This window comes from Vicugna pacos, chromosome 35 (assembly GCF_048564905.1).
Source record: "Vicugna pacos chromosome 35, VicPac4, whole genome shotgun sequence".
In the NCBI taxonomy this organism is placed as follows: domain Eukaryota; kingdom Metazoa; phylum Chordata; class Mammalia; order Artiodactyla; family Camelidae; genus Vicugna; species Vicugna pacos.
The window spans coordinates 17,370,781-17,598,919 of NC_133021.1; the positions used below are offsets into that span (position 1 = coordinate 17,370,781).

Below are 228,139 nucleotides of genomic sequence, written 5' to 3' on the forward strand. Positions count from 1 at the left end.
AGTTTCTTTCAGGGAACTACATGCAAATAAGGCTTCAGGTGGCCTTCCCTGATTTCCCAGAGTTCCCCAAGGGGGACACCCTGTTAGGACATTCACTCTGAATAACATTTAGTAAGCCTAACGCCCTCTGAGGTTTAGAGAAGTCACCGGACTTCTCCAAATAACCGGGCACAGAAGTACCCAGTGAATAACAGAGCTGGCCCTGCTCAGGGTTTTGCTGAGTTACACTGCACCCCAGCAGTCACAATGTTTTTCATCCTAAAGGATTTCTATTCTCAGTATTATTTCTATTAACACAGTGCCCCTTTTTTAGAAAGCAACTAGTATCTTGAGAAAGAAACCCAGCCAGTCTTTGGATTTGAGTTCATGCATCCATTTATTCCAATACACATATTTAGTGAGTATCTGTTCAGGGTGGGGTACTCAACAACAAGTAAAGATCTGAGGTCAGACAAGATCAACATTGACCTTATTCTCACAGAGCTTACAGTCCAGCAGGGGAGGAATTTTTTTTAATTGAAATACAGTTGATTTACAATGTTGTGTTAGTTTCTGGTGTACAGCATAGACATTGAGTTATACATATATATGCGTGTATATATACATATATATATGTTCTCTTCATTATTCTTTTGCATTATAGATTATTACAAGCTATTGAATATAGTTCCCTGTGCTCTACAGTAGGACCTTGTTGTTTATTCTGTATATAGTACTTTGTACCTACTAATCCCAACCTCCTAATTTATCCCTCCCCATCTTTCTCCTTTGGTTTGTTTTCTATGTCTGTGAGTCTATTTCTATTTTGTAAATAAGTTCATTTGTGTCTTTTTTAAAGATTCTACATATAAGTGATATCATAAGACATTTGGATTTCTTTTAATGGCTGCATAGTATTCCATTGTTTGTGTGTGTGCGGCACGCACGCACGTGTGTGTATGTATATCTCACAACTTCTTTATCTAATCGTCCAGCAGGGGAGGAAATTAAAATCATTTCCAAGGCCCAGAGCAAAGGCAGCTTAGGGAAGTCTTCTCAGAGGGGGTTTCTGCCAAGTAGAGAGCAGTGATGGAGAGACTGAGCTACGTACAGGGATGGAGAAAGAAATGTGATAAATGAAATATGAAATGGTGCTTTGCAAATGGTGTGACAGTTGATGTGTCAGATCGTGGGGTTTTTAAACAGACATCCCTCTGCAGCTCTCCAATCTCTCTCCTGGGTCTTCCTTCCACCAAATTCTCCATCTCTACTCCTTTCTCAGAACAACCTCTCTTTTGTTTAGTGTAACTCTTGTTTTATGGATGTTTATTCTTTTGCTAAATTATTACGACACTCTTGGGTTGTGCTGGAGACCAGAGTCCTTTCTAGATGTAGAACTGGCCGGATTATTGTACTGATTACTTGGGAAGAGAGAGCTCAGACCAGATCCTGGAGCTGAGACGGATGTAAGGGGGTTGTAGGGGAATTTGGTTTCTCTTGATCTTGATTCTGAACAATGAAATCCACATAGAAGTCAGGCAAGGAGTGGTTATAATAGTGTTTCCCAAACTTTTTGGATTGTGGTCCGTAGTAAGAAATAGATTAACATAGCAACTCAGAATACACACGAATTACAGAAATGGTAGGTTCTCAAAGTTTATGTTTTGGGAAAAATTACATGTGATACATTTTGATACTTTGGATTTTGGATTTTGATTAGTGTTTCTCAGCGTGAGAATCCATCAGTGGGTCGCAAAATCAATTCAGTGGGTCGAGATGAGCAGCTTAAAATTGAAATACAAGTATCCGTTCGGAGACAGAAACAGTGAAGAAGGCACCCCTACACTGGTGTCAGTTTACAGGAGCCAGAGTTTGCAGAGCCAGCACTTCCCAAGTCCCTGGTTCTTGCACGGTTACATGAAACTCAATCCAGAGCAGTGGTTGTGGCTGCAGATTCTGGAATATGGGCGCAAATCTTGACTCTGCTGCTCAGAGGCTGTGAGACACGGGACATAGACTCCTGCACTCTGCCTGCCTCCTGTGCAAACGGGAGACAAGGATTAAATGAATTAATGCAGTGTCTGGTGCATATAAACACTCAACCAATATTAGCCCTTATATTTCAATCTCTTTTATTTTCTCCTATTTGCTAATAGAACAAAGGTAAGAGTTATGAGCTGAAGGACCCTGGAAGCCAGCTTGCTAGGGGCAGCAGGGACCAACGTGAAAGGGGAAACTGAAACCAAGAGGGACCAGACTGAAGGTCCTTAGTCCTTCCAGTGCTAACCCTTGAATGTCTGGACATTTCTTGTGTCTTTTAGTTTTTTTTGCTTGTTTTGGTTTTGGTTTCTTTAAAAAAGCAGTTTCCCTTACAGTTCCTTTCTCTAATATCAACACACACTTGACCCTACCTTCTGGCTCCTTCTCTAGATCAGATTCCAGTCTGTTACAGAAAATTGACTGAATCTGATTATTTCCCACCAAATTCCTACTTGATATTCCCTGAGGTTCCTCTCCTGGTTTCGGGTACCCTTCCTGCTTGTCAGTCTTCTGTTGGCTGTATTACTTCTTTCCTGTATGTAGCAATACAGGAGGGTCTGGGTTTTATTTTGTTTGAAAATCCTAGGGTGTCAAGAGAAAAAAATACTAAATAACAATATGAGAAGAAAAGAATGTATCCTGCCACATACCACCTCACAGAGGCAAAAGCATTTGGTATTAAAAAACTTTTAATGCCTTTGGTGGTATCCTTCTTAACCATTTCCCTTCCATAAAATAACAAAACATTCACACGTGGGACACTCCCATAGGTGTATCTAGAATCTCATTAAAAAGAATTCTAATTTTGGGGATGACATACATAAAATATTTTATCAGCATGTACATAAAGAAGTAGCAATTTAAAGGTTTCTTAAAATTGTTGCTTTGCAAGGAAAAATATAAATAGTGCTCTTTTTCAATATGTAGATCTTTAAAAAAGCACTAATTTTCTGTAACCCTGCTCCACAGAACACAAACATTATTTTTGTTAAAATTGTTACAGACTTTACAAATTTCTTACATTTGATAATGACCATTAAAACCTTGTATGATATATTAAGATAAAATGTACAAATGATATCCAAATCAGAAATGTTTTTCAACTTAAGATAATTTTTCCTGAATAATACACGTTTATTTTTAACCAGCCCAGATATCAAGAGTTAAAGGTTAACATTCGTCATCACTCTTTCCTATGAAAATACTACAGTATTTTCAAGAAGAGTGTAAACAAACCATTGTTTCATTGTTTTATTTACTCTGGAGCTGCCTGGCAAGATTTCATGCTTTACCTAACTATTTGTCTTAATTCCAAGTAAGTTTTCAAAAGTGAGCCTTCCTCTCTTTAATACTTCCTCCTTAGGGTCTATTTCCAAGGCCTATTTTTCCCGTTCTTTATTCTTCCCCAAGACATGTGTGTGAGCCACTTCTTACCGTAACGTTTGTTTTGTTTTCTGGCTGTAAGAGTGATTTAAGACTCCTACAAGCCAGAAAAAAACCTGTTTAACATTCTGCTGTGGGCTCTTCGAGCCTTCCTTCCCCTCTCCTTCTACTGAGCCATCTTTTAACCAGAACTGTCACTTGTGGGAACACAGAACAAGCATGAAAAGGCGCAGATCCGTTGGGCACAGGAAGGTGTCGTCACGTGAGCGGGAGGTGGTGGAAAGTCTACACGAGTGAAGAAGCGTTTGTATCTGTTTTCACAGATCAGCGTTTGTTAAACTTCACAGAGTGGCCTTTAAGTAGCCTCACTGAGCCAAAGCGGAAAGTCCAGTAAGAGAAGGACAGGCGAAAACCTCCAGGAAAACGCCGGGGGGTCGCCGGGTGCCCACCCAGCACCGAGTGGGAGCCGGAAGGGCGGCCCCGAGGGGGGCGGGGCCATGTCGGGCGGGTCCGGGGGGCGGAGCCCGAGGTGGCATAATCGAGAACGGGCGGGGCCGGTCCCGTGAGGGCGGAGCTAGGGCGGGGCGGGTTAGGAGCAAGGGCCGGTGGGAGAGCTAAGCCCTCCCGGCCGACCGGCCGCAGCACCTGATGGAGAGCGAGTGGTTATTTCCGCACGTGGAGAACTTTTAACGGACACGTGAGGGAAGGAAGGCAATGTGTGTGGAAAATCTCTCTCACGACCCTGGCGTCCCGCTCCAATCGCCTGGGCGACAGCTGGTTTGCTGTGTTCCCGGGGGTCTCTGCCAGCTCCTGCGGACCCCCCGCCCCAGCCACACGCTTAGAGCGCCGCTCTCTCAAGCAGCCCCGCCCTCGGCGTCCGGCCTGTGGCGCCCGCCCGGCGGCGTCCACGTAGGCCGTGTGCGCCTGCGCCCGGGCCCCGCGGCGAGGGGGCGGGGTCCTGAGGAAAGAGGAGTCCCTCCCGCCGGAGCGCTGGGGGCGGAGCCGTGGGGCGCGCGGCCGGCGCCCCGCGGCCTGACCTCCCCGCGTGGGGCCCCGTGACGTCACCTCGCTGTGACGCGCTCGCTGTAGGAAAACTGTAAGTTTCCGAGGACTCCTGCAGCTCCCCGGGCTCGCGAGCTCGCCGGCGCTTGCACTCCTGGAGCTGGTGGTGGCTGCCGGTTCGGATCCCGGGGCGACCCGGGAGGCCGCCTAACGCGGGGACGGGACAGGTGCCCGCCCAGGGCGGGAGCGCGCCCTCCGCGGCGAGGGGACGGGAGCGCGAGCGCGAGGCCGCGCCCGCGGGCAGGGCCCGCAGCTCGTCCCCCGGGCCGGCGAGGAGGCCGGGAAGGGGCGGTCCGGTTGGGAGAGCCCCTTTTCCGTCTTCCCTGATGCGGGGACTGGATGGAATTTGACAGGCTGGGGTCAGGGTTGTTGGCTTCCTTCAGAAGCTCCACATGCGGGCTTCCTCTGGAATCCCGAGAGTGACCAGGTCGCTGAGGACACGTTGAATAGATAGCGGCTTGCTGCCTCAGTTTCCTTGTTGTGTAAAATAGAGGTAAAGCAGCCTCTGGGCTCCCTACTGGCCATCCCACGGGGCCGGGGGCGTTGCGGGACAACGTGAGGTAACACAAGCATGTGACCCTGTGGAGACAGGCGGTTATGCTGAGAACGCGGTGGCCCGCGGCCGGCAGACGAAGGTCTTGTAGGTAGGGGTCTTTTCCCCAGTTTTGCCTTCTCCCGTCCCTCCCCTCATCTGATCATGGATCATGCTTTGAACCCGATGGCCGATCTGAACTGTTGTCACTGAACTTGGTGGAACAAGGATCAAGAAATCACTGGTACCATTATCACAATGTTCTTGTCAGTTACGAGGCCCCCTTGTCTGGTTTCCGCAGAGAAAATATGAGCGTCCTGGAACGAGGGCGTACTCAACAGAGACACTGAATTTTAGGGGTTGTTGCTGTGTCGGTTGTAATATCGCGTCATCATAGCTGGCTGACTGACTTTCTTGGCTTGCCAGGGGCTGGTACATTATTGATGAGTTAGTGCTATGCTTGAATACTTATCAAATTCCGGGACAAGGATTTGTCGGGAACTCTGAAGGGAAGACTGTTGGGCACGCCCCAGGGTGTATTTATTCAGGAGATTGAGAGATCACATTTCTGTAAATTCGGCACAAGGGCGTAACACCCTTCCATCTTAGTCTAAGGATCCGTAGAATCGGAAAGCAGGGGTTCGCATTTTTGCGCTGGCAGTGACTAGCTTTGTGTCCAAAGATAAGTCACCCAGACTTGGAACTTTCTTTTTCCTCTCTAAAACGGGAGACGATGGTATGTCAGCTGTTGGCTTTTCAAGGATCAAATGAGATCATGAATGTGAAAATGAAAGGGTGGCTAAGTACGGTATTGTTACTAAGAAATTCACACTGGTCCCCTAGCCTGGATAAGAGATGTGTGCTTTCAGAGTCAGGTTCTGAGTCAGAACTAGAAATAGAGCAGCAGATAAGATGCAGCCTCCACCCTAGTGGAGCTTATGTTGCAGAGGGGAATCAGGCAACAGAGAATGGGGACATGATACTGTTTCAGAGTGATGTATACAGTGAAGCGAAGGAAGGCAAGAACAACAGTGGGAGAGCAGGGCAGGTGGTTTCTGATGGGGTCAGGTGGTACCTTTCAAAGGAGGTGACGGTAATTGAAGGCTTTAAAAAAAAAAGGGAGAGGAAGAGCCTGATGGAAGACCATTTCAGGCAGGAATGATCATCTCAGTAAACACTTACATAGAGCTTACTAAAAGAGGCAGCCTTCTAAACACTAAGTGAATTTTTTACAACCTTCTGGGATATGTACTGATATCTCTATTTTTATAGATGAGGAAATGGACACACAGATAGGTTAAGAATTTGCTCAAGATTGCACAGCTAAAACATAAAAGGGACAGTATTTGAATTTGGGCAACCCGACAGTTGTACAATCCTGCCTCACAGCTGGGGCACCAACAGAACAGTGCTCTGAGGTGAGAGCAAGCCTGAGGGGGCCAAGACACAGCCAGGTGAGAGTGTTTAGGACACAGCAGGAAGGGGGAAGGTGGTGGCGGATGATGTGACAGGGCCAGACTCTGGGGGCCCTTGTAGGCCATGGTGGCATGAAGATGCTGCTCTAAGTGTGGTAGGAAACCTCTGGAAGGTTGATATCCAGGGAGTGGCATGTGCTTTCAGTTTTGTTGGATGGAGAGTTAGCTGGAGGGCCATGGAGGGGAAGTAGTGAGAGTGGGGAGATGGGAGGCTGCCCCTGGGGGAGAGGTGCTGGGGTCTTGGGTGGGGGAGGTAGTTGGAGAGAAGATGGTAACTTTTGAAGCCAGAACTGCTGGTGTGGGCTTACTAGCTGGCGTGTGAGGAAAAGGAAGGAGCAGTGACTTCCTCGGTTTTACGCTGGAACAACTGGATGAATAGTGGTGCTGTTTATGGAAAAGGGAGAAAGGGGTTTGGGAAGAAAACCGTGACTTCTGTTTTGGACAAGTTTTCTATGCTGCACGGGCACAGCAGCAACAGTACTGTGCTGGTAGACAGTGAGCCGAGGCTGCGTGAGCTGTGTGCTCTGTGGGGTTTTAAGCATTTTTACGTATATGAATTCATTTAACTCTTAAAACAGTTGTCTGTGCTAGGAACCATTGGGATCCCCATTTTACATGTGAAAGGAGAGGCACAGAGAGGTTAAAAGTCACCTGCCTAGTGGGGAGGGGATGGCTCAGTGGTAGAGTGCCTGCTTAGGATGCACAAGGGCCTGGGTTCAATCTCGAGTACCTCCATTAAAGTAAATACATAAATAAACCTAATCGCCTCCCTCCCAAAAAAAAGGAAAAAAAAAAATAAGCAACCTGCCTATGGTCATCCAGCTTGAGAGCGATGGAGTGAGCTGGGATTCAAACCCAAGCAGTCTGGCTTCAGAGTCTGGGTGGTTGGTCCCAGTAGCTACCCCTAAGGCGACACACTGAGTAGGCAGTTGGATGAATGAATATGAAACTTGGGAATGGTCAGGGCTGAAGACATGAAGACACACATTTCTGCTTCTAAAGAGAAAGCCTGCTTTTGGTCCTCATCTAAGCCTCGACTGGCAAGCCTGGGGCTCTGCTACCTGGCCTTTCAGTACTTGACTCTGTTCATGTAGCCAAGAGTCAGTACCCCACTTCCGGGAGTCTCCAGAGGGTGAGATCTGCAGCCCTGGCCCTTCTTTGTCTCTAGTCCCTAATCCAGAGCCTGCCATGGAGGGGAGGCGAGGGATAACTTTGCAGGACACTGGGTTAGGTTTGGGGCCTTCAGAGATGAATAAAACATAGCTGCCTTTCTGGAGGAGCAGAATACAGGGAAGGACCTGCGGGAATAAAACTAGAGCAGGCTAAATGCATCACTGCAGCGTGATGACTTCAGTCTGGCCTTCTGGCCACCCCCTTGCCCCAGACGCTCAAGGAGTAGGGCAAGAATGGGTCAAAGGGGACAGAGAATGAACAATCCTAGGGTGAATTTGAGGCTCCTAAAGTGTCCTTTTCAACAAAAGAATTACTCAGAGTGCGTCGGTTACTATATTTGCATTCGTTTTGTTTGGCAACTGTATAATTCTTACCAAATGAAATAAAATTCGATATTTGAATATCACGGGGGAGTGATGAGTTTTCCCAGTTCTGTTACCTCAGTGTTGACAAGGCACACTAGTGAAATAAGGGAGTTGGCTTGAAATGTTGCAGCTTGCGTACTAGAGGGTGACGGAGGGGTTGTGTGAAGCATTTAGGCAGGTTTCCACCGGTTTAAGTGTGTCCTGCCGAAGTTCCACACATTGGAGTAAGTTTGAGTTTCTCTGCTGATCGTCCCTTTAACATTGAGCAAGTTTTTTTGTCATGGAAAGAGGACCTGGTGCTATTTGCCATAGGCGGAATTGTAGATCACATCTCTTATATGTGGAATGAGGTGGAAATGAGAAACTTGAACAATACAGACAAAAATAAGGATTTTTATTTCTGTCGATCTCTTTTAGGGTGTACAGTAACCTCCACACATTTCTCATGAGTTTGTTTCTTCTTAATAGAACTATTTCAGATTTGAGCCATTAAAAGATTATATACATTTACACCAGTGTAGATTTTATGATTGATCTCAGTTTTTTTCCTTACAATATATAGAATTATATTTTGTTTAGCTTTTTGAGCTTTCAGTGGGAGAGTTGACCTGAATAACCAGAACTCTATATAAGCAGAAACCCTCCACAAGTACAGATGTGGAGATGTGCTGTCTCATTTTGCAGGTCACAAAATTTTAGATTTGCTGTTGTGACATCCCTAAATTTAATGCAATAGAAGTGATTAGTTTTTTTTTTTTTAATCACAATTGCAGTTAGCTTAAAGAACATTACATGTGGTAGGAAGTAGAACTTTGTCTTAAATGACCTGTTGATGTCTCAGGCTTTGTCATTGCCTTTTTAAATTCAAATATTATTTTATCACTTTCAAAGTTCAGGCTCTGGGAGAGCAGGTTGATGGTTATTTAATTGTATCAGGTAGCACCCAGCAGAGAGAAGGTAAGCCCTTCTACTTTTTTTTCTTTTTTTTTAAAGCCTTTTTCTTTTAAAGGAGCTACTTTATAAAATTTTATTTATGTATTTATTTATTTATTTAGATATTATTTAGTGGCGGTACTGGGGATTGAACCCAGGACCTCCTGCATGCTGAGCTTGAGCTCCCACTGAGCTATACCCACCCCCTCAAGCCCTTCTATTTGAAGGCAGCAGAAACCACTCAAACACTGATCAGATGAAATATAGCATCCTAGGTAACTTATCCAAATTTCTTTTATATTTACATAAGCAGATTTAAATACTACTATGTTATGTTAAGAGTACCGATGTAAATATATAGAAATTGCAGAAAACAATGTGTCTAGCCTACTGATGGTATGTAGTGGGCATTATATATTCTTAAAATCCCACATGTGGTTTTTTTTTGTTTTTGCATATTTCTTTCAGCATACTAATACGATATCTTTGCAGTAATAGCTGAATACTAGTTTGTGTACTTTTACTTAATATTATAAATGTTTGAATATATTTAATTTTAATAATTTAAATAGATAAATAGCATTTAATTTTGATTCATTTCATATTTGATTACTTAGGAATTAAAGTCTTGAGGATTGATTTTTTTTTTTCAGTTAAACACCAATTAATAATAATTAGGAAGTCTGGGTAGAGACTAGCTTTAGTGAGAGATTAACCAAGTTGTCATCTTAGAGGAATTCCCAAGAAGGGAGCTCTTAGAGAAGGGTAAGCAAACACAGCATGTTGATGGAAGAGATCATTTAACCATAACTCCCTGCCATACCTATAACTCTTCTTAAGATGTTCCTGCCCTACAGACAGCGTTCTTAAAGCCAGTTCTCCTACTGCAAAACTGCTAGTTTCAAGCTGCACTCTAAGCCGTCAATCTACAGAGAGAGAAACATGAGGTAAATACTGGAACTGTAGCTCAGTGGACCTCAACTGGGGATGACTTTGTCCCTTCCTCCAACTCACCCTGGGGACATTTTTGGTTGTCACAACTGTGTGTGGGAGACATTGTTCCTGTCATCTAGTTGGTGGAGGTCAGGGATGCTCCTGAATATCCCACAGTGCACGGAGCAGCCCAACATCAAGGAGCTTATCTAGTTCAAAATGTCAGCCCTGCTGATGCTGAGAAAGCCTGCAGGCTGTAACTTTCCTCTTCTACCTCTCCCCGTGCTTTAGAAATGGAAGTGGTAGTTGTAAATGGCAAACACCTGACCTGAACAAAAGACTGTGTTGAACTGTGGAGAGCTGCATTCATTTGGTTCATTTATTGTATGGAAAAAAGTTCTTGTAGCTGATAGCCTGGAATTTCTGTGTGGTTGCCAATGTGTCTAGTGTTTTGAGTATGTTTTTAGTTTTCAGATTTTTTTAGTAAAATTAGTTTATTGTGCAATTAATATTATTTTTATAATAGATATTTATAATATAATAATCAATAATTGGGCATCCTGGCTTGTAACAGGTTTGCTAGTATGAATCTTCTTCATTTTTGTGCATATGGAATGAACTGTCTCACAGTTATATGGTTTTGGTACATTTAAAAAAAATCCTTTTCACATTAGTTTTCATATGTGATTGTCATAAACACCCCATGAAATATGTCGAGCAGGCATCACCCTCCCTATTTGACAGATACAGAAACAGAGATCAAATGACTTGCCATACGTATTATAGCAAGTTAGTGGCAAGAGTGAATCTAGGACTCAGAGGTTTTGATGTTTAGGATATTTTTTAAAGCTGCTAGTTATTGTTATCTCATTTAATCTGTGTGACAGTCCTTTGCAATAGGGTCGTTATTCCTATTTTGTAGACATGGAAACTAGTTCAAAGATACTGGATTGGTCACAGAGTTTATAATGTAGTTTTGACTGTAGTTTCAGCTGCCTTTCCACATACTCTAAGAAATAAATTTGGTACTTTCTGGATACATTTGCCAAATCTATGCCTAAGCTAAGTCGGTCTCCTGACACTGTAGGTGAGGGGGATCCTCCTCTGCCCTCTTTGAGTCTCTGGCTGGGCCTAAGAGTGAAACTGACATAAGACAGACTAACAGGAGAAAAACATGCAGATTTTATTAAACTTTTACATACACCTGGGAGCCTTCACGAGAGAATCCAGGCCTGAAGAAGTGACCAGAGCAGGAAGCTGTTGTACATTTTAGACAAAGAAACAATACATTTGTGAAGAATTGACAAGACAGAGGGGTAGTAAGCGGGGAAGAGGGAAGAGGAAGGGAAGGGGCAGTGTAATAAGATTTGTTTGTGCAGATTTCTCAGCCCCCAGTTCCCGTCTCTGCTGATAAGAATGTCTTCCTTCCTTCTGGTCCAGGGAAAGCACCTTTCATGTGGCAGTTTTATCTCTTGCTTTCAGGAAGGACAGAGGAGACTCACCGTGTCCTTCGTGCACCTGATATTTCTTAAATGCCTTTAGTTCAAAATAATCAGTATGTCAGAATGGCGTATTTTGGGGTGACTTTCTGGCTTCCTTCAGCACGTAGGCAAATGTTCGTGTGGTCAGTTGAATCCATAGGTAATTCATGTTTGTACTCCTTCTCTGATTGGACTTGAGTGGAAACTTCACCGAGTTGACAGACCATAAGGTAGCACCCCTTGCTATTTAGAATTTATTTTTTGAAAACACGAAGCCCAAAATCAGGCCAAGGACGTGGCTCTCAGCTGTATTAGAGTATACTTGGGGAAGGCAACCCTCTTGCACGGTTCACTTTGCCAGTCTGATGGAGGGATTTGTATTTGGGGTAGGACTCCCATTCACTCTAATTTTCTTTTCCTTTTTTGGGGGGTGGGGCGGGGAGGGAGGTAATTATGTTTATTTATTTAGTTACTTTTTTTTTTTTAGAGGAGGTACTGGGGATTGAACCCAGGACCTCACACATGCTAAGCATGTGCTCCACCACGTTGAGCTATACCCTCCCCTCTCATTCTAATTTTCTAATTAGAATCTATATTATTCTCTTCAGCCATCTTTTATGTCATATTTGAGACAGTTGCTCTTACTTTTTCCCCATGCTGACCTAAACCTCAAACTGACTTGACTTCAACAACAAACAAAATGATAGCATAATGGTTGGGTTTTATTTTTCTTTCTGAAACATTTGTGGTTCATCTTACTCTAAGTGAGTACATGCATCACTCTTTGTGAGGTGCTGGGAGCTGGTGACAGTCACTTCATCTTCTAGACTGAAAAATGTAAGAGGAGATGATCAATTTACCCAAGTAAACCAGCCTCAAAGATAGGATTTAGCATTTAGGTTTTAAAAAACCAAGCCACACTATCATTTCTCTCAGATCAAAAAGAGTATCTACTTAAATATTTGATCAATTACCATTTTGTTTGAGGATTATTTGATGATACTCAGTTGTTGCTACTAGTTTTAGTAATTGGAGATTTTAATATTTCATATGGTATCCATCGGCTGGATTTGGACCACTGATAGTATGAAATTGTGGGTCTGCGACTTAGAGAAGGAAAACGTACACCTTTGTTAGTGCAGCTGTCGATCCGGCAAGAAGGATTATAATTAGAATTAAAAGGTGAAGATTCCCAACATTCCGTAAAACTGAATTATTATAACAAAAATATTTTTCTTACCTCCATGAAGAAAAATGCTAATACCCAAGTAACCATAATATTTATTGTGTGATGGAAGGGCGAGACCGCCACTGGCGTGCAGCTGAGACAAAGCTGAATTTCATACTTGCTAAGCAAAGGAGAACTGTGCTTGCAGAATATAGTTTTCAAAGCAGGCAGAGATGTACTTACATTGGGTTTTGAAGAAGCATAGGGTTTTAGGATTGATTTTTATTGAAATGTGAGATAATTTAAGGATTGGTTGACTTTAAACTTGGAGTTTAGGGACTGACTGGCTTTGAGGAGCCAGGGCTGTGACAGGGGCAGTTGCTGATCGGCTGCCTTTCTCAGCTGTGTCCTTCAGGGGAAAAACTGAGTGGAGTTTAAGGATTGATTGGGGCATTTTTAAAACCGGTGCTGTGTTTACTTGTCCTCAGCTTGGGACAAGCACCAAAGAATCATCTTTTCCTTTTCTTGAACTTGGAAAATAAGTACTTTGAATTTTCCACATTTATGTCAAACCTTTAGCAGTTGTGCTGATTTTACTTTTCTTCTGAAACTTAAAAATAAGAAATGAGCACAGAGAATATTATTTGTGCCCTGTTTGCAAGTCTCAGGGGTCTGTGACATTTGAGACCCAGGCCGTTTCAAGGATTATTTTTATATGTAGTTAAAAAAGGTCATTGTCATTTATGGAAATACTTTTAATGCTTTAAGTATTACGGCGAAAGCCGTGTCACTTTTATGTTTATCGGTCTCTCTCGTGGCAGTGTGTTGTATCATATGCCTGCCAAAATTAGGCTTGGTGGATGCTGAATTCTAGATCTAAAAGTTTTTGTTTTTGCTGTTGTTAGAAACATGTCTAGAAGTGATTACCATTTGCAAGTTTGCTAGCAGTTCTTAACACGTTAAAAGGTTTCATAATTATGTTGTGTGTCTTTTATGTAAGGTAGGCTGAATCATTGTAGTTTCTGTGAATACCACGACTATTATTGTATCATTTAAAGTATTTTGGTTTAATATTTATTTTAGAATATTTTTATTCTTCAGAATGAAATAGCTGTTTATGACTGTTAACCAGAACTATGATAGAAAGTAGATATTTTTCTAAATTGCTCACAGTTATAGGTGAGTTTTCAAAATGTTTTCCTGTGGAGATGTTAAATTTGGAGGGCATCATTTATCTTAGAAGTTAGAGAAGGCAAAGTGAGTTTTGGTATACCTTACTTATTGTATTGAAATTTTATTTAAAACACCCTACATAGGATATTGACATGAAATAAGCCCATGATATTTAAAAAAGAACGGGTGCTGTGCGTGTTGTGTCTGTGTTTATGCAGCCCCTGTTTCCTTCTTGTGTCTGCCTTCCAGATAGGGATTACCCAGGCTAAAGCTGTGTTTGCTTTCTTGTTTTTGCTTATGGTCCAAATTTCTGACCTGATGTGATAGTTAACCTTAAGAGGTTAATCTTCACCTAGTATCAAAATTAATATTATGATTTTCTTTATGAGAGCACTGTTGTTTAACTACCACATGATACTCAGACATATTCATCCTCAACATTTAATTTTTCAAAATTTATACTGAATAAGTACTTAAACTTTCTAGGAAGAAGTCATTGCTGCCTGACTATGGTTATTGGTATTACTCCTGCGCAATCTACAATATGAAGTAATGGATTTGAAATGTGGTTTTTCTCTCTGCACATGCGGTGAATAGTTGGGCTTTTATTGCCTAGTGATATGATCAAAAAAAGAATCTTAGGCTAGGTGATCTTTCATAGTAAAATGGAAAAAAAACCGGTTATATGCTCTTTAGTAAAAGCCTTATTTTCTAGACTTTGCTAACACGATGTATAAAGTGGTATCACATAGTTTTAATTTGCATTTCTTTGATTACCAGTGAGGCTCAGCTTTTCCTCATTCTCTTGTTGGCCGTGTGGATTTCACCTACAGTTGCCAGATTTAGCAAATAAAAATACAATACGAGACACTGTTAAATTTGAATTTCGAATAAACAACATTTTTTTTTTTAGCGTAAGTATATACTATACAATAGTTGGGACGCACACTAAAATTTTTTTCATTGTTTATCTTTAATTCAGACTTAATGGGGCTTCCTGTATTTTATCTGACCCCTCTAATTTTACTTTCAGTGAATAGTCTGCTTCTTTCTCTTACCAAATTTTCAGTTGCATTTCCTGTCTTTTTATTGTTATTTTCCAAGAGTTCTTGGCATACACTGGATATTAAATCCTTTGTGGGTGTTTTTTTTTTAAGATGTTGCAAGGACATACTTCCAGTCTTTTGCCTATCTGTTAATTTTGTCTATAGTGTCCTTTGTTGAGTTACAAGTCCTTAATTTTGAGGGAGTCAGTTCCATCAAAATTCCCACATGTTGTTTATACCCTTGTGATCTTTCATCACTCAGGGTCACAAATGCATTATGCTGCTTTTTCTTTCATTAGCTTCCCAGTTTTACCTTTCATAGTTAGATGTTCAATCCATGTGGTGTTTATTTTATGGAAAGAGTATTAGGAGATGCCCTGAGAGAGGTCCTGGGGGAGCAGATTGCGTGGGGATTGCAGGCCGTTGTAAGGACTTGGGGTTTTATGCTAACTGAAATAGGAAGCCCGTGGAGGTTTTCACAGAGGGTGCCACAGTCTGAGTTGTGCTTTTTGAAAGCTCTTTGATAACTATATAGAACAGGGTGTGTGGGGTACAGAGCAGACTGCTGCGTCCTGCGCAGTGTCACGCTCCTCCTTCCCTTTTCAGCATCCGAGCTCCTCTGGTCTAGCTGGGTACATGGCTCCTGACAAAAAGATGTATTTTCCACTTTCCCTGCCTGTAGGTGTGGCTGTGTGATTAGATGTTTGGGGCAATTAGATGTGAGCAGAAGTGATACGTACAACTTTGGGTTGATCTACTTTAAGATAAGGTGCTTGTCCTGTTCATCTCCCTACCCCACCTCCACCCCCTTCCTACCGGCTGGAAAGTCCCAGCAACTATAATGGTAACAACTACCTCAAACCCGGAGGTGGAAGTCCTGGGATGCATGTAGCAGGGCCTGCCCCCCATCAGCCTAGCTCCCTGAGTGACACTGTGGAGCAGAACCAACGACTACGATCACTAAATAAGGTGACCCTTATTATGTTGTGGCAACACACTTGGTGAAACTGTCACCTCTGATATCTTGGAAGACAGTGTGTCTGTCGAGTTGGTAAATCAAGGGGAGTGATTAGAAAGACTGCTGAAGTGAGGGGACCACTCCCTTCTGCTTCAGCAAGGATCTGCAGGCGAGGGTCAAATGAGGGGATGATGAGCTGGTTTGCAGCTAGACTTGGGAGAGAGTCTAGTTTTGCTAAAGGAGGTTCTTTCTGCCTGTGGCCTGTGCTCTGAACAGACTGAAAGGACAATAATACGGAGTATTGCAGGGTTAGAAAAAGCTGCTTCTGTATCCCAAACAGCGAGAGGTAAGATTCATTCTCAGGAGCCTCCTGTTAGATTTTCTTGGCCAGACAGTAGAAGCCAGTCCAGGCAAGAAACAAATTAAGGATTTACCTTCCCGCCTGAACCTGTCAGCTCATCTAGGTAAAGCCCCACTTTCAAAGTCTCGGTCTCCTGCATGGTGAGGGTTTAGTTCTTACTCATGGCACACTCGTGGCTCTGTTCCACGTCCTCTGTTGCTCCAAGCCAGAGGGACAGGCCTTTGGGGGACACTGCTGTTCTGTGGCAGAGGGAGAAGAGACGGCAGAATCAGGTGCTTGGAAGTGACCTGTGTTACTTTTGTTCATGTTTTATTGGCCAAAGTGAATCAAATGGTTGAGCCTGCAACCAGTCAGGCAGGAAGAACCAGCGGAAGAACCATCTCAGGTCACGTGGCCTGCCCGGCTGTCAGAGGGACGTGGTGGTATAACCTTCCTGTCGTGAGTCAGATGACCTCAACGTAGCTAACCTTAGATCGAGGGAGAGGAAAATGGATCTGCCATAGAAGACCGCACATCAAAGAGGAGGAATGACAGCTTCATATCTACGACCAGACCAAGTCTTTAGTTGTAGTTATTGTCACGTGGTCTTGACTGAAGGCAAACAGACCTGTTGAGCTTTTGAGAGGATTATATGGTTAAAGATCCCACAAGTTTGGCTTGCATAAGCCTGTGGTGGGTTTGACACTGACACCAAATGCAACCCTGGATCCCCCGGTTTGCACCAGGTCTTTGCTGCCTCTTTGGAGCACATACTTCCCCTATCCACTTCATGCGTGGCCAGAACAGATAATGGGGGGAAAATCTTCTAGAGGCAAAGCCAGGCTCCAGCAGACAAAGTGACAAGGGAGATTTCCCCCCACGTCCCCAAACAACGGGACTGAGTGTAACCAAGGGTCTGGCTTCCCTGGCTGGTAGCATGGGGATTCTTTGCCGTTCTTGTCCAGCCGCACTTCATCGTTGGTAAGAATATGTATTTGCCATTCTTCTCTTTTCAGAATGGAAGACTTAAATGGATTCATTCCTTCCACTGTATTTGGGTGGGAAGGTGGTAGAGAGGTGGTTACTGGTCTGTTAGTTTGTAGGTCACTGGACTGGGATGGAGCTGTGTCAATACCCGCGGAAGAGACCGTGCGTCGCCCAGAGATCGCAGGCTGTGAGCGGAATCCAGTAGCTGGATGGGACTTCAGGAGATGCCTGCTCCGGAGTGGGGGGAAGGGTGCGCTCCCACCTCTGATATTTAGTTCAGCCCAAAGCCCCTACGTAGAAACTTTATTTCTTAAGTTCCTTGTAGGCAGTTGAGGCCACACATCTTTAAGCTTTGGCCAGTAAACGGGCGTGGACGTGATCTGTGCAGTTTCTAAACCTTACCTGCAATCAGATCTGCTTGTCAGTCATGTTCTTTTTCCTCACCCCCGTGAACAAGGTGTTGATGAGCAGCTTCTTCCATACAGACCAGGACAGCATCCCCAGGGAGTGGTGGGACATGACAGAAGGAGCCTCAGTCTCTGGGCCTTCCTGGACTATTTGTCTGCCCCTGAACTATTGTATGTGAGAGAAATAAACCCCTCTTTTGTTTGAGCCACTGTACTTTTGGTTTTCTTACAGCAGACTGGCCTATTTGTTAGTTAATACAAATGGCAGTGGTGTAAACAGGAAACAAACATGGGAAGTTAATTTGAAATTGTTCTTAGTGATTTTTTTCCCAGTGGAAGCTTTTCATCTATATTTTCTTCCTATGAAAAGTTATTTTTCAAATTGTTTGGCAAAAAGTTTAGAAATAAACTTTTTTTACTTGGACATCACTCCTATTGTGAGTATGGTGTATTCCTTTTTATTTCATATGCATATGTTTTACATATTTATATAAAATTTCGTGTCCTGATATTTTCACATGATAATCATTTTCTTTGTTGCTTTAGAGGCCTTGTACTTGCACAGTTACTGTTACCAAACATCCAGTTTTACCACCTTGATGTGAAATGTAATTACTGTTGGCTGCTGTGGACTGAATTGGGTTCCCCCCAAATTCATGTTGAAGTCTTAACCCCAACTGACTGTACTGGAGATGGGGCTTGTGAGGGGGTGATTACGGTTACATGAGGCCGTCAGGGTGCATCCTGGTCCTGTAGAACTTAGAAGAAAGGGAAGAGACACCAGAGATCTCTCTCTGCCGTATGAGGAGGGGGCTGTCTGCAGCCCAGGAAGAGAGGTCTCACCAGAACCCAGCCAAGCTGGACTTCGGCCTCCAGAACCATAAGAAGGGAGGCCGTGGTGCTTGGTTACGGCAGCCCGAGCTGACCAAGCCAGAGCCCAGGCTTTTAACTGCAACACCACATACAGAGGCTTTTCTTAGATAGCAAAGCAGACAGCGAAGAAGTGTCCAAAAAAGTTGAATGCCAAGAAAGAATAATGTACCTGAAGCCAGGAGCGAGCCCTTTAAGACGGAGGATGGCCGTATTTAACTGACAGGTCTAATACATCCAGAATGAATCTTCAGCTCAGAAGTCACCTGTTTTTTGGAGAGAGCAGTTTTGTGTTTGCAGGCAGCATCCAGCTCTCAGAGGGTTGAGGCGTGGCTTGGGAGCAGGGAAGAGGAGCTGTGGAAATACTGAGTCTAGGCTGTCTTACAAGACACTTGGCTGTGAAGAGAAAGGGCCAAACAGGACGGTGGCAAGGGAGAGACATGACGTCTGGGGGAGTGTATCGTCCTGTTGGTTCATTTGTTTTATGATGGGAGAGATTTAAGCATTTCTGTGCAGTGAAGGGAAAGCCCAGTGAGAGAGGGAGATTAAAGATGCGGGGTGGGGGAGGAGAAAGGATGACATCAGATCCCTAAGGAGGTGGGCTGGATGGCTTGAGTTCCAGGGCTCTGGCTGGAGGTTAGCTTCGGGCAGGAAGAGGGACATCCTTCCTCCCGCTGGCCAGGAAGGAGATCAGAGTGGGCGTGTGGTTGTTGATCGGTGGGATGGAGGAAACTGAGGGAGCCTGAGCTAGTGACCTCTCTTTTGTTTCTGTGGAGGTGAGGTCATTTGCTGAGTGGAGGGGAGAGCAGGAAGCTTGAAGAAAGTGCTGGAAGCTTGGAATTCTTTCTGTGGGCTGGGAGAGGGGGACCGGATTGGAAACCTAAAAAAGACTGGTGGACTCCCTGATGGGAGACTGTGTGTTTGCAGGTCCGCAGGTGGCATGGGTGGGAACTTTTGTCACAGTGATCTCTGGATGGTTGGGGTGTGGGAGTGAAGAAGTAGATCCTTAGGTTGGTTCAGAGATGGACAGGCCGGCAAGAAAGTTGAGAGTGCAGGCAAGGTGAGGGCAAAGCTGGGTGATCAGATCCCAAGTTACAGTGGGCAAGAAGGAAAGCTCAGGGTGTAGTTGATGGATCAGGATAAAAAAAGGGGGGTTTGAGGAAAAGCTGGAGGCCTAAACATACTTAAGATCAAGTATGACTTATTCATTCACTCACTGAATAAACATTGAACACTTATCCTCCAGACACTGTTCTCGGTGGTGTGGCTACATTGGTCAAAACAGTGATCAGAACAAAGCCCCTGCCCTAGCGGGGAGGTAGGCAGCAAACAGATACATAATTGCAGATGGTAAGAAAATGGTAAAGAGGAAAATGAGGAAGGGTAAAGGGTTAGAGAGTGGTCATGGGAACCGGGAAGTGACCTCTGAGCAGACTTGAGTGTAGTCAGAACGGCAGAGCACTTGGGTCAGGAAGCATCCTGGTCAGAGCCCTGGCCAGTGAGGAGGGGAGAGGTGATGAAGGCGGGGGCCCGCGGTACATCTGGGCCACAAGGAGGATTTAGGATTTTATTCAGGTGTCATGGAGAAGACACCCATCCATCAGAGGAGGGGCTGTCTTACTTTCTGATGGTTCAAGTTGGCTGCCTTGTGGGGAATTGATTGGCTGTGGGAGGCAAGGAATCTGGGGAGCTAGAAGGGTGAGACTGTGGCCTGCAGGCAGCTTTTTGGAGTTTAAGATTTCGGCAGCTGAGTTCCTCTGGGTGAAGGCGCTCACCAGCTACGGTGAGCAGACAGACACACCCACTCCACAATAGGCATTCTTTTCGTGGATAAAGACCCGACCCTGACCCTGACCCTTGGCTTCTGCTACACCCTTTCCTGTTTTTGACTCTGCACCCCACCAGCTTCATTATTCATTCTCCCCTTTTGTCCTTACCTTGTCTTTCAGATCTGATGCGCATTGTTGTCTGCCTGGCCAAGACTTCCTCTAGTTTTAGGTTTTCAGATATTTGTGTTGCAGTCTGATTTTCAGTTTTCAGAAAACGTCCATGGAGGCATAGTGTTACCCAGTCCAAACTTGTTCTGCTCCTGCCACAATAGGCAGGAGCAGAACAATAAATCAGGAGATGAGCTGTTGGGGCGAGAAGAACGACTATTGGGAAAGCCAGCAGACCCAGAAGATGGGGGACTAATGTCCTAGAGAACCATCTTCCCCCAGTCAGAATTCAGGCTCCTTTTATACTAAAAAGGGGACGGGGAGTGGTTGGTTGGTGCAAACTTCTTGGTGTCACAATCCTTTGGTCTCGTTGATCTTTGTTCAGTCACTCCTTTGTCCTGCCCACGTGGGCCAGGTCATGCTGTCCCTGTAAACCTCCAACAAGACAAGCCTTATCCTCTATTCTTCAACTTTTTATCTCTCTATGAATAGGAAAGTGTTATCCCCTTAAAGATCAGAGCCTGGAGAATGGGCTGTCCTGTCTATTTCAAGCTCTAGGCCACGTTCTCTTACAGAAGGTGCAGAACCAGCACGACTGAGCACAGGCAACAAAACGCAGGGTTGGGGCCAAAGGATTAGATCCAGTATGGAGTCAGGATGGTTCCTCCCTAGGACACTAGCACGTGAGATGGGCGAAGTGCAGTGCTCTGCCCGCTAACTATTCTCTGACCCCTTAAAGCAACCGTGAGACAGCTGCAGGTAACGCCCAGCCTCCCAGCTCACAGTGTGGAAAGCCCTGCCTTGCACCACGATGCTGCCTTCGGCAGTGGGCCCTCCCTGGGGTCCTCTCGGGTCATGCTGTCCCAGCTTAGCTGTACCTTCTTAATCCTTAGGCACCTCCAGCCAAAGGGCAGCCTGGGAACCTTCGGTTACAAAGTGGCGTGCTAGAGGCGCTCAGAACCATGAGGCGGGCGTGGTGTAGCTTCCCCTGTGTTAGTTTTACTTGCTGGCTGTTATTTAATTTATTACACTTGCACAGTAAATTTGAATGTCATTCTAATTATAAGCCACAGGTTCTGTCTGTCCCACTCAGCAAATTTCTTATATTGACCCTACTTTAAAAATGTTAAATGTTTTTTATAACAAAAGAATGTAGATGCGTTATGGTTTAGATTAGAACATCTTTGGGAACTCTTTAAGGGAAACAACACAGGTCCCTCTGCTCTGCATTAGTAATTTTTTTTTTTTCCCATTGAAGTAGAGTCTGTTTACAATGTTCTGTTAGTTTCTGGTGCAGCATAGTGTTTCAATTATATATTCATATATATATGTATATATATATACCTTTTTATATTCTTTTTCATTATAGGTTATTACAAGATATGGCATATAGTTCCCTGTGCCTTGCAGTAGAACTTTGTTGTTTATTTATTTAATATGTAGTAGTTAGATAGACAAGGTTAGAACTACCTTTTTAAGTTGGTGAGTTTTTAATTCTTTATTTTCATTTTTATGTTTAATGGAGCTATTATAACATTTGTATTCAGCATGGCGTAGGAACTGGCCATGAAGCTTTAGATATTTCTGATTAAAGGTAAAAATAGGAATATTCCCCTCCTCTAGTCAAGTTTCATTTTGAGAAATGTCATTAAAGTAAGCACTGCTGCATTATAAAAAGGATTTATAAGAAGCGAGTGATGGCCTGTTAAGGCTAGTACTCAAAACAAGGTTATCCTAGGCCACAAAATAAGTTTGACACTTTGGATTAATTTTTTTAAAAAGATATCACTTACATTAAAGTCTGTAATGATTCTTCTGAATTGACAGTGGATCTTTAAGCATTAAGATAAAAAATTACTCTTTTGGATTATTTGCTATTAAGAAATTGATTCAGGGTCAGGGATTTTGCATAATACTGCCAAATTATAGGACTGATGAAAGAGGAGGGTAAAGCTCAGTGGCAGATTGCATGCTTAGCACACAGGAGTTCCTGGGTTCAATCCCCAGCACCTCCATTAAAATAAACAAACAAACTTAATCCCCTCCCTGCCCCGCGAAAAAACCACTGATGAGGACAAGAATTTGGTCGTGCTCACTAATGCGTCCTGAGCTAGGAGTCAAACACAGGCCTGCTACTTAACAGTCAGTGACTGTTTCTCGAGTGAATGAATGAACCTCCTCTGATGTAATTTGGGAATAATATTGTCTGGTTATAGATACAGGACGGCTTCAGGGTTGAACTGAGGGAAACTTCCTGGGTGTTCAGTCCCAATGTTGTTATCAATATGTGGCCTCTTTAAATTAAGAAAAACAGGAACACAGATGTAAACTTACTTTTGAGTCTACCAGTTGTCAAGTCTGTTTAAAGACATGACATGAAAATTCTATCTGTAAAGTGGGGATAGCAACACAGAATCTGTCTGTCTGGTGCAAGTAGCTGCACTCAGATGAGAGGAGATACCCAGAGTGGGAGAAAATCCACAAAAATTGTGTATCCGATGGTGTATTTGTCTCCAGAATTTATATAGAACTCTTAAAACTTAGTAATAAAAAGGACAAATAACCCAACTGAAAAATGGGCAAAGGATCTGAATAGACACTTCTCCAGAGAAGACTCATAAGTGGCTAATAAGCACATGGAAAGGTGCTCAGCGTCATCAGCCATTGGGTGTGCAAAACAAAACTACCAGAGAAGGCGCTCAGAGCCAGTGCTCGGCTGTGATCAAAGACAGGTCATGACGGGTGTTGATAAGGTGATAGGTGTGGAGAAATCGGAACCTTTGTGCATTGCTGGTGGAGATGTACGAGGGGGCAGCCACTTTGGAAAACAGCCCAGCAGCTCTTTAAATGGCTAAAACATGGAGTGACCGTGTGTTACCCAGGAATTCCATTCCTCGGTTTATACCCAAAAGAAATGAAAACATACGTTCACACAGACACTGGTGCATGAATGCTCACAGCAGCATTATTCCTCATAGTTAAAAAGTAGAAACAACCCAGAGGTCCATCAGTTGATGAGTGGAAAAACAAAATGTAGCATATCCACAGAATGGAATATTATTCAGCAAGAAAAAAGGAATAAAGTACTGACATATGCTGCAACATGGATAAATCTCAAAGCATTATTTATTGTCTGATTCCATTTATCTGAAATGTCCAGAATAGGCCAGAAAGTAGGTTCGTGGGCTGGGTGGGTTGGAGGCAGGGAGACGGAGTGACTGCTGATGGGGAGGGAGTTTCTTTTCAGGATGATGAAAATAGTCTAGAAGTGCTTGTGGAGATGGTTGCCTAACTCTGTGAATATACTAAAATCAATGCACTGTGAACTTCAAAAGGGTGAATTGTATGATAGGTGAGTTATATCTCAATAAAGCTGTTAAAAAAAGAATAAATGAGGTAACATGTGGGAATATGCTTTGAGCTATTTTGAGAAGATACGAATAATGTTGTGGTCTGACTGAAAGGCTTTTACACAGTAGCAGGATGACTTAGATATTTTTCCTTGCTTGCAGGCCTGTGGGTTTTCTGCCACGACTCCACTTTATAAGGCTATAACTCAGCGATATAAAATATTGAAAATGTTGAAGTGTAAAATGAAAACTGCTTGGCTTGCTATTTTTTTATTTAATAGGGTTTTCTGATTCGGTTAATTAGCAATAAGTAGAATGTGTCATTAAGGAATTAGATTTTAGAATCATAAAATTTTAGAGCTGGAAGAAATTTTAGAAGTCACGTCTCCTGGTCTCCCTCATATTGTGTTGTAAGTGAGAACACGGAGTCCTACAGAGGGTAACCAAGGTATCTTAGGTCACAGAGTTGAGTAAGCTCAGGAACTGAGTTCTTTGTGTTGACAGCTGTTGGTTTTAGCTCTATTGATGGTATTAGCGCTGATAATACCAATAGCAGCCACTTAAATGCATTCTGTACTAGTACCATATGTGTGTTATCTTGGTTAATCTGCCCAACAGTTTATGAAGATGTTTTGCTTTACTTGTGTATTAGTTTCCTGTTGCTGCTGTAACAAATGAACAAACACTTCATGGCTTGAAACAGCACACATTTATTATTTCACAGTTCTGGAAGTCAGAGTCCAAAATGGGTCTTCCTGAGTGTTGGAAAGGCTGAGTTCCTTTCTGGAGGCTTTGGGGAGGTAAGTTTTCTTGTCTTTTCCATCTTCAAGAGGCTGCTCACACCTTCTCAGCTCGTGGCCTCCTTCCATTTTTAAAGTCAGCAATGGCAGGTTGAGTCTTAAATGATGTTTCTCTGGTTCTGACTCCTCTGCATCCCTCTTCTCCCTTTGAGGACCCATCTCAATAATCCAGGATACTCTCCTTATCAGTTGATTAGCAACCTTAATTCCACTTGCAGTCTTAGTTCCTCTTTGTCATGTAACTGACCGCATTCACAGATCTCAGTGATTAGGATGCGGAGCTCCTTGGGGAGGTGTCATTATTCTGCTTCCCACAATCTGTTAATTAGATTAAGAGATTTAGGTTCAGAGAAGTTAGATAAATTGTCCAAATGTCGCAGCATTAGTAAATGAAAGAGCTAATATGTTAACCCAGGTCTTTCATGTTAACATGGTCTTGTCCACAAATGCCATTTGATCTTGGTCTGGAAGAGTAAGTAATTAGCAGTATTCAAGTAGTGAATAACTCTTTTTTATCAAAGTAAAATCACATTTACTTTAGTAGTCTCAAGAAATGGGCCATACTATTATGAAGCAATTAAAAGCATGATAGAAAATTATATTTATTAATGTGGGAAAATGTTTATGACACCTCAGATTTTAATTCATTAACTCCCTCCCCCATTTTTCTGTATTTATTAGTTCCCTCCTGTCATCAGTCCCTTCCTTATCCATCCTCCTCCTGCCCTGGTTCAAATGACTCTTCTGCAGATTCCCTCCCTCCCTCTGCACCTCTTTGATCTCGCCTGTCTGGCAAAAGCTCAGGGCTGGATGAGCCCGACTACCTGCCAGTTGGTTTTGCTTTAATGATATACTCAGCAGCCTCAGAATTGCTCAGCCGCCTTCCCCACGTGTCTCTTTTATCTCACTCCGCGCAGCGTGCCTCCTCCATTGTTTCCAGCCTCTTACCCACCGGCGGTACTTGACATCTTCGCCATCCTCCACGCAGTTGACCACAGTTGACCACGGCTTCCATTCAGGGACCCCCTCCTCTTGGCCTGTGTCACACCACCCTCTCCTGGCTCTCTTTTTCCCATCTTGACTGATCCTTTCAGTCTTCCATGTGAGTTCTTCCATCTCCAAGGTTGGTTCTGCCTGACTTCTGAGTGAGGAGTTCTGAAGGTTTAGCCTGGCCGTCCTGTGAGTGGCGGGATGGCGAGCAGCGTCTCTGACCTCCACCCACTAGATACCAGGAGCACCCCCTCTGTCCCCGGTGTGATAGCCAGAAATGTCTCCACACATTGCCCAGTGTCTCCTGGGGGCAAAATCACCCCCAGTTGAGAACCGCTTATCAAGCCTGAAGCTCTCGTCGGAGGATCTAAGGATAATGCACCTCTGGCAGCCCCACTTGAACGTCTCATCACACATTTAACATCACCAAAGTGGCTCTTGTTCTTTCTCCCCGATTCACTCCCCTGCAGCTTTCCTCCTCTCAGATGGTTTATAACCTCGCAGGGCGTTGGAGCTTTTATTCTGATGATCTGTTTTCTTAGGGAGCTCTCAGAGAGTTTGGGGCTAAGAAATGACAGGCTCTCACTTAGGTCAGCTTTTTGTTGAGAACAGACTAGAAGTTGGAAGGTTGAAGCAGGAAGACTAGCTAAGAAGCTACCGTGGTGACCTATGTGAAAAGGTTGACCAGGCTGGTAACAGAGGAGATGGCAAGAAGTGGTATCTTTTTTTTTTTTTAAGAGTTTTGCCCACCTTTTGTTTTATTTATTTATTTCAATTGAGGTATAGTTGATTTACAATGTTGTGTTAGTTTCTGGTGTACAGCAGAGTGATTCAGTTATACATATGTATTCTTTTTCATATTCTTTTTCATTATAGGTTATTATAAGATATTGAGTGTAGTTCCCTGTGCTGTACAGTAGGACCTTGTTGTTTATCTATTTTATATAGAGTAGTTTGTATTGTCCAATCCCAAACTTCTAACTCATTCCTCCCCACTTCCGCTTTGGTAACCATAAATTTGTTTTCTATGTCTGTGAATCACTCTCTGTTTTGTAAATAAGTTCATTTGTATCACTTATTTTTAGATTCTACATATAAGTGATCTCATACAATATTTGTCTTTCACTGACTTACTTCATTTAGTATGATAACCTCTAGGTCCATCCATGTTGCTGCAAACAGCAAAAATTCATTCTTTTTTATGGCTGAGCAGTATTCCATTGTATTAATATACCATCACTTCTTTATCCAATGTTGATGGACATTTATGTTGCTTCCAGGTTTTGGCTACTCAGAAATGGTATCTTTGGTTCATTCTTTAAATATAAACCTCCCTGAGAAGAAGAACGCATTGTGCCATCATAAGATCAGTCTCTAAGTGTGGTTTGTTTATCAGGTGTTTCCTAAGATCTTACAGGAAACAGTGTTGGTGGATCAGAGCTAGAAGAGACTAGCCAGAGCCAGGAACCTGTGGAGCTGTGACGTGAGCATGTGCAGGCCAGGGTGGCCAGTGACATGAGAGACCCCACAGGAGGAGCTGGCGGGACGCCCCATCCAGCCAGGCCCCGCACAGCCTCCCCGTGGGCCGGCCCTTCCGCTGTAACACAAGCACGAGGTCAGGCAGATAGGACAGCAGAAGTCCGGAGACTCGTCTGCACCAGACTCGGGAAGCAGGTCATTTGGGGCCGTAAGGCTCCTAGCTGCAGTGACGGAGTAGCTGCTGGCTTCTGGGAGGGAGACGGGCCGTTTTTGTGTAGGATGACCCTAAACGTTGTGGAACACTCGGGATCCCTGGTCCTCCACTGGTAGCCATGTGTGCTTCCTCATCGTGGCATCTGAAAGGTGCCCCTGCCCCCCAGCTTCCAAACTCCCAGGGGAGTCAGACATGTCCAGCTGCAAACCACTGCAGACTGAGCCCTTTTCTGAGTTTGAAAATTGCCTTCCATAACAAGAAGTCCAAGGCTGTGGCATTGGCAGGCCCTTGAAGAAAATGCAGATATTTGATTTCTAGTTTGGGGGACTTACAAAGTAGAGCAGTGAATATTGCAAGCAATACTTTAAAATTAGGTCCCTAAGATGTACCTTAAAATACTAGTTCTTAATTTTTTTCTAGAAGGTGTGGGTGTTTCAGGGCCATCTCTGAGGACAGTGCGCAGAACACCTGCTCCAGCTGCTCCCTTCCTGGCCTTGTCCCATGAGGGAATCGGGATGAGAGTGAGTGAGGAGTTGGGATGAAAGGGATTCCCTGGCTGTGTCTTAGCAAAGGGGTGGGAGAAGGGTTGGGAGAGGGAGGTTTAATGTCTCTCTGTGAATGTTTATGCACATCGTGCCTCCATCGGGTCTAGCTGATAGCAAGAGCTAAGTGTGTTTAAAATCACATTTTAGAAAGAGGAGTGGAAAATAGAGTGTAATATTCATCTGATTTGTGAAAGATTTGATAACTCAGAATTGGAGCAACGAAAAACTCACCAAAGATCATCCGTTTGAATATATCAGATTTAAGACTTACTCACAATGGAAAAATAGCAGAACAGACGGGGGAAGTGCTCCTCTCCAGTGTGACTGAGGGTTAATATCTGTAATACCTGAACAGTTCTCTCCAACTTAATGGGGAAAGAAATGTCAAGATTTAATGCATAAGAGGACAGAGAATTTTAGCAGATAATAAGTAATGCAGTTAGTACTAAAAATGGGTAATCAAAGAAATGCATTTACAGTCACCTTGAGTTACCCCTTCTATTCTCTCAGAAGTACTGGAAATTAAAATCACTCCCAGTTCTGGCGAGATTTTGAGGAATTGGGGCCATTTGCTCTTGTCTGTGTCTTGTGCTCCACCTCCTCCCAGCCGCTGCCTTCCCCCCACAGGACGTGTGATTTCTGACTCTCGTGCCGTGTCCATGCTGCATCCTTTGCCTCTTCCTCCTGAGTGCTCTCCCTCTGAGAGCAGCTGTCGGGTGGGAGCAGGCATCCCACCCAAGTCAGCGCTGCTGGGAGGCGCCTTCTGACTCACGCTCAGACTCCGCGCCAGGGCGGCCAAGTCCTGGGTGAGTGGGTCCAGGGGCTCCTGAGATCAGGGGTGGTCTTTGTGCCTCACAGCCCGGCATAGTCCTTGACAATAAATGTTGAGCTAAATTATTGGAATTGGGTGAGTGTTTTCATGGACTACAGTATGTCAAGGTGATGGAACAGCATGATCCCTGTAAGTGTAATTGTGAGTGTAATTTATGGCAAAAGTGTGCAGCTGCATACAAACTGGTATATTTAGTGTGATGTCAACTGCATTTGAAAAGTAATATGCAAAAAATGAAAATTTGAAGATTTTAAATTGTAGGTTAAATGACTTTTCTTTATTATATAAAGATAACTCTTTAATCTTTATGATACAATGTATAATTAAAAAAATCAACTGGCAGCCTGGACACCCTGGTGTCCCCATAAAAGGCTAAACTCTCTTCCTTGTGTCCAGTGATCTGGTGTGTCTCTCGGGAAACAGCTGGGCCTCCCTGGAGGGTTTGCTCCCGTGGATAGCTGATTTATGTGAATGTGAATTTGGTCTTCAGACATATTTGAACTTTTACTATGACTGGATGTATATGGTTTGAGAGATGTTTTCATTTTTTAAAAAGAATTTCTAAATGATCCATCTCATAGGCACATATGTGGTACCTTGTATTTTGTGGTTTATAAATGCACTCACGTGATCAATGACAAGTTCTGTAGTTTTGATGATGTCACGTGTGAAACGGCAATTGACTGAAAATTTTTTTGCGTATCTTCTGTCTGCCAGTGATTGAGATACAGAATGCCTTTAGGGAAATCCTGGTCTGGCAGGGAGAGTGGACGGCCATGCTCACCTAATGAACAGAATGCTGGGGGAAGTGGGCCTGGAGAAGCAGCTCTTTACCAAGGAGCCTGGGGAGATAAGACGACTCTTCCCCAGTGAGGTGGCTCTTGAACGGAACCTCAGAAGATGAGCAAGATTTTTGCCAAAAGGAAAAAAAAAAAGATGCATGAACCAAAAGGTGGAGGTGTGGAGGAATATGGTACTTTCAGAAGCCACTGAAAGACCTTAGAGAGGGATCAGATGTGTATTTGGAAAAGAAAACTGAGGTCAGGATGGAGAAGGTAGCGAGAAGACTTGAGAAGGGTGGTTCTCGATCTTTTTTGCTTTTAGTTTTGCATCCTTTCCCCCGTGACTTCTGTGATCATCCCTAGATTTTCCATTACAGCATAGAGAAGACACGCTTTATCGTGTGTGCATCTCCAGCCAGCCAACCATATGGTCTACCTCAAAATTCATAGCTGTACGGCTGAAGGTCGCTTCTGACATTCTGGACGAGAACCGCAAATGAGAGGTTCAACTGAGAGACCATCACAGGGCTCCAAGCAGGAGGTGGCTGAGCCAGGGCAGTGATTCCAGAAATGGATGGGAAGGAGTATACTGGGGCTGTTTTCCTGTGTGTAGAGTTAGTGACAGAGTTGATGTGTGAGGGCTAGGGAGAAAAAGGAATTACAGGTTAGTGTTTCTCAGACTTTAATGGGCATAGGAATTGCCCGGGGGTTTTGTTAAAAGGTAGAGCCTGAGCCAGCAGGCCTGGGGTCAGGCCAGAGATTCTGGGTTTCTAACAAGATTCCAGGAAGTGGGCAGCACGATTTGTCCACAGATCAGTCTTTGAGTAGGAAGGGTCAGGAAACTTGAGTGTAAGGTTCCAGGGACCAGATGGTGATGTCATTGTCTGCAGTGGGAAACACAGGAGAAGGAAGGTTGGAGGGAACCTGGGAGATGGAGTGAAGTCCTTGTGGCACATTCAGGTTGAAAATTAACAGACAGCTGGAAATTTGGATCCTTATACTCAAGAGAAAAGCAGGCCTAGAGTTACAAATTTGGGGATCAGCCCTTCATCAGTTACAGAAAGTAAAAGCCATGAGGACGAATGACGTTATCTGCAAGAAAGGGATGAAGGTGTTATTAGAAAATATACTTATTCCTGTTTGCTAGAGTTTTTTTTTTAATGGAGCTACTGGGGGTTGAACCCAGGACCTCGTGCATGTTAACTAAGCACACGCTCTACCACTGAGCTATGCCCTTCTCCCACCAGAATTTTAATGTTCCATTTAAGTTAGTTTATAAACCAGCAATGGAGAAGAAATTGGATAGGTGAGCTTCCTTCCTTGGACAGGAGAACAATCTGTAAGTGTAAATTCAGAACCAGAGACGTCTTCTTTGGAAAACTCCTTTATTCCTTAGTAATGAACATAGATCAGGTTACATATTCCATAGATTAAGTTTTTTAAAGGCCTTGAAGCACCTTCTTTTATGAAAGTTCATTTCATACAAACAAATATGTTTTAAACATCTTCAAAATGCCAGCCACTCTTCTGATCCCTGGGCTTAAAATAATAACAGATAAGATGTATCCCCACCGTGAAGGAGACTGTGAGGGAGACTGGCAAAGGAATACAATACAGTGTAGCAGGGACACACGGCTCAGTGTGGGGCCAAGGGACAGCCTTCCTGTGGAAGTGGAATTTCAGCTGAGACCAGAATGCGGAGTGAGGGTGACCAGGAAGACGGCCAGAAGCAAGGATTTAGAGAGGAGACAGCCCCACAAGTTGACAAGGGGCGATGTGACGGGCGCAGAGTGGGAGAGTGGAGATTAGTGAGGAATGAGGCTGGGGAGGTGGGCAGAGTCTGTGACAAGGCTTGGTCCCCTAGGATCTGGTAGTGGGTGAGGGAGAAAATGGTGTATTTTCCAAAGGAAAAGGTATTATTCACACAGTAGTCCTATGCATATGGTTTTATAAGACTTAGGGACTGGTGTAGTAGTGGAATGACTCCTAGTAACATTGTTTCTATAGGAAAAAGGTTTTGGGCTTCAAAATCTGACAATTGAACTTTTAAAAAATTTTTTTCACCATCTGGGGACTGCTTGGACAGGCACACAATCCTAGTGCTTTTTGTTATTTGTGCTCAAGTAATGCTTTCTCTGGTGTTTATCTCTGTGGCTGCCATGTGGATTTTTCACCCTCTGATAGGAATCAAAGGTATCATTCCACAGATCGAGTTGAAATTTTGTTTTCTTTTCTGGAACATACTTAGAAAGTATATGGAAATAAAAATAGAAATCTTTTTATAAATTGTTTGGTTTTCAGAGTGTTTGTTCTTTAAAGTTATGGATGCCTCTGTAAGCTGTGTTGTGTCGTGTTGTACACTATGGAAGTATGAAAAAAGTGAAACTGACATGGAAATTGTTATAAACAGAAAGTAGGAGACATTGGCGTGGTTTCAGTCTTGAAGTCAAATGGAATGCTGAACGTAAACAATACACGGATAAAGTATCTACCTTTTAAAAATACTTTAATGACTATGAGCTTAGCTTACATCATCATAATTATCAATCATTATCTTCATTACTAGTTTTTGTTATGAGAAATACTAGATTTTTTTTCAAAGCAGGGAAGAGCTGTTAAGGCCAGTCCCCTTATAAAGTAGGTACATACAAGCTTCATTTTGTTTAATAAGTGAAACTTCAGGCTAAAACTCCCTCAAATTTCCCATGTCTCCAGTAGGCAAAGTTCATTTCATCCACACCCATCTCAGCGAAAATGTGTCTGTCTGTTACCAGTTAGAACGCTTTTGGCTGGGAAATAACAGAAGATGTAGTTGTAAATAGCTTAAATAATAAGTAAATGTAATGATCTCATATAATTAGATATCTGGAAGCAAGATGGTTTTCTAGTTGATTCATGCAGCATCGAACTGGCGTCATGAGGCTCTTGGGATCTTTCTGCCGTTCTGTTCTGCCATCATGGATGAGTTAGCTTTTGTCCTCAACCTTGTCCCTTGTCTCAAGACGGCAGGCAATTTTAGCTCCAGGATTTTTATCCTCATAGCAAAGTACCCGAGACTATAAGAAAAGGTGTCTCTTGTCTTAGTTTGGACTGATAACAAAATATTATGTACTGGGCAACTTGCACAGCAAATGTTTTATTTCTCACAGTTCTAAAGTCTGGGAAGTCCAGGCTCAAGATGCCTGAAAATTTGATTCTTCTGAGCTTGCAGACGATGACCTTTTCCTGTTTCCTCACAGTGGAGAGAGAGAGCGAGCTCTAGTTGCTTTCTTATTTTATAAGGACACTAATCCATTATGGGACTCCATGCTCATAACCTTGACTAAGCCTGATTGCCTCCAAAGACCTCACCTCCAGACACCTTCACACTGTGATTAGGGCCTTAACATACGGGTTTTAGGGGAACACAAACATTGAGGCCATAGCATCTTTTATGTCTTTTTTTGAGAGTGAAAAAAACCTACCCAGAAGCCTTGCCTTCACTAGCCAAATTTACATCATGTATCCCATTTCTAAACCAGTCAGTGGCAAGGGGTATAGAAGTTGTGTGATTGGCTTTGGCTACTCCAGATTCGTGGCCCTCCAGCCCTCCTCCCAGGGGAAAACAAAAGTAGGATCCTGTTATCCAGCAGGAGAGTGGACTGGGAGGGCAGCCACTAGTGCCTGCCACCCCTCCCAGGCCAGCTCCTCTGCCTTGGCTCGCATCTTTTCTGCCACGTGGAGGACATTCTGTGAGTCATTTTTTTCTCATCTTTATTTTTCATCTGTCTTTTCTCTCTTCAAGCTTAATGAAAGGAGAGTCTCCATGTGCTGTTTCATTTCTTTTCCTCCAGTGTTTTCTTTAAATCTCCTGTAATCTGGATTCTGCACCTCTGGATAATAAACCTCCCCTTCAGTCATCATCCGTGCCCATCTGATTGCCTCATCCTTTGCAAGTATTGCTGGTAATGTTCAGCAAGACCAGTGGTTCTCCAGGTTTAGCACCAGAATCACTTGGAGGGTGATTAAAATACAGACCCCTGGGTTCCATCCCCACAGTTTCTAATTCAGTAAGTCTGAGCTGGGACCTGCAGAGCTGAGCTTCCTTAAACTCTCCAGGACATCTCATATTATTGTTTCTGCTAATTACTGCCTTCTTTCTGAGTTTCAAAACTTGAAATTACCTCTCAAACCCACACTTCCTGTTCCTCTTGTATTCTTTTTTTTTTTTTTAAATTAATGAATGGCAGGGTCCTTTTCCTCAAGTAAGAGGTCTGGAACTCACCATGATTCCTTATTTTCCCTTACCTCCATATGCAGTCCTTACTGTAAACATTCCTCAAGTGCATCCTTTCTTCTCCATCCCTGTTTCTGCTTTAGTTCAAGCCATTTCTTTTTACCCATGTTGCTGTAATGATCTCTAAAAGTGCTTGTCCTGTCTCCAATCTCATGCTTTCTCTTATTTATACTTCATACTGTTGCAGAGTGATTTTAAAAAAAATATGCAAGTCTCTAATCACATTATTCCTGTGCTCAAAATTCTTTGGCCTCCTACACCTTCCAGATACAATCCAGACCCGCTCCCACACAGGCCGAGGGCTGCGGAGTCGGGTGCCTGCCTGCCTGCCTGGTGTTGGTCTCTCGCTCCTCTCTCCCCAGCTTCAGTGCCGACGTGCCTCCCTCCTGAGTTCTCTTGGGCTTTGGAGGCTTTGCATATTTTCTCTTTGCCTGGAAGACTTCTCGTTCCCCCTCCACTGCTCAGCTTCCCAAACGGCTCAGGGATGCCTCTGCCAGCTCCCCGCTGCCCTGGTCCCTTTTCTGTCCCTGGGGATTAGGTGCTCCTTTTCTTTACAGCCATGGTGGTGTGTAAGTTGCATTCATTTAGTACTTAAACATCCAGCTCAATTCTGGAGCTTTCTTTGGCGTTTGTCCCCTCTAGCCTATAATTTCTTTCAGGGTAAAGATTATGCTTTTCATCTGTTTCCTCATATAGTGCCTAACATAACCATTAGTCAATGTTTGTCGAGTGATTGAATGTTAAGGACCATTTTCAGTGAGAGAAATTCGTCATAAAACCCAGTCTGAGGAACTTAGGACTGGGGGACAATTTGGAGGGTGACAAAAACACTGTAGACTTTAACAATTAGTTGGCTTTGTTCAAGATTCTGGTGGAATTCGTGGTTATTGGTGGATGTGACAGGCCAGGGATGGATGTTGTAGACATCACCTGAGTGACGTTCAAGCCAGGTTGCCATTTTCATTACCTTGAGAATTTGGATGAAATCTGGAAATAGGACTGCTGTTAAGAGCTCTTTGGCATGTTAAGAACTCTGTCCAGTAAGACAAGAATGTCTGATTCCAAACTTCTCTGATATATCTGTGTTTATATGTGTTATCACTGTAAAAACAAATGCACTCTGTCTTCATTATTTACAGATTCCATTTTGTGAATTCTCCCTATTCACAAAAATGTATTTGTAATCCCCACTTGGCACTTTTGTAGTCATTCAGGGACATTTGCCGTGTAAGAAAAAATCTGGATTGCCCAACATGCTTGTTCCCAGCTGAGTGTGTAAAGCAAGGCTTTCTTCTTTCAGCTCTCAAACTATAAATAAGTGTCCTTTTCATGGCGCCACTTTTCTTTGTTGTTGCATTTTTGTGCTTCATGTTGGTGATTTCACTGTTTATAGTGGCTCCCAGGCATCGTGTTGAAATGCTATGTGTTGTTCCTAAGTGTAAGAAGCCTGTGATGTGATGTAATTTACAGAGAAAATACGTGTTTCAAATAAGCTTTACTCAGGCATGAGTGAGTGCTGTTGACTGTGACTTCAATGTCAGTGACTCAATAATGTATATTAAATAAAGTGTCTTTATACAGAAACATGCATAACACAAAGTTATGTTTGATCACTTGATGAAAATGTAGCCAGAGGCTCACAGGAACCTAACTGTGTATTTCCCCTGTGAGCAATAGTTTGATATTTGCTAATTCAGTGTTTGTGGTGACTTTATGGAACTTAATTACTGTGAAAAATGAAAACTGACTGTAATTTTATCTTTGTTGTTGAACTTCCCAACTGAGTTTAAATCACAGCAATGTCAGATGTTTCATGTTCTATAGAATGAACTTCTAAAAGCTTTGCTTTGATCTGTGAATTGGATGAAAACAGTCAAACCATTATTGGAGGTAACTGATTTCTATTTGATGTATCTCCTGACCGTGATAAAAGCTGGCATCATTTAAGTGTGAAAAATTTCTTCTGCTAGTAGAGCCAACAGAATAACAGCTGTCACTTAACTTTGGCTATGTAAGCAAGATACTTTGTATCTTGAGCAAAATTAAAGACCAGTAATTTGATCTAAATGAAAAGTCATGCTTTATAGAATAAAATATAAAACATCTCCTTCTGCATTTCTTAAATTGGTATCTTTAAGCTAGTCATAGGGGCAGCAGCACTGACTGTTTCTTCCACCTCCACCCAAGACTGAAGGATGCAGCTTTCCCAGGCTCCTCCTGTCCCAGTGCACTTCCTTTTTCTGCCAGTGGTTTGTGTGCTGTCTTTGAGAATGAGGTGTCAGTTACAGCCCATCCAGAGATGTTACTGCTCAGGGTCTTTTCATATTTAACCATATGTTGAATTGACAGCTGGGTTCACTGCACATGTATCCCACACTGCTCAACGAAAACATAGCAGAGCCTGGAAGTAAATGCTCTGACTTATTATAATGCTATCATTAAAAAAAAAACTAAACTAAAAAATGGAAAATCCAGGACAAATAATAAACTGGGTGGGACCTTTGGATAACGGACTTAAGTTGGGACTGTCTCAGGCAAACTGACACATATGGACACTTTACCAGACTCGTGTCTTTTCAAAAATCCGCTAACCCCAAACTCTGGATTACTGTTTCCCCCTCACACAGGCTGTGCCCTCAATATGATTCACTTGTTTGTGACTATTTAGTAATTTCCACAGCATTGTGCACATGGAAAAGAATGTGAAGCATTCTCCCTAGTTTTGTTCATTGTGGAATTTCTTTTTTTTCTAGAACATTTTCTATTCATCTTTAAACTTTTATTAAATTTTTCATGCCTTCATTTTTAAGCTGAAGACATAATACATTTATGGAATTATTCTTCCTTAAACTGGTTCTTTTGTTGTCTTAATAAAAATATCATAGAGTAATTAAAAATGAAATTTGGGAATGAAAGGAATGCAGTTTTACATATATTTGATAAAAATGGATTATCTGAATATGATTGTGATAATACTTCATGTTCTGTTACAGGACTAATTAAAAGGATTTATCGTATGACTCTTTGCTGGAGCCTTGGGGGATAGGTAAGTGACAAGCATTTTTTGAAGAGATATTCCTGAAAATTAAATGATTTGATTCCATAGATTCCCGACAAAGTGGGTGTGGGGCATATCTTACTATAGTGATTGACCTTTTTCTCCTCAGTAAAACATTAGTAGAAATATCATGTTTACATGAATCGTAATGTATCATTTCTCCGATATCCAGTAAGCCATATTTTCTAGGGAGCTATAGGTTTATTTTCTATAATAATTATAATGAGAATATTGTAAATAAACATATGAATTTGGCATATTTCAAAACTTAAACCCTAAAAAAATGATGAAATGCAACATGGTGCCCTAGATTGGATCTTAGAACTGAAAAAAAGATGTTACTGAAATCCAAGCAGTCTGTAGCTCAGGTAACAGTAATGTACCAGCATTGGTTTCTTAGTTTGACAAATGTACCGTGGTTATGTGAGATGTTAACATTAGGGAGAGGTGGGTGAAGGAAGTACAGGAACTCTGTAGTATCTTTGCAACTCTTCTGTAAATCTAAAATTATTCCAAAATGAAAATTTTTCTGTAACTGCCCCCTTTCCAAAATCAAAGTGTATTTATTAATTTTATTGCAGTATAGTTGGTTTACAATGTTTTATTAATTTCTGGTGCACAGCATATTCAGTTACATGTATATAACTATATATATATATATATATATATATATATATATATATATATATTCCTTGTCATGTTCTTTTCCATTATAGGCTATTACAAGGTATTGAGTGCAGTTTAAGGTACTGTACAGTGCTATACAGTAGGACCTTGCTGTTTATCTCTTTTCTATATAATAGTATCTGCAAATCCCAAACTCCTAACTTATCCCTCCATCCCCCATTTCGCCCTGGAAACCACAAGTTTGTTTTCTGTGTCTGTTTCTGTTTTGTAAATAAGTTCATTTGTCTCATCTTTTTAGATTCACATATAAGTGATCTAAGTTATTTTTCTTCCTATCTGGCTTAATTCACTTAGTATGACAATCTCCAGGTCTATCCATGTTGCTTCAGTGGCATTATTTTATTCTTTTTTATGGCTGAGTAGTATTCCTTTGTATAAATCTACCACAGCTGCTTTATGCAGTCATCTGTTGATGGACATTTAGGTTGCTTCCATGTCTTAAATATTGTAAATAGTGCTGCCATGATCATTGGGGTGTATGTATCCTTTCAAATTAGTTTCCTCTGGATATATGCCCAGGAGTGGGATTGCTGGGTCATATGGCAAGTCTATTTTTAGTTTTCTGAGGAATCTCCACACTGTTTTCCATATGGTTGCACCAACCTACATTCCCACCAACAGTGTAGGAGGGTTCCCTTTTCTCCATACCCTCTACAGCATTTATCGTTTGTGGATGATAGCCATTCTGACTGGTGTGAGGTGATACTCAGTTTTGATTTGCATTTCTCTAATAGAGTTATTGAGCATTTTTTCATGTGCCTATTGGCCATGTGTATGTCTTCATTGGAGAAATAACTGTTTAGATCTTCTGCTCACTTTTTGATTAGGATGTTTATTTATTTATTTATTTATTTTTTGCTATTAAGTTGTAATGAGCTATTTGTATTTCTGAAAATTAAGCCCTTGTCAGTTGCATCGTTTGCAAATATTTTCTCCCATTCTGTAGGTGGTTGTTTTGTTTTGCTTATGGTTTCCTTTGCTGTGCAGAAGCTTGCAAGTTTCATTAGGTCTCAGTTGTTGCTTTTTGCTTTTATTTCTGTTGTCTTGTTGGACTGCCACAGGAGAACATGGCTAAGATTTACGTCAGAGAATGTTTTGCCTGTGTTTTCTAGGAGGCAAGGATAGACAATGGAGAAAAGACAGCCTCTTCAGTAAGTGTTGGGTGTTGGGAAAACTGGACAGCTACGTGTAGAAGAATGAAGTTAGGACACTCCCTCCCACCATAGGCCAAAATAAACTCAAATGGCCTAAAGACTCAAGATGCATTTATTTGAAAATTATAGTTTAGAAGTAGCTTTTCTCTGTAATAGTTTGCAAAATCAAAATTATTAATTACCTTTAGAAAAATTCAGATTCCATGAAATAGAGATGCAGGGAAATATGTGACTGTAGGCTCCCTTCTTCAGTTCATAGGCGGCATGGGGTTTCATCTTCTGGACATGCGCGTGGTGTCCGTGAACATCTCCTTGTACTTGGTTGCAGACTTGCTCTTTGATTCCTTTAAGGTATGCGCGTGTTTTGGGGTGGCTTAGTTACGGCTCTTTCTATTAACACAAACAGGCCCTTTAAACAGTTCCCAGTGGATTGATTTTATTTTTTTTCTTTTTCTTTTCTTTAGTGTACTGTTAGAGGCAAAGAGGCCAGTGATATGCCTCCGTGGTTTGGAGTTGAGACCCTTTTAGTGGAGCTGTGTTCAGTCGCACCGACTTGAGCTTCTAGGTCAAGTGCTAGACACAGCTGACCTGTCGTTCAAGAGCATGAGTAAGGAGGAGCATGGCTCTTACACAGCCGTTTCTGTAGTGCAGCTACGATGATTGATGGCTGTCAGATAATTGAAATTCTGTTTCCAAAATGAACTCTGGCAGTATAACTCTTAAATTTCTATAAATATTAAAAGACTGTAAGAAGGGAACTGTGTCATTTGCTGAAACTATTGCATAACTTTTCATTAATAAAATAAAATAGCCATGCTGGTCTTAGAAATGGTTTCCTGTTACTGTTGCCAACTTCAGTGATTTTTGTTAAACTGAACTTTAATAAAGGGAAATAGAGCTATATTAGACTTAAAGGATTAGAGACATTTAAAACAACAGACTCAGGCCTCCATGACTCTTGCAGAATAATTAGTAGGCGTGGAGAGTTCTGTTTTGCTTGATGGTATTTATTCAGAATGGGTGTTATCAATCTCGTGTTAAAAGAATTTATATCTTTACTCCTGAGTTATGCAGTACAATTGTTCTAACCTTGGCAGGAAAGTTTAGAAAAAGGGAGGAGCATGTTTTTCAGGACAAGTTCAAATTCCACTGATCATGTAATAGTTTATACATAAAAAACAAACAAACAAAAAAGCCTTTTATTATTTTTCTATGCTTGAAGATCATTAAAAGTGTTGTTTCTGCTTAATGATCAAATATGGAAAACATTGTGACGTTTGTTCCTCTGTGATCAGGAACAATGTCAGGATGTGCACGCTCATCACTCTCATCAGCCTTTTATTGGAGGTGCTACCCAGGGCAGTAAGACAAAACAGATCAACAAAGGTAGCAATTACCAGGCAATAGAAATAAAAGCAAAAATAAACAAACGGAACCTATTAAACTTAAAAGCTTTTGCACAGCAAAGGAAACTATAAGCAAAACAAAAAGATAACCTACAGAATGGGAGAAAATATTTGCAAATGATGCAACTGACAGGGCTTAATTTCCAGAATATACAAATAGCTCATTACAACTTAATAGCAAAAAATCAAACAACCCAATCCAAAAATGGACAGAAGACCTAAACAGACACTTCTCCGATGAAGACATACAAATGGCCAATAGGTGTATGAAAAATGCTCAATATCACTAATTATCAGAGAAATGCAAATCAAAGCTACAGTGAGGTATCACCTCACACCAGTCAGAATGGCCATCGTTCAAAAGTCCACCAACGATAAATGCTGGACAGGGTGTAGAGAAAAGGGAGCCCTCCTACACTGCTGGTAGAAATATAGTTTGGTGCAGCCATTATGGAAAACAGTATGGAGATTCTCAAAAAACTTTAAACAGACTTGCCATATGACCCAGCAATCCCATTCCTGGGCATACATCCAGAGGAAACTGTAATTTGAAAAGATACATACACCCCAGTGTTCATGGCAGCACTATTTACAATAGCCAAGACATGAAATAAACCTAAATATCCATCCACAGATGACTAGATAAAGCAACTGTGGTATATTTATACAAAGGAATACTACTCAGCCATAAAAAATAAAATAATGCCATTGCAGCAACATGGATAGACCTGGAGATTGTCATACTAAGTGAAGTAAGCCAGAAAGAGAAAGAAAAATACCATACAATGTCACTGATACGTGGAATCTAAAAAAGAAAAAAGAAAAAAGAAGACACTAATGAACTAATCTACAAAAGAGAAATGGACTCACAGACGTAGTAAACAATCATGGTTACCGGGAGGAAGGGGGTGGGAAGGGATAAATTGGGAGTTTGAGATTTGCAAATATTAAGTACTATATATAAAATAAATAAACAACAGATTTCTTCTGTACAGCACAGGGAACTACACTCAATATCTCGTAGTGACCTGTAATGAAAAAGAAGATGAGGACGTGTGTATGTATGTGTGTGTGTGACTGAAACATTGTGCTGTACACCAGAAGTTGACACACTGTAAACTGACTATACTTCAATTTTTTAAAAAAGTGTTGTTTTTGGAGACATGCTTTACTGTTCAGCTGACTGGTTGTTGTTTTATGGTCATTGAAAGTATAAATGAGAAAAACTAATAGGTACTGAGCAGTGTCTATGCACCAAGTATTTTATTTACCATGATCTCATTTAATCTTCACAAACACCTACGAGACAGTTTGGAATTTCCATCATAGGTGAGGCTAGGAGCAGGGCAGGTGTCTCCAGGCCGGCCCTGAGGGTAGGGGCAGAAAGAGCCAGTACCCGTGGTGTGTGGTACCTACAGTTCAGTTTAGAATGTTGCCAGCCTCCGGTGCACCCAGAATCCATGGACACATGGTAAATCTCAGGTGACTTCAACTCTCCAGTGTAAAAGGATGTCTAATCACACCGGTGACCTAGAGCAGATTCCCCTGGGGGTGACAAGCCTGGCGTACAGCCTCCTGCCCCCCGTTCCAGCCTTGCTCTGGCTCCTTCTCCTGTTCCCCGAACTTGTCACTTGTTCTCTGTCACCTGATTAATTGCTGAACACTCACTCATTGTGTGCTTCATTGATCACCCGCCAAAAACTTTTGGCAGCTCTGGGGAACATGATCTCAGCATGCCTCCTGGTCAGAGTTGGGCAACTCGAAGTTGTTCGTGGGGGTGAGAACTTGGATTCGGAAGCTAGGACACACGCCAGAGGCCGGGGATGGGGTAATTGAGCAGCTGGCATGTGATATGTGGCGATCCAGAGTCAGTCTGCAGGCCGGGAGTCAGTTGCCTGTGACTTTGAAAGTGGTTTTTGAAGAAGATTATGATGGCTGGCTATGGGTTTTGTAGTTTGTAGATATAAAATAATTCCAGTTGCTTTTTGAGGAAGACTAAGAATGTTGCCAACTGATTCATTGTAGCGTTTGTTACACTGGGTGAAAATATCTCTCTCTGTAACTTTGCCCGTTCGGTTCTAGCTGTCTTCCTGTGGCTCTAAATTTCCAGTCCCTCGTAAGCTTGAAAGCATAAAATACACATCAGATTACAAAATTTCCTTTGCTCCCACCTCTCCTTCATAGTCTCTGAAAGTTGGCATTCTTTACAGCTTGGCTCTTGTCTGCCTTCTACATCATTCTCTTTGTGATGTCACGTGATCCCTCACTTTAAATGCCATCTGTCCTCCCAGGTTTATTTCTTCACCGTAATTTCTCCCTTGAGCTCCAGGCTCCCACCTGTGCCTGCCTATTCAGCATCTCTATTCGGAGGTCTAATGATCCTTGCATACCTAACGTGTCTGCACTGAAACTCTGGAACTCTCTTCCCCAAGCCTGTTCTGCCTCCTCCTCCTCCTTCATCTCAGTAAGTGGTCCACTCAGTTGCTCAGGTCTAAAACTAGAAGTCACGTTTGATTTTTTTCTCTTTCCTTCTTAACCCACATCCAGCCTATCACTAAGGCTTAGAGACTGAGATGTCTTCCTTTCAAAATACATCCCAGATTCCCTCTGCTGCACACCCCCCCCCCGCCGCCAACTACTCTGATATAATTTAACTTATCACCATCATCAGTTACTCAGCTGATAGGCATAGTCTTCTGCTTGGCCTTCCTAATCTCCTTGTGCCTTTCCGGTCAGTTCTACATATGGGAGCAAAAGGCTTGTTGTTGTTGTGGTTGTTTCAGTGTTAAACAGTTCCTGCTACTCCCCTGTCCAGAACCCTTCAGTGGCTACCCATCACACGCAGGATAAAATTCTGTGTCTTACCCTGTTTTGCCGGGCCCCACGTGCTCTGCCCTGGCGTTTCCTCCTGGCTTCCGGTCCTGCTCATTTTTCCCTAGGCACAGCTGCTAGCTTGCTGTTCCTTACATTCTCCAAGTTTGTTTGGAATCAGCTAAATTCCTCCTACTTCCCCTCCCCCCTCATTCCAACCAGTTCAGCCTTTAGCCAGGTACCAGAGGAGACGGATTTCCAGAGACGTAAGTTTCCAAGGCTCTCTAGTGCATGTAGAGGGAGAGGTGGCCCTAGAAGTTTTGCAGCTTTGTTATTCCACATTCTGTAACTTGAATTGCTTTCAAGTGTAAGAGGGGCTGGAGACGTAGAGCTGCAGAAAGACATGGCTGGGATTGCTGGGGAGAAGTGACAGGGAGAGAGAACTGATCAGTGAGCACTTTAGTGAATAAGTCGGTAACAATGACATCTGCATATAAATAGACCCGGCTGCTACAGAGGACAGTGGGTCCTTTGTCACAGGCAGTGTCAAGTTGAGGGTGACCGACCTCCGGGGATATTGCGGAGGAAAAAGTGCTCTGGAGGAGGGGAGAGTGGTTATTAAGGGCTTCCCAACTCTGTGCTTATATCAGGTCTTAGAATCTTCAGAGAAGTCATTCTCAGCATCCTCCTGGGGCTCATTCTCCTGGATTTGCTTTGGAAGCTTTCACCCCTAAAGCACGAAGCCCCTCTTAGGGGAGTTCCCACTATCTGAGGTATGAAAGGAGCTACCGTCAAGCTAGTCAGGTGGACAAGTGCTCAGCCAAGGAATTCACTTTGAGGCATTTTTCCTTCTCTCATTTTTTATTTAAAATGGATTTTGATTGATTTTAGGTCCAAAATAAATTATATGTATATGCACAAATCCCTGAATGGATTCTATTTGTTTATTTTTTATTTTTTTATTTTTTTAGTGGAGGTACTGGGGATTGAACCGAGGAGCTCGTGCATGCTAAGCACGTGCTCTACCACTGAGCTATACCCTCCTCTCCCCACATAGATTTAGTTATTAAATAAGAGTGTGCTGAATGTCAGAAGTAAAGAGCATGATATTTGGAAATAGCCTTTGGTCAGAGTTTGCTGGAAGTGGGAAATTCACCTCGCCCTGTCCCTTAGACCAGAAGCTCTTTGAGAAATAGACACTGTGTTCCAGTGTTTCACTGAGGGTGGTACAGCCATTCCCTCATCTTTCTCTTGGAAAGACAAAAATGTGATTTAAGTAATAGAGAACTTTAAGTTACAAGTGCTTTTAGTTAGACCTGAATAAGTCTACCGACGCAAATGTAGATTTCTTATCACGGTGGGACGGTGGAACTTGGAAGGAGTGATACGGGGAAGAGTGACTTTTCAGGGCCTCCATGGTACGGAAGTCCTCTCTACTGGACTGCTCTGGTAGCTAGCGCCCAGTAACAGGGTGCCACACCCCGAAGTCGCCTCCCACCTAACCCGGCTCCCTGAGCACCCGCCCCAGTCCCACAATTGCTCGGCACCCCACGTGGAGTCAGCATTCGGATGAATACACTGTTTTGACTCGAAGGAAGGCCTGAACCTCTAACACGTTCTCACCTAGAGTCTCTCCCTGTTTCTCTGTCTCCTCCAGGCTCCTGACTTTGCTGCCCCCTCTCCCGGCACATCTCTCTCCCTCTTCGAGATTTGATGCCTTCTTGATTACTGTTTGGACTTCACCCAAACAAAACTGCTGCTCTGACCCAAAAACCTACAGTTGGGATTATTTCCTGCCTGATGTCCTGTCTTGACTTGAGCCAGGGACCCTCCCAGGAGGAGAGAGGCGGCAGTATCACCTGGATTGGAAAGGTGCCAGGATCAGTGCACAGGTGTCACGGCTCGTCATCTCTTGCCCTAGACAATTAGATTAAGTTTTGCTCCTGGCCTTAGCAGAAGACCAGTTTATCTGCACTCCTCTTAAAGCCGATAATGAAGTACTAAAGAAAGGGAAAAAGCAATTTCTCAAATGCAGTACACTTTCCTGTCAAACTCAGCTGCTTAGATGTGAGGTGAAATGAAAGTTGTGTTTAACCTTCATATAGATGATGTTTGAAAGTTCAGACCTTAAAATGGAATATTAGGTTCACTTAGAGCATCTTTGTTTACTCATTTTTCCTCTTGGTAACAGCAGTAAACACAGACATAACTTACTGCGTTCTAAGTGCTTTTTATATATTTTGGCTAATTTAATCTGCACGGCAATCCTGTGAAGTATATACTATTAAAACCCCCACTTAACAAATGAGGAAACTAATACGTCTCGGACAGGTTACATCACTGCGCAGTTACACAACTTGTTTTGTCAGAGCTGGGATTCGGGCTCAACTCTATGACCATTTGTTCTATTGATCTTTGAATTCTCTGACTGAATTCTAAGAAACCTGGTTAACTGGTTTCTCAGACCACAGCTAGTTAGAAGTTAGAGATTATCTTTTAGTAGCTCAAGGTGAACAAGAATATGAAAATGAATATATGTATATTCCTGTATGACTGAAAAATTGTGCTGTACACCAGAAATTGAGACATTATAAACTGGCTATAAAGAAGTTACACATTTAAAAGCAAATATAATGACCTAGGAGCCTCACTTGAATATGTCCCTCCTAATACAATAATTACTCATGAACGGGAAGATGTGCAGGGGAGTTCTGTATAATGTTGTCATAGCAAAGTAACTGAAAGTAATACAGTAGATCAGTAATGGGGAAAATGATTAGGCTGAGGACTGACTGCCTTTCAGACTGTGGCGTAGATACGACTCACTCGGAAATCTTGTTAAAATGCAGATTTTGATTAAGTTCGTGGTAGGGCCCAAGATTCTGCATTTCTAACAAGTTCCCAGATCATGCAAATGCTTCTACATGCAGCCCACTCTGAGCGGCAGGAATTTTGGTGTGCTCCTGATGTGTTTGTTAAGAACAGGGCCAGGGCCCGGGGGCGATGGGTGGGGTACCTTACCCTAGTCCAGTTCCTGGCAAAGAATCACATTTTTAGACAAGCTAGTGACTCTCAGCTATGCTTGTAACAGAATGAAAAGGAGGTTCAAAAGTGGGATCTGTACTATTATCTCAATTTAAATTAAGACAGATGTATGTGTGTATATAAATGTATGCATATATGTACGTGTGTATATGCTTAGCAATATTTGTGGGGACACATGCCTTATTTTCACAGGTACTATCCTCTGACTGATAGATTTACAGATGGCATACGTTTTCATCCTTATATATTTGGCATTTTTCAGTTTTCAGTCATGAACCTGCATAATTTTCTAGATATAGATTATAATTATGAATGTTATTACAACGTCAGATAACTATATACTCGAATTTGGTTCGTAACAGCCTAGCCTGGGAGGAATCATCTTCTTCCTGCCACCCACGTACCTCTCTTCAACTGCCCTCAAATCATCTGCTCACTTTTTTTTTCTCAATCAATGAATAAGCTATTTGATGGTTTAGTGGGGGCTTCATTGTAGGGCTTGTTAGGTACCAACACAAATAATAAAGCACAAATATTTTTAAGAATAAGAAAAATAGGAATAATGAAATGAATACTTTTTTGTATTCAATTTTTGTACATTTTTTGGGTATTCAATTCCTAAAGAAAAAATATATTGAAAATAAGCACCTTTTATCTTGCCGCCTCCTCTCCTGGTGAGGCCTGCTCAGCGGGTTTTTTTTAGAGGGACAGCAGTTCTCCTTTCAACCTTCAAAGTTCAGTAACCAAATGTAAAAGTGAAGGACCTGACTCTTGCTATGGCTCTGGGAAGGAAGTAGCAAGGAGGCAGGATAGAAAAGCCCTATGCATTTAAAATCTCACCTTGCTAGAGAGGTGGGTGTTGGACAGAGCAAGAATTTCTGAAATCTCCGTAGGGGTGCTCTTGAAAATTTGACTGAACACCAAACTGTGTATGCATAGGGTAAAACCCCCCCGAAACTGGCAAGGACACCTTGTGAGAAATGAAAAATTACCAGATCCCTGTAAGATTGAGCCCGCAAGTAAAGGTTCCTCTACACAAGCCCTAAAAGAGCTTAAAACTAAGCCGCAAAAGAATCATGTTAATCCACAAGTCACAACTGTCTGCCAGAAACCCAACACTCTTTAAACAAAGACAAGAAAATCCAGCGCTCAGCCAGATGAAATAAACCACGGATTGCATCCAATCAGATATCACTAGGTAAACAAAGCAGCAGGAGAAAAAAAAAACCCATAACCAGGAGCCAATAGAAATAGACCCTGAAATGACAGAGATATTAGAGTGAACAGATAAAGACATTACAACAATTATTGTAGGTATGGTTCATATGCATGAGCATAATGAGGAATGAAAGAGAAGATAGAAGAAAGAAAATATTGGAGCACCCAGAGAAATGGAGTAATTGAAATAAAAATTTTACATGATGAGATTAAGAGCAGATTAGCTCTTTTAGGAGGAAAGTTCAGTGAACTTGAAAACTTAGAATTTAACCGAAAGCATAGAGAGAAAAAAGATTTAAAAAGATGAGCAGCAACTTGGTGTCTCATAGGATCATAACCCCGAGTATAACATAAGTGTAATTGTAATCTCAGATTTTAGGGGGAAGGTGAAAGAGAAAAAAAATAATGGCTAAAATTTCCCCAAATTTGAAGAAAATATAAACCCACGGGTCCAGAAATTCAACAGACCTCGGCAAAATACACACAAACACACCCCCCACCCAGAGTACATCAAGAAAATTGCTGAAAATGAGTGATGAAGAGAAAATCTGAAAAAACAGGCAGGGGGAATACAAAAGTATTATATACAAGGCAATAAAATCAAGAATGGCAGCAGACTTGCCATCAGAAACTGCAAACCAGAATGCAATTTAATAGCAATTTTCAAGTGCTAAAAAAATTGTCAACCTAGTATTCTATAGCCAATAAAAATATCTTTAGAAAGTAAAGGAGGGAAGAAAATAAAGGAGAAATAAGAACTCTAAAGGCAAAAACTGAGACAACTCATGACCAGCAGACCTGCATTGCAGGAAATATTAAAGGAAGTTCTTTAGGCAAAAGGAAGATGATACCAGTTGGAAATTTGGACCATATGAAGGAACAAAGAAAGCTGCAAATGGTTCATGTGTGGATAAACGTAACATTTTCCCCTTCTGTTGTAGTTTCTAAAGAAACTGGCTGGTTAAAGTAAAAAATAATGACAGTGTCTATCTAGTGAGATTTATGGCATATGCAAGAAAGTAAAATGTATGACATCAATGGCTCAAAGAATGGGCTGGGGAAAAGAAAACACACCGTGGTATAGGGTCTCATACATGAAGTGGTGTAATAATATTTTTTGAAGCTAGGTTGTCTTAAGCTAAAGAGAGCATCCACTAAAATGGTTTTCAAGAAAAGAGTTTTAACTAATAAGAAACCAGTGGTGAATGTGAAATGAAATCCTAAAAATTAATCCAAAAGAAAACAACAAAAAAAAAATGAAGGGAAGGAACAAAGAACAAATGGGCCAAATAAAAGAAAACCTATAATGACGTGGTAGGACTGCGTTTAGCCGTATCAGTAATCACGTTAAATGTAAATGATCTCCCCCAATCAAAAGGCAAAGCTTGTCAGATTGAATAAAAAGCCAAGATAGCCTTCCAAATAGGTTAGAAATAAAAGGGTGGAAATGATGTACAGTGTAAGAACTAAGTATGAGAAAACTGCAGTGGCTGTATTAATATCAAAGTGGGCTTCATTACAAGTGGTATTAATAAGGGTAAAGAGGTACACTTCACAATGATAAATGGGTCAATTCATCCAGAAGAAATAATAACCTTAAATTTAAATGAAACCAATACTACATTGTCAAAATACATGAAGCAGAAACTTACAGAACTGAAAGAAGAAATCGACAGATCTTCAGTTACAGTTGGAGATTCTAATACCCATGCCAGAATTGATGGAATTAGTAGAGACTATCAGAAAGGACATAGATGTACTTAATAACACTGTAAGCCAGCATGACTTCATTGACATTTATAGGACATTCTACTCAACAATAGCAGAATATGCATTCTTTTCAAGCACGCTTGGAACATTCGCAGATAGCCACCATATGCTAATGAGTAAAACAAGTCTCATTAAGTTTAAAATGATGGAAATTTTGCAGAGCATATTCTGTGGCCACAGCATAACTAAGTTAGAAATCAATATCAGAAAGATAGGGTGAAAATCCTCACTATTTGTAATTATATCACATATTTCTAACACATTGGTCAGAAAAAAAGGGGGTGATGAAAAGATGTTTTGGAATGAATCACAATAAAAACACATCAGAATTTCTCGGATGTATCTAAAGCATTGCTTAGACAAATATTTAACTTTAAATGCATATATTAGAAAAGAAGAAAGGTGTAAAATAATTGGTCTAAATGTCCACCTTAAGAAGCTAGAAAAAGAAGAGCAAATTAAAACCAAAGTAAGTAGAAGGATGGAAATAATAAACAGAAGAACAAAAATTGCTGAAATAGTAAACAGATGAACAACAGAGATAATCAAGGAAACCAAAAGCAGGCTCTTTGGAAAAAAATAATTAAACCTCTAGCTAGTCTAATCAAGAAAAATAAAGAAAAAGATGCTTGTTACTGAATTATAATGTCAGGATTGAAAGAGGAGGCATCACTACAGATTCTATAGAAATTAAAAGTGTGCGGAAGGAATATTACAAACGTCTTTTGGAAATAAGTTTGAAACTGACGAGATGGATAAAGTTCTTGGAAAACAAGAATTACTGAAATATTCAGAAAGAAGGATAAAAATTAGACTAGCACCATATTTATTAAAGAAGTTAATTTCCTAGTTAATTTCCTCCTCACACAAACTAACCAAACAAAACCAAAACCAAAACCCCCCAAAACCTCTAAACCCATAATCCCTGTTTTAAATGGTGAATTCTGTCAAACATTTAAGGAAGAAATAACTCAGAAAATAGAAGAAGAAGGAACACTTCTCAGCTCATTTTAGGAGACCAGCATTATGCTAATACCAAAACTAGGTAAAGACATTATAAGAAGAGAAAACTACGAACAAATATCCCTCATGAACATAGGTGAAACATTTGTTAACAAACCACTGGTAAGTCAAATTCAGCAGGATATAAAAAAATGGGTTTATTATAGGGATTCAAGTTTGATTTAACGTTGGAAAATTCACTAGTGTAAGTTGTCACTTTAGCAGGAAAAGGGAAAAAAAAGCAACATGATCCTGTCAGTAGTTACAGGAAAAAGCATTGGAGTAAATTCAGCATTCACCCATGGTAAAATGTCTCAGAAAACTAAAAATAGAAGAGGATTTTCGTAACGTGGTGAAAGACATCTACACCTAACCTCTAGCTGAAATCACATTTAATGTCAAAGGATGGAATGCTTTCCTCCTAAGATAGGAAATATGCTTGTCTCCTCCCTCTTGTCTGTCTAGTACTGTAATGGAGGCCCCGGCCAGTGTAACAAGCAATGAAAGCAACAAATGGCATACAGATTAACAAGGTAGAAATAAAAGGTGTTTATTTGCAGACTGCGTTGTGATGTGTGGAGAAAATGCTAAGAAATTTCCCCAAAACCACTAGGATTTGTCATTTGTTTGGCAAGATTGCAGGACACAAGATAGATATAGAGAATCAATTGTGTGTGTATATACTAGCAATGAAAACCTAGAAACTGAAATTTAAAATTTGTATCAATATACAAGTGTCCTAGAAAAGTGAAAAAAAATGACAATAATAATATTGGAAGGCTTTTTAGTACTTAATTTCAAGACTTCCTCTACAACAAGATTCATCTTTAAAGCTACAGTGATTAAGACACTGTTGGCCTAAGGTAAACATACAAATCAGTTGAACAGAATAGAGAATCCAGAAATAGAATCCATACATATATACATGGTCAGTTGATTTCTGACATTGGTGCCAGGATAATTCAGTGGGGAAAGGATGGTCTTTTTAACAGATGGTACTGGAACACCTCGATATTCAAATGTAGAAAAATTAACCTCAACCCTTACTTCTTCTGTATACAAAAATTACTTGAATAGAATCATGGATCCAAATATAAAAGGCTAAAACTCTTAAAACTTTAAGAAAATATTGCAGGAGAAAATATTCGTGAACTTGAGATAGGCAAAAATTTCTTGAGAGCCAGAAAGCATGAACCATAAAAGAAAAAGTGACAAATGGGACTCCCATCAAAATTTAAAACTTCTATTCTTCAAAAGACATCGTTAAGAAAATGAAAAGGCAGTCTTTAAACAGAGAACATATTCACAGTACATATACCTGACAAATGACTTGTGGCCAGAATATATAAAGAACTCTTATAGCTCATTAATAATAAGGCGACCCAGTTAAAAATCTAGGCACAAGAAAACACAGGAAAAGGGATTCAACATAATTAGACATCAGAAAAATGCAAACCAAAATAATGAGATATTATTGTATATTCATCAAAACAGCTAAAATTCAAAATTCAAAAAGAACAGGTGTTAAGAATGGAACGTTCATATATTGCTCGATTAAAAAAAAAAGTTTGGCAGTGTGTTACAAGGTTAAACATATTACCATAAGGTCCAACAATTTTACTCCTAAAAATCTACCCAAGAGAAATGAAAATATATGTTCATGCACCCACTTGTACATGAATGTTCATAGAAGCTTTATTCATGATAGCCTCAAGCTGAAAGCAACTTGGATGTCCATCAGCTAGTGAGTGGGTGAACGCACCGTGGTAGGTCCATATAGTGTTAACGCTACTCAGCAATTAAAGGGGATAAAGTACTGATACACACAACAACATGGATGGATCTCAGAAATAAGCAGGCAGATCATTGTCTGCAGCCGAGAGTGGTGTGATTGGCCTGGACGGGCATGAGGGAGCTTTTTGGTATGATCAGTGAGTTCTGTATCCCGACTGTGGTTTGTAAAATTCACTGAAATGTACACTTAGAATATAACATATTTACACCTCCAGAATGTTGTTTTTAAAAAAAATTCCACAAAATTTGAAAGTTACTTTACTAACAAAAGATTAAGTTCTGTCAAATATTAGAAGACCTCTGTGTGAGGCTGAAACTGAGTTGACCTGAAAATTACATTTAGATAAATCGGTATACCCAATATAAATAATAACACATGAATTAAATATCCTTAAACAAAGAAAGAGAGTTGATGAATTCTCAGCATACTTAGCGAATGATTTGAGTATTGAAATGGGACCCTAGCGTCCTTAGAATTCATTGATACACTTTTTAAATTTCTTAAATTGATATCAGGTTGTATCTCTAGTGCTAAGAAGAATCCCGCCAAAATGAAGTAATTACATATAATCTGCTCTTCGTTTTGCTTTATTGTTCTGTTCTTTTTTTTTTTTTAACTAGAAAGAATATGTGGAAGACACTCTAGTGTCCCATAGAGTCTATTCTTTGTTTTAGAAATGGACCTCCTAGATTTTATCTGAGCACATACATGGCTGCCCCTCTAGAAACTGCATTTATGATCAGTTTTGGTAAAGTTCCACAGAACTTTTTAAAGAAGTTGCCTTTTTTGTAAGATACCAAAATATTTATTATGTTGTGCAACCTTTCTATAATCTTTTGCCTGATCTGTCAAAGGCTTAAAGATATAAATCAGTTATTTCTTCCATTAATTTTTCTTTCTATTTTTGTCAGTTTTTTATTATGGTCTGTGTGTTAATGTATTATCTACTGTCAATATCTCAATTGAGAAATACACTTTTTATAATATGACTTTTTTCCTAATGTATGCCTTGTGTTTTGTGTTTTAGTTGACATTAATATTGCTACCTTAGTTTATATTTCCCTATTTATCTGTGTACTTCTTACTATATTTACCCTTTAATTGTCATTTATTTTAGATATATTTTCTATAAGTGGAGCATAGTTGGATTTCATTTTTCAGCCTAATGAGAGGAACCTTTATCTTTTAACAGATATTTTAACTCATTTATATTTGTTGTCAAAATTGATCTGTAATTAGTTTTATTTCATTGATCTCATTTCTGTTACAAAGTCTTTTTATTTTCCATTGTGTTTTGGACTTTTTGCTATTTCGTTTAAATTTTGTCTTTGTTTAATTTGTTTTTGGATTTTGCCTGCTTTGAAATCTGCTATGGATTATTTTTAAGTATTTTTGAAACCTTAAATCTACATAGTATCTATAATTAACAGTCAAGAGTGAGATGGTATTTTTTGTTTTCCCTAAGTAGGAAATGAGAAATTTAATAAGATTTTATTTATCTGCTTCTCAGTTTTCATAAATATCTGAGATTTTATCTCAGACTATTATTAAATTGCAATTTTAAATAATTTGTAAAATACTTCTTTCAATCATTTTTATAAGCATAAAAATTATGAAAATCCTGATTGTCATAACTTTAAATAAATTGTCATTGTTTTCCAACTCTGTATCAAAGTGAACCTTAAAGTCATTAAAAATATGCTATTGTGCCATGTTACATTAGTTCACATTATTTTCTTGATTGCTGTCTGTATTGTATCTTAAAAAGTCACTTTTTCTTTTCATCGTTGCCCACCTTCAGGCCATTTCCCTATTCAGTAGATCAGGGAGAAAGAAGAAATAGAAAAAGTCAAATTTGAAATTAAGATATCAAATTTTGTATTTGATGTTTGCTATAGCAAAATATAAGATTCAGAATAGGTTTGGGATTACTGAATTAATGGATTTTATGGTGATAAACATTGCCAGCTATTTACCAGTAAACTTGTTTTCTGAGATGTCCGGGTCAATTACCAGGTAGCCCAGGGCATGATCTTTTCATTCTCATTAATGTTTGTTCGATGTCAGAGGCTGTCCTTTTGCTTTGAATCTCTGATGGGCTTTTATCCCTACCTTGGATGCTCCTAGTCATGTAACCTTCAGGTGGCATCATCTCCATTCCCTCACTGTAATAAGGATATATTGTTACTTGTATATAGGGCTTTCCCATTGTTTCAGAATCTACTTGAGGACTATTTAGGGAAGCAGGCTCTTGGAGGGCACTCAGCCTTGTCTTGGGAACAGTGTGGAAGGAAGAAACCCATAGCAATTGCAAGGGGTAATATCTTTAAGAAAATATAATGTTGCTAAGTTACTTTGAAATGGAAGACTGGTCTTTTTCCTATTTTTTTTAAACAGATAATTATGTAGCTGGACTACCAGAGAGTAGTGAGGTGAAGCTGAGAACAGTCTCTCCAGGATTGTGGGTCAGGGCGAAGTTCTTGGCAAGAGGCTCCCTTTAGTGTGGTATGTGGGAAGCAAATGGACCGAGGAGGCGGGAAGACCTTTATTCTTACTTTGCTTCTCTGTTTTTCTCTGTGACCATGGCAAACCTCTCAACTTTCCTGGGCCTCAGGCTCCATCTGTTAAATGAGGAAGATGACTCTCTCAGAGCCTTTCTAACTTTAAAACTGCAGGGCTGACTGGCACACCAGGGATAGCAAGGAAGTTTCCATTTGACAGCGTTTTTATTTTTAATTTCACTGAAGCAAAGAAGTCAGCTTAATTTCATCTTGTAAAGTCAAGAGGAATAAATCACTTACATACCTACCTTGAGTAAGGAGAATGAGGAGACATCATCTGTGACTCGTGTACTCATGCTGTGACCTAATGTTAGTAAGTGACACGTGTGGTGGTGTGGTGGCCCAGTTACAACACCTGGAAGTCATCTGGTCATAGAATGACTTAGAGGAATCTGAAATCACCATTTTTCCCTGAAAAAAAAAAAACTGAGAAAGATGTATATCTAGACTCTGTGAAGGTTGCTGCCTTTTGCCCTGGGGTGTGCACATGTCTCGAGATGAAGGGTCCTGGGAGATAGGCCCACGGTGTGGCCTTCGGCCAGGCATCAGCCTGGAGGCCATGCTGCAGATCGTGCATTGATGAGCTCCGTGGTGCTTAAAAAAAAAAAAAAGGCTGCTAGCACTGAATTCATGTTTCACAAGCTCAGCAATAGGAGGCCGCCCAAACTAGCTTTTTGTCCTGAGCTGAGCTGGGCCTGGTCACAAGCAGGGTGGGCAGAGAGAGTTTCCAATAATGAACATGTCACAATTGTGAAAGGGTTAGGAAACAGTGCTGACCAAATGAGGTCTATACAGCCATCAAAGGGTGGCCCTTTTGAAGAAGGGCTTTGTTCGGGCTGGATTCTGGAGGATGCTTCCGACAAAGGCTCCATCCAGAGCAGCATGGAAAAAGATCGTGGCTTCTCTTCTCTGTAGTCATCACTTTGAACCTAAAAAGTCGTTGAAAAGTCTTATTTTCTGCTCTATCAAGAGCTTCTAGGGAGAAAAGAAGAGAGAATTGTTTCATTTCAGAAATGCATTTTGTTTCAGTAAATAAAGACATGCTCTGAATGTCAAAATGGAATGCAAAATAAGTTCAAAACTTAAATAAGAAAAAGTAGGTGATAGGCTTTGGTTAAGTGACACTGGATGGTAGGCCCTTCTAGGGATACAGAGACCAACGTTCAGGATCCTCCATCCTCAGGAAGTGAACTTGATTGAGGCAGACAGAGGAATGGCTAATCCGTGTTGTGTTCCAGCTGCATTTTCAAAGAGCATCTGCTCTATGCAGGACACTGGGCTAGATGTTGAGGCTACAGAGTGAGGTGAATAGATTCTCTGTTCCGAAGGCATCTGTAGCCCAGAGTGAGGTGTGTAACCAGGTACGTGGAGGCACACAGGGAGTCATCGGTAATTAGAATGCACGGAGGGAATGAGGCCGGTGACCTTGAATGTGTTCTTAAAATAGAACTCAGTCTCAAGACAGCTATTCTGGGTTGTAGTAATCTGTGCTTGACCTTCTGCTCCCAGAGCTATATGGACGTTTCTGACGTTAAGGATAATAATAATAGCCAAGACTTTTACAGCGCTTCACTCTGTGTCAGGGACCGCCTAGTGCTCTAAGATAGCAGTTTATGTAGTCCTGCAACCATCCTATAGGATAGTTTAAATTAATATTAGCCCAGAAACCGAGGCCCACTAGCAGGTGGGGGGGCTGGGGCTTGGTCACAGAGTTCACGTTCCTCGCCACCATGCTGGGTTAAGACCTCGAGCATCCAGGGAGTCAGCCGCTGGAGGAGCCACTGTTGTGGTTTTTGCAGATACAGCAGCTTCATATTAATGAGTCCACAGCTGAGCACCTGGGAGAGAAAAAAATTGTTGATACATGTGCCTTTCATTTTCTAGAAATGAAGCTGTGTATTAGCATTGTTGTTGTTGGAGTTGCCCTATGCCTTCTACAAATTAGAATTTTTTATTTGAAATTATAGGAAGATACCTTTTGATCGAATGCTGTTCCCCATTAATTTACAGACAAGGGCTTTCTTGAGTCAGAGATATATATCTAAAAGATTGCAGGGCCTCGCACGGTCACTGACTCCATAGCGCTTTGCGGTGGAGACTTCCTGTTCAGCCTGGTGTCCCCCTGATCAAGGAAGAGGCTGCTTTCTCTGTCTCCCATCTGTCGAAACATCAGTCTCTTTTTGCAGCCCTCAAGGTCTTTAATTTATAAACTGGATTTGTAAATTGCAGGGGCCTCACTGCTTGGGCTCCTGGTACATGTGGCTTGCCTCCTCGCCTCAACCGCAGGGGGCCCACTGTTTGCTGCACAGAGGGAGTTAATAAGAGCTTTTGTGACCTGGTTTGCCCACAATTTATAGGCTCAAATCTAGGTGATCTGAAGGAAAAAGAATTGGATGAAAAAGTCAAAGTTATGGTTGTGAACTAGAAGGAAAGTTAGAATTTTCAAACCAGCATCAATATGGCACAGGCAAGAATTAGAAGTTAGGAGGAGCCTAGGAGGAGAGGTTTTTAATTAGAGCCTCCCTCAAGACATCTGAAATTGTTATGATGATTTTAAATTAGGCAATCCTTTGGCCTTAAAAAGAGTCAACGACTCTACTTTCTGTATGTGGTTTATGAAATGTAAACACATAGAAAATTCAAGGGGAAAAGGTACTGTTTTTATGTAAAACTCTTGATTTATGGCTTCCTGGACTTTGAAAGCCTCCTTGCACCTTGATTAAATACATTGAGTGGTTTTAAAACGTTAGAAAATTGTAAAGGTTTTTTTTTTTTTTGTGCAAGCAGGTATTTTCAGTATAGCTATCAGGAATATCATTAGGAAGACTGTTGAAAAAAATCTGTAACAAAAAGCTTGAATGGTATTACCAAATAAAGAAAAGGCAGTTTAGACCTCATTTGGACACTAACTCCAAATAAAAATACTTTTTCATTTAATACTGAAAACAACTAAAGAATCGAAGAAACTTATTAAGATAGTACTCTGTGTAAATATATTTTCTATTTTGCTTTTTTAAAAATTAATTTTATTTATAGACAGAATACATAAATACTCTTGTTTTCTTTAGAAAGCATTTCTTTAAAAATCAGGTGAAAGTTCCCTTTGGCCATCACAGTCCCACCTTCCCAGAGGTCATCATTTTGGGTGAAAAGCTAAAAGCATTTCCTCTAAGATCAGGAACATGAAAAGGATGTCCACTCTCGCCACTTTTATTCAACATAGTTTTGGAAGTCCTAGCCATAGCAATCAGAGAAGGAAAAAATAAAGGGAATTGAAATAGAAAAGAGGTAAAACTGTCACTGTTCGCAGATGACATGATACTGTACATAGAAAATCCTAAAGAGGTCCCCAGAAAACTACCAGAGCTCATTAGTGAATTTGGTAAAGTTGCAGGACACAAATTAATATACAGAAATCTGCTGCATTTCTGTATGCTAACAGTGAAATAGCAGAAAAAAGAAATTAAAGAAACAATCCCAGAGGTCATCATTTTGCCATTTATCTTCCATATCTTTTCCTGAATACTTACGTACATATGTTTGTATGCCTCAAACAGGTGTTTACATTTGGTGTAGATGTTAATAAATAACCCACAGAATATATTGTTTTGCTGGTTCATTTAAAGATGACCATTATATGTTTTGTTTTTAATAGGTCAGTAATGTTACTGATAGCAGCTGACATTCATTGAGTACTTACTATGTGCTAGGCAAGACATTTAGCATTTTTCATATAATTTAGTCTTACAGTCTTCATAATAAGCTTCAAAGGTAAGTAAAACAAGAAAAGTTGATTTTATAGGAATAAAATTCCACCTTCCTTCTATCTCACATTTACATGAAATTACTAATGCCAGCAGCTTATCATTCTTTAACAAGACTTCAAAAATAAAACACTGGGAATGAGTTCTTCCAATTCCCAAGAATATAACTTTTCGTTCTGTTAGTTTGTTGTCCTTGCACAGTTGGCCTCTCCGCCAGGTCGCCGGGGTGAGTGTCTGTGCGAAGCCAGCAGCCCGACAACGTGAGGGGGACTGCTGCCCACCTTCTAGCATGTGTTGTATTTGACTCATTCTGAATGAAGAACAGACAACCCCAGACATTTCCTCAGTAGTTCAGGATTTTCAAAGCCTATTCCTGTGTGATGATGTCCTTATTTGGGGGGGACAGGTACAGGAGGCAAGTCCTGGGTGGAAGCAGGTTTGTTTTTGAAAGAAGCTTTCACCGCAGCCTCGGCTGTCTGGTACGAGGCCATAAAGGCTCCCGCAGTGGGAACTCCCATCATTTGTATGGGGATCGGTAGAAAGGGAGTGATGTTTGCTGGGTTGAGATGGAAAAAAAAGATTCAGCTTGTTAGGTATACTCCGATTTTAGAGTTTGGATAAAGATATTTGCAAAATTTCATGGCAAAGTAAAGAGCTTGTAAGGAATGGGACGGTCATCGGAAGGGTTTCTGCTCAGCTCTGCTGCTTGACTAGCTGGGTGACCTTGAAAAGGCTGCTTCATGCTCTTGCAATCAAATGATAACAATATGTACCTAATAGAGCTGTGGGGTGAGATGACCCATGTGCTTTAGGCATCGTGCAGTGCTGTATGGATGTGTAAACGTGAGGTGATGTCCTTACCGTCTCCATCATCAGGCCTGTTGTTGAAGCCGTCTGCGGTTTGCCCCTTTCACTGTTGCCTCTGTCCTGAGAGCTTAACCTGCCTCTTCTGTCCTTTATTACGCTGGAGGGAGTACTGTGTAAGAGCTCTGTTATCTTCAGACTAGGACAGAGGGCCTTACTGCTGAGTCACTGAACAAATACTGAAGTACCGGTCGGCCTTTAAGGACTGAGCAGATCATCCACAGTAACTCAAGGAGAGGGGATGTGCGGAGGGTCCCAGTGTTGTCGGCGAGAAGGTTCTTGTCTCGTCGCAGAAAGAATTCAGAAATGAGACATGGAGGTCAAGGAAGCAAAGCAAGGATTTCTTAAGGGATAGATAGATAGTCTGCTCTCAAGGAAAGAGCGGGAAGACCCAGGTGAGTAGCTGCCCCGAGTTTCTTGGGCAAGCTGATTATACAGGTGTAAAAATGAATGGGCAGAGTATTCATTGGCAGGGAGGGGTTTGGGGTCATCTTTCCTGATCTTCATCCCAGCTCCACCTTCCTAGAGGGAGGAGGGTTTTTTGGTTTTTTTGGTCCTTATTTTGTCTTGATTGGGAAGTCGGATGAGGTCATAATGAACAAAAGGTTACATTTGGATGGTGGAGATTCCTGTCTTGTCCCACCTTTCTTTGTCAGCCCAGAATGTATGGTTTCTTATCAGTCTGGAGGTTCCTGTTTTTCTTGGTCTGTCCAAGGACCCCAATTGTTCACAAAATGTATGGTTTTCTGCACTTTGGCCCCGTGACTCCCTTTCTACGCTTATATCTAGCTACCTGCCTGCTTGAACACCAAATCTGTATCATTTCATTGTCATCAATATGTAGTGTTTGTAGACGTATTGGATGTACCTTTTTGTCTTCAGGATAAAAGTAAACAAGTATTAATATCTGTCAATTTCTAAAAGTATTTATTAATAAAGTCTGTTGCAGTAGGACACGGTTTGAAAAATAGTCAGGAATTCTCTTGCTGTTGTTTCCTTTTAATTACACTACTTAAATTATTGTGAAATCTCAAATAACATTGAGAGAGGGTATGAGGTTTTTATGCTTATCAGAACGAGACGTGGGTTAAAAATGATTAAGAAGCACTGCAAGTAAGCCCTCATTTCCAGATGAGGCATTGGCGCCATTGAGTTTGGTCCATGCAGTGATGGGGAACTGGTCCTTGCTTAGAAGCCCAGTCAGGAGTCTGGCTCGTTAGTTGGAGTTGGTTTCTTCTTTTTCTCCCTCCCATTCTGCTCATGCTGTTCCTGGTATAAGTGTCATAACAGCCTTGGGAAGAACAGGCACCCTCAGCTTGTTGAAGAGCCATGGGTCCGTCTGTCCTGAGCCAGTGCCAGAGAGACGAGACTCTAGTGTGCCTACTCGTTTGTTAACTAGTGTGTTAACTGAGAAGTCTCCAGTTGAAATCTCTGTTGCTGTTTGGGTGACGTGCCATTCACCACAAAATCACGACTGGTGTAGGTTACTTCTTGAAGAAGGTACATGTGCTTTGGAGGAGACACATTGCTGGAAAAAAATGGCACCTTTGGTTATATTGTTCTCTCTTGGCTCTTATTGGTGGTTTGCTTTGTCATCTTTGTATTCACTTTCATTTATTTCTTGACCTACTCTTTTTGGCAAACCATCTCTGTGCTGGTTATGCCCAGGGAAGAAGTTACATCTTGTTTCGAAGTGATTTATGACATTACATTCTGTATTGTAAATTTAGTCCGTTGGAAATACTCCTTTTTTCTTCATCTTATTTTGCTAGCCCACCATCCCCTTACTGTCTGAGGACCATAGAGTTTTTGTCTGTTGTTTTCTAGTGAATGTCTCTCAAACTCACCTGTTTATAGAAACTGGTTTATAGAAACTCCCTTTTCCAAGAGGCACTGGTGGCCAGAGTAGCTTGTTTTCCTTGAGATTCCCAGCCAGGGGGTCTCTGAAGGGGTCTGGAACTTGCACAGTCAAATTTGCTTTTCCAAATTAATGACTAGAAATATCTGAACTTGCCTTGACTACAACAAAGCAACTCTTAAAAAAAAAAAGGTTGCAGTCAGTTGAGTTCTCTACGCTTCCGGCTTACAATACTGAAGAGACTTTTCCATTGAGTAGATAAAGGATGGAGTGAGAATTTCAGATTTGATTGCATATTATTTATTGTGGAAAGAATGTTTTCCCTACAGACCGACTAGGAACACGATGTTTAAACATAAGCCGGGGCGGAGACCCGTTTGTTTGGTCAGCTTCAGAGGAGCCACGTTTCCCTGCTCATGGAGAGTCTGCCAGCTCTGCTCTGCTCCCCACCCGCGCCCGGTTCTTCACATTGCTTTGGAATTTTCACTCGGGGCCCTTGTTGGCTACGGCCATGATATAGTGCATACGTGGCAATTAGAAAGACTAAAGGCTGTTTTCTGGAGCAGCGTGGTTTCATCATGCCATTCTGAACTTATGCTGGGTGTGTGTATAAAATGGCTTTCTGCCTTTTTCCCAGCCCCCTTCTGCTCTTGGCTTGTGTGTTCACAGAGCTGGATGGGGGCAGGCAGGACTCATCCATCACAGGCGGTGGGAGGGGGCACAGAGATATGAACGGGTTACTGTTCACATTTCCTGTGTAATTCCCTCTGATTTTCTGGGCTGTAATTCCTTTCTTGATGTTAGACATCCCCAGGCTCCTTAAGCCCTCGAGCCCTCGAGCCGGCTGCAGTAGCCAAGTCTTGTCCCCGGTGATCATTTTTTCAAAGATTAGAAATTGCTCCTCCCTCCATGAGACAGGCTAACGGCTCCTTGCCGTGCAGTCCCAGAGGAACTCCCTTTGATTCCAGACAAGATCAGAGCACTAACATCTTCGTCTGAAAATTCAAACTTAGCAGTCAGCCACCAAATTTGCTGTCAAATTAATTGGGTTAATTTTAACAAGTACTTATTCTGGGTTCCGACTCTCTGGTTAAAGGAAAGCCTGTTGATCTAGTAAAGATTATATTCTTCCTTTTAAAAGCACACTTGAAAAATAGGTTCTGATTCTAGAAGGGTACATTTTGACTCCACCATCTTACTTTTAGCTTAAGTCATCAGGAGACGATGTTGACTTGCCTCCGACGTGAAGGGCTCAGCTGAAGCTGCGGCTTTCCTCCGTCAGCTCAGTCAGGATGCTGTAGCTGAGCTAGGGAGGGACTTCTTTTCTACTTCCACTCTGGTTTTTGAAGTAGATAGCAGCTCATTTTTATTCCACATCTTTTAAAATATACATTTTTGTGGTTGGCAAAAGGCTTTCTATTTTTGCCTTTTCCCCTTAAGTTTTAGGAGAAAATGTTAAACGCTCCTCTGAAGCCTCAGGGTGTGTCATCAGCTGCTGGTGACCTGGTAGGGTCATGAGACAATGTCTCTCTGAAGGAGCTTCTAGGATAATTTAAGCTTACTGGGTTTGAGGCCAAAGTGAGCTATTTGCATGCCTTGAAGCAGTGAGATAAAATGCTTTTCATGCACCTTATCCGTGTGGGATATGGTTTTCCAGGGAGGTGGGGCGATGCGTTTTCAGGTGGACTCTGTTTGGATCTGCCTGGGAGAGCCAGCGTGACTGCCTGATGTTTCTCCTTCACCTTGTGTCCCCAGTGCCTGAAACAGCCCGTCACACAGGGGAGTTTCAGCAGAGGTCTGTTTGGATTAATGAATCAAACAGTTGGATTACTTTTGTAGATCTTCATTGTTCGACGTGCGCGTGGTTAACTACAGGTCTAATCGTGTTACTCTCGCCTTTCCTATTAGTCTCTAATGACAGATCCTGCTCAAAGTATTTTCCAATTAAACAGTGAATTCTTTCACAGCACCCTGAGCCCAAGTCCTCAGGTGCTCTGCACCTGGCTGGCCCAACTGTGACACTGCTCAGTCATAGAAAATAATGACACTTAGCCATAAATTACTTAAATTACAGATAGTCTGTTAACATTTCCTAAAACCAATAAGCCCATTTATTATTCTTATGGTGGAAAAATGCTTGTATTTTCTCCCAGAGATGAACTGATCCTCTGACCATCATAAAGCACTGAATAGTAGTGTTGCTCAGTCAACAGCTACTTATGGGTACTTGTGGAATGCTGACATGAGCAGCGTGGGGTCTGCTACTGTGACTTCTCCAAAGATTGGAGATCTTGGTCCTGCCACCTGAAGCCTGGACTTCTCAACACACAGGATCGTACACTGGTCAAATTAAACAGCAGCATAAGGTACATAAATGTGATTCTGTGCTAAGTGAGAGGCCAGAATGAGAGCCATGTGACTTTGAGGAGGGAGAAGTCATTTTACTTGAGTTCAAGAGCCGTGAGGGATTTCATAAAGCTTGAGTCGGGCATTAAACAAATAGTCAGGGTTTGGATATAAAGGAGTTAGGTTATCTGACATGTATAAATACGGGTGATAGTTATCACACTTGGCACTTCCAACAGCAGTGAAGGATCAACAACAGAAAACTTAAGTATGTGGTGGAGATGATTCTCCATTCCCTCTTATGTGGAGAATTTATCCTCCTGTTCTTTGCAGGTCTTCAACTAGTGAGATGAGGCCCACCCACGTTACAGAGGGCAATCTACTCTACTCAGAGTCCATCAATTTAAATGTCAATCTCATCCAGAAACACTATCTGAGAATAATGTTTAACCAAATATCTGGGCACTGTGCCCAACCAAGTTGACACATAGAGTTAACCATCACACCAAAATAACCCAGCAATTCCACTTCTCAGAATCTGCTCAAGAGAAATGAAATCATATGTCCACATAGATTTGTATGCCACTGTTCATGGTAGTTTTATTCATGATCGACACCGATTAGAAACAATCCAAATGTCCCTGAGCTTTTAAATGGTTAATAAAATGTGGTATGTCCAAACATTGGAATACTTTTCAGCAGTTAAAAAAGGAAAATACTGATGTATGCTTACACATGGATGAACCTCAAAAATATCATAAGTGAAACAAGCCAAATTTAAAAGACTAAAAATCGTTTGATTCTTTTTGTATGAAATGTCTAGATAGAGCAAATCAGAGGAGGTTTGGGGAGTGGGAATGGGAATTGATAGCATATGGATTCAAGGGAATTGGGAAGGGAATTGGAACTGTTCTAAAACTGGATTTTAGTGATGATTGCACACCTCTGCAAATTGACTAGAACATCAGTGAACTGTACACTTACAACAGATAAATTTCATGGTGTGTAAGTTGTATCTCAATACTGTAAAAATAATGAGGGGTGTGACAAAAATGGGCCAAGTGGGCCAAGGGTAGGCCACACAATGCATCTCATCAAAGCTCCTTTATTTGCTTGAGGTGGGTCACAAATTTTGCTCTCCGCTCTCTAAAGAGACCTCTCAGAAGATGAGCTGTGTTTCCTAGTGTTCCCATGGTTGGATTTTATCACTGTTTTAGGAGAAACCTAGTAATCACAATGCAGTGAAAAATACACCCCTTTAGTCATAGTGCGACACACTTGGCAGCATCCTTGGAGTAAATAACTGAAGACGCTCTTCTCCACATGTGTTTCTTTAGCCTCCCTTCTAAGCAGTCTGGTGGCTGACCATTGAGGACAGTTTACTAAACACAGTTCTGCTGGGTGAATAGGGAGGAGGCAGTAAAAGGACAAAGCTAAGAATCTTGCTCTTTAGTGATACGTCTTCAGACATGCGGTTTTAGAGTGATGAATGGCTGGACTAAATTTTGGTAAAAACTGAGTAGCAGTAAGTTTAGCATCTTACTCCCTGGCACGTACCTAGAGTGTAGTTATTCCCAGTTAGAGGTTAGATATGGGACTGGCTGCTTTAATAGCCAGCCAGGTTGGGCATAGGATTGACATCCTCTTGGGTAAGTTGGGGAGCCTGAGGAGGCAATGTATTTAAATAGGTTGTCTACCTCCTACAAATATAGGTAGCCTGAAGAAATATGTGCCAATGGGTTATGATTCTTGCTGAGAAATCATGCTGGCTGTTTTCCAGTGCTTAAACCAAGGGATCATTCAGGCTCTAAAGACAGTAGAATATGGTCATAGACATTAGCTTGGAATGCTGTGCTTTTTGCTGTGAATTTTCACAAGTAATACATGCTTGTTGTAAAACATTTGTAACAATTTAATTCATATGTCAAGTATAGAATACGTAGAATAAAAAATTAAAGTCTCCTTTCATTTCTCTATTGCTTTCTTAGCTATTTCCCTATAAATGTATATTGAAATTGATTTCAGTTTTTAGCTGTTATAATGCCACAGTAAACATACTGGCCCCAGGCACTCCTCTGTTTATAAAGAGACATGAGTGTGTGCACGGACACACACCTGTGTGTGTGTGTGTGTGTGGGGTGTGTGTGTGTATACGTATATGTTATCACCTTAGTAACAGCTACGACCTGGCCTGTATTTATAATTTATCTTAATACACCAGTACTTCTTTATGTTCTGTTTTAAAATCACTGTTTTAGACTACTACAAATGGTCCTAATATTGCATTTGTAATTCCAGTCTTGTTTCAATCATGAGAAAGTATCTAAATAAGCATTTGTTAAATGAACTGAAGGACAAGCTGAGCATGCATCTTTTGGCTTGATTATGGATGCACCGTAGCTTATCTAGTAAGAAGAAAATGGTTGGTTTTAATTGCAATAACTTAATTAAAGTTTATTATGTTTGGAAAATTGTTTTATAGTAGCTCTGGGAAAGCTGGCTTTTTTATCTCTAAGAAATAATTTTACCTTATAGTGAACTTTACAAATTATGTCTGAATAAGATCTAGGTTTAGGCTTCTGCTTCCATTTGGGTTGTAAAGGGTAGCGCCAGGACATTGTAGCTCCCCAGTAACTGAAATAAATGACAGAATTCATTGTTCCAGTGATCTGTTATTACATAATAAATTGCCACAACACTTAATGGTTTGCAAACAGCAGTTGATCTGTAGCTCATGATTCTGTAGACTGGGAATTTAGGCAGATCTCAGCTGGGTGTTTTTTCTGTTCCATGTTGCATTGACTGAGATCACTGGATGGTATTCATTCCATGGATGGATTGCTCTGGAGGGTCCAAGACAGCTTTATACACACGCACACACACACACACACACACATATATGGTGCCTGGGCAGAAGTAGAAGACTAGGTTTACATGACCTTTCTAGCATGATAGTCTCAGGTTAGTCAGACTTCTAATATTGTGATTTGGGACTCCTAGAGAGAATTTTCCAAGAGATAGGAAGGGGAAGGTCCCAATGTCTGAAGGCCTAATGCTGGAAACTGGCACCACATCACTTCTACTGACCATGTTGATCAAAGCAGTCCCAGAGCCCTCCCAGTCTCAATGGGATGGGACAGAGGCATGGCCTCTCAATGGAAGAGGTATCAGAGAATTCGTGACCATCTTTAATCTACCACAGTTCACCTTCTGGCCACACCTGATTTACATTTCTTCTGTATTCAAAATATTCTCACCCCTACCTCCAAGAACTCCCAAATTCTCATCCCACTATAAGGATAGCTTTAGCCTCAAGCTTAAGGTCCAGGACCTTGTCATTTAAATCAGGTCCAGATGTGCAGGAAGCTCCTTAGGTGTTCAGGTCAAGAGATAACTTACTTATCCAACATGTACTGGAGAGGCAGGCATAGAATAACTGAAGTAAACGTTGCCATTCACAACCGAGGAAACAAGAGGCACATGATGTTCACTGGTTCACAGTAATTTTGAAATTCTGATGTTGTCCTTTCTTTATTAGGGTCATTTCTACTCCCTGAAAATGATTACCCAGGGCTCCTGACTTCACCCCGTCTATTCTGAGTCATCCATCTTTTTCTATAAGAAATGGTTCATGTTTACAGCTGGGTAGTCTTTCCAGCTTTACTTCCTGCTCATAGAAATTTGAGAGTCCACAGGCCTCTTTTCTTTTTCTTCTCTCTGCTCCTTTCAGTCCAGTCTGACATAATTCCTTTAAAAGCTCTGTGAGCTTCCTGTGTATCAAATTACAATCCACTCTGTTAGTCACACCCACATTTGTTTTGAGATAGGCTTTTTCTGCTTCAGACTGTGAGTCAAGGCATTATAAGACAATACCCATAAAGGCACACCCTCAAGATTTCTAGAGGCCTTTTATCTGGAAGAGAGAGTCTAAGAGGCACACTCTTAATATTCTTAGAACTGCACTAGATACAACTTTAAATCATTTTGTAGTTTCAACATAGTATTTTACAGCCACACTCCAGAAATTTTTACCCTGAAACCGTGCTTTACTGGCAGAGCCATAAACTTGATCTTTAATCTGAAGCTATTTCTTACGTTTCTGTCAGGAGAGAATCGGGGATGAACAAATGTTTCATTTATGAAAACAGCAAGTCCTGGCTCCTCTAAATTCTGCTTGAAAATGGAACAGTTCTTTTGTTAGCTCATCTTTCTCTTTGAATTCCATACCGTACTTGGCTAAAAGAGACTAACACCTTTAGCCTTCTGCCTGGCGATCTCCTTAGCCAAATTTATCACTTTATTAGGCACATTTTCTCTTTTATATTTTATGCAAGGAATAGTGTTGCAAAATTTCCACCACAGTGTAAGAGGGGTTTGTCATTTCTCCATCTGTTAACCTTTTCACTGATGTCATTCAAGTTTTCATCAACAGTATTCTTGCGGCCCTTCCTGTTCCTGCTCACCACCTGGTGTCACCATTTAAAGGCTGTTATTACAGAGCCCCACTTCCATGTACCACATCTACTGTGGTTATCTCATTCTGTAACAAGTCACCTAAAAACCGATCATCTTAAAACAGCAGCCATTGTATTGTGCTTCCCAATTTGTAGGTCATTGAAAAGGGCAGGCTCAGCTGGTGGTTATTGTTGTCCGTGGTAGCATCAGCTGAGGTTAGTTGGTGGCATTTAGCTGAAGGACGGACTGGTTTGGAGGGTCCAAGACAGCTTTACTCACATTTCTGGTACTTTGACAAAGTTCATTCAAAAGCTAATCTTAGCTGGAGCTATAAAGTACAGTGTCTACATCTAGCTTCTTCCTGTAGTTAGACTATGATGACCATAGCTCAACAGCCAGGAAGGAGGAAATAGGTACCTTCTGTTGTAAAATTCTTACCTATATGTGAAGTGGTGTAATGTTAGAAGTTAGATTGTGGTAAGTGAAAGGTCTGTAGCTTAACCACTAGAGCAACCACTAAACGTACAAAAATAAATAAATAAATAAATAAATAAATAAAAAATAAACCCAGGTACATCTAAGATGCCAACAGTGGAGATAAAATGAAATAGTAAAAAAAATATTCAGTCCCAAATAAGGTAAGAAAAAAATGGGAAAAGGAAACAAAGGACAAATTGGGACAAATAAAAGTAGCAAGAGAGTTCATTCAAATTCAGTCATATAAATAGTTATATTGAGTGTAAATGGTCTAAATGCTCAAAAGGCAGAGATCATCAGGCTAGATGAAAAACCAAGACCTACTACATAGTGTCCACAAGAAATTCTCTTCAAATATGAACACATTGATTAAAAGTAAAAAGATTGAAAAAGATATCCCATACAAACTCTAATTATTAAGAAAACTGGACTGGCTATATTAATATAAAAATAGACTTCAGAATGGGGAATATTACTAGCTATATTGAGAGATATTTCATGAGGATAAAAGAATCAATTTATCAAAAAGGCATAATTCTAAATGTGAGCTCAATAATAGCTTCAAAATACTTGAAGCAAAAATTGATGGAACAGAAAGGAGAAATAGGCAAAACTACAGCTGTAGTTAGTCTCAACATTTCTCTCTCTGCAGTTGATACATAAGTAGGCAGAAAATTAATGAATAGAAATCTGGAACAACACTGTTAACCAGTTGGACTTAATAGACGTTTATAGAATATTGCACTCAATTCTAGAAGAATACACATTCCTTTCAAGGAATTTCATCATGATAAGTCATATGTTAGATCAGAAAATAACAAAAAATAAATAGCTAGAACTAGTGGACTAAAGGACAGTTCAATGGGAAAATGCAAGCTAAAGCACAGAAAGAAAATAGAATGGAAAGAACAAAGCAGCTTGAGAGACATGGGATGGAGTCACTTCATCTAACATACATGTAATTGGAGTCCCAGGAGGAAAGTGAGCAAAAGCAATATTTGAAGATAGTGACCAGAGATTGTCCAAACCGATGAAAGATAGCAATCCACAAATTCAAGAAGCCCAAGAAACTTAATATAAAGAAAACTACACCAAGGTACAACTTGTGAGACTTGTAAAAACCAGCCATAAAGAGAAACATCTTTAAAAAATGGAAGGAAATAAACCACACTACCTTCAAAGGAGCAACAATAAGACTGATGGCTGACTTTCCTATAGACATTATTAAAATCGGAACACAAAGGAATGACACCTTTAGATTTTAAGTCCAGAAAGGAAAAATACTGCCAAGTTGAAACCCTATACCCAGCAAAAATATTTTTTTAATGAAGGCAAAAATAAAGATGTTTTTAGACAAAAGGTGGGAGACTTTATCACAAGTAGACCCATAGTACAATAATACTAAAAACGTTATTCAGTCTGAAGAAAAATGATCCCAAATGAACCACAGAACTTCAGGAAAAAATGAAGAACATAGGTAAGCATAAATATGTGAGTAAGTGTAAAAGATTTCAGACTATTAAAGGCAATAATGTTGATTTTTGTGAGGCTTTAAATGTGTATAGAAATAGAATATTTGAAAACAGTGGAACAAAGGGCCTATAGGTGTAAATGGAGTTAAACTGATATTTTTGTCTTGCTCAGGAAGTGGCAAAAACTCAGCTGTAATCAAGGATGTATTTAGAAGCTCTAAGATAATTGCTAAAAATGTTACAAACTTGTTTAAACAAAAAGTTCACAAGAGAGAAAATGCAATAATAAAATACTGATTAATCAAAAAAGGAATAAATGAAGGAAAAAGAGCAGATGGAATGAATAGAAAATTTATAACAGAAAGGTATCCTTAAATATCAGTAATTAAATTACATGTAAGTAGGCTTTTTTCCTCCAATTAAAAACCAGAATTTTGAGACTAGATTTTTTTTTAAAAAAACACAGCTATATATAGTTTGCATAAGACACATATAGAAGGATATGGAAAGAAAAGGAAAGGTACCATTATACAAATACTAATTAAAAGAGATCTTATATATTAATATCAGACAAAGTAGACTTTAAGGCAAGAAGAATTATGAGAGATAAAGGGGACATTTTATAATGATAAAGGGTCAATTCAATAGGAAGACAGAACAGTTCTAAATTTATATGTCCCTAACAACATAACTTTAAAATACGTAAAGCTAAAATTGACAGGACGAAAAGGAAAAATAGACAAATCACAGTTGGAGAACTTAACAGCCTTCTTTAAACCACTAATATATAACAAGCAGATTTTCAACAATCATTAAGGTGATAGAATATTTAAACAGTGCTATTAACCAACTTGACCTATTGCTATTTATAAAACATTTTCCCCAACAACTGTAGAATGCACATTCTTTTCAAGCGTGCATGGAACTTTTACCAAAATAGAACATGTGCTAAGCCAGAAAGCAAATCTCAACAAATTTTAAAGGTTTATATCATACACTGTATGTTCCATAGTGGAATTAACCTAGAAATATATAACAGAAAGATTTGAAAAATCCTCAATATGTGTGGGAAATAAGCAGCATGCTTTTAAATAATCTGTGGGTCAAAGAAGTACTCTCAACCACAATCAGAAAATATATTGAAGTGAATCAGTATCCAAACTTGTGAGACACAAAGTAGTGCCTAGAGAGAATTGTATAGCTTTACATGCATGTGTTTAAAAGGTAAGGTTAAAGCCAGTTATCTAACCTTCCATCTCAGAAAGCTAGATAAAGAAGTGCAAATTAAATTCAAATAAACTGGAAGGAGCAAAATCATTAAGAAAGAAGACATAAAATAGAGAAAATTAGTAAAGTCAAAGTTGTTTCTCTGAAAATATTAATAAAATTGGTAAAATCCTACTAAGAAAACAAAAGAGGCTCATATCAACAATATGGTATAAAAAGGAAACATTACTAAAATCTAAGAGATATTAAAGGATAAGAAAAGACTGAACAACTTTATATCAATCCATTTGACAGTTTGTACGAAATGGACAAATTCTTTACCAAAATGACACACAAGAATGTAAAAATTGTGAATAGTCCTTTATCTTTTAACGGCATTGAACCCATAATTAGAAATCTTCTCATCTCGAACAGTATTCTTCAGCTGAATTAGGCTCAGTATTAGGTCTTTGATCGAAAACTTCACTGTATGTGACTAGATCCATGTTTATCTCCCCTTCCATATAATTTCTTTCAGATTGATTTCCATTTATTTACTTTTCATCCCTTTTTTTTTTTTTGAGTTTGAGGGGACCAATTAATTATATCACGTTTTCCCTTCTACTGACTGTTCCATCCGAACAGGGTAGATGTGACTTCTTGGAAAGAAGAGTGTAATGAGAGTAGGATTTCACCCGGGTTGATAAGTGACATAACACCATTCATTCATTCATTCATTCTCTCTCTCTCTCTGCTGTATCTGTTTGGTGGCAGAGGGCAAACGACTGGCCACATATGTCACTGGTTTCTCACCCCCACCCCCTTTTGTCCAAACCCACACACATTCTCCTCTCATCCACATAGTAAACTCAAAAGGGCAATTTGGGTCAACCCAGTTTAAATGGTTAGGACGCCTAGAGTCAGATCTTTTACCCAATTTCCCCACAAATGAAGTTGACATTTTTATTCCAATCTGAGCTATGTCTGCTTCTCCAAGGGTTCTTCCTCAGTTGTGTCAGCGTCAGTCTTGAAACTGTCCTCTCCACCGCGGGTGTCCCCACACCACGTGACTGTTACCTGTTTCTCCTAATTCGTGTTTTTGGGTTTCTTATACTCAGAACTCGTCATTCTTTAACTTGTTCAGAGTCATTTGAAGATCTCAAATACTGAAAGCCCCTCTGTTTTCTTTCCTTTCTCCTCTTCTCTGGCAAGTTTTTTTCTCTCACACTCTTAAATTCAGAGTTTTTTATTCATACACTGTCTTTCCACCTCTCCTTCCTTCCCTGTTCCCCTCTCTGTCACAATAGGTGGCCCTGCCATTGACCTTAACTCCCCAACTTTATACCCTTACACAAAATAATTTTTATTTGTATACATCACCCACCGTCTCTTCCATTTCTAACCATGAAGTTTCTCCCCACATGGTTCACTCTGCTAGGATTCTTGTTCCCATCTTCTTTTGATTTTGCCCCATCATTGATCTCTCTTCCTTCCTGTGTATCCCTTTTACTGGCATTAAACACGAAAAAAATAAACATAACAACAACAACAAATCTTGTTGAAGATTCAGCTTCTCTTTCAAATCATGCCTCTTAGAAGAATAAAATTTACTAGTTAATTCCATTTCTCCTCTTTATTTAATCTCTCCATTACTAGAAGTTTTTCTTCTCTTCTATTGCCATCCTGTAATTTCTTTCTTAGGCCACCAGTGACTGTTAAGCTAGTCTTAGTCGTCCTTCTGCCCTGAAAAGGCAGGACAGGGTGCTCACTCCTCTGTCTCTTTTTCCTTGACCTCATTGGTGGGCATCCGTTTTTTGTGGAAAGCTCCCTCCTCAGATAAATAAACCTTTTAGAAGACAAGCATACTGTTCTAGTGACTTGCTGTCACGAGACCACACAGATGATTCTGGAGTGGTGCCTCCTTTAGGAAATGAGTTTTTACTGAGTATGGGTTGGGCTTTCAAGTCCTAGGGTAAGATGTCAGAAGTGGGGTGAGGCTTCGGACTGGTTGATTTCTTCAAGTAGTGGTCGATGGAGACAACGCGTGGAGGCCCAGGACTCTGCGTTTGTGACTGTGTCACTGAATGGTGGTGATTGTGCCTGTGTTCAGTCTCGCATAACTGATTGGGTGGTTATTCTGGTTCTCATTTTCAAGCACATCTTCAGTGTGTTTTTGACTTTTTAATTCCATTGCGATTGCCCTGGTTTCTTCTTACCTTGACTGCTGCAGTAACAAAACAGGTCTCACTGCCTTTTGAATTCTTCCCATAGTAATTCCAAAGCCAGAGCCATCTTTCTAGAACACAAATTCGAATGAGTTTTCTACAAAAACCCTTGATGGCTCTTTGTGTGTGGAAAATAAAACTCTATATACTGCCCTCTTAGTGTGACCTCAGCCCTGCATTCCAGTCCTGGTCTATCTGTTGATCTGTCCTCCCTCAGCCTCCCTGCCTCCCCTCCTCCCACCCTCCCCACCCTGCTCATCTCTTTTCTTCCCCCAGCCTGTGCTCTCCCTCTGTTATGGAAGTGTACTGACTCTGAGCTCACCCTCTACATTGTGGCCCCTATGCCTAAAATAAAAGTAATTTTTGTTTCTTCTTGGAATGTTATTTGCTTCCAAACCATACCTTTATCTGATTGTTAAAAAGTCCTATCTCTTTTAAAAGCATATTTGCAGGCTGTTACTTTGCTAGGACTTCAGAGGGAAATACTACAGACCGGGTGACTTAAACAACAGAAGCCTGTTGTCTCAGTCTTGGAAACCAGGCATCCAAGAGCAGGGTATCTGCAGGTTTGATTTCTTCTGAGGCTTCTCTCCTTAGCTTGCAGGTGTCCACCTTCTTGCTGTGTCTCCCAGTGGTCTTTCCCCCATGCACACACATCCCTGGTATGTCGCCCTGTGACCTGACTTCCTCTTCCTATAGGGACACCAGTCAGATTGGATTAGGGTCTGCCCTGAAGGCCTCATTTTAACTTCCTCACCTCTTACAGAGCCTTATCTCCAAATACAGCCTGAGTGCTAGGGGACGAGGGCTTTAACACCTGAATTTGGGGGTGTTGGAAGACGCAGTTCAGGCCATAGCACAGAGTCTTCACACTTTGCCCCTGTAGGAGTGGCCCCACCCCCAGGCCCCACAGCGCTCCTTCCCACTTGCAGCTCTGGTTGTGTCGGTCTTGATGTGGGTCTGTACGTGTGTGTGTGTGTCTCCTCTGGCGGCTGGTGGGTTTCCTGAGGGCACGAACTCTCTTTACTCAACTTCATCTCTCCTTGCTCTCTGTGACATGGTACTGAATAGGCTCAATTGTTGGTGAAATTTTAAATAATTCAGTGTTAATCAGGCTTAAAGGTCTAATATATTTTCTAGAACTTTTAGGAGATTGACATAAAAATATATGAAGGGAATGTATTAGATCTCCAGTTTTAGAAGTCGAGCATCCCTTGAGATTTTTATCTTAGGTTCTTAAATTATACATAACTAATGTCAGTTTTATAGAACTAAATATAACTCTTTTATGGTCTGTAAGGTGTAATCATCTAATTAGCTTCTGTAAGCTGCTTACAGTTCTTTCAGTTTCATTACTTCCATTCCACTTGTTTTCAGATAAGATGAATGCCATGTCTCAACCAACACTGAAAATTTGAAGTTCAGAAGACATTTACTCAGTCAAGTCACTTCACGTAAGTCTACTCACATCTGTCAAAGCACCAGCTTACGACTGATTTCATATGTAAAGAACTGTCAGGGGGGTGTATAGGTCAGTGGTAGAGCACGTGCTTAGCATGATTGAGGACCTGGGTTCCATCCCTGGTACCTCCATTAAAAATGAATAAATAAGTAAACCTAATTACTTCTCCCCCCTCCCCCCAAAAAGATCCATACTTGGTAGGGACTTTTTAAAAATAAATAAATAAAAATAAATTGTAAAGAATTAAGTCCACGACCTTTGATGCTGTGTCAACACTCAGATTTCTCAGAATATCTCACAGTCAGTCACCATGTGTATCAAATCACTAGTCTTGGAAAATAGTGGAAAGATAATTACTTATTAAATTTCATGTGCTTATTAAAATGTGTTTAAATTCATGATATTATTTTTTAAATGAGACTAGCACCTCAAAATCATCCTTTATTTTGTATCAAGTCTGGGTATCAAGTCCCAACTATGTGCCAAACCTAATGTTTCTAAAATGGTTTTCCACTGTAGCAAGTATTTTGTTTTTCAGTGTTTTTAAGTCTTTATACAGCTTTTCTAAATGAATCACATGTTCTTGGTCATTAAAGGGAGATATTTAGTAACCAGCCATCACTTGAACCTTTAACATTTAACTATTAATTCAAAAACCTAGCTTGGAGAGAGCATCTTAACCAACCGCAACTATTATAATTACCTCCTAATGGTCTTCTGTTTTCATTCTCTGTTCTTCCGTCCTGTCCTTCGTTGCCAGACAGATCTGCATATAGAACCACTCCAGAAATTTGAAAACCCTTTAGTGGCTCCATACTCACTGCCGGATAGAATCCACACCTTTGTCTGGCATTCAGAGCCCTCTGCCAAGCTCCTAAAAATATCTCCCACTTTAACTTTAGCACCAGCTGGACTCCTCTGCCCTGTTCTGAATTCTCAGTGTTGTTCATGCCTCTGCATCTTGACTTGCGCTTATTTTCTTGGTGTTTCTCTGTGCTGTTCTCTTTTCCTCCCTTACTGGTTTCTCTGCCTGTTGAAGTCTTGTGCAAACCCTCAGGGCTCAGCTCAGGTCCAGACTCCTCTGTGAAGCCTTCCCTGATCACTCCAGCTGGAAGCACGAACTCTCCCTCTCTCTGCTGACCTCATCCCGTATTTTGTCTTTATCGCTATTTCAGCACATTTTACCGCACAGCTTTAGTATTTATGCCTGTCCTGTCTCCCACCCTGGGTTGTAAGGACTAGAACATTAAACCTCTCGTCTAACTTATTTTTGTCTCACACAGTGTTCCACAGAGCCTTTAACAGTGCTCAGTAAATATTTGTTTAACAAATTAAGAATGTGCCTGGATTTTTCTCCCGTCATCCCCTCCAGCTTTCATCCTTACAGACACATATGGTCCGTACTCATGGCAACCGTTCATTGTTGTTACGCGCGCCTGGCCGACCGCCACGCTGCCGTCTTATCCCAGGAAGATACTGACCATAGTATAATTAACAAGATAGTTCCCAACCTCAGAAGTAAACTGTATTCCAAGATTTCATGTCTAATTCTGCTGTTTGGAATGCAGAAAGCATTTTTCCACAAAAACAGTATTATAAATAGTGGCTGGGTTTCTCAGCCAGCCCTCCCAAGGCTGTTTAACTCATAAATACCAGTGCTGCTTTAACCACAGGCAGCCCCGACGTGGAACGCTGTTTCATAGAGAACTTCTGGCTCCTTACGTGGGAGCACGTCTCCCGTGCTCCAGAAGCAGAGCAGTGACTCTCTGGGCACCTTGAGCAGGAGGAGGGTCTGGGCTGGGGCTCTGGCAGTGGCTGCACATTTTGGATATTCTCACACTAGCAGCTTTTTGGTTTTTAGTAGTTGCATAAGAGGCATTTCCCTGTAGATCACTGGTACCCTCGTGCCTTCTAAATTGAGGGCAAGGGAACACTTGCTCTTCCATCCTCCCCACAGTAGAGTAGGATGATAAATGGGGCTTCAGCTGTCCTATTACACGGGTGGGTCATTTTGAAGTCAGGTATCAGCAGATTAGGATCTATTTCATTACTTCCCCCTTTTAGTTACTTTACAAACTTATGGAAGTTGAATACATAAATATGGAAAAGACTTCCGTCTATAGGAAAAACACATTTATAGGCATCAGCCCTTTATTTGACATCTCATCAGTTTGTGTGGACAAGTGATTACCATTTCTACATGGGCATAGTGATGCTTCCCACGAAACGCACAGCCGTGTGTCTGAGCAGCCCTGGAGGCTGACGGTTTATGTTGTCAGGCTGTAAGAAAAACACTCCATAAAGTTAAGAGAATTTAATTTGTTCAGTCATCGTAAGCTTGGAGCACACGAGTGAGCATCAACTTTGTGTTTAACACAGCCATAGATGTTGGGGGCTGGAAACTGGAACCAAAGATAATAGGAAAAGTTTGCTTTTCCTCCAGGAGCCTGAATGTGGGGAGTGAAGTATGAAGGGAACGTTCCCAGTGCAAACAACATGATATTAAATGCCGTAAAATACTTCACAAAAGTAACAAATGTCCTTAGGATTATCAGAATGGCAGTACCACTGATTCACCACGGTCATAAAGACAGTGGTGAGGTTTCAGTTGGTCTTAGAGCAATGGTGAAGATTTAAGTAAAGAGTTAGGAGAGAAAATGTTGCCCGTGGTTCGACCCTGGCCGTGAGGGGAATCATCACAGATATTTTTAAAAATGCAAGTCCCTGGACCTTACCCCAGAACTAATAAATAGAATTTCTGGGGCATGAGACGGAAGCCTGTTTGTATTTTAAAGCTCCTCTCGTGGTTGAGAACCACTGAATTAGAAGGACGGGTGAATTTAAGAGAGCCACGAACGCCTTTCTGGGGAGTCAGGCCTCTGGCCCTCAAGCAGTGGGAAGCCCGCAGGGGATCCTGAGACGGGTGACATTGGTGTTTGCCAAGATAAATGACTCGTCAACTACATGTGAATAGAAAGGAAATAAGAAACAGCTTGAATTGGAGCAGGGGTGGTGGGAAAAAGAGAGGTTCACATTTTCAAGTGTGCTTAGATGTGTGGGAGGTGGTGACGTCAGCCTTGACCGCGGCATGATTTGTTTTATAAACTGGTGATACTGCTTCACCCTCATTAATTTGATCTCTTTTCCTTACAACCTGGCAACTTAAACAGTCATTTCCGCCAGTTTGCATTTAATGGAAGGAGACGATTGTCTACCCACGTACACGTCTAACTGCTAATAGAAAGTGAAGTGATGCAGATGAGAACTAGGACCTTTCGCCTGATCATAACGCATTGAATCCCCACCCTTGTATGCACTAACACAGCCCCGCTTCTGCAGGACTGTGCCAAGAGCCGGAGTCATGCAGATGAGAGGTACTGGCACATAATTCTCCAGCGTTAAGTTGATATTTGAAGAAGTAGACTAAATTATGCAGTGCATTTTAACCTTTTCAGCATCAGATTGATCATTACTTCCTTTTTGTGGTAGCAGACCCCTGACAACAGCAGCTGTTCTTACTCTGAGTTTATGCTTCTCTCTTGCCCCACCTCCTACTCGGGCCCATCCCCAGCTGGTGCTGGCCCACGAGCACCCTGCCCCTGACCCAGTGAGCCCCAGACAGGGGGTCAGAGGAGTCAGAGTTTAAGTTCTCCTGTGGCACTGAGAAGCCGGATGGCCCCGAGATGCACACTCCTGGCCGTTGTGGGACATGATGGCTGCTGGGTGTCCACATTCAGAAGTCCCAAACCATTGTCACAGCCGGACACATTTCGTATCTCTTTGATGTGTTTTACATAATTTATGGCAGCAATGGGCCATATTTATTAGATGGCAAAGAATAAGTTCAAGGTGTGATGTTTTGATGTGACCTGTCCCCTTTAAAAAGACTCATCCTGGACTGTTTTTCTTTTCTTTTTTAAAAATGTATTTTATTTTTTTTAATGGAGGCATTGGGGATTGAACCCAGGAGGCTGGGCCTGCTAAGGATGCGCTCTACCGCTGAGCTATACCCTCCACCCTCATCCTGGATTTTTTGAAAAGAACCACTCTCTTGGCTGTTCTGTAATAGTACAACGTGACAACAATTTCTGCTTTGGTCTTCCCTGCCTGTGACAGTGAACTTGTTGTGTTAGCAGTATCGCCACATCCCTTGAGTTACTTTTTTATAACTACTTTGGTTTTCAGTAACCATCCCAATGTTTACCAGAGAATGGGTGGTCTGCTTAGATCTGAGGGATACGGCAGGAGAAAGGGAAGAAGGGAGCTGTCGTTCGCTGTGTGCCCTCTCCACGTCGTGTACTTTAACGTCTTTCATGATTTTAAGTCTACTTTACAAAGGAGGAACTGGGGATTTAGTGAGGTTTAAAAGTTCTATCTGACGGCAGAAGTCTAGTCAGCGATAGAACTTGGTTTTGATCCCAGGTCTGGTTATCTAACTGTTTAAACAGCCTGGTCCTCCGGGTCTGTGTGACTTTTACTTGTTGGGAAGATCAGTGAACTTGGAACTGGGGGCGGGGGCAGGGGCAGGTTTGCTTGTAAGCCTTACCTCTCTCGCTGACAGCTGTGAACAACTCGTTGAATGCTCTCAGCTTCAGTTTCCTCATCTGTCATATGGGGGTAAAGCCTGCTTTCCTGACCACTTGGGATTGTTGGGAGATAATAAGCTAGTGAATTTCAGTGTGATTTTACAGGTATGAAAACCCATGGACAATTGAGAGATTTTTAATTCCAGTAAAAAATAAACCAAAAACCCAAAACACTGTATGAGATGACTTGGAGAGATTTTGTGCTATTTCGCTTCTTAACATTGCTGTGCAAACTTTCCAAAGTAACGTTTGCCAGTTTCCTAAGTCCCCGACACCTTAGAGTGCCAAACAGCATCTCTGAATTTAATATCTCAGTGTAGCAGAGAGAGTCCTGGCAATGCTTCAGGTGTCTCCTTTCACTTCCCAGAAGCAGTCATTAGTTTCTATACCATAGCAAACAGGTCTGCACTCTGCTAGCTACTGAAGACATGTTCGTAGCCAGCGGAGGACTCAGAAGAATCTAAGGCTGCTAAGTAGTGGTAGACTTACTGGACTGGAGTTAATGTGAACATTCTCAGAACAATTCTTTATACTTTTGAAGTTTTTAATAAGCCTGAGTAATAAAGTCACATTTTGCAAAACTGCTTTCACAAACAGTGTTCAGGTTTCCGGGCAAATTTTACAGGTTACAGGACAGTGAATACTGAAAGACAACTCTGAGCTATTGTGATCCACTTACACTTCTTTCAAGTGTACATAGAAGAGATAAGAAATGAAGGGAATTCATTAAGTTTAAGGATAGTGCTGTGAATGAAGTGGCAGTGAGCCTGAGAAGTACCAAGGTCATGCCCTAGGCTTACCCAAAACCTTTACCCCAGGAAAGCCCTAAGTCTCTCATACATCAGACTGATGCCTTAGGAGGACCAGCTGACATGACAGAATAGTATTGGTATGCCATTACAGTGAAATACTACCCAGCCACAAAAAAGATTCAATAATGCCTTTTGCAGCAACATGGATGGACCTAGGGATTATCATACTAAGTAAGTCAGACAAAGAAAAATACCATATGATATCACTTATATGTGGAATATTTTTTAAATGATGCAAATGAATTTATTTATAAAACAGAAACAGATTGACGATATAGAAGACTTATAGTTACCAGGGGGGGAAAGGGGATGGGGAGGGATAAATTGGGAGTTAGAGATTTGTAGATACAACCTGCTATATATAAAATAGCTAAATAACAAGATCATACTGTATAGTACAAGGAACTATATTTAATACCTTGTAATGGGCTATATATATATATATATATATATACTTTTCATTATATATACATACATTCATTATATATACACATATATATATATATATATATACTCACACACACACACACACACACACACACGTATAATTGAATCACTATGCTGTATACCAGAAATTAACACATTACAAATCGACTATACTTCAATAAAAAAAAATAGTATTAGACTTCAGATATGGAGCCAGAAGGGTGCACCTGTTCAATCTTGGATTCGTGAGTGTGTAGGACTCTTCCACATCCGCCACGCTCAGTACATCCCAGGAGGGTCCCCTCATTCTGACTTGCTGACTCCCCTGACTTGTAGTGCCAGCACTGTGCCTGCTTCTAGATCTGTGGATGGAGGACTCCAGGGAGAGCCTGGCCAAGTGGGGTAAAGGGGAAAGGAGACAGAGAGAGCAAAGAAAATCTACATGCCATAGAGATCATGGCCCAGTTTGGTCCATAGATGTGGGCCACGTTCGACCTGATGTTTGTTTTCAACGTGAATTAGTTATTAACTAGTGTAATTTTTAATTGGTTGCTGTTTCAATTTGTCATTAACTAACTTAACGTACAGATTTGAGTTCTCTTGGAAACTGTACGATCTGGGCACTTCGGTCCTGTCTGTCCAGCGGCTGTCATCAGGAGTCACCAGCAGACTGAAGAGAGGCTGCTGCTATGAGATGGGAGCCTGTGCTGCTCAGTTCTCACAGCCCCACCCCTAGCTGCTGAGTTTCTTTAAATAGAACTCAGAGGAAAGTTAAATGTTACTTATACTGCCATTTGTGTTAGAATTGGAAATAACAGGTTGATAGGACAGCATGTTTTGGTATGAGTGAAAGACAGTGCGTTGTTTGCCTGGGGCTGTCATCACATTGTACCATAAACTGGGGAGCTTTAAATGACATTTGTTTTCTCACTGCTCTGAAGGCTAGAAATTTGAAATCAAGGTGTTGGCAGGGCTGGGCTCCCTCTGGGGCCTCTAGGGGACGACCTATGTCACCTCTTCGGGCTTCTGGTCACCCCACACTGTCCTTTGTGGCAACATAACTCCACCGTCCGTCCTCTGTGGCCGTCTTCCCGGAGTCCAGATTTTCCTTGTCTTCTAAGGGCAGCAGTTGTATTGGGGCCTACCCTCGTCCAGTACAACCTCATTGTAACCTAGTTATGTCTACAAAGACCCTATTTCCAAATACAGTTACATCCACAGGTACCAGGAATTAGACCTTCAACATAATATTTGGGGGGACACGATTCATCCCATAAAGGAGGGTATATTTGCAGAGCAAGGAGCAATAGCTGAGGAGCAGAGATCCTTGAAATAGTGTCTGGATTCACATTTACACCTCATTTGCTCTGTAATCTTGCACAAGCTGACCCCTCACAGTGTCTCCACACCCTCGTCTGTAAAAGGAGGACAGTGGTACCAGCCTCCCAGGGATGAGGTGAGGACAAAACGAGTTAATACACAGAAAGCACTTAGAACAATGTGTGGCACTGACTGAGTTTCAATAAACTGAGCTATTATTATCTGCGTCATTATTCACTATTACTCATATGCAGTTTCTGTGCATATAGGGAGTATCAATGCCAAAAAATGATTATTTAAGACAAACAAAATAGACAAATCATGGATAAACTAGAAACAGATAGAAATGCTGCATGACCAAAAAAAAAAAAACCCTTAAACCAATAAAAAAACGGAATATGGAAACTGGAATTTTAATAAGATTTACATTTTAATGCAAGTAACCTAATTGCAATACATTAAAAATTGTTTAGCCTTCTTACTCAATTAGATGACCTGCCTGGCCTTGATACGTGCTTGAAATGGATAGAGACCCAGGCAAGAACTCAAACCCAGAGGCTTAGACATTGACTGTTGGGCTGACGAGCACAGTGGCTTGTAGATAATATTGAGGAGGTCATCACACCAGTCAGAATGGCCTCATTCAAAAGTCTATGAATAATAAATGCTGGAGAGGGTGTGGAGAAAACAAACCCTGTTACACTGTTGGTGGGAATGTAAATTCATGCAACCACTATGGAGGACAGTATGGAAATTCCTTAAAAAACTAAAAATAGACTTACCATAGGATCCAGCAATCCCACTCCTGGGCATGTATCTGGAGGAAACTCAAACTCAAAAAGATTCATGCACCTCAATGTTCATAGCAGCACTATTTACAATAGCCAAGACATAGAAGCAACCTAAATGTCCATTGACAGGTGAGTAGATAAATAAGATGTGGTATGTGTGTGTGTATAGATATAGATATACAATGGAATACTACTCAGCCATAAAAAGAATGAAATAATGCCATTTGCAGCAACATGGATGGTCTTAGAGATTACCATATTAAGTGAAGTAAGTCAGACAGAGAAAGACAAATATCAGATGATATTACTTATATGCAGAATCTTAAAAAAATGATATAAATGAATTTATCTACAAACCAGGAATAGACTCACAGACATAGGGAGGAAAAAGCTATAGTTACCAAAGGGGAAAGGAGCAGAGGGAGGGATAAATTAGGAATTTGGGATTAATATACATATACTACTATATATAAAATAGATAAACAACAAGGACATACTGTATAGCACAGGGAACTTTATTCAATATCGTGTAATAACCTATAATGGAAAAGAATCTGAATCAGTTTGCTGTATACCTGAAACTAACTCAACATGGTGAATCAACTCTACTTCAGTAACAAAAAGGAAAAAAAAAATTGGAGAAGTCAGTCCAGGGAGAACATGCCAGGAACAGCTGACTCTGAGCATCCCTGCCTGCCTCCGTGGACGCGTGCTGTTACTGTCTGCCTCTGCCCCGCAGATCCTTGGGTTGAAATTATCCTGGTCTCCAGTCTCTGGATCAGAGGCTTAGGCTGAATAATTCTCTACATTTAAACCATCCTTTCTTCCGAAGGGAACACATTTCTTGAGACGTATTATTTCCATTTTTCCACAGAGCCCTTGTGTAAGATAACCATACAGCCTGAGCCTTATAAAAAATTGAGCTCTGATAGAGAAGGTTTAAAGAAATGACAAGACTTTTTAAAGTACCTGGAGGAAAATTGTTCTGTAGGTTAGTGACTGTTGGGTTTACAGTACTACACAATGTATATATGCCTCATTTTCAAAGGTACTACTGCCCTGAAGAGATGAGAATATTCAGATAAAATCAAAGGATCTCACCTAAATGGTGAAAGGGACATATGGGTATGATATCATGATTCGTGATTTGATTTTAATGAAAGAAGTTAGGCTGTTTAATTTTTGGCAAAGACGTGGTGTTGTGTAGTTTAAGTATTAGTAATTTGGAACATTTCAATTAAATGATGAATTCGTCAGGACTTCTTCAGTTGCAAATGAAAGAAAGCCAGCTCCCAGCTTGTGAAAATTAAAGGGACTTAATTGTTTACATAACTATGGTTTCCAGAGGTGCATCTGGCATTGGGCGTGGCTGCCGCTAGGAACTCGGGTGAGCTCATCTGGACTCTTTTTCAGCCCTGCTGGTTTCTTTATTCATCCTTTTCCAGACAAGACGACCATGGGCAGCTTGAGACTGTCATCTTCCCCGTTTAGCAGGCTGGACAAAAAGGAAACTTGTGGGGCCAAACACCTTGCTATCTGCCTTAGAGAAGATGCAGGTTGACTCTCTTCGGCCCTATGTGTGATGACTAATCACTGTGGCCCAGAGTAGGGGCATGCTTTCCTAATGCTGCAATAGAGGGGGGTGGCCCAGTGACTGAGAGCCCCACTGGGGTCTCGTGGATTGAGGGCGGTCTTCTCCAAAGGAGAAGAAATGAAAAGAAGTGACAGGGAAGAGTGTGTCCAGCAGACCAGAACTGTAGTAGATTCAAACCGTTACAAATCATATGTGAAATAATTTGAGGCTGTTAAGTTCTGATTTTAAGATGACGAAGAGAGAACTTTCTGCCTTCTCCTATTAAAGAAGAAAAAAACCATCCAAAACAAAGGGAATAAGAAACATTTCTAGCTCTTTCTTGGTTGAAAAATAAGTGACATCAGTAGCTCTTACCCACAAATAGGAACACAGAAAGTGCATAACACTGTGGTTGAGTAGAGGAAGGTGAAATCCTAACCAGCTACAGAGGAGAATAACTGTGACAGGAGCAGTTTTGCCTTGTAGAACCTTGGAGGGCCCTGTGATTAAAGGAATCGGGTTAGGCTGGAGCAGGAGGTAAAGCGCGAGGCTGGAAACAGATGGCCAGCTGAAAGTCTGTAAAGGGACCAGCTAGACACTCAGGTCCCTGTCTCACCCCAACCAGATAACTACCTTCCCCACAGCCCAGACGATGGGAGGGTTTATTCTCCGGAGAAGCTGAAACTTCAGAGAATCTAGGGTCAGGGACACAGGAACGGTGGAAGGTGGGGTTAAGTCAAAGTCTGCCCTGCTCTCAGAGCACCAGGAGTCAGACTTCTACGTCTCAAATAGGGTGCTGGAGGAGTCTCTAGAGACACTGTATGGTCCCAGAGAAACTCTATAGTGCCCCCCTCCCCTTAGGAAGAGCCAGCCTGCTGCCCGTTGCCCTTCATTGAAGCTCACCTTCAACCCATGAACAGAGCTGCCAACTTGCTTTCCTGATAATTTACCATTAAATGGGAATAGTCAGCCAAGGATCAACAGATACTGGGGATGCCTCCAGTATGACAGCAGAGATAAAGGAAACAGAAACAATGCTGATGATACAGAGCTACAGAGACAGCCGTAGGAAACTTAACAAACTATAATTACTGTCTTTGAACATACGAGATTTTGCATAGAAAATAGTCTTTTTAAAAAAAAGAGAATTAAAGGAAAGGAAAATTAAAGAAGAAGTAACTTACAAAAAGTAGAAATATGGTGGCTGAAATAAATTCATTAAAGGGGTTGAAAGATAAATTTGAGGGAGAAATAATTAGAGCCACAACCTAGGAGGTCCAGTTGCTCACTAATACAAGAGAGGGTGGGAGAGAATTATCAAAGAAATAATGCAAGACATTCTCCTAGAACAGATGGAAGAGAGAAACGTTACGGTTTCCAGAGAAGAAAAAGTGTCATATACAAATATTTTTGGATAAGAACAAACAAGAGACTTCTCAATATCACTACTGATATGGGAACATGTAAATTTGTGAACTATTCCCTTAATGGATAATTTTTATCGTTAAAAAAGCATGTCTTCCTTTACCTGAGAGTTACTGGCAAATAGTTTCTCCTTAGCACATTTAAAAACATTCTACTTACAAATGTTCCATTATTTAAAATTATTTACATTTTTGTGTAATCTGAGGTACACCTGCAAGTTTGTGTTTCAGAGATAAGGAGGAATTTTCATGGTGCCTATTCTGGTTCGTTAGTGTTTTGATTCACTAATTCACTGAACAGATAATTAGAGTGATCTTTTTTCAAGGTCCTGTGGAGTTGATATTTCTTGTTTCATACGGTAGTCTGACATCTGGTCCGTAGTTTTGTAGCTGGTGGTGATCAGTAAACAGGACTGATTTAGAAGCCACTGATGATACTCGGGTATCTGATAGTAGGACCTGCAGAATGTTTGCCGTTTTTCCTTTGTCCCAACACACAGTGATTTGAAGTGACAAAATTTGGATTATAATCTCTTAAAATATTTGGCTCTTATTTTTATACATGTATACAACTATATTATGAGTAACAAAGTATCAGTGTAGAATCTTAGTTTTTGTCTTACTTTTTACCAGTGAATGCTATTTTCTTCCTGAATGCTATTTTCTTCCTGAATGCTATATTCTTCCAGAAATTAGAGGCATCAAAAGTTGAATTTTAGCAGACATAGTTTTGAAATTTTAATTATTTGAAACAATAATATTTTCAGGATTCAAAGAATGTTAATGTTGAGCATGTAACTAATAAAATATATTATTATGGTATTTTTAGATTAAAAGTCTTCTCCAAATTGCATTTTGGTTTTTAAAACATTCTAAATGTTAGTCTTTAAATATTACAGAAGGATTGACATTTTTAAGTGCAGTGGAGCTCCCCCCTTTTTTTTGGATCAGTTTCTAAAGCCTAATGAAATGGAAGGCAAGTGCCTTTTCCAACTTAAAAGAGGTTATATTTTATTCTTTAATGTACTATAAAAAGAGCAAAATAATATAGAAAAATCAAGAAATGAAAAAGTGCCAGGATTTTTCTTGCCAATATAACTTTTTAGAATAGTGCTGAGTTGGTTTTGCTGTAAAAACAAGACCAGCTAGTCTATTATGGATTCTCCAGATAATGGCGTTTTGTAGAGGATTTTTGTGGTTTTCTGAGCTCAGCAAGGTCAAGAATTTTAAATTAGAATTACAGAACTGGAAGGCATCCTCTTACTCATTTTACAAATGAAGGAACTGAAGTCCCACAGATATCAGGATTTATCCAGGGTCTCACAGTTAATAGCGAAGGTTGGATAAGAATCCTGGCCTCCTGGCAGACAGTTCAGTGATCTTTGTCAAAGACTCTTTGGCTTTATTCTCAGCACCATCACATTCCGTGCAATACCCAAAATTTATTGCATTAGGTCCAAGTAGCAGATAATGAGTTTGTGTTTAATTTTCTAAAGCTGAGGGGACATTTAGAATTAGGAATACTGACAGTGACCAAAAAAAAAAAAAAAAAAGGAGTGGCCAGAAGCATTTGGAAGAACCTTTGCCTAGGGTGGAAGATGTCCCTTGATTAGACTCTGGCCCTGCTCGCTAGAAGAAACTCCACTGCTCATTATTCTCTAGGACCTGAATCTGGCTTCTGGAAGGTTCTTCATTGCCCATCTTCCTCCAGGGTCACACTTATGTAGACGTTGCAGGATACGTCCTCCTTGGAGGCAATGTGAACTTTTTTTTCCTACTTTCTGACCATGCAATTTTGGTGACCTGAGCATTGCTTAAAGAGTCAGCCAAAGGCTTCGAGGCAAGGCGTGTGGGTTTTTTGGCAATATTATTCCCTCAGAAACGTAGCTGGCTTCTGATCTCCATCTTTAGTTGATTCCACATGCTAGTGATAGAGAGACTCCGTGTCCGGGTCTGGCGGGGACCATCTTAGTTTCTGTCCCTTGTGCACGTGAAGTAACAGTGCCCTCGTTCACGCTCAGAACTATCCCGAGTTGGACAATAAATTGTGCTTGGTCCCTCTGGCCAAAAAGCACACCCCAAAGTCCTAAGGCTGATTTATTCCTTTGCTTCCTTTCTCCAGTTCCCCCCTCTCTCCAGTTACTGGGGGCCCTTGCGTGGCCATGTGAAATAGATTTCATGGGAAGTTGACATGCTTAACCTCATCCCTCTGTTCACCTGGGAAAGCATAACAGGCCGTTTTTGCCCAAAGCCTTTTTCAGTCTTTTCTGTCTTACTGTGTAAAATGCAAAAGCAGTCAGATTTTCTAACCCCGGGAGCCTCCAGATTTCTGGATTCTCCACTCCCTTTCATTTCTGCTGTCAAACCCAACAGTTCTTGGCTGGGCAGATTTCTTTCCTGTAAGTTCTCGATAAACACAGCAAGTGATATTGTCATTCTAAGACTCTGCTTCCCTTCTCTTTTTCCCTGTGGCTCCAGACTTTGACACTTGTTCTGCCTCTAAAGCTGTCTCAGGCATTTTCAAAAATTGAGGTGTCATTTACATACAGTGAACACACAGCTCTGAAGCATTTGGTTCAAGGAGTTTTGACAATTGTATACAATCGTAAGCCACCATTCAGAATATGACATAGAACATTTCCGTAGCCCAGAGGGATGCCGGTTGCCATGTAATCCCCTGACTTGCCCCCTCGGAGGCAACCACTTTTTGACTTCTGTCACTGTGGGCTCCTTTTTACAAGGAACACTTCTGTTAAAATTTTTGTGGCTGTGTGACAGGGCAGTCTTTCTGTCCTTTACTTGGTTTCTCCATTTCCTGCTGCTCCGATGCCAGGCAGTTGCCATATATTTTAGATTTTTAGGGTTTTTTTTCTTGGGTCTGCACCCCACTTCCAGATACCATTTTTTATGTTAGCTAGCTAGATAACTACTCTAATAAGTGGACTACAAAAAACATAATAGCTTAAACCTAATTAGAGTGTATGTATTGCTAATGAATAGAGCCTTGAAGACATTCCAGAGCAGTAGGTGACCTTCCGTAACCCGGGCCTTTGAGTCCTCCAGCCGCTGGGGAAAGAGTGTGAACACACCTCACTGCTCCTGAAAAGGCTCAGCCTGGGACCTGACAGTCAGTCACTTCCACTGACATTCTTTTGGGGAAAACGATGTACAAGACCACACCTGGTGTGAGGGGGGAGGCTTGGGAACTGTGGACTCTGGCCTCGCCGCTGCTTCCCCGGGACAGCTCCACACTGGGACAGGGAGCACAGAGTTTGGAGGATATTAACCAGGTTAGTGTCACAGTTTTCTTTTTGTCTTAATAACATAATACCAGATTGTGTTTCTTTTTCGTCTTTGTGTTACTCCTTTTCTTTGTGTTATATATTCTTTTATACTTTTGAATAAACAGTATTTAAAACTATTGGGCGTGGTAGACTGTGGGCTTAGCAGGCATAAGGTCCGGGGTTCAATCCCCCACACCTCTATTAAAAAGCAAATAAATAAATAACCTAATTATCTCCTCAACTGCCCCCTCCCAAATAATGTTGAAAACAAAAACTATTGCTATCTCTACGGTAGACATGTTCAAAGCAAAAACAGCTTATTTTCCGTAGATTATTCTGATGAACTTAAAATGATCTCTGGGCCTCAACAGATACAATTTAACTCTTAAAGGATGAAGATCGCCATTTCTATTCCATATTGTACCGGAGATCCTAGACAATGGAGTAAAAAGGGGAGGGAACCTAAAAAACAAACAAACAAACAAAAAACCATGTAGGAATGATAAGGAAGAAAAAAACTGTCATTATTGGCAAATGACACAATTGTCAATGTAGAAAATTTCTGGAACTCTACAGAAAAATTCTTAGCATTAACTAGAGAATTTAGCAAGGGTTTTGGATACAAAATTAGTCTAGGGAAGCCAGGTGCATTTCTGTGACCAGCAACAACAACAGAAGCAAAACAGAGTATGTAATTAAAAAAAAAACCAACATTTATTTTGAAATGATTAGCATCCTACACAGCCATGGTGTATCTTCTCAAACTAAGAAATTAGCATTGGTACACTGATGTTAACTAAATTACACCTTCATTCAGATTTTCCCAGTTTTTCCACGGATGTTCTTTTTCTGTTTCAGGATCAAACTCAGGTGGCTGTTATCTCTCTAGTTTATTCCAATTTGCACCAATTTCTTGGTCTTCTCTTTCAGGGATCTGACACTTGAAGAGTAGTAGTCAGATATTTTGTAGAAAGGACCTCAATTTGGGTTTGTCTGATGTCTTCTCATGATTATATCATATCCTTGTCAACATGACACCACTGGTAATGTCAACCTTGATCATTTGGTTAAGGTGTTGTCTGCCGGGTTTCTCCATAATGAAGTCACTATAGAAGAATGTAATTTTAAAAATATACAACTTATAGTAGAAGCAGACTATAAATAGCATCTGAATAAATCTAACAAGTGATATCCACAACCTTTATCGAGAAAGTTACAAACTTTTATTGAAAGATATTAACTCTAAGGCAATTAAGTGGAGAGAAACACTGTATTCATGGATTGGAAAACTGAATGTTGCAAAGATGTTAATATGCTCGATGTACTTAGAATCCAATCCCTAACAGGTTTGGGGGGTTTTAACATCGCTACTGTAAGTGTTATTGTTGTTGTTGTTTTGGTGATACTTAAATAATTCTGAACTTACGTGGAAGAGGAGTGGTCGGAAAATTAAATGCTCCTGAAGAACAAAGTGTCTTTCCTACCTTATGCTGTAACTTAATATAAAATTATAATAATTAAATCAGTGTATGGTATAAAGATATACAAATTGGCCAATGGAAAGAGTAGCAAATTCAGAAACAGATCCATCTATATATGGAACCTAGATTTATAGCACAACCGGTGTCGTAGATCAGTGGGGAAAATGACGGGTAGATTTTTCAATGTATCACGCTGGGGCAAGAAATCGCTCATACGAATGAGTGTAATATCGGATTCCCAGGTCACACCACGCACAAAATGGGAAATGGTCAAGTTACAAGTTGTAAATGAATGATTAGAATTAAATTTCAGTATAAAATTAGAAGCAGAACTCAGGAAAAAAACAGTTGAAGGAAAAAACCAAAACTACCAAAGCAATGAAAACAGAGTTGGAAGGAGTACAAGAGACAGAGTGAGGTCACAGAGATTAGAAATGAGCGGAGTGAGCCAACTCAAGTAGGCATTTAAAAGCTGATGTCACACCTTTGGCTTTAAAATGTCAGTGTTTACAGTGCACCAGAACTGCATCGTTTATGAACTTTTCTCCCCGTGCTGAGTAATGTGCCAGAAATCCAAAGTGATCCATAGATTATGTTAATGATCTGTCTGGTGACAAGTCAATTACCCAGTCATTTGTGGAAAGCAAAGGGTTGGAAGCCATCTAAATTTGAAAGGGATTTATTATCACTTTCTCAGATTGGGGAAGTTCATCAAAAAGTCTTAACTAAGATTTATCAAATGTCTGTTATATTTATTACTCTTTTACTTAGAGTCACCTTGTTTAACCTAGTATGCTTAGAAAGTGTTATTTAGAAATACTATTAATTTTAATATGTATTTACCAACATACGTGATTTTTAAAGGAATTTTTTTTTGTCTTAACATATGTCTGAGATATATTTGTATCAAAACCTTGCAGCTCTACTGTAGATCACTCAATTTAGGGGAGATGATTGCCATTTAATCTAATTGACAAAACTTAGTCATCAATTTGAAACCTATCTTCCAACTCAGACTTCCTTCTGTCAGTTAAAGTCCAACTTGATTTTTCAGCTCAAATAAATATGTTAATGTAGGTGTCCATGACAACCATCACACAGTGAATTCTGATTCTAATACAGATAAATAGGTAAGGCACAGAGCCTCACTATGTGTTGCCTGGATACAGTGATACTGCTGCCTTCAAGCTTTCATTGCTTTGCGCTCACTAAAGTCTCCCAGCGTTGAGTTGATTCATTTACAATAATAAGGGTATTGATTGGAAGGTAAGGTCCTTAAGTAAATCCCCCCTCACTACTGCTTCATTCTGCTGTATGTCTGAATTTGTAATATACTAACGTGGGCCCACATACACCACTTTTTAATAAAATATGCATGTTATGTGTATGTGTATATGTGGGGAAAGAACAAGTCCTTATTGTGGTGCTTTGATTAAAGGAGGATTTACAGGTTTGGCTTCCTGGAGGGTTTTTATATTCCAGGGCAATGCTCTAGACAGGATTAGTGAGTGGTATGCATTTCTTTGTAGAGTGCGAAAAAGCGTGACTGTGAAGGACGAATGGGAAAAGGGAGTGAGAAAGAGGCTGATGTGATACCTCCTACAGGTACCTTCCCAGAAAGGTCAGTAATAGGATGGTCGGAAGTTGAGGATCTGGAATTTGATTGCCTTAAAACTATCTGTGCCCACATATCTCTTAGAAAGTCTTCGTATAGATCCAAGTGTACCCAAATTTGTAGACCACTGATATAGCAGACAGGCAGAGCAGATCCATCATATATATATATAAAATTATACATACAGCAAGACACCCAACTAATGAAATAAAGCCAATGTTTAGAGATTAAGCTTTTCTGAAATACAACTAGAATCTGCATATTTAAAGAGCATGCTGTTTGTACCTAGTAAAGTCGCTGAACCTCGGAAGTAAAGCAAAGATTCCTTTGGGGAGCCAAGGAAAACAGATCAGGTTTTTTATAAGGAGAGGAAATTATGTTGGCTTAGATTTCATCGAGTGCAACAAAATGGAATATACTCAAAAGATGTTCAAGAAAAGAATAGGTAATTTACAGGTTTTTTGTGTCCGTCTAAATAATCCTTCAAGTTTAAGTCAGCAAGCAAATAGTTTTGAACTGGAAAATATTTCAAAAATTATTCCTTTGAGCCTTTATTGAGGTGAAACTAGAAAACAGATTTTTTTTTTTAAACCTGGCTTTGCAGGGTCAAGATGTACTTGGCATTGCTGGAACAGGATCTGGCAAGACTTGGATTTTTCCTTGTCCCAGGACTGGAAGCTTCTCGTCGTCTGTAATAGATCTTGACAGGGAGACTTTGGGTTCTGATAATACTGCCTGTGAGAGAACTTATGTATTTCTCAAGCCTTTGGTTTTCTGAGAATTAGGGAAGAATTACGGCTTTTCAGCAATCTCATCATTGATGGAAGGGATCTAAGGCAAGATGTTTGAGAAGCTCCACCACATAAGTATGCTCGTTTGCACATAGGTTTGAGTAGTATTAAACACGAGCATGAAGCATTAAGTGTTTCTGATGCGAATCTCCAAAGGTTAGTTCCTGATGAAGTAGAATCTTGGGCATGAATTTTGCTGATACTATGAATACTGTTATCAAAAAAATCTTTCTAAAAAACATTGACTTTATTTTTTTTCTAGACAAAACAAATCGAATCTGTAAAAGACCTTGTACCTTGTTTGCTTAAATTTGAAAAGCTCTGTACATGTTTGCGTTAATGAGAAAAGTAAAACATAACAGCCTTATCACTTTGGAACAAAACTTCACAGATTGTGAGCAAAAGTGAAAAATAAGTATCCTATATTCCTTTTTGAGAAGTCATCTGAAAAAGAGTAGTCTTTTTTTTTTCCCAGTTGTAAAAAGGTTCCATCTCTAAACCGAGTTTTCTACTGCCTGTGTTCCAGTATTTCTATCCTTGACTTCTGTGGTTGACAGCTGGAGATGAGAAAAATGGGAGTCTGTGAGAAGTTTATCTGCAAGAAAGTGAACAGTGCTCTTTGCTCCTGAGACTGCAGCCAAGGTGTTGAGTATTCAGGCCATGAATTGAGGTCTTCGGTTTGATTGCCCAGCGGATGCCAGCTCATACGCACGGAGCTGAGAGACCTGCCAAGCAGATGATGAAGCTTTATTAATTTTGCTACCCTCAGAAGAAAAAAAGGGTAGTGCAGCAACTTGTTGAGTAGAAAGTGCCTATGATGGAAATAAAAATCAATCCAGAAAAATGTATGGACATCTAGAGAGAAAAAAAAAAAGACAATGGAGTTATCCCAAGAACAACAGTGGAAAAGAAAGAGGTCAAAGGTGTTTTGTTTTCTACATATGCTAGTATATCTGATGAAGGAGTATTTGATTTGAGTTACATTTATCCCAATATGCTCTATTTCTTGGTCTTGCTGTGAGCAAGTCCTTGGGTGAGATTCTTCAGAAAATGTAGGAACAGCAGACCAAAGAGGAATTACTGAGCCTAAGGCTCTGTCCCTCACCAGTGACTTAAGTGGAAGCATTTAGAGCTTAATTAGAAAATGTCCATCCTTAAGTAAGATGGAAAGAGACCAGAAGCAGAAGAGACGGGGTACAGACTGGCCAGTGGTGCTAATAATGAAGAGGAGGAAGCAGTAGAGAGGCAGATGGGAAAATGGAAAAGAAAGTGGTAAAACCAAAGGGGCCTCAGATTCAGTCAGCTCCTAATACTGATGAGGCACAGAAAACCAAGGAAATCACAGAAACAAAAGAAGTAATGAAACATTTTAAGGGAATGAGAAAATAACATTTACTGATGAAGGAAAGTTGGTTGACCAGCGGCCACCAATGTAGAAATCCATTGTGAAGGATGCTAAGGAGGTGGACTGTGGTTGTATCAACCTTGATAAAGCAAAAGAAAGGCTTCAGAAAGAGGACCCATTTGATCAAGAAGAGTATGGGAAGCAAGTTAAGGCAGAGCATATGGAGAAAAGGCTTTAAAAGGGAAACCAGAAAAGAAGCCAGCGCGAGGCAAGCAAAGGCCAGAGATGAAGGGTGGGATGATGCCTTTTAGGGCCGGATGTGGTGGTGATGAAGAACTCGATCCGTTGACTCTCAGATCCCGATAAATACAGAAGTCTGAAGACTAAATAATGAAGATATGGAAAATGAAGTTAGTGCTGCCAGGGAGAAGCAGAACAAGGAAGAGGACAACAGTGGAGAGAACAAAGGGAAACATGCAAGTTCTAGTAGAAGGAAGGCCAAGTGGGCAACCTGCAAGCCTTAGGGTACAGGCCTGTCTCTCACATGGGACAAAGAGCTTGTGTTGTATCTGCTCAAAAGTCGAAGCTAAATACGCCTTGCTTTGTTCTTCTTGCAACCCTTGGTTATGATTACGTGGGCCAGAAGTCAAAAAGAGTTGGCTTTGTAAGAGTGAGAGGTACTGAGTCCCATGCTTGAAGTCCACCAAAAAAGATGTTCACAAGGACAGAGCATGCGCACGTGTAACTTCATGCATAACAGCCAAAAGCTAGAAGTAGACCAGGTGTTCATCAGTGAGAGAATGCACAGACAGACTGGTGTAGACATGAAATAGAGTACTACTCAGATTAAAGGAAACAAAGTTCTTACACCTGCAACAACATGGCTGAATCTCATTGTACTAACTGAAAGAAATCTTACTCCAAAAAATGCAGACAGTATTTCTGCATTTTCATGAAGTTTTAGAACAAGCAAAGTGTGTGAGGGCAAAGAATCAGAGAGTGGTTGCCTCTCGAGGCTGGAGCAGGGAAGGACTGGGAAGGATTACGAAGGCACTTTCTCTGAGGTGATGGTTATGGTTTGGGTTATGAGATACATGGATTTGTGAAGACTCATGGAATGGAACACTTAAGGCTTGTGCATTTCACTGGGTGAAAACTGCCACTTCCAAGCTGCTAGCAGTGTTCTCTTCCCTACACTCAGTGCTGGGAAGACAGGTGTTCACTTTATTATTTTTCTTTATAACTTACAGGTTACAATATTGTTTGGTATGTATTCAATATTTAATAATAATTTCATGAAAACATAATATACATGTTAAAATTAAATACTCTATACAAATTGCTCAGCAGCAGCAATGCAGCACGCAAGGTGTCAGAAACGGGCTTTCTGGTATCATGAATTCAGTCATTTATTCAGACGTTGATCCTGTGCCTGTCTACAGCCTGAGAGGGATGTGACATTGGTTAGCTCCTTACTTGGAAGCTGAAGTTTTGGTAGCTGTGTCCTAAAATGAATTAGAAAAACTACTGAAATGATTACAGTCTTCCATAGGCCCAGCTTTGACCTCAGTCCCCTGGTGCCAGTCCAGGGGACTCCTGAAGGCACACTTTTAAGAATTGAAATGTCACTCAAACTGATGACCAGTGACCAGTAGTCATTCAAGTTACCTTACAGTCAGGTCATGGAGAGTGTCCCCTATAATTTGTCTTCTTGAAACTTCACCAGAGAATGCAGATTGAACTCTGGCTATAATGTGGTCCTAAATTTGTAGTTTAAAATTAAAAGGCTTTACCCCAGTCCTTTACTCTTGATAAGTATTCAAACATTCTTTTGGATGCCAAATAATGAATTCATAGTGCTAGATACCCGACAGGCTGACAGTCTGGTTGCCTGTATCAAGTACTTAAATATACCCAATTGCCATTCCAAAGCCTTATTGCTTCATTTATCACAGGAAGTGCCACAGTTCTGAAATATTTTGTAAGGAAAGCTACTCTATTTGTGTGAATTCTATAGGGAGAACCAAGAGTATTATGCCAATTTCATCCTAAGTATTGAAGTTAGGGTTCGAAATGACATTTAATAGTATGATTTATTTTCTATCTTAAACTTTATAGGTCACAAAACAAGATCCTATCCTTTCATATTGCTTTTTATTTTTAAAATGTCTGAGTGATGATAAAAATCTAAGCTTAAGCACTGTCAGGTGATTTATGATATTTCATTTATTTTTCAAAGCATTGGGGTGTCACCAGTAAGCCTGTTAGAATTGTAGGTTTCAAGTTCCTCGATTTTAAAAAAGACCAGCTGCGTAAACAAGTGTGTTGGCTTTGTAATTTAATTCTGTATGGTATTTTTTTTAATACTTCAAAGTACCAAAGAAGGCAATTTTTCTTAGGTCATAAATACTTATTTATGTCATTATGATCTCCGACTTTCAAGTACATTTCAAGATCTACTTTTAACAATATGAATACATTTTTATTGTGTTCTTTACAACCTCAAGACATTTCTCCATTTGTCTTCCTAAACCTGCCTTTCTTTGTGGGCTGACATCAAAAAGTGGAATGTGGATAAACTTGAAGAAGGCTACTTTAAAAAATTGAAATTCTGTAGTCAGGGATGGATAACGTAAACTATCTGTGAGAGTGTGCTGTAAGCACCTTAGAGCTACTTTTTGTTATTAAATTTTAAATTTGGGAAAATTGTAAGTTCACGTGTAGTTATAAGAAATAACGTACTCCCCATGTGTCCTTTACACAGTTCCCCCCAAATGGTAATATCCAGGTTATTAGCATTAACACAATGCAGATCCTATTCAGATCTTCCTAGTTTTACTTGAACTCATTTGTGTGTGTATATTTAATTTCTACGCACTTTTCATCACATGCACAGCTTCTTGTATCTACCATAGTCAAGATACAGAGCAGTGCCATCACAAAGACTTCTTGTGCTGCCATTTTATAACCACACCCACTACCTCCCACGCGTCCCAGCCCTAACCCCTGGCAACCACTAATCTGTTCTCTATTTCTGTAATTTTGTCATTTCAATAATGTGATGTAAGTGGAGTCTTAGATGGTGTAATTTTTAGGATTGACATTCATTTAGCACAGTTCCCTTCAGATTCATGCAAATTGTTGTGTGTATCAGTAGTTTGTTTCTTTTTATTACTAAGTGGTATTCCATCAAAATTTATTTTCATTTTTAGTTTTGATACATACACACATAAAATATGAGCTAATTAAGATATTAGCTTAAAATTCCATTAAGACATTATTACAATTAACCTGTCAATTAAAAATTACAGGTAAACTCTTAGTATCTTTTTAGTCATTTTGATTGGATTTGTCTGTGTCTTAACATACGAAGACCAGATGAATTGCCACCTGTGTACTGAACACATATTTCCAGTCGGAGAAAAAAAAAAGATATTTCTGTTTCCTAACAGTAACTCATTCTGATAAAAATGAGCAAGATTAGAAAAAAGACCAGTTGTTGATACTTTACAAGAGAGGTCCTTGTTTTGATTCCAGCAGATTTGCTGTTTAGTTTTCTTTTCCCCTTTCATATAGTCCATGATTACCAGCTGGCTCTTTTCACACAGCCTGTTCTACAGGTAGCCCTCTTACCCTCGTGCCCGTGTTTGTTAGATGTGATAAAGCTGCAGAGAAGGAGGAGATCTCCTACGGAGAGACCGTAAAGGGAGACCTGATGTTTGCCTTGAGGAGCTCCAAAATTTAGTGGCCAAGGATGGCCAGCAGGAAAGAACCAGGGCCTTCTGGTTCATGGATGCTCAGAGAAAAGAAGGTATGAAGAAAGGAAATAAGACTAGCGCCGAACGGCACCTATGGATGACTTTGGCAGAAGCGGTTTTGGACGCGTGGTGGGACTAAAGACCATTTGGAGAGGGAACGGGAGATCTGGAAATGGCAACTCTGTAGAGTTTAAGTATCTCAATAGGCCTGTGGAATGTAGAGGAAGAGGTGGTACCAGATGGTTTTATATGTGTTGTCGTTTTAATGGAAGAGACTTGGGGGTGTTTAAAAGGCCAGGGGAAAAGATCTGGTTAAACAGAGGTTGACTATAAAAGCTGGAGGAGGAATAACATTCTCATGCTGCTGGGGAAACAGGAGAGGATGGAACCCCAGGCTCGGCCAAGGGCCTGGTGCATTCCTTCTATTGTGTCTCATCAAAATTAGGAAGGACTGGAGGACACTTTGGGAGGTTGTGTGGGATACAGGGAACATTAGTGACTCCCCTCTGGTAATCTCTGGGAAATGGAGGTGAGATGGTCTAGAAAAAGGGAGTGTGGAGGAGCATGGTAATGGAGGTGTGAGTTGTTAAGGAGAGAAGGTTTCATGTTAGTCACTGAGGAGACTGGCTCTTGTGTTCATAGAATATCTGGGCAGCGGGATTCCTGGTTGACCACAACATCCTTTCTGAACAGTTGCAAGATTTGAGGAAATGAGGAGGGTAGGATACAAAAAAAGGTTTGCTTTGCCCTACAATACAGCTCTTTTATCACATGGCCATTTCTCCGGGGAAGGAGGTCAGTACTAAAGCAGAGAGACAAAGTGTAAGGTGTTATACTGTGGAAAATGTTAAACACATTTTTTAAAGGCAAATATTTGTTCAGAGTATAGTTCAAATATGATCCTTTGTGTTTGTGTGGTATTGGTTGTAATGTCTCCTCTTTCATTTTTAATTTTATTGATTTGAGTCTTCTGTTTTTTCTTAGTAAGTCTCCCTGAAGGTTTGTCGATTTTGTTTATGTCTTTTAAAAGGCCAATTCTTAGTTTCATTCATCTTTTCTATTGTCTTTTTAGTTTCTATTTCATTTTCTTCCACTCTTACCTTTGTTATTTACTTCCTTCTGCTAACTTTGGGCTTTGTGCTTCTTTTTCTAGTTCCTTCAGGTATAAAGCTAAGTTGTTTGAGATTTTTCTGTTTTTGTTTTTTTTAATGTAGGAACTTTTGCTGTAAACGTCCATCTCAGAGTGGCTTTTGGTGCATTCCACAGGTTTTGGTATGGTGTATTGATATGAACAATAATGGTCTAACAAATTGGACAACCTGGAAAAAAATGGATGAATTCCTGGAGGCATACAGCCTACCAAGACTGAATCAGAAAGAAATTGAAAATCTGAACAGACTGATTACTAGTAAGGAGATTGAGTCAGTAATCAAAACCCTCCCTTACAAAAACAAGCCCAAAACAGATGGCTTCACCAGTGAATTCTACCAAACATTTAAAGAATTGTTAATACTAGTCTTCTCAAACTCTTCCAAAAAATAGAAGAGGAGGGAACACTCCCAAGCTCATTTTATGAGGTCAGCATTGCCCTGATACCAAAGTTAGACAAGGATACTACGAGAAAGGAAGATGGCAGGCCAGTACCCCTGATAAGCACAAACGCAAAAATCCTCAACAAAACATTAGCAAACTGAATCCAACAGTACATCGAAGTGTTTATACACCATAATCAACTGGGATTCATTCCAGGACCCCAGGGATACAAGGATGATTCAACAACTGCAGATCGGTGTGGTGCAGCACATTCACGTGGGGGATGCGGATCACGTGATCACCTCAGTAGACACAGAAAAAGCATTTGACAAAATTCAACATTGTTTCATGATACAAACTCTCAACAAAGTGGATGTAAGGGGAACATACTGCAACCTAGTAAAGGCCATATATGGTAAGCCCAGGGCTAACATCATACTCAGTGATGAAAAGCTGAAAGCATTTCCTCTAAGCTCAGGAACAAGGTGCCCACCCACTCTTGCCACTTCTGTTCAGCATAGTACTGGAGGTCTAGCCAGAGAAGATAAGCAAGTAAAAGAAATAAAAGATGTCCAAATCAGAAAGGAAGAACTAAAATTGTCTTTATTTGCAGATGACACGATGTAATATATAGAAAACCCTGAAGGCTCCAGCAGTAAAACTGTTAAAAGTAATAAATTTAGTCAAATTTCAGGATACAAAATTAATATAAAATAGTAGTTGTGTTTCTATACCCTAACAATGAACTATAAGAAAAAAATTTTAAAAACAAGCATAAAGTTAACCAATGAGGTGAAGGCTCGAGCTATGCACTAAAAACTGTAAGACACTGATGAAAGAAATTGAAGACATGCTTAAATAAAAAGACATTCTGTGCTCATAGGTTGGAAGAAGTAATACTGTTAAAATGTCCACACTACCGAAAGTGATCAACACATGCAATATAATCCCTGTAAAAATTCCAATGGCATTTTTCACAGAAATAGGAAAACAGTGCAGTAATTTGTATGGAGCCATAAACGATCCTGAACAGACAAAACAATCTTGAAAATGGAGAAAAGAATGAGGCAACACACTGCCTGGTTTCAAACTATATTACAAAGCTGTAATACTCAAACCTGTATGGAATTGGTATAAAAACAGACACATAGACCAGTGGAACAGAATAGAGAGCCCCCAAATAAACCTATATGTACAGTCAAATAATTTTTGAAAAAGGACCCCAGAATATAAATGGGGAAAGGATAGTTTCTTCAATAAATGATGTTGGGAAAACTGGACAGACACATGCAAAAGAGTGAAACCAGGCCCAGCCTAACACCACACACAAAAATCAACACAAAGTGGTTTAATGACTTGAACGTAAGACCTGGAACCATAAAACTGAAAGCATGATGAGTGAGCTCCTCAATATTGGCCCGAACTCTGAATTTCTGGACTTGACACCAAAAGCAAAGGCAGCAAGAGTAAAAATAAACAAGTGTGATTATATCAAACTAAATAGCTTCCGCACAGCCAAGGAAACCATCCACAAAATGAAAAGGCAGCCTACTGAAAGAGAGGAAATATTTGCAAACCGCATATCCCATAAGGAATTAATATCCAAAATACTCAAAGAACTCATACAACTCTATAGCAAAAATAAAAAAAGATCCCCATTAAAAAATGCACAAAGGACCTGAATAGATATCTTTCCCACAGAAGACATAGAGATGGCCAAGAGGTACAGGAAAAGGTGCTCCACATCACCCATCATAAGGAAGTGCAAATCAGAACCACACTGTGATATCTCCTTACCCCTGTTAGGATGGCTTTTCTCAGAAAGACAATCAATAGCAAATGCCAGTGAGGATGTGGAGAAAGGGGAACCATTCATTGTGCAGGGTGGGTGGGAATGTCAGCTGGCCAACTGTGTGCTTATGATGGTTTTCGTTCTGGGATGGCACGTTCTGATTTATGTTTTGAAAACATCACAGTGGCCGTGTTGGTTAGAGAAGGAGCAGGAATAGAGGCAGGCAGGAGAGTATTCGCAGTCCTGCTGGGGACTGACAGAGCACCTGGCGCCAGGTAACTGGCAGTGGACTTGGAAAGTAATGGATGCATCCGAGGGCTTTCTAAAGAGATGAAATTGACACGACTTGTGAAAGTCAAGATAGGAAACGTGAGGGAGAGAGGGGTCAGGCCTGACTCCTGGATGCTGGGCTTTTGAAAGTGAGTGGGTTGGAGGACACTTCTACGCCAGAGACTTTCCTTCAGTACACACTTGGCATGAACAACTTCACGTAACATGATCGATACTCTTTTTTCTTTTGAGAAACAGCTCTTTCTTACTGGGGCAGTCACACATTATACAGAACTATGCAATTTAGTGATAGCAAATATTTTGGGAAATTAAAAAACATTTTGAGAAAACTAGACAAATGTTTTTTTAATATTTGCCAGAAGACCTTTGCTCTTGGAGTCTCTTCTGTCCTAGCCTGCATCTTCACTGTTTTACATACTTGGCCTTGCTGATGGTCTCCAATGCTGTGGAGGTCATCTGTCCTTTAAATTTCCTCGTTTTGATGTAAATATTGAAAATAGACTCTGAAATAATTTTCTGGCAAGTAACTACCTTCCAATGAGGAAGAGCTGGAATGAATTCAGTTTGAGCAATTCTTATTTCCTTGGCCAGCCAAAGGCTTCAAATATCAAGTTCTTCCGAGATATTTTTATTCTGCAGTTATGAGTGATAGTGATTTATTGTAATTTCTAAAAGCCACTTTGGCAATTGAAGGCTACACTGAAATAAGTTTTAATCTACACCGTTAAATGTGTTTTTTTTTTTTCAAATGAACTTTGAAGAGTTAGTTATTGAGCATCCATTTGGATTTGGAATGTCAGCATAGAGAACCGAGAGATAGGTAAAGACCTGATGGAGAAAACAAATCATGCCAGTAGGTTGTGATTTAAGTTAAATTTGACTATAACTATTGCAAGAAAGACTCCTCTGCTTCTTAGTGTTTGTGGCTAATGTACCAGTAATAGATAAACATTATAAATCTATAGATGCCATTTGTGCACAGGAAAGCATGAAGCAAATTTAAATTAGGAGAATCAAAAAGAGTCATTTAGAGAAAATTTTTGTCACATACCTTTTGGAGCCTTCTTCTGGGGCATTTTCACTAAAGCCAGCATATACAGGAGGGACTCAGAGAGCACTGTTCCACATTTTTCCATGAGACCACTGAAGCTTGCATCCCTCTGAGTCAAGTTTCCATTTTCCTTACTGTCGATAGAGGCTCAGTCTAAGGATTAGCTTTTTATTGATAAGTGTTAACTGTCTTGCATTGTTTTCCATCTGTGTTTATTCTACCATAAATTTTAATTTCTGAGACTTGTCCTTTGAAATGGGAACTTTAAGGAAAAAAACAGGGAAATTCGGGAGGTTAGAGGCAGTCCTGGTTAAGAACAGAACCTAGCGCCTGTCTTCAGTCAGCTCCACCATTTACTAGCTGTGTGAGCTTAGGTAAGTTACTTAACCTCTCTGTGCCAAACTCCTTATATGTGAATGGGTGTTCATCAAATACCCATCCCAAAGCTGTGGTGAGAATTAAGTAAATCAGTACATATTTTAAATGCCTGAAACGCCATTTGGAAGAAAGTAAGCTCAAAATAAGTGTCAGGTACCGCCACTGCTGTTCTACCAATAAAATAGCTCGCTAGCTCTCACTTGAAAATTAAGATGTTGGAATTCAGGTATGGTGGTTGTTTGTGTTGATTTTGTTTTTTATTTGAGCTTTTTTGGTGGAGTAAGGACAAGGTTACACAGCTAATAAGTCATGTAAAATAAACCGGGTTTACTACAGAGTTGGTTTAGGTCAGGAGTTAGCAAACTGACTCATAGGGGCCAAACTGGACCTGTTTCTATGTAACTTGCAAGCCTAGAATGTTTTTACATTTCTAAATTATTGGGGAAAAAAAGAGAAGATAATATTTTGTGACACATGAAAATTATATCAAATTCAAGCTTAAGTGTCCATAAATAAGAATTTATTGGTACACAGACACATGTATTCATTCATATTGTCCATGGCTACTTTCATAGGCAACAGCAGAAGTATTGCAGAGACTGTAAGGGCCCATAACACTGAAAATATTTACTGTACGGCCCTTTACAGAGAGAGTTTTCTGATGCCAGGCTTGTGGGGTTATTAGTTACATCGATTGAATGAATGAACTATCCTGCTTTGAAAAAAAATGTAAGCTTGCATGAGAAAACTTATGACCTTAATTAGTTATCCTTGGGGCCAGCAAACTTTTGTTCTGATCTAGAAAAAGTATAATTTTCCACCTTGGCTAAAATTCTGTTGAAACTGGCATACAAGTTCATGGTAGACCTAATTCAACTGTGGTAGATTGCTTAAGTGTAGACTTACCAAAAAAACATACATTTTCAGTAAAGAATATTAAGATTTGGATTCCTCTCAAGAATTGTCAAAAACCAAAGTTCAGTTGTGTGCATGTGTTTGATATTTGCCACCCCATAATTCTTTTTAAAAGATTCTTGAAACACTAAGAATTCTGAAACAGTCTGCTAATCAGATGAATTTTACAGTGATAATGTCCTTTAAGAGTGTAGTGTTATAATTCCATTTTAGACATTACTTGTAGTTATTTTTTCCAAGGCTTGAGCTTTGTGACTCAGCCTAATATTTTTAAGACGGCCAGAACTCTGTAGGCTTTTGGCAACTATGCCTGAAGAACATATGCCTTGATTTTGTCACTCTGATCATTTAGGCAAATAACCTCTTCTCCCCTTACGCTATTTTTAACGATGATGTGGAACTTTTTTATTTGGTTGGTTACGTAATCCATATTTAGGACCTATTTTGCTCTTGGATTTATATCAGTCAGTCTTGAAACGCCTTTTGTTTGAGTGTATTCATCAAATATTTGGGAAAAACTTCTCCCTGCCAAGGCCCCAGGGCGCATGGGAATAAGACAGAGCTGAGCCCTGCCCTTGGAGAGTTTTGAGTCTGTCCAGATGACAGACATTAAATTAATGTAAGTATGATCAGTGTGGGGAAGAAGAATTAAATTGTGCAGTGGAAACACAGACTAAGGGGACCTGAACTAATCATGGGAAGTCAGAGAATATTGTTTCTTTGGATTTTTTTTTTTTGCTATTCTTTTTTTCCTTTTAGTTTTGTACTGATTTTGAAAATCTTTTCTTAACTAAGTATCTGTTCCTAAGTTGGAATTATTTTAAGTTTAGCAAAAGTATGGAAAGAAGAATTTTAAGAAATTACATCTAATGGCCTTTTTATTAATACAGGCACACTCTACTGATTGCTATTTATTGATAGTATTAGATGGTTAAGTGATTACCTGGTGCATTTGATTTTGACAGAAAATTATTTAAGTGTAATGATCTCAGTGAATTGGGGATGAGAAAAATACCAAGTGAAAAAAGACTACCATTTAGTTTGTTAATTACCACTTAAAAATCAAATATCTATTTATCCTTCCTGAACAGAAATTTGTTTTAAAAGTAGATTTTTTTTTCCTCTCTTTTGGAACAATTATTTAGTGTAGTTTTTTTTTTTTTTTTGGAATCTCTTTCAAAAAGAGATTTTTTTTCTCTCTTTTGGTGGAATTTTTTTAATGTTTATAATATAAAAATAGATGGTTAAGTAGTTTTATATATATGTACACACACACTGTGTTTATGGGTATGTTGGTATATGTATAAACATACACACAAAAAATGTTCAAAGGAAAAAAGGAACGTTTCACCAATTCAAGCCCCAAAGATAACCACTATTGACAATTTGCTGCTTCTCTTGGGGATATAATGTTTTCTTAAAGACAGATAGCGTCAGAGTAGACTCGCTGTTCCACAGTTTGCTTCACTTAAGATTATTTCCTGGCCATCTTTCCCTGCCACTATTTTTTGAGAACCACCTGTCTCTCCATCCCTACTTCATTCTTCTTGTTGCTGTTGATAATGTTGTTTTAAGGAGCACATCCACAAGGCAAAATATTCAAAAGGTTTCCAAAAGGGTATACAGTGGAAGTCAGTCTCCCTCCCAAATGTGACTCCCAGTTCTCTTTCCAGAGGCGGCCACTCTCAGCAGTTTCTTATTCTTTGAAATCGTTCTTTTATTTTTATACGCCTTTACTTGGTAAGACTAAAATTAACCCCCTGCCCAGTCATTTACAGGGAAACCAAATGCTTAGTGAATTTGCAGCAGCAACCAATTGATTTTGTAATGTCAGTGTTTAAGATTGTATAACAGAATGAGAAAAGACTTCCCATTAGTTTTGTTTCAGTTTGGGATTTCATGCTGTGAGATTGTCTAGAGGATACAGTCTGGAGAAGTACAGGCTTCGCCAGCGTGATCCTTACAGTGTAACTGGATGTTCCCAGCAGAAGCCCCAGAGGCCTCCAGGGCATCTCCCCCCTCCCCCTGTCTGCTGGGCTCACTGTCCTTGTGGATTCAGACCTGGGTCTCTGGCAGCCTGAGAGGAAATGGCCTTGCTGCTTTAATCTCAAAGCTAATTGAGGGATTTGTGGCTAATCTCTGAGAAGCCTATGCTTATTTTAACCTGGAACCACTTGGGTTAACTTGATTCCCTCAACTCAGTTTTTGGTAGTGCCAGAGCCAGGGGTGGAAGGGTGGGTGGAGGGATGGCTGGAGTGGATTGAAGCTGGGGGTGGGGCTCCCCTCTGCCGAGCCCACCTGGAGCTGAGGAGGCGTTCCTTATGACGCACTCTCCCTGTGACACTGGCTCTTTGGGCAGCACCTGATACTAAGGTAGCCTCAAAACAAACTTTGTCTGGAAACCCCTGCCTCTCTCATAAACTCACCAGAGAACGTGGGGTGATACGTGTTTTGGGGAGATAAAAAGAAATAAACTAGATCCAATCTTCCGAGTGGCTATGTTGACAAGTTTATGGCCTGAGGAGCCCTAGGCTGGCACTTCCTGTTCATGGGCAGTATTTACCTTTATATACAAGAGGTTCCTCAAAAAAAACACACAGAGAAGTGGGGGTGTACAGCTCAGTAGCAGAGTGTGTGCTTAGCATGCATGAGGTCCTGGGTTCAATTCCCAGCACCTCCTCTAAAAATAAATAAGTAAAGCTAATTACCTCCCCCCAAAATAAATCAATAACTAGTAAGACATTATACAGTTCCTTAATACATCATTTCTCTTCACATGGATACACGTCTAGTATAAATATTGTATATTTTTTGAATATTCTTTAATTTCATTATTTTTCTTCACAGTTGGACACATATATGCCTGGCTAAAGTCCAGTGTGCTTCCAATAAAGGTTAAAAATTTGCCCACTTAAAATATCCTGAATGATTGCCTTTTTTGCCTAAATTTATATTGTTCACAAGACTTGTGACTTGTGACTATATATCACTAGTATAATCAAATTCACTTACAAATTGTTGGTTTGTTTTTGGGGGGAGGGTAATTAGGTTTATTTATTCAATTATTTTTTAATGGAGGGACTGGGGATTGAACCCAGGACCTCGTGCTTGCTAAGCACACTCTCTACCACTTGAGCTATGCCCCCCTCACCACAAATTTACTTTTTAAAAATTATTTTAAAAGCATAGCAAAAAATTTACCATCTCAACCATTGTTAAGTGTACAGGTCAGTGGTGTTAAGTATGTTCACAGAGTTGTGCAACCAATCTCTAGAACTTTTTCATCTTACAAAACTGAAACTCTTTACCCATTACACAGCACATCCCCATTTCCCCAGCCCCTGGCAACCACCGTTCCACTTTCTGTTTCTGTTGATTTGTTTACCCTACATGCATAATGTAAGTAGAGTCATAGAGTATTTGTCTTTTTGTCACCGGCTTATTTGACTTAGCATAATGTCCTCACAGTCCATCATTTGTAGCAGGTGTCAGAATGTCCTTCCTTTTTAAGGCTGGATAATATTCCATTGACTGTCTGTTCCACATTTTGTTTATCCATTCATCTGTCAGTAGATAACTCGTATTGTTTCTTGGCTGTTGTGAATAGTGCTGCTATGAACATGGGGGTTCATACATCTCTTCGAGATCTTGCTTTCATGTCTTTTGGATATATACCCAGAAGTGGACTTCTGGATCATATGGTAATTCTATTTTTAATTTTTTGAGGAACCACTATACTGTTTTATAGCAGCTGTGCCATTTTTCGTTCCCACCAACAGTAAACAAAATTTCCAATTTCTCCTCATCCTCTCCAACACTTGAAATTTTCTATTTTTTGATAGTAGCCATCCTAACGGATGTGAGGAGATACCTAATCATGGCTCTGACTTGCATTTTCCCTAATGATAAGTAATCCTGAGCATCTTTTTCACCTGCTTGTTGACCATATGCATACCTCCTTTCGACAAATGTCTTTTTAGTCTTTTGCCCATTTTTTAATCAGGTTATTTGGTTTTATTGTTATTGTTGACTCGTAGGCATTCTTTATATATGCTGGATGTTAACCCTTTATTAGATGAGTGATTGGCAAATGTTTTCCCCCATGCCATAGGCTGCCCTTTCACTCTGTTGTTTCCTTTCATTGGACAGAATATTTTATTTATTTGTTTGTTCGTCTATTTGTTTGAATATGAAATTCCTTTATTCTGATGCAAACCAGTTTCACTTGGATTGCACTTTTCAAAAAGAACATTTTGTTTTTGATGTAGTGCAGTTTGTCTATTTTTAGTTTTGTTGCCTGTGCTTTTGATGTCATATCAATCACATTTACTTTTAATCATTTGAATTCCACCAGTTTTTCTGAAATCATGAGAGTGAAATATAATGTAATTGTCAAATGATTATAAAACCACTGTTGCATAGACAAAGGTGGACACCACTTCAAAGTCATCTCTTGACTGCCAGGCAGCACCGTCATGCACTTGCTTAAAAAAAATTACTTCATCAGCTAAAGTGAAAATGGATACATTTGGAGCACATAAGGCTGTTTGAGATGTGCATCTATCAAGTGCAAAGAAATAGATCTGGGGGACACAGTCAAGTACATGAAAACAAAGGATCAAGAAACACACCTAATCATATCCTTCTAATTGGAATCCGTGTGTATGCACAGCTGACCTTTGTGGAAAGGCTTGCAAAACCATCTGTTCCTCTATTTCCTTCTGCATTCTTATGTTTCTCATCTTTCCTATGTGGTAATACCTCATTGTCAGTTAGCATCTCTAAATAAACAGAGATGTTTCAGAATTTTTATTCTAAGCCGAACTTTCAAATGTAGAGAGGGAAAAGAGGCTCTTAAAATATTTAACTTTGTTTAGCTCACCTTAAAGTTTTGTAAACTGTTGCAGTTGATCAGCAACAAGGCCGCTTAACAGCCAGTCAATAGTTGCTGACCACTAAGACTGCCAACAGACACACAGCCTTACAGGCATCATTCTGACTGAAGTAGAACCCATGAAGAACTGGCACTTAACTGGTTTTCTGTATCTTCTGAGATAGTTAAAGAAACTGGAATTTCAGTGCTTTGTTTTCATCACATGCCGTTTCCCCTTTAAAAAATAATGTTGCATTGTTCCTTTTCTCCTCCCACTTGCTTTTTTCTTTCTTTTGCAATTATTTCTGATTAGCCTTTCCCCTGCTCGTCAGTCCCATACAGATGTAGCGAGCCCTTCTCCTTACCTAACTGTCCTTCCCACCCACCCAGACCCATCATTCCATCACCATCCTCAGCCCCCATCTCTCCTCCAGCCTTTGTAGGATGGAAACGAGCCCAAGGGAGTCTCCGTGGATATCATTACGATTTCAGGTTACTAGGAGACACACACAGCAAATACTTCCTAAGTAACCAGGTCAGGCGGCTTCCTCTCCTACCTGGTCCCCCAGCCAGATGTCGGGAAGGCGGTGGGACCCCGTATCACCAGGAAATCCTTAAGCTTAGATGTAGCCACTGGACCATCTTGTCCTCCAAGCACCAAGAGCAGACTGAGTCTTGAAAACTTAAGCAGAAAAAATAAACTACTCAGATGCTCTCCCCCTTTGTTTTGTTTTAGGTGTATATAATGAGGAATAGTTATGAGCAGAACATTAGACCACAAAAAACAAATGAAAACTATCCATGACAGATAAGACTTGGCTCAGTGATTACCCATGTGAGGATTTTACGCTTTAGATAAAGCTTTGTAACAGATACAGAATTTTCTGCAAAAAAGATTTTCATGTATACTTATTAAACTTTTTAGTTAAACTTTAGGTGAGTGAAAATTCTGGGTTTTGAGCAGTTACTTTGTTCCACTGGTCCTCTGGTGAGTCCTTTTGCTCTACCAGTGGATGCAGTCATCTTATTTGAGAATTTTTATTCATTAACAAAAGATAGCAAAATAAATTTAGCTAGGGTCACAGTGTTTAACTTAATAGTATTACAATAATAACCACCATAATTAGTTTCAGATTTGCCTTCCTTCCCAGAGGACAAGATTTTTTAGTTTTTTGATGCCTATTTAAAGCATGAGAATGACAGGAAAATTAATGTCCTGACCTTTATAGCCTGTGTATGGCTTTTCCACGCTGTACCCTAAAGGATTTAGGGAATCGTGTGCATCCAAAATAAACCACTTAGTACGGACAAGGAAAAACTGGGTTAATTGGGTTCAGCTGATTCTTTACTGGTCAAGACCCCATTTCACGTTAGACAAAGGAGCATCATTTTTACATGATAAAATTATCTCTCAAACTACACCTGTCCATCCTGTCATGTCTTGAAAAGAAAACATTTTTTAAAGGCCAATTTTTCAGATATGTCAGATTTTTCCCGTCCTATCATTTTGTCTGATTTGTCTTTTTCAATTAGGAAATCACTTTGTCTTTTCATTCCTGTGTCAGGAACACGCTGACACCAGCTAATGGCTGGTGCTCTGTGACCCCCACACCCCCTTCCTTTGGGTCATGCTGGGCAGCAGCACTGCCTTCTGCAGAGACCTCCTTTTCCCTCGTCTAGTCCGTCAGGGACGTCCCATAAACAGTCACACTTCTAACCTCGCAATGGGAAACCTGGTATTCATCTTATTGTCAGGGTCTGTGTATTTCAACAGAGAGCAGTGTTTGTCTGGTCACATTATCTTGAGGACAATATCTAGGCATGCTGGAATCTGAAGCTTTGGGATAGTTGATTGAAAAACTCCTGTGGCAAATTTGGCAAACTGTTTTTGAAGCACTTTCATACACTGTTGGATGAGTCAGTATGACTTCTTTGAATGACAATTTGGTAACATCCATAAAAACTACATTGACCCAGAACTTTCTTACCATGACTTCCCTCTTCTGATGGACTTGCACATTTTGGCAGAGGTGTATGTAGAAGAATGTACCCAGCAGTTTGGTTTGTGAGAGCAAAAGGCTGAGAACAACCTCACTGTCTATCAGCAGGTGACTAGTTAATAAACTGTGGTTCCACGCAGTGAAATACTATACAGACCTTACAAAGAGTGGAGAGGATCCGTAAGTGCTGATTTGGAGAGCTCCTGAAAATATATTAAGTGAAAAAAGAGAAGCATGTATAATCTGCTTTAATCTGGGGATGGAAGAAAGTGATAGAGGATATTTCTGCGTGAGTTAGCTGGTAGACACACAGACCGTTTCTGAAAAGATCCCCGCAGTGGTGTAAGTGTTGTAGCCTCTCAGGAGGGGAATTGGGGTTATAGGACGAGAGTCAGGCTTGTTCATTTTTCATTTATTCATTTGTTTATTAATTGAAGTATAGTCGGTTTACAATGTTGTGTTAGTTTCTGGTGTACAATGTAGTGATTCAGTTATATATATATATATATATATATATATATATATATATATATATTCCTTTTCATATTCTTTTTCATTATAGCTATTGCAAGATAGTGAATATAGTTCCCTGTGCTGTACAGTAGGACCTTGCTGTTTATGTATTTTGTATGCAGTAGTTAGTATCTGCAAATCCTGAACTCCCAGTTTGTCCCTCCACCCCTCACCCTTCCCCTCTGGTAACCACAAATTTGTTTTCTGTGTCTGTGAGTCTGTTTTTGGTTTGTAAATAAGATTTGTATCATTTTGTTTAGATTCCACATAGAAGTGGTATTTCTCTTTCTCTGTGTGACTTACTTCCCTTAGTATGATGATGTCCAGGTCCATCCATGTTGCTGCAAATGGCATTATTTAATTTCTTTTTATGGCTGAGTAGTATTCCATTCTATATACATACCACATCTTTATCCATTCATCTGTTGATGGACATTTAGATTGCTTCCTTGTCTTGGCTATTGTTTATGGTGCTGCTGTGAACTTTGGGGTGCATGTATCTTTTTGAATTAGAGTTTCCTCCAGATATATGCCCAGGAATCAAGCTTGTTCATTTTTATTTAGCTTTTTGTATGTTGGAGATCATCATTTTGTGATAACCTAAGTATTAGGCAGTGCCATCCATGTCAGGGAATAAAAAAAATTCGGTGATGCTGCAGAGGTGAACCTCTGTCTACAGTCTCCAAGGAAAAGGTGAACATTTGAATCATTTTAGAAGAAGAAGAAAAATTGCCAAAATCATTTGCAAAGCAGCAGTTCACACACTTGCAGAAACATGAAAAAATATAAAGCATAGATGAAATTGGCAGAATAGAGCGCAGAGCAGTGGGTTTGTTTTTTTAATTGAACAGTCACTGATGGGATTTTAATTTGATGCAGAAACTGTGGCGGAGGGAAGAGTGAGAGATGGGAGCAGGGCTGAGAGAGGACAAGGCAGTACCGGCCATGCCCTGAGGAGGCTGGAGTGGAGGAGAGGCAGGAGGAGAAACAGTGTGTTGTTGATACCCCAACTGGTCTGCGATGATGTGGCCAAAACTCTTTGGTGCTTGGCAGCAAGTAAGAGTTAAAGAGAAAAGGAATGTGAGGAACCCAAAATGATCTTAAAATTGTATCAATTTTTCTATAAACCTACTTGGTTTCAAGATGATTTTGTCACTGATTGTAGACAAGGGAACAGCAAGAGTGGTGGAAATGATCATTTCAAAATAATGAATTAAATCCAAACTGATGGAAACAAAGCCACCAGATTGATGGAAAGAAACAGGTAATGGACAGTTTCACAGTGTGTGTCTATATCGCAGGCATGTAAGTGACAGCCTCTTTATTTCATAGTATTTTTTTTTGTACTGCTGAATGTCACTTGATACCACATGGGGCAATTCTCTTTTGAAATGTTTTCACCTTCATCATTATGGTAACATCACTGGCTGCAACGATTCATTCTTCCAGGATTGAGAAGCCAGGCTAGAAATTCCAAGGATGCTCTGTTTGATGAAGAAAGAATCAAATATGTTTCTTACCTCTGTATCTTTTTACATTTGAATAAATAAGGAATGGAAGAATGCCTGTTTGTTAAAACCTGCCTAAAACTGGGGTCTTTTTAGATTTAACTAAAATGCACTGAGGACTTCTAACAGAAAAGCTGGATTGTCAGATTACTGCATTTACAGATAACGTCAAGAATCATCGTTTCTTAGGACTTGTTATCAATAGACAGTGATACTTAAAACAATGTTAATGTATCTGAAAAGTCCCAAGCCTGCTACTAGAGAAACTGAAGAAACTAGGACTTTTTTTTTTTTTTTACATTTACAGAAAATAATTTTAAGTCATTTTAGGAGTGGTTGAGTCCTTCTAAAAACACAACCAGGCAATCCGCAGCAATCAAAGAAAATGTATTGCTGAAAAGACTAACTTAGTCAATTATCTGTCACTTTAAGTTATGAAAAAATACAGTAACAGCAAAATTAGTAAGATACTGTTTCAGATTCCAAAAATCACTATTCTTGTAAAAAGTGATACAGGTTTTAGAAACTCATCTATTGAAAATAAAAGATTTAAGCATCTAGTATGAAAAGTACTAGATGGAACTGAACATGTATTGTTAAATAGTTATGAGCATCCCTATTTTTAACAGGATTATTGATATTTATTCATTTATTAAGCATTTATTTAGTATTATTTTAAACAATTTTTTAAATTGTTTAAAGTTTTTTCCTTCCAGTTTATTGAGATACAACTGACACACAGCGCTGTGTATTTTTGGGGGGTATAATTAGGTTAAGATATTTAGTGGAGGCACTGGGCAGTGAACCCAGGACCTCGTGCATGCTAGGCGTGCGCTCTGCCGCTGAGCTACACCCTCCTCACCAAACCTGATTATAAACCAGGCACTCCTGGTTCTAGAAATATAAATATGGCACTGTCCTTGCCATCAAGAAACACACAAATTTAAGGGGAAAATGGACAGATTTCAAAACAGATGTTATGTCCTAAGAGAGCCAAAGTGTGTTGAAAGATAATCAGGTCAATATAGAGTTCTTGAATTGGCCAGGTAGACACTGCGGAGAAGTTGAGTAGGAACTGGATGGCAGGGCAGGGGAGAGAAGGCTATTCCATGAAGAATCGTGGAGGCGTATGCGGGAGGGCTGGCTTAGTAGGAGGACTTTTGAGATGCAGCTCTTAGTAAATGTAGTGGTGATAACCACACAGGCCAGTGTGTGAAAGGCCTCATGTGCTGTACAAAAGACGCTGGGCTTTATCTCGTGGACAACGGGGAGCCACTGAAGGACTTGAAGCATGGGAAAAACATAATTAGATTTGCATCAAAAAGACCCTTCACGGACTATTGGGTAAAGATGACAATGGAACGCAATTGAAACACTGAAAGATGAAGTTAAGGAATTTTTCCCGAAAGAGCAAAAATAAAAGAGGTTAAAACATGTGAAAAGGAAAAAAGAAAAAGTATAGCAGTCCAGGGAGGGTAAACATCTGAATAATTAGGGTTCAAGGGGAAAAGAGCAGAGAAAAAGAAATGAGGAAATCGCAGCAAAGTAATTGAAGAATATATCCCAGGATCTAAGACACAGGAGTTTCCAGAGAAAAGGCCCACCAGGCACTTGTCAAATAGATGAAAATGGGCTGAGACACTTCATTCTGAAATTTCTAAACATTATTTCCCTAGAGAAAAAAATAAAATAAAAATAGATTGCACGCAAAGGATCACAAATAGCTGTAGATTTCTTAACAGCAACATTGGAAACCAGAAGAGAGTTTTGGAAATTTCAACCTGGAATTCTGTACTAAGAAAAAAATTATTAAGCCAGACTTTTGTGGAGAGAGAGAGAAATAGAGATAAATCTTCATTCTTCACAGTGGGGCATCCCTAGATACTGCCTACAACTGAACAGTCAGGAAGTAAGGCTATAAGCAGGTTATTGACAGATACAGGAAAAATACCAGAACCACTGGCTCTAAGAATTCAAAGTGCTTGTTTCTGGGGGAAGTTAGGTCGAATAAGCTCTGGAGATCTAATGTGCAGCATGGAGACCACAGTTAATAATACCATCTTGTGTTCTTGAAATTTGCTAAGAGAGTAGACCTTAAGTGTTCTCACCACAATTTAAGTGTTCTCACCACACACAGAAGTTAACTATGTGAGGTGATGGATGATGTGTTAATCAACCTGACTATGGTGTTCATATCCCAAAGTATATATATGTCAAATCATCACACTGCACACATTAAATATATACAATTTTATATGTCAATTAAATTATACCTCAATAAATTTGAGAGGAAAAATTAATTTTAGGAGGCAGAAGCTGCATTTAGTTTGCAAGTAGCCAAATGGAGAGATGTAGTAAGCAGAGAACATTTCACCCTGGAACCTGGGAACCAGAAATATAAATGTAGAGCTACAGTTAGAGCCTCAGGAGTTGAAGAAATTTTATAGAAAACCTGTAAAAGGAAAAAAAAATGAGGCTGGAGGCTAGAACATATTTTCCTGGATAGATTTTTATTAACATTGAAGAATGCCCTTCTAAACAATATAAACTGCCTTCCTTGGTCATCTGTGGAACACATGTTAAAGAATACCGAAACCTGTACGTGCTTGCACTGTATGAGGGTAAACGATGAGACCTTACAGTTGAAAATGATGTTTATATTTCTAAGTATATTCTAATACATTCCTTTTTTTTTCTAGGAACTGCCAAAGATAATAATAACCTTTTTTTTTTCTTTTGGAAGAATCCTGGAGAACTTTATTACCATATAAATACCCTGTTTTTTGAGTATGTTTTTCCTACAAAATATTTTCAACACATAGTATCTAATTTAATCCTTTCTTCCACCAAATGGGTTAAGTATTATTGTCTCTCCCTTTCTAATTTAAGGAAACTGAAACAGGAAAAAAAGATTAAATGACTTGTTCAAGGTCACACAGTAAATTTCAGCTGAAGACATACATCTCGCCACGTGGTTCACTGATCCATCTACAACATTTTAGCTCATTGCATTGTTGAGATTGGGCTGGACCATAGTCCCAGAATTTGAGTCAGTCTAGTCTTTCAGGGTTTGGGTTTGGGGCACAGTAGGAAGCATCTGATAAGACCACCTTAGCAACATTTCTAAAAAATTAGGGGAAATAGGATGACTGCCAGAGGTTCCCCATCTTCAGTAGAAAGGAAGTTGCCTTGGAGGGTCTTAAGCAAACTAGTTCCCCAGGACAACTCTGTAAAGCGTTGTACTATGTCATTGGCTGGCATTCAGGAGGATCTGAATTTAAAGTGGCATTTTTTATTGAACTCATTAGCAGAATGCAACCATTTAGGGGAGGAAGAAGATTGTCAAATACATTACATCAAAGCAAACATTAGTATAAGCAGCTATGAATTTTCTAAGTGGATCAAAATCTGTAGATTATCTTTCACCTCTTCTAATCCTTTAGTACCAATTTGAGAATTTTATTAATTTGTTTCTTAAATAGGACAGACTGAGATAGGAATAAGCCTGTATTATAACTGAGCAAATGATGACTACTACTATTAGTCAGAATTGATGTACCATAGGTTATATTATTTAAGTAAAATTGAGCTCTAAGATATTGGGGTCCTCTTATTTATATAAAGATCTTGGGAAACTTGAATACCATCATGGCTTAGGAAAGGTTGTCTTTTTAAATCAATGAAATATAGTAAAACCACTTTAAAAACAGGCCATTGTGTATAGTTATACCATTCAGCGATTTCATGCTAAGCTTTCACCCAAGAGATATGAGTACATTTATCTCTGTAAAGACTTGGACACAAATATTTATAGCAGTTTTATTCATGAGAGCCAAAAAATGGGCTACAACTCAAATGCCCAACCATGAGCAAATGGATAAACAAGTTGCATTATATTCATAGGACGGAATACCATTCAGCAATAGAAAGAAGGGATCTACTGATCCACACAATGAAAGAATACATACTGTTTGATTTATATGCAATGATAGGAAATTCGAGAACAAGGCAAAACTAATTTATGGGAACAGAAAGCATCCATGATTGCCTGGGGCTGGGGACGAGGGGTGGGAACACGAGGAAACTCTCTGAGGTAACGAGGGAACTTTCTGATGTTAATGTTCTGTATTTTCTTGTAATATATCTGGGATTTGCTTTAATCGAGTATGGTAAGGTTACAGACACAGAAACAACTGCCTTTGAAAGAAGAATTTGTACTTGTAGTTCCCCAAAGAGGGAATGTCAGGCATTCAGGGCCAAGTGGGGAAGTTCCAGGGTTGGTGAGAAGGGGTGGGACGGTGTGGCCTAGAGCCTTGCTTGTGTTTTCCCTGGGAAAGGTGAGGTGGGCAAGATGAACAGTGTAGGACTGGCTAGTATGAACGATTCCAGTGGCTCCAGGCTGTGGGGTGGTCCTCGCTGTCCAGTACCTGACCCTGGGGTGATTTAAGCCAGGGGAAATTGGCTCACTGTGTGAGAGTCCCATAAAGGAGGCGGTCAGGTGTAGAGACTTTGCATGGTTTGGATGTATATGAAAGGTGTGTTCACTTGGTGAGTTAGTTGTTTGCTATTTCTAGAATAATCTAAACCTGGAAGGAGCACTCTGTCCAGCCAGGCAGACCCCTACTATGTCAACGCATCGTAAAATGTAGGGAAAAAAGAATGTGATTACTACACCATTATATACATTTGTGTGTGTGTGTGCTGTATGTAAATTTTACCTCCTTAGAGTGGATTTGAAAAGTTAAAAAAAAAAAGTAGTGAAATATAATAAGCACATGAAATGACTTTAAACAAACTAGGGAATTCCTCCTCAAGGGCTTTCAAAATGTTCGGACAGCACCCAGGTATATAAGAGGACAAGAACCACACTGCATACTTGACAAGTTCAAGTTTATTCAGGCAGTTCCTTTCTTTCCGTCTCTGTGTCATGATGGCTGTCATTTCCTTCATACAGTGAAAGAAAGGTGGCTTTTTCAGTTAGATGATGTCTGGGGTGATACGGCCTTTCTGAGTCCTTTCCTGCCATGTTTCTAAAGTATGCTGTGAGTATTCTTAGGGCTGGGCAGGAAAAGCTTCAGTCAGCTTCTTCTTGAACTTTCCCAGTGGCAGGTCCAGTCTTTGATACAGCATATTATGGAGTAGATTCCATGGCTGACTATCGGTAGCCACAAGAAAGTTCTTCCATGTGTCCCGTTGACATTTGCTTCCTCATGACCGGTCTCCCTTACTGGTCCTAGCGCTGCCCACTGGTGTTACGTAGGATTCCTCTCATCCATCTTCTGAGTAACTTCTCTCCCAGTGTATGAAGATGACCATCATTTTCCCCTGGGTTCTTTCATTTCCCAGGTTCACAGCTTTCCCAGCTTTGCTAAGTCATTTTTTCCCTATTACTTTGTTCCCATTCTTAGTTTCAACGATTTTCCTTGAATTCTAGTGTCCAGCAACAAAAACATTCTCTGTATGTTTCTACTGACTTGGTCCACATTTGTACATGTGTTCACGAGAGAAAGAGGGAGGGAGGGCGGAGCAGGAGGGAGACGCTGGATGCAGGGGAGCGTGAACATGTATGTGGATTGAGGAGTCAGAGTGCCTGGCAAATTGATTCTGGTGAGTCCTGGTGACCTTGAGCACGTTACTTAATTCTTTGAGCCTCGGTTTCTTGACTTGAAAGATGATGACAATGCCGATTCCCTTATGCAGATAGGAGGGGTGTGTGTGAACTACCTGGTAGGTCTAGCACGTGATAAGCCCCCAGCGCAGAAGAGCTACAGGGTAGAAGACGGTGGAGGTGTGAAGTCGCCCGAGGATTCATCAGCTCTGGCTCTGGCCTCAAACCTAAAATCTGCAGGGCACTCTCTGTGCAATGGTTCGAAGTCAAAAGCCATGAGGTCACAGTAGGACCAAAACTAGAGGAAGGTCTATGAGAAGAGCAGCTGCCTAATAAGTGGTAGCATTTAAAGAAGAGCCTGTGACAAAATTACCAATGAATGGTTAGACACCCAAAGCCTTGATTACCTTTTTGTATTTTTTCATATTTCAAGTTGTCATGACCAAATTCATTTTATTATGACATTTATCTGAATGACAGTGATTTGGCCAGGTGATGGATGACATGTTTATTTTCTAGGAAAGTGTTCCTTGGAAATAATTCCCTAATGCTAATTAGTTAATATTAAGTTCCCTTAATAATTGAGAGTAACGTCCACATTGCAACTCTGTGGATGGTACCCACATGCACACACAGTGGCTTGCACTTAAACGTACACCATAGGTTTGTAAGCTTATTGAGCATGCAGCAAATTATTTTCATTTATTCGGTAAGATTCTTTATCTGAATTTATTTTTAGGAACCTCAGCAAGGCAGCATAGCAAAGAGAAGGCAGTGTGTGCCTTAGGTTTGTTCAGTCAGGAATAAATGGAAGATTTCCATTCTCAGTATCATCAGGCTGTCACTTCTCAAGTAACCAATTCACCTAATTTTCATTTTTAATCAACTCTGTTTAAACATGACACAGTAACTAAAATTAAAATTAACCGTATGAGTGATTTATAAAACGTATTATATTAAGTCTTGCTATAATCGATGGCATTCACTCATAGCGTTCTTTAATTTTTGTTCCTTTCTGATAGATTGTTCTACTTAATGTCCTTTTCAGCCTTGAAGTAAGAAAAGCCAGGTTATGATTATCAGGGATTCCGTAGACTGTGGGCACAGTGGCTGCCAGTGCTGCATCATGGTCCCTTGAGTAAAGGTGCCCGATGACTTTGCTTGTGTGATATTTGAAAGATACTCATGGATCTTATGTGCCTTTGTGATGCATCTTTTCCTCTAGCATGTTTATATAATGGCCTTTCCTTTCCAGCCCAATGAGAAGATGCAATATAGTAATTATTCAGGTGTTGTCTTTAATAAGCACTAGGTGTATTTGTTATGCAATTTTTCATTTTTCATAATTACAATAGAGTTAAGTGCCTTCGTGCTTTATGTGGCAGAAGAAGATAACAGACACCGTTTGAGTGCATTTTCTACTTTAAATACGAAGATATTGGGGGTGTATAGTTGGAATTATTTTAATGGCAATCCTTATCTAACACAGCATTCCAAAGTAATCAAAATTAAAACTCTATTTTTGTTTTGTTTTTTCTTCAATTACGGAGATAGTGTTTGTTCATTGGGGAAATTTATTAGCATATCCACAAGCATAAAAAGAAAAGTTAAATAGCAGTTTAATTCCTCATTCGGCAAGAGCCACTTTTCACAGTTGGTAGTTTTTCTCATGTGTATATGGGGGAAAAAAATTGAACTATATCATTCTGTAACCAACCCCTTTCACACAAAACTGTCTGGTAAGCATTTTTTCACAATTTGAAATATTTTAGGAAATATTATAATAGTTTTATTATAAAAATATATATCCTAATTTGCTTAGGGGCCTTATAGTTTGTGTGTATCTTAAAGGGCACCCTGAAGAATTTTAAAAATGCAACGAGGGTGATGATGATGATGACGGTAGAAGATAGCTTTGCAACTTATCGTGATGATTTTCTGAAGTGGAGGGAAAGTCTGAAACAAAAGGAATGGAGAATTTTAAGGCTCAGGATACATACTGCAGAAGTAACCCCCACACAGTTTGCATGCACCTCTCTGGAGACTTTTTCCAAGCATGCATCGTTTTATCTGGTTTTGTTTTTACCAATTTGTAGACAAAGCAATTTTATTTCTGCAATTTGCACTTCTTTGATTATTAAGGCTGAGCATTCTAATAATTACTAGTTTGTCTTCTTTTATAAGTTTCTAAAGTCTGCTAGTTTTATGGAGTGCTTTCTCATTCTTATTAATTTGTTTACTCCAGACCTGAGCACAAGGACCGTGTCTGCCATATCCTTGCAGAGCAGCACCTCCAATACTGTTTGTTAAATGAATAAATGAATGACTGTATACCTATTGTAACTTTTCCATTTTTTCCAATATTTGCCTTAATTTTTGACAGCTCTATTAATGTGTAATTGACATGCAATGAATTACACATATTTAAAGTGCAGTGTGATGTGTTTTGCTATTTGTAACACCCATGAAACCATCACCACAATGAAGGTAATGAATAGCCTTCACCCTAATGGGTGGATGTATGCCCATTTGTAGGCCCTTCCTCCCAACCATCCCTGTGTCCCTGTGCTTAGGCAACTATTGATCAGCTTTTTGTCACTATTGTTTGCATTTTCCAAAATTTTATGTATGTGAGGTCATAAAGTATATAGCCTCTTTTTATTTGACTTTTGTACAGCATGATGTTTTTGCAGATTCACCCATATTGCAGTGTGGATCAGTAATTTACTCTTATACGTTGCCAAGTTGTGTTATATTGAATGGATATATTACAGTTTGTTTAACCACTCACCTGCTGATGAACTTTTGGGTTATTTCTGGTTTGGGGCTACTACAAACGAAGCTGCTTTGAACATTCTTTGAATATATACTTTCTTTTCTCTTAGATAAGTAGGAAGGGACTGGCTGGATCTTATGACAGGTGTATCTTTAACTTATGAAGAAAATGCCAAAATATTTGTCCAAATAATTGTACCATTTTACACTATCGGCAGCAATGTACAAGACTTCCACTTTCTCTACATCCTTGGTATAATCTTTTTTTCCAATTTTAGCAATTCTAGTAGGTGTGTGATGGTACCTCTTGGTGTTTCTAACTTACATTTCTTTAATAACTAATGATGTTGAACATCTTTTCATTTCCTTATTTGCAAGTCATTATCTTTTTGGGTGAGATATCTCTTCAGATCTTTTGCCTGTTTTTTAAAAAGGCATGTTTATTTTCTTATTATTGAGTTTTGAGGGTACTTTATTTTAGATATAACTCCTTTACGTATTTATTATTTGCAATTATTCTCTCCCACTCTGTGGCTTGTCTTCTTCTCTTAATAGTATTTTTTGAGGAGCACATGTTTTTAATTTTGGGATCCAACTTACTAGTTACTATGTGGATTATGTTTTAAATGTCGTGATATTTTTGCATGATGAAAAGTCATAGTGTTTTAGAAGTTTCGTAGTTTTAGATTTTATATTTGGGTGTGTGATGTCTTTTGGATTTGTATGTGATGTGAGATGTGTCTCCAAGTTTTGTTTTTGTTGTTTGCATGTGGATATCTAATAGTCCAAGCGCCATTTGTTGAAGTGACTACTTTTTTCTCCACTGATTTCCCTCTATACCTTCATGACCGTATGTGTGTGGGTTTATTTCTGGAACCTATTCTGTTCCATTGATCTATTTGTCTATATGTACACTGTCCTGATAGTTTTGGCTTTATAATGAGTTTTGAAATTAAAGTAGTATTATCCTTCAACTTTTGTCTTATTTTTAAAAATGATTTTGGCTATTCTAAGTTCTTTGCATTTCCATGTGAATTTAAGAATAATTTAAGAATAAATTTAGGAATTTAAGAAATTGAGTAATTTCTACAAAATGTCTACTGATATTTTGATTAAGATTATTTTGAATCTATAACTCTATTTGCAGAGAATTACCGTTTTAACAGTATTGAGTCTTCTGACCTGTGAACATGTTATATCTCTCTCCGTGTATTTAAGTCTTGAAAAATTCCTCTCATCATTGTTTTGTAGTTTTCAGTGTTCCACATCTTTTGTCAGATTTACCCTTAATTATTTCCTATTTTCGATGTTATCACAAATAGTATTTTAAATTTTAACTTCTGATTTATTCTTTCCATTTCTGATTGTTACTAGTATATGAAATGTATTGATTCTTGTCTATTGACCGTGTATTCTTGAACCTTATTAAACTCATTTAGTTATTTTTATAGATTCCATTGAATTTTCTACATAGACAGATCATGCCTTCTGCAAATAAAGACAGTTTTATGTCTTGTTTTGCAATCTGGAAGCATTAGTATTGCATTTTAATGACTGGAGAGAGAGAGAAGGTGATGGAGAGGGTCCCCATTTAAAGTGGTCACTTGTGTACTGATCAGCACATGCCAGAGCGGAGGCTCCCAGAGGCCCAGGAAAGATGCAAGGTGCCCAGCACTCACAGATGGACAGGAATATTGCCTGTTCTACCAGCTAGGCTGAAAAACTCCTAATTCACAGGACATTGGCTAGAGTACAAAGAAGAACCTTGCTTTAGTGAGGGAGAATAATTAGCCTGATGCCAAACCATCTCTCTGGCTTCACAAAACAAATCTTAAGGCAAGACCTAAAAGGATGGAACTGTTTCCAGGCATCTCAGCTGTGTATTTAAATCTTCCTAGGATCTGTACTCTGACTGCATGGATTCACTGCTCCCTCTCTCTCCAGCTACTTGCTCCATTACTCCGGGAGTCTCGCCCAGGGCTCTCCCTTCCTGCATCATAGCTGGTAGGGCTCAGCTCATTTGTTTCCTGTCTCACAAAATCAGGACTTTGGGACTTGATATCCAGTATTTTGAAACATTGTTTCATATAGTTTGTCTGAGTCTTGCTTGTTTCAGGAAGGAGGGCAAATCTGGTCTTTGTTACTCAGGCTTGGCTGGAAGCAGAAGGCCTGTCCTTTTATTTTACCTAGTTTTCTGTTTAAAAAACATTTAAAAATTTAAATGGAAAAATTCATACATCTTTACCTTAATGGCTTCTGTCTTTGATATCATGCTTAGAAATACTTTTGTGTTTGAAGGCTTATAAAAATATTTACTCATATTTTTTCAAGGACTTTGTCTTATTTTGACATTCAAATGGCTTATTACTGTGGAACCTTGTATTCTAGGCAATTTGGAAAATAACTAACATGGAAAGGAAACGCCTGTAATTACATCACCAAGAGCAAGGCCGATGTGCATCTTAGTACGTTTCTGTCGTGCATTTTTCTGCGCCTTTTTTTTAATGTAGTTGTTTGCCTAGTGTGTCCATCACTTAGTACGTTCATCCAGTACCTTATATCATCATTTTCCATGTTGCTGCATATTCTCCAAAATTGCCCTTTAATGACGGAATTCTGTTTCATCAAGCGGTTATGTTGCAGTTATATTACATTTACCTGTATTGTGAAACGTTGGAGTTGTCTCTTCTTAAACAGAATATGTCACTACCAGGTAGGGCATTTGGGGGGAACTTAACTTGGCCTGTTCGCACATCTCCTGACCCTAGGAGGGCAGAGGTGCAGGTACAGCCTCTGTCTGTGTCCTTGTTGCCCTCTCCAAGCCCAGACCAGTGCATTCAGAAGGATCCTGTCTGTATAAAAAGGAGAAGGATGTAAAAACATCAATTTCCTAATAGTCCAGTCCGTTTCTTACTGTTCATATAATTATCAATAAAGAGACTTTAAAAAATTTTTTTTAATTTGTATTTTTGTGTACATGTTGACATGGTATCTCAATTATTTTCTAATTATTATCTGTGCTTGGTTATTTTCAGGGAAGTTATTATTCAAGTCAGATACTTCAGAATGAAGAATTCTTTATCAGTCCCACCAAAAGATCAAGGTAAGAGAAGCCTTGCTGAGGAAGACAGTAATGTGTGTGTTATGAAGAGTTTTAATTGACACATTTAATGCCACTGTCCTTAAACCATAAGGTGACTTATTTCCTGGAACTAAGAGCAACAGTTCTGATTTTATATGAACGTTGATTTCCTTTGGCAAGTTACTTGGGTGTACATGGATTTCTGAGTTACAAGGACACGTAGCCTTTACTGAGAGCCCCTTGAGAGCCAGGCCATCTCATTCCACACAAAACTCACAAATCTCAGCCCGTTAGCTGGCAGTTAACTGGCGCTAATAGATGTCAAATGAAATTACAAAATATTGGCTTTAATGAAGCAAAACAACACGTGTTCTATGAAGAGAATATATACAAGTATATGTACATAATACTCATGCACACGTATGCACACACAACACACCTGGAGAGAGGGAGGGTGTTTGCTTATACATTTTTGATCTATGTCTTCCCATATGCCAATTTTAAAAAAGAAACATAAGAAAAACTATTTCCCCTTCATATAATTTTTTAAAAAGAAAATCATGATTTTAAAAGAATAAGAGCTCCTGAACCTTTCAGAAAAGCAGTTTACAGGTGGAGATAGAGTCCTTTCTGAGTAAAGAATAATTACATTTTACTCACTGTAAAGGGCAGTTTTTTTTAAGATGAATTCACATCTTTCCCCTGCCTCTCTGTATTCTCTCCCATACAGAAGAGAAATCTTGATGTGTACGTGAGAAAAATAGTGTCTTTCAGTGATTCAAAATTGGGCTTCCTTAGTGGAAGGCGTAACTTGCAGTGAATGGAGGGAATTTGCTGTAAAGAACCCTTAACTGGAGCAAACATTCTTTGATTGCTTTACCAGAAAGAAAAGTAGCGTCATAGCTGTAAAGAGCACGGAGTCTTTTTGAAATTCATTGCTGCCTCTGAATTGTACAACCTTAGGTACATCGCTTGACCTTAACTCTGTCACCTATAAATCTGTAAAATGAAGACAGTAAGTCCTACCCTGTAGGTTATGTGGAGATTAAAGGAGATAATATATGTAAATTATCCAGCACATTGCAAACAGCATAGCGGGCACTTAGAAGATGCTAGTGGCTATTGCTCTTAATGGTGGTTATGACTGTCTGGGCCCTTTTCATCCATGGGAGCTGATGCAATGAGAAGAGGCCAGAGGCCAAACGGGATCCAAGGGGACCCAAGGGAAGTAAACACAGGCCAACCCATGGGCTTGGCTGTCATCCAGGCGTTTGGCTAAAGGGCGAGTAAGAGTCCTTGAGACACACAAGATCTAGCCCCAAACACTAGGGCAGGAAAGGAGAAGGGCGTCAGAGGGAGGAGAGCAAACCCTGCCTCAAAAAGCGTGTGTTTCCCGTGAGTGTCTCTGGTACATTTCCTTGTGGATTTCCACAGTAGAAGGTGCCTGATCACGGGCTTGGCAGCTCAGTGTCCTTGCTGGTGTGACCTCCTTAGAAGAAAGAGCGTTGGACGAATGTCAGGAAAGCTGGGTTCCTGTCCCGGGTCTGCCTCCCGCCAGCTATGGAAACTCAGTTATTTTGCCCCTAAGCCTCACTTTCCTATTAGTAAAGCCGGGATTACTAGACATTCTTTCCCAGCTCTAAGAGGTAGTGAGTCTGAGTAACTAAGCAATGAGCCGTAGGTTTCTGGCTGATTCAGGGACGCAAAGTGGGTCCCCACTCAGCCCTCTTGCCTACTTTGCTCTCATCAAGGTGTATTTTGCTGTTTTTGTGTCCACCTCCATTGACTTGACCAAAATATGAGGTGCCCTCAGGCCTGCCTAGGATTCAGTAGCTCTGGTAAGTTCTTCATCAGTCTCTCCAACCAAGGATGCTTAAACCCCAACCCAGAATTTGACAGAAAAAGAGATACAGTAACTTAAAGAGCTCACCAAGCGCCTCAGTGGGATAGTCCCCCTACTACCACTTTACAGCCTTTGTTTTATTTAGCCTTACAATGTTCAGTATAATCTTTATTTCTGTGGTTCAGGGAGATTCGATTCTTTTACCAAGGTCACTGACCAGTTAAATGACTGAGCTAAGATTTGAACCAAGATCCACCAAAATCCAAAACTCACGTGTTTGTCTCCAGTGCCATACTGTAAGTTTATAAAGAATACCTCTAATCTATTTTTAGACCATTCCCCCTTTTCTTCTCTGTTCCAACATATTATGCTTAATTACATGTATGAATGCTTAATGCTGTTTCATTCCAGAGTAGGCAGAAATTAGAATCTGTGTCATGGGAAGTTACATCGGTAAGGAAAACCAGTGTTATACATATGAGGCCTAGGAATTGCCCCGTTTTTCCTTAATTTACTCATTTATCAAATGCTTCTGTGTGTACTGGATTACTATTAATATTTATTAACAAAGAAAAATACCAGATTTTTAAATCAAGATTTTGTTTTTATTTCTTTTATCAAATATAATCATTTATGGGACATGAGTTTGCTAATCACATGTTACTTATTAATTAAATGCTAAGTGAATTATTTAAGAAACTGTTGATGGTTGTCTGTGAATTGCAGCACTTTTGAATTTCATGCTTGTAAGCGCGCGCGCGCGCGCACACACACACACACACACACACACTATACACATCAACGTGTGAAGTTTAGGTGGGACACAGCAGAGTTGTGGGGCTTAAAATCCACGGCATCACTTACCATCTTCCAACAAAAGTTCATACGTCGGGAGCAGATTTAATGATCAGCAAAGCAGTGCTTACCAGGAATTATGCCAGATGCTGTGAGAGCGCCAAAGATAAATCAGACAGAGCGTGTGCTTTCACAAAACATAAAATCATATTAGAACTGTAGCCATGTATGTAATTAACCAGGATAAAGAATGACAAATTCTGTCCTAGCAGTGAGTATGACAAACTGTGAGAACCTGGGTGAAGTGACAATTGGTTAAGTCAGAAGTTGTGAGGCAGGTCAGGAAACACAGCAGCGAGGACGTGGTCTTTTTTCAGGACATTCTCATACGTGTCAAAATCAACCAAGTGGAGTTTAGAGGTCAGAGGATGTGGGTTTAAAGCTAGGAAAGAACTAGAAGAAACCAATTAGAAATCCTTTCTAAGTGTTTTCTGATTTGGGGTAAAGAAATTTAACATTGTAACATCGGTGTGATAATTTGTACTATATTAAAAGCTTTCCATTTTAATAATGTCTTTATTATTCTTTCTGTGTGAACGTGTTACTTACAGAATCTCCAGAAGCTCATTAGACTTATTTTGTTACAATTTTCTGTCTTCTCATGCATTCAGAATTTGGAGATGGGATTTATGGTTTTCCCATAGTTTTCTTTTTTTGTGTTTAATATTTTTAAATGATAAACTAATAGAAATATAAGGAGATGCATTTCTGTTGGAAAATAGCAGCAAATTGTAGCAAGTGATAAACCATGTTTTGGTGGAGGGGGGGAAGGCATGCAAACAACATAATAAGGCCAAGTACAATTGTAGTAATCACCACTTTCAATTTGTTGATGGAAAGAAAGCCAACCACCACAAGGACTGAAAATACAAACAAGTTTATATACTTGCCGGATAAGGAAACACACAAGTGAGCAACTTTGCCAAATGGCTCTCTGAGAGAGAGCATTTTTGTTTTTTCATGCGTTTGGAGGAAGTTCACTGTGGTGGCGCCAGTGAAGGATTGAAGTGTGGCGCCTGGAAAGGGCAGGATGAGTTTGAAGTCCCCACACCACAGTTAATTCGAACAAGTCCCGCTGTTCATTGGTCAGGAAAGAGTCTTAAGTCCAGGGAGGCTCTGTGTTACTGGAGTCATTCAAAACTCCGAGACATTTCCCAGCGTCACGATCCAGTTTTGACATTTCCTCGGGAAGCCTGCTGTAAGCGGAGAAAGGTCTCACGGGGGGCCTCCAGCACTTTCTCGGCTCCGTCGTAACATTTGTGTTGCTTGAACATAGTTATCTGGTTGTGAGGGCTGCTGCATTCAATGACAGTAATAATAAATGGAGCTCAGAACGTGGCAGATGTTTTCAGGCAGACGTAGCGTGTCGTAATGACCCCCTTCAGCAGCATTGCAGTTAGCGAAACGTGCCCTGTACAACTCCTACTAATTTTCAAAATTGGTGCATTATTTACTTGCGAAGCCATAGTCATTACTGTCCATCATGTGAATTCAGATTCAGCATCTGTTAGAAAAGAAAAAAGCCACCCTGGATTTTCTTATTCAATAAAATACTTTAAAAAATAATCATGGTACAGCCTAAAATATATATTCTTCTGTCTTACAGACATAAAAATATGTCCTAGGCGGGAGGGTATGGTTCAGTGCTAGAGCACATGCTTAGTGTGCATGAGGTCCTGGGTTCAATCCCCAGCACCTCCATTAGAAAAGAAAAAACCTAATTACCTACCCCCTACAAAAAAAATGATGTCCTTACATCTTACTGACATAAACATTTTGGTAGTAGTGAATATATATCATTTTAGACCTCAAGGAACACTTAGGGTAGCTAGTTAGTATTCATAGTTTTTAAGTTTAGGAAAATGATCTTACTTATTTTAGACTCTTAGTACCAGGTACTCTGTAAACCTCTCAATGACTTTACTGTCTCTGGCAGGCTTTTAAAGCACCCTGGCATGTAGTGGGTTCTCAAATACATACTAGATTTTGTTGAAAGTGCTTTACTCTCAAACATTTTTTTGAAGACATTGTAATTTTTGTTTTTTAATGAAACACCAAGCTGAAGTTCTCGAGTCTGCATTCATTTAGCAAATACCTATTGCCTTTGGAGACGCATGAGCAAGGAGCAAACGGGCAAAAGGAAAAGCAAACTAAGTTCTTGTCTCTTACAGCTCAGTTTCAGCGAATAAAACCAGGCTGCCTGTCCAAGCAGGAGTTTACTTTTTATGAGGATTTAACCTCAAAATGATTTGCTGTCTTGTTATCTAACTGCAGTCTTGCTCTTTCGAACGTGGTCTTGGAGCTGTTTCCTAACCCTTCCTGTTTTCCGTCTCTCCCCACCTCCCCCCTGGGTCGGGGGAAAGACCACGGAACTAAGAGCAGGACAGCTGAGCTCTCGTTATTCTTCCGCCCTTCTCTCTGGGCTCTGTGGTCTTGGCTAAATCAGGGAGCCCAGTTAGTCCCTTCATCTTTGAAATGGGGGTAATAATTCTTGCCCTGAAACAGTGAAATGAGATAAGGTACAGAGGAGTCTCATCATTCACAGTTGTCACATTCTGTAAAGTCACCACGAACACTGAATTAGCGATTACTGAACCACTGTTCTAGAAGAGATGCACGGTGAGGTTCCTGTGAGCCTCTGGTCATGTCACCTGTCATTACATAACCTAGTTTTACGTATATTTCTGTTTAAAGATGCCTCATTTCATGTATCTTATTGATTCCTTAGCATTAACTAAACCCACAGACACATTATAACTCAACCCTGAACAAAGCTTATCTAGCAGGTGTATTTTTTCCGAAAGGCCCACCACAGTCTTTTTATGCTTAGGAATGCTGGACAGCATGTCAGCACTATGCTTGAGGGTTTTGTTAAACAGTGAAATCACTAACAAAAGGAGAAAACTACCCCCATAAAAAATGTGGCCCTAAATAGACAACAAAAAGGGCATTTGTTTATAGCACGAGAGGTGAAACGAGGCAGAGCGCCAACCGCTGCCGGGAGCAGGATGTTCTTTGCCTGTGCCTGTCCACAAATGACCACGAAAGGGCCACCACTATGGATCGGGGGGGTGGCAAATACGTTTTAGCAAGCAGGTGAATTCACAAGTACAGAATCGGCAAGTGAGGATCCGCTGTTTATGAAGGCGCTTTGTAAACTCTTAGAGCACAATATAAATCTCAGAACAATTTGCAGAATAAGACTTACTGTGGAACTCAGACATAATAACTCTGTGTGTAGTTGATAGTATCAATGTCAAGTTAATGAAGTAATAAATATATTATTGGAAAGCGACCACAAGTTCTTAGCTCAGTGAAGCTACAAAGACAACCGTTACTGTGAATTCTTTGGCTCTTCAGCACTCGTGTTTACTGCACAGTAGCCAGGAGAAGCACTGTAATTTGATGCTTTGCATTTAGTGGTTAACATGGCTTTGTGACCCCATTACGGGGGCGGGGGGGGGAGCATTCCCTATGCATTACCAAAATATTATGTTTCTAAATATGTGACACCATATGGAAACATTTTGATCGTAACTAGTGGTGTAAATGCTGTTCTTGGACTTCGGGTACCTTTTTATGTTGCAGACCAAGTACAGATTGACATTTTCAAGCTGGTTTTGGTTAACTCCTTAATGTTGGAAATTAGAACTTTCCAATGTAATAACTCTGAAAAATACTGCTATGATTATTAGTATGGTATGCTGTTGACAGAAATACAAATGGAAAACACACACATACCTGTGGAAGTTTCCCTCTAGAACAAAATGGGAATGACTGGAGTGGCCTAAAACTTACCAGGTAGACCTCATACTGGAAGTTATTCTCCTATTTGAGCTAAAATACTAGACTTTGGAATGTTCTTATTAGTAAATTCAGCTTATGAGTATTTTCGTTGTTTGAAACATTTACCATATTTACACTGTTTAAAAAGCAGGCTACTGGTAGCATGTTTGGGATTTTCCATGTATCGTGTCATGTCATCTGCAAACAGTGACAGTGTTACTGCTGCTTCTCTGATTTGGATTCCTTGTCTTTTTCTTCTGTGATTGTTGTACACCTGAAACGAACATTGTAAATCAACTGACTTCAATAAAAAATAAAATTTTTTAAAAAGGCAGGCTACTAATGAGCTCATCTACTTGGCCTGGATCAATGTCAGTGTGGCCATGCAGCAGCAGAATCTGAGAAAGTCCAATTAACCATGTAAATACATTTCATAGCATCACATCTCAATTTGTCAGAGTCCCTGCTGCCTTTATATCATTAACATAAATGCAGGTGCAAATAGCATTTATGTACTTTGATAGCAAGCAGTTGGAGACATCTCACCATGGGACCCAACACTTTCAGATTATGTACATCTGTTCAAATAATGTATCCAGCCCCAGTGACACGAGCCCAAGGTTGGAAACATCTGCCCAAGAGACCGTCTGCCATGCAGCAGGTGCTTACATCTTTGTTTATGCAGATGGTTGGTGGGATGAGTGAGCAGAATAAAAGCAAAGGAGTTTGACAGGGTATTTAGGATGTTATGCAAGCCAAGAGGACTGGCTAGGCAGTTTTTGTCTGTAAAAGTCTAACACAAATAGGAATGGATATTCATAAATCTAGATGCTTTTAACAGAATAAACGTATTCTTCTTTTTTAATGTGTTGAATGACAGGCTTTGGGGGGATTTTGTAATTTTTTTAATGGAGGTACTGGGGATTGAACCCAGGACCTCTTCCAGGCTAATCACGCGCTCTACCATTGAGCTATACCCACCCCCCAAACACATTGTTCTTTAAATTAATTGGCACCAAAATCCTAAAAACATTTACAGAAGTTCCAACGTCCAACTTACATTAGAAACAGCAACTAATGATTATTTTGGTTTTGATAAAATAGCTTTAAATGATTTTGAATGCATTTTTTTTAAAGAAAACATTCTGGAATTGAATCCAGGACCTCATGCATGCTAAGCAAGCGCTCTACCACTGAGCTGTACCCACCCCTGCTCTTGAAAACTGTTGAGGACTGCAGAGAATATTTGGAGATTCCAGATATTCCAAAGAATATTTATGTCAATTCTATCTTTTGGGATTTACCATGTTTTGTGATCATAAACTGAAAAAAATATGTATTTGTGAATTTGTTTTAAAGTAACAATAATCTCACTACAGCTTAACGTAAATGACATACTTTATGTAATTGGCTGTATTTTCCGAAAAATGAGTGAGAAGGCTAGCATTGATTTACATTTTTTGCAAATCTTTCAAGTCTGGCTTCATTGAAAACGGTTGGAGTGTCACACCTGGTCCTGCATCCAGTATGCTGGTTGAAGTATTTGAAGAAAATCCAGCTTTACAGCAACTGGAAAAGGAGGGAATATTTTAATAGCCTTTTCAGATAATTGTGGCTATTTTTCTCTGCTGCTACACCAAAACGTGTCAGAGAGCTATAAAGGAGTGTAAACCAGTCAGTTAACAGCTGGAAGTTTAGTTGTAACGTGAAATTGGAAACCACGTCAATGTATGTCTTGTGTTCTGTTACATTTTGCTCTGTCTTAAGCTTGAGTCTTTCCCCCATCCACACAATGTCACTGGTCTTTTAGAAAACATTATTTCACTGAATTATGCAGATTTTCTACATATGTCATTTTATATAACACTTTTAAAACCGTACTTCTTAGAGTAACCACCAGTCTCATCTGAAAAATCAGGAACCTTCAAGCTCCTGGTGATGGATCCAAGTTTTCCAAAACTGTGATGCTGCTCGAAAGAATGGTTTTTGTCTATGGCAGTGGATACCGTCAGATGTTTTTTCTCATGATGGCAAGCCCTTCGTTCACTTTTGAGAACGTGTCTGCTGATTACCCAAGTCTAAGTGGACTGTTTCAACACGTGTCTGTCAGACATTCTTTCAAGTAAAGACAGTTATTCCCTGAAAATGCAGCCAGTTCAGCTTTGCCACTCAAACCATCGCACAAGTGCCTGTCCTCGGGGCACTATCATGCCCCAGGACATGGCGGGAGACCTCTGGGGGCGTGCACCCTGCCATCGCACAGCATTTTAAAAAGGCACCTAAGCATCGAGGTTTAATGAAACTAAGATTTTTCCTGCTTTTGTGTTGTTCTCCGGAGGGTGCGAGCTGGCAGAGAAGACAACTGCAGGGAGAGGCCTTTTGTTTTAACTAACATTGTTCATACTTTTTATTTTGTTACGTTTTTATTGAAATGTAGTTGATTTACAATGTTAGTTTCAGGTGTACAGCAAAGTGATTCAATTATATATGTTTACTTTTTTCTTTTCAGATTCTTTTTCAGTATATGTTATTGTAAGAAATTGAATATGGTTCCCTGTGCTGTACAAGAGGTCCTTGGTGTTTATTTTACATATAGTAGTGTGTGTCTGTTGATCCCCAGCTGTTTCAGGCTAAGGTACCAATGCAGTTTTACCCAATTACCCCCTCTGCCCCATCCATGCAGCACGTTCAGAGGTCGACGAGGTAGAAGAGGCAAGTGACATCTTATTATTAGTATGGAAAAGAGTGCCAGGACCCTCTCTGGGCTTTGTAGACCATACTTTGAGAAATGATGATCTGGTCTGATCGTCTCTTGGTAAAATGGGGAAATTAAGGCTGGTAAAAATTATCATCGTGCTCAGCCTCATCCCAGTAATAAATGAAAGGACTGAAGCCAGACCTCTACCCTGCTTCTTACATGTTATGCAGTTTATCTGGTGTCCCCAAGGAGCACCCCACCACCACCCAGAAAAGGAGAATTCAGATGTTCTGTCAAGTTTCCTAAAGGGGCAGGACCTGCCACATAAGGAATTTAGAAATTCTTTCGGCATTTTCAGACTTTTTCATTCAGTTCTAATGTTCTTCAGTGACCTCAGTTTTGGAAGCAGGTGGAATAGGATTCAAAATATCTGGGAAATATGTATTATATATCTAAAATTCTAAAAAACCTTAATTATGATTTTTTTTTCATTTTTGCTCACCATAAAAAAAAAAACTACTTTAAGTCAGGACCTAAAAGTGTTATTAAATTGATGGTGTAATTGTTGCTTTCAAAAAGTCACATTTTGGCATAAGCCTGAGTGGGTCGTTCACCAGAAACTCCGTAGGAGAATCCACCACCAGAAGCAGCCTGGCTTTTAAGAAACTCCAGGGCTTTGAGAAGGGACTCACTCTGTGTCCGTATCCTTAACTGCATCTCCAGCAACCATGCTGTAGAGTCTTTTTAGAAGAAGGAGGCTCGCTGTCTCTCCTGATGGTTACACTCTGTGATTGGAAAAAATAAAAATAAATAAATAAATAATTTTTTTATTTTCTCAACATGGAGATGGATAATGTGGTCCTCGCATCCACTGGAGGAGACTGACATATAAACAGTCATCGCAAAAGCCCTTGGTGAGTTCAGTGAGTGGGACCAGACAGACCTGGGTTCAAACCCATCTCTCACTTTATCAGCTTGTGACCTCGCAAGAAAGATCCAGTTTCCGTGTCTGTGGCCTGGAGGTGTTACCCTCAAGAGCTGGTGGAAGATGAAGTGAGATCATAGGTTCAGCACTGAGTTCAACTCCTGACCGAGGGGCATTTTCGTCCTTCACACGGGAGTTTAAGGGTTTCACTCCCATGGAACCAGTCTGGTCAGCTCCATGAGAGTAACTACCGCAAATCCAGGACCTCAGCACCAGCGGCGTCTGCTGCTTCATTTTCTTTTTCTTTACTTTCTTCTGCGCATCAGTATCACAGGAGGTCCCTCTGGCTAAGGTAAGGGGGACCTTGATTGAAGAAGTGAGGCACAGTCAGGGCTGACCAGGTGGGGGTTCAGGGAGTAACTGCCTGCAGACCAGAGGCGTGCATGGGGCTGCGTGTTTGCGCTCACAAATCATGAGCTATTTGACATACAAGCTGAGATACAGAAAAACTTGCAGAAAAAAAAAATCTTGTAAATCAGTGTGAGTTGAAGATACATCACAAGTGAAGATAAAACATCTGTAAAACAAGACCACAAAGCAGGGGAGCCATTATTTCATTTTTAAAACGTAGTTTGCACCTTCCTTAAAAATGCCCGTTCTGTATATACAAAGTAAATCTATTTTTTGAAATTACGGTATAAAAATAAGAATACCTTTGTGATTGGAGTCCCTTGCTTTTAACTAGACTGTTGTGGAAACACTGTGATCTTCTTCACCACTGTAATTTCATAATCATGGTATTTTGACCAAAAGCAAGAACTTCCCAACCTTCTGCACACGACCTAGTTTAATTGTTCCAACCGACTGCCCGTTCCGGTGTTGAAACCTCGTATTTCTGTTTATCCCACTAAGGAAAAGTTTTTCCGCACCAACTGTCATCTCCTCAGTCATCCCAGGTACTTAACTGTTCCAACTGATACTGAAATAGAAGCTGTGACTAGAAGGGGCCCGTTTTTAATTTGTTGGTGGAAGATTTCTTGCCATGAGACATTCATGCCGCTCACAAGAAGCTCTTTTGTAGGAGGTGTTTCCACGCTCACCAGTCCTGTTGAGAAACAGCTGACTCAGAAGATGTCGGAATCCCCTGGAAAGACAGTGTGTACAGGTATTTGTTACTGGTAACAGGACATCAGATGAAAGCGGGGAGGGTTTAGCTCAGGGGTTGAAGGTTTAGCTCAGCTTAGCGTGCACGAGGTTCTGGGTTCAACCCCCAGCACCTCCGTTAAAAAGAAAGAAAGAAAGAAACCTAATTACCTCCCCTCTCCCCCCCACAAAACTGCAAACCAGATGAAGTGACTGGCTGCTTTTCCCTTGATGGAGTTCAGTTAGCAAGGCCTTAATCTCAGCTACAAGATTTAACTGAATGTTAACAATTGTAGCAATAGTCACAGCAGAAATAGTAACAGGAGGATGGGCTTGGTAAAGCATTTCAGAAGTTCCCCATTGTCTTGCTTTGGATCCCCCACAGACCACTAGCTTTTAGCTAAATTTTGGCACCACTCAGTCATTCTTAGATTTGTGTAAAGATACAAAATTCACTGCCTTGTCGTCATGAATAAAATCTGGTACCCGTTCCAATTTTTTTTTTTGCCAAAAAGATAAATAAGTTCTTCTTTCTAAATATATTCAAAATAAGAATATTTCATACAGTTTTCAAGTGTATTTCATCAGAAGCACTTGAAATTAGAAGCAGTTCCTCCCAGAAATCAGGACTGATAAAAGGGGCTTCATTAAAATGAAGGGGAAATGCGCTGACATTGAGCATTATTCCAATGTATTTCAAATGATGGAGCTTTTTACGTTTCCTTTTCATTTGGGACATTAATTACACGACCTGAAAAGAACAATTAGCTACTTGAATTTAACAAAAAAAAACACATTGTGGTATTTTTTTTTCTTTTATTGCCGTTAATAGTTTAGGTCATTGACTTTTAAATTTGTCCGTAAAGAATGGCTGTTTCCTCCTGCTTCATGCTGTATTTACTTACCTAATCTGTTCAGTTTTGTGGGCTGTGGTTCCTCTGTGAGTGCCAGACTTTTCTTTCTAGACACAAACTATCTTAAACTTATTTCCTCGGCAGAACACTGAAGTCTACAAGAAAGTGGTCTCGAAATTCTGGCCACCCGGCCCCTACCCTCTGTGAGGGTCCACGTGTTTTCTCTCCTGAATTGAGAAAACACGTGGCCATTGCTCTCCCGCCTTCCAGGGATGTGGCCAGAGGCCCTAAAGCCCCATCCCTGACAGGACCCCTGAGACCTGGACTTACCCTCATCCCCTACCAGGGGGTGTTTCTCCTCTGCTAAGCTTGGGAGCAACCGCCTTTAGCAGCAATACTCAAAATAAACAAAAGCAGAGGAGAGCGTCCCCTTAAAACAGCTCTTTAAAATGCACATATGTTAATTCCAGTTCACTGACTTGTTAATCTGATTAGCACTTTGTCAGACTGGGATGTAGACACTGGGGGCCTGGGGAAAAAGGGAGCCTGGTAGGTTGGGTCAGACGGACGGAAGGCTGAGCTGCAGGAGCGGAGGGGCAGGAGAGGCAGGAAAAAGAAGCGTCCCAGTCTGACTGGGAGCATCATTCACAGGTGACCGTCCTTTCTCCCCGCTCTCCTCCACTTACCTCAGGAAAGAAGCGCCCGTCGAAGGATTCAGTACTATTTCCGTCTGCTTACCATTCAGGGTTTGTGCCTTTTTCCCCCACCAAAAATAAATGTCAGAAGCCTCGTGCTGCTAGGCGAGAGAAGGTAGGCAACGAACAGCTGATGTGGGGTAGGCGCTCCCCTGGCACCTTTGTGGGTACTTTTTTCATTTAATCCTGACAGTGACCAGATTCTATTATGCCCATTTCATAAACAGGAACATTTAGGCTGAGACAGTGACTTTCTCAAACCATGAGACAGAACCAGGAGTTGAAACCACATCTGTCTGAAAACCCCAAACCCGTGCTCCTTCCACTAGAGCCCAAGGTGGGGGCCCGCACCTGCGAGTACAGCCTCCAGGCAGCGGGCGGAGCGGGGAGGGGCCTCTGCAGGCACGTGGGCCAGGGTCTGCGTTCCAGCCCGTTGAGGACTGGCTTCAAAATCTCTATCTGTAAAATGCACACAACAGTCATTCCTAATGCAGGGGGATGAAAGGAGATAATGCGCGCAAGGTACTTTGCACAGTACCTGATACATAAAAGATTCCTTATCATTAGAATGAGGTTGAAGAAACAGTGGTGATTACGTGCTGGGAAATGGAGGCTCTGGTGCTGAGAAAATAAGAATTCCCTTTCTTGCTAAGCTAGGCAATGGATTCACTGGGCAGACAGCAAGCACTCAAGGGCTGCGCTGAATGGAAGATCCCGGTACATCATTGGTGTGGCTGCAGGAGCAAGGGGGAGGGAGGGACTGAGAGCGTGGTCCAGCAGAGCGGGGCCTGTGTGCCCAGGAGCGTGGGCATGACCAGACGCAGGAGACATGAGCGCCCGTTGGGACGTGCTGGCTCCCTTTGTAGGGTGTCAGGTTCCCTGACATTTGGGTCCTAGCTGAGTGGCGCCAGGAGGTCTTAGCGCTGCAGATCCGTGGGCTGGAGCGACATGTGGCATCTTGAGTCCTTAGAAACAACACGTGTCCTGTGCGTCCAGCGTGGTCTCCAGTGCCCACTCTACCCCCAGCACCCAGCACCCAGCACACCCCTGCAGACTGAGCCTGTGTCCCCTCAGGGAGGGGTAGGCAGTGGCTCCACGTGTTTGTAAGTCTTTCCACAAAATGAGGTTGAGCTCCCTTGTGTTCTGAGGCATTTCTTTCATCTCAGACTTCTCCAGGGTTTTACCAGATTTGTTTTGACCCAGGACCATCCTGGAAAACAGTCTCAACCCCACCAGAACTTACTATTTGAAAACCAAGTGGGAGGGAGAACGGGGATGCCAACCAAGACAACTGAAGATAGGGTGTTTCTGTTTGATAAAAATTAAAACCTAAAGCACCCCTAAAAGCTGCGGCTCTTTTGTGGCCAAAACTTGGCAACCCTTTTGTTCTGAGCCTGGAGCCAGTGAGGCTGTGGCAAGAGAAGGGACCCTCTTTCTCTCCCTGCTCTCTACTCCGGACTTGGCAGAGGGCCCCTGGGTCCCCGCAGATGGACAGTGGAACTGTGCCCAAACCAGCCAAGGGACGGGCAGGAACAGCTTTGTTCAGAAGCAGCACCGCAGACCTCGGTTCTGCCAGGGGAAGTCCAGATGTGAGGGGTGTGCAGCAGCCGGGAGAATGGCCTGCCCCGAGTGCTTGTCTCTCCACGTGGTCTGCACGGGGTGTGTTATGATCAGTTCAATAAGGCCGGCTTAGATGTTGGCACGTGATCCCCCTGCGCCCTCCTGTTTGCCCTGCTGCCCCGTCTCCACCAGACCCAGCCGCTGGTGGCGATGGAGGAGGGAGAGGTGCACACACGTACTTTCTCCAAACAAACGTCTGGCCACCGTGTTGGATTTGTCAGAATCATCTGGGTGGTAAGCGGTAAATTCAACTTCAAATATCAGATGACTTTTACCTTCAGGTGACAATTTTCACAAGTCCTGTAGTGAGTGGGCTTTCAGAAAGAAAGTATCGTTCACTGGTCATCGAAGTTTGGGGCTATGACAGGCCATTTCTATTTGCAGTTTTCTTTTTTTTTTCTCCTTAAATTTCAGAGATAATATTATATTTTGGAATCACTTAGGGCAATTCTACATAGGATGCTTCCCCCTGCTGAAGGGAGGATGGAGGAGAAAGGTCATTGCTTCGAATTGGAATGGCACAGGTCTGGTTGTGTCGACTTGGGCATGTTACTTACCTTCCTCAAGCCTCCTTCTGCTTATCTGTGAACGGGGAATGATAATATTTATTTGCAGAGTTTGCTCGAGCGTTCAGTTAAAAGACCTCGCATGGATTCTAGCCGTAGATAAGGACTCAGTACCTCCAGGCTTCCCTGTAACCCACAGTGGGGTCAATTTCTCAGCAACTGTAAATGTCACTCTTCAAAATAATTGTTTTTAATAGCCCATGTTTAAAATCCTAAGCATTCACACTGTATAATTGTGCAAAATTAATTTTACTGAGTGAGCCTTTTATGTTTGCAGTTAATAAAAAGTCCACGTTTAGTGCCTGAGAGTCCTGGGAGTCTCTTTAACCACGTTATGGGTAATTTCGCAGGATTTCCAGAAATTATGAATGTCAGTGGAAATTCCGACTGACTGTTGAGTGCACGGCTCCCTGAAATCTGTCATTTAGTAGGTGACGGGGGAGGGGTTTTAGATCCACACCATCTGGGAGAGGCCTTGTAAATGTGTCGTGGCATAAACCACTGTGGCAGCTACATGGCCAAGAAAGACGTCCCACAACCACGCCTCCTCAGTGTTTTAGAAAACTTAATGTCATTTTCAGCTTCTCTAAATACTCCTGTCATTCAAACTACTTGAAGAAGAAGAAGAAGAAAAAAACCTGTCATCATTACAGCATAACTGCCCTTCATTGCAGTTTGCCCTGTTTTATTTTAAAGAGCCGAACGTTGGGAGAAGGGTTCTCAGGACGCCAGTTGTCCTTGGGAGGTAACGAGCTCTGATGCTTCCCAGGGTGACCTTTGCGGGGAGGAGGGCTGGGGAGACACTGCCTGTCCGATTATTTGATTACCTCCCCTATCCTTCGCATTTCTGGTCCTGAAGTAGACAAGGGAAGGAAAAACCTGAAATGCTCTGTGTGTAATCTGGACACAGTCACTTACCCATCAGAGTATCGTCAGAGATGGTCCCCTTTCAAAACGGATTCAGAAGGAGAACTTTCCTTTTCCCAACAAATACTGATCAGTGCCTCCCGTGTGCGGGGCAGAGTGTTCAGTGGCCCACGAGCATCCAGCCCTTGCACGTGTGCTCATTTCATTAGTTTCCCTTGGGAGATGTTCCGTGCGTGTGTTGGAACATAGTTGTGTGTGTGTCTTGCTACTTTTTAAAAATCCAGCTGGTAGCAGAAGAGAAATCTCCCATCCTGGAGAGGATCCCGAGTCAGTGTAAGCCTTCTCCTCTTCCACCCCTGACAGGATCGCGTGTGTGGTCGGAAGATTGTTGCCTTAGTACCTGCTTCTGGGCCTTTGAGTCAGTCCTGGGGGGCGGTGGGGCTCTCCGATTTCTGGCCTCGCCCTCTTTCTCTGGCCTTGCTTTTCTTCTAATGCATCATTTCATTCCCTGTCACTTCGTCCTGAATAATCGATTCTGGGGGAGGGGACTCAACACCACCTTCGTGAAAACCCCCACCCTTGTATGTAACTCCCAGTAGATCCAGGCAAGCAGGAGTCAGTTCAGTTTACCCTGGAAGACCTTATCTTCTCACCCTGCAGATTTCTTGCGATCAGCTTGTGATTTTTAATAATGAAGTCAACTGATAAACTTTTCTGCCCCAGGATCCACTTTTCTGAATTGCAGGGAACTGGAGGAGACGGACCCTGTGTGTGTGGCGGGCCCCTTACCTGTCCCCAGGACTCTCTTTGTCTCCCATGGCCCAGGCAGCTCACTGATCCGTGTTCTCCTTTGCTGGGACAGTTACCTGAAGGAGTTTCCTTTGCTCCTGGGCCGCAATCGGCCGCCTTTTCCTCTGAACGTCGTTGGCCTTCCCATGTCATTTGATTTCCACGCTAATGGAGACACTTGTGATGGTCAGTCGAAGCCCATCGACTTGAACTGTTTCGTAGTTAGCTCTCTGCCTCCCTTTTGGAATGGCTCAGTACATACATCTAGTTCCATTTCTGGAATCTTAACTGTCGGAAGGTTGCTTTCTCACACTTGGTCATAAAACCCAGGAAGCCCCTTCCCACCTGGGGTCCTTAGGGCCCTCGCGGCGACCTTGGCCACCGATTGTCGCTGCAGCTGCCTGCTCTGTTCTTTGTTATTTCTGCTCGTCTCTGTGCTGACATCGCCTTTCTGTGCGTCTGAGCTTCAGATTTCCCACTTCTGGCTGCACTTCCTCTCTTAGCCCGCATCCCCCGTCCTTCATCTGGGTAGGCCTGTTTTCTATAAAGCAGTTTCTTCTTTAGAGCTGGCTTGTTTCTTTGACTGTTTTAGCTTGTGCCCCCACAGCGTAATTTACTGTCCTCGCTTACTAGTTCCTCGGATGGTTCCTCACTTGGCCTCACCGATCCCCTTTATCCTAAAAAGTTTTTTGTGTTTTTTTTTTCCCCTAATCACCATGGTAACCCATTTCCTTGTTTTGGCAGTGGGCAAATAAAATTGGAAAAAAAAGTTCCAAAGATGTATACTCTATTTCTTTTTTAATTTTCAGAGTAACTTGGTAGCGTTCAAGTGTGCGTTTAAGTTGTGGATTTTTTTTATTTTTCAGCCATTGATCACTTTGTTACTAATACCACCTACAAAGTCTACCAATAATGATCAGATTCCTGACCCTGTTCTGGGACCGAGATGCAGATCACCTCCCCGCCCTCGAGGAATTCACTCTAGGGAGGGCAGGCTGCGGGCCCCCATGTAAGCCGTGAGGTGGAGCGAGAGTGCTGGAGAAAATTAAAACAGGAAGTAGGGTGGGGAGTTCAGAAGGGAGGTACAGGTCTAAGTAAGGTGGTCAGAAGATTCACCACGAGAAGCCCGTTTGAGCAGAACTGGAAGGAAAGGCAGTGTCAAACGTCCTGGGCTCACCTAGGGATGCGTGTCAGGGCAGTGAGAGCAGCGGGCACTGAGAGCCCGGGGACTTAGGTGTGTGGCGCGCGTCGGGGCGGGCCTGGAGGGACGGAGTCAGAGCGGTCCTGGAGCCCTGGGGCCCCGGCAGGGACTTTGTCTCTGACTCCAGGATGAAGAGCCGATAGGAAAGACAAGTGAGGTGACATGTCGTGCTGTGATGCGCGTTGTCATGTACTATTTCAAGAGGACTTAGGACTAATTAGGGACAGCCTAGCCTTTCTTCCAGCTCTTCATGCTGTAAATTTTGGTGCTCAATCAGTTAGGAGTTTGAACTTGATATAAATGACCCAATTTCCTCCTCCCTTTCCTCAGCCCTGATGTGCTGTGCGGATGCAAAGACCATCATTACTGTTAGTGTGATTCTTTAAAAAGCTTTGTCGCTAGGCAACCAGAAGCTATCAGTAGTTTTAAGCTCTCTGCAAACTCTCAGTCTTGATTTTATATTTATTTATTTGTTTGTTTGTTTATGGAAGGACAGTCAATTTACAGTGTTGTGTTAATTTGTGTGAACAAGAGTGATTCATTTATACATATGTGTATTCCCTGATTTAATATATTTATTTACAACTTACTTCAGTACGTCTTCCAAACAGATGAGAAGATGAGGCTTAATGTGAAAGATGTTTAAATTGAAAGGCCATGAAATTAGAACTAAAAAATGAATTAAATTATGTAGGAAGACAAAGCAGATGTCACAGATCAATTCAGGTGACTACTGTGAAGTGAGGAGGTGACTGGCTAATCCGTTTACCTGTGAACTTCACGGCAACAAAGCTAAAAAGGAAAACACCACATTTTGTAACTACCCTCGTCTGGCTTCCCCAGACCACAGCACTGCTGCCTTTCCTCCTTACTCTAACGCAAGCAACCATGTGAGCAGGTTTTTAACATCCCTGTTCTTACCCAACAGCGATTACTTTCTAAGGTACGTTGGTCGGTCAGTACACATTTCAGCCTGATTCCTACTATGTGACGTATTTGTTTCTTTGCAGAGTGTCATTTTTGCTGGGGGAAAAAAATCAATTTTCTGCTAACATTGTTAGTTCACTCACTGTGGACGTGAAAATCAAGGTTGACTTTTTTAACGTTTAATTGTCTGTTTCGCTCGGTGGCCAGCCACTTAAGGCAGAAACCGTGTCCGTTCATCTTTATGTCTCTGGTAGCTCCTAAGCAAACCTTTCCTCGATCCCTGACCTGCAACCGCAAAATCTAACAGGCTCTGAAAACAGAAAGTTGTATCAAAAGTCGGGCGCCAAAACTCATTCAGAGGCCAAGCCTGAACTGAAGTAGGACTATTTAAAAATCGCCATTCGCCCCACTTGTGAATACTCGGGTATTTCACTCACGTGTAGTAACAGGTTGGATTACTGATGCTCTGCGAACTTTGCTGGGCGTTACATACCATCTGGTGTCTACAGCTTATTACTCTTCAAAATATGAACAGATAAATTCCAAAATGCTTCTGTCCCCAGTGGGATCAGAAAAGGAATCATGGGCCTGCAGTGGCCAAGCTCTAGAATGGCAGGCGTACCTAGTCAACGCGAGGGGGAGGGAAGCTTGACTCATACGAGGCACTTAGAGATGGGAGACTGTTCTGCAACCAGGCCTTGTGCACCTGAGGCCTCAGGGAGTAAAACATGATTCAGTCCTTAGAAAGCAGCGCATCGAAACATTCCCTGAATTGTCCCTTTGGAGAAGTCACAATTGCTCTTCTGCCAGACTAGTAAATTCTAGAAACATGAACTGTTATTCCATCAGTTGAAATTGTTGCTGTCAGTGTCCTTGGAGGTGCCATGTGTGTTGTCTCTGTATCTTTTCTTACCACTTTGGATCTTTTTGTTTTCCTGCCAGCATTTTTTTTAAGGTGTCTCACATCAGCTTTTTTTAAATGCTAGTGATTTAATTGCAAAAGCACACACATAAACAGTGTGAAAGGTGTGAGAGGAAAATTCACAAGTCACCTGGGAAACGGCCACAAAGCCAGCGTTCAGTCTGGAATCCATCCACCGCTCAAAGCAAATCTCACTTCCGGTGGGTCAGACGGGCATCCTGAAACTGAGCAAAAAATGAGTTTGATACAAGAAACATTTGTTTCATACGGAAGATACAGTGGGAACTAGCAAGACAGTTTCAATACTGGCCTCACCCACACAGAGCTGAAGTTTAACGGGGAAAACATTTATGTAAAAGGAATCCAGTCCACAGCAGAGCCTACTGGTGGGGGTGCAGCCAAGAGATCAGGAGAGGAGGTGGGGTTGCACTGGTCTGTAAAAATGAATTCAGTTAGGTCAATGGAGAGGATGGACTTGTGGAATACAAGGAGGAAAAAGACACAGCCCCAGCTCTCAAGAAGCCCTGAGTTTAGTAGTAGAGATGCACAAACAGATTATTGTGGAAAGTGCCCCTGGCCCCGCGGAGGAGCACAGTCATCAGTGCGTAGGAAGGCGGGCAGGAGCTGACCTTCACGCTGGGACGCAGTAGGCAGGGTGGTCTAGGAATGCACTCCAGGCAGAGGAAATGCTGAGATGCTTATTTGTGCCCTCACAATGGGACAGCGACACCAGAGTGACTTTATATTGTATTATCCTTGCAGGTGAACCAAGCATCCCTTCCGGGACCATTCAGATTGGGAAAGGTCTGCAGAGTAAGAGTCAGTTTAGAACCATCGCTCCAAAAATCGTGCCCAAAGTCCTGCCACCCCGAGTGCTCACGTGCCCTTCGCCGTCCCTCCCTGATCAGGCGAGTCCAGGCCCCCCCTTCAGCTCGAAGCCCCTGGGGATGCCAACCCAGAATTATGCGCTGATGCAGGTCGCTGGCCAGGAGGGGACATTTTCTCTGGTCGCTCTGCCCCACGTTGCCTCTGCTCAGCCCATTCCGAAGTCCAGACTGCCTCTTCCTGAGAACCTAAAGCTGCCTATTCCCCGGTACCAACCCCCAAGAAAGAGCCAAGGAGCGAGAAGGAAGCCTATGCCCAGCTCCTCTGAGAGCAGCAAACCCCCTGTCCAAACCCACGCACCCCCCGCCCTGCCTGCCCGTCCTGAGCCCCCGCCCAGGCCCCGTCCACCCGAGGCCTGGGTGCCACCAGACCAGGCCCTGGCAGGTGTGGGCACCGCCGTGCTGACCAACGGGGATGACCACAGAGACTCCCGGCCTCCAGGGACCAGTGCCCATGCAGATCCAAACCCTCCTGCCACCCCAGCATCGTCTGTACCGCAGGGGCCCGCTGCCAAGCTGGACCTCCCAAAGACGTCAGGGAAAGCAAACCATGCTGGCCAGAAAGCATCCAGGAAACCCGCCACTGTTCCCAGTGAGAAACTTAAAGGACAGGCCAGTGTTGCCAAAGCCGTGACCCATTTGTCACCAGCTGTATTTGGCAACACGGTTCAAGTGGTCTCTTCTGTCTCTAGAGGTAAACTGCCCATCCTCCCTTACTCAAGAATGAAAGCACCAGAGGTTTACAAGAGTGAATCGGCCATTCACACTGTGGATATTTCTTTACCTGGGCTCCGGGCAGCCAGTGACAAGACCTTGGGGGTCACAGAAGGCTTCTGTGTGGCGCCACAGGTGGCCAACAAGGTCCCTGTCCCACCGGTGTTGAAGCAGAACCCTGGTGAAAATGCCTTCAGTCTGGCCACCAAACCCGATCTTAGCCACAAAACAAAACTGAATGGTGGGGCAGCAAAGAGAAAAGGCAGGAAGCGAAAGGTACCAGATGAGCTTTTGACATTTCAGGGCAAAAGAAGGAAATTTGTCTTGAACAAGTGTAGAGATGGCAAAGAAAGGGTCCAGGCCGATCCGCAGGAAGCCAGCGGCCCGACACCTGGGACTGTGAGAAAGTACCGGAGCATCATGCCCAAACCTGCCACCGTCCCGCCGGCTCCGGGCCCCCCGGCCTCTCCCGTGGCCCCAGTCCAGCCCCCGCTGCCCGGCAGCCCAGCACAGGATGTGCTGCTGAGTAATCCCTTCTCCCCGGAACACCTGGGCTCTAAGCAGGCCGACGGCCCTTCCCCTAAGCCCAGCACTGCGTTCAGACGCGGGCTCTCCGGCCTTAAGAAGCCTTGGCACCGATGCCACGTGTGTGATCACCACTTCCAGTTCAAACGGCACCTCCAGGAGCACATGAACACACACACCAACAGGCGGCCCTACAGCTGCCGGCTCTGCCGCAAGACGTACATGCGGCCGGGCAGCCTGAGCGCCCACGTGCGACTCCGGCACGCGGACAGCCGGCCCCGGAAGCTCATGTGCTGTGAGCTGTGTGCCAAAGTGTTCGGCCACTTGCGAGTCTACTTTGGCCACCTGAGAGAGGTTCACAGAGTCGTCATCAGCACCGAGCCCGCCCCCTGCGAACTGCAGCCCGGAGACCAGAGTGCCAGGGAGCCGGAGGGGCCAGTGGACAGGTGAGTGTTGCTAGGATGCGGGCCGGCGGGAAGGAACGTCCGGGTTGGAGAACAGGGTGGGATTTCACACCCAGAAAGATGCCTTTGGGAAAGCGTCCCTCAGATGAGATTTCATAAGGTCGCCACCTTGTCCCCCTGTTCCGGAAAGGGTGGCCTCCTTTCCCTTCATTTCCGATCATTCATGATCATTAATTACCCCACCATCTGGCAGCCAGGACACAGATGCCAGCTTGGGGTCCACTGGGGACCATCAAGCAAGAGGTTATTCTTGCATCTGAAATAGGAAAGAGTCACTTAGTGTATATGGTTCCTGGGCACCTCTACAAGTAACTTCCCCCAAACTCATACCCACAGAATTTCTGTCTAAAGAGGATCGTTTGCCCCAGATATGGAGTGACCAGTGGTGGGGACTGGGCGGCGTCTGCTGCGTCGGCCATCCCCTCGGGTGCCAGACCAGACCCTCTCCGTTGGCCCTGTTTTCCTGACGGGCCGGAGCAGTATTTCCTGTGTCATTGCCCCCGTGCCCCTTCCCAGTTTCATAAACACACCAGCTGAGTCATTGGAGAGCCTGCCGTGCAGGGCTGAGAGAAGTAAGCAAGCCATGGACACACCCTCTGTCTGTCCACCTGGCTCTAAGTGACAGAGGGGTCTCACTGAAACGAGTTCTCATCAGCACCATGAAAATGAAACATTCTTCAGCACTTTTGATTCTCTGTCCCTCGTCCTCCTCAACTGTCCCGATGGTTCTCAGACCTTTCTGTCCAACTCTGGCTTGGTGGATCATACACATTAAGAGTAAAGTGCACCTGTCCTGTTCCTGGCTGGCTTCTCTAGAGTTTCTCTGTGTCTCTTTAAGCATTTCTGCCCCCTTTCAGACACCTGTGCCTTTTACTAATGTACATAGCAGCCTCCCCTAAAGAAACCTCACTTCTTAATGGTTTAATGGAATATGTTTCAATTTTTAGGTAAAATGTCCAAACTGCATTTGGTGCTCTGGTTGGGGAGGACGCCATGGGAGGGGAAGTGGGGACAGTCACCTCCGCTGGACCCAGTGGGTCCCCACAGTGCTTCACTTGGTACTTCCTACTCTCATGGTGATTCCACCTGTTCCCATGGTAACCAAAGAAGACTTAGCTCCCGAGGAGATACGTAAAGGAAAACCCTCTTTCTGAAGGGGCCCCCGCCAACCTGAGAGGTGTGAGGCCCCAGGCAGGAGTGACACTGCTGCTCCCCGCGGCCTCTGCTCACCCTCTGTACTTCTCCGCAGCGCGTCCATCTTAGACCCCGAAAGGCCAAGAGCTGGAAAGACGAGTCCCGTTTTTTTTTTTCCGGGAGACCTGATCCAGGCTATTTCCCCACTTTTCAGGGAGAACAGGCCCAGCCTTGAAGAAGACCTCCTTCTGAACCAGGCCGACGAAGTCAAATTACAGATCAAATGTGGCCGCTGTCAGATCACTGCCCAGTCTTTTGCTGAAATCAAATTTCACTTACTCCACGTTCACGGAGAGGAAATTCAGGGCAGGTTACAAGAGGGGATCTTCCCTGGAGGCAGAGGCACTCAGGATGAACTGCGGAAACACGCTGCTCCTTCCTGGAAACCACAGTCCAAGAGAAGAAAGATGTTTAAGCATCGTCCCTCTGATGAGGAACTCCACGCATTCCCCACGTTGAAAAAGCAGCTCTGCCTCCATCAGCAGAACGACGTGGAAATCCTCACAGGGCACGAAGGAGCCCAGCCAGGACCCTTTGAGCCCAGAGGAGACCCCCAGAGCCCCGAGTGTCCCGGGCCCCCTACTGCCCCCCTCCCAGCCCAGCCAGGCTTTAACTGCATCCTTTGTGCACAGACGCTGGGAAGGAAGGAAGACCTGCTCCTGCACTGGGAACAGCAGCACAACTGTGAGAACCCTCCCCAGCTCTGGACCATTTTCCATGCGCTCTCCAACCGGGGAGTCATCACGCTCTCCAGCGAAACCGAAAAATGAAACACAGGGGCGAGGAGGAGTTAGGAGAGGCTTGCTCTCAGCTTCCTCTCGGGGCTTTGTGGTGCTTAATTACAGAAATCAAACAAGTTAGGATCAGCATTAATGAGCAGGAGTGGTTTTTGAACATAGTTCTGTTTTGTTATGAAATATATATATATATATATATCTCATTGATGCATTTTTCTAACATATGCAGGTTTTTTTAATTTGATGTACTGTTATGTTTATTTCAGATTCAATAAAAAGCTAAATTTGGAGGTTGAAATATAGAAGATGGTAGGCTGTTCCTCAGATACAGTTTTTAGTAGAAACACGTGTGAGTGTGCGTGCGTGCGTGCGTGCGTGTGGGCTTATATTCACATGGCTCCTGTTTAAGTAGATCAACAAATGTGATACATTTCCAGGGGACAGAACCACTCCATTTTCAATCCTACTATATTGTTGGTCTTTATCAAATTCTCTGGTTGATTTGACCATGCCATACAGCAGTGTGTTGGATAAGGTTCTCATCTCTCATAGTTTAAAATCCATGTTTTCAGGCCATAGATTTTTTAAGTTCTGTTTTCTAAAATACACATTCCCTTGAAGATGAGATATCGGTAAATCATCCAGCCATTGTGTTCCATATCAAAGTAATCAAAAATTTTTTTTAGTACTTCACCTTTTTTGGTAAGAAATTCTTTTTCAAATAGTCTTTTGAGCTAGAAAATTTACAGCCTGGGAAGCGAACTAGATAGTTCAATCCAGATGTCCAGGTGTCGCAACCTTCCCTCCCTCCCCAATAACTTCAGAGGGCTGTGGCTGGCGGATCGGTTTTAGATGCGATGGCCCAAGGTTTCAAGCCCAGGTTCTCTTTGAAAGTCAAGAGTAAATGATTGCCTCTTAAATTTCTGGGAAGTTATCTGGAATCGAAAAAGTTGCCATTTGAAGTTTCTGGCCATCCTGGCTGCAAAATGTTCTTGGAAGAGGGGAATTTCAGCCCTCATCCCGCTAGAATTCCAGCCTTTGGTTGATAGTACTGTGCACGCGGCCAGCCCCGTGTGCCTGAAGCTTGGCGCAGGCACCTTCATAACAGCTTTCTGTGTTAAAGGAAGTTACCTGAACGGAGGAAGAACTAAATTCTACTTGATAAGCTGGCAGGTCTTCAGTCATCTCTTTTAGTGTCTTGTTTTATTTTTATTTTCTTTTGTTTTGTTTATTGTAATACAATCAGTTTACAGTGTGTCAGTTTCTGGTGTAAAGCATAATGTTTCATATACATACGTATATTCATTTTCATATTCTTTCTCATTAAAGGTTGCTAATATCTCATTTTAAAAGCAGGTGTTCATCGGCCTGACTTGGCTCAGATAGCACAGAAAGAGGACACTCAATCTTTGGCTTTTTGCAAATAGTTTTATAAATTTGAGAATAAGAGGGTAGGGATAAAAAAATCTCTGAAAAATGTTGCTGTGGTTTATCGATGGATCACCCTCTGCCCAGTTTCAGAGAGACATCAGTATCAGACTTCTACAGGGAAGGGGATAGCTCAGTGGTGGAGCACTTACTTAGCATGCATGAGGTCCTGGGTTCAATCCCCAGTACCTCCATTAAAAAAATTCTTTTTTAAGAAATAAATACCAGACTTCTGCTGTTTGGTATTTTTAGAACTGGGTGCACAATGGAACGACTTTGCCATTGAGCACAGTCCCTAGTTTATGTTTGGAAGATCAGTCTTGAAGACACTAAAAAAAAAAAAAAAGAGAGAGAGAGAGAGATCTACCAAGAATACTGCTTGAATTCAAACCATGAAATTTTATTCCAAGTATAAAGTAGTTGATAGACCACCCCGCCTCAGTCTTCAGATGCTAAGCAAGGATTTCCGAAATGCTGATCAGGATGCCCAGGGGCCGAGGAGCGGGTCCAGAGTACCGATGGAGGCATAGGTTTGAGGACAGTGTGTCCACCCAGCACGTAAAGGGGCATCTGCAGTTCCCAGGGTTGTGGAGACACCTGTGGCCGGTGTTTAATCCTGTATTCTTGCAGCGAGGGTGAGGCAGTGAGGGCGAGACAGCGAGGGCAGAGATGGCCTCTGGAAAGAAACGGAGGGTTAGGAATGGGACCAAGAGCAAAGGGAGGGAGACGTGATTGGCTTGGCATTGAGCGCCCTGGCTGGGGCCCCTTTCTCATCAGCGCCACCTGTGATGAGCCATTTCAGGCCCTGAATGGTGGCACTTGTACTGTGAGATGGTGGCAGGAGGGACCCCAACTCGGGAGGGAGGAAAATGAGGGAAAATTCAGCTAAAGGACTGGGAACAGCTCACAGGGATGAGCCAAGGGGTCTTGACTGATAAGCCTTCCTTGGGTGTAGACGTGTTGTTGGTTCCCAACCTGCATACGTAACCAAAAGGCAGTGATGTGCAGAAGACAGTACCATGATGCTTACTGACCAGGAGAGAGCGACTGTCCTAAGCTCTATTCCCCCGTCGGTAAGACGAGAGTGATGACCCCACCTCAAGGCATTTTTTCTGAAGAGTCAATGACACACACATAAAACGCGTGGCACCCTCGGGCCATGGAGGAACTAGTGGTGGTGTTTATTATGCTTTTGACCCAACTTGGAAGAAAAGGTACATTATGTCATAAAAATATCATTTAAAACAGCTCAGGTCGGCCTCAAGTCCAGAATTCAAGGATGAAAAATTCTGCAGCAAACCGCAGAAAGTGGCATCTCTGTATAAAAAGTACATTTTAATTTTGAAATAATCAAACTGGGATCGGTATTGCATGGCGGTTTAGTAAGTTGCTATGTAATCAATACAGGAAGCGAAATTGATGAAATTGTTTCCCTTTCAGGCTCCACTTTGGGCCACAGATTCTCCCCTGCAGCTGTCCTGCTTTGCCTCCCCTGGGCCTGACCCAGCTGCTGTCACCCAGGGTCCCGACCTTGACAGTGGACTTGTCTGCTTCCCACTCTAGACCATCAGCCTCTGGAGGGCAGGGGCCGTGTCTTTGCTTAGCAGGTAGCCCTAGTGGGTCTAGGACCTGCTGAGGAAGCGTGCACAATATCTGTTGATAAAATGGACACATTCGCTGAAGACAGACAAAAGTGCCACTTCCCTTTCTGTGAATAAACCCAGCTGCAGCTGCAACCACACTTACAGCCGGGAAGGCACGGAGGGAACTGTGGTCTTCAGTGCAGCACATTCATTTTGCTTAATGTCTTTTGCTTCTTAGAAAGTTGTCCCAGAGCCAGCAAAGCGGGATTTTTTTTTCCCCTTTTCTTTTGGCTCTAAATTATTTCTGAAAGTTACAGCCTTTTAGATTTGTATTTTTTATTAGCTGTCATTTTTATTCATGTCCCCTTTTGTTTCTCTCTCCTTCTCTGGACCTCTTCCTGGTCAAGCTTGACTGTTCCTCCGTTAAGCTGTTCCTCATATGGCAAGTTGTCCCTGCATCAGCACGCCATAAATAATCAAGCCTGGGAACGGGCCCTCGCCGCCTCCGGCTCCAAACCCCTCCTGCCTCCCAGCTGCCCGGCTCCAGCCTTTCTGCGGCCTCAGTGACATGATTGTTGGCAATAAATGCTCAGTTTCATTTATTTATTGGAATTCTCAGATCTGGACTGGTCTCTTGCATTCAAGCCGCCGACATCCTTTGTTTGGTACAGATTTTATAGAGTCTCCCCTTTTCACTGAGCTCTGAGACAAAGCGCCCTGGTAAAGGTGAACTTGAACTTAACAGATTTTTAGCTTCAGCTTTATTCTGACACCCCTGACAGTAGACAATTGGCAGCTTATCTCGGGTTGGGGGTGTAATTCAGTATATATTTTAACTATCTCCACCTTTTCAGAAATGTTCCTTTTGGAGGTGAAATGTTTATTGTATCCCATATTTGGTTGTGGTCATGGTTCTCCCGCATAATAAAACTGTAACCACAGTTTGGCGAGCTTCATTTAAACTTGTATTTAGGATGCAGACGTGAGGTCAGTCGTACATCACATCTTACACCCTCTGAAGTGTGAGGATGTTTCAGTGTGTTGCTTTAACCCTCCAAGAAAATCCGCTGTCTACTGAAGAAAACCAAATGTGACAACTGAAAGAGAAGTAAAAGTTACTTATTCTAATTTTGATGTGAAGCTAAACAGGTTTGGGTTCTTATTTTTTTCAATGAAACTTCCTCCCATGTTCAGAAGTGCCCCCCTCGCCATGGTTAGCTTAGCCATGAAGAATCCTCCCCTCATAGGTGGCAGTGCCGCTTTCAGTATGTTACAGAATCGCAAGCAGTTAGCATTATACTAGATCACCAGCCACTAAAAAATGAAAGATTTTACCTTCCATCATTAAGTATGAATTTCACCTCCAACTAAGATTTGTGAAGAAACCGACCAGTAGGTGTTCTAAGGGCATTCACAGAAATGGCAGTGAACTTGATCAGAGCATTGCCTGAGTTGTCATGCATATCTCACCACAAAAATGTGGCCACAGAGGAGATCCAGGTGTCTCAAACCTGAGCCGCAGGGCCCTCCCAAAGCTCTGGCTATTTCCGGAAGTAATCTCTAAGACAATGCTCTTAGGAAATTAACACACTGCCTTTTCCTGGTCTCATCCAAATTAAAGCACAGTGAAATTTTTCACAAGACATTCATTGAATCAAGCCTTTTTGACAATCATTACAACTAAGGAAAGTTAAAATATCCAAGAAGAACCAAGTCTCGAATAGTGTTCTTTCTTGACGTAAAGAATGGGGGAGGGAGAACGAACGGGAGGGAGGAAGTTTGTCAAGATGCGGCATGAGGGACTTAGATGACAAAAGGAAAGGCCCCTGGGGCTCTGTAAGCTTAGTGGGGAGCCTGGATGCAGGGTCCAGGCAGCAAAATGATATATTTTGGTACCACCTCAATGAAGCAAACAAAATTTGACAATGTGTATCAAAATCTTTTTCAAATGCTATCCTTTTTGACCCCGGAGCTCCACTTGTAGCAGTTTGTCCTACTCATGTTCCACCATGAGTACACAGACAGGCATAAGGATGTTCACTGCAGCATTGTTTATAATAAGCAAAGACTGGACACAACTTATGCATCCATCAGAGCTGGTTTTACAAAAGTCACAGTGTGCCATATGGTGGACCATCGTGCTGCAGGTGAAAAGATAGACGTAGCCCTTCATGTGCTGAGATATGTATTGTGTGTGGGAAGCAAGGTGCAGACCATGTCAGTGTGTTCTCATTGGCTTTTGTTTGTTTTTTTGATGGAGATGCTGGGGACTGAACCCAGGACCTCATGTATGCTAAGCATGCGCTCTGCCACTGAGCTGTTTCCCTCCCCCTCATTTGCTTTTAAAAACAGAAGTAAGGGCTGGAGAGAAGGGGCGGGTGTGTGCCAGTACATGCAGAGAAACACAAGGTGGCTTCAGGAAAGGGGCTCCCTGGAGTTAGAAGGGAGGACACTTACTTTTGCATTATTGGAATGTTTTGCTGCATTTTTTTTTCAATTGAAAAAAAGGCTCTACTGGATTGAGCAGTAGCTGGGCTGCATCGTCCGGGAAGGCGTCAGCAAAGCTGTGAAGGAGGGAAACCATCTTACTCCTTAGCGTGGGGCCCTCGTGCACTTCCTCACCTGAGCCCCTGCTGCCTGACAGTGCCGCACCCCGGCCCACAGGTACCTGCTAACGAGACCGAAGTTTGATTTTATGACAACAATAGTGTATGTAATAATGCACTTTGTATCTTGAATGTTCTGTTGTAATTTCTTATTTTTTTCAATTGAAGTAGTGTTGTGTTAGTTTCTGGTGTACAACATAGTGATTCAGTTATACATGTATATATTCTTTTCCATAATATGTTGTTACAAGGTATTGAATATAGTTCCTTGTGCTGTACGGTAGGTCCTTGTTGTTTGTCATTTTTATATACAGTAGTTTGTATCTGCTAATCCCAAACGCCTGATTTATCCCTCCCCCTCCTTTCCGTTTTGATAATCATAAATTTGTTTTCTATGTGAGTTTATTTCTGTTTTGGAAAGAAGTTCATTTGTATCATTTTTTGGTAATTTCTTTCATTCCGGCGACCTTTGCAATAAATTGATCTCATGACCCACCAATGAGCAAATACAATCTGAAATACGCTGCTACAGATTTGAGGCTTGCTGCCCCTCCCTGTCCCACAGTGGCCTTCCTGGGGTGTCTGTCACCCAGGCCCTGGGCCCTGCTGTCAGAGGTCTGATAAATGACTCTCATTTCTCCCCAGATCTGCGTTTTATAGATCTCCTGAAGGGTGGCCTCAAGCCGAAGGGATGACTGATGCTGGAAAGTTCAGACACCCTGTGGTGGGAAGGAAGGCCTTTTGGTGCCTCCGTTAACTCCCTGTGGGGCTCCTGAGTGCCTCTGGGAAAGGGTGAGGTCATCACTGAGAACCAAGAGACATTGCCACCCAGCTGGGGCTCACCCGGGAAACTCTTTCAAAGCTTCACCTGACTTGAGTCCTGACTCCAGGTTTGGGTTAGGCTGGAAACTGCTTCTCGTATCTCATCCCAATTCAAAGAAAATGATGCGGCAGAAACTGAGTCCTCTAGAGAAGATGCAGATTCTGACGGTATCAGAACCTCTTTGAACCGACAGCCTCCTCCTCTCCAGCATCCCCACTTCTCCTCGCCCACGCTAAGGAGCCCACGTCTGGCCAGTTTCCCTGAGTGTGTGGGTAGAACCACCTCCTCCTCCTCCTGGCCTCACTGTTGGAATGTTCTGCAGTCGTCTGGGCCTGCAGTGGAACCGGGTCACTGGGGTAGAACACGGCCAAAAAAAGGACTTCCCAGTGGCCCCTGTCCTTCCCTCATCTCCAGGGAGTGATTCTGAAATTAGACCGAGTTTCTCACTGATGCAGACACACTCCCGCCCCTTCCACATCAGACACCCAGCGCCACCGTGAAGTTGGAATTCTACTTTCTCCGCTTCTGCCACTTGGCCCCGCCATTCAACAGTAACACCTAGTGAATTCACATCCTTCTGTGTGTGTTCCTCAGAGGTCCCTGTTTCTCAACAGTAGTGCGTTGGCTTGAAGAAAATCGGCCTGGTCCCCCTTTTTATTACAGCTTAACCCTGTCCCAGGTTGCCCAAAAAAAGTGTTTGTGAAACTGCTCACGGGTCCTCCAGGGAGATTCCCAAATCAGCACCCACACCAGAGTGCCCTATTCACGTGGAGACCCGCACGCCCAGCCACTCTGGGGCTCACTGGCTGGAAAGCCAGCCCGGCACAGAGCAGCGCGGGTCTGGGGAAGATCTTGCGGACTTCTGATCACGTGGGCTCCCCTGGGCAGCAGGCGCTGCTTTTGCACTTGCATGTGGCTGGGGGCGTAGACCCTGACTCTCACTGAGGGTACAAGACAGTAGTGGAGAAGGAAATTGGCAGGGATTCGCCAATGATCGGATGTTTTCATTTGGCTTTGATTTGCATCAGTGCACTGAAATACCACTTCAAACATCTTCATCGCCTTATATGGAAAGTGCTCATCACAGTAATAGATGTTATAACTCTTGAGGGCCTTTATTATTGAACGAGGAGAGCCTACGCCCATTCCTCAAAGGGCTCGTGCTTTTCTGGGTCCCGTGGGATTCATCGGGGATGTCAGTTCAGTTACAGTGGGGAAAATTTCCACATCACAAAATCCAGCCCCACTGTGGACACTAATTGGCCTCCTAGCTGACAGCCCAGAAAGCTCTGGGCCCCGACACCGATCTATTTGCTGAGGGGGCGAGGCGGTAGGAGGAAGCCACGTTGTCTGGACCCAATGTTTATTCTCCGCTGAGGATGAGGGAGATTTGGAGGGGCTGCAGAGCAGTCATTGCCGCAGGTCATCCATTCGGAAGCAGCAAAAGGAAGTTAATATAACAAGGAACTGAAGACAGGTTCAGCCAGACCTTCAGCATCTCCCGCATTAATAGTCTTTTAACACGGTGGGGTAAAAAAACACTGAATTCCAGTTGGTGGCCAAGCCCACAGAGGGGTAGGTGAAAGCTAGTTTTCCTGAAGTGAGCATGTTCAGGAAAGCAGGTAAGGACTCTCTCTGTGTGCCTTGTGGCTGGGAGGCATGATTTGCATTTGCATGGACCACGGTGGTCTCAGGGACGGCCACTCAGCCCTGTGACACTGAGGTTTGAATTAAGCCTTTCACACTCAGCACCACAGCCCAACCCGCACCTGATCCTGAGCAGAGACCTGCTGGTTTCCTAGTAAGTGCCGCCTACCGCTGGTGCACACGGCCAGCAGCGGGCTCTGAACTCCTCCCAGTATTTTCCCTCCAATTCAACTACATCTTCAAGAAAATGTATCAAATATGTGCTTCTAGAAACCCATTAAAATAAGATCCACAACCACTGAAAAGTCTGCTGGATCTGGAGCAGGTAGAAAATCCTTCCCCCGTCCTCCACGGGCTACCTTAATTCCCCCCTTTTAAACCAATTATTTGTCATGTGACCATAGTTTTACAGCCAAGTCATCTTGGACATGTAGCATCCAGGGAATGTGGGTGAGAGTAACTCATCCCTGGCTCTGAGACCTCCTCCCCTTGGAGCTGGCCCTCCCCGCCCTGCCAGCCCTGCTTTCTCCTCTGCTGATAGGGGCTGGCCCCTCACTCTGCCCTCCTCACCTCCCCAACTGCCCGACTGTTCACATGACCAGTCCCACCAGATCACTCCAGATGGGGCCATTTCCGTGGAGGCCCCAGTTGTGTTTCCATGCCAACCACAGGAGGCTGAGCCCAACTCCTCAAACAGGAACAGTTTTTTCTGGGCCCCAAACTGGGAGCTAGCTGTCAATTTCTTTTTTGTTTGTTTGTTTAATTAAATTATAGTCAGTTTACAACATTATGTCAATTTCTGGTATACAGCACAGTTTTTCAGTCATACATGAATATACATATATTCATTTTCATATTCTTTTTCGCTGTGAGCTACTATAAGATCTTGAATATATTTCCCTGTGCTATAAGTATAAACTTGTTTATCTATTCTATATACACCTGTCAGTATCTACAAATCTCGAACTCCCAGTCTGTCCCTACCCATCCTCCTCCCCCTGGCAACCACAAGTTTGTATTCTATGTCTGTGAGTCTGTTTCTGTTTCATATTTAAGTTCATTTGTCTTTTTTTTTTTTTTTAGATTCCACATATGAGTGATATCATATGGTATTTTTCTTTCTCTTTCTGGGTTCACTTAGAATGACATTCTCCAGGGACATCCATGTTGCTGCAAATGGTGTTATGTTGTCATTTTATGGCTGAATAGTATTCCATTGTATAAATATACCACAGCTTCTTTATCCAGTCATCTGTCAATGGACATTTAGGTTGTTCCCATTTCTTGGCTATTGTCAATAGTGCTGCTGTGAACATTGGGGTGCAGGTGTCTTTTTGAATTAGGGTTCCTTCTGGATATATACCCAGGAGTAGGATTGCTGGATCATATGGTAAATCTATTTTTAGTCTTTTGAGGAATCTCCATACTGTTTTCTACAGTGGCTGCGCCAAACTGCATTCCCACCAGCAGTGTAGGAGGGTTCCCCTTTCTCCACAGCCTCTCCAGCATTTATCACTTGTGAACTTTTGAATTATGGCCATTCTGACTGGTGTGAGGTGATACCTCATTGTAGTTTTGATTTGCATTTCTCTGATAATTAGTGATATTGAGCATTTTTTCATGTGCCTGTTGGTCACTCATATGTCTTTACTGGAGAATTGCTTGTTTAGGTCTTCTGCCCATTTTTGGATTGGGTTGTTTGTTTTTTTCCTGTTAAGTCATATGGACTGTTTATATATTCTGAAAATTAAGCTTTTGTTGGTTTCATCTTTTGCAAAAATTTTCTCCCATTCCGTAGGTTGTCATTTTGTTTTGCTTATGGTTTCCTTTGCTGTTCAAAAGCTTGTAAGTTTAATTAGGTCCCATTTGTTAATTTTTGCTTTTATTTCTATTTCTTGGGTAGGCTGCCCTAGGAGAACATTGCTGAGATGTATGTGAGATAATGTTTTGCCTATGTTTTCTTCTAGGAGGTTTATAGTGTCTTGTCTTATGGTTAAGTCTTTAATCCATTGTGAGTTTATTTTTGTGTGCAGTGTGAGGAAGTGTTCTTTCAGTGACTGTTCATTCTTTGTTTAGCCCCTCTCTCTGCCCACACTTGAGTCAAGCTCATGGGAGCCTCACCAGACTCGGCCCTCCAGCCACCTGCGAGCTCTGTGCCCATCTTCTCCCCTTCTGGGTGCACTGTCGGCACCCAGAGCTGCAGCCTGGGGGGTCGCCAACAGTCCTGCAGCTGCCCCCGCAGGCACCCCGTCCCCACCTCCCCTCACCCCACACTGATGCCTGGACGCCCCAAGAGGCCAACAGGTGCTGCTCCCTTCCTATTGGGAAGCCCAGTTCTGTCTTGTTGTGATTCACACAAAGGGGCACGGAGTGGAATCCTGTTTTCCGAGGGGGTGAGTTTGTTGATTGGAAAAAAAAAAGCATAACCTGAAAGTTGGGAATTATGCCTTATTCAGGGGTCTGATGGAGGACTACAGCCTGGGAATCAGCCTCTCAGCTCTAAGGGATGGTTCCAAAGAGGGAAAGAAGGAGCCAGGATATATACAAAGTTTTGCTGGGAAAATAAAATGTAGTTGAACATCAAAAGATTACTGTTAGTCACAAAAACAGACATCTGAAGTTAATGGTTTTAGTGCTTTCTTATGTATGGGAAGACGCGAGAGTCTGGGCTCACTGAGGTTATTCCTTTCATGTACATCTTAACTCTCTAGGGCCAGGATCCTGGTTTTCTCCATCCTGAATCCCCCTCAATGGGGCAGCTGCAGTAGCTGATGGCTTGACACTGGAGACATTCCTTGTTTATCGGAGTGGCAGGCAATAGTCTTTGTCCACAAGTTTTGACCTCCACAAGGAAGGCAAAAACTGTAAACTGTCAAACCTACCTCAAAATGCAGTTCCCTGGGTCTTGTGTGTGAATTACAGTGCTATCAAGCAACGGATACAAAGTACAAGAGACGTGGTGCCTAACTCACAGAATATATGCAGAATGCACATTCACAGTACTTTTGATGAGGAGAGACGGAAGCTGAAGAATGAACTTTAAAAGGAAACTTTCAACCTGCAAATTCCCAGGATGAAAGTGGCTGTTGGGGATGGGCGGAGTGTTCCAGAATAGGATGGCCATTTAAACAGTATCATCTCTCAGTGGACCGCCTCTCTCTGGCTGTTGGAACACCAGAGGTTCCCTGCTGGTAAGTTACAGGCAGGTGTGTTGAGACCCCACTGAACATCTTCACTGGAATCAGCCCACTGTGGAGGTCAAGGAGACCTGCTGAAGATTCTGCTTTCCCAAGTAAGGTGTGCCTCTCAAGGGCCTGGGGCTGTTTCTTTCATGGAATGTGATTAATAACTAATTAAATGAAGGAAGGACGGTACTTCCTTCAGGACTTCAGATAGCACAGGTGACTAACAGGGCTCCTGCTCCAGACGGGTCAAAGCAATTAAATGTGTGAACTGCACTATTTGTGCGTTTCCAAGGCTGTAAAAATGATGGCCATGCTAAACAGCTGAAAACACACGCCTGGAACACCAAGTCCACTCTTCTATGAAACACACGGGCGTTCCCTTCTCTGAAGCCGGGAACATCACCAACTCGAAAAGGAAGCGCAGGACTGGTTTCTCTCAGGGACTGGCTCTTCCGAGGCGGGGAGCAGGGCACAGCCCACCGGCCACTGCTGACTGTGACTTGTTAGTGGAGGGGATTCAGAATTGAACTTTACCATTGGGATTCACCTGCATTTGAAGGCAATGCAGTCCATCTTTCAACACTGAATGTATTTTCCCCACTTTTCTATCTTTCTGATGAATTAAGGGCTTATGTAAGGTGAGGGACTAAAAACAGCAGCTGATGCTCTTAGTGGACCTGCTTGCCAGGTTGGGCTGGATGGAAAAACACAGGGGTCAATTCTCCATTGTTTCCCCAGCAATTCGTATCAGCCATAAACTGGGGTGCTTTCCTAGGTCTTCAGCGAATGCATGATAGGGGTTCCTGGCCCTCCAGTTCTCCAAGCTGTTTTGAGCAAGTTCTGCTAATTGAATTCAGTTGCTTGCCGTTTTAAATGCTCTGTATTTTCCACAGAGCAAGAATATATTAAACTCATTTCGTCTGTCATCCAAGAAGAATTAGAGCCTGCATTTTTATTACCAACTGACTTGCGTTCACCTTCCTCCTCGAATTTTTTTTGAGATGTTTACAATGTAATTAAAAACAATCAAGTCAAATTATCTATTTGAATTGGTCCCTTTGGGGGAAGATTAAGAAACAGAGGAGGTGCTCACAGTGACATCATTTTTGCTGAGCATTGCTCCCTCCTCACACAGAAATACATCATGTACCTGGTCACCCAGAGCATTCAGTAATGTCTCTGGTGATTTAACAATTACAAAACATTGCAATTAAACGTTTGAATGCTCGCTTACATTTGCCCATTACAAATGATCCTGGAACTTGATTAATTTCAGCGTTTAGGAAGGTCCCGGATTCGGTAATACTGTTTCCTACAATGCCCACCTCCAGGGAAAACTATGATTTGAATCCTGAAGTCAGACCCAATTAAAGCCTTGCATTTCCCTCACTGCAGCTTTAAGAGGAACCACATTTTTCAAGCACTGGCTCAAGCAGGCTTGTCAGGTTTCTGGGGCTCTGCCATGCTCACTGCCAGCGTGAGAAAGCCTTTCCTAGGAACGGTCCCATAGCAGGGAAGAAAAATGATAAATCCACAAAGACGGGGGCCCCGGTGCGAGGTTCCGGGTGTAGCGCTGACTCAGCAGTGGGGCCGCCTGGACCTGGTTGGGGGCCGGCCTGCTGGTGTAAGAGTTTGACACTTTGCTGGTCACAAAGAGGTAGAGAGCTGGGGTGTCATGGAGCAGAAAATGAAACCTCTGTATTGAAACCTCAGAAGGGAAGAAAAGGCTTGCTGCAGAATTTGCCTTGGGGCTGTCTAATTGCAGGAGCAAATCCTTAGATAAGCTGTCAAATAAGAAATTAGCAAGCAGGGGCCATTGATCACGTCTCCTTATTTTTAAAGTGACTTTTAATGATTCCCCAGGGAATGAATAGAAACCACGTTCATGCCTTGAGTTTCTCCTCCAGAGAGTTGAATGTTGGGTTAATTTTGCTCCATCTGACGTTTTCCTGACTTTGGTATTAAATAAACGCCACCAACAACGGAAACCTCCAGGCCAATTAAGATCAAGCAAATGAGTTGTCAAAAGAAAACTTCGTTCTCTTCCCTGGGGGATGGTTGCCAGTTTGTTTGCTTTGGAGGATTTAAACAGCTCTGCCCTACTGAGCAATAAATCCAAACCCCAGGTTTGCTGCACCCAACGTGGTTTTTAACGAAGGAGATTTTTTTTTTGCATTTTCCTCTTTGAAGTACTTTTAAAGTAGGAGGTCTTTGGCATGTAATATAGATACCAACTTCTTTTCTCTCTCTTATTTGATAAAGCAATTGGACATAAGGTTTTCAGCATCAGAGGTGAGGCGGGCAAGGCCACCGTGATGAAGCCTGCAGGACCCAGAGACCCTCACCTGCTCTGACCCCCAGCACCCCCACCTAGCGTGGAGGTGGTGTTATCAGTACTGACGTTCCATAACCTGTCCCCTCACGTCAGTACACGCCTGTGCATTGATACCTTTAAGATGAGCCCAAATCCTTCTACCCACTTCCCCAAAGTTCAGCAGGGTGGTGGGATTCTTTTTTTTAATGTGACTTGAGCAACAATTAGCTAATTCTTTCTCTTTAATGCTAGTTCATTATTAACCATGTTACCTAATTGAAGTTCTTGTGCCTGATGCACCGTGAGGCCAAAGAAACTGAAACGTCGGAGTTTAGAGCAGAGAAAGGTTTATTGCAGGGCAGAGCAAGGAGGATGGGGTGGCTCATGGCCAAAAAAACCCTGCAATCCCCAAAGGATTTCAGCAAAGCCTATTTAAAGGCCAGGTGAGGGGGAGGGGTCACAGGGTACATGATCAGCTCGTGCAGTCCTTTGATTAGTTGATGTGGAGGGAACAGGGCGGTCAACACTGTCAGCCTTCAGGCTCCAGAAGGTCTGGGGACCACATGCTCTCGATCAGCAAGTAGTTAATCTTCTCCCTTTGGTGGTGGTTTTTAGCATCTGAAACACTCAGGAAATATGAATGAGATACTATTATCTGGGCCCTTCAGGGAGGAGCTTCCACAGAGGATCTAGGGGAGGGGTCTGTCCCAGGAGGGCCCCACAGGCTCCTGCTTGAATACAGCCAGTCAGAGCCCGACAGTGTTCACAAAACAATGTTACATTTGATGTCTCTGTCCTTCTCAAGGTCCTTGCCTTCCAGATGGGTGCCAGCCCCACCCCGGGGTCAGAAGGGAGGTGGCCACAGGCCTCTTGCACTGAGCAGAGTTAGCCCGGACAGGCCTGGAGTTGGAGAGGTCATGCCGTCCATCATGCCCCCATGTCTGAGCGGGGGTGAAGGAATGTTCCAGGGTGACCATCAGTTCCAGCGTGTGGTCTGAACAGAGACTGCAGTACCACCTAACAGCCTGGGGCTGGAGACAGACCCTTACCGTCAACCAGGAGGGGGTTTGTGGGGGATGCGGGAAGGGAAGTCGGCTCAGGCCTCCAGCAGCCTGGAGAGCTGGGGGCCCCAAACCCTGAGGCTCTTGTTAAGCCCACCCCAGTTAGCAGCTCCCACCTCAGGAACCACCAGGCAAAACCTCCATGACCCGTGGTCATCTGCCGGACCCGAAGCATGCTGAGCGCTGAGCCCGGGAGAGGTGGATGGGAGGGGTCAGAGGATGCAGAAGAGGAAGAAGAGTGGGTGGAGGAATTGAAGTCTCCAATGGGAACGGCCAGCCCAGAAGGACCTTCACAAGCCTGGGAGGGACCAGGCCGAGGGGCTGGCCCAGGCAGGGCCCAGGCCCCAGCCTCCCGCAGCTCCCTCCGCCCCTCACAGGGAGTCACCAGGGCGAACTCTGCGGGACTCAGCTCTGCTTTCCGAAACGAGAGAGACGCTCACATTGAACCTGATTCTCCATCTTGGTGCTTCTGTTTAAAAATCCCATTCCAACTTGAGAAGCCTGGCTGAATTTATGGCTGGGGAGGGCTGGATGAGGGGAGAACTGACCTGTTTGTGATGCCTGCGACCCTCCTCTGTCCCTGCCATCCTGCACGCCCGGCAGGGGAGCGGGGCTGAAATGCACCCTTATCACCCTGCTAGGGATTGGGGAGATAAAACAGGATTTAAAGGCAATGCACTTCCTACCAGGGAAGCCTTATCTGGATGAACTGCTCTGGCTTTTCAGCTGTGAGTGTGGATGGGAAAGATAATTACTGTCGCGTGTTACCTGAGATTACAGGGTTGTGTTCCAACTAATGATGCCACGAGAGCCAGGCGGCTGTTAATATTTAATTAGACTCTCAGCCTAACAATTGGATGAATGAGGTGTGTAATTACATAAGTATAAGAGACATTTCAGATAGGAAGGGCTGGTGCTGGTGTTCATTCTAAAGGTGAAAGCTGGTGGAAACAGACCCCCCAGGTCAGTTCAGAAATGTGACCAAAGGAGGCCCTTCAAAGGGAGGGGCTCCCTTCGGAAGTGGTCAACACAGATGGAAAATCTTTTCCAATGGGGACTTTCTCTCTTCCTTCCGAGCACCGTGTGTGGGACATCGGGCCAGATGTTTGGATGACGTCACAGATAACCATCACTGGGGTATTTAACGGGACTCCGAGAGACAAACTCCAGAGTTGTCTTAATTGCCTTTTAGAGGTGAGTGACGTTTAGTGGCCCTACGTGCTGGTGGATTTTTGCTGGTTTATTTTTTAATTTTTGCTTGACATTTGGGAGAGACTGACCTAAAATTGGACAGCGAACCCCCATGTCACCCTCCTGGGGCTGCCACTCCCACCCTGGGTGGCACTTGTGTCCCCAGGGAGCGGCCTGCCTTGTCCCCGCTCCAGGATGCTGCGGCCATCACTGGGTGTGTGCCCCATCCCCCCGTGGGGCCCCAGCTTCTCTCCAGTGCTCGGGGCTCCTCAGTGGGGAATCGCTGTTTTCATACTGGGGGGGGGGGGCGGCAACCAGTGAGAGAGGTATTCTTCCTCTACGGCCAGTGCCTGCAAAGCACAGCCGAGGGCCCATTAAGGGCGCCCAGCACATTTTCACACCCAGACTGGAGCTGCGAACGATCAGAATGAAGGCTGTTCCGTGACGTGCATCTGAGTGATGTGTGTGGACAAAGCCGTACCCCTCAAGGATCATTTGTCAACGCGGCAAACACCCCCCTCCCCATCCCTTTATCATGTTAGGAGTCACCTGAATTTACCAATGCCAGTGCCCAGCGGGGACTTCTAAGCCGCCAGGAACACCCCTCCCCCCACCCCCATCTGGCAGCCCAGCCTCCACTCCTCCTCCAGGCTTGGGACCCCCTGGCTCTGCCTGCCTTCTTCCTGGGCTGAAGGGGAGGATGATTCCAGAAGCCTCCTTTGCGCCTCACCTGTCTTGCCATGTCCCTCAGTATGTACCAGTGCTGGCAGGAAGCAGGGTCCCCCTTGAGTGAGCCCTGGGGCCTCTTCCGAGAATGACACCATGACTCTGGGGGTGAGTGAGGACACGGAGGAGTCTGGAGGTTGTTCACTTTGTGATCCAAGACCAGCCCTCTCTCAGGAGCCTTCCTTCCCCAGCCTCTCTGGACAGAGGGTCCATCTCCCCTGGCCCTGGGACCCAGCTGCCTTTTCAGGGCTGAATGGCCTGTTAGAAAACTTTGGGCCTAGGAGCCAGACAGATCTGGGTTTGGATTCTGGCTCTGCCCTTCACTGTGGGCGGAACCAGAGGTGTGGGGAAGGCTTGCCTTCCCACGCCTTCATCTCTTCTGCCATTAGATGGGCTGGTCCTCTCAATCAGAGGCTCGTGGGGAGGAAGGGAAGCCCAGCCCTGGGGCAGAACTCTGGAGATGTGGGTTTTCTTCCCCTCCCTCTGGCTCAGCTTACTTCCCGGTGCCACCGACTATGAGTTTCTTCAAAGCAAGGTCATGTGCGTTTCAGCTCAGTAACGCCATTCGTGCCAACAGAAAGCTCTCGGTGAGCGCCGGCAAGAACTCTCAGTCATCTCGTTTTGTCCAGTGGCTCCTGTATCTTTCTTAAAAACCAAAGCTTCATGTTTTACCATCTCTGCTTAAAAACAAAAAATTCCTGACGTGAACTCCCATATCCAACAGTTTGGTCAATAAATGGAACTGCAATGAATGTGGAAAGAAGTCACCCTCTCATGGGAGCCCCTGCAGGTCCCTGGATGACCACCATGGCCCAGGCTCTGAGCAGACACGCCCCAGATCCATCCTAAGTGGGTGGATCAGAAAAGTTTTCAGCCAGAATTGTTACCAAGTCCAAACTTGTTCTGCTCACCGAAAACAGGCCAGTAACTCAGGAGACGAGGTGTTGGGGCAAGGAAGAATGACTTTATTGGGAAAGCCAGCAGACCGAGAAGATGGGGACTGATGTCCTAGAGAACCATCTTCCCCCAGTCAGAATTCAGGCTCCTTTTATTACTAAAAAGGGGACGGCGTGTGGTTGGTTGTTGCAAACTTCTTGGTGTCAGAATCCTTTGTTCTTGCAGCTGCCCACGTGGGCAGGTCATGGTGTTCCTGTAAACCTCCCACAACCCAAGTGTTATTTTCTGTTGTGCAGTTTTTTTCTCTCTGTGAGTGGGAAAATGTTATACCTTTAAAGGTCAGAGCCTTGAGAATGGGCTGTCCTGTGTGTTTCAGGCTCTAGGCCACGTTCTCTTACAGAAGGTGCAGAACCAGCACGACTGAGCCCGGGGCACAGAGCACGGGGCTGGGGCTAAGGGAACAGGACCAACACGGAGTCGTGTTTGTAGACTCCCTGAGGTTCTCTGCACAACGCTGAGCTTTTGAGGCATTCGCTACAGGAGTTCACAGTTTTGAGGACGGCAATTTGAAGGAAATGTTGTGTTTCTCTGTGAACCTATTGAAGCTTCGTCGTGCTTGCCGGGCTCATCCATTACCGTGGCTGTTTGCACATCCATCTCTGGCTGCAGGCCCACAAGTTCCCAGTAGGTGCCTCTCTGCTTCTCTGTCGCTGGGTTTGGAGCCTGGCACATAGTAGGTGCTTTAATAGTATCCGTTGACCAGATGATTGGGTTTACGGAGGTCTCAGATGAAAGTGGCAGGTGGGAGAGGAGAGAGGGGTCACAGCAGTGCTTGAAGGGCTCGCTCCCTCCTGGAGAGAACCCTCCCAGGCCTAGGCCATCCGCCCCAGAAGCCGCCGGTGATGCTCAGTTCCCACCACCAGGCCGAGCTGGCATCTCTGAGCTCCCTTCCTCACTCCCCTTGTCTTGTCCCCTCCTCCGTTCCCACTTCAAATCCACGTGCTCTTCCCTTCCACTTTGCGCTGGGCGCTGACCCTGCCCCAGGATCCCGGCTGGCCGACGGGATGGACGACTATTTTCCCCACCTCTTCCAGGCTGCCGGTTTGGGTGTCCTTTAAGGGCTGGGCATCGTTTGCCCATGGCTAGAAATGAAGGAGCCCCTTGGCAGTGAACTTCCTAATGGTCAGCACATTCATTGGACAGGATGCCAGCGACAGAAACTCAACTCAAACCGCCTCAAACCCCGCATGAGGTGGCGGGGGGCAGGGGTTGCCCCACACAACCGGAAAGCTCAGGCAGCTGCCTCCAGACGCCCGGGAGACGTTATCAAGGCTCCATCGCTCATTCCACTCTGGCTTTGTTGGGTTTATTCTCCAAACAGACTGCGTGTGGCCGCCGGATGGAGGCCTGCCCACGCCTTGGAGCTCACAGCTGCACAGAGCAGCCTCCCGCCTTGGCCAGCAGAAGTCCAGGGGAGGCCCTGGGGCCCGGGACCAGAGTTTGGGCTGTGTGCAGGCCCGGCCCAAGGTCTACATGTCTACTCTGGATGTGGGGCAGGATGGGGTGCGTAGAGAGCCCCCACCACCGAAAGCACCCAGGAACACCTGCTCTACGGAGACGTGGGCTTTCCTGGGAACACGTGCTGGACACACAGAGTCAGAGATCTGTTTCAGTAACAGGGTCGCCCAGGCACCTTCTTGCTTCATTGCATCTGGAATGGATTTCGGACAAGGATTTCCTCTCACCAAACCGAAGAGAATGCAGGGGACTCCTGTTGGAAGGCCCTGGCTGGGGTTCAGCGGCGGGGAGAGAAGACATGATGACATGGGTCTCTCTTTACGACTGTGGCCACAGCTGTGGCGCCTCCCATCCTCCCAGGGCCCCAGGGCCCGAGTGACAGCCTCCACCTGGAGGAGGGGCCGGGCTGCGGGGGAATCTGGGAGCAGGGCCTGGGCCCGAGCCGCCTCCACTCCTGGGGCCCAGCCACAGCCTGAACAAAGCTCACCAGTCACATCCTTCTCTCTGATCAAAATATTTATCAGGCTTCTTCAAAGGCCACTTGGGCTCTGGAAATCTTTCCCGGCAACTTACATGGGGCCAAAACCTCTCATCACAGAGCCTTGCTTGGGGGCAGGGCTGCTCTGGGGCTTGGGTGCTGCCCCCCAGGGCAGAGCTGACAGCTGGGCCCCAGCAGATGGCTTGGAGGTGCCACCTCCGAGGAAGTGGAGGCCTCATGGGTCCGATGGCATGAGTGTCTGCCACATGCCACTTCCAGAACCAGCCACCCCAGATGCTTCCTCTCCTCTGAGCCTCACAATGGCCCTCCAAGGGGATGTTGTGGTCACCTGCCCCCAGATAAGGGACCAAGGCTCAGAGAGGTTGAGGAACTTACCTAAGGCCACACAACCGGCAGGGAAAGAGGCAGCGCCGGGCCTGAATTATTCAAAGAGCGATTTCTTGCTTGCGTTCCTCTTGCTACACCACCTCCGAGCCTGAATCTGGCCACTGGATTCTCCTGGAAAGTCCCCACAGCTTGGGCAGGGACCTGCTCCATCCTTCCTGGAGGACTGGACTCCACAGCTGAGGCCCCTCCCAAGTTGCTCCCCACCTGCTCCCCACCTGCTCTCCTCTCTTCCCTCACCTCCTCTCTGTGTCTCACACCCGTTTTCCTGCATCAGTGTCCTCGTCTTCTTTAGAGAATTTTAGATGCCAAGGGCTGGTGGTGGTGGCTTCTCTCAGCCCCACCGTGACCGCAAGCCTGTCTCCGCACCTCAGACTGATGTCCTTGGACTCAATTCTCTCCAGATTTATCACCGATGTCTGATCCACAGCTGCAGCCACCCCCGGCCCCAGTGCCGCCCCCTAGCTCTTAAAAGACGTTTTACAAGCAAAATTTTCCAAGCAATCTAGAAAAATAGTAAACTCCTGGTCCCCAAAAGAATCTAGAAATTTTTCTTCAGCTCTTTAGCAGAAAAATTTCACTTCCAGAGTGACATCATTTCTTTGGTGCTAAGAAAGCGGCACATTTGGTCGGCTTCATTTCTGCGTCCTGGGGTCTAGAAGGTTCCCAGCATAAAGCAGAACCTAATACATATCTACCGGGGAACAGAGGGACCTTATCTTGACTTGGGTCAAGTTCAACAGCCTCATGCATGTGAGACGACGTCACACATTTGAGATGGGGCTCTCCACCCAAAATGCAGATGCCGCCTCTGAACTTGAGTGAATCAAAGGATGCTGTCTGCTTAATCTCCTGTAACAAACAAAAAGAGTTTGCTCATGAACTCTGGCCATCGGTCGTTGGCGTCGCCGTCCCCTTGTCCTGGGCGGAGGCAGATAAATGCACTTGGCAGAGGGGGACGGGCGTCTGCTGAGCATCTGCAGGACTCCAGCAGGAGTTAATAAGCTGCACTAACAAAGTTAGTTCTGGGCCTTTTGCTTTAAAAGCATCATCAAGCTTTTGGGAGAAAAGACCCCAAACAGGAGGCAAATGCTCGTCTGGGAATTCCTCTTGAAATTCTCCAGGCGTTGGTTAACGATAAACACAGCCATACAGTGAGTCGTTGCTCAAATGTGCTTTCTCCACCACGTCGTACGCTGTTGTGTTGAACATTTCTGCTCTGGCTTCTTGGATTTTGTTCCTTAAAAAGATCCCCCCAAATATATTAATGGAGGCAAGACTCTGAATAAAAAGTTCAATCCAAAAGGGCATTTAATCAAAGGCAGTAGCTTTCTCGGTTGGGGAGGGAGGGCATATGCAGAGGAGGGGGAGGGGGACCGTGAACTCAGCTGGCAGGAGTAAACGAGATCGCTTGCCCCGCTCCTGTCAGGAAGAACGGAATGAGGGTGAAAGAAAGTTTTATTTTTTATTTTTGTAAGAACTAGTTTATCCCAAGTCTTGTAAAATGCTCCATACACACCCAGCAAAGTGAGTATCGCTTCTGTCCCCGGAAAGCACGCTGCGCTGAAGGCCGCTTGCGAGTAGCTTTCTAGAAACCACTGGAAGCAAGTTTTAAAACTGAATTCCCCAACATGACTCCGGGGTCGTCGGCCTGATGCCAGTTTTCAGCTGTTTTTTTTTAACAGATGGCTGAATGGGAGCTCACAGCCCCAGTCTAACCGTCAAATGAAGGATGAAGACGTCTGACATATCATATGAGCACGAAGTTGAAAGGCGCTCTTCACCAAAACCTAGACAAATATCTGAATGCGTATTTTGGAACGGGAGATGATGTCCAGTTGGTCTGTTTTATAATATGTCTGTGTGCGGGGAATGGGGGAGGAACCAGGATTTAAAAATACAGCCGTCTGTCTCAGAGACATGGGTTATAAAAGCATAGGTTTTTCTTTCAGGAGTCTCTGAAGTTGGAAAGTATGAATTACATAGACTCATTAAAACTTTTTATGTTAAATTCAAAGAGTAAAATTAGAAGCCATGTTAATGATCCCGCCAGCCATACAACAACTGGCCAGCAGATGCTGGAGCCTTATGGTTAAGAGATTACATGGTTTGAGGCGGCGATTTACTGGATGTGTCCCGGGCAGAGAGGACGTGCAGCAAACATGTTATCAGACACAGAAAATATGCCGCCCTGGACAAGGGCCGTGCAAACCTGACGGCCCGCGATGCTTTCCAAGCTGTGCACTTTTCCACTAAACGGTTATTCCAGAGAGTTGGGGGTTTTTTTCTTTTTGTTAAGAATGAAGAGTTAATCTTATCCAAGTTCAGAGCCAGAAACCTGTCATATGAAATCCCAGCAAAGACCAGCATTCTTTCCAGCTTCCTCGCTTGCTGTGGGGCTGAGTTTCCCAGGGACCCACGCGCCGACTCGCTGTCAGGCAAAGCAGAGCTCTGCCATTCCGAGCTGGGGACGGCCCCCCTGGTGCCCGGGTCTCTCTCAGGGGAAAGACGCCGCTTACAGGGAGCAAATAAGGAAACCCGCCAGGCTGGGAGGGACTAGGGGCTGTCTTGGTTCAGGACACCGGGAGGTCCTAGTTTTGGTCCCCTGCAAAGGTGCCCAGCACACCGGTGTCCCAGGCGTCAGCTTCAAGCCTGCACATCTGACGCCTAGCCCTCCACACTGCAAACCTTCAGAATGAGGAAGAGCTGCAAGAGAGCTGTGAACGAAGGTGTGTCCACGGGACGGGGAGAGGATGCCACCAGGGTCCCCCATCAGGGGATGTGTCCCGGGAGATGGCACATGCAGCCCTTTCCACTCTGTTCTCTTTCATGGGCAGGAGGGGACAGTGTGACACGATTCTGCTGGGTCTGAGCTTCCAGGCGCCTTTCTCTTGTCCACGTGGCTTGCAGCAATTTAATTCTTTCTTTCAGGGACCCGGCAGGGCGCCATTGTTTTTCTGGTTTCCAGGGTGTACCCTACGCATTACCCAGGGTGAACGGGGGACGAATCCACTTTGAAGTGTCCTTGTAGAAGACACAGCTGCCTGCCCTCGAAGAGAATGACAGATTCCAAGAAACTAATCATGAGGCAAAATCTGGGGGTCCACACCTTCCACTCCTGCCCCCCCCCCACAGAGGCTCTGCTCAGGCTGGAAACACGCCAACGAGGAAGTGTGCCCAGGGGTCAGGTGGTGAGCGCCTCGCTCACCTAACCAGCTTCTCATAAACACCCACTGTGTACCGGGTTCTGAGCCAGCCGCGGGGCAGAGAAGCGGGGCTGAGCCCTGCGCCCAGGAGCTCATGCACGGTCTGACGGGGAGACACGCCTGACATCCGGGTCCCCGCTGCTCTGAGCTCTGGGGGAGGCAAGTGCTTGCCACCGGCCCACCTGAACTTATGGCCCTGGCCTGTCGCCTGCCAGCCCTTGGGTGGCTGACCTCCAACTACCCTGTCACCTGCCTGCTTCTCGGGATGGTGCCTGGTCTCCGGGCTGCCCTGAGGTCCCAGCGGAAGAGGAGACAGTCCCTGTGTCTGGGTCGCCACCCACATTTCCCCAGTTGGCCTGCTTCCCTCTTCCCCTTGATATCTGAAACCCAGAAAGCTGTGACTAAGTATAGCGGTGAGCCACCTGGGGACGTGGGAAATGCCGGGGGCCAGGTAACCACAGGTCTTCAGTTTAAAAGTTGTGACTTGTCACCACAAGAGCCCCTGTATTTGAGGAGCACGTTTCTCCACCACGCCCAGGACGGGCAGGGTTTCCAGGTGGCAGAGCTGCACCTGCACCTCCTCCGTGGCAGGCGGTAGGTGCCCATATGGAGAGGGACCGAAGTGGGCAAAAGTCCCCACTCCCCCCACCGTGAGGGAGCAGAGGATGAGAGCAGAGAGACGTAAACCGTGCATTTTATTAGGACGGAAACTGTCATGGAGAGAGAAGAATCAGGAAAGAGGGAGAGGACGCATTGCAGGGCCAGGTGGGGAGGTCATTATAAAGAGGGACCCATGGCGGTGGCAGTTAGAGCAGGAATTTGGAGGTGAGGAAGCAGCCATTCAGTTATCTGGGAGGTGCATTCCCAGTGGAAGAACAAAGGTGGGAGGTTGGAGCCTCCTGGAACCAGCAAGTGGCTGACGTGGCCAGCAGGCAGAGAGCGGAGAGCACAGGATGTGAGGCCAGAGGCACAGCCGGTCAATGTCATGGTCATGGGCCTTCTGCTCTGAGCAGGTGGGGCCTGGGGGCTCCGCCCACAGCAGGACGCACAGGGTGAGGTCTCGCTCTGCAGAGCAGGAAGCAAGGGCAGGAGCCACGGCCACGATCCAGGCAAGAGGGCTCCTGATCTATTCGTGGTGGACTGGGTGTGACCTGTGGAAGCAGGAAGGAAATCAGGGACAACGTCAAGTGTGCTGGCCTGGGTGCCAGGGTGGGTGAAGTTGGCATCAGGGAGCAGGCCTGGTATAGGGGCAATCTGAGTGAAGTTTGAGACACGCATTAAATACCCAAGTGAGGATGTCAGGTGGGAGGGGTTTAGAGGAGGGGCAGGCTGCAGACAGGAGGCTGGGATCACCAGCACAGAGATGCTTCTCCAGCACCGACCAGCTTGCGGGGGGAATGGGCGTGGCTAAAAGGGGCCCGAGGCTGAGCCCTGTGGGCAGGTGAGGTTGGACCCACTTCACCTCCCAGATCCAGAGGAGTCTCTTATTCAAGCTGCGTAAGGGGGTCTGCTTGGCCCTGTCCCAGCCCCTGTGGCCTCAGGAGACAGGCCCCCAGCCCACGTCATCTGGTCTATCGGGCTTTTTCCAGGCCAGGAGCATCAGTGATGTCGCTGAGGGCCACACGAAGCCAGGTGACCCACACGACCCCCAGTGCCACCAACCAGACAGCAGACAATCTACTCAGTGTGGCCCCAGCCTGGCCTGGGCTCCAGGAACCAAAGACAGGTCAGTAACTGCACGATTCTGCACAAAACGGCCCTGATATGTCCTGGGGCTTATGAGCAGCAGGTCAGACTGGCCTCCCACCAACCCCAAACCCACTCCCTCTCCTGGACCAAGTCCCAGGATGAAGGTTCCAGAAGGCTCCTCAGCCCGTGCCCCACTCCTGGCCTCTTCCGCAGAGTAGCTGGGAGCTCGGGTGACATTCCCAGGTCGAGCTTCCTCAGGCAGGAAGTCACATTTCCAGAACCCAGGCGCCTGGAGATCCCTCTCGATTTTTCGATTCCCATGTTATTTTAGAGGAAACCGGCCCCCTCGATTCACGCTGAAAAGTATTGACTGTAGAAATCTGCACATGTGGTGTTTTTTGTCTCTGTTTTTGAGCATATCATTAGATTTTTTTTTAATCTCATTTGGGCCAATTTCTTTTTTAAAAAAATTTTTTGAATTTTATTTGCTTCTTTGCAGTTTTTAAAATTTGTTTTGAGGGGGGGTAGTTAGCTTTGCTCACTTTCTTATTTCTTGATGGAGGTACTGGGCTTGGTCCCGGGGCCTTGTTCAGGCCAAACACGTGCTCTGCCACCAAGCGTGTGATCAGAAAGTCTGCAGGTTCTGAGTTTTTCCTGGGGGAGGCAGTGAGTGGCCTCCCTGGGAAAGGGTTTGAAGGCCCAGCTCCCAACTTGCTTGCCTCTAAGTAACGCCTTACTCTGCTCATCTATGAAATGGGAGTAATAACCATCCCCGGCTCACGGGGTCAGATGAGCTAATAATTGCCAAGTTCTTAGAATAGTGCGCGACCCACAGTGAGCCCTCACTGACCCCAGTGGCCATTATTACTCCCTGCAGGAGCGTGACAAACGGGCAGAGCCCTCTCGCCTGGACCAGGTTGGAGCTGTAATCAGAAAATAGAAAGTTTTACATTATTTAAGCCTCTGCACAGGCCAGGGCCCGCGTCACGTTGATCCGCAGCGTTCAGGGGTCAAACAGGGACATCTCTGGAGTGACTGGAGTTTCTCTCTCTTACACGTTCAACACAGCCTCGCCAGGTGGGCTGGGAGCGGTACGCATGAGCACCAGCTTGTCCCAAGAATGAAATCGAGGTTTGGAACCCAAAGGGACAGAAGCCAGATCGTAAGGCAGCCAGACGGGCAGAAAGCTGTCCCCATTGTGGCATTTTCTTTCCATCCGCAGACCTTCTTATGTGTCCTCGGGCGTCTGTCTCTGCTGGGGACCATCAGGCTTTGCCGGGAGAGGTGCAGATGTGGAGGCTGGGTTCCTGAGACTCGGGGGACTCACGTTAATTGCTCTGGTTCTGACAAGCAGCTGAGCTTCTGTCCCCCTGGTTGCTGGCTGGAGGGGACCTGGTGGGGCCGAGGGTGCAGGCTGAGTCCATGACCCTACGGCCACACCTCCCTGGCCGCAGGGAGCAGCTCCCTCACGCGCTCGGGAGACCTTCCTTCTTGCGGGGAGCCCTGAATTTTCCTGGGCATCTATACCTGCTGTCACCAGCGGTCTGCTCACAGTGGTGTTTCTGCTCCCACCTCAGGACATCAGCAGCCAAGCATTCGCTGGAGCCTCTGGGGCCCCTGGCTTCAGCCTCCACTGAGGCAAGAACACCCAGGAAAGCACAGATTTGAGGTCCTAGTTCCTACTTGTCCTAACAAGTGGTAAAGCACAAACATAACTATTAAAATAAAAAGTGCTCATCTGGGCGACACCAAGGTCACCCAGCTTGCCTCGAATAGACTGTCCTCATGCCTTGGGACGGGCCATATGGGAGGCTTTCCCTGAGGACCTGGGAGGGTCCTTAGACTCATCGCAGAACCCATTTAAGACACTTGTAAACTGAGGCTCTGGGACAGTTGAAGCGTCCTCAATGCAGAACAGCTGATGCCCTGCTGCGCCCACCCACCCCTCCCAGAAGGTGCCCCTGGACCCCTTGCTTTCTCCGGGATCCCAGCCCCAGTGGCCTCTCTCCCCCTCTCCCTGATCTCTCAGGAGCTCTGCACAGCCTCTGGCTTGGGCATCTACTCCTGGCTGCCCTCCAAACTGTCTTCCTATGATCCCCCAACCTCTAGGCTAAGCCCCAGGGGCCACCCTAGAGACACAAAGGGAAATGAAACCCAGTTCCAGCCTTGCACCAGCAACATGTGGCCCCTGGGGCGACCCTTTGGCCTCAGGCTCTGCCACCACAGTCAGGGCTGCCCAGAGTCTCAGGCAGGACCTTCCTGGAATTGTAACTCCAGAGGCGGGAAGCTCTGGTGTCCAGCGAAGGGAACCAGACCACGAGGGAAGATGTCGGCCCAGCATTGGGGATTTCATCTGAAGCTATAGAGCCTGGCTCTGTCTGCTGGTCCCAGAAGTGGGGTTCCGTGGAATGCTGGTGTTCCTTGAGATGTCCTGTAAAAGCAGGCTCTGTGATCAAGGAAATTTGGGTAATACAGCAGACTCTAATTGCCCTTCGGAGCTTTGGACACTGTTAGCTTATAAAGGACTCCCAGTAATCCTAGAGCCGAGAAATTTGTTCAGCCCAGCACGTTCCCATCACCTCTGATCCCAGAATCCTTTCCTTGCAGACCACAGTGGAGAGGATCACGGCGGGGGAGGGTAGAGCTCAGTGGTAGAGTGCGTGCTTAGCATACGTGATCTCCTGGGTTCAATCCCCAGTACCTCCGTTAAAAAAAAAAAACCACTGAGTTATGTTAAGGTCCTTCCAGCTCAAATATCTTTTTTCCTCTGATCTGGTGGCGAGCTCTCAAAATTTGGGACAGAGCGACTGATCTTTCAGTGATGGTAACAATTTCTGGTAATTGCTGGTTTGAAGCCTTCTTTCCTCTTTCTCCCGTAAGAAACTGAACCACCGGGGGAAAAATAAATTTCTGGCTTCAAATGGAAGTAAACAGCTGGAGCTGATGAATTCCAGAAGCAAGTGTTCCTATAAGCATCCATGAGAGAGCGGGACAGGGAGACAGGGATGCCACGAAGCCTGTGTAAATATAATTACTCCTGAGTGGAGCAACTCCAGCATTTTCCACCGGGTCGCAGGGAGGTCACTGGGAGGCCAGCTGTCCAAATATGGCTGCTGATTCCTCTGGGTCAGCAAAGTGTATTAAAAAAGAGATCTTTGGGAGAGAAGTTTCTTGCCACATCCTAGTAAGTATCTCCAAATGCATGAGATCTTACATTTAGGGCTGTGGTTTCCGAACCTTTTTCCAAAGCATGAAAAGCCCCTTTTCCAGGGGAAATCTTACTCAGAACCCCTTCCCATAACCTCAGGCCGGCCTCTGAGGCCACCTCAGGAAACCCCAGGAATCCAGGCTGAAAACTCATGGTCCAGGGCCTTGGGGCCCAGAGCTCAGGCCTCACACTAGAAACTTCTGGAACCTGGGTGCTTGTTAGGCATGCAGCCGCTGGGCCCCACCCAGACCCACCCGACCCGAGCCTCTCCGGCCTCAGACCATCTCCGGAGGGGATTCGTGTACATCACGGTTTACAAGGCCCGTGGTGGTGGGAGGGGGCTTGAGGCCTGAAGGTTGCTCCCTCTGTTGGATCATTCTAAATGCCTGCACGAGGCATCTTGCAAATGAGTCTGGAAATTTCGTTTCCCACGCAGGTACCGCCTCAAGTAGGGTAACCCAGGACAGCCCTGTCATCGGCCTGACGCTCCTCGTCTGTCAGGTCAAATGCGTGCCCCTCCCTGAGCTCATGGAAACCGCAGGAGAGAAGAAGTGAGGGCGGCCCAGAAAGAGGCAGGAGAGGAGAGAGCAAAATGGTGAAAATAGAAACTGTGATTTAATTTCTAAATTCCAAGCCCTGGAATTTACCAGAGTTCCAGGGCTTGCGCCCAGCTCTCCCGCCGCCCCTCTGGATGGCCTCGGGCAGGTGAACGAAGGCGCCGTCCCATTTATCTCCACTGTCAGAGAGGGGCAGGGGATGATGGCGAGGAGGCAGGGGTGCTGGTGGTGCCCTGAGATGACTGGCAGGCAGGAGGCACCCAGAGCCGCCCGGGTGCCCAGGACGTATCCATCCCGAGTCAGGAGGCCTGGACCCCGGCCCCGGGTGGCCCCTCCGCTGGGTGGTGCTGGCCCCAGAGGCCTTTCTGCGGCGTGCTAGGAGCCTCTGCAGCCTCTCTGGTTTCTTGGCACCTCAGACCACTTGATCTCAGTCCAGCGATTTGCTCTTATAAACAAGAGAGGGAAAAAAATAGAAGGGTTGTGGAAAACTGACACAGAGAATTAGGTCGCCCTGGAAATGCTAAGACATCAGCAGAGCGCTTGATGAGCAGGACTCCACTTGGTGGCCTCTGACAGCCGCCGGGGGCAGAGAAGGCAAGACAGGACAGGCAGGCCAGTGGAGGTCAAGGCGGACCACCCTCTGACCTCTGCCTTCCTGCTGCAGAGGGCGAGCCAGCGGCCCGCCCCGATGGTGAGTGCCTGGGACCTGGGATCTGGGAGTCTGGGATCCTGACACCCGAAGCAGGCTGCCCCTCCTTGGGCAGATCAGCATCTCGCTCTTCTAGGAGCAGGACGCTAAGCTGCCCTCCCCTCCTTCCAGAACCCCGTGGTCCGACTTCTGTTCCCTCAGTTCTGGTGCCGACGACGTGTTCATGGGGCTGGAGCTGTCACCACCACTGGCCCTGTAAAAATGCCTCAAATGATGAAAGCTGGTCTCCCACTCTACTGTAAGCCTTTAAGCCACTTAGAAGACTATTTTTACTCTAAATGCCTCTTTGCATAGACAGTCACCAGCCGTGGGAACACATTTACACCTTGGAGCAGCAGAATGCATTTTAATTGCTTTAATAAGAGCTGGGAGAAGGAGCAGAGAGGGAAGGCCCTCTCCTGCTCAGTTAAAGGCGGCTGGAGGAGCCTGGGGCAACGGACCACCTGTCTCCTGGAGCCGGGGCGGCAGGGAAAAGGGGGCTGCCACCCATCCTGGGGGAGGAGGGAGGGCCTGGAAGGAAAGGGAGCTTATAGGTGGTGACTGGATTTAACTAAAGAAAGAAGCAAATGGAAGAAGCCTTGTGATGCGGTGGAGTGAGCACTGATCCTGAGATTAGCTTTGAGGCAAGTTATTTATCGATTTCCACATCTGTAAATGGGTGCAATGATATCGCTCTATTCATGTGATGAAGATTAAAAAAAAAAAAAAGAGGTTTCCACATCCATTAAGCACCACGCAGCATATGGTCTCTGCTGTCGATCAGGCACTGACTACGAGACGGGCCCCGAAAGGGAGGCAGTGATCACTGTGCCCATTTTACAGATGAGAAAAGCAAGGAGGTTAACTAACTTGCCCAAGGTCGCGTGGCTGGCAGGCAGGGGAGCTGGGCTTCAGATGCAGGGCTGCTTGGCTGCGTCTTCACCTCAGCAAGCATGTGTGGCTGCGATGCTTCCTGGGGACTGGGCAATGGGACAAACCCACATGCCTGAAACAGCAGCCTGAGTCCATGAAAGAGCTCCTCTTCTGCTCAGCTGCACCACAGTGTGTGCCCCCGCCCCAGTGTGCACCACGCTGGAAGGGGTGGGGCTCTTCTGTCATCGCAGTGCCAGCCCTGAGTCAGGAGGGCAAGGAGCTGACTTGCAAAAGTCCTTCTTCAGAATCCTGTGCCCCAAGTTTGGTTAGATGTTGAGGGGGGTGTGGTGGAGGCGGAGGACCGGAACATGCTCTGGCTGGCAGCAAGCGCCTGTGTGGGTCTACACTTCCAGAGGAGAGAGTGTAGACCTCCCTCACTGGGACTCGTCCCAGTGACTCGGGTCAGTCCCGAAGTGCCCACTGAAACCCACTCCTTCCAAGGGGGCTTCGCATGAAGAGCCTTCCATCCCCATTCTCGGTGCGGAGATGTCAGGAAGCCACCTCCATCCAGGTGCCTGCTCTCCAGGGGACACACCCCTGTCCCCTTGTCCATGGGGCGGATAGGGCCGAGCCCTCAAAACTTCCAGCCTCCTGCACCCAGAGCTCCTCCCCTGGTTCCGTCCACCCCGCGTCCGCTCCCCGTCCTCACCTGCACGTGACAGCAACAGGACAACCCATTCTCCGCCTCCACCACGAAAGAGAGCTTCCCAGGTGGTGGGAAGGCGGGAGCATGGGAGCCCTGCAGGCAAAACCCTTGACAGCAACCGTTCCCAGGAGAGCTGAAGGGGGAGGGGTCTGTTGTCACTGGGTTCATGCTCCAGGGATGAAGATGGGCTCTCTGTAACTGTCCACATGACATTGCTGCTACTTCATCTGCATTTTTGGAATGCCTCCTTGAAATCCTAAAAACCTGGAAAGATATCAGCCATTCCCCTTCTGAGCCAGCGGGAACATCAGAGAACAAAGCCGCCAGCCAGACCCCCTGCTCCATGGTGCATGGGACGTGTGACTTCGGGTTTGCTGTGTACCTTCAGTGGGAGGGGGTGATGCTGGGTGAGGCAGAGAGAGGAATCCAATCCAGCCGGACCCCAAAGCCCCAGCCCTCTGCCCTCACCTCCAGCCCCTCGCCCCTGGGCCACCTGTCTGTCTAGGTCTAGGCCAGATGGGGAGGGGAGGGGTTGGCTCTGTCCCCTGGAGGGAGGACGGCTCTTGCCTCCTCTCCCTTCTTCTGCTCTCCCCTTATTAAAATACAGTTATGTAACTAACAAGTCAGATGGGTTCCCTGCGGTGCGTCCACTGGTCCTGCACCCTCCCAGAGCCAGGGGTCCCACAGGGGTCTGAGCAGGGCCAGCACCTGGCCAGGACTCTGGGACCAGGCTTGGGGGAAGTCTAGAAGGAACCCTATGTCCCCCCACCCCGTATTCATGTTCCTAAGCTTTCTGAGAGAAATTGCTCTCAAACTGAAGGCTGGAAGGAAGGGGTCAGAGGGAACCAAGCGGAAAACAGGAGAAGACGCCTCAGGAAGGAAGGCGGGCTCGGGTCAAACTGTGAGCTCACTCCTGTCTCGTTCGAGGCAGATCCCGCGGGCCGGCCACCTGTCAGTTGGTTTTCTTCCCTGGTGGAGACGCTGGGTCTCTGTGAGGGACACAGAGCCTGGATTCTCCTGGGGGAAATGAGGGAGAAAATGGATGAGACACATCTCCTCTTCAGAACATTCTGAGCTGTTCAACCCCAGATCCCAGAGCATGAGATGTCCATCCCTAATTTGAACGCAGACCCCTGGGTAACAGCACAGTCTCCCACACCTGGGTCATGTTTTCTTTATGGAGTCGGGAAGGGCAAAGGAGGACAGGCCCAGCCCCATTCCTCTGGTGTCTGCCCAGTGTCACCGACAAGCTGGGGTTCTCTGATTAAATCATAACCTCCTCACTTGGCTTCCTGGCATCGGGGAGGGACATGGGTCAGGCTGCTCATGCGACATCCGTGACTTCACGATTGTCTGCATTTCTCTTCTGTTGTTTATTCCCAAACAGCTGGAGGCCCGAGAGGGAGTTTGCCAAACCGGGATGTCCGCGGATGTTCCCAGGGGCTGACACCATCCGGGCAGGCAGCCCTGGGACCAGGGGGCAGGACCAGGGGCCGCGATGTTGGTGTTTGTGGGACTTGAGTTCATCTCACAAGGAGCCATGAGGGCCTTTCTCAGGCCTCTTCCGTGGCCTCTGAGGATGGAACCGGGTCCACCTTCTCGTCTCCCTCCCACCACACCTGTGCCAAATTCCCTCCTCCGCGGACCGTCATTCCTGCCTCAACGTCCTGCACCACCAGGTGCCGCCTTGATCATCTCTGCCATGTCCACGCCCCATACGTGACAGTCTGCTACCCACTCGATCTTTTTCCCTTAAATGGGCTCACGTTTGTACTTCGATGGATTCGTCAACAATTACTGCACTAAACGAGGAGAGTAGTCTCACTTGTGAGACGCAGGAGTGAACATAAAACATGTCCTCAGAAGGTTGCTACTGCCTGCAGGCTTGCTCTCTGCTCCTTGGGAAGGGGGGAATGTCATGTGGGGAAGGGGTGCAGGGACCCGCAACATGTCAGGGCTCCCTCTGACGTCACCGGGTGGGGCGGAAGAGGATGGGGATGGGGGTGTCTTTCGCCGTGGGTGCAGAATCACTTGGCTGGTCTCTGGACTGTGATGCTGGGATGATCCCCACCATAATCCGGCCCCTCCCTTGCTGCCTCACGTCACAGTGCTGTGGCCTTGGGACCTCTGGGTGGTCCAGCTCCATGTCGTCATTGAGTCCTCATCACACCGCACCTCCCTGCAGCATCCGATTCCCCTTCCCTCCAGGAAAGCTCTTCCTTGGCCCTGGCACCATGGCCCTGCCTTCTAGATTGTTCCTCCTGTTCAGCCCCATTCAGAATTCCTCCCTCTCTCCCCATCATTTGTATGCCAGTGCAGTGAATGGCCAAGAGTCATTTAGACATCTCTGGTCACAAGGACCAGGGGGCTGCCTCACTAACCCAGCATCCTTGGACGTCCCTCCAGGACAGGGACCGGTGCATTGCTGGGCAGGGGCAGGGAGTGTCTGGGGGGACCTGGAGCCTGCAGCCAGGTTGGCGTGGAAATGTTGCAGAAAAATGTGTTACAACTCAGTTGTGACAGCAACCTGGATCCGGGCGAGAGACCAAGCAGCACTCGGAGAGTTGGAGAACTCAGGTTCATTATGCCAGCAGACCCAGAAGAGTTAACACTCCAAGCTCTGGACCCCATCTGTAGGTTTACACAGGCCTTTATAGGCTGCCAGTTTTACACTTTGCAACATCATATGCAAATAAAGTACAACAGAAGTTGACCAACCAGGAACAAGCTTTGTAGAAATAGACCAATCAAGAGTGAGATAAATAACCAATCAGGAGTGAAGGAAATAACCAATCAGAGTGAGCTCAGGGAACCAATAGAATTTTAGGGGTAAGTAAGCCGTTTCAGAGGCAAAAAGTGAGATAGAACCTCTGGGCCAGGAAACAGGATGGTGCTGGCAGGAGAGTAGTGGCCCTGCTTGGGGGTCCTGCTGGTCTTTTCATAGGGCTTCCCGCCTCAGTACCAGCTGACCACAGGGCCTGTCAATAATCAGGGCCTGGCCTTGTGGCTTCCAGGTCACTGGACACTTGATGCCTAAAGGACAGTCAGAGCCTGTCAGGGTCAGTGCCTCTGTCAGCCCAGCCAGGGACCCCAGCCCCTGTGTCTCTCCCACCCACCCACCCACCCACCCACAGAGACACTGTGGGGCTTTTGGGGCCACTAATTGCTACTGAGACCTTACCTGGGGTGAGGAGGGCCCCTTGGCACCTGTTTCCAGTTTCTCAGAGGCTTAATCCTCAGGTCGGGGACACCAGAGGTGGTGCCACTTCACTGGGTCCTGCTTGTGACTCTGCTGGGTGTGACTGTCCTGGATGTGACTGCAGTATTTTTGCTCCGATGGGCAGGAAGAGCCCAAACCTTGTGTCCTGTGCTCCTTAAGGTGGGAGATGCAGGGAAACGGAACTCACCATGGTCCCCATCGCGGGGGAGCCCAGTGACGGTGGAACTGCGGGTGCTGCTGCAGTGCTGAGCGCCCACCTGCCCCCACGGCTGCCCATCCCGGGCCTGATGCTAGCCCGTCCCAGGGACGGCAGGCTGACCCTGGCCGCCAGGCTGCCCAACTCCAGGGCTAGGCGCACTCCTCATGGCGAGAACGGATGAATCAAGCATGTCTGGTGTTTTCACACCTATTGAAGTGTGAGCTGAGACCAGGATGCTGAGTAATGGGATGAACTCCACTTTGCCTTATCCGACAAGTCCTTTTGCTACGCTGTCCTGCCCTGGGCCCCAGGCATCCTCAGAGCAGAGAGGGAACAAAGGCCAGGTCTGGAGATACAGTTCTTTGTTTGAAACAGAGACTTGGTTGGGGGGGGGGTAGAAAACAGTACTTTTCCCCACCAGGCATGGCACAGGCCTGGCATGGGGCCTGGAGGGACCCACTAAGTGCTGGGGTCCTGAAGTCTACATGGCAGGGAGCTGGGGGGCTCTGAGGATGGAGGTCTCCCCTCACCACCACCCCCGCTTCGGTGTTGCCAGCCCAGCCTATGCCCAGGTGCCCAGCCTTGCTGGGGGCCACTGGGTGGACACAGGGTGGCCCCCAGGATGGTGGGACTGGATTGTGCCAACCTGGGATACCGACAAAGGAAGGCCAACACGACCCTCAGTCATCATCACGGGACTTCAATACGCAGCTCCTTGACAGAAAACACAGAAACAGTGACTTGGCTCTTTTTCAACAGATCACGTCACTCTTTGCCCTTGGAGATGTTACAAGGCCGTCAGGCACATGGTCCAGAGTCTAGTTTTACGAGTTGGTTGCTTAGAAGTGCGACTGTGTGTTGGGTCAGTGGATGCACAAATCTTTGGAGGAGTCAGAGGTTAGGAAAAAAGATTAAAGCGACTATAACACCACAAACTGTGTACAAAATGTATTATGGACTTTAATTGGCAGGTTGTTCTTTTTTTGTTTTTGTTTTTTGTTTTTTTCTGCCTCACACAGCTTGAGGCAGTGGTTTCCAGAACAGTCTGTAGTTTGGATTTAAAGCGACCTTGTAGAAATACTCCATTATCAAAGATGCTGTCAGTCAGAGTGCTGGCAGGGCCCCAGGAGGCTGGTCCTCTGGGTGACTCAGGCAGGGGCTGGGCCCGGACCAGGAGCTCCTGGAGTCCAGCCTGGGTGGGGACAGGGCTGGCCAGGGTCAGCCCAAGGGCTGAAAACTCATAAGTCCAAGTCCTCATTTGTCTCTCATTTGCCTGCCTGACTTCACAATTAAGAAACTGGGTCCTAGGGGCTTATCTGCTGCTCTTTTTTGTTTCCTCCTAAAGAGTTTGCATTCGGCGTGGGCCGTAGACACAGACTCCTCCCTGCCCTGACCTCCTGAGCCCTGGGTGGTTCTGGTCCCGCAGCCCAGCACTGGGAGGCCAGATGGGGCGGGAGGCCTCCATGGGTGGAGATGGCACTTTACACTTCTGGACTCCTCCTCCCCGTGTTTCTTGGGCGCTGAGAGCCCATAGGCCGTGGGCGCTGTAGCCTGGCCTCCTGCGAGTGTCTCATTTCACACTCAGTGTGTGAGCTCCATGGAGCCAGAACCCAGCCCCGTGGCCCCTTGCTTTGCCCTCGTGTTATTAAGAGGATTCGATACGTCGTCTGGATTGAATGGAACATCCCAGACCTGGTGTTCTGACCTCAGACACCCGGGCCTGGAGGAGGGCCATAAGAACAGCCAAAATCTGTGGGAAAGGTGCTGGCCACAAACTTGCCATTTGAGTCTTAATCAGGACAGCATCCACTCAAAGACAGCATCCTTTAAAGCCAGCATCCCTTGGCCCAGGTGCCAACATCTTGTCAGGCCTCACACTCAGGGAAGGGGTCTTCAGTGCCCATTTCCACCCACACGGGTACCCCTGCAGCCCTTCAGCTCCAGGCCGAGTTCTGACCCCAGTGCGGCTTGGAATTCAAAGCCAGTTCTTTCCTGAGCGTGAAGATCACAGAAACCTCAGCACAGAGAGGGCCCAAGAGTTTGCTGAGTCTTGAGCGCTGAGCCCACCTGGCCTCTGTATGTGCTTCCCACCTGGAGTCGTGGGCTGGGGCTGCTGTAGCTGAGAAAAAACGGACAAAGAACATCTCCCTACTCTGGATGCGAGGGTCTAAAAGCAGGGTGTCTGCAGGGCTGGCTCCTCCGAGGGCTGCCCGGGAGACTGTCTCAGGCCTCGGCCCTGTCTTTCTGGTGCTTGGCTGGTAGGCTTTGGACAGTCCTGGGCCATAATCCTCGGCTCACAGCAGCATCACCCCCATCTCCGCCTTCATGTTCGCGTGGTGTTCTTGTGTGCGTGTCTGTGTCCAACTCTCCCCTTCTTTTAAGGGCCCAGCCATATTGGATTGGATCCCACCCTAATGAACTCATCCTTACTTAACCAATTGCATCAGCAACAAGCCATTTCCAAAGAAGGCCATGTTCTGTGGCTCTCGGGGTTGGGACTTCAGCATTGGAGCTGGTAGCTCAATGCCATCCTGAACTTCTTTCACACGGAAAAAGAGCTTCTTGCTATCTCCTACTTCATAGTTAATGAAGCCAAACTGATCTTTCACACACTCCACTGTGGCCCTACGTACGCAGGGGTGTGATGTTATAGGCCATAGTCTGTGCACTTTGGCCCAGGACACATAACTGGAACTTGACACTCTCCCCTTTTTGTAGGCAATCCCCTTGGTTGGCCATCCCAACTATGCCAAATGGATAGACTTCACCTTTCATATCCCCTTCCTCCACGATCTCGATCATTCCTTGGTGCTCAGTCTGTGTTGGATCAACACTTCTCAAGGGGCGGATGACTTTACCATAGTAGATGGTGGGATCAGCTTCCTCAGTAATGCCGTTCACCAAGTGTGTTTTGTTCACTTTTCCTGCCCTGACTTTGTTGCCTTTGCCTTCGGACAGGCTGTACTCGAGCATGTCCCCCAGTTCCAGGCTATCAGTATCACCAGAGAACTCACTGTAATGGAAGAAGGTTTCCTTATCATGATTGGCTGTTTCAATAAATCCAAAATTATCCTTCAGACTGGCCACATAACCCAAGAGCCTCTTGGAGTTGGAATTACGACCTAAGAGTTGTACACAAGTTGCAATCTGCTGTCCAGGCCTCTGTTTGTCACTAATACTAAATTCAACCTTGTCTCCTATTTCAGGAGAAGTAGATCCTCCCACATCCTTGGCTTGAAAAGCAATAGTCAGTTTCACCCCACAGTCATCATAAGCAATAATACCATCCTCAGCCTCCTTTTCTTTGCCTTTATTTGGGCTAGGGGTTTTAGGATTGGAAAAAGTGGCTTCTTTCTCTACAGTGCCCAGAAAACGATGTTCTGAATGGGAGTGGAATGAAACCGTGCCCTTGGGAAATTTTTTAATCCTAATAGCATGATTTCTTTGGGCAGAGAGCAGATCAGGAACCACAGTAAACTCTACTTCATCTACAATATGGAGCTGGTTACCATCCAGAATTTCACTGAAGTGGAAGAACATACGAGCATCACGATCCACACACTTGATGAAACCAAAACCATCTCTCATGGCAGCAATCACACCCATTTCTCTGGCTTCACTAGTGAACTGAAATGTATTTGACAGAACTTCTATGTTGGTTGCTCGCTCTAATTTGTCATGACGATCTGTTGAGATATTAAACCTAACATGGTCGCCTTCCCCCAGGGTCACCTTGGATTTCGTATCTTTGTCTCCAAAGGGAAGTTCTTTAGGAATCACAAAATCAACTTTGATGCATCCTGGCAATGGGTCATTCTGGCTTTTACTGGGTACTTTTGGGATAACTTTGGTTACAGTTCCTTCAAAATGTTCAATGCTGATATCTTCAAAAATAACTGTTCCTTGAGGCAATAGTCTGACATCAGTTGCAATTTCTTTACCATTTCTGTCCTTGATTGTGAATTCCACGTCATCTCTTCTTGAATTCATCTGCGCGCAGTGTCACACACCACATGATGGGGAGAAGGTTGAACACGCTGCTGTTCCCGCAGAGTAAGCAGTCCTTGTAAAGCCAGACTGCGTAGGGTGCTTTGCGATACGGATTCCCCCCCAACCCCGAGTTATTAGAATATGTTCAGTCAGCACGTTCGGGCTCTGTCTCAGCAACACATCAAGTGAACGTCTCAGGTTGTGGGCAGGACCTCAGTTTGTCTTGGAAGGTAGGGCTGAGGGAAGCAGGGATGTGGGGAGTGGGCGCTGGCTGACTGTGGACTGGAGGACAGAGCCAGTACATCCAGGTGTATCCAGTGGCCCCTGTCCCTCCCTCCAGCCTGCATCTCAGGTCTGATGCTCCGCCAGGGTACCACTCCCCCCACATCCGCTCCTACAGTGCTCTGCACACAGTAGGTGTGACTCATCCAGTCTCCCTCTGCTCAGCAGACATGCCTGAGAGAAACCACACCTACTGGTGAAAACTTCCCCCAGACCTGCCAGTCAGGCTGGATGGCTAATGGTGGTGGGGGAGGGGCGGGGAGGACATGGAGTCAAACATGGTTTGCAAAGTCTTCAGCGAGAAAACCTGCTGTGAAATAGTCCTGCTTGGCTCTAAGACGAGCCTCTCTGGAGGTAATTCTGGACTCTGTAAGACATAAAGAGCTGGAGCCCCAGTAGTGGCGATGAGGGCCTGAGGGCTGCCCCTCTCTCTGGGCTGATCACCCGCCAGGTTCCACACCTCCTGTCTCTCTGGGTCGGGTGAGACTGGGCTCTGACCACACAGTGCTGATGCCCTCACTCCTTCCACCTCCCAGCATTACTGGATTCTGTGCTAAGCTGTTGGTTCCACTGGCCAGGCTTTCCTTTGCTTTGCAATGAAGTGACACAATGGGACGTCCAGACTGCATTGTGCTTCATCTTGGAAAAACCACCTGTGACTCGGAGGGTTCGGGTTTGAGGTACCCACTTCATAGACAGTTCGGGAAGCTCGCCTCGTACCTCCTGGGGCCATGCTCGATTTTGCTGTGATTCTGTCCTTGGGATCCAAGGACATGAGAGGCAGCCTCTAAACAGGAATGCTCACAGTGTCTTTGGGCGCAGTGCCAGAAGAGCCCTTCCCCTCCCACCACAGGCTCCACCATCACAGCTGCATGGTCAGCACCACCGAGCCTGCCAGTCTCTTCCTCAGTGTTACAGAAAGGCAGCTCCAGGACCTTCTCCTCATTGGCTAACATCGAGCATCACCACAGCCAAGCTTCCAGAAGCCTTCCAGGTACTGTGAGGACTGGCTCTGGGTGTCCTTGCCACGAACGGAGCCCCAAGTCATGAGTGACACCCTCAAGTCAATAAATTCACTTAAAGCCACTTATTCCCCCACCCTAGTCCAATGCTGTCAAGAGTTCCTCCCACCCCTGCTCCCCCAGTGCCTGCTAAACTCCGAACTCCTTGGATGCAGAGACTACCTTCTCCTGAAGCAGGACTGCATTTCCCCACCTGGGCTGGGCTGAGACCCAACCCCGATTGTTCTTCCAAAGGAAAAGAGGACGGGGAAGATCAGTGTCCCTGCTCAGTAGTCAGGCAGAGAGCAAATTCAAGCTGCTTCTGCCTTCTTGTTCGAGTCAGACCCTCAGTGGATCGGAGGATGTCCACCCTCATGGGAGGGGGCGTCTGCTGTACGCAGTTCACCAGTTCAACAGCTCATCTCCTCCAGAAACGCCCGCCCAGACACCTTCAGAAATCACATTTAACCAGCTCTCTGGGCATCCACACTCCAGTCAAGTTGACCTGTGAGATTAACCATCATATGTGGAGATGAATCTTGGAAAGGAGAAGCAGACGTCATCCTGAAAGCTCCTTGTTCAGGGAAGACCCTCTAGGGTCTCCAGGCAACAAGAGGCTGCTCTCCTTTAAAAGAGGGGAGCCTGGAACACTCAGGGAAATCAGGGGTCAAGATGTGGGGGCTCATCTACCCAACATTCCCATTTCCGACCTCAGAGTGTCTGAATTTGACCTGGGACATCTGTCAGCACGGTGCATTCAATACTGTTCCTGTTTCTGCCAATCTTACAGTTAGATCACAGATCCAGCTTTCTGCACAGTCCGCCGTGCAGTCAGCAAGTGGTCATCGTCTCCTTCTAAGATGTGCCAGAGGCTCTTGGCTCTCCCAGTGTGCCTTGCGGTGATACTTGGCTGTGCTGAGGGTGACAGACACCACCACCTGGCCAGTTCCACAATGACCATCGTCTCCATACTGGTCAGAAGTCACAGTGACCACCTGTCCCAACCCCTCACCTCCTCCCTGCACCTCACCCCCTACCCCAGGGAGCAATCGGAGGACTTACAGTGCTATGGCTTCATAGATGCCATCGCTACCCCTGACCACGTGGCCCCCCTACGGGCTGCTGGCACTCCTTTCTGAGAGAGCTTCTGAAGAATTTCTGAGTGGCTGCTCAGGATTGTCCGCCGGGGAGACAAAAGGCAGAGCCCTTACCCTTCAATTCCTGCCCCCTGTGGGTGGAGGATGGACCTGTGGGCATCACGTCCTCCAGGCTCCCGAGATGCACACGTGTAAGTGCCAAGCAATTTCCTGTGGTTGTAGGACACACTCAGCATCAGGGATCCAGAGGCAGGTGCACTGCAGGAGCCTGGGGCAAGGATTGTCAGATCACACCCATCAAAGCCAGCGGGTCCGCGTGGAACTGGTCACCGGAACAGGGGCTGGAGCACAAGATGGGAGCCCAGAGGATTTGCAGGGAGGCCTGAGGGCTGTTGCTACAGCCGCCCACACTCAGGGAGGAAAAGATCATGACAGACAACAGGCCGTGTTTGATTTGGGAATACCTTTAGCATTTCTTTCCTATAATGTCTGCCTTTTTAATTCTGTTGAGCTCAGGTTAATGTTAAAAGGATATCAAATTCCCTGAAGATACCCAGATAGTCACGGATGGAGGGGGAAGGGAACCCCAATCTGGTGTTTGAAATGCCCAGCACAAAAAACCCACATGTGATTTGTTCCTTGGGCAAATAAGCCTGCTGTGGGCGCTAGGATTGGAGCAATGACCAAAACAGAAAAGCCTTCTCGCGGGGAGCCCATGCTATGAATGAGATCGCACACTGGAAGGTGAGAAGTGCTCTGGGAAGGTATGAAGGCAGGGAGAGGGAGGAGCGCGGAGGGGGGCGGAGTTGTTGGCTTTATTAGGGTGCTCAGAGAGGGCCTCCTGCGCAGGTGACATTCGGGCAGAAACTTGAAGTAGGGGAGACATGCGGATCTCTGCAGACAGCTTTCCAGGGAGGAGGAAGACCAGTGCAAAGGCCTGTGGTGGGAGCTGACCTGGGGAGAGGGGGCCAGGCCCTCAGGGTCTGGCGGGGAGTCGGGAGTGAGCTGGAGGGCTGGCAGGGCCTCACGGCGAGGGGGCGCCTGGGAGCCTTGGGCACGCCACCTGCTTTTACTCTGAGGGAGGGAGTGGGTAGAAGTCACTGGGGGGCTTGAGCAGAGGAAAGGGTGGTGCCCTGACTGTAGGTGGACTAGGTGTAGGTGCAGGCTCCCACGCGCAGGTGAGCGCACCCCGTCTCCGCGCAGCTCAGTCTGGTATTGTCACCCAGCAGATGTGGCACGTAAATGTGACTGCCCGGGAACGGGATGTCCAAGGTCACTATCTGGCCTCTTAAACCACGGCAGGACTTAGGTCATAGCTGAGACAGGGCTGCTGGTGGAGGATCCTAGGCACAGATAACCTTCCAAACTGTAGATGGCCCAGGCGGGGGGACCCAGGGTACACTGGGGGGTAGCCCCGGCCACACTCAGTGCTAGACTCACGCCGTGGGGCACACATGGTCCCGGGCGGAGGCACCTCTGCCCTCCACTGTCCCGTACACTGTGTCTAGCCCAGAGTTTTAACTTGTAAACCATGATGTTGACAAGCGGGGCAATAAAACTTCATTGTTCCTGATGGCAGTAGTCTGTTTTTTTAACCTTTGGCTTCCTCTTTTCCTGGTACTTTTATACATCTGGTTCTGGTAAAGTGAAAAGATTCACTCCATTTACAACTGTACTTCCTGTTCTGGCCTGGGCTCCCCCCCCACACCTCCCTCCCCCGCACCCTGAGCTGACGTGGAAGTGACAGAGCCCCTTCTGGAGAGACCCTTCGTGGGGCAGGACAGCGCCCACTATGTCCCCAGGGCTGGGAGAAGCAGCCCCTCCCTGGGCCCGGCCACAGCACCCCCGTGGAAGTCACCACTTAGGAAGGGACGTTTCAGGAGGTCACATTGGGTGCACAGGGCTCCCCCCAACTAGGCTTTACTGGGACCCCAGGTGGGATGAGGTGCTGAGAGATATTCCATGGGACAAGGATGCCTCCTAAGAATGTGGGTTCTTGGTGCTATATGGGATTTTTTTTAATTTTCTTTTTTATTGAAGCATAGTTGATTTACAATGTTAGTTTCAAGTGTGCAGCAAAGTAATTCAGCTACACATATACATACATGTGTATTTTTTCATACTCTTTTCCATTATATGTTAATCATAAGAAATTGAATACAGTTCCCTGTGCTATACAGTAGGTCCTTGTTGTTTATCTATTTTATATATGGTAATGTATGTCTGGTAATACCAAACTCCTAATTTATCCCTCACCCACCCTTTCCCCTTTGGTAACCACAGTATGCTTTCTATATCCATGAGTCTATTTTTGGTTTGTAAATAAGATTTGTATCTCTTTTTTTTAGATTCCACATATAAGTGATATCATATGGTATTTGTCTTTCTCTGTCTGATTTACTTCACTTAATATGATAATCTCTAGGTCCATCCATGTTACTGCAAATGGCATATTTCATTTTTTATGGCTGAGTAGTATTCCATTGTATTACATATCACATCTTCTTTATCCAGTCACCTGTTGACTAGTCCTCCCTTATCCACAGGGTATGTTCCAAGACCCCCCAGTGGATGCCTGAAACCATGAATAGTACTATGATTTTTCCCTGAACTTACATATGTACAAAAAAGTTTAATGTCTAAATTACACACAATAAGCAATTAACAACCATAAATAAAAATAAAAATAGAACAATCATAACAATTCACCATACTAAAAATTATGTGAGTGTGGTCTCTCTTGCTTTCTCTCAGAACATCTTATTGCACAAATGTAACACCTTTTCCATCTTAACTAAGCACTTACCACCCTCTGTGGCCCTAACTTCTGCAGTTGAAGATGTGACAGCAAATCTAGCACAAATTTCTTCCTCCTTCTTCACAATTTCATGAAGATTCATTCTTCTCACAGATCTTAGCAACCCTAGTGAATTTCATCACACTACACAGACTGGCATGTGATTTCAAATTTATGCCTTGCTTATTTCTGTAATTTTCTATTTTCAGACCACTGTTGACCACAGGTGACGGAAACCTCGGAAGGTGAAACTGCAGATAAGGGGGATGACTGTATTTCCTGTTGTCTCTCTGCTGCTGCGTTTGCTGGTGTTCAAGCAAGGTGCACGTGCTTCAGCGTGGGGGAAGCCGCTCACCTGCAGATGCTTATGGAGGAAGAAGGATGCCAGACAGAAGGGTCCTTCGAGGTCCACAGGGAAGGCTGCTCAGTGGGGCCAGGAGGCAGCAGGGAATTAGAACAAAGGCTCCTGGGTGCCCGATGTGGGGCTCACTCTGGCCCTCTAACCTCCAGTGACACATGGGCCACCAGGCCAGGCCTTGGGCTCCCTGAGACTCACAGTCAGACGGGCACCAGATGTGCACCAGCCAGATGCCTGCAGATGCAGCTGTGCAGCAAGAGAAGGAAAACTGGAGACTGCCTGAAGTCCCTACACCAGGGGGTGGGTCCTGGGGCCACCCACCTGGCCACTCCAGCAATTGACCTTGAAGTCATCCTTTGTTCCTTCCTTACATCCTGTCAATGGCCAAGTTTTCTCATTTCCACCTCCTCCCTTAGGAATCTGACCATTTCCCAAATCCACCCACTAGCGCTGGGCTACAGTAGGACTTCCTCCAAGAGGCCTCACTACCCCTGCTGTGTGATGTGTGGTCCTTTTCCATCGTATTCACCCCCTTGGTACTGACTGGCTCCCCACTTCTGCCTCTCCCGCCAGGTGGTGAGTCTCCCAAGGGCCAGGCTGACTGTCTTGTTGACTCTTATGCCCCCAAAGCCTGGGACAGTGCCTGGCATACTCCATGAGTGAGGAACAAGCAAGTAGAAGAAGCACTGTCACTCAGCTTTAAAGCCATATGCTCAACAAGTCCAAACGGCAAAAATGCTTACAATACCATATTAAATGAGAGAAAAGCCTACAAACTGGGTCTATAGCATGATGTTGACCTTATTATGCATAGATACATGTGTGAAGGCCAGATGGAAGGCACTAAGTTGTTGGCAGTGGTTATTCCTGGCCATTTGAAATTTTCCTTTATACACACACACACACACACACATATATATATACATACACACACATGTACTTTTCAGGTATTTTACAAGAAACATCCATTTCCTTTATAATCATGAAAACAGTGGATGAGATAGATGGATCCTGGATTTAGAGAATTAACCATAACTTGAGTGGCTGAGGCATCCTGGGGATCAGCCATGTCTGAACTTGCCCACAATGCCTGTCTGTTACAGCATCAAGTCCAGAGCAGCTCTGTACAGTCACTGGTGACTCCGCTAATAACCGGCTCCTTCCCACCTCGTGGGGACCACTCAGGCTGTGTGCACCAGAGGTGACAGGTAGTGGTTTCAGAGAGATGACAGAAATGTTTTGCTGCTTTCTAACAGAAAGTGTCAGGTAAACGAGTTCACTTGTTTTTCCTCTTCCTAAGTCATACTCCACATTCAGGGTCTGTCGTTGGAGGCTCTTACAGGAGGACTTGTTTTCAGGTCTTTGCCTTTTATTGTCTGCAGTAACTGTTGAAAGGTGCCGACGTGACAGGCCCCACACTGGGGCCATCACAGGGCCTCTAGGCCAGCCCTCCCCAGGCTTGGGAATCGGTGCAGGCCCAGGGGACCAGCACACAGGTAGATGGACCTTAGATGGACCCAGGGACGATGGGACCTCATGGGAGGGCCAATGGTGGAGCTTGGGACTGTGGTTTCAAGTCTGGATCTGGACCTTGAATTTCTTTTATTGCCGGATTTCGCAGCACCTCAGTTTTCCCATCAGTTAAACTGAAGCATTTATGCACCTGTCTGAGAGTTTTAAGAAGGAGGAAAATGTACAGCACTGCCTTTGGGTATATGCCCTCCTGATCTTCTGCCCAAAAGGTCTCTTTTGAGCAGATCACCAAAGGGGGAATGGAGTGGAGGGGAGCAGGGCTATTCAACCTAGAGAAGAGTTAGGAAAAAAAAAAAGGACAGGGTGTTGGAGCCTAAGCATGGTCATTTGTTCCACATGGCTTCCCAGAGCAGAACTGGAGCCAGAGGTGGAAGCTCTAGAAAGTCAGACTTCTGCTTCACTTAGAAAAGAACCTTTTAGAAAAGAACCCTCCTACACTGCTAGTGGGAATGTAGTTTCGTACAGTCCTTATGGAAAAATTCTAACAGTCTCAGATAAAGAAGTTGTGGTATACACACAATGGAATACTACTCAGCCATGAAAAGAATGAAACCATGCCATTTGCAGGAACATGGATGGACACGAAGATTGTCATTCTAAGTGAAATACTCCAGAAAAAGAAAAATACCACATGATATCAATTATATGTGGAATTAAAAAAAAACACAAATGAATGTATTTACAAAACAGAAACAAACTCACAGACATAGAAAACAAACCTATAATTACCAGGGGGCAAAAACAGGTGGGAAGGGATAAATTGGGAGTTTGAGGTTTGCAGATAACAACTACTATATAGAAAATAAACAACAAGTTTCTACTATCTAACACAGGAAGCTATATTCAATACCCTGTAGTAACCTATAATGAAAAAGACAATGAAAAAGACTATGAAAAAGAATATATGTATGTATATGCACGACTGAAACACTATGCTGTACACCAGAGATTGACACAACATTGTAAACTGACTGTACTTCAATTTAAAAAAAAAAGAACCTTCTAGGAACAAAAAGCAACTCAAAGGGCCACCCTGTAGGGCTGTCCTGAGTCACCATCACTGTGAATATCTCCGTGGGGCTGACTGACCACAGGGCAGTTTTGGTAGAGGGATTCAGCGTTCAGTTGAAGATGAGACAGATAACCTCGAACATTCCTCCCAACTCTAAGAACCTATGTTCCTGCCACTTGGCCTGACTTTGGAACTGCTTGAAAATCATGTATAATTCCTCCCCCTCATCACTCTACCTCAGTCCAGCCAGAGCCACAGTTTCCAGAAGGCCCCTGCTCACCCCGATGGTGGAAATCTGTCTGGTTTATGACTGTCTAGCTCCTTTCAGGCAAAGCTGACAATGAGTCCTGTCTTCCCAGAATAAAAGTCCGAACTTAAATTCTCAGCCTCCACTGCAGGAAGGGTAAAGTCTTGACCCTTCAGATGCACATATTCAACACTGAATGTGGAAGAGAACGACCTGAAGGGGGAAAAGGGAGGGGTAGGAGGAGGAAAGTGCCTCCCACTTTCTTAATAGTGTTTCGGGTGAGGGCAGAGACATCTGGCTTTCAGTGGTGGCAGCAGTTTCCTGGACATTGCAAGGTCAAGCCCTGGACCGGAAGTTTCATGTGTGCGAGCAGAGGGGGCACGTGCATCCAGGCAGGCACCTGGCATTTACTGTCTCTGAGTGCAGAGGCCATCACAGTTCCTCCCAGAGTCTGAGGCTGGGTTTGGGGGATGCTCCTGGGTGCTCAGCCTTAGCTCTTAGCCCACCTGCCCGTGACTCTGCATGCTCTGACATCACCTAAGAGAAAGGCTAGATGCTCACCAGACCCATTTTTCTCTGGGTCCCTGAGCACACACAGAGCAGGACTGCCTTTCCCAGCCTTCCTTGCTTTTGCATGTGGCCATGTGACTGTGTTCTGATTAACAGAATGTGGGCAGAGGTAACGGACTTCACGCCTGGTGTGTGAATCCCCCAGTGCAATCCTCCATGCTCTTACCTCCCCGGAGGGTTTAGAGGACCCAGTGGAAGAAACTAGGTCCCTAGAAGACGGTAGAGCCACTAGAAAAAAAGGACTCTGGGCCCTTCAATCCCCTCCGACTGGACTGTGCTGTGAAGTAAGCCTCTTATTATATTAAGCCACTTTGATTTGGGTGTTGTGATAAGGTTAGCCCATTCTAATTAGTATGCCTAATACATCCATTTTCTGCTGAACTAGTCAAGGTAGATTTTATTTTTTATGACTAAGAGCCCTGAATGTTTCAATTCGCTACCTGAGCTGCCCTCAAGAGGTCTGACTTGTGGCGAGGCAGTCGCATCTGCAGGTAAGCTCCGGTTCCCTCAGGCCAGGAGGCACCGGGCTCCACCTCTCCTCTACGCAATCCCCACCCTTCCTCAGGCCCCAGAGGTGTCTCTGAGAAAGTCGGCTTCTCCTCTGTGGTCATGGTGGGGTCTGTGACTTCACTCCTAACTCCCTGCTTGACGCTGAGGGAAGTTGGGCATGTCCTTCCTAGCGCTGCTGAACTCTCTAAACCGAATCCTGCCCTTCCTCTCTATTATAAGGCGAAGCTGGCTCTGGGTCAGATGCCCAGAGAGCTATGTCTGAGGAAACCACTCTGTGCCTCATTAAAATCTGGCTTCTAGTTCGCCCAATGGATACCTTTTGACGTCTGGCCCCTTCCACTCCTTAAGTCTCCCCTACCTGCATGGGTGGGCCCATGGCAGCTGTGTTTGTATCATGTGACTGACCCGCCTCACAGTTGATTGGATGAGGGCCAGGCAAGTGATCCAAGTTGGGCCAGTCGGAGACTTTGTGCCTGAAATCCAGAAATGCCGTCTCATGCGGGCTGCTCTGAGCCGATCTGTCCAAAGGAATCATCTTCTGTGCCAGGTGGACTGAGAAATAGGCCTGGAGGAAGCCAGTCATCGAACAAAACAAAGCAGCAGAAATAGAGAAGAAAAGGTGAGTGAGGGAGAAACTAGGAACTTTCTGAGCCTGGCTGCATCCTAAGTTGTGGGTCCACGAGCAAACTCTCTATCCATAAAATACATTTCCTCTCATTTGCTTAAGCTAGTTCAAAGTAGTTTGTAGAATCTACAGTTGAAGAGTCTCAAACGGATACAGGAAGTAGAAGATGTCACCCCACAGGTTGCCACCTGGTGGAAACCTAGGCACCTCCTGGCTTGTCATGAACTGGGAAACCTAAAAATACTCCGGGTAGGGAAAATAAGGCGGCTGGATAGATCTCTCGGGATCTGTCGTCAGTGCAAAGTACCTGATTGATTTTCCAGCCCAAAAGCCTCATGTCAGAGCAGAGAACCCAGCGAGGCGGGGTGACTCACCCCCGCCCCCGCCCACAGGCAGCTGGGGCTGGGGCTAGAACTCCTGCCCCCTCAACCTGGAACTACCCTTGGAATGAGCGTCCCTTTCCTGTACTGAGCGCGGGGCGCAGGGCCAGGCAGGAGCTATCAGGATCCATCAGCACGTGTTGCTAGGCTGGCAACAAATGACACGGCTAATTCTCTGGCCCCACCGGTCCCCTCACCACGGAGATGGGTGCTCCCTGTGCACACGTGCGCGCTGGGCTGGCGCGGGAGCAGCTGCGGAGGCCGGGCCTCCGGGAACGGATCGGGCCAGTGCCCCCAGCATCCGTCCCACCCTTGCACAGCGGGGAGGGCCCAGCCAGCCGGGCCTTTCAGAGTTAATTAGCCTTCATGCATATGGATGGCACTGCCGATTGAACACCGTGGAGGGGTCGTGACCTGACCCCGGCGAGGCGAGCAGAGAGAAACGACTGCTTTTCCCAGCTCGGGCCCTAATTGAAAGCCCAGTTGCCAGGAGCAGCGCCTGGGTGTGATCGCCGCCGCCCCATTTCTCCCGCCGAAGAAACACTAAGGGGGGCGCTGTCCCAGGCGCCCGGCCCCCATTAGCAGCCACTCTAATGACCTGCAGGGCTGTGCAGGCGGCCCAACAATCGTCCCCCGATATGTCGCCGTCATGATATCTGCGCTGGGAATTTATTCTGAAGCTTTCCTTTTTCCATGATGGTTTTCATTTCCTGTCATTTAAAGCTGGAAGCACTTATGGAATATCACATGGTTTTCGTTTACACAGGAAATCAGCTGCAGTTGTGAGAAGATACTGACCGACTTTTTTTGTTTGTTTTTTAAAAAATTCTCCGCCCCTCCCAAAAAAGAAATTGAGAGAGAGAGAGAGAAAAAAAGGCCAGCTTGCAGCATTTTGTTTTGAAATAGTTTTCCTTTTGATCCCAAGTCCCTGCTCTCCACAGTGGTCTGTGGTTATACAGAAGGCGGCAGTTGCCTTCTGACACGTGGTAATCACTTTACGTGAAGAAAGCCCAGCACGGAGATGCTTTTGCTTTTTTCCAGACCACAGGAGTGAGCTGCGAGGGGGAATCTGGTGGACGCAGCTGCGCAGGCAGCTCTGCCCCACCCGAGATGCGCTGGGGGACGTGCTGCCATCCGCCTGAGATGCTGGGGACCGGGTGCCTCTGGAACTGGGTTTACCCTTCTGGAAAGACGGCAATACTGTCCAGTTAAACGACTGGGACCCCTCTGCTTGAACCTGAAAAGGGCAGTGTCCTGCCCCACCCCACCCCCACCTCCAGCACGAAGGACTGCAATAGAAGTCTGTCCTTGACCCAGCCACAACCCATCACCCCAGGAATCCAAGAGTCGCAGGACTTCTAACAGGGATTGAGGATGTTGTGGAAGAATTTGCGATCCGTTCTTTAAGCTCCGCCCTCCAGTTACTAGCGAGTTATGAAATCCAGAGCAGAAGCACCCCGCAAAGACTGCACCATTGTGGTTCCCCTCCCTGCCAGTGTGGTTCCAGCTGCTTCTCCCCCTCCCCCCATCCCAGGGCAACTAGACGGCCCTAGGCAATAGCGCCACCTCGTGCCCAGCATCCTTCTTCAAGCATTTCCTCGTATCCCTTTCTAGGATGTTGAACAAACCCTGTGGTCCCACTTTAGTGCTCAAGGGTGCCCAGAATAGATTCAGGGCTACAGAGGAGCCCCCACCTGGGGTTGAAACGGCCCTTGCCTCCTTGCTTCTTGTCTCTGAAGGCGCTTAAAGTACCGGGGACAGGAGGCTCTTTTTTCATGTCATCTCCTAAGATGTTCTGCAATAACAGACCCATTCCTTTGACTTAAGGCTGAGCCCTCAGTCACATGGAAAATGCCCTTGAAGAGATAATCTAGGCACCTATTTAGGGTGAACCAGTGTATCACCTTTTCCCCGTGGGAAAGGGGGCTTCTACAGAGGGGAGAAAGCTGAGAGGCAGGAGGCCCCCCGATGCCCAGGAGGGCAGAAGCTGGCCCTGTGGCCATCATTCACTGTGGCCATCCTTCAAGGGCAGGGGCCATCAATGTGGTGGCACTAGGAGGCGGGGAGGTGGTGGCTCTGCGAGGCAGGGTAGGGACAGGTTTTTGCACATTTTCTGGATGAGCAGGGAGCCCTCACAAAACATCAAGTCCCCATTGGGTCCCCAGGACCCAGGTGTCCCTTCGTGGTTCCTAGGTCCCTAGCAGCTGAGACCCATTTAATTGAGACTTTCAGGCAGCCCCACCATGACCTGCCTCTTCCTCCCCTCTCCCTCGGCCCATAAAACCAACAGCCCTCTGTGTGAACGCAAGCCCCACGTTTTTATGGGCTGTCTGCTAGCGGCTGGGTCGAGGGGGTGGGGGTGGAGGGGAGGCGACAAGAAGGGGACAAAGCTGCAGCCCTTTCAGTCTCCATATATTAAACTGTGTAACGTGACCCGGGCTCTGAAACCAGATACTCGCAAGGACACCCAGAAGCCACCTGGCTACCAAATCTCTTGATCAGGCGGGTCATTTGTGCTGTGAAAAATCCCACCTGGGAATTTCTCTTGGCTTCCGAGGGTCAGCAGCAGGCAGAGCTCCCCTCTGTTTCGCAGGGAAGCCGGCCGTCACGGCCGCTGTCACAGCCCAGCTCCTGATGGATCTGGGTGTGCAGACGGAATCTCCGGCAGGCTTGTGAGCTGAATGAAAGAAGCCCTGTTCCTTCCCGCAGCAGGCGGCTCTGGTCTCCGAGGCCCTGAGCTGTTTCCCTCCCAGGAAGCTGCCTTGGCCTCCTGTTGCTTATTCTCTAAGTGGTGAACTACTGGAGTCAGCATGGTGCTACTTCCAGAGTCTTTCTTCAGCACCGGGATTAGCTGTGCTTGGGAGACCATTCATTCCATGCCCAGTGCCCTGATGGGGCACATCCTTTTCTTTGCTGGATGCCTTTTATTTTTATTTTATTTTTAATGGAAGTATTAGTTGATTTACAACGTCACATCAGTTTTGATTGGGCACACTGTGAGATACGTCCTCTTGCATTCTCCTGCTCCCTCCGTCTGGCACCCAGCCTCCCCTTTATCCTCGCTTCTCTCAGAAAGTACCGAATTTGTCGGTCTCTGCAGGGGAGAAATGATCTGAATTGCTGTAAGATCCAGCCCCTGCCTGGTTGTTTAGGGTGGTTCCCAGTGAACCCCGAGGCCCCTTACATGTCAAACCTTCTCCACTCAGGACTCCTCCTGGTCCCCCAGCACGACTCCCATCTGGAAAATGGGAGGATTTTCTGAGGGAAGTTTGGGGAAGAAAATCAGATGACTGAAAGCATCTCAGCGCCACAGCTCCTCAGAAGCCCACATCTCTGGCCGAGTGTGAGCCCTGGGCCTCTCTCCCCTAGAGGCTGCCTCGCCCAGAGAAAGCCTTCCCTGAAACGGGTGAGCTGCCCAGGCTCGTTTCCCTCCTGCACTCATTTCGATATATATTTATTCCTGTTGCATTAAAAAAAAAACCAACAGCCACCTTCTGGTGATGCGCCAGAATGAGATACATAATGATGCTGTTTAGCAGCAACTGTGTCATTCGGTGTTGTTGACAGTAAAATAAATTAACATAATAAACACAATTTGCTCAAAAACGGCTAAGGAAAAGCAGATGGTGAGCACATTTCGGCAGGACCTGTTGGTCTCGGTTTGCACGGATGTTTAGACGTGGTGCTGCCTGCAACAGATGCTTGCGGGGTCCCCCCGTGACGGGCACAGGCGACCCCGCGCCGGCCTGGGGATGGGTGGCCCCGCCGTTGGAAGCATCCGGCCCGGGCTGGTCCCTGGAAGGCAGGGCGCACAGCGGTCGCGCGCAGGGTCTGAGCCAGGGAAGCCGCCTCCCCCCTCCGAGCCCGGGCCTCCCAGTGCCCGGCCCATTAGCATTCAAGGCCCGTCACCCGCCCAGCACGCATCCTTTGTGTGCCTGGAACAAGCGAGCTTTCTTCCGGGGGTGGATGGCGCTGAAGTGCTCTGGCTTCTGCCTAAGAGCTTCCCAGGCCTCCCAGTGGCTTCGGGGACCACTGGGCTTCACTTGAGCCCAGAGAGGGTGCCCTCTGGCTCTCAAAGGAGAAATAAAAGTTACTTTTGCAGCAGGAGGAGGCTGTGGCTCCCCAGTGTCTGGGAAGCAGTGGATTGGAGGGGGCGGGGTGTCTTTTCCCCCAGGTTGGAGGGGATGGGACCTGTAGGTCACTGTCAGCCTGGGTTTTGGTGGCCAGGCCCTTCTTCCTCCTGCAGCACCGTTCTATGGCTGGAGATGCCAGGCCTGTCACTGGAAAGGGGACCCTTACCAGAATTCAGATGGGTCCAAGAAGCTCTTGGAAATGTCTGTACTGCCCGAGTGCTTCTGTATGCAAATCTCCAGGGTTGATCCTGGAATCTTTAGAGATGGTTCTGATGGGGTTTTCTGACAGGAAGGACTTTAGAGTAGGAGACCCAACAGCATATGAAACAACCAGGCAGGGGGAGGATCTGCTGTCAGCCAGCGCACGTGCCCCGCACCACACTCAGCTGGGTGGCCCCGCGCCGGGTCCCTGAGTCCATCACCTTGTTAGGTTGTGGAATTGTCATGAAGACTGGATGTGATGATGCTGACAGCATGCTTAGTGCCATGTCCCCCATGTGCTCCATGCCCAGTAGACAGTTGTCAGCCTGACTGCATCATGCCAGGCGGTTTCATGGGAAAGGCAGCGTTGCCCCTTAGGACCTCACCCAGCTGGCTAATGGGCCCCTCAGACAGAGCGCCACCAAGACTTGCCGTCCTCAGATTTGCTCCTGCCTAATCTCCAGCCCCGTCGCCGCTACAATGAGCAGAAAGCAGAAAGTAGCGCTCTTTTGCTCAAAGCCTGCTGTCGCGCCAGCCTCCCTGGGAAGCAAGGCAGGAGGGAGTCAGACGGCTCCAGAGGGAAACCTGGGAAAGACAGAAAGAGAGAAGCAGCAGGAGGAGGCAGGCGAGCCTTCAGACCACGATGCAGGTCTGACACCTGGGACAGGAGAAAAGGAGGGAGAGACGTGGGTGCAGCTCAGACACGGTGCAGCTCTCAAAAGCCCAGCCTCGCCCAGAAGGCACGCCACGTGCCAGTCCCAGCTCCTGTACCCTGAGGTGGCCAGTCACCGGGCAGACCGTGGTCTCGGGTGGAATGCCGGCTGGATCTTTTTTTATTTTTATTTGTTTAAATTGCAGTATAGTTGATCTACAATGTTGTGTTAGTCTCTGGTATACGGCGTGGTGATCCAGTTACGTGGCAGTAAAGATGGGGGCTGGCGGCTGGCTCTCTCCCGGCAAGTCCTCCCTGGAAGGACTACAGAGTGGTGTGCCCCAGCTCTCCAAGCTCCTGCCCACCTTGTCACTTTCGTCTTTCCCCCCAACCTCCCCACCCCCATGCCACTGTGGGGCTCCACCCCACAGACCCTCAGATGAGCCCAGCAACTGCCAATGTTAGGGCCTGCAGCTCTGCCTAGAGCACTGACCTCCTCTCCTTGCCATGCAGGCTTCATGCAATTCTGATCTCAGTTCAAATGTCAGTTACCCAGCCCAAGCTCGTACTGCTTCCTGCAGGAGAGCCAATAAATCAAGAGATGAGTTGTTGAAAAAGGAATCACAATTTTGTTTGGAAAGTCAGTGGACTGAGAAGATGGGGGACTAGTGTCCCAAAGCTCCATCTTGCTTGTTTGGATGCTAGTTTCTTTTATAGAACAAAAAGGGGGAAGTGAGGAGGGAAAGTAAAAAAAGGCGGTAAGTTGTTGCAAATATTTCCTGGTTCCAGCCAGACTCTGGAAGGGATGTGTTCATTTCTTCTTTCCTGAAGCCATTCACAGGTGGTCCTGGTCAGGATGTTCCCTGTGAGCTAAACAAAGGATTCTTAGCTCAACGCTTATTATATTACCTGGGAGGCAGGATTCCCAGAAATGGGCCATTATATGTAACATAAGCTATAGGCATCCCTTTAGTGATTAACTTGTAGCCAAAGTAATAGAATCAAAGGTTAAAGTAAAGGAAACAGATCCAATATGGAGTCAGGTTTGTCTTCCCTGTTACATCAGTAAGCCCTCCTCTGGACCTTTCTCTCTGACACAGCCCCCACCCCCATCACTCTCTCCCCGACTCGCAGAGCCCGAATCACTGTCTGTGCCTGGAATGCTGCTTCTTGTTGTTTACATGTGTACACGGCATCACTTTTGGAGATCAGGGGCCTTCTTCTTGGCACTTGGTAGGCACACAATACAGACACGAGGCCAGACCTGGAATTGCTGGGAGCACCGGGATTTAGCTGCTAAGTGTTCTGGGCGAGGCTCTGCCCACTGTTCAGAGCAAAAAGAATCGGGTGCTGCTTATGAACCTCACTTCCTGTCTCCCGGGCGCCTTGGGCAAGTCTAATAGGAAAATCTAACAGGGAAAGTGCTCTGGAAAGCCCAGGGCACCGTACCCTGCTGGTGTTTATTCCTTTTCTGAACCTTTTAGGGCTTTTAGCATAACCTGCCGCCGCTGGGATGTGCTACATGCTAGTGAAGGAAGGAGAAGATCCCACATCCCCTCTCTCTGTGCAGCTTCTAAAATCCTTTAGCACGAAAGGCCTGCTTTCGTTTTCCAGCCCAGGAGCCTGGCTCGACTGTTGGAAATTTAGTTACTACCGGTCAGCTTGGTTCTAGAACATCCCGGAACTTTGCTCTGTGACCTTGGGCACTTTCCCAGCATAATTCTGAGGTTATCTGGGGGGGCCAGTGGGAGGGCATACCTATACAAAGTTCTTCTGGCCGACGTTCATAAACAAATATTTCCAACTGATACATACAAGCAAAATGTCCTGTTGGAGCCATAACCCAAAGCAAGCCTAAATGCCCAGAACTTTCCAATGATCCCAGGCCCGCCTGACTAGCAGAACACAGCCCTGCCAGTGCTGCGTGTGCCGGGCTAGCGGAGTCACCCCCCAGCTATTGCAAAAATCTCAGTCAGGCTGCGGCAGCTGGCGCACAGATGTTCTGCGTAGCGATTAGAACATTTCTGGGTATCAGTAAACACTCTCTCTGAGCCAGAAAACGTGAGCAGGGAACTCGAAACTGGTAACAAGAGCTGTGCAGACGGTTCTCAAGGAAATGGAATAAGACTCAGGACAGAGGGTGAGCCCCTCCCGGGCCCCTCCCTCCCACACGGAATGCCACTCTGTGATGTTGGTGCTGAGTGATGGCAGGACCCAGGCTCAGATCTCTGTGCTGAATGGCCCGTCCGCTCCAAGAGATGGATGCCTGGAGTTTGTGCTAAACCTGAACGCCCCAATCTGTGGTTCTCAAGCTCCAGGCCCACCCGTCAGCATTTGTGTAGCAAATGTCTCCAAGATTTAACTCAGCATTAACTGCTTTCTGAAGCCACTCAGGCTGTGCTAAGCTCTAGATGTTGTGGGCTGGCCACAGCCAGTTTAAAAGAAACAGATCCCACTGAGATACTAGCCCTCCAGGATAGCCAGTTGGTGCCTTCCTGCCCTGCTTTATGCTGGGACAGGCAGCCTTTAGGGATGACAGACCGCTACATGGAACCTCAAAACTCACAGAGGCTCCCTGGAGGAGGAGGATGGAGCAGTTCACTGGCCCGCCAGCAGGAGGTGCTGGAGCCAGTGCCGTGTTGGCGAGCACCACACACTTGGAAGGCACTTACGAGGCAGTCTAGCCTAGCCCTCATTTTGCAGATGTGGAAACCTGGGCCAAAGCAGGGACATGATCATTCAAGGTCACACGGCCGGGAGGAAGCAGCCAGACCTGGACCCCAGGCCAGGATGATGTTTGAGGCCCTCTTCCCCTCACTGTTGTTCAGACTCATCTTTAAAGTGCAAATCACTGTGTGTGGGGGTGGGTGGGAGGGAGGGATTAGTAGATCCTCAATTAAAGGGAAATTCTGCCATCAGTATCTGACATTGAAAAAGAAAGTCAACACAAAGCAGTGTATCAGCCCTGAGGTCCTGAGTTAAGAGGCTCTGACCATGGAATGTGGGGAGGACATGAGGGTGGAGACAGGTCAGGGACAGACTTCTCACCCGGAAAAGTCTTCCCTGAGCCTGTTCTGGTCCAGACTAGGGTGGGCGTGCAGGTCCCTGACCTTCACACTCCGGCTCATCTCCCATGGCCTCCTGTGCCTTTAGGTCCGGGCCGTGTCCTGACCACACCTGCCCCGGCTCGGGGTGGAAGCCCCCTTTCAAAGTCAACATTTTCACTGGCGTGGAGCCTTCTTTCAGAAGACATCCAAGTCGACCATAAACAGGTCAGGCCTGATTCACTCACTTGCTATGAGGACGAGTGTTACCGAGTCCAGACTCGTTCTGCCCGCCGCACGACAAGCCAATAAATCGAGAGACAGGGAATTGGGGCAAGGAATAATGACTTTTTTCAGAAAGCCAAGAGACTAAGAAGATGGCAGACTAATGATCTGGAGAACCATCTTCCCCACGTCAGAATTCTGGCTCCTTTTATACTAAAAGAGGAGGAGTGTGGTTGTTGCAAACCTCTTGGTGCCAGAATCCTTTGTTCTTGCAGCTGTCCACACAGGTCAGGTCACGATGTCCCTGTAAACCTCTAACAGGACAAATGTTATTTTCTATTCTGCAACTTTTTATCGCTATGTGAATGGGAAAGTGTTATCCCCTTAAAGGTCACAGCCTGGAGAATGGGCTTTCCTGTGTATTTCAGGCTCTAGGTGACATTCTTTTTCAAAAGGTGCAGAACCAGCATGACTGAGCCCAGGAAACAGAGCACAGGGTTGGAGCTAAAGGAACAGGTCCAAGATGGAGTCAGGCCTGTTATTCCCTATTACACTGGGGCCACAAGAACTGGGAAGTAGGCTGCCATCTCTACCCATGGCAGACGCAGGAGGGCAATTGTTTCTGGTCCATCAGAAAATGCCCCGAGGCAGGGCAGGGTGGTGTGCTTTACGAACAGCATCTTGGGCAGAGGGCAACTCCAGTGAGCCTGGCAGGGTGGCAGATGCTGGTGGGCGAGCATCTCGCATCCGTTCCTCCTGGACCACTCAGGGGAAGATGGGGACAGAGGCGCTGGCGTGGGCTCCTTATCCCTCAGATGTGTGGGCAGATTCCCGTGTGTGCACACACCTGGCTAGCACTAACCTATTTGTGGGCCAGATAGATTCCTGAGAAGAGGCGCGGCAGGAAGTGCCTGCCCCTCTCCCTGGCCCTGTGTGCTAAGACAGGCGTGGGTCCCCGTGTCAGTACCTGTCCTTCCTTCCTGAGGTCCTCCTGCTGCTTTTGCAAAAGGGCACGCCTGCCATGGGTGAGGCCTGCATGGGAGTGGGGGTGGGTTTCCTGGATTTCCAGGTGTATTGGGTCAAACGTGGCTGTTACCAAAGGCAAGTTCAAGTGCCCGACGGACCGTGAAGCCAAACAACCCAAAATGCGGGAGTTTGGAGGAGAGAAAGGCTTATTCAGGGCCAAGGAAGGAGGACAGGGTGGCTCAAGCCCAAGGAAACCCCAAACTCCCCAGAGGGTTTCAGCAAAGCCTATTTAAAAGCCAGGTGGGGGGGCGTCACAGAGTGCACGATCAGCTCGCACGGTCCTTTGGTTGATGTTGAGGGAACAGGGTGGTCAATGCTGCCAACCCCTGGGCACCAGAAAGTCTGGGGGCCACGTGCTCTCAATCATCAAGCAGTTAATTTCTTCCCTTTGGTGGTGGTTTTGAGCATCTGAAACACTCGGGAAACATACATGAGATACTGCTATCTGGGTCCTTGAGAGAGGAGCTGCAGCAAAGGACACGGGGGAGGGGTCTGTCCCTGGAAGGCCCCCCAGGGTCCTGGATTATTATTGAGACCTGGGGCTGGGCTGGGAGCTGCAGTGTCCAGTCCTGCCCAGGTCACTGGACGCCTCTCCTCTCGGCGTGGACCCTGAAAGCAGGTGAGGGAATGCTCCCCAACACTCGCACCACCCCCTACGCCTTTTCAAATGAATGTCATTTAAAAACAATCAGAAGTCGTTGAGAATTAATTTTCAGAAGTAGTCCTTGCCGAATAACGCGTTACACATCCTCTCCCTGGGGGTCAGTTCTCTCACTGTCGGGCCTTTAGTGCTTACAGAAAGCTGTGCCGAGTTAAGCCCAAGTTTTTGGTCAGGATATGCCGTTCTCAACCACCTCCCTGATTCCTGGGCCATCTGATGTCCCAGCAGAGTCCACCCTCGTTCTCTGAAGACCAGGACTGCAGAGGGGGTGGTCTTGCAGGGCGTTGGGTCGGGGGACACAGGCCAAGCCAAGAAGTTATCATTTATATGTTTATGTCCTCCCTGATCTTTCTTCCCGATTGTCGGGCAAAGACAGGGAACAAGAACTGAGCGATCAGGACATCTTCCCTACGGCTCAGCGTTGGCCCAGGGCCAGAGTGGAGCTGAGGCTGCCCAGCAGGGGGGCCTGGTACCCTGTCCTCAGGGTTTACAGTGGGATGGGGAGTTCTCTGAGGTGGGTTTATGTCAATGAGCATCTAGTAAGTGAGGGAAGGCGCCTGCCGGGGAGGTGGGCAGCGGGCCAGAAGGGGGCGGCCAGCTGGGCTGCATGTTCTTCCTCCTCTTTCCAGTCTGGCCAGCGGTTGGCTTTGCTTTTTTCCATGTACATGGCCTTGTGGATACAAGGCTGCTGTGACCGGCTCAACCTGGAGACCCAAAGGGCTGTGACCCAGGCCCTGGCCCCGGCCCCGTTGTCACCTTGGAGAATTGAGATGCATGCACTCGGGGGATAAAAACAGCAAAACCCCAGTGACAGTGGAGTGTGGTGTCCGCTAAGGGGTTTGCACAGTGATTCCTGCAAGAGTCAAGAGAGGGAGCAAGCTCTTTCTCTGCGATCCTGGGAATTCTTCACCGAGGAAAGATTTGAGCTCTGTCTGAAAAACATGGTAGAATTTGGAAGAAGGTGTGTGGGGGCATGGGGGCAGCAGGTGTAAACACCCAGGCGCAGGGCAACACAGGCGTATTGGACAGTGCGTTCCCCGGCTGGCAGACGTGGAGGGCAGCGGGCAGGTCCGGCTGGGAAGGTGAGTCAGGGCTAGCCTGGGCCTTGGATGCTAGACTTCAACTGACAGGAAATTCGCTCTGGAAGAAGTGATGAGAGCAGGGTTGTGAGTCCAGGGCTCTTACAATGGAAGGTGCTGTAGGGGAGCTCTTGCCAAACCCTGTATGTGATGCTTCAGGAAGCTCGCACTATCAGATGGGGGACAGATTGTTAGGGTACAGAACAGTTGCCTCAGTCTGCAACTCTGAGCTACCGGAGGATACAGCATACCCCAGACTACTGCTAGGTATTAGGCTGCAAGTGACAGAAAAGCCCCAAATCACAAGGATTTAAGAATGTTTTTTTTTCTCTCACATTTAAAAAATTCAGGGGTAGACAGTTAAGGATTGGATGGTTTTCCTTGGTCTCAGGGATCTAGACTGCTTCTAGCTTACTGAGCTGTGTGTGTATGTTTTCTTCCCAACAACTACTCACGGTCCGGGATGGCTGCTGCAGCTCCAGCCTTCACATGTTACACCAGGCAGCAGGAAGAAGGAAGAGATGAAGGAGTATGGAAGACTAAAATGGCCATAAACTCCTTGACAGTCCTCCACTGAGAAGTCGGGATATGTCATAGTCCCTTGAGTGAACTTCTTTGTTCACTAGAAGATGGCAGTAGTGATGTTGTGCCAGTTTCTAAATCCACATCTTAAGAAAATGACAGCTTACACAGCCTCTAGGAATATTCTCTCTCAGAAGAATGAACTGTCATGTGATGCACCTGACCATCCTTTCTGCCCTGCTGGAGAGGCCCGACGTAGTGACTCTGGCTGACAGTCTGTCGATCCTGGTCTTCCAACCACCTCCGCCAAAGTGCCAGTCAGGTGAACAAAGCCAACTTGGCTCCCATAAACCAGCCCGCCTACCAGCTGAATGTCACCAATTGACCCAGTAGAGGAAAGAAACGTATCATCTAGTGGGCCCTGTCCAAGTTCCAGATCCATAAAATTGTGAAAAACAATAAAAACGATTGTTGTTTTAAACCATTCAGTTCAGGGATAATTTGTTATGCAGCAGTGGACAACAGGAACACAACTTGGTGCCTGGAAGTGGGTTTCTGCCACAATAAAAACTTAGCACATGCCCTTGGCTTTGGGACGCAGCATCTCAAGGCAGGACCTTGAGAAGATCGTTAATAAAAGCTGGAAGGATCGCAAAGAAACTTGATGAGAGACTGGAGGGCAGACAGAGAGTAAAATGTTATTGGAGGCTGGCCAGAAAGTTCAGCAACATTGTCACCCTTAGTAACAAGGAAAACAGAGAGGCTAACTGATGAACTCAAGGGTCTGGCTGAGAGGACTCCAGGCAGAAGACAGAACATACCACGGGCTTCTTCCAGCTGCCTGTGACGAACTGTGTGAAGAGAGAGGTGGACTAAGGGAATATAAAGGGGCCGGGGCTTTCTGGGTGTGTAACAAAACTCTGCCTCTTTGCCACTGTCTCCCTGCAAGTGTCTCACAGTGAGAAATGGCTTCAGGACAAAGATCAAATCCAGGGCGCCCTGTGCAGTGTGGCCTCGGGGTGGTCATCCCTAGTTCGTGGCTATAAGACTTCTTTTCAGACCTTAGAAAGATGTAACAATATGCCTCACAGGGCTTCTAAGAGTCTTAAAGGCGGGCCTCATAGACTTTTCTCTGTCAGACAATAGGGCTTTTAAGAATTTTAAGGACGCTGGGAGCCCTTCCCTGAGAGGAGGACTTGGTTCTAATCAGAAACTGGAGATGTGTTTCTGGCTGGATTTCCAAATTGCTGTGGACCACGTTGCTGACGTAGGCTTTCTCTCTTCCCCGAATTTGGATTCCCTCTTTGGGCGGAGGGCGGACCGTGGTGTTTTCCCATCCTGACGTGACATCGTTTGTTGAATGGGTGGGGTCACGGTGCTCTTTCTCTAGTTCACAGGTCTTCGGAACAAGAGGTACCAGACTTGAGTTGCTGCTCCTGGGGAAACACTCCAGTGCACCTGGACCCGCCTCAGAGGATGCTCTGCGGGACCTTGAGCCTGAGCCTGGGCTGTGGCAGGGAGAGGCCTTGGAGGGGGCGGGGAGGCTTTGGATTCTGTGCCTGGAACTAACCTAAGTAGTTTGGGCTGGAGGACGGTCTGTGGCGGGTCGCCCACCATGCTGTGGGTCTGAGTCACAAACTAGCTGGATTTGAAGAGTTTGCATTTGAGGCAACTTTTCTTTTTTTTGTCTGTTTTTGTTTTTTGCTTCCTTTTGAGGCAACTTCCTAGTCCAGTTTAAATGCAAATGGAAACCTGGCAGGTTAATCCTTGGGGACTACAAACAACTGGTCAGCACTTCACCTCTGGAAAACCCAAGCTGGACTCTGCACGATGACATATGGATGACAGCGTGCGGGAGGTGACTCCAGCCTTCCCTTTCCTGCTTCCGTGGGGGCTGAGGAGGGGGCCTCTTGCTGGGGAAGGTGACTCAGTCTAATGGACTCCGTCTGCTGTGACCCTGTCCGAGGTCACGCGTGGAAGGGCAGAGGTGGCAGGGACCGAGGAGCCCGTGGGGAGAGGTGGCTCCCTTGACAGCTCCTGAGAAATGACTCAACTTGGAAAAAGTGGGCTTTCTAGCCCTGCATGGGCATGTCCTGAGCTCTTTTCGGTGGGAGGCCACCGTCCACAGAAGGGAGTGAGCCTGGGGACCTGCAAGCCAGGTGGGACCAGCAGTTTCCATCTCTCCGCATGCTCCCCTTATGTTTTCCTCAGAACTCTGTGACTGCATCCAAATTTTTTCCACTCAGCCATTCTTCTGAGGACATGCTCACCTCTGTCTCCCAAGAAACAGTTTAGAAATGATGGCTAAACCAAGCCCCGCAGGGCAGGGCCCATGTGAGTCCCGCTGCGGAGTGGGATGGATGGATGCTGGAGAGAGTCCCCGGATGTTTATTCCCCTCCCCTCCCGAATATTCCCTCTGCCCTCTCCACAGCTGCCGGGAACTTGGCATTTGGTTTTTTGGCCTCTTCCTTTAAACAACTGAACCAAATGGCTTCTGATGCCCACAATCATAACCGCCTCGAGTTAAACCTGAAAAACTTTTGACCGCTGTTCTGCATTTCAGTTTTCACAAAGAAAGTAAAGGGAAATGTGCCAACTTGAGAGCCCAGACCTCGGTTCCTCTGGGGACAGGAGCTGGAGCTGTCAGGTGCCCAGCAGCTAGGGCTTCACTGTGCTTCCCCTGTAGGAATGGGACGGCTGGGGACTGAGTGACACAGACAGGGACGGGAGGATGAAGAGGCTGGTCGGGGCACAGGTGACTGGGTGCGGGAGTCCGGGCTTTTTTTTTTTCTCTTCCGCATTTTTTTCCTAAAGGAGCCACCCCCCCGCTCTAGAAATGTCAAGCATTTTCCAAACGACATTTCAGGTAAAGTCGATCGGCTCGAGTTTCTGAGAAAGCACTTAAAGGCAAACTTTAGGAGCAGAATGTCAGCATTCTGGACCCTCCTGATGTTATTAAAGGTGCAGGTGGTGGCTGACATGGCTAAGTGGATGGGGGCAGGAGCTGGTCCCTGGCCAGAAGGCATCACAACTCATCATCCCCTAAAATACCCATCAGGGAGATGGACGAACCCTAGGAAAGATGGGCCGTACATTTGAAGATGCTTATTTTTCCTCCAGATTACGTGCAAATCCCATTATAAGAGGGAGCACCTGGTCCGAGGCTCAGGACCCTAGGTGACGGGGGATGGGGCCCATGCACCCCCGAGGCTGGCCAGAGAGCCCACACCAGAGGTACACCCTTGCACTGGTCTCACCCGCCTTCTGGATGGCACCCAGGTACCCTGCCTGGACCACTCTCTCCAGACTGCTGGGTTGCAAGAGCAGAGCAGCCTGGGCCTCCCGGGTTGAGGGAGGGCCAGCACCTTGCCCACCTGGCGTCTCGGCACCTCTTGGGGCGCTGCCTCTGTGGGCTGCCCTGTACTCCGATCAGGCCACGGTGGCAAGTGTTCCTGGCCCAGAGCTCAGGGCTGAACTCAGATCTCGTTTCAGGAAGCAGCGTGGCCTCCCTGCCAATCGTAGGGGTGGGAGCACCGAGGCCAGTGATGCGGGCCGTTCCTTTGCCAGCAAAAGGGCTGGAGTGCAGTCTTCCCAGGATTCATTTCAAATCAGGCTGAAAAAAAAGACGCCTCATTTCGCCTAAGTGCCGCCTTTGCAGAGTGAAAACGGAGACTTTTATCTGTCTCTGCCTGCTGCCTTCTCCACCCCCCCTGCCTCAGAGGTGGTCTAATGGTAAATGGTTCATTGCTGCTAACCAGTTCCAGGGCCTGGGACAGGAAAGGGCAGGAGGCCGGCTGCAGGCGGGGCAGGACGGGGCAGTGGTGGGGAGAGCACTTGACTACGGCTCCTCCTCCCTGGCCATGAACCTGGCGCGGTCTCTTCCTCCTTAGGCTCTGGGCTCACCTGAGTGCCTTCTGGGGAGCCCTGATCTGGATTCAACTGGGGCTCGAAACTCCGAGAACCGCTTTCTTGCTCAGGCCTCTTGAATTGGCCATGGGATCTGACCTGGGGCAGAAGGAAGCTCTTTCGGCCACCCCATCAGCTCCTGGCGGGCATGGCCAGGCCACAGGGCCTTCATGACTCTGCTGGGCTGTATTATCAAAGGAGTGCTTGATTTATGAACGTCAGAAAATTGTAAACCCCAGCCTTCCTTAAGCTTTAAGTTCAGCTTTTAATCTAGTGTTCATTTTTTTGACTTTTTTTAAATCGAATTATAGTTGATTTCTAGTGTTGTGAATCTAGCATTCATTTTTAACTTAAAACGTTTAATCCCATTTTAAGCTGTCATCCTACCCAGCTGGCCCATTTAAAAGCTTGGAAGGACTTCATGGACTGTCCGTAACATTCTTAGCTTTCCCCACAATTCAGTCCAAGCTATATTCCTGTCCATCTCCCTTTCTATCCAAAAGCCCCATTATCTTAAGGGAAAACATGACTTGGGAAACAGTGTTCAAATGTGAAGTTTCCTCCGATGTAAATTTGGAGGCTTGGGTCTCAGTCTACTCCCTTTGGCTGGAAGTGCTTTGATTAGGTGGCATGTGAATGTTTTTAGAGTCCAGGGCAAGCTGCCTCTTTCACCACTCAGAGCAGAACATTTAGGAAGAAACCCTCTCTCTATCTCTTCTCCCATCTGGGAGGCAAGCTCAGAGCAGGCATTAAGGTGGGCTGTTGGCCCTGCACACCAACCCCGCAGAAGCCTGGCAGTCCACCTGGGGAGCCTCCACCTCTGTCCATCCCTGAGCTGACCCGAGGGCCCAGCTCCATCCTCAGCTGCTCGGTCTCCTCCCAGGCCTGGGATCTGAGGTGAAGTGACCTCCTCATCCCATCCAGTCTGTTCATCCAACCTCCCCTCTAGACCCCACCTCACTTCTCTTATTCTGCACCCGAATATCAGCCACACACAGCTAATCCTTTGGGATTTTTCCAACCAGATGTTATGTAGTTCATAAGACTGTTTTTGTTTTAATAGACACTTCTATGAGAAGTGATCTTTCAGGTAGGACTCAGAAGAGAACTTAATCGCTGGCAAGTTGGGGAACCTTCAAAATTTAAACATACACACCATGAACTTTTGCAAGAATGGATGATCAACCAAGCCTTTGCGGAGTTTTTACTGAGTCTGCGTCCCAAGGCGGCCCTGGGCTGTGAGCAGTGGTCATTAACAACAGTCGGGGAACTTGAGTTACCCACGGAAGGCGTGCCGGGTGTGCCCCACCATTTACGGGCCTGAGCCACACCAGTAACAGGACCGGCCACGCGCAGTCTCAGCTTCGCTTGTTGGAAACCAGTAGCTGTGTAACACTCTGAAAGCTGCCCTTTGGGAACCATAGATTTTAATTTCAAACCCTTAATTCACGAGCAAGTTTATTCAATGAGGAACAGGCACAGGGGATTGTGCAGAGTTAAGAAAAATGTCCGCTAGGCCAATTACCCCAAGTCTGGGCCCTTCACAGCTCTGGCGCAGGGCGGGTCATGCCTATAAGAAAATGCAGACCATTTCACTGCTTGGTTTGCCTGTGCATCAGGGAGGAGGGGCTTCTGCTTTCACTCAGATTGATTGATTGCGTTTTCTTTTCCTTGGTAATCGTTAAAAAACAAAATAAAACCTCCTGTAAGCCTTTTGGAACTTCTGGAAAAGTCCCTGTGCTGAGGACCGCTGAATCTGAGAAGAGTCAGGAGCAGAGCTGGAAACCACTTTTCCGCACCCCCTCTTCCCGGGCTGGGGACCCTTTCCTTCCCCAGGATGTCATGGGTGAGTGGGAAGCCATCCCGGGGCAGTGAGCAAAATCAACCAAACCAGACTGGGTTTGCACTGGCAGGAGGCCCGGGGAAACCTTGCTGATGGCAGGAAAGGACGGCCACGCCCTGGTGGGCGTGAAATGCCCCCCTCACCTCTAATTACAAAGAAGAAAAAAAAATTGCTAAAAAAAAAAAGATGCTTCACGTGTCTTAATATAACTGGAAGCGACCATCTTAAGCTTTGAAGGCTGCATCCTTTGAGGCAGTTTCCAAAGGAACTCCACGTCAGGGGTAGTTGACGTGGTCGTGGTGAGGAGTCTGTTTCAGATAAGCATCCTGCAGTCCTGGGTGGGGGCTCATCCTAGGAGGGGAGCCTCAGGGCACAGACGTGACTGGAGTTGGTTTGATTGGAGTGGAAATGGGGTCTTCAGCCCCACTCTCTACCAGCTGCCAGCACTCCCTGGGTTCTGCTCCGCCCTCTTGGTCAGTGTCCCAGAGGACACCCAGCCACCCTTTGGGGCTGGGATCCAACGCCTGACACTGATGGGGCTGCAGGGACTTGCGGACGCTTTCTTCCCCACAGCTCTCTCTGGGGCTGCGTGGGCTGTGGGAGGGGTGAGGACAGAGTGAGGACCTCCAAGACCTCCAGGCACTGGGCTCTGTTTGGTCCCCCAGGGGCAAGACCCTCCCATCTCGTCCCCATTGCTGTCTCTTGCTTTTCTGTGTTAACTCAGTTGCATCGCCCTCCGCTGTCTGGTTTCTTCAGGAAGCAGTGGGATCATAGGAGGCTCCCTGGTCCTCATCTTGAAGGCTAGCAACTAGGCATCTCCCAGCTGTCATCCTCCAGCTCATCAGTGTTTCAGGTCCGTGATGGAGCCCGGGGGAGGGGGTTGATTACCTGGACGCATCTACCCCCGCCCCTTCGCACTTAGAGCCCGCAGTGAAGTGGGTTCAGGTGGGAGCCCTTTGGCCATCACGCTAAGCTGTGGCCTCTGAGTGACCCACCAGGGCCTCCGGCAGATGCCCATTTGTGTTGAAAATTGCGATTATTTGCAGGGCCCTGCGCAGAAAATTTTATAGATAAATGATGGCCATAAGTGTCCTGTTGAGTCTTTGCTGAGGGATTATTGTCAAGGCATTGCTTAGAAGTTATCCAAACAAAACTCCCTCAGTTCTGAACACACATCGGTTTGTCTACGTACGAACATTACAAATCGTGTTTGCAGGGGTTTATTAGCTGGTGTCCGACTCCTTCAGTTCTGAGGCTGCTCGGGAGCCGCGTACTGGCCAAGGGAAAGTCGTGATGTGTTAGTGCAGCTCTGTAGAAAGCTGATTGTTAGTCAAATGGATCCCAGCCAGATTTGGAGTCTTACGAAGAGCTGACCTCAAAGGGACCTTCAAGATCATACACTCCAACCTTTTCTTTTTTTGACTGAGCTACAGTTGATTGACAATATTGTGTTAGTTTCAGGTGTGCAGCAAAGTGATTCAGTCATATACATATTCCTTTTTAGATTCTTTTGCACTATACGTCATTATAAGATTCTGAATATATTTCCCTGTGCTATATGGTACATCTTTGTTGTTTATCTATTTTATATATAGCGCTGTTTCAATTTCTTCAAAGAAGAACCAGAGGGAGCCTTAAAGGCCGGGATGGGCTGGCACTTTGGTTCACCCCTCCTTAAAAGAACTTTAAAGCAGAGAGGGTATAGCTCGGTGGTAGAGCACATATTTAGCATACACAAAGTCCTGGGTTCAAGCCCCAGCACCTCCATTTGAAAATAAATAAATAAATGAACCTCATTCACCCCCCCCAAAAAAAACCTACAAAAAAAGAGAATTAAAAAAATTTTTTTCTTAATTGGCCTTGGCTGGTGGGGCGCAGAGTCTGCAGCTGGCTGCGGCCCCCCTGTTCCCCGCCTGTTTCCCGGCTGCCCCCCAGGGTGGGCGGGAGGCAGCTCCGCTGTGCGGCTTATTCAGACGGAGCCTGGGGCGCCAGGCCTGGCCCCGCCCGGTGGAGACTGGTTCTCCGGCAGGTGGGGGCCAACTCCACCCGCCTCACACTCTTCACACAGAATGTTCTCTCACTTTCTTTGGAAAGTAACCTTATACCCGTCCGTCCCAGCTGAGGCAAGGAGGTGGAAGTTTAGCATTGGCCCTGTTGGGAAGCCGGAACAAAAATTAAACAACTCGAGAGACGAGCCCCTCTCCCACTCCAGCCCTGGTTCCACAGCCTCCAGCTGGAACCAGCTCCAACATCTGGGATTTATCAGTCGCCCCCACATTAACCCATTGGTTTCAGGAGTTGGGATTTCCTAAACCCAAAGCACTAAATTTGGCAATTTTTTTTTAACCTTTCCTTTCTGACTTTTAAGGAAGCAGGGAGCGTGTGTGGGCTAGGAGGCCAGTTTGGGTAGTAGCAGGTGGTTTCACATTGGCTACCCACAGTGAACTCAGAGAAAGGAAAGTGAACTCAAACGGCCCTTGTTTGAGTTCCTCGTGGGTGTGTTGGGGTCTCCAGGTTCCTGCCCCAATGCTGTGCCTTTTTGCCTCTGGCTTTTGGAAGACAAAACCCTAAATAACATTGACCCTCATCGGCCCTCACTGAACTGATTACTTAAAACCTGGGGCTCTTAGGCTGGAGAGGGAAAACTCCCCCTACCTCGGGGTGGGGGTGCTACCAGGTCCCAGGAGAGCTCGGTTCCCTCCTTCAGCTGGACCCGGCAAACAGGAGCGACAAGAGGCCGTGGGCGCACGCTCCGGGGAAGGGGCGGCAGAAGCGGCTGGGGAACAGCAGGCCGACTTGTTACGCGTTCTCATGATTGGCTCCATGTTTTTCTTGTCCCTCTTCAGAGAGCTGATGGAGCGCACGGACAAGAGTATGTGGGTACCCAGGCTAGCAAAGGAAATTAACTGCAGTGGCATGGGAGGCCCACTCCCGCCCTGGCCAGTCGGCTGCAGCAGCCCCAGGTCCCGGGGCCACGTGAGCTGAGCACACTTGATGCTCCTCGGCAGGCTGAAGTCCATGGTAACTCCCGCTGCCCACTCAAGATCCGCATCTTAGGTGCCTGCAGAAATTCCCCTATGAGGGTCACCACCAGGTACGTACATGTCGGGCCCATGGTCTAGTGACGGGTGTGTGACTGGCCTTGGTAGTTTCCAATGAATTGCAAACGTGCAGAACCCAGGGGCTGGGGCTGCACGTACCTCGCACACCATTCCCGCCTCCACCCCTGCTGCCCCACCTCTCCCTGGTGGGTCCCTGCCCCGGCCCAGGAGCTCAGAGACCTCTGTCTTCAATAAGCACCTAGGCCAGTGGGACCCGCACGACCCTCACACATCTCTGCAGAGCCCCAGGGAGTAGGGTGGGGCGCCCAGGATTTGGGAGAAAACAGCAGAGGCCATGGTACTAGCTTGTAGAGGGGTGGGGGTGTCGTTTTCTCACAGCCCACAGGATCTTTTCTTAACTGGGACCTGGGGTCTTGGGGTGTCAGTACCCAAATGCTGAGGAAAGGCAGCCCTCTGGAGACCAGCCTAAGTGAGGGCAGGGGACACTCTGTCTCCTGACTGCAGCCTGGGGACAAGAAAAGGGGAGGCCAGTAGTGTCTGCACCACCAGCCGGGAGAGAGGAGGAGGGTGGCTGGGGACCGCCAATGGGCCCAGAACAGAGGCTTCCAGAATGTTCCAAATGCTGTGATATACGGGACCCAGGATGGAGCTCTGAGCTGCCCTCTGTCTTGAAATGGTACCATTGGTCAGAGCTGCAGGGGCCTGTATCCTGGGAGCTGCCACCCCCAGGGAGCGTGCACCAGCTAGAGTGAATGGACTGGCTTCCTCCAGGACGCAGCCCCTGCGGGACCGACAAGCAGGAGGAAGGGAAAGAGAAAGAGGATCTGGCCATCAGAGTTTATCCCCGTTACAGTGATGCCCTGGGCAGCCCAGGGATCACCTGGTGAAACAGCCTTTAAAGAAGTCAGTAAGAAAGGCCACAAGGAGGACTAATACTCTTTCCCTCCCACCTGACTTTCATTTGCTTACAAACACCTGAAAAGACAGCCCAGACTCCTCGCAAAGGCCTGGGTGTTGACTAAAGCAGAGCAGAAGCAGGTGGGAGACTGCGCTTAGGCTGGCCTGGAAACAGGGGAGGTGAACAGGCAGCAGGGATGGGCCGCGTCTCTGCGGGAGGCCTGGAGACAAGCCAGGGCCCAGCAAGCAGTGGAGGGAGCTGGGGGCCTGCTCCAGGGCCGCTCTGATCAGTGATAGAAGGGAAAGGTGGAGAATATGGAATTCCTGATTAGGCTGCTGCCTGATGTTCTGATTCATCACTGGCTGTGGATCGTTTTTGTGACAGTGAATAAATGGCGATGATCTGCATAGTATCACGTGGGTGGAAAGGGCCTGCGGTGACTGAGGCGCCAGCTGTCCTGTGCAGGTGGGGAGGGGCGGCCGATCTGTGCTCCGCGGTGGCTCTGGGGCCGCCCGGCAAAGCCAGACCTGAGAACGTGGTGACTGCAGGCCACTTGTCATCACAGCTCTGCCGCAGAGAAGGGTGCAGGCCCCCAGACCCTGCTGGGGAAAGAGACAGAAGGCCTGGTCCACGTCACCTGTTTCTCTAGCAGAAGCCCTGCTGGGAGGGGCCCCTCTGCTCTGCGGCCACCTGCAGGCACAGTGATCAGGCCTCATCTGAGTTGAGTTGGAGGAAATTTGGGCTGCTTTACTGTCTGGTCGCGGATGGGCAGGCATCCTCCCAAGTAGGGGCTGTCACATCCTTTCTTCGTCTTGCTGTCCTTCTGGGCACCATCTCTAGATCCACGGGCAGCGGAAGCTTCAGGCTGCCCGTCGCGGCCGGGTAACCCAGGCACTGGGCTGCAGTCACATGTAACTTTCTAGAGCTGTCACATCTCAGGGGCCCTCAGCGTTTGGAAGACTTTGCCTCCTGGGGTAGGAGAGCTCAGCCTGGCCTCCACGGTCCCGTCTGTGCGCTGAGTGGCTCTGGCTCCTGCTGCCGGCGCCAGGCCATCAATGAGCGGGTGACGTCAGAGGGTGGACTGCCAGCCCTCCTGGCCACTGCTCCTGGATTCCTCCCCCCTCCTCACTTCCTCAAGACACAATTCCAGCTTCAAGTTTTCCAGTGGGCTACCCGAGACAAAGATGAGAGCCAGGTGGGGGCTTGCAAAGGCCAACGGGGGCTCCGTGGGCCTTGGTACCACCTGGAATGCTGGCTGTCAGGGAAGCAGGGCTTCCTGGGCCCCGCTCCCACCCCGCCCGCAGTTTCCTCCCTCTGGTTTTGTCATCGTTCATCACCCTTTGTCGGTGACTTCACCGTGGACACAAGGCTCCGTCAGTTCGGCAAGTGGGGACTGAGCCAGAAAGTTTCCCTCCTCCTCAGGCTGGCTCCACACAAAGGCCGTTTCTTTCCCCGCGTGCAGCCCCCTCTGCCGGCGGCCGGCCTCCACGGCACCCGGGCAAGGGCCTCGGGAGGGGGCGGCCGACAGGGCATCTGGACAAGGGAAGTGGGCTCAGAGCCAACAGGCATTTCCCATGGCCCCTAAAATAACTGACGATGGGAAAGAACGAGAATTTGTCTAGCTGGTCATACCTAACTTGGGAACACCTGCTTTCCAACTACCAGTGGGGGCTGTGTGTGTGTGTGTGTGTGTGTGTGTGTTTGCGTGTGTGCGTGCACAAGTTTAGATGTACCTTCAGCCGTGTGGAGCCATCTAGCCAGAACACTGGGGACACGTCCCCCGATGCTCCAATGAGCTGTATTGTTTTAGGTCCATTTTCCGTTTGCTTCTTCACCCAGAGACCTTCCTGATTGCCGGTGTCGGGCCTGGAGCCCCACTCACAGCAACCCTGAGGTTTCTGAGTAAATGTGTGGGTGACTGTGAATGACTCGGGGAGGGGGTTGAAGCTGTGTGGGAGGAAGGTCTGGCCCACCGAAATACTGCGGGAAAAAAAGGCCCTGTTATCTGACAGCCCACAGGGCCAGTCACCACCTTCTCTCCCAAGTTGTCCAACCTGGCACCTCACCGCAGACCACCTGTCCCTGCTGCCCGACCTCTGTTGACAGCCCACCAGCACCTGCAAGCTGGGAATTCTCACATCTTCCCACGTGTTGAAATTCCCAACAGTTGGACGGTGGGGTAGGCACGTTGGCACCGGGCACGCCGTGCAGGATAAAAATAGACCAATGACCCACACAGGGCTTTTTGTTTTTCGGGGTTTTTTTTTTTTCTCAGTTGTCTCTTGGGCCGGATTTCCTGAGGAGTGGGAGTGTGAAAGCCTTGAGCCTTTGTCACTGGCCGCAGGAAATCCTGACTCCCCAGATGGCAGGAGAGCAGGTACCACTGTAATGTCCCCTCAGAACCTTGAGGAGGCCTGTTGTCATTGGAGCCTGTGGGACGGGGTCAGGAGCCTCTGTGGTGATGGGCCCATCCCAGGGGGAAGTCATCACCCACCACATCTGAGCAGAGTGAGGCTCTGGGCTATGACTGTCCCTGATCCTCCCCCAGGCTTGTGTATTAGCTCCTTCCTCTCAGCACCAGCTTGTCCGGGGTCTGTGATGGCAGGCCAGCTGTCAGGACAACGTGGGAGCCAGGGAAGGCCCTCCCAAAGGTCAGGGGGCCCAGTTGTTCCAGACAGGTCTCCCCACACTGGCCAGGCCCACACACCCTTTCAGCCCCATCGCTGTGGGGACCAGCCCTGCTGGCCCCCGAGGCCTGACTTCTTCTCAGGTCCAGACTCCTCTGACAGCTCCCTGAGGCCTGCATCCTCTGCCCCGTCCCCACAGCAGACCCCTCTGTCCTCCTGCCCCAGGGGGTCCCCTCCTGCCTTTGCCTCAGCTCGCACGGCCTCCTTCCACCGTTTCCCGGGAGCCTGGAGTGGTTCGTTCATCACCCTGGTCTGAGTGGAGCCTGCCTGGTGCCCCCCTTTCCTGAGCCCTGTGGCACCGACGTCTAGGCACCAGGCTCCTCATCCCTGCTTTGACAGATTAGCCCACCTCAGCGGGTCCTGCTAGGGGGCGACATGTCCCATGGGGGACATTTGCCAACATCCAGAGACTGCTTGGTTGTCACCATGGAGACGGTGCTGCTAGCCTCTGTTGGGAAGAGACCAGGGATGCTGCTGAGCCCTGCGCCCCCAGCACAGGAGTGTCCGGAGAGTGACAGCAAGGAGCCGGCCCAGCCTCCGTCTCCTCACCTGTGAAAGAGGAAGGTGGTGAAAAAATCCACCCAGATGATGGGTGTGAAAGCCAATGAAAACAGTTGCTGCAGGGGGAGAGGGGCATGAGGTCCTGGGTTCAACCCCCAGTACCTTCACTGAAGAAGAACAACAACAAAAAGTTATTACTGAAAAGGAAACAGTCAGTACGATTTGTATTCTGCTTCCTCCACCCCTCCGACAGGACATCTTTCCATGATGCGAGCAGAGTGGGCGGTCAACAGCCAGCAACAGACACATGTTTGTTACCGGTGGCCCCCCTGGAGCCTCGCAGAAACCCAGCTGCAAGGGACAAGTGTGGTTCCCACTTTCCGGAAGAGGAAACGGATGCGCAGAGCCACCAGGAGGGTCACAGGCTCGTGGTGGAGCTGGCCTTTCCCAGCTCACACTCTGATCCCCAGTGGCATCACCTGGAGACCGTATTTGTGAAAGCATTTGAAAACGGTGAAACACTGTGCAAACGTGTCCACGATTCTCTGTCTGGAACCCCTTGGGCCACCACCTCCAACAGCACGGGACGGGGCTGGGCTGGCCCCTGAGACTCCGCAAACACCCGCAGGTTCATTCAGTGTGAGTCACTCCCGTGAGTCAGGAGAGGCTGCTCTGTGGCCGGGAAGGAAGTTCAGTTACCAGAATCTTGGAAAGCGCTCGAAGCTGGGAAGAGCCCCAAGAGGCCGGAGACCCTGTGAGTCACGGCCGCTCAGAGTCTCCCAGGACTGGGAGCCTCTGTCACAGGATCAGCACCCAGTGTACTCGCTTGAGCAGCCAGCAGGAGTTGGTAACCGGTGCCCGGGCCAGTCTCCCTGTGGCATCCACACGGTGGACGGGGTAGTGACAATCACACCCATGGTGCTGGACCGAGAGCTGGCCTGAACGGGCAGCCCGCATCCCAGTGTGATGTCCTCAGCACGACTCTGCCCACTGCAGGGATGCCCCACTCTCTGTCGAGAAAGATTTTCGCCTCCAGGGAGAGGCTGCTGACTTCCCTGTGGGGACACCCGTCCAGGAGGATGGAAGGTCCCACCTCAGCCACATGCTGTCCAGCAAACCGCAGTTAACCACTGTCTTCCTCTATTTAAAGAGCAGATGAAATCAGTGTGGCTGGTACCACCATGAGCTGGCCAGCTTTGAGGAACAAAGTTACTCCTCACCGTCATCATTTCCTCTTGAGTTTTTTCCATTTGGGAAGTCAGAGATTCAGTTTGTGGCGGGAAATCTCTTTCCAAGGTGCTCTGAAAATAATTCTGAGATTAGGAATGGTGGCTCCCATGCTCTGGGCATTAATGCCTCTAAGACAAATGACGTTGATGGAATTCTCTGAGCTACTCGCAGGAGACAACATAATCCTTCCAGCAGGAGAAACACCAGCCCTGAAAGAAGATAACATACTGCCCGTTTCCCCGTAAATAACACCACATCAACTTCTCTTCTGCCTGTGAGTGCAGACCGATTTATCAGGTATCCACTGAATAATGATTTTCCAGGGGCAGCAGCTCTGATGATGGAATGTTACTGCTCCAGCCACGTGATTATAAACAGCGTCCAATTTATGGCGTTAGGATCAGAGGCATTCCTCAGCGATGTGTCACCAGTACCTAGAACAAGCCATAAAATCTAGGCTGCCACGTATCTTCTGGCTGCAGACTTGCAACAGCTCATATTCCTGTAAAGCAGTCTTGATCACCAGCCCAATTCGGAAATTAGTTATTCCATCTGATGATTAAATTCCAGAGCTGGAACCTGGGGCCAACTGTGAATCACCTGCAGTGACACATCTTGTGCCCCTTCTCAGATGGAAGGAACCGTTTGAGACACTGGGGGTCTGGGGGTGAATTTCAAATGAGGCACCTTCCCCTGAGGAGGGTGCCAGTCTTGCTTGGTCTTCTGGAGCAAGATGAGTCACTGGTGTTTCCTGCATCCAAATCCCGTGGCTGTCCCCTGGGCCCAAGTCAGTCTACGGACGCGGCAGACGCACATCCAGGAGGACCTTCTCCTTGCCGGATTGAGAATCTCAGCCCTGCTCTCCCTGAGAGGACTCAGGTGGGTACCTTTCTTCTGCAGCTCGGGGAAGCCACATGGAGCCGCAAGCCTGGGCGACCCTGATGAGAACTGGGAGGCACGAGAGTTGGGGCACTAAAGCGTGGGTACCCGTCTAGAGTCTGAAGTCCATGCCACCAGCAGAATGACGAGTGATGGGGCCACGGTCACTGACTGATAGGTTATTCTAAATATGTGGGCAGAGCCATGCTCAAAATTTGCAGCCATACCCTGTCCGCAAAATAGCATTGTTTTATGCTTGGTTTGCAAAACTAATTTCAGCATTTAGTTCGCCTGGAAACCAGTCCTGTGTGTCCTTGGTCGTTCCCATAGTGCTCTTTTGTGTCTCTATAGGCTCCCCAGATGGATGAATTTCCAAAATGGATTTCGCTGTACTCAACATGGTGTTTAAAATCAAAGAGCCAAGAAGAAACCACTGCTCGCTGATGGTACGTGTCTGGGGAAACGGAGGCTGTTTCCATGAAGGTTCATGCTGTTAAGAAACTTGGGAAAGACAGTTTGGCCATAAGTAGTGAAACCAGCATCCTCTGACCCGGCTATTTCACTTCCAGGAATTTCTCCCCGGGAAACGAGTCAGGGGAGGGTTGCTGAGCACAGCATCACTTGTGTTCCCAGATGTCCAGCACGAGGGGATGGGCTAAGTGCGTGTCGGGGCGTCCACGCAGCGTAGTGATAAGCCACTGTGGAAATCGTGTTCTGGAACATGAGGTAGGTAACACTGCTCAATGCAAAGTGTCACTTAAAAAGCACATCTCGGGTGGTCTCAATTTCATATAAAAAGGATATATTATATATGCTTAGGAGAGAAGAATTCCCCAAAACACGACCAGTGACGATCTCTGTAGGTGAGAGAGTGGGTGAGTGTCAGTTTTTCTTCTCTGTGCTTTCCTGAGTATTCTAGAATAAACACTCATTGCGTTTGTTATCGGAGAAGAGTTCGTGCGATTGTTGAAGACCTTTGGCTGGTTGTGAGCAGGACTCTTACAAAGGCTATAAGAACCTGTGTGATGTACTGTCCTATATGCTCTCAGACTGCACTGAACTGTAAGGCTCTTAGTCTTGAGCGGATGCATCAGGGGCTTCGGAGCGGTTCCGTTTATGGTCAGATGGTCTGGAGGAGAAGTGGGGAAGGGAAGGCCAGGGCCAGTTGAACACGGGATTTTCTAAAAAAATATCATTTACGATTGACTCATCTTGGAAAGAAGAGATGAGGAGTGTGCTGGACATGTTTTGGTTTGGCATTCGCCATAAATTGGAGAGAAAAGGGGTTAGCGTAGCTCATAACATGGCTTTGAATATGGGAAGCATTCAACTGTCTGTCTGTGTAAAGTGGAGCAGTGGAGCCAACGTGAGCTCTGCCCCCACTGCTCAGAGTGGGTTTTGTGCCCAAAGAACCAACAAGAGAGGAGCCCGGCCTAGGGACCTGGAGGTGGGGAGCTGCGTCCACTAGCATCTTGGTGGCACCATGAGGCCCAGCCCTAAACCTCCAGGTTCCCCAGACAGAAGCCGTGGCGGGGAAGGTGAGGATGACAGTCCTCGTCCAGGACCACCCGTTAGCACCACCTCCTTGTCAGCCGCAGCCCGTCCCCCCGGAGTTCATCCATCGTGTTGTGTGCGCGCCCCTGCATGTGCACCCACCCTAGACCAGACCGTCAGGATCCTGCTTTGTTTTGACACCAGGATGGGTAAACCCAGGTTGAGGCAGCTGCTGGGGCCTCTGCTTTGTTCTCTGTCTTAATGAGCAGCTGTTCCCTCTTTTCCCGGGACTGAGTGCTCAGTTCCTCAGAACCATGGCGCGGGGGGTGGGGGAGGCTTGTTAGGGGAGGTGTAGCTCTGTCCTTCACCCAGATTCCCTTCAGTGTTTGACAGAAGTGACGTTGGCATCGCAGCAAGACAAACGCGCTGCATGGGACTGACCCCGCACTGAGGGCCTTTCACTTCCCCCAAAAGAATCCCCCCGAAGGAATACCAGTGACCTTGTGGTCACCAGAGGTGATGGCCTCACCGCTGTCCCAAAGCCACGGCAGGAGCCCGTCCGAAATCTGAGGCTTACTCTCCAGACAGAATTGGGTTGATTCTCAAAGCCGTTGGACCCAACCCCGTGCTCCATCTGTGACCTCTCCTCCAGGAGAGTGACTCTGAATGACCACACACATGTTTGATAGCCTTCCTGTTTGTTATTCCTCGCTCTCCAATACCCCATCCCCAGATAATTACCTGTCCCTGTGGCTACGTGGAACTTGTGGTCTTGACCTGTGTTGTAAGTGCCTAAACCCTGGACTATCAAAGGATGAGTCAAAGCCCAGATAGCTCAGCTCGCTCACTCACCCTTTCATTCCTTCATTCGTCCGTGTTTGCTGAGGACCAGCTATTGGGTCGGGACTGTGTGAATGGGTAGGTGGGGGGAGGGCCACTAGTGAGCAGAGAAATCAACCCAGCAAGCATGTTCATAATAAGTTGTTGCAAAGTGAGATGCACATTCTGAAGAAGGAAAAGAATAAGATTAAAGGGAATTTGTTACAAAGGAGCCACCTGGGCTGGGCCGTCAGGGAAGGTTCTGCAGTGAAGGGCTGCTTGGCAGAGAGGGGAAGACCAGGCAGGGGCCAGCTCGATGTGGGGGGGGGGTCATGGTGGGATTCGGTCATTCTGGGCGGAAGGAGCCGCGTGGGCAAAGGCCTGTTTGAGAGCCGCTGGGCCCGGAAGGAGGTGCAGGAGGCAGGGTGGGCGGAGGACAGCGGCCACGGGCACCTGGAGAGGGGGCTTGAGGCTTGTTAGAGGATTGGGTTTTATTTGAGGAGCCCTGGGAGGGCTTTAGACCAGGAGAGCTGGGCTCGGCCATGCCTTTTGGAAAGACCATCATAGATGCCGCGTGGGGATCTGACGGGAAGAGAATCTAACTCATTCCAAAGAGGCGGCCTCACGTTGTAGTTGACTGTACTTCAATTAAAAAAAAAAAAAAAGGCACGGGATTTCTTGTTGGGGTGATGAAAATGTTCTAAAATTGACTGTGGTGACTGCACAACTTGGTGTATATACTAAAATCTGTTGAATTGTACACTTTAAATGGGTAAATTATGGTGTGTGAATTATATCTCAAAAGCTGTTTGAAACATTAGAGGGCATTGCCATAAAATTATATCGAAAAGGTCAATAAAATCTCATAATTAAAAAAAAAAACCCAAAACAAAGAGGCGGCCCCCACAGTGGTCCGGGCAGGAGATGAAGGCGGCCTGGCCCAAGGTGGTGGCCACGCAGGTTGGGGGGTGGGCGGGCTCAGGGGATGCTCGGGAGGCGAGATGCTAGGGGCATGGTGATGAGTTGGTTTGGGTGGTGAGAATAAAGGAAACCGTGAGGATGACAGTTTTCTGGCTTGTGTCACCTCCAGGGAGGAGGTGGGTGTCACTCACTGAGGTAGAACTTCAGAGGGACCACGGGGGGCTGGGGAGAAACCAGGAGTTCACTGTTGCACCATCTGGGCTTGCGACATCTGAGCTCATTTGAGGGGACGTCAGACAGGGAAGTGCTTTGGTGGAGGGACGGCGGTGGGCGCAGGGAGGCGCCTGGACAGGATGTTGTAACAGGGGCTTGTAGCTCTTCATGAACGTTCACTTTCCGTCGCATTTTTCTCTCCTCGGTGGTTTGGTTGGACGCCGGGGTGGCCACTCAGTGCCACGGGCCGCGAATACTCGTTGGCCTCTCTCGAGGGAAACAAGAGGGAGGTGGAACTTCTCTTTAAAGACTGTGTATAAAATAGGATTAAAAGTAACATTTTGTTCTTTGAAAACCCGGAGTAACACCATAACATGCACGTAATCTGGGATCTGTTCATGAACCAGCAACACTGATGAGTTAGGAGTGAAAGGTTTAGAAAGCAAATCTGGAAGCGTTCTCACTTGCTTGGACTCTGTAAAGTGCTGCCCTGGCGAGCCTGGCTCCGAGGGCAGGGAGGGCCTGGCTCTGCCAACAGGGGACGGAGGCCTCTGGCGGCCTTCAGGAAGGTTCTCCGAGGCCCCTGCCTGGGGCTGTTCATGAGCAAGACTGTGTTTATAGTGTCTCTGAGCGTCTCCCTCCCGACCTGGAGGAAAGTTGAGATGAGGTGAATTCCGTCGCCAAACCCAGTTCTCGGGTTCTCCAGTTCTTCCTGAACTGGGTGTTCAGGAATTCAGCTCAGTTCTGACCCTGACTACCCAGAGTGAGGCACACCCTGCGGGTTAAGGGGTCCTTCTCACAAGGCTGGCCCCCACTTCAGACACCAGTTGCAAGTCCTGGGGGGGGCCTGCTCCCACCCGCCTGGCTATAAATCAGGGGCCCCTGTGATAATCTGCTAGAACTCAGGAACACGCCACACTTCCACTGACCCATTTATTATAAGGGAAGTGATAAAGGACACAGATGGACCCAGATGGTGAGAGACACGGCGAGGTCTGGAAGGGTCCAGAGTGCAGGAGCATCTGTCCTGCACACGTGGGATGCACCCCCTTCCTGGCACATGGATTCATTCCCCAACCTAGAAGCTCTCTAAACCCCATGCCCTTGGGATTTTTACGGAGGCTTCACCATGTGGAGGTGATCGATGATTTACTCAGACCCAGCCCCTCCCCTCCTCCTCCAGAGGTTGGGGGTTGGGGCTGAAAGTTCCAAGCTTCTCATCCTGGTTTGTTCTCTGGTGACCTGCCCTACCCTGAGCTCTCTTGGGACCCACCAAGAGTCACTCCATCAGGACAAAGGCGTCTCCTATCACCAGGAAGTTCCAGGAGATGCTCCCGAGGACAAAGACCAACAGTAGAAAATGAAAGACACTCCTATCGCCCCATCACTCAGGAAATTTCGAGGGTTTTAGGGGCTCTGAATCAGGAACCAGGGACAAGGACCAAGTACTTTTCTCATGCTATCTGTGGCTCGTCCACCCTGGAATAGGGTAGGGGCACTCCCTGGGCATTCTAGAACCATCTGCAGCTAAGCTTCTGCCACAGTTCCCACCTGTCCCCCAGCCTTCCCTGAGCACCACCCTTACCTGCAGGCAGGGGAGCCCATCTCTGAAGCAGCAACCACCTCTGACCTGGGCTGGGTCAGGAGGCCCT

The 228,139-nt window shown here is 45.0% G+C and overlaps 1 protein-coding gene, 2 long non-coding RNA genes and 1 pseudogene across 6 annotated transcripts; 2 read left to right on the forward strand and 2 right to left on the reverse strand.

Moving 5' to 3' along the window:
- Positions 1-1,622: 1,622 nt before the first annotated feature.
- LOC140691385 (uncharacterized) lies at positions 1,623-3,836 on the reverse strand. The gene is made up of 2 exons (XR_012067019.1): positions 3,454-3,836; positions 1,623-2,017 (listed from the first exon to the last, which is right to left on the reverse strand). It is a non-coding gene; the product is annotated as an uncharacterized lncRNA (long non-coding RNA).
- Positions 3,837-4,289: 453 nt separating this feature from the next.
- ZNF438 (zinc finger protein 438) lies at positions 4,290-151,509 on the forward strand. Of its 4 annotated transcripts, none has more exons than XM_072954945.1 (7): positions 4,290-4,498; positions 36,504-36,556; positions 74,062-74,138; positions 123,625-123,692; positions 134,860-134,943; positions 144,125-145,931; positions 151,299-151,509. In XM_072954945.1, the coding sequence occupies exons 4-7, from the start codon at positions 123,656-123,658 to the stop codon at positions 151,456-151,458; spliced, it is 2,088 nt and encodes a 695-aa protein (XP_072811046.1). In that variant the 5' UTR covers positions 4,290-4,498; positions 36,504-36,556; positions 74,062-74,138; positions 123,625-123,655; the 3' UTR covers positions 151,459-151,509. The 4 variants fall into 4 exon arrangements, with proteins under 4 accessions (XP_072811046.1, XP_072811044.1, XP_072811043.1 ...); XM_072954942.1 differs by lacking the exon at positions 151,299-151,509 and adding an exon at positions 147,199-148,012 and having other exon boundaries at positions 4,300-4,498; XM_072954944.1 differs by lacking the exon at positions 151,299-151,509 and adding an exon at positions 147,298-148,012 and having other exon boundaries at positions 4,343-4,498.
- Positions 151,510-173,478: 21,969 nt separating this feature from the next.
- On the forward strand, positions 173,479-180,538 carry LOC140691539 (uncharacterized). Its single transcript, XR_012067251.1, has 2 exons — positions 173,479-173,553; positions 180,057-180,538. It is a non-coding gene; the product is annotated as an uncharacterized lncRNA (long non-coding RNA).
- A 3,976-nt stretch (positions 180,539-184,514) lies between these two features.
- LOC102536704 (cold shock domain-containing protein E1 pseudogene) lies at positions 184,515-185,832 on the reverse strand (annotated as a pseudogene).
- Between the last annotated feature and the right edge of the window lie 42,307 nt (positions 185,833-228,139).

What these genes read in the sequence shown, in the direction of transcription:
- ZNF438 (XM_072954942.1), top strand. Translation starts at nt 123,656, where the DNA reads ATGAAGAATTCTTTATCAGTCCCACCAAAAGATCAAG. An exon ending in TGGAAAGACAGTGTGTACAG is followed by an intron (nt 134,944 to 144,124) that starts GTATTTGTTACT and finishes TTATCCTTGCAG; the next exon opens with GTGAACCAAGCATCCCTTCC. An exon ending in CCGGAGGGGCCAGTGGACAG is followed by an intron (nt 145,932 to 147,198) that starts GTGAGTGTTGCT and finishes ACTTCTCCGCAG; the next exon opens with CGCGTCCATCTTAGACCCCG.